The sequence below is a fragment of the Mytilus californianus genome, unplaced genomic scaffold (genome assembly GCF_021869535.1).
Source record: "Mytilus californianus isolate M0D057914Y unplaced genomic scaffold, xbMytCali1.0.p SCAF_5, whole genome shotgun sequence".
Taxonomy (NCBI): domain Eukaryota; kingdom Metazoa; phylum Mollusca; class Bivalvia; order Mytilida; family Mytilidae; genus Mytilus; species Mytilus californianus.
In genome coordinates, this window is record NW_026262701.1 from 76403283 (window position 1) to 76691640 (window position 288358).

The window sequence follows — 288358 nt, forward strand, 5'->3', positions numbered from 1 at the left end:
TCATCATAAAAAATATCTGATGCCACAATGGAAAAGTGATTGTTGTTTGACATCAAAAGTTCAAGCAGGATAGATTCTTGGGTCAAGCGGGAATAGGGATAAGGTGTATTATTGTATGACGTATGCTGACGTAAATAGTTCAAGCGGGACAGATTTCCAAATACTGAAATAGCGATAAGGTGTATGAGACAGCTATCCACCAGAATTAAAATGACTTGGATAAAAGAAATTATAGGTCACTGTACAGCTTTCAAAACTGAGAAAACCAATGCCATATAGTCCACTTTGAAGCCTTGACAAACAAATGTTAAATTTTTCTTAAGACAATTGAAACAAAACAACTTACTAACTGCCTACATTAAATACACATTATGAAAAAGAAATTTGACAGACTTAAACCAACAACAACTATTGCAATAAGCATGACTCAATACCTTGTTTGCGAGGCACACAAACAAGTTACAATAACACTAATATAAGCACCAATATAAGCACCATGTGAATATGGAGATTTTTTTTTCTAGTAAAATCAGTGTATGTATGTATTTGCAAAACAGTAAATTAAATTTCCCTTAACCACCGTGTATCATCTGTACAGCGGATATAGGTACTAACCAAGCAGGCGTGATCGATTTTGACCTCACACAGTAACGAAAATCTTTGTTTTGTTCACATAATATCAATGTGTACCTCAATCTAAACATAGTTGTTGTTTTAAGAAATGATTTGGTCGTAGGTTGATGATTAGAGATGTCTCGTTATTTTCCCAAAACAAGAACGATTACTAAAAACATGTGCAAATACTTTGTCAAAGAAGTTGGCACTAGTCTCATCCGATATAATTCTATATTCATTGCAACTCTTTTTCTGATAGAAGGCCACTGTGCGTGTGTAATAAGTATAGTTGTATCAATAATTGGCATTGAAATCTTTCATGCATATGTTTTTTTCGATATTTTATTCCGAAAGAAAGCGTTGTGTACGGTGTTTAGCTGACCACATAAATCCTTCTGTACGGTGCATAGTTAAGTTGCTGTACACCGTACACAAAAACAAAATTTTCATACTCTTATTACCCAAAAAGTTTCAAGGAATGAGTAATCACAGGTAGGTTTATGATTGGTAACTATTACTTTTGCCATGTATTAGCTTTCTTTCAGGTAAAACATGTAAATGTCTCGACAATTGTGTCGAAACTGAAAGTTGGTGTTGACATTCACAACTATTTGCGCATTTACAAGTTAATTGTTCTTATTAGAATATAAAAATTGTCTTATAAATAGGAAAAAATCGATGCGAAAATTATTTTGGAGCAGGAATTTCAGATGTTGAGAAATGTACACTGAATGTTGATAAAACAAAGATTTTTGCAATCGTGTCAGTTCAAAATCGTTCATGCCGCTTGGTTAGTACCTATATCCGCTGTACGATGATACACGGTGTTAACAGCTTAATGAACATTACAAAGACTATGTAAGACTTCAGTTCAAGCAAGATAATATAAACTGTTGCTTAAAATTATATTTATTGCTTCATACACACAATGTACATACAATGTATCTTTTATTTTTTAACAGGAGCTAAAAGAAAAGCCACAAAAAACAAGTTCAATATGCAGGTTTACAATTTGGAAGTGTCGCAGGTTCTTTGGAATGTCTACAACCTTTCAGGAGAATTTTGTTTTGAAGTAAGATTTTCATACAGAATTACTGTTATTCCATATTAAATTCAAATATTTAGCATAAACAATGCATTACATTCAAGATTAAGGGCATACAATACAGAAAAGATATCTGGATATTTGAATAAATTTTTTTTTTTGTGACAAAATAGAAACAAGTTGTTTATTTAAATCAATCTTTTAGTCCAACAGTGTGCTTTCATAAACAACATATTTGCTTTCCTTTGAAGTATTTCAAATACATACATGTATAAACAACTCATTTAATGACATCTGTGTGTTTCTCGGTAGTTAAGCTATATTATTATCATCATTGCGAAAACAATGCGTAACACTTCGATAAGTTATTATGTGCCTATAGTATACTTCTAGGACTGTATCATATACCCTTAGATAAATGAAAAGTTATAAACTATGTCACTCTACAGAGTTTAACACTTAAAAAGGACAATAAGATGTTTAATGACATTATGTAGCAGGGCTTTTAAAGGCCCCTACATGATACAATGCATTTAATGAAAACTAAAAAACAACAGCCTGATTTATACAAAACAATAAAAGAAAAAAAAAAATGATAGACAACAATCAACGAGTATAATGAAATAAGACTCTTGACTGCACAAAAATCTAGTCTAAAGTTATTTATGTGTTTTTTTTTAATAACTAAATGAAGTTCAGCGTGGCATATTGCTCTCTCTTAACACGGTCAGCCATTTATCGTCCCCTTCAGACGGACTATCATCGTTATTTGTTTCAAAAGTTTAAAGGGGAGGGGATGTATATCCTTCAGGCAACGTGAATCGTTCTATAATAAAGGAATGTGCAAGAAGTTTATATAAGAATGTAAGATTAATTTTTTTTCAGAAGCATGGCACAGCAAGGAAAAGATATAAGACACTACAAGACATTCCAAGTGATTTTGAATAAGACAACTGATTGACTTTTTCAATGTATTCTTAAATAAATCAAATAGTTGATGTAAAATGGTGTTTTGTTCTCATCTCTTCAGCCAATTATCAATGATTATTGACTTAAGATGTAACCCTATTAGAAGTGTAGCGTTTTAGTTTAGAAAGAGAAGTTGTATTGAAAAATCTGAATTTGGGACACAAGCTTTAGTCAATGTAACTTGAACTTAAAAATGTGTATAGTGTTTGCATAATGTCCAATGGCATATATGTCATGCATGTTCAGGTTGACATATGCATGATGTGTGTAAGATAGGTAATAAAAGTTGAGAGTGAAAAACTAAACATTATACCATTGTGGTTGTAATGTGGGCTTTCTTGCACTGTCTGTCGTCAGTTCACCTATATTTGTCGGATTTTGTCCAACAAATATTTTCATCACTGTTATTCCCAAAACTGCTGATAAAGATGAGTTCATATTTAATGAGGTGCTTGATAGTGATGAACTGTGATGTGTGAACAATTTTTTTATCTGGCACCTGTTTCCTGTTTGCTTATACATTGTATTTCAAAATGTTGAATGTTCTCAAATTTTTCATTACTTTAATTAGTAATGCTGATGAACAGAATGACTTCATATTTGGTAAGTGGCTTGACCATGATGAGTTGTGTCTGCCATTTTGGATGTGTCAAAATTTGTAGATACTTCTTGTTTTTAGAGACTTTGAATTGTGAATTTCATATGCTTAGCAAAACAACTGATTTATTCTTGTTTGTATATAGAATTAATCACTGTGTATAAATTAATTTAACTAATGATTTGTTATTTAAAAAAGCAGGAAACTCAATCAAAAGTACAGAAATTTTTATATTGATATGATCTTAATATCAACCAAAAACATCTTCTTAAAACATTTTGAAAACATTTTTTAGGCACAGTCTCACTTGCAAGAAAACATCCAAAAAACATTTTTATAACATTATTTGATGTTCATGATGTTTTTCAAACGTTCAGAAAATATTTCTAGAAAATGTTTTTTAAAAGATTATCAAAATGTTTTATACGCCATTGTTTTTCACATTATCATGATATTTCTTTACAACATTTTAATTATATTATGCAAATATTTTAGAAAATATTTTAGAAAACGTTTTAGCGATATATATTCTACCATACATTTAATGTTTTTCTCACGTTTTTTTGTGATATTTTCATGACATTAGACACAACATTTTAAAAACGTTTTAAAGATGTTTTTGTGTTTGCTGGGTAGTGGTTAGGAAATCTGGATCAAAACGGGGTAATCTTTACTTGTTAAAAACATTTTATACTATTTTGAATAATAATTGCTTGCCTACTGGATATTAATACAATAGCAAATCACAAGGATTATGGAAGCTGTGAAACACCATTTTACAATAAAACTGAGCTTTTTGATACAGAGAAACAAAGAGAAAAATCAAATAAATTATGCAACAAAAAGTGTTATCAAATCAAAACAAGTGTTGCTAGAATAATAATATATGCACATAAAGCATAATTTATGTAATATTTGTCGCTGGATATAAGACATACATCAGTATCATCATCATCATAAGTATTAAAGCTTGAGGCTAAGTCTTTGTCGTATGTGTTATAGCTTGAGGCTTCTTCGTCGTAAGTATTATAGCTTGAGGCTAAATTCTTATCTGATATTTTAGCCAATTTATGGCGAAAACTTAATTTACGCATGCATCTCTTTGCTACATAGGTTTTGTAAATGTCCAAGTAAAGGCCAATAGAGATCATAGAAGTATGTTTATCAAATGATCATGTCTACTCATAATTAAAACAGTAAGCAAGGGATTGACTCATCCGACTTAAACAAAGCACAAACACAGCAATTACTAGTATATCCAAATAAACTCCATGTGCCAATCTTAGATTATTCACAGCTTCTGAACACTATCTTGAAAACAACAACAACTAATAATCCAGTCTAGAATATTAATCAATTATTTCGTACTGTTACACCACTGTCCCAGGTAAGTGGGCCCGCTAACATGTTTAACGGTCTTTAACCCCGCCACATTATGAATGGATGTGCCTGTCCCAAGTCAGGAGCCTGTAATTCAGTGGTTATCGTGCTGTTGCTGTGCTTTCGTTCATTTTTTTGTACATTAATTAGGCCGTTATATTTATCGTTTTAGTTGTTTTACATTTGTCATTATGTGGCCTCTTAGAGCTGACTATTCGGTAAGGGCTTTGCTCATTGTTGAAGGCCGTACGGTGGCCTATAGTTGTTAATTTCTGTAGTTTGGTCTCTTGTGAAGAGTTGTCTCATTGCAATTCATACTACATCTTCTTTTTTGTACATATCACAAATTAAGTATATAAAATACATAAACAGTCTAGAAAAGCAAGACCTTTTGTCATGTCAAAAGCACAGATTGTCTGTAGGACCATTAGTGTTCATAACTGCATAGCAGATTATATTTAGTTTCTATAAAATGTAATAAAAATTTATCGGCAAAAGATCCATGCTGATTTGTTAGTGGAATTATATATAACTAAATAAATAAATATTTATATAAAAAGAAACATCAGAAACAAGATTATTTGTCCATTAGATTGCACGCCAGTATCACAAGTGAACTCTAAATCCAGGAAAAAATGCAATTCAGTATGTGGTCTTAAACGTTTAAATCTCATGCGGTCAAATGTTAAAACATTGTTGTTTTTAAAACGTATTTATCAAAGTCAAACGACAATCATTATTTTTTTTTGTGCTATACAATTTGTGGTTAAGGCCGGATCCAAGGTATTTGAAAGAAACCGTAGTTCCCGATAATTGAATTCATACTGCCGAGCGTAGCGATGCAAAAAAAAAATGGACGGTTTTATACTAAAAATTTGTGTAGATAACGTGGAAAACGTGAGGTTTTCAAAAATATTTAGCGATCGAAAAGGGGGGGGGGGGGGGGGTAACCCCCTCTACCCCTGTATCCCCGAATGCATGTTTAGGTATACATGGACAAAAACCTCGTCCCATGCATTATTATAGTTAAAGACGAAAAAGTACTATTTGATAAATGTATAAATGATATGAATTTCTGCCCACGTCAAATTATCTTGAATTAAATTATACAAAAATAATTTAAAAAAAAAGTTAGTCGCGTACACCTTTTTCATTCGGGTGTGTTGGAATCTACTTTAAAACGTTAAGACTTATATATATATATATATATATATATATATATATATATATGTATAAAGATAACCTTCTCGCTTCGGATTTCATAATTTCAATATTTTCATGCTAAATTTTTACTTCGTAGTTTTTAAAATTCATATTTTGAGAAGAACTGAAATATGGGTCAAGTGAAAAGACAAGGAATGATGGGTGCATTTGATTACAAGTTGCTAGCTTACTTATTCCATTAAAATATTTGTGTCAATAAAATCATTCAAAATTTAATAACAAAATATTTAAAGATTAAAAAAACTTAGTTGGGGTTGATTTTTTCATTAAGTCTATATCAGCAAAAAATGCCTGTTCAAAGAGCAAACAAATGCATGCAGTGTATACTCCCCACCGTCATGCTTCAATGCAATAGGACGAAATACGTTGAGTTAGGTCGGTTATGTCGAGTAAAGTCATTTTATTGGAAATCTCTAATGAGTTGTATTGTATCTTTATGTTTTTTACATTTATTATGACTACGTTTGGATAATACCGTTAAGTCCATCATTCCTAACGATTTATGACCGCTAGTTAACTTAAAGGAATGCAAGCAATGGCTCCGATTCCTGTTGCGGCAGTGCTGAGTGCACTGGTTGTACAAATAACGTTTAGAACAGAACAGGTAATAGACTGGTAAATACCAGGGGATACATTTGGGAAGAAACTGTAGATGGTGGGTTGTTGTGATCCATTGACATAGCTACCACTAATGATATCACTATTGACGAGAATGCTGTTGATGCTGATGATGTTGACAATGCTCTCACACTCTGTGTAACCATTTGTAGCTCGATTGTGTGTGTAAATTTTTCTTTCGAAGCCTAGCACTGTATTGATGCTATTGTCAACATTAAAATCGACCTGATAGTTTTTAGCTAAAGTAAGTGTTGCCCTAAGTGTACTTTTATTAGCATTGATGTGGATTTTGGTAAGGTGTTTGTTGAGTTGTAGATTTCTTTGTAACACGTTGTTGATGTTTTCAATAGAGTAAGAGCCAGTATTCAGTGCAATGGTAACCCAGATGGCACCATTATCATTAGAATAACGAAAGATATTGTTCTCTGCATGAATATTTGGGAAAGAGTAGTAAGTCTCTAGGTTGACAAGAGCCATTTCATTACACTTTCCATTTTTTAAGTGAATGGGTGGATTGAACCGGGTATCGATTTTGTTGTTATTATCAGACACAATGAAAGAAAACCCATGCTTAGGTGCTGTATTGTCGACAATGTGTTGTAACAAGTGATTATCCATTATTTATGTTTTTTAACACGCAGCGTTCATCTTTTGTCCATCAGATTCAAACTGTCGAATTCGATCAGAGAGTACCAATGCAAAAGCTTCAGTGTTTGCTTGAACATTACGCAGGAATTCTGCTCGGATTTGAATATCAACCACAGACTCTTTTAGTTTTTCAGATTGATGACTTTCATCAATGACGAATAATGGGTAAAGGTCTGTAAAGTCGGAAGGGTTAATGTTACTATTGCTAAGGAGATGATCCATACTAAAAAAAACTTTGTTCGAAAGTCAGCAGCTTCTTTGTAGACTCTAGATACTTTGCATTGTTTGAAATAGGCGTTGAAGTCTACGGCTAGATAACGTTGCGCATTTAAGGTGACATAGATGTTTCTTAAAAAACAGTGATCAAATATGGATGCGTTATGTTCTTGATCGTTATCTTTATCGCTTTGAAAGGCTACGATGATGTATCTTGGTTTTTCACGGCCGGTTTTGGCAGAAAGTCGCCAAGTGAATTCTCTACTTTGTGGAACGGATATGGAATCACATGGTCTCATACGGAAACCACAGTTGAGTTTGCTTTTACTTTGAATTGTTTTGTACAGTGCAATTTTGTTTTCATCGGAAGGAATGACATGAGGAACGAACCAGGATAGTTTACTTACCTCAATTTTTGCTAGATATGTTCCTCCTGCTCTAAACACTGCATTTGCATCAGAATCTCGTACTAGTGTGAGTTCATGTTTAAACCCAAAGATGATTTTGGTATAGTCTACTGCAAAACCAAAGATATGTTTTAAAGGTATAGTAAATGAGAATGTTCCTTTGATGTCAGGTTTAGTAATAATGTAATCACGTCTAGCTATGAAACCAGTATTATCAGCTTCGGCATCCGTTGTTGAATCTTTAAACCACAATTGGTTTAGACCTTGTGATTTACTAAAATCATCGGGATACGTCAACAACCCTAACATGGTAGTCGCTATACCTGGATCATTAAGGTATTCAATCTGTTGACCGGACAGTTTATATCCAATGCTTTAATATCATTGTTAACAAGGGACACTAAATCTGCATCAGCATATGCTGTGTTGTCATTCTTTGAAAGTCGTCCTTCCACTAAAAGATAACTCTCAGCCGGATGGACAAACAGATCCTGAGTTTCAATGTTGATTCTTATTTCAGCACCGGAATTTTTCAAGGATGCTCCAGTTTGGGGTTCGTATTCATGGACTTGATATTCCTGAATACTTTCATCAAAAGACAAAGGTTCTGTAATACTAAGTATATTCTTCATTTATTTATAGCGATTGAAGTCGTGAATGGTTTCAATACCACTACCTGAGATGATATTGTTCAACGTTTTGCTTTTAGAGGATGAAATGATGTTGTTTAAACGGTCTTGCTGATGAGGAGTCTTTGTTTTGGGTTTTTTACTTACTTTATTAATCACATGATCCACAGCTTTGGTAGCTCATTTTTCAACACCTTTAAGAGCTGCATTGGTGGCAGCAGTCATGGCTTTACTCCCCAATGTCTTTGCGGTAGAAGTGTTAAACATGCTAAATTTGCAATTGTGTCAAACAGACCTCGACCACCAACCACATATTTACGTGTGTATCCTTTCTTAATGGTTAATATTTATTTATAGAAGGTTACGATGAGCTTGCTTGTTATCTTTGCTGTTGATGAAGCCACCCTTTTTTATGGCATCGAGGATGGCTACAATTACGTTACGTACACCACTGTTCCCAGCTTGATAGGAAGCAGCACATAAATTCAATCGATCGAGGAGTTGATTACAGTTTGAGGGTAGAAATACGGTTTGCAATCCATTGCAATACTTTTCTAGCTTGTAAATGCGTGAGACAATATTTTTCCATTTATTCCTTTATTCGATTTAGGAGTTTTGGAAAGGGTTGAGTTATCTCTATACATGGCATGATTACTTTTTAAAATTTCAGCATAGTCATTCAAATCATCAGGCTCATAATTAAGTGGTTCTTTCATGACCATACGTTCCCATAAACCAGGAGTTCCTTTATACCTTACTCCATTCACAAAGAAATCATCTTCATTGATTATGACCTGTGAATTTCCAATGAAGAATTGTTTGTCTTTAGAACGCAATCCAAAGATGTGGTCAGCATCCTTTGTAGTCATAATGTGTAAATAATGTTCTGCTTAAGGACCAATGTTAATGATGTTGGTAGGTGGTTCAATAGTTAGTGGATCTACAACTTCAGGAGGTGGTAATGGATTTACAACCTAAGGAGGCAATGCAGGTAGGATCGCTGGGAGATCTTCAATCGTTTTAGTGATTTTAGAAGCCGTTTTCTCTTGTGCGTCTACGACGGGTTTAAAAAACTTGTTAAGATCACGACTCAATCCTTGTTTATCCAGTCGTTGTTGTAAGTTGCTAGCTTGAATGTTATGTTTTACATCGTGCAACTCCTTAGCAAGAGCTTCACGTTGTTTAGGATCGTTAATGCTAATAAACGTCATTTATTTAGAGCGTTGAACGTTGAACGTTGTTGAGCGTTGAACGTTGTTTAGCGTTGAGATTGAACGTTGTTTAGCGTTTAGCGTTGAAAGTTGTTTAGCGTTGAACGTTGTTTAGTGTTGAGCATTGAGCGTTGAACGCTGTTGGAGTGTTGGAGCGTTGAGTTGATGGAAATAACAAGAAGTCATTTACCAGATCCAATTTTTAGGTCTAGGATCCATGTCATCAAAGCAAACGTCTTTGTTTGGATAACAATCATTTACACACTGCTTAACACTGCATTTTGGTTGCTGAGGCTTTGCGGACACACCCTTACGTTTCATATGTCTGAGGCATAGGTCTTGGTTCGGTTGACACGGATGAGTGCATTGATGTCCTATGTTCGTCATTGAAGTACATTGTGGTTGTTGAGGTGGATGGTTTGACTTGTGGAAGGTTTTACCTAAATTCCAACACTCAAAGTCATCACCATTACTAAATCGATTGTAGTTGTGTTCAACACCACATGTTAAACATTGTTTTATCCTGTCGTCAAACGGTACAAAGTTATGATCACACACATCATCATTGTTACTACTACTACAACTACTACTACTACTACTACTACTACTACTACTAAACAGTTCAACGTAAGTTTTCAAATCTTCAGGTATATTATCCATTCTTTATTATTAAGGGACATAGAAGTCTTTTTATTTAAAACTGTATTTCCCATTTTTCTTAGGGCTAGTCAGATTGATGGTCACAAATCCGTAAGGCTCTTTCCAACACTGATTGCAAAATGTTTTAAATTCCTCAAAGGTGAGGTCTAAGCAATGATCACGATGAATGTGTTCAAGATTTTTAGGGTCTTGTGAAAATAAGCAGATGAAGTCACTATTTTCACGAATCGTTTGACGTGGAAGTTTAAAATAATTTTGACAGATAGAAACAATCCACGATATTATGTCGACCTCGAACGTGGTTATCTTCACACTTGTTTTGTTTACTTAACATTAAATCATAAAACACCATTAAGTTTTTACGATTTGAATCCAGTTAACGAGGGTCTGGTACATCGTCTCCTTGCTCATAAAAGAAGGCCTCGATACCACTAGGATGTTGAGGTGAGGGTAAGTCTTTTACAACATCGATTAAAGAGTGAGGACATTTTCTTTTTACGGATAACAGAGATCGTTTGTCTTCTTTTGTGTATCCCTTTTCCAATGCGTGTTACAACAGTTGATAGATGGATTGATGAAGTGATTTTCCAAACACATGTAAGCAATCGTAATCTAACCAGTCCTCTTTAAGGAGAAAGTTGTTTAGTAATGTCGTTTTACCACAGTCTGACTTACCAATAATCAGTCCTCGAATTGAACGCTGTGGAAGAAGGAAGTGATTCTTTCTTTTCACAGTTGTTTCATTGTATGAGATATCTTCAACATCCATTTATTTAAATAAATGACACTCTATTGTTTGAAATGTAAAAGGACTACAGAAACGAAAGGTCTTTTCGAAAAGATGACTAGCAACGGACGACGACGAAAAGGTGAAAAAAGGTACGAAAGATACCAAAGGGACAGTCAAACTCATAGATCGAAAACAAACTGACAACGCCATGGCCAAAAATAAAAAGACAAATAGACAAATAATAGTACAGATGACACAACATAGAAAACTAAAGACTAAGCAACACAAACCCCACCAAAAACTGGGGGTGATCTCATGTGCTCCGGAAGGGTAAGCAGATCCTGCTCCACATGTGGCACCTGTCGTGTTGCTTATGTTATTACAAATCCGGTATTTGGTTTAATTCGATAGGTGGAATCTGTGCCGTGTGTGGATCAAAGAAATCCCAGTTTGTAAGGTCTACCGGTAAAGGTTTTATGAACAAACTCATTAACCATCTACTAGTAGAAATGCATCTTCCGGGACACCAGTTTACTTGATCTGGAACAAAGTTACATAAACGACTCAATGCAGATAAAACACCTAAATCTTGGTCTAAACCTATCAATCAATTTGATGAAGCTGCCTTTCGTCATGACTTCTGTTATGATCGACATAGAGATACACCAACACGTAATTATGTGTGTGATAAAAATATGCTCTTACAATTAGACTCCATTAACAATCCAACCATGAGAGAGAAAATAGATCGTGGTATTATTAAACCTCTCATCGGTACTAATAGACGATTTTGTATGGGACATAAAAAAAAGTTCTAGGGACAGATCAATTAGCAGAGGAATTACATAAATCCGTTTGACGCCAATTTAAGAAAAGACGTGTGATCGCTGGAGGTGTAGATGATATTTGGACTGCCGATCTCGTTGATATCAGTTCATTTTCTCGCGATAACAAAGGATTTAAATTCATTCTAAGTATCATTGATGTGTTTTCAAAATAAGAATGGCTCATACCTCTCAAAAACAAGACAGGGTTGACGGTCAAAGATGCCTTCCAAGCGGTCTTCACATCATCATCACGACTTCCTCAAAAGTTATGGACAGATAAAGGTATTGAATTTTACAACAAAGAGGTGAAGGAGTTACTTCGGAAGCACGACATTAAACTGTACTGTACCGAGAATGAAGAAAAGTCGAGTGTCGTTGAACGTTGGAACCGTACTATAAAAAAGAAAAATGTTTAAATACTTTTCGGTTAATTCTACACGCACTTACATCGATGTGTTGAATGATCTTGTGCATCAATACAAAACGTCTAAACATAGATCTATTAAAATGATTCCTATCGCTTCAAGTAAAAAAGAACACGAAACCAAAGTGTACTGGAACTTGTATGGTAACCTTCTTCCATTTTAACAGGCTAAATTTAAAGTAGGGGATACCGTTCGAATCACTAAAAAGAAAGGTGTGTTTGAAAAGGGATACACCCCTAGGTGGACTGAAGAAGTCTTTACGGTGTCCCACGTGTTAAACACTCAACCTCAAACGTATCGTATCAAGGATTTTAATGACGAGGAAGTAGAAGGTTCCTTCTACGAGCCTGAACTTCAAAAGACGGATCAAGATTTATACCGCATCGAAAAGGTTTGGCGAAAACGAACCGAGGGTGGTGTGATATATATTAATATTATTAACTGTTTTACTGTTGACAAAATCCTCTGACACACCTAAAATGACTTCTTTTGCACTGAAAGGCAGGAGAATGCCATAATTTTTAATCCAATCTATAACGGATAGCCAGAAGTTTTGTGTTACATTACATTCCCAAAAAATATGAAAAATATTTTCTTTAATTTCTGAAAAAAATGTACATAGTTCAGTTCTTTTAATTTACATTTCAATAAAAATGAATTACATGGTAGAATCCTATGAACAATCATAAATTGAAAGTTTTGTAAAAAAGAATATCTGGTTATAATTAAGGGCATGGAATAAATAGCATTCCAATCTTCAATCTGCATATTTAAATATATTTCCCATTTATTACGGGAAGTTAAAGATACTACTGTATTATCCTCCAAAAATAATTTATAGAAAAATTTACAACATTTTGGTTCCTTTTTAACTTTATTTATTAACTTATTTTCAATAATATCCAGTTTTGAACTACCTTCTATTATACTTTTCCATCTATTTGGAATCGCACTTAAAATACCATAAAACTCTACAGAATTAGTATTGATATCATACTTTTTTTTCAATTCATCATATGAGAATAATGTATTATTATCTGACATCAGATCATTAATAAAGAATATAAAATTTTCAATATAATGGAACCTCAAAATCATCTTGCCATCCATTTTGATGTTTGGGTTCAGCCATATGGACTGGACCAGAATTTCAGTATTGTTTTCAGCTTTTATTTTATTTTTTAACTTGGAAAAATTTACCAGGATATCATGCTTAAAGGGATTGACTTTTTCAGCTAAATAAAGCAATCCCTCTTGACTTAAGTGTAAAATTTTGTCCCCCCCCCCCCCCCCCCCCCCCCCCCCAATTTTTGTATGTAACTAAGTAGCAAGACTTTCCAAAGAGAGTAATTTTGGGGGTCTAATAATTTATACAGCCAAGACATTTTTACACTATAGCAAAAATATTAGGCATCTTAAGACCACTATCACAGTGTTCGTACATTATCACTGCCCTTTTCACTTTATCAGGTTTTCCTTTCCATAAAAAATTGAAAAATATATTCTAAATCTCCTTCAAAACCCCTTCTGGGGGATTAGGAAGGACAGTCATAACTTGAACCAAAACGGGAAGTGCTAAAGTTTTAATAACTACAACCCTTCCAATATATGTTAGTTCTCTATAAGCCCAAGTATTGAGCAATGACTTGATACTGATTATCTTGGCTGTAAATTTACATAAAGTCTTATCCACTTTGGCAAGCTCAAACCATATACCTAATAGTTTAAACCTACCAGAATGGTTCCAAACAAGATTTTTTTCTGGCAAAAGTTTTTCCATACTACCCTTATTTGAACCAAAACATACGGCTTCGGTTTTGTCAATGTTACACCTAAGTCCAGCACATTCTGAAAATTTATCAAACAAATATAAACACTGATTTAGGGACTTTTGGTCACCATCCAGGACTACGGATGCGTATTTGACTCAACAAAAATTCAGAGTCATTAATTGTTACACCAGCAACATCAGGGTCATTTTTAATAGCTGCACTTAGTAATTCAAGCACTAAAATAAATAAATAAGGAGACAGAGAATCCCCTTGACGGACCCCCCTTTTCAATGAAAAAAATTCTGAAATATAACCGTTATTTAACACTGCACTAGAGGCATCACAGTAGCATGCCTTAATCCAACTTATAAATGTATGGTCAAAGCCATAAAACTGCAAAGCCTCTAATATAAAAGACCACTCGACTGTGTCAAAAGCTTTTTCAAAATCGACTAAAAGTAAAAGTCGTCTTCTTCCATCTTTTCCATCAGATCATAAATAAATCTTGTACATTCGCCTATATACCTTACTTTAAGAAAACCTTTTTGTGTTTGACTTATTATGTTTACCAAGACCTTTTTAAATCTATTTGCTAGACTTGCTGTAGCTATCTTATAGTCTACACACAGTAGTGTGATAGGTCGCCAGTTCTTTAGATACAATTTTGACTTACCCTCCTTTGGTATACAGGTAATGAGTTCCTGTCTTTGAGTGATAGAGAACTTTCCATATTCTAAAGCCTCATTTATACATCTAACCAGTGGTATTTTAATATCATTCCAAAAAAATTAATAAAACTCAACAGTGAATCCATTTATACCAGGTGATTTAGAGTCCTTCATATGTTTAAGGGAAGACAGACATTCCTGCACTGATAAAGGTCCCTCACAGGAATCCACCTCTTCTTCATTGGGTTTTGTAATAAAAGGATTGTCATGCTGAAAAAATGTGTTCATGTGAGTTTCAAGTAACAATGGGTTAGAACTAGTATACAAGTTTTTTATGAAATTGTTTTTGTTCATTTCTAATAATACATTGATCTGTTATCTCAGATTCGTCCTCCAGAATAAGTTTGGGAATATTTTTTTTCTGTGTAATGTTTTTTTTCCAAATTACAAAAATAGTTACTTCCCTTTTCCCCCTCTACTTGCCATCTTGCCTTTGCTCTTGTAATTATCCCTTTGACATTTTTTCCCTTATTATTTTTAATTCTAGTTCCAACCCTTCCCTTTCTTGGTGTACCGATGGCAAGTTATTCTCTATGAGTTTTTTATCTAATAATAATATCTTATATAATAATTTTTTTTCTTTTTTATTTTGTTCCTTCTTCTGAAATGACGAAAATGAGATTGCAGATCCGCGAACTTTCATCTTAATCATATCCCATAAAAGCTGATAGCTTATATTAAACTGTTTATCCTCTGTCTCAATATCCATAGATGGATCAGACTCATATTCCTCGATGACAGTTTTGATGTCCCCTTTAACTTTTTCAATAAATTCAGTTTCCCTCAAAAGACTGTTATTAAATTTCCATGTACCCCTCCCTCTAATCTGGCTTGAAAATTTTAAATTAATAAGTACCGGAGAATGATCCGATCTATAACTAATCCCTATATCTGATGAAATTACAAATGCTTCTATATCAGAGGTAATCATGAAGTAGTCCAAACGACTTTGTTTACGATTTGGACCCCGCCGAGAGTACCTCTTTTCAAAAGGGTGTTGCAGGTGCCATATATCTAATAAATCAAAGTCATGCATTACCTCATGTATCTTGGCTTTTGACTGGGGGTTATTTTCATTTCTATAATGTAAAGAGAGTGCCACGTTCTTTGCACGTTAAGAACCCTTGCAACAACTCTTTGAGGGGTCCGTAGGTGGCCTGTTGCAAGGCTAAATTTCTGTCCCTATCCAATATACCCTCATTTCCCGTGGCTGCCTAATTTCTCCGACCTCAATCCCAGACGCCTCTATTACAGAACCTACCTATTGTATTTGTTGTTAATTTGTTCTCGTCCTGAATATGCATGAAATATTTGCCACTGGACGTTAAGCAACCAACAGACAATCAATTAATCATTTCTATAATATAATGTGTCAATCTCATAATCTTGAACAACATTCCAATCTCCGACCACTATAATTGACGAATTGCCATAGTGGAGTATTTTGTTTTTTATGTTCTCAAAAAAGACTGGTTCATCATTATTCGGTTCATATATTGCTGCCAAAGTTATACGGTAGTCCTGAATGGTGATATCTAATATAATAAAATTACCAGACAAATCTATAGTTTCCCCATGGATTTTAAATACAAAAGTATTTTTGAAAAGAATAACTATCCCTCTACTTTTACTAGAATAAGAACTAAATTTCCCCACATATCCCCATTCATGCAGCCATTGTTTTTCTTTTTCAGATGTGCTATGGGTGTCTACTAATATAATTATATCATATGAGTCCTTATATTTTGTAAATATATCTATTCTTTGAACTGTTTCTGATAAACCCCTGCAGTTTACACTACCAATAGTTATAGTCGACATAATATAATCAAGTGGTTAAACAAGAATAGCTTAAATAATAATAAATATAAATATCTATAAGCCCAATATATCCAAGCAGTATTAACAAAACATACACATGTGCATCTATCATGTCTATAGTTAAATGTGTTTTCACAATGTTTCAATTTTTTACTTAGAGTTACCCCCAACCCCCAAAAAACGTTTGTCGAGAGAATCATAGTATAAATAAAATGAGCAAATAATTTTTGTGCTTAAGTAAAACTAAAAGATATATCAAAAAAGTTCTGTGAAACTTCATTAGATCAACAAAACAGCATATTTACCAACACACATACAATTGTAAACAAAACACATACAAATATACACATACACATGCACCCCTACATCCTGATACAAGACCAATCATCTATATATACAAATGAATCAATATTGCTGAGCCCAACTTGGCTGTACATGCACATCTCTCACTTCAGTGTTATTTATCCAGAATTAAACTACATGTATCACTTAAATATTGTCTGATAGAATTTATTGACAAGGGTTTCATTTTATATGTGTTTGTTTATTAATCTCACGAATATGTGCATGGATTACTCTGAAGTATGTACCAGGGCAAATTTATAGTTAATAATGTCTTCGAAATACATTTTTAGCGGTGCATTATTATCGTATAGAACAAATAAGATTTGTACTTCTGTTTCCAAGAGGAGACGGTGTTCGTTGTATGTTTACTTATCCGTGTAGTGTCAAGGAAGCTTGTAAATCGAAGAAGATCAGATTGAAACCCGATTACTTCTGACCAATATTATTTAAAAGTGTGTATCTCAAATGTATTGTTTTTGTTAAATTCTCTACCAGAAGTTTTGAAACGGATAGAAATATTAAAGACCAATACGGAAATAGACCTTAAATTCCGGAAAAAAATAAATTAGGTACGCCACTCCCAGATAATACAGGCTACAATACAAGGATTCATACTTTTAGCTTTGGTGTTGAACAACACAAAAAAAGAACGAAATTTCTACAAGAACAACAACAAAGAATAAACGACAATAAACAACTTTGAATAAATGTACAACAAATGTTAAAACCGGTCATTTTACGATTTATTCTTATGAGTTGAGTTTCTGCCTAATGTTGTCATAAATGTCAAAACGATGACGTTCCCCCTTGCTGTCAGTGCCATATATTAGTCCGTTGAAATACCACGCACTGGTGACATCCTCGTGCAGGTATAACCTATTTATCAGCCCTTTGTTCAATTTTGTGACATCGTCAGAGATACGAACTTCTAACTTCTCATTAATAAGTTTTCTATTTCGCTATATAGAGATTTTTGATTCCATGCTCATAAATTTCACAAGAATTGGTCTAGGTTTGCCGTGTTTTCCTGGTATTCTGTGTGCGCTATAATCTCTGATGGATCAATTTTTACATCCAGTTTACTAATCTCATAAAAAAAGCTTTGAGGCAATCTTTCCCCCTTTTTTTTCTGGAAAGTCAAATATTTTAATATTTTTTTTCCTTGAGTATTGTTCATTCCAGTTCGACAATTGCATTGCTTCGGTTGCACGTCTACCCGTATTTACAATCTCTTCTTTCAAAAGCCTGTGTTCTTTGTGAAGGTTTGCGTTTTTTTTCTAAGATATTCGCATTGTCAAATTCTACACTGTTTATTCTTTTACTTAGCCTAGATACCTCTGACTTTAAGTGCTGTTCTACTTTCTCTTTATTAGTTTAAATTTCAACCATCCTTTCTTTTTTAAGTTCTTTTTTCATCTCTTTTTTCCATTTGGGCAAGTAAGCTTGTAACTGTTTCAGTGAAAATCATTTTAACATCTTCTTTTTTCAATATGTTTTTCATTGAATTTCTTATCTCATTTAATTCGGTTTCGATGCATAGACCATGGTCGCCATCGCTAGATAGACATGTATGCGGGCGTTTTGCAGATTTGGGTTTTGCAAGTGTTGAGTCACTAAATACAGAGTCATCATTTTCCTGTGTAGCAGAGAGTTTGCCAACATTAGCTGTCGATACAAAGCTCGTAATTTGCTGTTAACTTTTCTCTTTAACCACGTTTCACAGATCGAAGGTATATCCTTAAATCGTTTATATCTTTCTTATTTTCCTCTCCCATCGCTAATGAACGTTCTACCAATGCATCGATTTTTAACATGGTACTACTTTGCATGAGTAACGACGTTTTGTTGATGTATCGATTTTTTGTTGAAGAATAGTTTCAAACTCTTTTACCTTCCCTCAAATTCTTGTTGAAGTCTAGTTTCAAACGTATTCATTTTCTTCTTAAGTTTTTTAATGGTTGCATCATATTCTTTTTCCATTTGTTTGATATCCTTTTTTATTTGCTCACACTCGGATTGTAATGCTTTGGTTTTACTCATACCATCTTTCACCTGCTGCATAACCCAATGTTTCGTTGCAGCATCCGTACCGTGACTCGGAGATTTTAAGTTAGTAATACGATTGTCGTTCTTATTTAGATCTTCGAGAAAACTATTCCTATTGATGTCTTCATGGTCATACGTTCCAAATTTATCTGTCATTTATTTTTAGCACCAATGAAAACACAACGTCATTGAAAGATTGACCTTCCGACAAACATTTTAAAACATACAAATAAAAGTGTCCACACACCACTGTTCCTCTTATCTGTTGTTCATCGGTGTTGTAGTCGATCTAAGGTTTTAGTAATTTACTATTTCATTGGGGGGTTGAAGTCCGTAAGAGTCGAAATACCCTTTGCTAGTAGTCGTCTTAAACCAACACGTCCAATGGGTTCCAGGACCCCTTAAGGTATCATGGTTTAAAATACCACACTCTTTTCTGTATGGTTGGGAAGGTAGGGTATCCCGCATGAATATACCTCTAAAATGAGGTATCTCTAGAATCTTGACCGCTTTCTCCAACTCTCCGTTGGATAGGGGCTTGTCGGGAAGTAGAATGACAGACAAAAACCACGATGGGCAGAGTGGATGAATTGATACAATTTGTAAAGAAAACCACCGGGTTAACCATTGATCAGACGACCAGACGAGGCTTCAATATGGTGTTTGGGAATCCCACATATGACCTTAATGAAAATGGGACTATTGAATTAAATGGTATGTATGCATTTCTACTGACAAGTTCAGAAATGTTTTGTCAAGGAAATAATACTACTACTACTATTTCTCGTGTCACCTGTAAACATGCATTTTCGATGAGACTTGCAATTTTTTAAGTGGCTTCCAGGTAAAAAAATATAGATTTGGTTTGTTGTTTCATGGATAGTTTAGAACATATGATTTTATTGAACTAAATATCATATTTGATATTAAGCATGAATTCACACATTAAACAATGATATAATATTCGCTGGTTTTTGTAACAGTCTGTGATAATTAAATGTCTTTAACGCAAAGCTATCATTTTCCAGTTATGTGCAGGTATACATGAATATTATATTTTATGTGTTCTCTGAAATTACTTTTTTTTAGTCCCCTACCGACGAAGTCGAAGGGGACTTTAGGTTTGCACTCTGTCCGTCTGTCTGTCCGTCCGTCCGTCTGTCCATCCGTCAGTCCGGCAAATCAGTTTTCCAGACTTTTTTTCTTCATGCTTGAAGATATTGATTTGATATTTGGTGTATTGTTTCATCATGACAAATTACAGGTCAAGTTAGATTTTCACGATTTTAGCTTTTCTCCTTGTTCAGTTACATTTGTAAATCCCTTTCCCTAGATTTAATTTTTTGATGAAATACTTTTTAATTACTAGATTTCTGTTAAAAAGGAATTAACTCATTTTTTAACTTTCCTTAAAATTAAATTTTTGATGAAATACTTATTAACTACTAGATTTCTCTTCAAAGGGAAATAACTCATTTTTTTTAAAGATTTATAAAAGACATTGTATTAAGATAAATGACATTTTGGATTTTTTTCCTTTTCTTCAGTAAATTGTTTGAAGAATTAAGTGGTAGGTTTTTTCCATTACAATGAATTTTTAACCAATAGGGGACTATATATTGCCAAGCAATACTCACAGAATGCTTGTTCTTCTTCAGAATATGCTGGACTTGTGAGAATGGGAATGGGAAAATAGAGCGACAAAATGTATCAACCTGTGAAGACTGGAACTGTACAACTTTAATTATAACCAAACTGATAATTATATTGTCTTAAAATCTTTAAGGAATTTCTCCTTATGTAACTTGATATAAATAAAAGATATCTATGTCTAATATACGTCTTAGTTACATTAATATATAGATGGTATGATTGCTAATGAGACATTTCTTCACAAGAGACCAAATGACTTAGAAGTTCACAACCGTATAGGTCACTTTTCCGCCTTCAGCAATGAGCAAAATCCATATCGCATTGGTCATGAAAAGTGTTGATATCGTCGTTGTATATACTTGAAATTGCTTTTGTATTTCATTGCCTATTTAAACGAACGCAAAAATTTACGGCCGTATAATAGTATGACGATATCAATGTCGTTGTCGTCGTCTCCGAAGACATTTGGTTTCCAGACAATAACTTGAGTATAAGTGTATGAATCTCGTTTTACCATTTTTTTTTATCCCCCGCGCAACGCATTGCACGTGCAGTTCTTGCCAGATTTTTATGAAACTTATATCATAGGTTTATATCAGCTATGTCTTGGACGAGTTTGAAAGTCAGTGCCAATAAATTATTTTTAAAAGAGTTATGCCCCTTGGAAACATTAATTATATGGAAAATTGCATTGTTAGCGCTCTCATATGTACAATTCTTGCCAGATTTTATGAAACTTATATCACAGGTTTATACTGGCAATGTCTTAGACGAGTTCGAAAATCAGTGCCGATCAATTATTTTTAAAAAAAATAATACGCAAATACTGATCGACTATACAGACAGAATTCGAATTGCGTTATACAAGGAGTTACTTATACAGATTCTCATCAAACTATTTTCAACAAATTTTGCGGTGTCTCCTGCGGACAACTAGGCCCGGAGACAAGTCGGGCCGAGTCAAATCAGACCGACTTATAAGTCAACTCGGACTGTCTTTGAAGACTACTCCGTTCTAGAGTTAAGCCCTTTACAAATGGAAAATTTGCTGAATTTTTTCGTTTCCGTTCTTTAACTTACGTTTGCTTCAACCAAATGATATGAAACTTATACACAATGCTTATTACCACAAAATACAGGTAAAGTTGGAATTTTGGTAGTGTCACTTTAACCGTTCTAGAGTTATGCCTGTTTACAAATGGAAAAATGCTGATTTTTTCGTTTCCGTTCTCTTACTTAAGTTAAGCTCAACCAAATGTAATGAAACTTATACACAATGCTTATTACCACAAAAATACAGACCAAGTTTGAATTTTGGTGGTGTCACTTTAACCGTTATAGAGTTATGCCTGTTTAGAAATATAATAATTGCTGAGTTTTCTATCCCTAACTTTAGTTTGCCTCAACCAAAGTTATGAAACTTATACACTATGCTTATTACCAATAAATACAGGTCAAGTTTGAATTTTGGTGGTGTCACTTTAACCGTTTAAGAGTTAATTTATGCCTGTTTACAAATGGAAAAAATGCTGAATTGTTCGTTTCCGTTCTCTTACTTAAGTTAGCCTCAACCAAATGTTATGAAACTTATACACAATGCTTTTTACCACAAAATACAGACCAAGTTTGAATTTTGGCGGTGTCACTTTTACTGTTCTAGAGTTATGCCCCTTTACAAATAGAAACATTGCTGAATTTTTCGTTTCCGTTCTCTAACTTAAGTTTGCCTCACCAAATGTTATGAAACTTATACACAATACTTATTACCAAAAAACTCAGATCATGTACAAATTTGGGTAGCGTCACTTTTACCGCTCTTCAGTTATGTCCCTTAATTACTTTAAATGATATGCAAGCAGAGTCATCATCTGTGTCCCTTGGACACATTCCTTATTTGTTTTTTTTATGCCCCCGCCGTTACGGAGGGGGCATTAAGTGTTACCCTTGTCCTTCTGTACGTCCGTAAGTCCGTCCGTACGTCCCAAACTTGGTTTCCGTCCTCTAACTTAAGTTTGCCCCAACCAAATGTTATGAAACTTATACACAATGCTTATTACCACACATCACAGATCAAGTACGAAGTTTGGTGGCATCACTTTTACTGTTCTAGAGTTATGCCCCTTTACAAATGGAAAAAATGCTGAATTTTTCGTTTCCGTTCTCTTATTTCAGTTTGCCTCAAACAAATGTTATGAAACGTATGTGCAATGCTTATTACCACAAAACACAGATAAAGTTTGAATTTTGGAGGCGTCACTTTTACTGTTCTAGAGTTATGCTCCTTTACAAATGGAAAAAATGCAGAATTTATCATTTTTATTCTCTAACTTAAGTTTGCCTCAACCAAATGTTATAAAATTTATACGCAATGCTTATTACCACAAAACTCAGATCAAGTACAAATTTGGGTAGTGTCACTGTTACCGTTATAACGTTGTCCCTTTATAACGTTGTATGCAAGCGGGGGCATCATCTGTGTCCCATGGACACATTCCCCGTTTATTTGTGTAATGCGAATTTTTACTTATCTTTATCAATTTATTATAAAGCATGATTTAAGCAAAAAAAAAAGTTGAATCTTTATTCATTATTTTAAAGTCAACTCGGACCGTCAATAATGCCAACTCCAACAAAGTATAAACATAGAGTTTGTGCTATTAATATGATAACATGCTATATTTTTAAAGTATCCTTTAATTTCTACTTCATTATGGTGATTGTATATTTTGAATAAAATCTACATTAATTCATTAAACAAACTTAATAGATTCGTTAATTATATTCGTCATTTCGTAATAATAATTTGATAAAATCAACAATCAATAATGTAAATTTAATTATTCTAAAAAGAATCTAACAAAACATTTTTATTTCGTAAACGCTCTAATGTTATACTTATAGTCTTAGTCAGCATTATAGATAGTCCGAGCTGACTTTATATACGGTTCGAGTTGACTTATTGACGATCCGAGTTGACTTATAGACTATCCGAGTTGACTTTATATACGGTCCGAGATGACTTATTGGCGGTTCGAGTTGACATTTTGACGATACGAGTTGACTTTATATATATTCCGAGTTGACTTATTGACGGTTCGAGTTATCTTCATTGACGGCCCGAGTTGTCTCCGGGCCGACTCCTCGTCTCGCACCCGGTCAAAATGTCAAATGTGGAAAAATATTCAACTAGTGACCGAACAACAACTTAATTCACGAATGCGCGTGGAGCATGAGTTAATCATCATTGTTGTTCGGTCATGAGTTTACTTTATTTGAATAGTAAAAAGAAGGTAAATTAATAGACAAAAACAAAACCGGGGACTAGAATAGCACAAAACGACAAATGGACACACAAACGCCGAAATATAAAAACAAATAAAATACCCTCCGAACCCGTAAAAAGAAAAAAATGTGGGAGGAACGAAGATAAGAACTCAGCAGTTGCAATACGCACTTGTAACAACTTCAAATATCCCGCATGGTAAAAATAATTGGAATCTAAACGGACAACCAAAAATATTATCGAGAACGGAGTTGATCTTTTGGATAAAATTACCCTTAAAAATTTTGGTAGCGTCACTTTTACCGATTTTGATTTATGTCCCTTTATGTCCCTTTATAACGTTATATGCAAGCGGGGGCATCATCTGTGTCACAGGGACACACTACCAATTTATGTTTGCCTAGACAGTAGCTTCAAGTTAAGACTTGACTTCAAATATCACTTTGTTTTAGATGTATAATCAGTGACTAAACAGCAATAACTTTTGTTGAATCATTTTTCTGTCAGAGCTCTTGCACTGTGCTTGAACGGCTGTGGATAACTTTAGCATGATGTCCGTAACTTTAGCATGATGTCCGTAACTTTCAAAGAATTGATATTCGTGGATGTAATGATTACAAGAAATGATAAATAACAAAATACCGAACTCTGAGGAAAATTCAAAACAGAAAGTCCTTTATCAAATGGAAAGCCAAAAAGTTCAAATTAACACACCAAACGAATGATAACAACTGTCATATTCCTGACTTGGTACAGGCATTTTCTTACTCTAAAATTGCTGCCTGTCTATGTTTTAGATTTTTTCGAATGTATTAATAGAAATAAAGTAAATTTCTGGTATGATATGATTCGTTTGTGAATATCATGCTTTTTGGTATTATACCCAGCTAACAAAGTCGACTCTTTTTTCAGATTACATGTATTAATATTCTCCCTGCCATTATACGTCTACTGACAAAAATGCCATACTCTATCATTCAATCAATCAACACAATAGGTTTTTTTCAAAATTTAGTATAAGGAAACAAGTTTTGGACGAAAAATCAGGACATGCAGCTTACAAATCTCATCACTTCCCACTACAGATATCACAAATAACAGATCAAATTACTAAAGGCTTTAAACCAAACATAAATAGTGAAAATATGAAAATCACCTTTTAGAGAACAAGTTCAGTTGTCAATCCTGACCCAAAATACATAGATTAATCTGTCCAGATCCCTGAAGAAGATATTTATGCTTTGATACCCGATGTAATTGAATCCCTGAGGTCAATGAGTCGTCTGGAAGATTTTAAATCTACATTAATTGCAATAGTAAATGGACACCTGTTCAACAATATAGCCTTCCATTTACTCTTAGATGTTGGCAATTTTTTTTTTCACAGAACACTATACATAACACTAGATATAGTGAAGAGACCATACTTTTCTGGCTAACAATTCAAAAATTATTTAAAGGAAAGGGTATAAACTTTTTCCGCGGATACAAAGGCCAAGGACTCAGCAGTGAACAATCCATAAAGCCAAAAGAATGCAAGATAAATTTCGTCGTACCGTCATATCCCGTGTTATGTAAGCACTCTGCGAAGTACACTTTGGACGCTGCTAAACCAGGTTTATTGGATTTATCTTTAAAAATCGTATCAGAAAATTTAAAAGGGAAAGATGTAAAGCTATCAATAGATGGCAAAAATCTAGCAAGTGGCTTTGGTAAGCTCGGTGATGAGGATCTCGGTGGGCACGAAACTGCACCAACATTACAAGAACGTCAGATTCGCCTAGATGAAGAACGCAGGGGATTTGAAACAAAGAAGGAAATTGTTAAGAAAGCTACTTCCGACGGTAAAAATACAATCCACGACTTCGATGCAGTAGATAAAAGTACTATAAAGAACGCTTTTTTAGTGTCGATAACTTATTTGAGTAGAAGGGTGAAAGAACTACGAGAACTTGTAGTTAAACGAAAGCTAATGGTTCTTAACTTAATGAAGCAGGTTAGTGGTGACTGGAAGACAAGTAAGGTGGCACCAGCAATTAGTTTTTCTCAGACCAAAATTATACAGTCACAGGCAGCAATTGTAGAGTTATTGGACTGTATAGATAAAATTGGTTTCACTGTCGCTTGTTTGAACGGAACGGAAAAGAACTATGTACTTGGAAACAAAACAATTATTCACCTGGATCAGCAATCTAATTATACATGCTTAAGAAATCTTACTGATGTATCACTGGAATAGAATGAACACGATGCAACGATAACGAAACAAAGGAGCGATGAATGGTTTAGATTAAGGGAAAAGAGTCGTCTGACAGGAAGTACGCTTTATAAAGGTCTAGGATTAGGAAAACTTAAAGACCAACAAACACATTATGATAAAGTTTACCGAGGGAAAGAACAAGAAATATCAAAGGATTTACGAGATTTGTTTGACTATGGTACATAACAAGAAATAAACGCACTTGGAACCCTTTAGGGTAGAATAATGCCAGTTTATTGTCCAAATCTAACATATAAAGAAGACGGATGCGAAGTTATAAATTTGAACGATTCATATGCTGTTATAAGTGGAGACGGAAGTGGTATTGATCGGAACCATTCCAATAAGGTTGCGTTTGAATTTAAATGTCCAAAACCTGGTAAACAACGAATAACAGACGTACACTACGCCTTACCAAAGTACTATAGCGCTCAGGTGCTGAGTCAGATGTTTTCCAAAAAGTCCAATTCATTTACGTACATAAGCGTTAGCCCAGATAGTACTGTATTTATAGAAGGAAAGATGGATTTTGACCTTTGGGGGAACTTGTGGAAGATGGCCGAGGAAATATACACAAAAGACGCAAAGAGGCCAACAAAACGTCATGAAAAAAGATCAGAAACGCTTCAAAAGGTAACGATTTTGTAAACTCTTGTCATTTTGTAGCCGACTTTCCCTCTCTCAGAAGTTTACCGTGCAATTGTCTACCAGCATCTTCGAAGACAGATGTTTTTAAATCTCACATAAGTAAAGAATCTAACAGGGATATTTCTAAGCTCCCACTTCAAGAGATGTCAATTATTCTTAAAAAAAAGTTGCAGCGTATTAGATCAAGCTTACAATATTCTATTCCAGCTAAAGAAGTTTTATTGACCGTTCTTTCAGATCTGGAGAGAAACGCAACTATTGACAATACTTTTGCACATGCCTTACCGATACAGTATGGGTTAAGTGGTTTCAGCCTGACAATGCTATCAGTTCGCAACATTTTAAAAGATGCTGTTTCTGCTTGCACAGAAAAGAATTGTATGTTAAGGCCATTGCTTTTGACGGACAATTTTTGGAAATATCTGTCGAGGATGACAAAGGAATACCCCTTACTGTATTGAGATTCATGAAGAAATTTTGGGAAAAGGTTCAACACATTTACAAAGTTGAGAAGGTGTCCCATTTGATTGGATTAAACAACTTAAATTCCATACAAGGTCATCAAGATTTGATTGAGAATTTCGATATTCAAGGTAATAGCATTGGTCTGAAATTACATCATAAGGTAGTGGCCTCTGGTATCAACATTAGCAAAGCCCTGGACAGGAAGACTAGTAAAAACGAGCGTACACAAGAAGATAAGGAATTAGAATCTACAATTGACAATGAAATGTATCTTTTGCAGTATCTTCCTACAGAGATCGTCACTGAAATGGACGAAGATGCAATTCATATGTTACGAGAAGCCGGTAAAGCAATGACTGGAAATACCCAATTAAGGTGTAATACCACCAAATCATAGTACGTCACATCCGGTTGCATACGAAAATAGGTCGAAAAAAAATATTCCCTTAAATTTGACAGTTGTAGGTAATTGATCCTACATTTCATTGCAGTAAATCATTTCTGGGTCATAAACATATATCTTGGGTATTTCAAAGCACCATTATTTTTTTATTTGGGGTTTCTATAGAATATTTTGGAAACTTGAGGTTACATGGTTACTAAAGCTTGTATACAGGTTAAAAAAGGGGGAAAATTTGATTGGTTAACTTCCAGTGATGGTTATTTTCGTATATGCAATGAAATGTTATGTGAAATTTTTTCTATAGTACTGGACAGGATAAAACTTTACTCATGCCAAGTATTTCTTTATTTAAAACAAAGATAAATTCTGCACAATTTTTTGAAAAGTGCAAATTTAACAAAGACTAATAGGGGAAAATCAATGGTGGTATTACACCTAATATGGGAAGCTGTACATGCACATTTGACCTTGTGAGTACTCTCATGTGTTAAAATTTCTTGCTATTTAAGTGAAATATTACAAATAATGAAATATTCTGAGTGGATTGAATCTCCAAAACACATTTTATGAGAAAATTTCCTTGAAATAGGACTTTACCATGAATATTAGTTGACAGAACAAGCCATACTTAGAGCTTTGGGGAGCTTTTTCTACTTATTTCTTATATTCTGCTATACTAGAAAATTTTTCCTAAGAAATACTTTAATAAATATATAGTTTTAAGTAAATGAAATTATTTTTAAAGCAGTAACAACAAATTATTCACCAAAAGAGAAGCTTTTTATGTCCCTCTCTGGAACGCGGCGTAAATTTAAGTTTTACGTAAGGACTTATCGAATCCTCCTTGGAGACAATAAACTTTTATACGGATAGTTCATTCAGATTGAATACTTCAATTAATCATTTATTATAACATTTCTATCATAAATGAGTGAAAGTTACCCTAAAATTTTTATTTATTGGCCTAAAAAGTTGAAATTTTGAGGAAATGAAAGGTATAAATGGACCAAAAGAGACCTTATAAGGAAGATAAAGAGGTCCATTAGTAGTATTTATCATCCTAAAGTCATCTTTTGTATCATATTCAACTGTTTGTAGGCAGATGAGATAAATATTTGATCATTTATTGGTCCACACTATATTCTATCATGATGCGGCTTGGTTTGGATTTTTCGAAGAAATTTTGCTCGAATCGCTGTAGATGTCATCTTACATTATACTAGATTTTTCTCAAACTATTGAACTGATTATGACAAAACTTGACAGGAATGCTTGAAATAACCAGTATTATAAAGGAAAAAAGTCACATTCAGTTTATTTAACAAAAAAGTCTTCTTTAGGTGTAATACCACCAAATCACAGTACGTCATATTCGGTTGCATACGAAAATAGGTCGAAAAAAAATATTCCCTTGAATTTGACAGTTGTAGGTAATTGATCCTACATTTCATTGCAGTAAATCATTTCTGGGTCATAAACATATATCTTGGGTATTTCAAAGCACCATTATTTTTTTATTTGGGGTTTCTATAGAATATTTTGGAAACTTGAGGTTACATGGTTACTAAAGCTTGTATACAGGTTAAAAAAGGGGGAAAATTTGATTGGTTAACTTCCAGTGATGGTTATTTTCTTATATGCAATGAAATGTTATGTGAAACTTTTTCTATAGTACTGGACAGGATAAAACTTTACTCATGCCAAGTATTTCTTTATTTAAAACAAAGATAAATTCTGCACAATTTTTTGAAAAGTGCAAATTTAACAAAGACTAATAGGGGAAAATAAATGGTGGTATTACACCTTAAAGGACCCAGTAACTGATGTTCAAGATTTTAAGCCTCAACAAATAGACTTCGAAGCCGCTCTTATCGCTTTAATTGATCAAAAAATCCTGAAACAGATTCTACATGGGAATCATGCAGTTTAGACAATTTTAAGGACAGTTTTGCAACTGCTATCAAAATAAATCAGACTTTTAAAGTTGAAGAGTTGAAAGTTATTTTTAAGTCTAACCTGTTCACCAAAAACCTACAATGATATGTTGAAAGCAAAACTTGTGAATCTAGTATCCAGTATTTATGTTGACGAATCAACGATCGCAATTGGTGGAAATAAACCAAAATCTTTAAAGAATATAGTCTCGGTTCATATCAGAAAATGGCCTATCGATGCAATCAATGTTGCATTCGCACAATCAACGTTTGATGACGCTTTCAGTGAATGGGATTCGAGTAACCCTTTTCAAGGAATTTGGACAATAAAAACGGAATCTGGAAAAATGTACAAAATACAGCAATGGTATGCACAACCATCAATGATAAATGACCGATATATTCAACCATCCTCATCACTTGTTTGTCAATAATCGGGCAAGATGTTGTTCTAAGGGTTTGACTGATATGGCTATACAACCAGAGGCCTGGTGGAAAGTTGCCCAAAATGAAAAAGATAATAAAACAGGATTGTCATGGGAAATTACTAAGGAACTACGTGATCGACAAAGAAACTCATTTGCTCAAACAACATTCAGTGAAAGCGTTCAACGAGAAATGGAAATTAATGGGGATTTTGAAGCAGCAAGGTGGTGCAAATTATTAAGACATTGGTATCATGCAATTGACAACGCCTCAGTTTCTTTGGATACTAGGATTGAATGGTTACTTGACATGAGACAGTACCTGTTGCATAATCTTAAAGTTGGACACTTCCCTCCACCCGGCTCATATAATGCTAGCTTACCGATTGCGCAATTTGAAGGTATTCTTTCCAATATAGACCGCCGTTTACAGCTATTCAGCATGACAAAGAATGGAACATATAATCAGAGATCAATATTAAGCTTGGATTCAGAAACTTTCTTTTCAGCTTTTCAGGTTAGTTATTTCCAATCACAATTCAAAATATATCGTGTTATGACATATTTCACAATTCAAAAAATATTTTTCCAAAGTCTTCAAGCATCACTCAAGCATATTCGAGAATTAATATCTTACCAGTAATACTTGACGCAAACATATGAACCTTAAACGATAAAGATAAATGCCTAAGGAGTATTCAAAAATGCGGAAAATGTGCATAGAACAGACAATTCAAGGAACATAAACAAACAAAAACAAACATATCTGGAAACAGTGAAAACTAAACATACTAGTTTACTAAACCCCTAACGGGAAGGATTGTGCCTGATATTCATATGATGAAGACATAATCTTTCAATCAGTTTAATTGAAGTCTGGAGCTGGCATGTCAGTTAACTGCTAGTAGTCTGTTGTTATTTATGTATTATTGTCATTTTGTTTATTTTCTTTGGTTACATCTTCTGACATCAGACTCGGACTTCTCTTGAACTTAATTTTAATGTGCGTATTGTTATGCGTTTACTTTTCTACATTGGCTAGAGGTATAGGGGGAGGGTTGAGATCTCATAAACATGTTTAACCCCGCCGCATTTTTGCGCCTGTCCCAAGTCAGGAGCCTCTAGCCTTTGTTAGTCTTGTATTATTTTTAATTTTAGTTTCTTGTGTACAATTTGGAGTTTAGTATGGCGTTCATTATCACTGAACTAGTATATATATTTGTTTAGGGGCCAGCTGAAGGACGCCTCCGGGTGCGGGAATTTCTCGCTGCATTGAAGACCTGTTGGTGGCCTTCTGCTGTTGTCTGTTCTGTGGTCGGGTTGTTGTCTCTTTGACACATTCCCCATTTCCATTCTCAATTTTAGTATCTATCAAAACCAGGAAAGAAATCAGGCGCTGTAGAAGAGTGTGCAGTTCCTGTCTTCGTCCGTCAGCCATCTTGTTTTCAATAAACTCAAACGCTCTTAGTTTCAAAATTATAAAGATAAATTTGAAAGTAATTCGGATACATATAACATTATTTAACATAAAAAAACTACAAGTTATCAAAAGTTATCAACTGCAAAAATGTTTTCATGCTTTTTTCATAGGACTATGACCCGAAAGGAACCAGAGTTCTAAGGCCAGAGGACATTCCTACAGCTTTGAGATCTGCAGTGTGCTTGTTTAGACAAAGGCTCGATGCTAATAGGTAAGAAGAATTCCCTTACATGAATTAAAATATATATACAATAATGTTCATTTTATTATATTGCTGGACGAACAAATTGGTATGACCTATTGTTATTTCTTAGCGCCCGTCTTTCCGTAGACTCTTCCTCTCAAACCACTAAGTCAATTAGTTACTTTATTGACTCTATTTGGGTGTTATGCTTACTATGGTTTTAGTAATGGTTCTGTTGGTAACGGTATTTTAGATTTGTTTATTTTGTTTATTATAAAAATTTTGACAAAATACATAGAAAGTAATCATCAAAAATGTATTTCGAAAATAAAAACGCAATGGTACTAAATAATTTGCATATTTATTTCAGAAAATTTGTCATGAAAACATCACGAAAGGTTCGTGTATTGCTTGAGTTATATTAGAACAGACAATTTTTAAGATCAATCTGAATCACAGGTTGAAACAAACTGTATAGAATTAAGCTAAGTGTACCACCTAAGTATAGTCAGTTTGGCAAAAATGGTAAGTTTTTCGACAATCAACTAAGAATTCTTCTCAACCGGTCCTTCATGTCTTTTTCCAGTTGTGAATTGCCGCAACTTATTAAGACGATGAACAACAACAAAAGTATTTTAATTTGTGTCCGAGTCATTTCAGTGGTATCTTTCTTAACCATAATTAACATTAATATCTAACTTGCATTGAGGTGATAAATTCTCTGTTTAAAGATCTCACTGCAATTTATTAGGTGAAGAACAGCAACAAAAGAACTGGGTTTTCTTCTGCAACTTTGTTACATACATGTTTCGATTTTGTTTTAGGGTCATGTTCTCAGGTCCTTTCTTACATATTATCTGAAACTTTAAAGGATATGATATATATTCAAATTTCACTTTATTTTGTATACTTTTATATAGATCTGATATATATTCATATTTGAATTTAATTTGTATACTTTTATATAGGTCTGATATATATTCACATTTAATTTTCATTTGTATACTTTTATATAGGTCTCATCCTTTTGATATGCCAACCCGTAAAACAAAAACACCAAAAAGAAAGAGTGTAACCATCTCTTCATTCGGAGAACCAAACATAGGAGATACGGACTAATGGACAACGAAATTGACCTTTTATTCGAATAAATAAAATTCAGATTTCTGGTTTTGTTAGATAGTTTTATTGTATTCATTACATTACTGATGTTTTGTTTTCATGTGTCTATTAAAATTTGCTCTATATTTAAAAGACAAAGTGCATAACTCACACACTATCCTCTTGCCACTGTGCACGACATCAATATGTCTCCTCACGGACTCTTGATAAGCAAATGTTTGACTGCATTTGTCACACGAAAAAACATTCTCACGATGCTGTTCAGTGATATGGTTATCCAAGTTCTTTTTGTGGACATATTCTTTTTTAGAATCTTTGCATTTAAACTGTTTTTCCTGAAATAATAATAGTAAAAAAATTTAATTGCCGTGTGAAGTATTCTCTAAAAGATGTTGTTCCATATGATTTAGTTTTAGTCAAGAGAATGGCTTCAAGATACCCGGTCGAATCAATACAAGTCAATGTTTTATTTTTATAATTGTAAGAGTTAAAAAGTAGACTAAGTGTTTGCTTTGTATTGGGGTGTTGCTCAATGTTGAACACCACCTGCCGCCTCCTGGATGATTCCGTTTTTTACAACGTGTTCTTTTTTTTATTGGGATTTTGTGTCATTGATGAACATCCTTTTTTCAAAGGTAATAAATAGTACATAATATATAAACCTGGCAATGTTGCAGGATGTGTGACTTAAATAATGTTTTGGACATAAAGCCTTGATTACACTGCCCACATGTATAACGTTGTTGTCCATGCTCCCTCTGTTTGTGCTCCCTGAGCCCAGGTATTGATCTAAAAGTTTTACCACAATCATCACATACTGAAAGATTAAAATAAAATATGATTATTACATTCGAAAAAAAGACGTACAATAAAAAATGCAAAATAAAGTTTTTTTCTAGTTAGTAGATTGTTTTTTTCCTTTACACATAATAATGCATACAATGACAGTAGGAGTGATCTATTTCATAGAACTTCCAGATTTGTTCATAAAAACACAAAGTCATTTATGTGAAAATACTCCTTTATGGTTCGGACAAAACACACACAGGCCGGTGACACTTTTGTTTATTCCTTCACGGTCAAAAAATGAATATACATGTAGAAAGTGTTCTTAGTTGTCTAATTCAGCCATTTCAACATTAGCCTCATTTTGAAAACTGACATTAAAATTTTTAAGGCTAGCCTACATTTTTATTATTTGAACTGAACAAAATATATACCTTTTAAATTTTGGATAACTTTCCCTTCGTGGTTAGGTGTGCTGTTTTCAGTTGGTGAAAAAAACCAGGACTGAACCATCTAAGGCTGAAATATCATTCCCTGAAACATAATCAATAATCAAATGTTCACAGATTTATGTTTTTTTTTAAATCATTACAAAATTAGCAAAAGTTATAAAGTGTTCCATATGTACATGTTGTCTTATTTCATTTCATGAAAAAGTTGATAATATGTAAATAAGGTCTTTACTCATTCCATTTGTATATTGATATATAACAATTATAATATAATCATAAAACAAAAAATATAATAATTTTTATATTAATAAAACGTTCAGATGAAGTTTTTAAAACTATCAGAATTTCGTTATTTTGCTATCTGAAAAGATAAACCATTGGGCGTGTTCCAACAAAATTGACCAAACATCTGTAAGTTTAAATGAATAAGTCCAAAAACATTGGTTCTTTAAAAAGTCTAACATAAATTCCAAGTACAGACAGTGGCAGAGACAGAAGAGGAGTCCATGGTGTTGCCCCTTTTTTTGTGTGGCAATTTATAGTTAATATACAAGTGACACTGATCAAAAAGGAGTTGGACCGTTTCATTACATTAGAACTCCACTCTTTAGGAACTAATACGCAGAATTGTAATAAGTATTAAGTTTCTTTGTCTATTGGGCCAAAATTTCATTTTTAGCCTTTTTCATTAAGATTTATACAGTAACTGCATATAATTTTTTGTACGCAAATTTACTGTTCAAGCGGCTATTAATAAAATTGTGATTTTGTCATTACAAATTTCAAACACACAAACAGAAATGTTGGCCTGTTGTAAACAAAGCACAATTCTGCACTTTTGAAAAATTACAATGGAATCTCCTATGCGGCCACTTAGTGAAATTGGAAAGTTTAATAACAAGAAACAAACAATAAACTTGTATACATACATTTGTACTAGTTATACTATTTAGTGAAACATCCTTTAAAATTTACACGTTTTAAATTACAGTAAACGTTATCCTTTTTTATTCAGAACATATTTAAACATAAGTTTCAGAAGTCATCTGATAACAAAGGGTTAAATAACGAATTTTGCAATTAGATTATTTTTGTATTGATAAAATAATTTTTTTCAATTATTTCTTTTCCTTTTCACTGTACATATTAACTAAGAATCTCTAAGAATAAACATTTATATATAATAATAGATCATATAAATACTCCCCCCCCCCCTTTCGCAATTTGTTTTTATACCTCAGGAGACATACTGAGAATAAAACAAAATATAGGTGAAAAATCAATAAACTAATTTCGAGTTACGTCCTTCACCGGAAAAGTTCGTCAATTAAGTGCGCCTTTATGGCGTCATTTACTAGATAGATAGGATCGCATATATATTTTGCACTATTTAAGTTCGTCAAACGTCTTCTTGATCGTCATTATGCTGAATAAACTAGAAATAATGTTTGTTCCTTGGGTTCTTAATCACAAATCCCTAATAACAGCAGTGTTGATTATCAAGTATAAAAATTTAATTTGTTCACTAAAACCAAGTTTTTGACGGAACTGCAACGAACTCGAAAGTAATCTATTAATTTTAGTTAGAAATCTAAGAGGAATGCCTTTTATCGTTTCCATAAAACCAGAAAGATTTGTGGGTAGTTTCTATAAAACTGAATATTGGACTGTTTATCGGTGTACTGTAGAGAATACTCATATCTCAACTTATCTAACATCTAAATGTTAAAAAGGAGTTTGGTATGATAAATGTACTTACCACTACAATGGTATCAGTAGAATCTACTGCTGATTCTTCAGTCGGTCCTTCTAATACCTGCGTCTCACGATCCATTGGCGGAAGATGAAAATCGGGAATAATTTTAAAAAAAAATAACGGTAAATCCTTGACACTCTGGTCTGTTTTTTTCATAGCTAAGTTCTTTTTTCTCTTGGTTAGTTTGAAGCATATCGTAGTTATATAAATCTAGGTAATAATTAAGGTGTTTGAAAGTGTTTATTATCCTTAAATTATTGAAATTGTCAATCTACAATTTTGAAAAAAAAAAAGTTACCAACATCCGAAAATAAAGTTACGGACAGTCTGATTAGTTTTGACTAATAAGTTACGGACATCTTATGCATTTTTAAAAGTTGGCCTTGTGCTAAAGTGAATTCAAATTTAACAAATGTATGATGATGGTAAGTGATTTCTGTATTCAATAATCCTATCAATATTTACATTGAGCATGAAAAACGTAGCAAAAAGTAGATTTTGTATCAATTATATATCAACTGGTTGAGAGTCCGCCATCTTGGGCTGTGGGTAACTTAAGTTACCCACAGCCGTTTAAGCACGTCTTGGGATTAAATTTATGTCTTGGATTGCTAAGGTGTGATATTGAAAAAGCCATATGATGTTCTTTATATGTGGCTATTCATAATACCTTACATTACCATTTACATCCTCTTTGAATTTAAATGAAAATTTCTCTGATAATATCATTTTCTGGGAGAAATATGATTTAAAAAAGATTAGGAAAGGAAGAAAATCCTTATTTTTAAAAAGGGACATGGGATTAGGATGTTAATGAAATATCAGATAATTTCTGTTACCTGATGGAAAACAAAGAAAACACATTTAGCATATAGCAAATAGAGTGACCTCTATAGGTTTAGATATGGATAGAAATTACAGAATATAGAAACTATTTACCACTGGACGTTAAGCAACCAACAATCAGAATATAGAACTTGTTAATCATGTAAAGAAAAATGAATTAGAACACCAACAAATCTTTCTTGACACATCTTTCTTTGAATATTTTTATATAACACTAATTTCAGCAGAATTTTTTTTTTTTTTTAAAGGAACAAACAATTTGAAAAAAGCATGACTGTTTTCACTTATTTTTGCAGGTACATTTATTCCATAAGAACATCAATGGTAGTTCTATAGACAGCTCTTACATCAACAGGATACCAGTACAGGCATTTCAACATGGATCTGAAGCTATCAGTTATACACTTGTTTTCTTTGATGGTAATAATTAGTTGGTCAGGAATTTTATCACAAAAATGTAAGTGAGACAAACTTTCTGTGAATGTTTTATGTTTTAGTTTTTTTTTAGGTGAGATCTATATCCAATTTTCATGCAAACAGACAAACGTAAAAAAAAATATGATTGGTTTTGTGTCAAATTATAATTTGTATTGTAACATATGACTATCTTGGTTCTAAATTTAGATTTTGTGTTGCATTTAAATGATATCGTTTCCAGGTGTTTCATTATATGAATGTTCGGATTGGGTTATTATTTTTATTTAATTTTAGTATTACAGAAATATCGGAGAAAAATCAGACATCAGTTTTTAATAACTGAACAAACATACTAAATGATTTACAGAAATCTATATACTTTGTTATATTGCAAGGGATGAGGCTCCTAGGGGTTAACTTTTCGACAGAATATGTTTCTGTTTGTAGTATTTAAGTTCTTTTAAATTAAGTATGGCCCCTCTTTGTAGCCTACTGTTGTTTGTTTACTACTTATGTAAACTATGCAAGTTATCATGGATCAAGTACAAGTGTTAATGTTGTAAAAATATCTATCATCTTAAAAACAAGAAACTCAGCATCTGTTCTGAGGTAACTCTAAGGTAGATACTAATATATGAGAGGATGGATAAGGGGGCAATAGGAATTTTATTTAGTTTTCCTATTGGTGTATATAAAGATTGTACATAGTTATGATAGTAATCATATACTTTGGGATTTTTGTCGGGATGACTTTTAGAAAATATTATTAAAAAATTATAAGAACAATCAAAGCTATGTCATGACCAATTTTGAGGACAACATTGTGCGACAAAAAACACAAGAAACTATTGTGTAAGAAAAGTTTTATAGGAATAAGGAAATAAGTACTTTTTCAGAAAAAAATCTTATAGGGGAAAAACAAATGATGTATTCTATAAACTCTACTATTTATACTTTAGAGTCAGACAAACAGGTCATGCATGCACTTTCTATTTCTGTGGGTCAAGATATGCTTTAAATGTAAGTTAGAATGACTAAGAATGAGAAATTCTATATGCATATTAATTTGGAGTTAAAATTAGGTGTCAAGCTAATTGGTCACTTAAACGTATTTCCATGAAAATTGATATGATCCTACATTTTTTAGCATAAGAAAAATAAAACTTCATTGTTCATATGTCAATCAGAAATAAAGTTAGGAAAAAGTATAACATAATTCCTGTCTTATCCAAAACATAGCCTAGCTGACAAGATTTAGATAGTCTATACACATTTTAAGTAGGTTTTCAGACAGAAATCTGTTTTTAGTGGTTGAAATGATCCCTGAATGTTTCGAAAAAAAAAAAAACCACACTTTGTTGTTTCCATGCAATTATGACTTGAGAACTCTTCAACCAATGCTTTCAAATGTTTTAAATATGTTTTTCCTTATGATAAAATAAGGGTCAAGTACTATATTGACAATTTATGCTTTTATTTATATATATTATATTCTTGATTGATAGTGAAATGGCACTTTTCCGAATGTGAACTACCGAATTATACTCATTACCGGGTCTGTATTAACATGAGGAACACAACGGTTGCCACATGTGGAGTAGGATCTGCTCACCCTTCCGGAGCACATGAAATCACCACTAGATTTTGGTGGGTTTCCTGTTGCTCAGTCTTTAGTTTTCTATGTTGTGTTTTGTGTACTGTTGTTTGTCTGTTGATATTTTTCTTTTTTAACCATGGCGTTGTCAGTTTATATTCGACTTATGCGGTTGAATGCCCCTCTGGTATCACTCGCCTCTCTGTTATTTCCTTTTGATGCAATAACGTCTAAACCATCTAACCAATGATTTTTAAATTCAATTAGGTGTTTTTCATTTCAAAATAGAGATAAAGATGGATACTGATGATTTTCACTTTTGCCAATCTGAGGTAATGGTCCTAGATTGATTGGAAAATAACATTTGTATGTCCATTTTATGCGAAAACTTGAGAATGCTTGATCCAGTGCTTTTCAAATCTTATATGGTGTTTCTCATGACAAAATGAGGTGGCAGTTACAAAATGAATGTAAGAATAACCGGGTTTTCTGTTTAAACAGCCTATAATGTTGATGAGACCTGATTTATAAACTTATGTGTTAAGTTTGAAAAATACTTCAATGACTTTAGTTCCTTTCAGTTTAATTTGATAATAGCTCAGAGAAAATAGACATTTTAACTTCAAAAGTGGTTTTCCTTTGTTTTTCGTTATTGTATTTCCTGACCATTAATATGTTTTACCCTTTGGGAATCCTCTTTTATTAGTTATAAAAGCACTGAAAGTTTTTTGATGAAGTGTCATACAATTTACATGTATGTAGATCTGTTGCTAGACTCTGTTGACTAAAAATAAATGATATATTCTAGATACAATCAGTCTGAACAAAAATGTGTGAAGATTCTTTTTTCTATTAGAATGTCCATCATCCCACAATTCAAGAGCTAAATTGATGTACACATCCCACAATTCAAGAGCTAAATTGATGTACACTATAAAAAAATTAACAAATTTCTGATGTAATTACCTAAAATAATGAGGATATGAAGAACCAAACATGTCAAGTAAAAAAGTAAACACTTGATTTTATATAGCCTTGAATGGTTGTCTCTAGCCAATCTAGAATAAACAAACACACAGCAATACGCACAGTTTAAAAGAAGTCCGAGTCCGATGTCAGGAAAGGTTACAGAAGTAAAAAGCAAAATGACAATGATACATAAATTAACAAAGGACTACTAGCAGTTACTGACATACCAACTCCACACCTCAATTAAACCTATTGAAAAATTATGTCTTCATCATAAGAAAATCATGCACAATCCCTCCCGTTAGCCGTTTAGTATCATACCATCATAAAATATATGAGAAGAACATAACCTGTATCATGCCAACAGCTGGTTTTAGAATAAATGTGTTTATTTCCGATGCAAAGACCCTATGAGTGAATCAATATCAATCTAAAAAAAAAAAAAAAAAATGCCATCTTTAATGATCTGACAACAGTATCGTAACTATATCCCTTCTGAATAAGTCTGTTTAAAGTTTGACTAGCTTTTGAGGTGAAATACGATAGTTATGTGCTTTGTATAGAGTATTATGGAGTATAGATAGTTTGACTGAAAGGGTCTGATAAATTTGTTCTTTGTGTAGTCCTCATTTTTGGTATACATGCATATTTTTAAATGCCAACAGTAACAACTTGTAAGCTTTAAATATGTTTTAATGAATTTATTGCAATCGTTCATCATCAATTTCTTCGTCTGTTGAAACCTTTTAGATTTTCCTCAACACCGTGTTGTTTTTACAAAGGGAAGTAACACCACAACTAACAGTGTATTGAAATAAACCACGCCTACTAACCCCATATGAAATATACACGGTCTGGACGAGGTTGCTTTTTACCAATCATAATCCTTTAAATAAAGTATTATTTATCCAAATATTCACCCTCATTTGGATGCAAATTGAATTTCCATGGAAACCAAATTGATGACATTTCATTTTCTAAATCGAGAACAATCGAGAACAATATTATAATTAAACTATATAATACCTGTTATTAAATACTTTAAGCAGTTTGATGTAGGGTGATACTGATCTGTGAAATGACAACTGTTTTCTGCAGTTTTAAGTAGACTATATATCTATGTTTTATAAAATTGGTTAATAACAAAATTGATTTATAAAAGCCTGTTTTCAAAAGATAAGTCAAAATTTACAGTATATATTGGAAAACTTAGGTTGGAAACTGCACGTTAGAGAACACTATACAATTTATATTTGCAATCTTTATTTTTTAAGATTTGTTTGTTTTAACTTAGGTATTGTGATTAAAGGGTAAACACACCTTTTGAACTACAACATGCATAGTGTACCAATTTGAATTGATTGTGTGCTTTTGTATAAATTGTCATAGAAAAAAATATTTTTTTATAAACATTTACAGATGAAAAGCGTGAACAAGAAAATAATTGTATGATCTGTGTGCAGCAGATTTTATGTAGGCTGTTATATGTCTATTTGTTATAGCTTTTACTGTTTTCATTTGATATTTTGATCTTCTTTTTTGAGAAAAATGAACACAGGACTGATGGAAATAGGTATTCGAACAACATTTGTTGTAACTTGTGTAAAATGTCTCAAAAGAAAGATTTCATTTTGTCAATTGATCATTAAAATCAAACTTTAACAATATTTACATCTAGAAGCTTTTGATAAACAGAAGGCAAGCTTGGTACACAATTATCCTTGTCATTTCTACACATGTGGATCGATGTTTGCCTTTCCTACACAAGGGGGTGTTTGTCATTTCTACACATAGGGATGTTTGCAATTTCTACACATAGGGATGTGTGCCGTTTCTACATATTGGGATGTTTGCCATCTCTACATATTTGGATGTTTTCCATTTCTTCACATTGGGATGTTAAATTGCCATTTCTACATATGGGAAACGCCTCGGTGGTCTCATGGTAGCGTTTTTTGCTTCGAGTGCAGGAGGTCGTCAGTTCGAAACCCGATCGGGTCAAAGCAAAGACTTTAATATTAGTATTTGCTGCTTCTCCGCTAAGCACGCGTCATAAAGAAGTAAGAGTAAAGACTGGTCGGATCAGAGTCCAGATAATGGGGCCAGGTAACGTGACATGTCTTCCTGCGGACTGTTACTTTGTGAACTAGAACGTTAATAACCCGGCTCAGCGTGTCGGTCTAGTAAAAAGCAGAATTAATTTTCATATTGTATTAACATGTTCTCGTCCTGAATACGCATATTAATTTGTCGCTTGGGTAACCTCCATCATCACCATCATCATCACCATCTACACATGGGAATGTTTGCCATTTATGCACATGGACAAGGGGCAATGTAGGCTAATAATGTTCAGGGTAAGGGACAATGTAGGCATATAGATGTTCAGGGCAATGTAGGCTAATAATGTTAAGGGCAAGGAACAATGTAGACATATAGATGTTCAGGGCAATATAAGCTTATAATGTTCAGGGCAAGGGACAATGTAGGCTAATAATGTTCAGGGCAAGGGTAATGTAGGCATAAATATGTTCAGGGCAAGGGGCAATGTAAGCATATAGATGTTCAGGGCAAGGGGCAATGTAGGCATATAGATGTTCAGGGCAAGGGGCAATGTAGGAATATAGATGTTCAGGGCAAGGGAAAATGTAGGCATATAGATGTTCAGGGCAATGGACAATGTATACATATAGATGTCCAGGGCAAGGGGCAATGAAGCATATAGATGTTCAGGGCAGGGGAGATGTAGGTATTTATATGTCCAAGGCAAGGGGCAATATAGATTAATAATGTTCAGGGCAAGAGGCAATGTATGCATATAGATATTCAGAGCAAGGGGATTGTAGGCATATAGATGTTCAGGGCAAGGGGCAATGTAGGCAAACATTGTTTAGGGCATGGGGCAATGTAGGCATATAGATGTTCAGGGCAAGGGACAACGTAGGCATATATATGTTCAGGGCAAGGAGCAATGTTTGCATATAGATGTTCAGGGCAAGGGGAGATGTAGGCTTATAGATGTTAAGGGCAAGGGGCAATATAGGCTAATAATGTTTAGGACAAAAGGCAATATAGGCATATAGATGTTCAGGGCAAAGGGCAATGTAGGTTAATAATGTTCAGGCGAGGAGAGATGTAGGCATATAGATAATCAGGGTAAAGGGCAATGAAGGCATATAGATGCTTTTCAGCATGTAATATTTTGTTACAAATCCAGAAATGCTATATCTTTTAGGCATTATTTTTATTCAAGCTAAATGTTGATTATTTAGAGATCTATAAGAAATGTTTTGTAAGATATTATAATGTATAATATATAGTGCTTGTTAAGGTAATAAGTAAACATCCACATAACTGAGTGCAGTACACTAGAAGTTTTGTGGATAAGTATAAATAAATATATGTACTTTGGTTCTCAGTGGAAAGCACTAGAGATAAGATTATTTATTTACTATTGTCCTACTGTATCTCATTTTTAAATAAACACTGTTTAATATTGTTGCCTATGTACTTGATATTTGTTTGTAAACTACAAAATCTGAACAGTACTTTTTATAAGTGCCAGTTTTTGCATCATATTGAAGCTATTATAAAAAAATGTGTTCCTTAATTGTAAGATTTTTTAGATTTTTCTCAGTGCCCCCTGCACCACAAGAGGTTGTTGTTAGTAGAAGCAGTTGGAAGACCATCCGGATCGCATGGAATGAACCAACATCCCTGTTTCTGGCTATCGGATCTTTTACAGCCCGTTTGACGTAGAAAATTTGGACAGCTGGCAGTCTATTGACATTAGTCCTTACAGAGTTGCAGAAATTACAGGATTGGAAAAACTGACATATGGCATCAGAGTGGCAGCAAAATCATTAGATGGAAGGTTTGGGAATGCTTCTGCTGCTGTTGTGGCAATTGTACCTACATGTAAGTTAAAAAGTGGTTGTACTTGCAAAATAAAAAAAAAAAAGAGATGAGTTTTAGCTGAAAGTTGACATTTAAATTATCTCAATAAAAGCAATACAAAATGTTTGATGCAACTTGTGGTTTAGATGGCACAGTAGATGGCACAGCTGAAAGTAGTGGACAAGATTTTAGTCCGTTTTAAAATTGAAAAAAATAAGTCCTATTGTGCATTTTTTCTTTTGATTATCTGAATTCAGTCGAATGGGGTCGGGTATTCTACCAAGAAAAAAACTTCTGACACATAAGAACTCACATTTTCAACCGGATTTTCGAAATTGGTTATTGAATTTGGGATATATGGCGGGCGGTCGGGCGGCTGCCAACCAGTATCCGTTTATAAACATGAAAACGCTTTGACTAAATCTTTTCAAGTTTAGATATGTTGTGTTCTGGTATTTCTTTTATCTTTTTTTCCTTTTTATGTTTTTACTCTTTGCTTTTCCCCATTAAAACAGAAATGTTTAAACAAGGGAAGAATTGATAATACAGAATAATACAGATTATTTAATTGATTTATGCGGAATATCGTTGTTAGAAGTAATCGAAATTTCTGATTAAACAATTTCAAGGTAAAACATATACTCTTTGAATTAAGAAAAAAAAGATGAAATTTTAAATGCCGCCTTATCCTTTAAAATAATTACATGTTTTATAAGATGAACGTATTTAGATGTTTATACAATCTATAATAGCTTACAATACCACTCTGACATATAACTTTAAACATAATCGATACATAAACCTTAAATGGAAACAATAAAGAACCAACACGTGCTCAGAACAGAACAGAGGAACACAAAACATTTGAAAAAACAACAGTAAACAATCAACACTTGCTCAGACCAAAACAGAACAAGAAAAAACGGCAAACAAAAACAATTGTTCAGACCACAACATAACAATAAAACATTAAACAAACAACGCATGCTAAAAAAAAACCAATAAAAAACATTTAAAACATCAGTAAACAGACAACACTTTGTTTAAACCAGAAAAAAACCTAATAAAAACAAATACAGACAAAATGGTAATCATACATTACTTTACTCAAAATAGAACGACACTTGCTCACTACGAAACAAAACAGTTAACACTCAGGACTTGGCCAGACCAACAAGAATAGTAAAAAAAACGCCAAAGAACAGTAAACAAATAACAGTCGATTTTTAAATATTATGCTGTATGATCTATATATCTGGTGTCAATTTTTCACAACCTGTAATTTTCATTTTTTTTTTTAGAAAAAAAGTTTATTACAACTACATTTTGACAACATAAAAGAACATCTTATGTAAATACCCCATAAGAAACAAAAACAACGGTACACACAAAAACAACACATGCTCAGACTAAAACATATTAAAAAAAAAAAAAAAGGCAAAAAGTAATCAAACTATACTTTCATATACAACAGTCAACATGAAGTGTACACCTTTCATTGAACACAAATAGATACTCAAACAGCACTTGCCCAGATCATTGGTACACACATTACATACAACATGTAGTGTCAACCTTTCATAGAACACAATACATACTCAAACAGCACTTGCTCAGATCCTTGGTAAACAAATAGTATACAACGTGTAGTGTCAACCTTTAGTAGAACATCATAGATACGCAAACAGCACTTGCTCAGATCATTGGTACACAAACAATATATTACATATACTATCAGCCTTTCATAGAACACAACAGATACACAAACAGCACTTGCTTAGATCATTGGTACACAAACAACATATACAATATAGTGTTAACCTTTCATAGAACACAATAGATACATAAACAGCACTCACTCAGATCATTGGTACACACATAACATACAATGTGCAATGTCAACCTTTCATAAAACACAACAGATGCTCAAGCAGCACTTGCTCAATTCATTGGTAAACAAATAATATACAACGTGTAGTGTCAACCTTTCATATAACACAATAGATAGACAAACAGCACTTGCCAAGATCATTGATACACACATTACATACAACATGTAGTGTCCACCTTTCATAGAACACAATAGATACTTAAACAGCACTTGCTCAGATTCTTGGTACACAAATAATATACAACGTGTAGTGTCAACCTTTAGTAGAACATAATAGATACGCAAACAGCACTTGCTCAGATCATTGGTACACAAACAATGTATTACATATACTGTCAGCCTTTCATAGAACACAACAGATACACAATCAGCACTTGCTCAGATCATTGGTACACAAACAACATATACAATTTAGTGTCAACCTTTCATATAACACAACAGATACATAAACAGCACTCACTCAGATCATTAGTACACAGATAACATACAATGTGCAATGTCAATCTTTCATAGAACACAACAGATGCTCAAGCAGCACTTGCTCAATTCATTGGTAAACAAATAACATACAACATGTAGTGTCAATCTTTCGTAGAACACAATAGATACACAAACAGCACTTGTTCAGATTATCGGCACACAAATAATATAGAACCTGTAGTGTCAACCTTTCATAGAACACAATAGATACTCAAACAGCACTTGTTCAGATCATCGGCTCACAAAAAATATACAACCTGTAGTGTCAACCTTCATAGAACACAATAGAAACACAAACAGCACTTGCCAAGATCATTAGTCCACAAATAATATACAAAGTGTAGTTTCAACCTTTCGTAGAACACAATAGATACACAAACAGCACTTGATCAGATCATTGGTACACACACACTATAAAACGTGTAGTGTCAACCTTTTATAAAACACAAAAGATACACAAACAGCACTTGCTCAGATCATTAGTACACAAATAATATACAACGTGTAGTGTCAACCTTTCATTTAACATAATAGATACATAAACAGCACTTGCCAAGATCATTGGTACACACATTACATACAACATGTAGTGTCAACCTTTCATAGAACACAATAGATACTCAAACAGCACTTGCTCGGATCCTTGGTACACAAATAGTTTACAACGTGTAGTGTCAACCTTTAGTAGAACATAATAGATACGCAAACAGCACTTGCTCAGATCATTGGTACACAAACAATATATTACATATACTGTCAGCCTTTCATAGAACACAACAGATACACAATCAGCACTTGCTCAGATCATGGGTACACAAACAACATATACAATATAGTGTCAACCTTTCATATAACACAATAGATGCATAAACAGCACTCACTCAGATCATTGGTACACAGATAACATACAATGTGCAATGTCAACCTTTCATAGAACACAACAGATGCTCAAGCAGCACTTGCTCAATTTATTGATAAACAAATAACATACAACATGTAGTGTAAATCTTTTGTAGAACACAATAGATACACAAATAGCACTTGTTCAGATCATCGGCACACAAATAATATACAACATTTAGTGTCAATCTTTAATAGAACACAATAGATACTCAAACAGCACTTGTTCAGATCATCGGCACACAAATAATATACAACCTGTAGTGTCAACCTTTCATAGAACACAATAGATACTCAAACAGCACTTGTTCAGATCATCGACACATAAATAATATACAACCTGTAGTGTCAACCTTCATAGAACATAATAGATACATAAACAGCACTTGCCAAGATCATTAGTACACAAATAACATACAAAGTGTAGTTTCAACCTTTCGTAGAACACACTAGATACACAAACAGCACTTGCTCAGATCATTGGTACACACACACTATAAAACGTGTAGTGTCAACCTTTTATAGAACATAAAAGATACACAAACAGCACTTGCTCAGATCATTTTTACACAAATAATATACAACGTGCAGTGTCAGCCTTTCATATAACACAATAGATACTCAAACATCACTTTGTCAACCTTTCATTCCATATTAATCAAATTACAAAGGTTATCTTAACAAAATCTTTATACAAAGCCCTAATTTGTTTTCACTTCCTCAGGGTGGTACCAAACACCTTGATTGGAATTAATTTGGCTCGTTTAAGGATCATAAAATTTTTACAAAATATTAAATTTGACCCTTTGACACATTTTTCTTTAAAAACACAAACCAAGTATTTGAATTTTTTTATGAAATGTACACAAAAAAGAATATATACAAATATATTTGATGTGATAATAATTTTATTCTTCAGATTCATCACCAAGTTGGAAACCCAAATCCAGACCAGCATAGCGTGATTCCATTGTAACCAAGAATGAAGGAAACGACGTTAAATTAACTTGTGGTGTGAATGGCAACCCTAAACCATCCATTATATGGTATAGAGATGGAAGAATGTTTGATGATAAGAAAAGATCAAAGGTACTATTTAGATAAAAACAAATTCAGATGAAACATTTATAATTGCATATTGTTATTCTAAACTGTTTCCCAAAATTGATCGCTTTGAAGATCATACAAAACATTTCATTAAAATCAAATATGTCAATAAAGGTTTTGATTTTGTAAATATTGCCGGTATTTTTAAAGATCATTCTGTTAAAGAACAAATTCCTGGCTATTTTGATAATACTGACCTCCCTCTTATTTGTTATGTTTACAAAAAATTTACCCGAAACTATGTGTTTAATTATAGCAAAGTGTGTAAAGATGTTAATATCAGTGACAATACACATACGTCATGAAATTGCAGTAATTCCGAATACGTTTATTGCCAAACTTCCCATGTTATAACAGGAGACCTTAAGATCGTTCATGACCGAGAGTTGAAATTATTCCTCAGTAAAGGACCTAAATATCATCCCCCGTCAATTATTTATTGGAATGAGTGTCGTAACATCATCCACAACTTACTCCATACTTACTGCTCGAAATGGATAAAACGAGAAAAAGCTGACAAAAAATCCTTAGATTCTTTGTTTAACTCAGTAATGAATATAGTTGATATTCGTATAAAACATTTTAAAGAACATTTTACTTCTAACAAAAACCATAATCGCCCTATTTCTCGTATCAAACATAAGCTAAAAGAACTCGCCAAGGAATTTGTTTTTGTCCCGGCTGATAAGGCTGCTATTAATATCATTATTGTTTGATGTAAATTTTACATTGAGGTTCTGCAAAAGAAACTCACGAATTTACCAACGTTCCAACTGACTCCATTTTCGGAAAATAACATCTGTAACAAAAATAAACTTTTAGCTACTTCTTTACAAGTAGAACCGAATACAATGAAAGTTCAAACTATGTAATGGCTTCCGAAGCTGCACAAAACACCTCATAAATATAGATTTATTTCGTCTTCAAGTCATTTTTCTACTACTAAACTGTCTATTCTACTTACTAGTACACTTGGTACAATCAAAAACATGGTAATACATTGTACGAATAAGGCATTTGAAAATAGTGGAATTAATTACTTTTATATTGTCAAAAAATCGTTGGAAGTACTTGATAAATTGCATGCTTATATTGGTGATTTCGAATCTGTTCAAAGTTTTGATTTTTCTACCCTATATACCACTTTGCCTCATAATCTTATTAAGAAAAAATTCACACACCTATCAATTAAATGGGCATTTAAAAAGTCAGAATGCGAAAATATATATTCAAACTCTTTTATGTTATTTTTAAGTAACAACAAACAAAATAACTATGTCATTTGGACCTGCTTTGATACGATAACTGCCCTTGAGTTTTTACAAGATAACATTTTTGTTCGCTATGGAGATTCCGTATATCGTCAAGTGATCGGAATTCCAATGGGGACTAACTGTGCGCCACTTATTGCAGACCTGTTTCTTTATTGTTATGAGTAACAATTTATGATTAAAATCAGCAAAGACCCATTGAAACAACATTTGATACAAAATTTTAATAACACTTTTAGATATTTGGATGATATATTGGCTCTCAATAATGACGACTTCAGTATGTACACTAAATAGATGTATCCTGCTGAACTGACTTTAAATAAAGCTAATACTGACAATGAACACTGTCCTTTCCTGTATCTTGATATCTATATCTTTAACGGGAAGCTTAATACCAAAATTTGTGATAAAAGAGATGATATTTCATTTCCTATTGGCAATTATCCATGTTTAGATGGTGACGATCCCTTGTCACCATCTTTTGGTGTTTATATACATGTATCTCAACTTGTTCGATTCGATCATGTATGTAACAACGTATTTGATTTTTACGCAAGAAATATCTGTATTACTGAAAAATTATTACACAAGGGTTTTCGTTATCACAAACTAGTCAAAACGTTTACTAAATTTTATCATCGGTACAAGGACAGCATTCGTAAACATAAATAAACATCCAGACATCTTATACGTTCAGGTATTTCACATCCAATCTTTAATACAAAGCACAAAAATGTCGGCATTCACATCAAAAGCTAACCAAACCTTTCAACAGACTTATTCAGAAGGGATATAGTTACGATACTGTTTCAGGTCATTAAGGATTGCATGTTTTGGTATAACTATTGATTCACTCATAGGGTCTTTGCATCGGAAGTAAACACATTTATTCTAAAACCAGTTGTTGGTATGATACGGGTTATTTTCTTCTCATAAATTTTAGGAAAGTATGATACTAAACGGCTAACGGGAGGGATTGTGCTTGATTTTGATGAAGACAAAACCTTTCATTCAGTTTATTTGATTCCTGAAGCTGGCATGTTAGTAACTGCTACATGTAGTAGTCCTTTGTTTATTTATGTATCATTTTTATTTTGCTTAGTTTAAATAATTTCTGTTGTTATCTATTCTGAAATCGAACTCGGACTTCTTTTAAAAGTGAGTTTTACTGTACGCATTGCTGTGTGTTTTTTTTTATTCTACATTGGCTAGAGGTATAGGAGGAGGGTTGAGATCTCACAAAACATGTTTAACCCCGCTGCATTTTTGCGCCTGTCTCAAGTCAGAAGCCTCTGGCCATTGTTTATATTGTTTGTTTTTTTAATTTAAGTTCATTTATATGGTTTTGAGTTTAGTGTGACGTCCATTTTCACTGAACTAGTACACATTTAGGTTTAGGAGCCAGCTGAAGCCCGCCTACGGGTGCGGGATTTTCTCGCCGTGTTGAAGACCAATTGGTGTTCTTCGGCTGTTTTCTGCTTTGGTCGGTTTGTTGTCTCTTTGACAAATTCCCCATTTCCAATTTCAATTTTACAAATTTGTAGTTCAAGTCAAGACATTGGTAGTGTGTTATGTATTGTAATTATCATGTTTATTCATCTTGGCCTAATTTGTGTTGTGTGGCCTTATAAGATGGTTATTTAAGTGGGTTATAGTTGTTAAGAAAATAATGTTACAATTGTGCAGTTTATAAATCATTGAAACAATCATAGATACTGATGGAATGATTAGAACTTTCTATTTGACTTACATGATAATTCCGGAATGATCATAATCTACGACGCGTAATTTAAACTTCTACAATATTCTAGGAGTTTCCCTTCTACAGTGTTCTAGAAGTTTCTGTGACAACTATATATTCAGACACCGAAATTAGATCGACAGACATTAGTAATATACTTGTATTCTCAGAAGATCTCTGGAGTTGTTAGATTGACACTCTTATTTACGCACAACATCATACTAGATTGTGAACTTAGAGGACATATACATTTCATAGGATTCCGTACAGTTATAAAGAGAAAAATTCCGGATAAAGAAAAGACAAAGGATCAGACATATATATCTGAACTGTTAAGTTAACATTTCTATTTGTATAATATTTCTTGTAAAATAGTATAATAAATCCTGTTCAATTTATTATTAATTTTTGTCGTTTGTTGGCTACAACTTAAAGGTGATTTCTGACCGTAACAAGTGTGCTCATCTAAAACCAAATCGAAAAAAAGCATGCAAAACAGCAGAAAATGAATGATTAATCTTCAAAATATCTTCTGACCAACCCCCTAATCTTCAGTTGAAATTACAACTTTGAATGTGTTTTGGGATGGGTTTAATGTTTTACATAAATGTACCTTTTGGCTTGGTTTTGTGTCTATGCAAAATGGTTGGTTGAGATTTTGTTTCACTGTTCAACTTTTTGGGAACTTATAGTCAGGTGATAGATGAAACCTGGCAACAAAAATTGCAAAAACAAATTTTTTAAATTCTGAAATTGAATAATTAGGAAAAAATTTCTAGAACACTTTCATTTTCAGATCTCACCTTGTGAATAATTTAAGAAAAAAGTTTATAATTGGATTATGGTTAAAGTCTCTAAAAAATTGAAAGTATTTACATAAATTATATACTCACACTAACGCAGCATTTAACATCTAATTATAATATTTTGGAATTAAAAGTACAGAAGTTGTAGGTGTATTGATATGGCTTTAGTATGAAATCGTGTTTTTGGTGTGATACTCTACTGTTCGGAGAGAACTGGTATCATGAACTGTCAAGAATAATTCATTTAATAAGTGTAATCATATGAGGCTGTATCAACAGATTATGTTACACAAATGTACATCTATATAAAAGTTTTTGATATATAAACTTGATTCAACATATACATACATGTACATAATATAATTAAGGTAGGGGAACAAACCCCAAAAGGTACCTAGTGCTTAAAATAGATAAAAAAAAAGACTAAACATGGATACTAAAAAAGTGCTATATGACAGTTGTTTAGTCAACATATTATGACTTGTTTTCCATTCGTTAGATGTGTTTAAGCTTTTGATTTTGCCATTTTATAAAGGACTTTTCGTATTGAATATCCCTTGGAGTTCGGTATTTTTGCTATTTTACATTTTAGTCAACTCTGTATATCAATGTAATAGAAAGACCACCCTTTATAAAAAATTCAAATGCTAAAGATCTCTTTCTTTTTATCCCCCCCCCCCCCCCCCCCCCCCCGCAGTAAAAAAGAAAAGAAAGGAAAGAACCTGCCTTAGTGCTCAACTTTGTTACCTAACTACCTGTAGTTAATATTTATTGGAAATAAGAAATAATACATTGTGGTATAGCAAGAATACACTCATATGTCAACATTCATGTTGCCAAGAATGTATTGTAAATATTAGAGAAATTCTATTTAAACATATCGTAAAGGTTTTTGTCTTCGCCTGCGTCGAGAGTTATAAGATAGACACATGAATTACAATCTGGAAGTGGTGATACTTTAAACTGCTTGTATAAAGCTTTAAATTTCAGAAGGTGGAGGACCTGTATGCTTAATATCTTGCATGTAGGTGCCTGATATTACAAAATTTTAGTCTGTTATAAGTGTTTTGTGATTGACCTCGTTTCCATGGTTCGGCGTCTGTTTGAAAAATACTTATACATTTTTGTTTGTCATGTGAAATACTCACTTTCAATGACTAATTAGATAAACTATATTTAGATTCTTGCAAGGTTCACATTACATGGGTCAGTGATCAAGGTTAAATTTTCATGATCAAGTCCGATCTTCGATACTATAAATAATAGTTCAACTAAATTTGGTCTATAGAATATTTGTATAGTGTACATGTCCGACAGGCAGGTTCCGTCTGATTTTGACCTAATTTTCTTGGTTCATTGGTCAATATTTAGTTTTGGTGGTTTTGGTCTCTTTCGGATACTATAAAAAATATGTCAGCTGTATTTGGTATATAATATGGTATGATGACTGTCTGGGAGGTTTCATCTGACCCTGACTTTTTTCATGGTTTAGTGGACAACGATGTTACGTTTATGTGATACCTGTAGTAAACCCTTCATATAACAGACTCCAACATGATTTCAATCACAACATGTAAAGCAAGTGAGACATTTCACCACATGAACACTTGTTAATGAGAGGTATTTCCCACCTGACTTTACTCATGCACTGTGTAAAGATTTTTAATCAAATTTGAATTTCAGTAGATTGATTGATTGATCGATTGATTGTTGCCTGCATAACACCAATTGGATAAAATATACAGATTGTTGTCTTTGTACAACTAAATGCTAGAATGATCTTACCTTTATTATTTTGCAACTTGTGTGTCCAGATATAGTATTTTTATTCCTCTGATCCAAAGGAAGGGTATACTATTTCACCTAGGTTTTAGTTGTTCTTCTATTCATATGTCTGTCTCATTGAATTAAGTGCGTCCTTCAAGATAAATGTGTGTTTCATTGGATATTTTGTACATAATATCATTACCCAACAGGATCTATGTACATGACATCCACAATGGTGTAAAATGTTTTTTGTAGTATTATGAGTTTCTTGACAGTATATATTTCTTTCCTGTAGACAAAGATGCGCAGGTACTCACTGATAATGAGAGATGCCAAGGTTGATGATGAGGAAGATTACCAATGTTTAGTGAAAAATGAATATGGCAGTCTAAATTTTGCATTCTATGTAACAGTCGCAAGTAAGTTCTTGCACAGTAAATGGTTCTATGTTCGCCATCAACTGTGATTTAGTTAATCAAATATTTACCAACCATCTTTTCATTCTGTTAAAAATAATTTATTAAATGTAGTCACATACTAACTATTGTAATGTACTATCACACTTGAATCTAAATTGTCCCCAAGGGCTAGAAGTCAAGGGTCATTGGTTCAAACTAGTCTTTCATTAATTAGCATTTGCAGTTCAAATGCTATTAATGCATACGATATGTGTTTGTAAGAGAGACTGACATGGAGTCAGAAAGTGTTTAGTTTATTTATGACATAGATAGTGCCGAATGACATACATTAAAATGGCAAAAATGTACTCATACTTAAGTATTTAGACCCTCAGATACATATATAATAATGAAATTTTTGTTTTTGGTATACTGACTTTATCAGCAAGAATATCAAGCGAGCCCTCTAGGGCGAGCTGATAAAGTCAGTATATATAAAAAAAATGACATTATTCTTTTTATCGGTAGTTTATATTAACAATTTGTGTTTTGTTGTTCACAATATTAAATGAAATTAAATAGTTAGGAAAACTATTTTTATGTCTACAAAACATTGTGAAGTTATTTGGTTGTATGAATGAAGTCGCGTGCATTTCATTGATCAATTGACACGAATGGACAATAGTGCGTGACATTTCTGCATTTATATGTGACGCATACAATTTTTTTTAGTTTAATTTTAGTATTTAATGGATTTTTTTTTATATTTTATACCATATTCTAGTTTCCTACAAATATTTACACTTGTGAAACATTTGCTGAAAATTATTTAATTTCCTTTGTTTTTTACTACATTCAATTTGTTTAATATTTATTATTAATCAAATATAAAATTAAAGCAATGCCCTATACTTGTTTCATTCATTCTATTTTTCTGACGCAGTCAGTATAATTTCGGTTTATGACACGTTTAAAAAGGACGCTTCACTATGGTAAAAGCATGCATGATGTCGCAAATCTTTAATCTGTTGTGATGAAATAACGGAATTGAACAGATGCCAAAAAAAAAAGAAAAGAAAGATATATGCTACAATAAAAGGAGAACGTTACTGACATAAAATCAAACTTAAAAATGAAATTATCCAGAAAAAGGAATTCAGGTCATTTCTATATTAGAGCTGCCAGGAGAAAAAAAAGGCCAAACTATTTAGAGATACAGAGGGAATTAAAATATAAATGCACAGATATTAAAATAATCTAATTGTACAACAATTAAAGTTGCTGATGTTAAATTAATGCTGATGGTAATATTAGGATTTATTGAAGAGAATGTGTATATCTGAATTCTTTTTAATAGAAAACACAAATTAAATATTTTACTTTCAAACTACAAAAATGAGAAAAATCTACTTTGTGTAAAACACCATATTGTCATTGTATACAATTATAATTCTAGAAATCCCCCATAAGAATCCTCTAGACTGACCGACTGATCATTTTGTGTACACATGCATATCTTTTTTTTGTGAAAATGTTAAAAACAAGATATAATGTTTTATGTACTAAACAAATGAAATCCATATTGAAAAAAAATTTAATGCAATGTGAAATTCTTAGTTGGTGTTTATTCATGTGAGCGGAGTTTTGACCATATTAGTGGTAAATGGCCTACAGCAAGGTCAATAATGATATAACTTCTCCCGCCAGATCTGAGTTTTGATGCATAGGGTGTGCATTTTCTTTATATATTTAGAATTGCTGAAATGGAATGTTTTCTTACTGGACAAATCCTAAATGATTTATGATTAAAGGCTAATCCTGAAGTATCCCCATGGTACATGTGTGAATTATATTGAAATGAATGAGGTTCAATTAGGAAAATCCTTATTTATTCAATTGTGACACATAAATTTTTGTCATGAAAAAGTAGTTTTTAAATGTAATTAACTCCTAGACGGGTGCCTCTATATGCCTGATTTTAGCACAGGTTGCTCCTTGACATGTTATCTTTATAACCGTGTTTCAGATTTCTAAAAACATCAATAGAACAAATTTTTATATCCAATTAAGTTAAGTGATTTCTTATGAAATTGAGATTGAAAACTTCATTAAACTTCATTTTGGTTTAAAGCAACTATATGAACAGGATTTATTTGTTTTTACACAGTTTGGTTTAGAAGAAAAACCGACATGGTTATAAAATGCAAATAATTACCCCATTACTAACACAATTCTATATTAATATTCTTGTAATGGACAGAAAATACATCAATTAACACCATTACAAACTTAATCCCAATTTTATATTGTATTTTTAGAAATTTACTTATGACGTCACTTTTTGTAGCGTTGATATATTCGTGTGACACACAGTTCATTATTCGTTTGTGCTGTTTTTGTGTTCTGTCGTAAATTAATTTTATGTGGTCGTTGTTATTCTGTGGTTTACATGTTGAAATGAACTATTATATTATTTATTTTATATATTTCACTGTCCGGAATGTTCTTGTTTTTATTTGTACTGTATTCCTGTCACGTAATGTTGTCATTTTAGCGATATTTTTAACATTGCCATATAAGCCGGAGGTTTGGCTAGCTATAACACCAGGTTCAACCCTCCATTTTTCTTAAAATGTCCTGTACCAAGTCAGGAATATGGCAGTTGTTATCACATAGTCCGTTTATATGTATGTTGGCGTTTGCTTTTGTAGCAGTTCATTGTTTCTGTTGTTCCGTTTTGTTTCCTCTTATAGTGGAAGTGTTTCCCTCAGTTTTGGTTTGTGACTCGGATTTGTTTTCGTCAAATCGATTTATGACTATTCAACAGCGGCATACTACTATTGCCTTTATCATGTTTATTTACGGGAGAATGTAATACAATATGAAAAACCTGAGACACAGTTTTGGAGGTCAAACTGTGTTGCACAAAAATCTATCAAAAACTTAGGGATGCGATCAATAAAAAAGAAGCTAATTTCATTATAGTATGGACATCATAATATGACCACTAATTACACAATAATCAATTATGTAACAATGATGTAATAATGAAATTATTACTTTTTGAAAGATTTATCTTTCTTCTCTATTTCGGTTCCTCTTTTTTTAAATTTAAGAACTGGATAAATAAAATTACACTAGTTTAAAGTTGTCTGATCGGGGTTGAACAAAATCTTTGTATTGTGCTACCTTAAGAAGAGATTGATTTGATAAATAAAATGTGCATCAGTAAATAATTGATGTTTGTGTTTATTGATATTATATTCTAATTTTTCGGAAAAGATTCATTAACAGGAATGCATACATATGTTGATTATTACATTTCAATTCTTTTTTATGCTCCCGCCGTCGCGGAGGTGGGGCATTAAGTTTTACCCCTGTCCGTCTGTATGTCCGTCTGTACGTCTGTACGTTCCGAAATTGGTTTCCGTTCTCTCACTTTAGTTTGCCTCAACCAAATGTTATGAAACTTATACAATGCTTATTACCACAAAACAAAGACCAAGTTTGAATTTAGGGGGCGTCAACTTTACCTTTCTAGATTTATGCCCCTTAACAAATGGAAATAATGCTTAATTGTTCATTTCCGTTCTCTAACTTAAGTTTGCCTCAACCATATGTTATGAATCTTATACACAATGCTTATTACCACAATACACAAATAAAGCTTTAATTTTGTTGGCGCCAAATTTACTGTTTTAGAGTTATGCCCCTTACAATTGGAAAAAGTGTTGAATTTTCCGTTTCCGTTTTCTTACGTAAGTTTGCCTCAACCAAATGTTATGAAACGTATACATAATGCTTATTACCACAATACACAGATCAAGTGCGAATTTTGGTAGCGTCACTTTTACCGTTCTTGAGTTATGTACCTTTGTAACGTTATATGCAAGTGGGGTCATCATATGTGTCCCATGGGCATAATCCCTATTCTTTTTTCATTATAGTTTAACCTTTAATGCAATGAATCCGGAGTCAAAACACTTGAGGTGGGTAGCTTGACATCCGAATTCAACAATTAAACATGATATTTGAGCCTATATTAATATATGTGATGACGCAAATGCGTATTCTTATCTAAAGTATCAGCATGATCAGTGTGGTATGCTTTCTGTTTACTATTTTTTGCGCAAAAAAAATACGTGCATGCATAAATATTAATTTCACTCGCGAATGTGAATATTCGCTTTTTTTCTGAATCTAAATTCAGGACCCGGCAGTTTGAGCTTGACATGTGACTTTCAAGCATGATCATCATTACTTAAGGTATTCTGGCCTTTAGCTGTTTCTCTTTTCTTTTTTCTTTTTTTTTTGAGTATCTGTCCTATCACAAACTTTGACATTTTTCGAAATGCTAAGGATTTCCTTCTTCAGGAATAGATTACCTTAGATGTGTTCGGCAAAACATTTGTTATGAAATTTTGGGTCCTCAATTCCTTTCAACTTCGTAGTTTATTTGGTCTTTTTAACTTTTTTTATTCTAGCGTTACTGATGAGTCTCTTGTAGACTGAACTTGCGTCTGGCGTACAACATTTTAATCCTGGTATCTTTTTATATCTTCATATCTTTTCATATAAATCGGTTCTTTTGAGAGTATGTTCATAAATTCATAAAACTTCTGAAAATAAGATATTCTTCAAAACCCAGTTTTCCTGTAGAATATTTGGATTGATTTAAGTAACTTCGGGAAATCCTTAAAATTCGAGATGTTTTATGAGACCAGTTTATACATGTTATAAGAGGTCCCAATGAAGCTTGTGTGTTACTCTTTGCAAACTTCCTATTAGTTGCATGCCACAGGGTTTCACTTTACATGGACATTGTACTTTAAATTTCTCTATACAACATCAACCATTGAGTACAGACAGCTTCAATAACGAGTATACTAATAATTGAAGACATCGAGGAAACAAAATATAAAGATATGATAGATAAAATAAATGCATCCAGATTATAAGGCAAACCGAGTGCTTAAATTTATATTGCGATTGGTTTGTGCAATTTGCAATGGGATTATAAAAAAATGATGTACACTCCCAAGTAATAAATAAAATAGTCAAGCCTTGAAATGTAAATTCAAATAGTAGCTGTATATATATATATTATACACTTTTATATTAACTATCCAACATTGCTTTCGATTGACTCGTGCAAGAATCTACACACAATTACATTTTTCAATAAAGGTGTTTTAAAATCATCATTATCTTATTTTACTCATTGCTGTGTTCTGTGTTGTCTATCGTTAACAGTTGTTTAAAAAAAATATCATGTCTAGACCCCCCCCCCCCCCAAAAAAAAAAAAAAAAAAAAAAACAACAACAACAACAACAACAAAAACAACAACAACAAAAACAAAACAAAAATAAACAAAAAACAAACAAACTAAAAACAAAACAAATAACAACAAGACAAACAAGTAAAGTTAAAGGTATAAATCTAATAAAAGATCTGCAATAATTTAATTCATTATGTTATATAAAAGGATTCCATCAACACCTGTCTTTACCAGAATCCGAAAATTTTAATGCATTAAGTGCTACTGCCATTGGTCCTAGCTTAATCCAAAACTGTTATGAAAAAAATAGTTTAACAAGTGATAAGTGCTTCTTTGGCCACCTATTTAATTGTATTGGCTAAAATCATTTACGGTAGAACAATTGTTTCTATTTTAAGAGCTGACATGGCCTTTAGAAGTAGAAGAGCCTCAAAATCAGACTGTAAATGAAGGTGATGATGCTATATTTACTTGCCGACCTTTGAATGATCCTGAGGTCACAATTAAATGGGTGAAAGGAATCAAACAGGTTTACATAGAGGTATTTTTAAAACATCAAATGTAAGTTATCTTACAATATTACAGTTGCAGTTTTAATTATACTGAATAAGGTAACATACATGGGTCTGTTGTTCAATTTTTCGTTAGACTAAGTACTAACGATTCGATAAAAGTTCTTAATAATTTTTTTAAAATTATGGTGTTGTCCAACTTGTCGTTACTACGAACGAGTCGTTAAAATCTTAATCATATGATTAAGATATCAAAAAATGGCTGTCATTGCAATGTTTCATCTGGTTAGAGTTTGAAGAGAACAGCATTATCGAAGTTTTAATCCATTAAATAAACAATTCAGTGATTAGCAACTACGACAAAGGTACATGTTTTATAGGGAAACCGTTGAATTTCTTGCAATGAGTTGAAAGGCGATTTTAAGAGAAGTAGCAGTAAAAAGACAGCCTTGGTAGTTGAACAGCAAGTTATGATTGTCCTTCGTTTTTATAGCAGTGGAAGTCAGATGCAAGTAGTCGGAGATACTATGGGTTTTGATAAATCAACTGTGTCAAGCTACGCCTTGGTAGCTAGGAAAGAACAATACATCAATGTGTCAAAGAGACAACAACCCGGCCAAAGAGCAGAACACAGCCGAATGCCATCAATGGGCCTTCAACACAGCAAGAAAATCCCACACTCGGGTGTACACCCTCCGGTATTTTACAATTGATGAAAACAATTTTGTATCTTTATTTCTACTAGTCCCACCAATAATATAGCGTATTTCTAGTTGTTTGAGATCCAATCATGATTACTTAGAATTGACGACAGAATAAAAAAAAAGTAATATAGAAGTTTTGAAATAAAAATTACTTCTAAAATTACTACATGGCTTTAGAGAGAAAGACCTTCACCACAACAGAAATAAATAACTTGTAAGCATAGTACCCCATAAAATACCATACAGTTGTTTTTTTAACCAACATATTGTGTATTTTTTTTAGAAAATCTTCGCCTTTAACCATGTATATAGGAATAAAAAAAACAATAAGATGATATGAGTGCCAATGAGACAACTCTCCATCCAAGTCACAATGTGTGTAAAAAGAAAACATTCATAGGTCAAAGCACGGCCTTCAACACGGAGTCTTGGCTCTCACCGAACAGGTATGTATGTTTATAGGATTAATAACGAATGTTAATGCAAAAATGGCCTGAGTCTGCACATGATGCCCATGTTTTTAGAACGTCAGCTATTGGAAGGTATCTTGAAGATAAGAATCAGGGCATTGAACAATGATAATTGTTGGGTGATAGTGGATATCCATGTAGATTCTTCCTGATTACCGATACATGCAACCAGCAAACATAATACAGGAACGCTTTAACAGAAGTCATTGCTCTACCAGATCTACAGTAGAGAGAGTATTTGGAATTCGGAAGAAAAGTTTCCATGAGTTAGGGTCAGAGGTAATTTATTTTTTTACTTCTTCAATGGCGTTGGTAATTTGTTCACATATCAATAATAAAGGTGAATGCCCCAAAATTGCCACAGTAATTTGAAAATTTAATGGAACACCTTCTTTGCTTCCACAAGCAAACGTTAGTGTAAGTAATCTTTTTCCTCTATTATGCCGGTCTAAATCGAATTGCAGACTGTCCTCATGTGATTAGCTTAACAACAAGTTGAAAAACTCCAAATTTTTTTACGACCGCAAAAAAAATTTGGGGTCGTATATTGCTATCATGTCGTCGTCGTCGTCGTCGTCGTCGTCGTCCAGAGACATTTGGTTTCCGGACAATAACTTAAGTTTAAGAGTATGGATCTCCTTGAAATTTAAACAAAAGGTTCAATACCTCGAAAGGAAGGTTGGGATTGTTTTTGGAATAATGGTCCCAACCATTTAGGAATTAGGGGCCAAAAAGGAGCCCAAACAAGCATTTTTCTAGTTTCAGGACAATTTGATTGCTCTGAAATTGTACCACAAGGTTCAAAACTACAAGTAAAAGGTTTGGATGCAATATTTTTCCTCAAGATCAAAGAAATCAAATTCATTATTTCAAATATTTTTTTCGGGGGTCAATTTTTTTCCTTAAGAAGAATTTGGTGTCACAATTTATTTTGTCAATTCTTTGTATATAGTCTGAAAACAGATTTACTAAGTATTGCGCAATAGCACAGTGTATTGCACAAAAGCAAGAAATATTCAATTGAATATAAATTCAAATCATATAACCAATTTCAAGTTCTTTGACTTCATTTATTCTGTGTCAGAAACCTATAATGTGTCAAATATTTAATTACAATCCAAATTAAGACCTATATATCAAGCCTGAATATTGTGTCCATTTTTGCCCCAACTGTTCATGGTTGAACCTCTGCGGTCGTATCCAGCTGCGCTCGGCGAAGCAGTTTATTATTTTTACGGGGATATATAAACTTGATTTAAAGTTTATTGAAATTATGAATGTGGGCACATGAAGAGTATTATTGCAAATAGTTTATAAGCTTTTGTACACTGGCAATTGTTCGGGTCCAAAATAAAAATGCAACAAATAAATGTTTGGGCAATAACTTGGTATATTGCTAGAATTTACATCACATTGTCGTAATGAAGAAATGTTTAAGATTGTATAGGATGCTTGAAAGGAACAATAAGCTGCCATTTTATATTTCTTTTTATTCAATTGTTATAATTATTCTGTAGAGTTTAAAACTTATCTTTTGAAATATTTGCGTCTATTACAGTTAAGAATTAAACCAGAAAAGGCCTGCAGATCATCACTGCAAGTGCAGTATTGCATATAACATTGCAATTCTTTGACTTGAGCCAAATGTAGACGGTGAACAGGAGGAATATATCCAACCTGTAATACCTTCTTATGTTGGAAGATAAGATGCACAAGGGATCAGAGATCATCTTGCAATAAATTTCTTCTCCTAAATTATGTGTTTTTAGTACTCATCCTTAAATTGTTTTGGACGTCTTTACACTAAATCCGTTGTATGTGAAATGGTTGATACTTTAGTCTGGGAGAACATGATTATTCAAAAGATGTAACTAGCACTCATTAACTGCGAATACTCACTCTTATTTCGGTGATTTGTGTCTTTTTGTAATGTTTGTTTTTTTTGTGCATAGTAGCAATCTTCTGAGGTAAGCCCACTGAAGTGATTTTTACAGTTTGTTTTAATGTTGTGCTAAAACACCACTGTCCCAATTTAGGTGGAGGGTTGATCGCTTACAAGCATCTAAACCCCAACACATTCTCTACTTGCTTGTCCCACATCAGGAGCCTGTAATTTAATGGTTGTCGTCAGTTCATGTCTGTCACTTATAGGTTTTTCATAAATTGTTTTTTTATAGGTTACGCCTTTAGTTTTTTAAGTTGAATTGTTTCACATTTATCAGGGCCGGGCCTTAAAGAGCCGACTATACGGTATGTATTTTTCTCATTGTTGGAGCTGTCTGTAGTCATATCTATGACTGTCCCATATTGTGATGTTACTGGTCTTGGTGAAGGAACCCTTCCAGCTTTTGTTGACTCCCTTCTTTGTTCTTTGTAAGCCTTTTTGCCTTCGAAACTGTATTTCTCCACTTATCTTTTATCTCGATCATTCGCAGTTATGTATAAGCTATGCCCAGGGAGTTTATTTTCATAGTGATGTCTTCCCAAACCTTTTTTTGTGTGTAACCTCGTTACTAGGTTTTTGTCTTACTATATGCAATACTTCCCAACTTCTTCTTTGATTATATTTTCCTTAGCAATTGAATATTTGGTTTTGCGCAATCTGGGGAGATTTGCTGGCCAAGGATTAAGGTTGCTTTCGTCAGCCATAATTATTTTCGCAGAACAAGAAGTTATAGAGGCCCTGATTTACACTGCATTGTGGGAAGCACTTGCTATTTACCCAAAATTGCTAATTACCCAAAATTAATCATATTGATTAAAAATTATTACAGAGATTAACAAATACAACGATTTGAAGTAAGTTGAACAACAAAATTAAATCATTGTATTTACTAATCATGCGATTAACTTTTAATAACTCGTTAAAATTAATCATATGATTAGTTTAACGACATCTTGAACAACAGACCCCCGATTTACTAAATATTAGTCAATTTCTGCCACAAATATGAGATATTGATAAACTAATTACATAATTTCTTACTGATTGTTGTGTATCATATGTATAAGTCATATTATTTTTTTTGGGGTTCAAATAGACCAATTATTTTTTGTTAAAAAATCACAAATTGTCTGTGGTTTATTTTCACAAAAGTTCAATTGATTAATTTAGGAAAGGAGCTATAAAATGTATCAGCTGAATACTAGAATATGTTACCAAATAAATATACTTGTGGTTTCATATGAAAAAGTTGAAAATTAAACTGATTCCTTCAAATTCAGATTTTAGAAAATAAGGAGATGTTAGTTCTACGCAGTGTAACCATGAAAGATGCTGGACATTATGTTTGTTTTGTTGGTAAATATTTTGGTTTGAAACAAGTGGATGTATGGTTGAAAGTCATGCCAACACCTACACCGACTACCACTACAACAAATCCTAGAAAAGAAGAAGATATAAGTATGTGTTTGAATAAAAAGAAATGTGTACCGGTAAATGTCAGCGGCAATAAGTGAAATTAGGCATTAAGCTTTAATCCAAGGCAATACTATATCGCCTAGGCAGTAATTATATTGCCTAAATGATGTTAGGTAGTATTCGTAAATCCTAGGATTTAGGCTGAAATCCTGTAAAATGTGCCCAGACATTAATCTGAATACCTAAAATGTAACTGAGAGTAAATAAAAAGACATTTATTCAAAGTTAAAATACATTTGAAACATAATAATATGATAAGAACTGAAGTTTAAAATTACCTGAAATAAAGTCACTAGATGTGGCCATTTTAGTTTCAACTCGGATATAAGCAAATATATAAATTCTCGACCATTATCGCTATGCAGGTAATGGGGCAGACCAAAAACTGTGAAAAAATATAATTAATCAAGTCACTTCTGAAGCACATTTTGACGTGAGAGCTCTGATGTTACACACTTTTGTTCTAAAGCTTGGTGATTTTATAGAAATTCATAGTTTCTATCTGGGTTTGATTGGAAATTCATTAAATCAACATGTTCTCTACTGTTTAACTCTTTGTATAAAATGGGTTTCAATACTAATACCTTCCCTAAATTTTTCTTCATATTACAATTTTCATGAGGTGAAAGAAATAGGAATCACGAGAAATATTTGCATAGCCATGGAATCCCGATAAATCGTTGCATATGCATTATTAAGTTGATTAGATCATACGGTTTCTTTGCCATGATCTATGCATGTACCTTTCCAACGTAACATACATTTCGTTTATAAAACTTTTTTTTTTTGAATTTTCCTCATCATTCTCCTTTACTTTACTTTAACCTTTCAGACCCTCCAATGCTAATAATGATTTACCTTTTCAAATTAAAGTAGTCTAAAAAGTTCTATCTTTGCCAGAAGATTATTGTTCTATCATGGGTACATGCTACTTGTTTTAACTGATTCAAATTTAGACCGCAAATATTCAAGAAATTTATTAAATGCTCACAATAGAGATAATAAAGTGAAAAAGACCAGATTTCCTGGAGTCATTTAACAAAATGTTTAACAGTAATGTGAAATGGAAAGATGATGTAGGTAAATATTTATATCTACATTTGTCTACTTTTGACCAGAACAAAACCAGCTCGACCAGTAAAGTGCGAATTATCTTTGAATCAATTGCATATGAAATCATCAATCCCCCTCTTTTCATTAGATACAATGCAATCATTTGTTTGAAACATATCAATATTTGTACTACTACAAAAAATACAAGTTTATTTTGTTATGAATATGAAAAAATAATACAATTTGAAGATCTATTAGATTAATGTATATAAATATTTTCATGTTGCAATGTTTTTCGTCTTTTCGTCTTATTTCTTTGTTTGCGATGAAATTGTCAGTTTGTTTTTGACTAATTTGTTATCTACGCCTCCTTTTTATATGCATGAATAATGATTTTTTTTTAAATAAGTCAACTATATTTGAAGCATAGAATGGATGTAAGGTGTACATGTCTGTCTGGCAGGGTTCATTTGAACTTGACCTCATTTTCCTTGTTCTTTGCTCATATAAAGTTTGTATGGTTTGGTCTGTTTCTTGTTAACTATAACCAATAGGTCAACTATATTTGGTGTATGGAATGAATTGAAGGTGTACATGTATTTCTGGGCTTGGTTTATTTGACCTTAACCTAATTTCCTTTGATAATGTTAAGTTTATGTGATATTTGTAGTAAAACTTTATTTTTAGGAATATCAGCATAAAATAAATGGTCAGTAAAGCAGGCGAGACATTCCAGCGTGTGCACTCTTGTACTTCTCTCTTGCAATTTCCAAAGCTAGTGATGAGGTATTTAAAATATCAGATTACAATGTAATGTATTAAAAGTCTTGCTAAGGAATGTATTAATATAACTACCTTTAGGCAATATACAATTAAACAATGAATTACTGTCTTATGTGTCAGGGAATGACACAAGCTTTAGAAAACTAGCAATTTTCTTTTGATGACACTTTGAAAAACTTTAAATATCTGCTTTGGATTACTTGGTATTACTTAAAATTACTAAAAATAATTACAACGAATTACTGGCAATTACTTGAATTATTGTTATATAAAAATATCTAAAAGCAATCATTTGTCATTTTAATATAATGTTTATATTGTAAATTGGGTCTAACTAAGTTTTATAGCTATTGAATGACCATCTAATGTACCAAATTATTTAATAAATCCAGGTTTAAATAGGTAGTATTTGGTTGGAGACTTATATAAAATTTCATCCAATCAAAATTTAGCTCTTATTTACATTTGGTCAGCCATTTAAAATAAAAGAAACATGTCACGAACTCATGGTTGATTTTCAAGATTAAAAGTTTTATTATCCTCAGACACATCAGTGTTCAAGAGGTCAATATACATGCATACATAAATAAAGTAAATATCCATACAGTAATTATAATACAACTATGATAAACATGTATGTACGACAACAGGAGCTAACACACATTTAACAATCACGTGATTCTCGTGGCACTTTCATGTGTATACAACATAGTCAGTTTAAAGTATATATCTCTATCATTTGGATTTAATACAATGTCATGAATATGTGAGTTTTTACATAGGTATTAATAATTGAATAATTATAAATATTTGATAATGTTTTTTATAAATCTGCAAATATTACGATATAACTTTACATTGCAATTTGACAGCATTCCAATCATCTTATTCTCTGATGGATTTGTATTGTAATAAGGTGGAATAAATTTTTTGCGCAGATCCACGATTTGTGGATATGTACAAGTAAACATATAATGATATTCGTTACCAATATTAAAATTACATAAATGACATATTCTATTTTGTTTAGGGATCTTTGTCCATCTTCCTGTCTCTATGGTAAATTTTAGATTTGAGCATCTTAATTCACACATATATAATCTATCAGATACAGCCCTTCTAAGTAATTTAAATTCATGTTTAAAAAGTCCATAAAATTCCCCCCTTGATGAGCTATTTATTTGCGAAAACCAGTTTTGAATAAATTGATCAGTCAAATTCTGTTTTAGAATTAGATAACTTGAGAATAATGTTATCCATATGCATTTGATCATTTCATATAAAACTAAGCCCTGTTTCATCACAAAAAGATTTAACATAAGCAATCCATTTAAATTGTCCTTTTTTACTCTCGTGAAGTTTAAACATAAGTCTATACAAAATACTAGATATTTTTTTACTACTGGATAAAAGGTTGTTCCAAAATAAAGCCATTCTCAATTTAATGACAACTTCCATTGGAGAACGTCCAAGTTCTCCATATATCATATAGCTAGGAGTATTGTTTCTTAAATTGAGCATTCTCTTACAAAATTGCAAGTGTATTTTTTCTATACCCTGTTTATTTTCAAATCCCCATACTTCACTTGAGTAGACAAGAATTAGAGTAATAAGAGAATCAAACAATTTTAATTGCAAATCTAATGGAATTGACAGATTTCTTATTTTCTGCAATAAGGCATACAAAGCTTTATTTGTCTGATCCAATAATTTCTTTTTAGCAGTACAAAAACTAACATTCTAATTGAACATAACACTAAGATATGAATATGAATCTTGTACATCAATATTTTCACTATAAATGTTAAATACAATTTTTGGTTTAAATTTTCTCTTACTAAATATTACAATTTTTGTCTTTTTTGTATTAATACGAAGTTTCCATAAATTACAATATTGCCCAAACGTTACCAAGGCCTGTTGAAGACTTTCTTCTGTTTTAGACAGTAGTATAGTATCGTCTGCATACAAGATGATTAGGAGTTTAAGCAAACAAGACAATTCTTCTTCACATTTTGCAGCCATAGACCTTTTGTAGACAATCGACATTGTTGTCTAACAAGAAACTTTCAAGGTCATTTAAAAATAAAAAGAAGAGGAAAGGAGACAAATTCTCTCTCTGTTTTACTCCTACATCACAACTGAAAAACGCTGAAACTTCGTCTCCTTTCCTTACACATGTTTTAATATTTTGATACATATTATATATAACTTTAAAAATTTTACCCTGAATATTTGATTTCTGCAATTTTTGCCACAGTCCCATTCGCCAGACTGTATCAAACGCACTTTTAAAATCTACAAACGAACAAAACAGTTTTTCCAGCAGAAAAACATAATGATATAAGGGCATGTAAAATGAATATATTGTCTACAGTTGAGAAGCCTTTTCTAAACCCTGCTTGGGCCTCAGAAATTAATTCAATTTCCTCTGATAATGTGTTTAATCTACAATTTAATACGGCAGTAAATGTTTTACTAAGACAGGAGTTAAGAGGTATACCCCTGTATGCACTAGGATCTAATTTAGATCCTTTGTTTTTGAAAATAGGAATCATAATTCCCATACCCCAGCTCTCAGGTACAAGACCTGTGTCCAAAATGATATTGAATAGCACAATTTATATAGGCATCATATCATCTAATGTATTTCAATATATTCATTTAGTATACCATCTTGTCCGGCAGATTTGCCATTTTTTAACTTCTTTACAGCATTTTTTATTTCAGTTATAGGATCATTCAATAATTCATTTAATTCTGATGATATATCAATAAGGTTTACATCTATATCATTACTACATTCATCCATATCATTCATATTCAAGTCCTTAAAATAATTGTACAAAAATTCCATAGATATAATGTTAGATCATCTTTACTCTTTTTATTAAAGTTATTCAAGATTTTCCAGAATTCCTTGCCATTTGTTTGTGACGTTTTTCTAATCTGGTTTTCAAGATTAAGTTGATAATCATTATAAGCTTTATTTGTTATCTGCTTATATTGTTTGCTGAAGTCAAGTAATTTTTTATGATTTGTTTCATTTTTGTGTAAACTGTATTGTTTTCTTGCTTTGTGAATTTTTTTTCTAGCATCGTAACACTTTTTAGTGTACCATGGTTTCTGGTTAGTTCTTTGTGTTGTAGTGCGAGGATTTTTAACAAATGTTTCGTTCGCAGATGATACGAGTATTTCGCCAATGTTGTCAACAGCATTGTCAATTTCGTGTTGAGTACAATGATCACTCGAGTGTAAAATGTGAAGGTCGTTTAGTATTGCCGATAACTGTTCTTTTTTATTATGAACTGTATTGACAAACTGGTTTCGTTTGTTATCATGCCACCTTGTTTTTGGTGTTTGGTCTGACGTAACAGAATTGTTTTCATGTGACGTACTTTGTGACTTTAATGTAATGTGTATTGCGCTGTGCGCATCAGATAACAGTGGATAAAACTGTTGTATTTCAAATTCTTTGACTAGTGTAAAAAGCTTTGACGATAACAGTAAATAATCTACTACACTTGTATTTTTACAAGTAGTTTTACCATCACCTTTACCTACACCAATACGGGAATTAGCAATATACATATTCAATTTTTTACAGCAATTAAGCAATTTATACCCATAAGTATTAGGTTGACAACTACACTGTGTCACTCTTTGTAATGGAATAGTATAAGACTTAAGATTTTCATAATCTAACATATATGAAATAATTTCGTTGTCAGTGTCTAAGTGAAACAGATCTAATAGAGTTTCATCAGCTAATACAAAATCATTCAAAATACCTGTCTTTGCATTGAAATCGCCAATAAGAGCAGTATGTGCATCTGATACTTTCTTAAGAGCCATCAATTCATTCTCGATTTCATCAAAAGCTTCTAAATTTGAATATTTCGAACCTTCAGGTGGTATATAAATACAGCCTACAATTACATCGTTTTGCAAACCTAAAATGCTTTTTGCTACTTTTATCCATTGTACAAATTGACTTTCACTCGATATAAATGTTAAACGTGTTTCTAAGCTTTTCTTGTAAATAACTGCTATACCACCTGATTTTTTACACATTTTTTTTCAATTTTTTGTTTCATATGTATAACCTTTTGGAACATCTAAGACATCTAGATTATCCAGTTTGCTTTCTACAAATATTGAAATATCATAGTTTAGTATATTATCTGTAAATTCTTTAAATTTCAACTTAGATTTTACTCCACAGAAAAATATATTAAGATCATTATTCACACATTTATTGTTGTTATGAGTATCTTTGTTCTCAGTGTCACTTCTCTGTCCTCTTGTACATCTGTCTTATTCACCATTACCATGATCCATTGCTACAGGAGGTGGAGGATGTTGACTAGTTGTCATAGGAAAGAAACGTTTCAACGTTCAAATTTAGCCACTATGCCTCTTGGACTCTTGTCCTTTTTTGGTTGAAGTCTATGAACAACATGAAAGTTTATTTCCTCCTCTATTTGAATTTCACTCTTAATAAAATCTTTCAGAATTGCTTCAGTGTCATCTTCTGGATTGTAATCATCTGGGACACCTTTTAATATCAAGTTTTCCCTCATTGATCTTGATTGTTGCTCTATTACTTTCTCTTTTAATTGTCTGTTTTCTTCAAATAGAATGTAATTTTGTTCATCCATGTCCTGTACTCTGTTTGACATTTCACTTAGCCCTTGATCAATGTTAATGATATTGTTAGTATGTGTCTTTATCTGTTCTTTCATGTTAGAAACTTCACAGTCTATTTTCTTGCAGTGTGTTTCCATAGAGACAACCCTTTTTAATATGTCTTCTAGCATATCTAATTTTTTCAGTCTTTCTGTCACTTCACTCATTAATTTATTTAAATCTGGATTTGTGTATTGGTATGGTGATGGTATTAATAGTGGCATGGTGGACATCATAGCAGGTAATTGTTGATGATTGCTCTGCATCATATTAGCTGGTGTAGTAAGGGGGGGGGGGGGTGGGGGGTGGTGGTTTAAAAGGTGTAAACGGATAGCCTGGATAAGTCCCATACAATGTTTGGTGGGCAGCAGAAAAAAACATTACTGGTTAAAGGTGACTGGTTCGTTTCCTGGTTAGTTTGTGGTGTTTGATGTATGGATCAAGCTGGGCTTTGTTCTTTTTTCTTTGAGTTCTGTAGGTTTGAGTTTTTTTAGTTTTTTTTTGTCAACCATCTTTTTCTTTTTGTTTGAAAATGGCGACCCTGTTTGTTTTCGTTTTCGTTTATTCCTTTTTTTTCTTACTACTTGCCATTAATAAGTATTGTTTTTGTTGATGAATTGATTTCAAATAACATCTGGGATCATACTATACTTGTTTGCTGTGACATCTTTCAGTTAATCCAAAAAAACACAAACATTTCTACACTGGTAAAATGTTTTGACTAGCTCCTGACGCCATTTTTTTACCGAGTACTATATACTGATGAGTATTCATGTTTCTGGCTACTGTTAGTGTACTATTTTCAATTAATGAAAATGTAGCACCAAATAGTCGCTAGGGAGGTAGCCCATGTTAACATTAAATTAATGCATAGAGAATATAAATGGATTAGAATAAAGGACAAAATATATGATAATTCTTTGAAAGGTAGGTTTATCTTTTTTATTGTATGCATTTATAACAAAACAGTGTAGACTTTATATAACGATCAATAAAATTGAGAATGGAAGCGGTGAATGTGTCAAAGAAACTACAACCCGACAATAGGGCAGAAAACAGCCCAACGCCACGTACCAATGGGTCTTCAACACAGCGAGAAAATCCCGCACCCGGAGGCGGGCTTCAGCATATCTTTATAGACCATTGAAAGTATAATACCGTCTTATTGCATCATCATTTGGAACTAAATACTTTTTTTAGTTGATAAACACTTGTACCGATCAACATGACAAGGTAAGTGCTCCAAAAATTACTCCACTTCACTTGGGTACCTATCTTGTAATATAACCGGCTATAATTTATCAATACTTAAATCATTACTTGTTAAAATCTAAATAAATTAACATTTAAACATTACTTGTATTTACTATCAATAACAGGATTTCTTAGATTTCTTAGAGACATTACTTGAAATTACTCGAAACATTACTCAGAATTACTAGAAACATTACTTGGAGTTACCAAACACTTTACTTAGAATCAACAAAAACTTTACTTGAAATTACTAAAATTATTACTTGAAATTACTAAAATTATTACTTGAAATTACTAAAATTATTACTTAGAATTACTAAAAATATTACTTAGAATTTATCTAAATATTTCTTAGAATTACTAAACATAACTTGGAATAAGTAAAAACATAACTGGAATTACTAAAAATATTTCTAAGAAATTACTTAAAACATTAGTTGGAATACATGTAGCTTATATTGATTACTTAAACTACTAAGATTGATTACTTAGATTTGTATGTATGACTAAGTAAAGAAATATTAGTATTAACTAGTCATTTCTAAGAATAACTACCCATGATCAATCCTTTCAACAAATTCAATTACGTAATTTCAGTTATTTAATTACTAGTTTTATGTAATTCAAAGTAACTTATTTTTTAGGGTGTAGTACAACTTCTTGTTTGGTACAACAAAAAGACTTGAAAGATACTGTTACCAACATTGTTAAACAATTATTATCAACTTTCAAAAAGAATTTGTCAGAAAAGGTTGAAGCAAAAGTAAGGGAGACAACTGGAAAGTTAAAAGATCAGGTGGATTCTCTGATGATAGACAATGAAAACCTAAGAGAACATATGAAGGCAAAAGACAAAACAATTAAGACTTTGGGGGAACAAGTAAGTGATAACAACAACAGAGCTATTGAAGCTATAAAACTAGGAAATTATAATTAACAGTATAGTATAAAGCGTAATATCAGAATACTGAATTACCCGTAAAGCCCTAATGAAGTATTGAGAGATGAGTTTGTGAATATGGCAAAAAAAAGAGTTAAAGGTAGATATAAAACCTGATGATGTACAGGAAATACACAGAATTCCAGGGAAAGAGGGACACACAAAACCTGTCATTGTTAAAGTGCGCAATACTGACCTGAAGATCAAAATTATGAGACAAAGAGGAGGACTAGAAAATGACATCAGGTTCTATGATGATATCACACAGCGTAATCTAGAACTTATGGCAAGATTAAAAAATAGTGAAAAATTTGAAAATGTCTGGTTTTTTAATTGTAATGTCTATGCCGAGCAACAGAATGGAAGTACAATTATATTTGACTTGTTTGACGATATTAAACAAAAGCTAAAAAACAAAAACAAAATAGGTCATTAGACATTCATTTCTTGATTGATCTAATAGTCTAATGTTTCATGACCGTGAAAAAATATGATAAAACCAAGCTGGGCTGTGCATGATTATTAATGATTTGCCGGTATATGTATATTTTTGGTTTGTTTGTAGCTTAATTTTTTTAGTTTTTTGTGTGTTTTTATTTACTTATTTACTATACTATTGTTTCTGTGAGACCCTTCTTACTTCACAGATAATTGTTATATTTATTAAAGGGAGATGATAGCTTAAAATATTTCACAAATCACAGGGAGAAATAAAAATCTTTTGTAGACAAAATATAACAAATAAAATGGCATTTTTTTAACTTGGAACTCGCTACTATATCAGCAAGTGACAGGGTCAGTGTTAAGTAATAGGGATTTTCCATTAAAAGTAAAGATAAAGTTGTATCACCAATGGATATCATGCAAGATATCCTCGCTTTAAGCGCATTTTGTGCAAGTCATGCTTGGGCTACATAATGCCATCAAAGATTCTGCTTAGTGACTGCAATTTTTTTTTAAACATGCTTGCGTTGCTTAAAATCTGCTAATTCTGCTCTTGATTCGTCATTTGTAACGTTAATTCCATGGTTGTGGAGTCAATCCTTACACCTAAAAATAGTAACTTCTGACCTTGGACCAACTTATTGCAAAGACTTTATTGCGTTCACAAACGAACAAAAAATCATCTAAATAAGCTATAACGGAAACAACATGCGGCAAAAGACTATGGACAACACCAGGTGCTTATTTTGAGCCAAAGGGTAAATTTTTATCAATAACGGTATGTGTTTGACCGTTAGGGAACGTTCACTGTAAACCTTTTACCTGATGACTACTGCAGCTGATGCAAACAGACCTACGTAGATTTCAAATCGACTTTAAACATAAAACAATTTTTCTGCATTATCAATAGATAGAATATTTTTTTCTATATCCCTTGCCAAATTATTAACAAGTGACCCAAGGAGTTTGCTACCGTCATGAATTATCCATACACCTCCATCAGGTTGTGGAATGACAATTAAATATCTTATAATTTTGGGTGTAGTTTCAGTAAACTCATAATTCCTATTTTCAGTTTTAGTTGCAATCTGTTAATGAATTTTTTCATATAAGGGACTTGTAGTATATGCTGAAGGGAGATTTTTTGCTATATCGTTCAGAGAAGCCAAATCATTTTGAACAATGTAAAAGCTATTTTAATACCATGTAAACGAAATTTTTTATCAAAATCATTTTTTAGTTCTTATTGCCAAACATTATATACTAGGTCACGCACATGCTTTACCTTTATACCCGTTTGTTTTTTATGGGCAAAGCCTTTGTGTTGAACTCCACTGCCCTGGATGGAACTAATATGAACAAAGCAACAGCTTTATAATGTACAACCTTTCATGCTATTAAACTTTCTGCAAATTTCAATACCCTCTAAAGAGTGAGAGGTACAAAAATGTATACTTTAAATCATCCTGCTATTAAGTTGAAAACTTAGATGGACCAGATGCTTGAGGCTTTGTGTACATGGCTTTTGTCCGAAGGTACACCGACTGCAAATGAGGTCTGTCAGTGCCCCACCTAAAATTGTGTTGCTTTTGGAGTCCACAGTATTTTCTATAAAAAAACAGCACTGACACAAATTCACAAGAGGACACCAAGTGGAAAAATCGCATAGTATACAATAAATAATCGAGCGTCTGTGTCAGTTCACCTGTGCTTAGCAATTTGTACATGATGAACACATTTGCACCTGACCACTGAGACTATCTATCTATCTATCTATCTATCTATTTATCTATCTATCTATCTATCTATCTATCTATCTATCTATCTATCTATCTATCTATCTATCTATCTATCTATCTATCTATCTATCTATCTATCAATACTTAGGACTAGGGGAAACAACTCTTTTTATGATTTCCTAGTATATTTAAATGTAGTCGTCATATACCATTCTACTTTTAAATGAGAATTCCGCTTTTTTACATTAAAAACTACCACTAATGCAATGACATAAAGAAACAAAATTATAAAAACCTCAATTTAATTTTCGTTGTAGTATATGTTGCTACATACATATTGTTCCTTTCTTCAAGATCCTTCAAGACGCGGAAAAAATTGCGAAAAGCAGTTTACGATCGTTTGAAATTTCAAATTATAACGATTTACAAATAAAATAAAATTGGCGTTTAACAATCGTACCTGTATTTCAAATGGAGAGAGTCCAGTGTTCAATAGTTCACACTATTATAAGAAGTTACTATATCACTACAAAAGTATTGAAAAGCTTTCATGGATTTTGCCAAAAAAACAAATACTAGTACATGTAGACGGTAAATGTCTTTCACAAGCATTTCTCTATCATATAAAGACGGTACAACAGGATCTGCTTATCCGTCCGAAACACCCGAGATCTCCGCAAGTTTATGGTGGGGTTAGTTTTCTATGTTGTGTTTTGTGTACTCTTATGAGTCACTTTGAATTTTTCTTTTTTTACCATGGCGTTGTCGATATAAAAATAAGGAGATGTGGTATGATTGACAATGTAACAACTATCCATCAAAGTTCAAAAGAAGTGGATGTAAGCAATTATAGGCTATCATAAGGCCTTCAACAATGAGAAAAACCCATACTGTAAAGTGGGCTAAAGAAGGCCCCGACATGAAAATATGACACAATTCAATAGAAAAAACTAACGGCCTAATTTACAACAAACAGTTTACGAAAAACAAATATGACAAACATAAACCAACGACAACCACTGAGCTACAGGCTCCTGACTTGGGACAGGAACATAAAGAATGAGACGGGGTTTGACATGTTTGTAAGCGCTTCACCATCACCCTAACCTGAGACAGTGATGTAAGAGTATAACATAAGAACAAACTATAAAAAATAAGTTGAAAATGGCTTAACTCATCAGATGGATAAATTAGTAATACATCTTACAAACACACGAAGTAGCCGTGGCTGGGTACTTGTACACCCCCAAAAACATAAAGACAATAAGTGCAGATCTGAGAGTATTCATATTTACTGACAGCTAGTTCAAAGCTAATAATGAACAACTAATGAAAAATCATGTATCTAAGACTAAAATATCGATCAGTACACATCCAACCTGCAATGGATTTAGTTTAAAAACTTCATTTACAGTCAGAGAAAAACATGACCTTGTGCAATGCCAAACTATAAGTATCGACAGATTGTAGTACCGTGAAGGTGCATATGTGTACTATTTAGTATGGTTTTAATATATTGATTTCAAAATCAATATTAACACCAATAAAAACAATATTCAAAGATTTAATTACAGTGTTTAATAGGTAACCTTTTACAATAAATTTATTTAAAGGATGGATAAGTTTTCCCGGATCGTATCTAAAGGAGTAGGCCCGGTAAGACCCCTTTTTGGCCCCAAAATATAGCGTTTAATTTACAAAGTTGTACAATTGTAAAATATTACTTATTTATTTGAAAGTAGAATACTTTTGTTACATAAATATAGGCTGTTTTTGATAATACAATGGCCATACATCAGGTACTAGCATCATTATTCCATGCAAACATACTGGTATCTTCACAATCTAAACATTTGTGTTAATTTTAAGACTGTTTTTGTCTAAAACGAATGTGGCCGCACTTGTGTTCAGTCTTAATATGTAGATATATGTTGTGAACAATGATAATACACAACATATATGAATGTTGAGGGTAAACACGAATGAGGCCACTTCTATTTTAAACAAAAACCGTCTTAAAAGTGCGGTTAAATGGCATATTCGGTTAACACATCACCGTGGAGTAGGTCCGGTAAGGGCCGATTTTGGCCTCAAATTTCAGGTTCATCTTATGAAAGATTTTGGACACTTTTTAGACACTTAAGTGTCTACTTCAGTCGATTCAATTAGTTTATGTGAAAGATTTGAACTGATTTATTCATTAAAGACGCTCAAATTCAAGCTTAAATATGAAAAATCTATCAAATATGCCATAATATGTCACTTTTCAGATGGTTTTTGTCAAAAATGAAATGGCCGCATCCGTGTTCACTCTCAACCTTTATATATGTTATCTATTATCATCAAATACAACTTACATTTAAATATTAAGAATAAACACGAATGCGGCCACTTCCATTTTAGACGGAACCCGTCTAAAATTTAACTCAAATGCTAAAATTGTGAAGAGTTCAGTGATTTAGCATGACTTAATGATGCTAGTACCCGATATATGTGTATTGTATTGTCAAAAACAGCCCTTAAAGAAGTTGTTTTGAAGTCCCAAACCTCTGATCTTACTTATGTGTTAGAATTTGGTATGTGCGCAAAAAACAACAGTTTTGTACGATTTCCCCATTGGCCCAATTCAGCGCAGTCCTCAAAATGCGACAAGTATTCCTCCCAACAATCCTTCCCAGAGAAGGGTTCAGGTTTAAGTGTTACCTGTAATAGGCCAATTGGTTGCATGTAAGGATTACCCCTATCATTCCTATCGTCAAAATCATGTCTCTGATATTCATCCCGTCCTTTAGGTCTCTGAGCTACTTCATCACCATGACCTTGTAAAATAGATCCCCTATCAGAGTCGTCATTGTCATCAGTAGGTGTTTGATCCCCTTGTCCTACGTCATCAAAATCCCTTTCCCTACGGACATTTATTTCAGGGTCTGGGAAGTTCCTACCAGCATCAGCCATATTCTAAATAAAGGGTTTAGAATTTTAGCATCCCACTTCTGACACCAAATTGTAAGCCACCTGAGAGCATCCTGTCCTATACTCGGTAGTTTACTTTATTAACACTTAAATACAGTATATGACTTTGGAGCACCTCTACATTCGTATTAAACCTCCTTAGTTACCTTGTCAGATATGGTCCTCGGAATGATTAATATGTATGTATTGAGCGATCCCTTGTATTCGAGGGTTACTGAGTTACTTTTGTCACTAACGGCTTTCCATAGTTTTTTATGTTTGAACGAGCGTCCTCCATCATCTTTTGTTTTCATCAGTGTAAATGCATGTACTTTTTGAATGTATCCAAGTTTGATAAAATAAAGTATTCTTTTCAATGCTAACAGTTTTGTTTGCTGAACTGTTAAAATTATATAACATTATAACATCGTAGATAAATATACAATAGCGTTCAAGTGTACTGAATAATACATCCTAAAATACATATTTGTGGTTTCCGACGTGGTGGGAGAAAGCTTACTGTACAAAAATACGGCTAATAAAACTTCATTATGTTATCCTAATTTTCACCTAAAGCTTATTACTGCTTTATTAACAATCAATTGGAAATTTATTAGTTCTAGATTTGAACTTGCCGCCAGCAGAACTTTGGGCTATCTGCCATTGCTGAGTGCTCGCGCGTTTATATACAAAATTTTAAGTGTCACGTGACATACTGATCCAATGGTTATTTGTCCTTTCCGGGTAGCCGGAACTATACAAATTTCAGATAAAGAAAAATATAGTATACATATCATCTTGAGTTGTCCGATGATTGTCCTTATACATAAAATATTAAAACAAAGCTATAGCATCTAAAATATCGATAAAGAAGCTTGAAATAGACAATCGGACACCACTGCGCGCGCATTGATTTAGCAGACGATCTGCGTTAGTACATAATAAGTTATATGACGTAACATAGTTCAACATATCAATCAAAAATAATTCCATTACATTTGTGTCTTGCAGGGTATACTTATAAAATATTTTATCTGTGGTATTAAAATACAATTAAAGGTCAATTGACCAGGGTACGAATTGGTATTTAAAGATATAAAAACATATGTTTCGGTCCCCGCAAAATGGCAGACGACACAGTCTCCGTCCATAAACAATTGCAGTTGAAGTATTTCCCTATGTATACCAGGCATATCAGACGTATATGAATATTTGGTTGGCAGAAATGATCCTTAATACGGAAATTACATGATATATAGCATGAAGAAGGTAACCCACGAGTAATTACATACATTCCCTACCGTAACACTTGTACACAAAAAAATGTAAACAATGATAAACTCATTTCAAATTCCAGAGCTTTCACATAAAATCAGTTGCTTAACTGGATATACATCACCCTAGTTCCAATATATGTACACACCTAACTTGTAAAACTATGTTTTGGCTAATGAAATGCCTCCCCTGTAATTTATTGGCAAAAAGTGAAACTTTGGCCTGTGAAATCCATAAGAAATAGTAAATTAATGCCAAGTTACTATGCGTAAGACCACAACTGTTAAGTTTAAAAGATAATATTTCTGTTTCTGAATTTATAATTTCATAAGAAGTATTTCCAATGCCTTACAATACTAAGAAAATTTGGTATAATTTTCTATGAAACAATTTTCCATAAGAGACTAAATGATGGAGACGTATAATTACAGCATTATCTCAAAAGCTTACTTATAAAGAATGAGTCCACCATATAACAATTCAACAAGTATAACCAGTTGTGAACTGATACGGAAGAGCGGAACAAAATTCGAACTTGATTTAAAGCCTTACTGATTTGAAATACAAATGTGAATATACAACAGTTCGTTTTTTTCAATTATTGCTTGCAAGAAATAAACAATATAGAACAATACGAAAACAGTACCCTCCCAAACAAAAGCAAAACGAAAAAATTCGACAAAGATACAGGGAAAGTTTAAATAATAATTGATTTGAAGAAAATTACCTACATTTCTTTATTACATGTTCTTTTTGACAAGATTTTTAGGATAAAGTGTAACATCTTCTAACAAAACTCAATTTTAAAACCCAAATATCAGTAAAACATATATTATTTGGATACAAAATATCAAATCAAGGATTTTATGGTTTTAACTTTTTTTGACAGTTTTAGGTTTTCGCATTTACAAGTCATGATCAAATTGAGAATATGTTTCAGAGAAAACATGACATGCTTAGATGTTTTTATATTGTTTATAAAGGAATTGTTAGGGGTTATGAACAACAGCAAAATGATTTCTGAAAATGTGATTGTCATAAATTTAAAGAAATTGATAGAATATGTAATGTTGTTGAAATATATTCTGGGTAGGTCCCTTGTAACTCAGAAGTATTTGACATGACTACTCCACTGGCACTTGGACATTGTAACAGGCAAGAATAATACATATATTTTGTTGTTAAATAAAGCTAATTATTTATACTTGCTAAACTTAACTGCTTCAAATGGAAAACTTTTTTTTTTACATATTTAGTAAAAATGCAGACCATACCTAACAACACTGAGCCAACCGCTGTGATTACAACACGAAGAGGAAATCTTCAATCTCAACAAATAGTCCATGTGAATACATTAAATAATTTGGGTATTCTACAGATTGTGCTCGGCGGAATATTAGTATTCCTCAGTCTAGTTGATTTATTAGGAATGGCTTTTACGTTCATACATCTCTTACCAACATTAATATGCTCTGGATGGGTAAATATGTTTTATTATGTTAGAGAATTGAAAACATTTATGACTGCATTAGATTCTTTTGAATATTATTTAAGTACAAATTATATCTTTACGACTGTAATCATGATCAAATTATGATCTCACCTGACCCAATGTGCAAGTAAGCTTTTCTCATCATTTGGCATCCGTCGTCCGTCGGCCGTCGTTTGTCGACCGTCGTCGTCCGTTAAATTTTACAAAAATCTATTATTCTTGAATATTATTATAGATAGAAATAAACTGTAAACAACAATAATGTTCAGCAAAGTAGGATCTACTAATAAGTCAACATGAAAAAAATTGTCATTTGACTCTTGAGAGTTATTGCCCTTTAGAGCCAATTGTTCGTAAGTTTTGTAATCTTTTACAAAATCTTCTCCACTCAATGTACTGGGCCAAATAGAACTTGGCTTATTTTTCAATGAGGTATCTTGATTGAAAAATGTATCCGACGACCCTGTCATCCAATCAAAATGAATGCCATGGCTAAAAATAGTCTTAAGGAACATCGTTAAAAAAAACCAATTTAAAATGGTCACAACTAACAATGATAAGGGGTCTTCAGTAACTATTGTAAAACTACAATGGGATAACCTGCTTTTAATTTATCAATCAATATTAGAATATCTAATACAATGTACTATTATATATGATTTTAACCTTATTTAAATGATCTCGAACACAACAGTAGATACAGTAGATACAGGTGAGCAACACAGGCTCTTGGGAGCCTCTAGTTTAAAAGCTTGGCACCCTTTTTATTGATGCTATTAAGGGTAAATTACAAATCAGCTTTCATCACTTCTGGATTTACTATGTTTGCCATCGAACACATTAGGGTTTCGAAATGCGCATTTGGTTTACTAACCCTTATTCAATAAAATTTGATTTACTTTTTCTGCAACTGCGCCAGTGTCTCTGGTGGTGGAAGTCTTCATTTGTTGAGTTTATCTCCCCCCCCCCCCCCCCCCCCCCCTTGGAGCAAATGTGTTTCTACTTGTTTGGTGTCTTTTGGGAAATTCTGGTGCAAAAAAAGTAAAAAAAAGGTTAATTTTAGGATAAATATTATCCCGATCTATACATGTTTTTCGTTTTGAACTGTTTTAGAGCACTTTTGTCTTTGTAGATGATTGTTCTTTTTCCAATGACCAACTTTTTCTTTTCAATTTAAGTTTCTTTTCTGCAAAGTGACAAACAAATTCCAATGTTTACTTTTACTTCTATGCTATTGATAGGGGGTGCTAGCTAATTCAAATTTTGCAGATATCAACAATAGTGCATAGGTTTTTATGTGGTATAAGTTGAATACTTGTGACATATAAAAAAGCAGATACATGTACTAGTTTACATTGCTTTTTGCCCCATAATTATTCGATGATACTTGATCACCTGGTCAGGAATGTTGTCTCCGTCTGCTCTTGTCTAAGGTGATGAAGGTGCTTCCTGAAGAGAACCAAGTCGTATGTCTATTCTAAAAAGACTATAAATTTTATTAAACGTTTTTACATTGCGTTTTACCTGGTAATATGGGAATAATAATCATTTATAAATAAATAGAAAAATAAGAGTGAAACTCCTTTGTATTTTTTAATAAATCTGAATACTTCAGAACGAAGCTCACAAAAAAAAATGAATCACTAGCACACTTTCTCTTGCAAACGTTAGAACATTTACATTTACGCTATCGGTTAAAGTGTTGCTGTAAATCAATTCTACAGGACACCAATATTGATGTTAGAAAAAGAAACACTACACTTCCCTTAAATCTTATCAAACCAAAGTGTTTTAGTTTAACTATTTTCTGGAACTCATAAAAGCCTCCTTTTATAAAGAAAAAGGTTGATGAACGTTTTAACAATAACATCTATCGCCTGGTTACAGGCATTTTTATGAACACCAATTGAAGACTTGTCCCTGTATTGTTCTTAATCACAGTTAGTGGCGAAACTAAGTAAAAGACTAGTTTAAATTTATTTGATTGTTTAATTCAAAAACAATTTCCGTATTAATGTTTTTAATCTAAATAATCACGAATTTTTGCAATATACTGACATTAAGTATTCAAAGAAACTTACTTGAAATAAATCAAATAGCAATTATGGTCTTTTCCTAGTTAAAGAAATTAAAGCTTTACACGGTAAGCTCTTCACAAAAACTTTCGATTTTATGTTCCCTATTGTTATTTTCTTTATTTGAACGATGATGATCGCTCTGCTTAATCTTACAGTGGTTGTATATCATAATTTGTTCGCTATGCCCGTGTTTGTAGCGCAGTTTTAGATTTGAATGAATATTACCTATGAACTTCTGGTAGATATTCAATCAAGGTTTTTTTGTAGCAATGAATTACTAAAAACCTTCCCTAAATTCTTTCTTTTAAAGAGGTCACCTATCTTACGCCGTCGGAGGTCATCTATTTTCGAACAAAATTGTCATTTCCACTACATGTAGGTGCTATTTGCTTTGATCAAGCTTTCAGGAAGTGCAATTACTCTCAGATCTGTTTTTTTTTTATGTCAAGGACGGACGGAATAGGCTGCATATATATTTAACGTTGTAAACGCCAATAATTATATAGAAACAAAAGCTTACCTATAAATAAAAAAGTGCCAACCAATTGACAATACAATTTTTTTTTTAAATGTATCTTCGTTGTGACATCACACTGTACTGATATTCAAAATAAGAATAAGAATCAATATTGTTCGTACATACACATAGTATGTGCCTCATGTTCAGTTTGAATTGGATTTGCATATTTGTTTCAGGCAAGAGAAAACAATTATCAAAAAGGTCCTATACAAATGCTCCACAAGGGTATTTTCAGCAATTATTTTTTTTCGCGAGTTTCCTAGTGTATATATATGTAAAAATTCGGTCTTCTGTCGTATATTTTCAAATAAAATGCAAATATTAAAAATAATAGGAATATTTACACCCCCTCCCCCAATTTACAAGGAAGAGAAAAACGATACATAAATAAAAAAGGAAACGTTGGTATACCTGCAGTAAATAAATCAAAAGAACCGACTTTAATCTCATTACCAAGGACATGCCGCTGTTACTAAATTCAAAAGCAGTGAATGGTTAATATATTTTATTTGAGATTATTACACAATACAACATGCATGACATGTATGCACATAATCAAACATTTGTTTATAAAAATTATAGTTTGTCATGACTGGATGCTTACCAATCTGCATGTCAGAGAAAACGGAATCAAGCTTGAAATGTAGGGTAAATATAATCTTTAGTTTGCTCTTGTTGAAAATAGAAATCAACGTATCTGCTATCGGTATCTCCAAACTACGAAAAAATGTGATGACACTCCACGGAAAATTAAAAACGGAAAGTGCATTATCAAATGGCAAAATCAAAAGCTCAAACACATCAAACGAATGGAAAACAACTGTCATATTCCTGACTTGGTAAAGTCATTTCCTTATTAGAATCTATGTAAATTTCTCAAATCAAATTTTTCTCAGTACAAAGTTACATTTCTCACTATTAAGTTGGACATATGAAATGTTAAGTTAGTGCTAAGATACATTATATTTGAACTGAATTCGTTGACTTGGGAATGAAAAACTTTAATTTAAAAGTAAAAGCAATGCAACTTGGGATTGAGAAATGACTGATAACAGTTAATTTGGAACTGAGTATTGAGAACTTGGATGTTCGAACTGGCTAATTGAATGTAAGAAAAGTAAAATTAAGACAACAAAATGTTGGATAAGTGTCAATGAGGCAACAACTTAACAATGCAAACACATTAAAAACATTTTACAAAAAAGGACTGGTGTTAAAATATTAAATTTAATTCGCCTCCGAGAAAAGACAAGTGAACGATATTTTAACAGATACTTATGAAATAGTTTCTTCCTATACAAAACTCTTCAATGGACATCGAGTACAGTTTGATTATTTGAAAGATTTTGTGGTATGCATGAGTTTGGAGCCTTTATGAATATTCATGACATTATCCTTCAACATTAAGATAATTGATTGTAGACAGAAAAAAAGAGGATGTCCACCTGAACATTTTCGAATAGCGATGCTTCTCTTTGTGTAGTGAGGGAAATGCCGATGCTTCTTGCTCATTATAATCCTTAACCTTTTAATAAATATTCATTTGCTGAAAGAGAAAAACATGTATACGAAAAAAACAAAATAAAAAGAAACAATAAAACACAATAAATAAAGTTTCCATCAGAATCATTTCGAAAATTTACAGTACACAAACCATTCACAGAAAATGTTATAATGGCCGGTATCTGCACGCATCCCATTAAGACTAAATTAATAAGAGATATTCATTTCTTAAAGGACGATTATTTCTTAGTTCAGAAATCCGCTTTTATGGTGTGTAGTGTTTTTGTAGCAGTTATTTTTGCCCCAAAAATGTTTATGTTATCAATTCTTTCATGAAATTTTGTAAGTAGCAATAATGTTTAGTCGAAGTCGTGATCAAACATACATTAACAAGAACTGTTTCTCAAACATTTTTATAAATACAAACAATTCCGACGTTTGCTGGACAATACTATGGTTAATTGATCCAGTTGAATGTCCCCTGCTAAACGTAGATTAACTGTATGCATCACTCTTAGATTGCAAAAATTAATTACACATTCGGTCGAGTTCTTTGCTTAAATCTGTTGAGAAAGATTTGCAATAAATGTATAAGACTGATTATTTTATCACAAGAGATATTTGGTTTATTTAAATATTTAGACTGTTTAAACAATACCTTACATTTTTGTAACATTAAAAATTTGGTTTATGTTCTGAAAAATTGTTTAACTTTACAATATAATGGGATAACTCCTATAGATAATCGTTTTTCATAAGGGGGTATTAATGAAATTTTAATTTTTTACTTCAAGCAAGAAAAAATGTCGGTGACACCATTATTTCTGATAAAAGCATATGATGAAATCTATATTCTCATATTTTATTTCAGAATTACATCTGATAGATTTTTTTTCTATTCACAAAGAAATGTATTTTCATGAATAATTTATGCAAAAATGGGTAATTTGTAAATACTTTTATCTTGAAAATGAGCACGGTGACCATACTTTTTATTATTATTTAAAAAAAAACATGAAAAAACCTATATTTTGGCAAGTCTAAGAAAATTCTATCTGAGGATATATAAAGTGATGATCCACCTGGAAAGAAAATGTTAAACGGACAGATATATATAATAATAATGGCAATAAATAAATGAACATGGCACTTTAAGTTTGTAAAACAGGCAATCACAATTAACTAAAACCAAATGTCTGTCGCATTGTTTGACAAAAAAACTTACTGTTTAACGTTGGTAATTTTCAAGTTAAACAGTTGTTTTGTCGACTTATCTATAATACTAAAAAAAACGAATGGCGTAAAAAAAGACGAATCAAAGATTTCAACTCTATATATTATAGGTGTAATACCACCAAATCATAGTACTTCACATCCGGTTGCATACGAAAATAGATCGAACAAAATATTCCCTTGAATTTGACAGTTGTAGGTAGTTAATCCTACATTTCATTGCAGTGAAACATTTCTGGGTCATAAACATATATCTTGAGTATTTCAAAGCACCGTTGATTTTTTATCTGGGGTTTCTTTATAATATTTTGGAAACTTGAGGTTACATGGCTACTAAAGCTTGTAGACAGGTTAAAAAGATGTGAAGATTTGATTGGTTAACTTCCAGTAATGGTAATTTTCTTATATGCAATGAAATGTTATGTGAAATTTTTCTATATTATTGGACAGGATAAAACTTTATTTGAAACAAAGATAAATTCTGCACAATTTTTTGAAAAGTGCAAATTCAATGGTGGTAATACACTTATATTATATTATATTATATTATATTATATTATATTATATTATATTATATTATATTATATTATTATATTATATTATATTATATTATATTATATTATATTATTATATTATATTATATTATATTATATTATATTATATTATATTATATCTAAGACAATAGGGTAATTGAAAATTACACTATTTCCGGCCCTATTGTTTTCCGCATAATTAATATAACCAATAGTTAATTAGTTCTTGGTCGACGGATTCGAAAAAAAATATTTGAAAAGGAGAGAAGACTGTGTACCTTATAATCAGCAAGAAAATTTACCAAAAATTTAAGCTAAAAAATAAAGCGTAGATACTTCAATTCTGTCACAGAGAAAGTGAGATAACCCATATAGTTTATTTATTTAAATAAAAGAATGTTAATGAAATTTTCATATTTTTACTTAAGGCAGAAAAACAATTTCTGTGATAACATTATTTAGTTTTAGTTTCTTTAAGTATATTATCAAACATATCTTCTAATACTTTATTTTCAAAATTACAACTTCTATATTTCTTTTAGTCACAAAGAAGAGTGTTTTATGAATAATCTATGCAAAATTGAAGAATGTGAATGACTTTTGTCTTTAAAATTAGCACGATGACCCATTCCTTTGAACCTATTTTTGAACAAAGCATATAAATTCATATATTTTTTTAAATATCTCAAAACAAAAACAAAAAAAACAAAAAAATGGAAAATACATGCTTTTGTAGAAAGTGTAAACAGCAATTTACAAAAGAACCTTTAATTAGTTCTACTGTAGAGACTCTAAGGGTCCCTCAAACTATGCTATGTTCCGCAAATTTGTTCAGTTAGGTGGGAATCCAAGTTTATAAAAGACTCTTTTTTACTCAGATAGTAGGTTTGAAGTCTATCCTGTGACCATCAAAGCTGGTTTCGGGATTATTTTTTTTCTAGTCATAATTCTTTTAAAAAAGGTACTCTCAAACGATATTATTCCTTACTGTATCTTAATTCATTAATTTCCTGTTAATTTTAGGAACTTGAAAATTGTTGATTAGAAAGCAATTTGCTTTTCTTATAGGTAAAATAATGTTTAATTGCCTTTATTTATAGAACATCCTTACAATACAATAGCTAACATACCCAAGTGCTTGTATCAATTTGGAGTAAAGGCAAGAATATGAATATTAAAAAATAAGTTTTATACCAAACAACACTTTTTATTCTGAATTATGTTAACTTTGAACATACAATAAAGAAACGTTTATGTTGCACTTTGTAAATACAGTGGTTTCTCAAACCATGCCTTTTTTTGGGGAGATATTTAATATTCATAGGAATGTTAATTTGTTAACGTACTGGTTCCCATTGATGATCTCTGTGTTTCATCTCATAGAGACATCACTTGGGAATGTAACCAGTATAGAAAAACATGGTAGCGGATAAATTTTAATTCTTAGGAGGTCCAAAAATGAAGGTAAGGGTAGTGTAGAATTTTAGTACAAGTTTAAACTCTTAGAAGTTCAGGGCATATAAATGTTGAAAATATGCCGCACAGCCCTATATTTTGACCTTTGAATAAAATAGTAGTGCATATAAACTTTCCGTTCTGGGATATTATTTTTCACGAAACTTCATAGTAAAAGTGTCACAGTTTTAGCCGCAAAGGGAGTTCCTATGGGAAATTGCATTGAATGTATTTACAGAGTTGCAACCCATATAGGGTTAAAAAATAGAACATACAGAACTTCACAAAATCTGGTTTATCTCAGAGATTTTAAAGAATTTAACTCAAATATGAAGTTTTATAAATATTTCATGAAGATTGAGAAAACCCTGGGCCTTAACTATGATGACTCAGCATAAATTCACAGTTTACAGTATGCATGGTTTACTTAAAGCCCTGAATTCAAAATAAATTCATAATATATGCCTATTTGTAATTTAAATTGTTTAGAAGTGCTTATATTTACTCTTCGCAGTAATTGCAACTCATTGATCCTTCCTAAATATTTCTGGTGGGGTGTTTTTGTCCTGTCGATAACCCAAAAGTAAGCCGTAACGCCTAAATGTGCTTTTTTGTGACTGCGGCATAAAAAAGTACAAGCTAGAATTACAAAAAGACCTCAGTAAAACTTACAAAAGTGTGTTCTATCCTAAATATGTAGTAAATATTCCACATTGCTAGAAACAGGGGAAACAAATTAGAAAATGTGAGGCCCCAGGGGCAAAAAACAGAGAAAAATGCCTACCCCTGAGTCATAAAACAGATAATTTAACTTGTAAATGCTATGATTTTTTTTTATTTTAAAGGTCTTTTATAAAGTAAACAATAACTGTGCTAGGAAGTTATGCAAAAATCAGATGTAAGCAGTCATTTCAATCAAACTTTTAGTGAATTTATGCACCAGACTGATATCTTCATAAATACAACTTTTGCAAATATGGCTTTGTTTAAACACTTCTAGGACATATATTAACTAACTAATGTTAGATAAATGGTTAGGGATGATACTGTTGTGACAAGAATTCTAAACTGACCATTTGAGGCAGAAATTGTGAACTTTCATTGACAAATAGGCATACAGTAAGATGTGGACTGGAGACACAGGCAGGATTGGATACTTTGTATAATCTTGAATGTTGGAATGCTTAACTACTAAACAATACATTTATAGTATTCTAAAATGCTTTCAATTTGTTATCAGAATAGTTTCAAACAGGTTTTAGGCAGTTCATGTCAGAAAACATGCACATATGGTAAGCTGGCAATAATTAGAGTCTTGTCTTCAAAATCTTTAAAAAATTGAAACAGGGGTAGGGGTATAAAATGTACTGTAAAAGGAGACTTAGAGTATATGCAGTGATTTCATTAAGGCTATAATTCTGATAAATAAGAATTGTTGTGAGAAAAAGTGTTTTTAGAGAGTTTTCTATTTGAATAAATGTTTGTATAGGTTGCACTTTGTAAATACAGCAGTTTCTCAAACCACGCCTCATTTGGGGAGATATTTAATATTCATAGGTATGTTAATTTGTTAACGTACTGGTTCCCATTAATGATCTCTGTGTTTCATCTCACAGAGACATCACTTGGAAATGTAACCAGTATAGAAAAACATGGTAGCGGCTAAATTTTAATTCTTAGGAGGTCCAAAAATGGAGGTAAGGATAGTATAGAATTTTAGTATAAGTTTAAACTCTTAGAAGTTCAGGGCATATAAATGTTGAAAATATGCCGCACAGCCCTATATTTTGACCTTTGAATAAAATAGTAGTGCATATAAACTTTCCGTTCTGGGATATTATATTTCACGAAACTTCATAGTAAAAGTGTCACATTTTTAGCTGCAAAGGGAGTTCCTATGGGAAATTGCATTGAATATATTTACAGAATTGCAACCTATAAATATGTCTTTTTTTTTAATTTTTAATTTTTCTGTTTCATCAGTTTCTGCAAAGAATAAAACACATCGCACAGGAAAGAAGAAAATGTTTCGCTATCGCCAGATTATCTTAAATCATAAATGCTTTCCACTTCCGACTTTTCAACATTATTATCACATATTTGTTACTTGAAGATAGGGTTTTTCATTCTGTACTTAACGCTGAGAACACAATTACAAATCCATACTCGCCTTCCACAGGTTTAAAGACTCATGAACAATACTTGAGACTTACTCGAATATAAATGCACTCTGCAAATGAACACAGTGAAATAAAAGTGAAAGGTGTAAGAAATTAACTGACCTTTCTGACTGAAGGTAGTGTCCTATATATAATTGTTAGAGGTAAAAAAAGATTTTGTTGATTGGCGGAGAACACTAAATGTGATTACGTGAAATATTCAGGAACTGATTGGCAGTTATAAAATGCGATGTAGAAAGAACAAACAAAGATAATTAAAAGCAAACAATAATGAAAATACGGTTATTGTTTTGTTTTCTTTTCAAATTTCTTAGGCCAAGTATGTGATGAATATATCACTTTATGGCACTTTCCATATCGGCCCTTTCGACCAATGTAGGGACCATGGGATTAAGCCTTCGGTCCAATCTAGAGTCTCGGGCTGATACTATTGCCTAAATACAAAATGCTATGTAATAATCTATAATGAGTTGGATATCAATTTATGATTTAGTGAACTAAACAAGTAACCCTCTTCACAGATTAAGAATAATATAGCATTGTACCAATTATTAAATATGTTTGTTTTCCACACACACGTCAACATATATATTTCAGCAGTACAATTATAATTCGAAAGGGTGGTTCATTTTATCCTTTGCCATAACCGCATTGTCTGTAGCTGCCATAATAGTTGCAGTCGTTTCAGCTTCCTACTGTTGCTGTTGTTGGGGGACACAAAGTCAGCAGGTAGGTTTTATCTATTTGGTCAAAATGTTTCTGCAGTGTATTGTTCAGAGGAAAATGTATATATTGCTTAAATTATATTACAAGATGCTAAGCTATAGAAAATTGATTGACAAAACAAAATATAAAAACTCAAATGAGAAAATAAGCAGATGACGTATCACGAATATTAAAATAAGACAACTATTGAAATAAAAGCTTTGATTTATTTAAAAGTTATAAGTTGTGAAAATCTAAACAATGGCGTCTCATTATATGATTTTCATCAAGAGTAAAGACGCATTGCGTTAGTTTAAGGTATAATATGAAAATATCAAATCTTAAAATAAATTAAAAAAAATAATAATACAAGTGATTATTGGTTTAATTCAAAACACCAAGTAGCTACTACTGTATGTGTTTACATATCATATAAAATTAAGAAGATGTAATATGATTGCCAGTGAGAGTTCCCTCCACAAGAAACCAAAATGACACAGAAATTAACAATTATAGGTCACCGTACGGCCTTCAAAAAAAAAGTCCATAACATATAGTGAGCTATAAAAGGCCCCGAAATGAAAAATATAAAACAAGAAAACAAGAAAACTAACGGTAAACCTTGTACCAAATAATAAACGAAAACAAATATGTTTCACAGCAACAAATGACAACCACTGAATTACAGGGTCCTGACTTTGGACAGGAACATACATAATGTGGCGGGATTTGACATAGTTTGTTTTTGCCAATTCAATCCTTCTTCTTAACCTGGAACAGTGGTTAAACAGTACAACATAAGAACAAACTATAAAAATCAGTTGCAAAAGGCTTAGCTCATCAGATGGATACAAATAGAATAACAAATCAAGCGAAAACACAGAGTGGATGTGGACGGGTACTTATACAGATAGGTGCGGTCCTAACCTGTACAAAAGTTAACTTTGAGCAGACTTGTTGACTGCTTTTCAAGTTAACTTGGGAAATTTTAAGCGGACAAGCAAGTTAAATTTGTCGTTGGTAGACCAGACCTACGGTCTGCTTTTTAGGACTGCTGCAGACCTATTGACAGGTCTGCTCTAGACCAGACCTCTGGACAAGTCTGCTTTTGACCAGTCCTGAGGACAGGTCTGCCCCAGACCAGACCTGTGGACAGGTCTGCTCCAGACCAGACCTGTGGACAGATCTGCTCCTGACCAGACCTGTGGACAAGTCTGCTATTGACCAGACCTGGGAACAGGTCTGCTTATGACAGATTACCGTGTTTATGACTTTTGATATCAGACCTGAGCTTTTAATATGTAAACAATAGTTGCATCGTTCTTTTTTCCCCGTATAGCAAATTTCTTTACTCGTTAGACTCTATCGATATTATACACATTAAAAAAAAATTTGTTTTTCATTTCATGTATTCTTATATACATCAAACAATGGCTATAAAATTACACACTTGTGATCACATACAGCTATCATTAAAGAAAGGAAAGTTTTTATTTAATCAGAAGGCGGATAGAAAGGTTATCCAACGCATCGGAACAATATTTTTATGTCATGGGATATCAACATCATTGTCGACGTTGCTTCGTTCCCCATTTTTTAAAAGTCTCTTCCTAAATTAAACTTTATGCATTACATGGATATTTCATCGTAATTCACCTTGTTTGCATTGAATTTACGATTCTGTTTTCGACAAAATATTCTAACGAAAATTGTACAGTGTCCGGCTACATAAGGTGTTGAATAATTATGAACAATCTCGACAATTTCGTCAGATTTGTCCTTACGGATTAAAAATGATGATATGGGACTTCCAAAACAATATACTCGTTGTGCACATGAATGAAATAGTTGCCACTTGAGGTTTAGCTACAAACAAAATCAATCAACCGACATAATGTACCAATAGTATACTACTCCAAGAAGAGAACTTCATATACTTTTTATTATAAAGTAAAAATGAAATCAGACATGTCAGTGTTGGATGATGCAGTCAAATAGTTTTGTTATACACACCATCCTGAACTACTAACTTTAGTGATGGTCTAATATTATTAATACAGAGATGAAATGCTGACAATCTAAATTGATGCGGAAAAGATATTGCATCCATTGTTTTCCAATATTGCTGTCATTTGTATTATAATACAATACATCCTGACATAAACAAAACTTCTGATTAAATATAATGCAGCCATATAGATTTACATACTTAAGTGCAAATATGGTCAGTTTTAGTTGATACGGTCATAACATTTTGCTATACCAGTCAGCCTGAGGTATCAAAAGTACTGAAATTTTGTTACATATCAATATATTGAGCAACAGGAGGACATGCTGGCACTCTAAATTTATGCGGACAAAATTTTGTATTCATTAAGTTCCAATATTACTGTCATTTGTATTATACATTAAATCCTGACATAAAAATATTACTGAATTATTATGCGGCCATAATGATTTACATAATAAAGTGCAAATATGGTCAGTTTTGGTTGATGCGGTCTAATAATTTTGCTATACAAGTCAGCCTGGGGTATCAAAACTACTGAAATTTAGTTACGTATCAACATATCATGTATATTGAACAAAAGGAGGACATGCTGGCACTCTAAATTTATGCGGACAAAATTTTGTAGTTGTTTTGTTCCAATATTTCTGTCATTTGTATTATACATTAAATCCTGACATAGAAATAGTTGCTGATTTACTATGTGGCTATATAGATTTACAAAATAAAGTGCAAATATGGTCAGTTTTGGTTGATACTGTCAAATAATTTTGTTTTATGAGTCAGCCTGGGGTATCAAAACTACTGAAATTTTGTTACTATCAATATATTGAACAAAAGGAGGACATGCTGGCACTCTTAATTTATGCGGACAAAAAATTGTAGTTGTGTTTTAATATTGCTGTCATTTGTATTATACATTAAATCCTGACATAAAAATAGTTGCTGATTTACTATGCAGCTATATAGATTTACAAAATAAAGTGCAAATATGGTCAGTTTTGGTTGATACAGTCAAATAATTTTGTTACAGGAGTCAGCCTGGGGTATCAAAACTACTGAAATTTTGTTACGTATCAATATATTGAACAAAAGAAGGACATGCTGGCACTCTAAATTTATGCGGACAAAAATTTGTAGTTGTTGTGTTCCAATATCAGTCAGGGGCGTTACTTAAACAAGTAACTTTTTTTAGTTACTTATATAGGTAATTTTTGTTTTTAAAAAATATAAAATTACTCAATAGAGTTATTTTAAATTTCAATAGAAGCATGGACTAAATGTATTTTTCATGAATTTTTACATCATTTTATATCATAAAATTAAGAATTTATTAGATTTGAGAGGAGTCTAGACATAAAGGGTTACTTTAAAAATAATGACAAAAATGTTACTTGAATAAGTAATTTTATACATCTTTGAAAGAATTAGTAATAACAATTATTTAAGGAACATATGTAATTGTTTTGGGTTACAAATTATAAATAACTTCAAGTCTTAATTAATTTACAAGTTTCTATCTATTTATATCTGTCTACCTTCAAGATTTTCAAGGAAAACGATATTTATATAGTCCCAAGAGACCAATCTTTGACCCGGAAGCGTCGATATGAAAGATAAGTGCGTCAGAAAGGCAATTAGTGTTTCAGAAGGATTAGATTTTATATTTCATGGGAAAAATAACCAGATGACTGTAAAAAAATTTTAAAACTAGTAAAATCTGTATAATTGGACACCTATAAAAATAATATTTAGAAAAGTTACTTATATAAGTAATTTTTAAAATAGCCTCGTTTTCAACATTACTTGTATAGGTAATTTTAATAGTTACTTGTTTAAGTAATGCCTCTGACTGAATATTGCTGTCATTTGTATTATACATTAAATCCTGACATAAAATAGTTGCTGATTTACTATGTGGCTATATAGATTTACAAATAAAGTGCAAATATGGTCAGTTTTGGTTGATACGGTCAAATAATTTTGTTTTAGGAGTCAGCCTGGGGTATCAAAACTACTGAAATTTTGTTACTATCAATATATTGAACAAAAGGAGGACATGCTGGCACTCTAAATTAATGCGGACAAAAATTTGTAGTTATTGTGTTCCAATATTGCTGTCATTTGTATTATACATTAAATCCTGACATAAAAATAGATGCTGATTTACTATGCAGCTATATAGATTTACAAAATAAAGTGCAAATATGGTCAGTTTTGGATAATGCGGTCAAATAATTTTGCTATACAAGTCAGCCTGAGGTATCAAAATTACTGAAATTTAGTTACGTATCAACATATCATGTATATTGAACAAAAGGAGGACATGCTGGCACTCTAAATTTATGCGGACAAAATTTTGTAGTTGTTGTGTTCCAATATTTCTGTCATTTGTATTATACATTAAATCCTGACATAGAAATAGTTGCTGATTTACTATGTGGCTATATAGATTTACAAAATAAAGTGCAAATATGGTCAGTTTTGGTTGATACTGTCAAATAATTTTGTTTTAGGAGTCAGCCTGGGGTATCAAAACTACTGAAATTTTGTTACTATCAATATATTGAACAAAAGGAGGACATGCTGGCACTCTAAATTTATGCGGACAAAAATTTGTAGTTGTGTTTTAATATTGCTGTCATTTGTATTATACATTAAATCCTGACATAAAAATAGTTGCTGATTTACTATGCAGCTATATAGATTTACAAAATAAAGTGCAAATATGGTCAGTTTTGGTTGATACAGTCAAATAATTTTGTTACAGGAGTCAGCCTGGGGTATCAAAACTACTGAAATTTTGTTACGTATCAATATATTGAACAAAAGAAGGACATGCTGGCACTCTAAATTTATGCGGACAAAAATTTGTAGTTGTTGTGTTTCAATATTGCTGTCATTTGTATTATACATTAAATCCTGACATAAAATAGTTGCTGATTTACTATGTGGCTATATAGATTTACAAATAAAGTGCAAATATGGTCAGTTTTGGTTGATACGGTCAAATAATTTTGTTTTAGGAGTCAGCCTGGGGTATCAAAACTACTGAAATTTTGTTACTATCAATATATTGAACAAAAGGAGGACATGCTGGCACTCTAAATTAATGCGGACAAAAAGTTGTAGTTGTTGTGTTCCAATATTGCTGTCATTTGTATTATACATTAAATCCTGACATAAAAATAGATGCTGATTTACTATGCAGCTATATAGATTTACAAAATAAAGTGCAAATATGGTCAGTTTTGGATAATGCGGTCAAATAATTTTGCTATACAAGTCAGCCTGAGGTATCAAAATTACTGAAATTAAGTTATGTATCAATATATCATGTATATTGAACAAAAGGAGGACATGTTGGCACTCTAAATTTATGCGGACAAAATTTTGTAGTTGTTGTGTTCCAATATTGCTGTCATTTGTATTGTACATTAAATCCTGACATAAAAATAGTTGCTGATTTACTATGTGGCTATATAGATTTACAAAATAAAGTGCAAATATGGTCAGTTTTGGTTGATACGGTCAAATAATTTTGTTATAGGAGTCAGCCTGGGGTATCAAAACTACTAAAAATTTTGTTACGTATCAATATATTGAACAAAAGGAGGACATGCTGGCACTCTAAATTTATGCAAACAAAAATTTGTTGTTGTTGTGTTCCAATATTGCTGTCATTTGTATTATACATTAAATCCTGACATAAAATAGTTGCTGATTTACTATGTGGCTATATAGATTTACAAATAAAGTGCAAATATGGTCAGTTTTGGTTGATACGGTCAAATAATTTTGTTTTAGGAGTCAGCCTGGGGTATCAAAACTACTGAAATTTTGTTACTATCAATATATTGAACAAAAGGAGGACATGCTGGCACTCTAAATTAATGCGGACAAAAATTTGTAGTTGTTGTGTTCCAATATTGCTGTCATTTGTATTATACATTAAATCCTGACATAAAAATAGATGCTGATTTACTATGCAGCTATATAGATTTACAAAATAAAGTACAAATATGGTCAGTTTTGGATAATGCGGTCAAATAATTTTGCTATACAAGTCAGCCTGAGGTATCAAAATTACTGAAATTAAGTTATGTATCTATATATCATGTATATTGAACAAAAGGAGGACATGTTGGCACTCTAAATTTATGCGGACAAAATTTTGTAGTTGTTGTGTTCCAATATTGCTGTCATTTGTATTGTACATTAAATCCTGACATACAAATAGTTGCTGATTTACTATGCGGCTATATAGATTTACAAAATAAAGTGCAAATATGGTCAGTTTTGGTTGATACGGTCAAATAATTTTGTTAGAGGAGTCAGCCTGGGGTATCAAAACTACTGAAATTTTGTTTACGTATTAATATATTGAACAAAAGGAGGACATGCTGGCACTCTAAATTTATGCGGATAAAAATTTGTAGTTGTTGTGTTCCAGTATTGCTGTCATTTGTATTATACATAAAATCCTGACATAAAAATAGTTGCTGATTTACTATGCGGCTATATAGATTTACAAAATAAAGTGCAAATATGGTCAGTTTTGGTTGTTACGGTCAATTAATTTGGTAAAGGAGTCAGCCTGAGGTATCAAAACTACTGAAGTTTTGTTGCGAGACAATATTTTGATTAAAAAGAGGACATGCTGGCAATCTAGATTGATACGGACAAAATTTTGTGTTCACATTATGTTCCAATATTGCTGTCATTTGTATTATACAATACATCCTGACATAAAATATTAGTGATTTATTATGCGGCTATATAGATTTACATGAAAAAGTGCAAACTTGGTAAGTTTTGGTTGATACGGTCAAATAATTTTGCTATACGAGTCAGCTTGGGGTATCAAAAATACTGAAATTTTGTTACGTATCAATATATTGAACAAAAGGAGGACATGCTGGCACTCTTAATTTATGCGGGTAAAAAGTAGTGATTGTGTTCCAATATTGCTGTCATTTGTATTATATATTCTATCCCGACATAAAAATATTTCTGATTTACTTTACGGCTATATAAATTCACATTATAAAGTGCAAATATGGTTAATACGATTTAAAGAATTTGATATGTATTGGAATATATATTCAGCTCGTTAGCATTGTAACCATTATCGTTTTTTTAATATATAGAAAGGCAGATCACGGATATATTTGTATATAAACAAGCAAAGCTTTATGCGTACTTTATTTACAAATAGATCACTTCAACACGGAGGTACATGTATTTAATCATGTTTATATCACGGAAGTATTAAATTGACTTTATTTTTTTATGTTTATACCAAGGAACAAAGACATTAAAAGATATTAAAAAAAATCGATGTAGAGCGGTCCTGGTTACAAGTTAACTAAGTGTTGAGCAGACCAGGCCAAAAGTTAACTTGAGATCAGGTCTGGTTCGATCTGACAACTCCGATCGAACCAGACCTGATCTCAAGTTCGATCGGAGTTGTCAGAATCAAAGTTAACTTGTGTTAACTTATGACAGAACTTGTTTCGAAGTTAACTTTTATCAATAGAGGGCCTGTTTCCTAGTTAACTTTTTCGGCAGACATAAAAACAGTCCTAGGACCAAGTCCGCTTTTCAAGTTAACTAGATTGTGGTCCTAGGACTGGTCTGAACAGTCCTAAATCCTGTCACAGGTTAACTTTGACCAGTCCAAATGACTGGTTATCAAGTTAACTTGCTGTACAGGTTAGGACTGCACCCATCTGTACATCCACACATCAGAATGTTATTTATATACAGATCTTAGAGTTCTTGCAGTAACTTACAGCTCGTTCAAAGTTAATAACATCCAACGAGAAAAAGCATGCATCTTAGTCATTACAGGTAGCTATATAGGATTTACGATATTGACATGTATTGTAAAACAACTTGCCCATTACAATTTGCATGCTACCGAACTTGTTAATGTCTGTCGTTTATACATACATACATAGAATGACACTATCTTCATTTATTTTCAACAGACGGTTGTTGGTATGAGCCCACCACAGCCTTGCACAAGTTTAATTGCAACAGGAAATCAAATTCAGGCAACAAATATGTTGTCATTGATAAATACGACCGGAAAAACAGTACCACATTCTGGAACTCAACATTACAACTTTGTTGATGGCACTGATTGGTTATCAACAGAATCCAAACGTTTCCAACTCTTATCCACCAATATATATAAACGCCTAATAATGTAGATTTCAAACGCTAATCAGTATATTTTAAACATGTTAAATAGTTGGTATCTTTGATAGATTGAAGCAATGTATCGCTAGACAAATTAGCTTCAACAGACGCTTGCAGAAATCCAGGTGAAAGTGGATTGGATTTAGTTTTTGTACAGCTTATCGTACATTTCAAGCTATAAAGGGCCCCAAAAATAACTAGTGTAAAACCATTCTAACGGGAAAAACAACGGTCTAATCTATATAAAAAATGAGAAACGAGAAACACTTATGAACCACATCAACAAACGACAACTAATGAACATCAGATTCCTATCTTAAGACAGGTGCAAACAAATGCAGCGGGTTTAAACGTTTAAATATGTATAAAACGTCACCCTTATCCAAAACAATAGTTTAACATTACAACATAGAAAGACACACTATAAAATATCTATTGAAATAGCTTAACTCAATCAAAAGTCATATTAACACAAGTGAACCTACACTGAACGAATGAATTTGATCTATGACACAATTTAAATTCAAAAAGAATAAAATAAGGGGTGAATAAATAAAGGCCACAGTAGTATACCGCTGTGAGATGTTAAATAATTTCAGAAAGTCAACTACAACTTTGAACAAACAACATTGCCGCCCAAAAAAAATTATATTTACAGAACATCCTGTCTTGTAGACGTGTCTTATAATTTGAGCGTTTCTTCCTCTGCTATGAAACGACCTTCGATTATTTAGTTTGGTTTTAATTTGGTTTCTGTTTCGCCAACATAAATACTTGTTTCTGTACATGATGATTAAATATATTGTATATATGTTAAGGTAAGGGATGTACGGAATCATCTTTCTTTAAATGATTAGTTGTAACTTGAATGTGAGATGGCAGTTTTCTAACGTGTGGTATAAAGTTGTAATTTACGAATTTTTTTGGAAGGGAACCATTGGATATACCATAGGTCTTGCGGGAATCCCCTTCTTTATGGGGTTTTGAAAAGATGAACTATCGTTTATCTGTGCACGTTTCATCTAGGGGTAGGTAATAGGACGCATCCTTATCAGTTTGTTTATTTCTTTTCCTCTCTGAGAGGATATCATGATTTTATTTTGGCTGATCTCTTTTGTTTGATCACATTTTTGTTTGAGCAACACGATGGGTGCCACATGTGGAGGAGGATCTGCTTATCCTTTCGGAGCACCTGTGATCACCCCCAGTTTTTGATTGGGTTCGTCTTGATAAGTCTTTATTTTTTCTATCTCGTCTTTTGTGTACTATTGTTTGTCTGTTTTTCTTTTTCTTTTTTAGCCATGGCGTTGTCAGTTTATTTTCGATTTATGAGTTTGAATGTCTTTCTGGTATCTTTCGCCCCTCTTTTAAATGTTTATGAAGATTAGTATAAGAAAGCTGACGATTCTCTCCATCGGTGTAGTCAGTCTTTTAAAAACATTTAAAAATGTAAGATGCATAAAGCCATGTATACGATTACATCAAAAAGTTATCTAGTTCTGTGGTAGAAAAATACGAACTTTAAAAAAACAAGATTAGGTAAGCAGTTAACTTATAATTGTGCCTATATCACTGATAATGCATGTCAACACAGAAGTGCTGACTACCGGGTAATTGATTACATAGAAGAGGAACCACAACCACCATTGGCACCGACTACAGAGAGGTATTTTTTCTCTTTGAAACAACAGATGGAACTACTTGTATATTGGTTACTTTATATAGATATTGTGTCATCTTAAGTACACGTTGTGTTATTGCGTAATCTTCTATCGTATGATGTCACTCTACTATATTTCTAAAACTCATTGAATTTACCGAAAAGACTACTAGTATTACGATAAGATTATTATTTGATGCATGTAGCAATAGGGTTTTTACAAATGACGTTATTTTTCAAGGTTTATTTAATTCTCCATTTCATTTCAGAAGTATTGGACATGTTTATAATTTATTGATGAAGTATAATCCTTTTAATTGTCTTCTTTCATAAAACATTCTTCAAAGCTTTAAATGAAACCCTACGATTGTCTTTCCAGTTTTATTTGTTTTTTATCAGAAACTCTTGACAATTGATAATGATAAGAAAACCCTTATTCATAAGCTTTAATTGCAACTATTCGATACCGCTGTGGTCGACTTTATGCATCGTTTAGACGTAATCATAAGAATCGAGCTTAATAGTTTATCGGTGAACAAGTCATAATGTGATGTCCTTTCGATATAGTTTCTATTTTCTCAGTCCATATACAGTGACCACTAACCTGTCAAAGCTCAAAGTATATACTATATACTATTAAAATATTTGTTTGTTTTTATAGTGATTAGGATTATAACACAATGTTAATTGCTGTATCATTGTTCCCAAATTGTTGTCAATATATTAGAATTTAGGTTAACTGTCATAAAAGTGAGAGATTTAGCTAGCTTTAAAACCAGGTTTAATCTACCATTTTCTATATAAGAAAATGCCTGTACCAAGTCAGGAATATGACAGTTGTTATCCATTCGTTTGATGTGTTTGAACTTTTGATTTTGCCATTTGATTAGTGACTTTCCGTTTTGAGTTTTCCCCAGAGTTCGGTATTTTTTCCTTATTAACAAGGTTTTATTTTAATTGATATTTGTAGTTTGTCAAAGCATTCAATTTGTTTATTGATTCTATAAAGATTTGAAGGAGACGGCAATACAAATGCTTCATTACGAATGGTATGAAACTTTTCATCATATGTATATGTATATAGATGTCGATTGTAGATGACTGTTTCACATACTGCTTCAAAATTAAATGCATACTCATGACGAGAATAGTGTAATGCGATATGGAGTTTAATCCTGCTTTATACTAGACAGATGCTCTTAATCTTAATTTAAACGTGCCTGTTTACAAGGTAATAGTCAAAATAGATCCTAAAATGAAAAACAGGCTATAGAACGGGAAAGATACTACAAAAGGAAAGAATGTCAGTAAAGTCAACCCTAGATCCGGCCCCTCCCCCCATGAATCTCAAAAGGATTTGTTGAATACATTGCTCAGTATTATACAGTTCTCTTAAAATAATTTCATTGAAATAACCAATTAAGTGTAAATTTTAAAGCAGTTGCAATCATAAAAACTTTCATCATTTAGGTGTAATACCAACAAAACATATAGGTCACAACCGGTTGCATACGAAAAAGGGTAAAACACAATATTTCCTTTAATTTGACAGTTGTAGGAAATTAGTCCTACATTTCATTGCAGTAAATAAAGGCAACAATAGTATACCGCTGTTCGAAAGTCATAAATCGATTGAGAAAAAACAAATCTGGGTTACAAACTAAAACCGAGGGAAACACATCAACTATAAGAGGAAAACAACGAAACAACAATAACACTGAAGTTCAACAAATAACAAACCACAATGCAACACACACAGAAACGAACTATAAGATAACAACTGCCATTTTCCTGACTTGGTACAGGACATTTTCAGAAAATTTTTTTAGGTTAAACCTGGTTTTGTGGCTAGCCAAACCTGGCACTTTTATGGCAATGTTAAATGTAACACTAAAATAACAAAATTACATGACAGGAATACAGTACAAATAAGTGCAAGAACATTCAAGACAGAGAAGTACACAAATAAAAAATACAATAGTACATTTCCACATGCTAACCATAGAATAGAAACGAACACGTAAAACAAACTAGGACAGCAGACAAAAACAGCACAACAGAACCACGAACTGTCTGTCACACGACTGGATCAACGCCAAAAAAGATACGCCACCGGTAAATTTCAAACAATTTGATATAATTAGAGATTAGGTTTGTAATTATGTTATTTGATGTATTGTTTAACAATTACAAGAATATTAATAAAGAATTGTGTTAGTAATTAAATAATTAATTATCTTTACTTAAACATACGAATAGAAAATTAAGTAAAATAAAATTACAACTACAAACGATAAGACATTTAACAATATCCGATCAGAATTACAAATACAATATCATAACTAAATACATGAATGTTAGATAAACAAATACCGTGACACGTCTTATAGCAATGCGAATCAACACTCAGCAAAACAGTCATATTCGGTAATAGGTCATTTCAGAGTCATAAGCATATATCTTGGGTGATTCATCTTTCTTTTTTATTTGGTGCGTCTATAAAATATTTGGGAAACTTGAGGTTACATGGTTATTAAAGCTTGTACATGTTGTACTAATGAGAAAAAGGGTGAACATTTGACTGGTTAACTTCCAGAGATGGTTTTTATTCTATATACAATTAAATGTTATGTGTAATTTTGTCTGTAGTATCGAACAGGATAAAACTTAACGCATGCCAAATATTTCTGTATTTAAAACAAAGATAAATCCTGCACAAGGTTTTGAAAAGTGCAAATTTAACTAACACTAATTGAAAAACAATGGTGGTATTACACCTTTAGGTTAAGGAATCATACACATAATAAATGGATTAAATACAAATTAACAGAATAATTTAAATATGATACAATTATGTGTACAAGATTTAAAATTACTTGATTGATTGTTTTTTCGAACGTCGAGTGGTAAAAAGTTCAGGACAAATTGACGGACTTGCTTTTCAAAGTGGATAAACCGGGATTAAGTGTTATCAATCCAATCTGTGAATGCAAATAACTGTTCGATGGATATAGAGAGGTAATAGTTTTGCAATAAACAAGCCATCTGTGAAAAAACACAAAACGTTGCAAGAAATATATAACCTGCAGAGAAGTGACACTTTCCATAACAAAAATATTTGATACATGTATAACATTCACATTTCGAACAAAAGTGACTGCGTGTGCTTTTTTATCCCCCTCTCAGCCACAGCTATGTAGTAACCTCTATTTAGCATGGGGTCTATTGCTGAATAGGTGCTGTGCAGATGATCACATGCAATATCCTAGGAGACCTTGTATTTTGATTTTGCTAGCACTGATCATACAATCTTCGTTTTACTTGGCCTAAGTTCTGTTTTGTTAAACAAAAAGTGAAAAAAACAAAAATGCAGAACTCCGAGGAAAATTCAAAACGGAAAGTCTGTAAACATATGGCAAAATTAAAAGCTCAACACCAAACGAATGGATAACAACTGCCATATTACTGACTTGGTACAGGGAACTTTCATCTACAAGATATGGATGTCTTTAATTTAGAAAATAATTTTTAGTTTCGTTTATCAAATGATTGGAAAACCTTGTAGCACAGAAAATTTGGTTAACAAGTGTATTTTCCGATGAAAGGATATCAAAGACTTTTTTAAGATGGAAATAAGCTGCAAATACCTTTTTATTTTGTTGTTTATAAATAATGATTAACTACTGGTTTTAGTGTAAATACAATGTATATGATCAGCAGTGCGACTATTTTCTTTAAAACCAATCTGATTTTTGTTGATTTAGTTTTTACTTTATATGAAATTCATTATTCTGTTATAGATAACTTAATAAACAGCCTGTCAATATTGGAACTGATAGTTATGCCCCTCTACTTTCCAGGGTAAAATGTGGTCCCCTTTTTATTGAGAAGAACTAGAAAACTTTCACTCCAGGTCTTTGAAAAGTTTCCAATAGTTTAAATCAAATTTAATAGTTTATGAGGTGGTTTGATTAATACTGGTACAACTTTTTTCAAAACTTCATTTGATTCATATCAGCAGATTACCTATTACCATTACAAAGCAATTTGATAGCTTTAACTATTTCATCTGCATTTAACTCTGTATTTAGTTCATCTGATTTAACGTTTGATTCAAATTAGCTTTCAGTGAATCAAATTTTAGAACTACATTGATTTGGTAATCATTATACTCATGATCAGATTCTATAAATTTTATAAAATTTAATAAAAAACATTTCGGGAAATAATATCAGCATATTTAAATTTTCCTTCGGACTGCATACTAAGTTTGTTCAAAGTCTTCCAGAAAACGTTGGGTTTTTTTCACATATGTTACTGAGTTCAGAGCATATTTTTTTTATGTTTTTTTTTCATATTTACAAAGTCGTCCTAAATTTTGACCGAATGAAATAAAACATTTTGTTGTACTCTGCATTTTCAGGAAATTCATTTACGATTTTTTCATTACTTTTTTACTTTTCACTAAAGTACGAAGTTCTTTATACGATTCTGAGTACCAAGGTTTTTTTTACACTTTTAACTAATTTAGCTGACTTTTGAGCATTTCCATAGAGAATTGAGTAAAAGTTTCTACAGCGATGTCAACATCTTTAAAATCTTTTTTAAATATTCTTCAATTTTATTTATCTGACGTGTTGTGCTATTACTGTGTTGAATGAAGATGTCAATTGCCTTTTGCGACCAAATAAATATGTTAGGGAGGGGATCCACTTGCTATTGGGTAATAATACTTGTTAAAAATAGTTAATAAAGTACAACTGATCATACAATGATTTGACAGTAAAATAAAAACGCATGTACATCAAATAGTCCTTTTTGACTATTGAGTGCAACAAATATAGGAGAGGTTAGACATAGCTTAATTACTACTTTAAAGGTCATTAGTATTAATACAACTTAAAATAATAATGAGATATATCCATACGTGTTTTTTTTTATTTGTAAAAGTGACAGTGAACATTCAAATGAAATGCAGTTCAACAGATTTAACAGTAAGAATTCTCTTGGCTTTGTACTTCCAAAACATCATTCTATTTATTGATATAATCATGATAATCAGTAACATGTAAAAATAATCATACTAGTTCTGTAGCACTTGACCCTAAAATACTGCATACTTCTTAATGCATGATGAAATGAGAGTGGAAAACCCGAATCAAAAGTGATAATAGACGGACGTTTAGATTTGAAATTTTTTTGATGATTATGGAATTTGAACAAACGGAGGGAAATGTGGGTAGTTTTTATACTGGTAAATCGAGATTCAGAGACGAACAAGGTAGGAACTACTACCTAGATATATATCATTATATATGAACAAAAATATACATTATTCATAATTAAAGGATATTGCAAATGTACAAACTGTTCTAATATTCAATGTAAATTCTTGAATGTTCATTTGAACTATTTTTTATTAAAACAAAAAGGAGTTCTACCAAAACAAAATGCCGACTCATTGAACAAATAATATATAATCGTAGGAGAAAGGATGAAGATGTAATTTCTATACCACTTGTTTAAGTGCAATAGAATAATTTATATACCTATATGGAGTTATTGTCTTTCAAAACCATAGGTCATTCTTTTTCAGAATCAACCCGGACGATACCATGTTTCAATGAAATATGCTCCAAGGCATAAAATAATGACGTATCTGAGGTCATTATTTTCCTGTATAAAAATGCAATCTATAATTTACCTCAAAATCATATTCGTCTGATAGTTTTTTTGTTGCCGATTTGGGAATTTATTTTTTAAAGTTCAATCAATGATAGGTGTAAAAAAATCATCATTGCCCACATTTTAATTTTAGAAACATATAACGTGAAGTTTTGTTAATTTATCGCTACAATACAGAAACATTATCATATATGTGAGATGAATTGTAGTGTAGACTTCCATGAAATAAAGCCAGATTTAACATATTCGTGTGTAAGATTTTGAAATTCTTATTGAGGAACACTGAATAGGTTGATTGATTGCTGGTTGCTTAACGTCCAGTGGCAAATATTTCATGCATTTTCAGTGAACTTATACATCTTCGGATTTCAAATGTTTAGCTTTGAGCGTTCCTGATGAAGGTAAATCCAGAAAAGCGCTTCGGACGCAAGAAATTATTAAACGTGTTGTTTTTCAATTTTCAGGACGATACACACTGAATAGGAAATCATACTGTGACCTGCATGTATTTATATTCGTCTTCATGTCAGTTCTTAACTTTTTTAAATTTATGTATACCTTTTACTCTATCTAATGATCAACTAATAAAAGAATAATATTCACGAAACTCACAAAAGGGGCGGATGGGGAGGGTATATAGTTATATACTGATTATCTGTTAAAAAATGTATTGCTATTCAAAAGACAATCTTTCTGAATATTACATTCGATTCATATAAAATTGTTGAAAAAAATAACCACTTTTCCGCGGTAGAAATGTCATTAGAAATGGAAAAATAAACATAGCCCCCCCCCCCCCCCTTTTCCATAAACTAAGTTGGTAGGATAAATTACTTACAACGTGTCTTGTATTTGTCATACACCGTTTTCGAATGGTAACCATTCATTTGTGTCCTTCTTCATGCAGTTACAGTAATATTTTTATTATGTATGGATAATAATTTCAAAGGTTTATATCTAGATTAATTAGTGAGTTTTATTTCACATTCTAAATTAGCCGTAGGGCGTATTTAAAGCTGAACGCATTAGAAAGGAATATCCCACTTGAGTGTGGTCGGTAAAATAGGATGCTAAATTTTGCAAATCTTTATAAAAAATAATATTTTGTTGACGGTATATAAGTCAGATAATGCATATTTTAAGGTTTTTCTTGTCGTAGAACACACCTCGGGGTGTCAGGATTGCACAAAGAAAGACCTCCCTACGGTCGGTCTTTCATTTGACCAATCCTGACACCCCTCGGTGTGTTCTACGACAAGAAAAACCTTAAAATATGCATTATCTATAACTTATATTCATTATACATTTTTTTTAATCATGTGAACACAGTGAAGTACTTGCTACTGGTCAAATTTGCTGTCCCAAATAATTAGAATTTATTTGAAAGTAAGGAATATATGTACAAAGCTCTAATTCCTAGCCCGATATTTGAGAAAATGTAGAAAGCGATTACAAGCACATTGTACATGTATACTCAATAAACATACATAAATATCTTTATTTCAGTCAAATATATTACCTTTGTTGGACAATCAAAATGAAACTTACACTGGCAGTCATTGTTGTGTTGATTGGAATGCTTTTGGCTGATGATTTAGTACCAAACCTCATAGTGCAGTCAGTAAAGGTAGGCAAATAACTGTCTTTGTTAATGAGTATTCTCAAAGTTATTTTGCTCATTGTGTTGTTTTGATGTATATAAATAAACTCATCATAGATAACAGGATTGAAATTTTGTATTTGCGCCAATATAAATGATAGTATTCTTTTTAAACGTATAGGATACTGGTTATAGTTCCTTTAGACGTATTTGAGAAAAATATCTTACATTTTTTACGCAGATTTTGAAGACAGTAGATTTACGGAAATGCAACATAAACCTCATAAGAAAAATAATACGCACAAGATCATGATCGTGTAAATATTCAAATGCTCTTTATTTTGATGGGTTGCATTTTAAAAACCGGTTATCAATTCCAACTACGTTTGTGATTCCATGAGGGTATATGTTGCAGTTCAAATGCTGTAATTTGATTTCCTTTCTTTCTAAAATTTATTTGATTATATATTTTGTTTTGCAAATGTGTTCTGCGACGCCTTGCCTATTATTTATGCATTTGTTCTCTTTTGGTGTTTAAAAAGCTTTCTTAAGCTTCTAATATGATAGGAACTTTCTCATCTGAGAACCTAATTCCTTTTTTATTGTAGAGATATAAACACGGTTTATTTCTTATAATCTATACAAATATAAACGATAGGCAAAAGATACCAAAGGGACATTCAAGCTCGTAAGTAGAAAATAAACTGACAACACCATTGCTAAATAAGAAAAAGACAAAAAGACAAACAATAGTACACAAAACACAACATAGAAACCTAAAGATTTAGCAACTTGAACCCCACCAAAAACATGGGGTGATCTCAGATGTCCCAGAGGGATAAAACACATATAATAATCTATTATAGATGATGCATCAGAATCGCAGTAAAAGGTCTATAAAACCAAGCATGGAGGATTCGGTGAAGAGGGCATTTAGCATGACAGACAAAAACCACGATGGGCATATAACAGTGGATGAATTGATACAATTTGTAAAGAAAACCACCGGGTTTACCATTGATCAGACGATACAATTTGTAAAGGAAACAACCGGGTTAACCAGACGAGGCTTCAATATGGTGTTTGGAAATCCCACATATGACCTCAACGAAAAAAATGGGACTATTGAATTAAATGGTATGTATGCATTTCTACTGATATGTTTTGTCCAGGGAATAATACTTCTACTACTATTACCGACTGTTGACTCCGACTCTGACAGCAAAAATTACAAGGGTCATCTCAAAAGTTAATTTTGCGGCGTACTTGGTTCATAAGGAGTATATACACAGAGCATTATATCGCTCCACCAAGAATAAGAATCAAAATTTGAATCCAGAGTTTCGAAACAGCACATTTTAATCAGATATGTCGTCAAGCTCATACACATGATTATGAAACCAGATACGTTAATTTGAATGATCTATAATGCCTTGGCAGTCAGCAGGGTTTAAGAACATCCGTTGTTCGACCTGTTAGTCAAATGCGTTTTGTTAAAATAGACTTTTTCACTTTTTTGGTCTTTTGGAAATTGTTGTTTGTGCTGTATTTAGACCCTCTACCAAGAAATTTGTTTTACATGCACACGTATAAAATTGCGGTTTTTATCCAACGCAATCATAGGTTTGAACGTTGTTTTCAATTTAGACATTGATATATTTTTCGTTTGCTCTTGTATTATATTTTCCTTCGGGTTTATGTGATCCGTTCATCCTATTTCGACTCTTTAAAATTCAAGAGTCTTTCCTAAATTGAGGTAAATTATATGGCCTTCCAAATATCGTTTCGATCTCTAACATCACTGAACAGACATAAATTGTCGAAATCCGGATATGGTGTACAAATGTTTGCACCTCATTTTTGTGGTATACCATCTTTTCCACAGGTTTATCGTTTTCTGTTTGGTATCAAATTAATATTAAGATCAATTTTGTTAGATCTGGTGATCAATTTATTTGGCAATCGCCATTGGCAGTCCGCAGGGTTTAAGAACATCCGTTGTTCGACCTGTTAGTGAAATGCGTTTTGCTAAAATAGACTTTTTCACTTTTTTGGTCTTTTGGAAATTGTTGTTTGTGCTGTATATAGACCCCTCTACCAAGAAATTTGTTTTACATGCACACGTATACAATTGCGGTTTTTATCCAACGCAATCATAGGTTTGAACGTTGTTTTCAATTTAGACATTGATATATATATATATATATATATATATATATACATATGTAAATAAACATATCCAGTTTTCTAATATAAAATATTCCTGTTTAAAGATACGATAACAAATGGATCATCAAGGTTAGGGAGTAATCTTTATTTTAGAAAAGGGGATGGGAAGGAGGGTTGGTTGTAAGAAGAAAAAAATGAAAAATGCAATAAAAAGTCAGTACCAATATTTCAACGACGTAACAAACCATGGACCAGTTCAAGTAACTAAAGAAAGAAATGCAGAAAATAAAAGTATGACAAAAGTTTTCTTTTTAGCAGTCCCCCCCCCCCCCCCCCCCAAAAAAAAAAAGAAGATAAATAAATGAACAACTAAAAGGTAGCTCTAAAAGGTAACAAGTGATGTGGTAGAACCGGGAACATTCATTTGTATATAACTTGAAAATATATGCCAACAAATTAAAAACTGGAGCGGCCATTCTGAAAAAGGAAAATGGCAACCCAAGACATTTCTGCCATATTAGTTTCGAGTCAAGAGATGCTGATTTGATTAAGCGGAACCCAGAGGGACTGAGTTTTCTGGAAAATTGTATTAAAATAACGAAAATTGTGTGCAAAATTATGATCGTGCACCCCTTTTTTAAGAGACAAAAATGTAACGGGCCCCCGTTTCTGGAAATAATGAATCCGCCACTCGTCAAAACAAAGACTTAAACATTGATATTTACTGCTTCTCTCCTAAGCACGAAGAATGGTCGACCCTGAGTCAGAATTACGTGTTGGGGTTGGTTGACATATTTTACTGCGGACAGTTACCTTTTGAAATGCAACTTTACAAATTGGTGTGTCGCTCTTGTACAATGCAAGGTCAAACATTCATATCTGGTTATGTTCCTTTTCCTGAATTTAGCTTGCCGCTTTTAGTTACACATCCAACCATCAATTCGTCAATCCTACAATCATTTTTGGACGAGATGAGGGACGCTCAAAGGCTGCGATGGCAATTTTGAAATTTGAAAAGAGTTATCGGACATAATTCCTGCATCTAAAGAGCTTTCGTTTATACCAATTTTCGTAAAATACTTTTTATTTCAGTTTGAAAAGTAACAGACAAAACTACGGATACCAAGTGATCAGAACAATATCACGCAAAACTCAAAGATATAGGGTATAAGATTTGTGAAACTGTATATAATAACTAAAAAAATATAGGAAATAAATTTATCCAAAATCGGCATCCCGTAATTACGCCATTTACGAGACAGGAAATCAACAGAAATCTGGATCACTAGAAACAAAAGAGTCGAAAATTATGAATTATAATTGCAGAATATAGAAATTCCTATTCTTGTGAACATGCCATGGGTGACCTGAAATTATAAAGTGATGGGTACTTTGTAGAGGCACCCCAAGACAAAAACTGAGACAAATTGTGGAGAATTGTGCCGGATTTGTAAACAGAAAACAAACCTTTTTTTTTTTAAATAAATCGTTGTGTAAAATCTTGTTTAACTATTATTAGCAAATTTTACCCAAAAGGCTAATTACTTAGTACTTTTTTTCTATTTTGAAAAGACCCCCTTCAATTTACCTATCAGAGTCGGTGTCAACATTCGGTACTACTACTACTATACGTGTAGATAAATAATTACTTTCGACAAACAACAAACGAGAGTCGAGAGACGATAAACATTTTAAAGGGGTCGTCTCAAAAGACGTATTGATTTTTTCTATCGTTGACATAATGCATTATGTAAACTCAAATGATGCACGATAAAGGAAATATATTATTATTTTCAGTCAATTAAGTTGTGCCCCCTTTCTACCAAACCAGCGCAAATTTTGACAAATTGATTTATTTTCCAGCGCAGTACTTTATAATATTCAAGTTTGTGAATAGCATGTTCGACAATAACTTGTCATTATTGGATAACGGTTTTTATCCGCTAATTTAAACAAGATTCTCTACGAAATTAAGTTGAAGTCCGTGTCTTATTTCTGGCATCGAGTTGAATTGTTGTACATCATTTTGGTGGCCAAGGAAACCGCTGCGTAAAAGTCGTATGTGGTTTTGGCTGTTAATCAAAACCTGGGTCTGAATACAGTACATATGTCTATATACGGAATAAAACTTATCCTGTTGCTCACTTTGTGGGCGATTAATTGCATGATATGTACGGTCTACAGCTGGCACTACGTTTGGCAGTCCTGGCCATCAGCCTTGCAAGGACAACCACTCGTTATGCGAAGGCTTATCCAATTGAGAAAATATCTCCCACAACAACGAAACTATACCATCAATTGTATGTGACATAATGAATGAAGAAACATCAAACAACGAAGAAAATGAAATCGAATAACACGAATACAATTATGTTCTTAGCCACAAGATTACAATCAAAAGGCGATTTCTGGGGGACCAGTTGCATATGACCGCATAAGCCAGCAAGTGTCAAAATTTTTTAAGGCTTTTGGTATTGACTCAGAATCTGATTCTAATTAAAATAAACATATTAATATCCTAGTATATGACAAATTTATTTTTGTTAATATATTGCTATGCCAATTAATATCCTAGTATATGACAAATTTATTTTTGTTAATATATTGCTATGCCATAAAAAACTATAAATTTAATATAGACTTTGTAATTCGTGACACTTAGTTTGATTCCGTTTCTCTGAACTTCAAAAACATTATCGTCGGGTGTGGTAGTATTAGCGGATATAGGGGTGTGTTCCGGGAGTTGGAATCCCCTTTGTCTTCCAATTTTGTTTTATTTTTCATTATGTGATCGTATCATGGTGTTCCGGGTGTTGAAACACCCTCCCCCTCCTTTTCAAATTGGATTGATCCACGCCTATGTAGCAGTGTAACAACGTTATTATTATAAGGAGTAAATCAATAATCAATTATACTCTTTTGAGATGGTCCCTAATTAAAATGTCTCAACTATAGACTCTCGACTCTCAATTGTCACCAATAGTTATTTATCTAACATGTCTAATACTACTACTATTACTACTACTACTACTACTGCTTCTCATGTCACTAGTAAACATGAATTTTCGATGAGACTTACAATTTATTTTCTTAGTGGCTTCCAGGAGAAACAATATAGATTTGGTTTGTTGTTTCATGGATGGTTTAGAACATATTAATGTATTGAACTAAATAGCATATTTGATATTACGCATGAGTTCACATATTGAACAATGGTATATTGTTTGCTGTTTTTGTAACAGTCTGTGATAATCAAATATCTTAAACGAAAAGCTATCATTTTCAGTTATGTGCAGGTATACATGACTATTATATGTTATGTGTTCTATAAATTACTTTTTTTTCTTCAGAATATGCTGGACTTATGAGAAAGGGAAGGCGAATGGGAAAATAGAACCACACAATGTATCAACCTGTGAAGACTGGAACTGTACAACTTCAATCAAAACCAAACTGATAATTATATTGTCTTAAAATCTTTAAGGAATTTCTCCTTATGTAACTTGATATAAATAAAAGATATCTTTGTCTAATATACGTCTTAGATACATTAATATATAAACGGTATGATTGCTTTAGAGACATTTCTTCCAGCTATATATTGCTTTAAATTTATATTTCATTGCATTTTTATACGACCGCAAAAAATGTACGGCCGTCGTCCGAAAACATTTGCTTTCCGGACAAAAACTTGAGAATAAGTGTATGAATCTCTTTTTAGTCCCCTACCGACAAAGTTGAAAGAGACTTTAGGTCCGTCTGTCTGTCTGTCTGTCTGTCTATCCGACAATCCGGCAAATCAGTTGTCCACACTTTTTTCTTCGTGCTTGAAGATAATGATTTGATATTTGGTATATAATTTTATCATGACAAGTCGCAGATCAAGTTCAAATTTTGTTCCGGTCTGATGTTTTTGTCCAGAGTTATGGTCCTTGGACTTAAGAATTTACTCAAAATTAACCCTAGGGGACTATGCATTGCCATGCAATACTCTCAGAATGCTTATTACCATTTTTTTTCCACCGTGCAACGAATTGCGGGGGAACAGAAAACCGGGCGTCCGTCCGCTGTTACATGTACAGTTTTTGAGAGATTTTTATGAAACTTATATCGTAGGTTTATATCAGCAACGCCTTGGACGAGTTTGAAAAACATTGCCGATCGATTATTTTTAAGAGTTATGCCCTTTGAAACTTTGATTATATAGAAAATTGCAACGTTAGCGATCTCATATGTACACTTTTTGTCAGATTTTATGAAACCTCTATCATAAGTTTATATCAGCAATATCTTCGAAAATCAGTGCCGATCAATTATTATTATTTTTAAAAGAACAATGCGCAAATACAGATCACTATACAGACTTTTAATTACGTATATATATATATGCAGAATTCGATTACGCTATACAAAGAGTTCTTTTTACAGATTCTCATCAAACTATTATCAACAAATTAGGCGAGGTCACCCCAGAAGAATGCAGGATAACTCGGCCGAACAACACATAAATTCACGACTGTGCGTAGCACATGGGCCACTTATCAATGTTGTTCGGGTACGAGTTAATTTTATTTGAATAGTAAAAAGAAGGTTAACCAATAGACAAAAACAAAACCGGGGATTAGAACAGCACAGAATGACAATGAACACACAAACACCGAAATATAAAAACAAATAAAATACCCAGACCCGTAAAACGAAAGGCCGAATGGGATAAAGATAAGGACTCAGTAATTGCAATAAGCAAGTGTAACAACTCCAATTTACTTAGTCTAGCCAAATATTCCGCATGAGATAAATAATAGGAATCTTATCGGACAACCAAAATATTATCGAGATCGAAGTTGATCTTTTGGAGAAAATTTACCCATACGCTTATGACAGATGCATAATTAGAATAATTAGTTGTCGGAATAATGGGATGTCGGAATAATGGGCTGTCACAATAATAGAATAACGGAGTAATGAGCAGTTGGAAAAATGGGATATCGGAATAATGGTTGTGAGACTAGCGGGATGCCACTGTTTTATGCCCCCGACGTAGCAAGGGGGCATTACGTTTTACCTTGTCCGTCTGTACAACCTTATTACCGTCCGTACATTGTACGTCCCGAAATTGGTTTCAGTTCTTTAACTTTAATTTGCCTCAACCAAATATTATGAAATTTATACACAATCCATATTACCACAAAACTAGGATAAAATTTGAATTTCAATGGTGTACTTTCTACCGTTTTAAAGTTATGATCCTTTACAAATGAAGAAAATGCTGATTTTGTTGTTTCCATAATGTGACTTAAGTTTTGCGTCCACCAAATGTTATGAAACTTATACACAATGCTTATAACCATAAAACTCAGATCTAATACGAATTTGGGTAGCGTCACTTTTACCGATCTTGGGTATTACTTTTTTTTTTGTTAGACTCCCATTATAGAAAAGTATTTTTTTTAGTAATTGAAATATCAGATAATTTCAGTTACCTGAAAGAAAACAAAGAAGACACATTTAGCAGAAAGGAAATTGAGTGATCTGTATAGGTTTAAATAAGGCTAGAAATTATAGAATATCGAAAATATTTGCCAATGGACGTTAAGCAATCAACAATCAGAATAATAAAACTTCTTAATGATATAAAGAAAAAAGAATTAAGAACCCCAAACAATCTTTCTTGACATATCTTTCTTAGAATATTTTTATATAGCACTAATTTCAGCAGAACAAATGTCTTCAGAAGGAACAAACACTTTGTAAATGGCGCGTTTTCACTACAAATATTTTGCAGGTACATTTTATTCCATATGAATGGCAGTTCTATAGACTTCATAAATAACTTCAAGGACAACTTTAGCCGCTTCAGCATTCAGCATGCATTGTTAACAACTTGATGAAATTAAAAATATTTTGCTTCTGATGCTTCAAATTAGTCGGTCCATGATGTTGCTTTTCAGAAACTAATAGAAAGTCTACATGATGATCTGTTTGCGAAAGAAAGAAAAACCAATTTTCATTGTCGTATAGTTTGCCGGTTACATTTCTTTACAGACGATTTCATGTTGCGAAAAAAATGTGAAAAGCTGTTTACGATCGTTCGAAATTTCAAATTATTTCTATCAATGTATTCCAACCTCTCTGATAAATATTTTGCCTGGTTAATAGTAGATGACAATTATTTTCATATGGGCAATGATTACAATGCACTCTCATGTGATACTAAACCGAAATGTATACACAAGCTGAGTGTGTGATATCCCTTTATCAAAAAACAATACACCCCTGATCAGATAGATGGTATTGGTATTGTCCAAAGTCTTTATGTAAAAAGGTACAACAGTTATTGAGATTTGGCCAAAGACGGCTTTAAAACTATAATTTAAAAAATATGTGGTATTATTGCCAATAAGACAAATCTCTACAAGAGACCAAAAATTACACATACATTTACAACTATAGGTCACCGTACGGCCTTCAATAATAAGCAAAGCCCTTACCGCATAGTCACCAATAAAAGGTCACGAATTGACAAATGTAAAACAATTCAAACGAGAAAGACAACGGCCTAATTAATGTACAAAATAATAAATGAACAACAGAGATTGTAAGTTTTGAGTACCTGAAAATAAACATGGGTTGATAAGATTTGTAGATAACTATGCATTGTCGCACTGCAATGATTTTGATTTGCAAGAAAATGACGAAATATTTCTAGCGGGATCTTTTCAAAATCTATAGACTGTGAAGCAATTTTGTGCAGGTTCTGTTAGTGACTAAAGAGGCAGATATAAGAATTATTCTGCGCCTCTGTTTGCCAATGAACAGATATTGAAAAGTTATTCCAGGGGTTGCATCATATTAAAATCAAGACCGTTATGTTTTATTTCTAATAAGGTGTTTTCCTCAGATGTCAAACATGATGAATTGTGATTTCAGACTGGAGGCGTTTCTTCAACCAAAGCCACAAGACAGTTTTTACCTATTCATGACATAATGCAACTTTTTTTAAAAGTTATTGGACCCCTCATTTCTGGCACACCAACAGCAGCTCACGCTCTTACAGGATGCGACACGTCTTCTCTAATCGAAATTGGCAAAAGAAGACAATTACAAGGGGTCGGAAAAAAACTTGCATGTATCAAAATTTGTCAATCTAGCTGGTTCTTATATTGACACATCTGTTGCAGTGAAAATCAAAATGACCCCAGAAGCAATGGTCAATCAGTACATGGTGATCTGAATAAACTCATGAGTATTGTCGGCGCCATACAATGACATCCACTTTTTTTTTCTAGTATTGCGTTACCGTTTCAAATTGATGTGCATACGTTTCAAATTGATGTGCATATTGATGTCTAGTGTTAGTGTATTATAATTATACCTAGACAGCTTCTTTTGAAGTGTAATATCTCTGTGAATCGTGTTTGGTTGTAGTTCACATATATATCGGGCTTTCAAGTCTGCTATATATTCCATTGGTTATAGATATAAGAAGATGTGGTAAGAGTGCCAATGAGACATCTCTTAATATAATCCAGGTCATAATTTGTAAAAGTTAACCATTATAGCCTTAGGTCAAAGTACGATCTTCAACACGGAGCCTAGGCTCACACCGAACAGTCAGTTATAAAGGGCCCCAAAAAATGACTAGTGTAAAACCATTCAAACGGAAAACCATTGCAACGGTCTAATCTATATAAAACACTAGAAACAAGAAACATTTATGAATCACATCAACAAACGACAACCATGTCTGTCGTTGTTTTATAAAAATGGGGGACACATTTTCTCAATGTGCTATTGCTCTAGTACTGATTTATTTAATAACATAAAAACAAACTTCATATACTATAGTGTCATGAACATGACGACTAATTTGTATAGTTCTAACATCCTTTTAAGTTTAAATAATCAGCCAAGAATTTCATCATTTTTTGTTCATTACATCATGGACCGAGTGTTAACTTTACAGTTCTTACATTTGTATTACTCCTCTGTTCTTTATGGCATTTAAACAAAACGTTCCCAAAAATATCTTTATATGTGGCCATATATTATTGCATAGCTAAATCTTAATTATGATTATTTTTTTTGTTGATAATTTCCGTAGATAAAGATTTTTTTTTTTCATGTTCTTTCATGTTGCCAGCGAGGGCATGTATCACTAATCGCTGGCAATCAGACATAAATATGACTAGCTGCATTCGTGGAGTATTCCTAGAGCATGCTTCCATAGAAAAAAAATTATAAGTTAACATGAGAAACTACCGAGAAATGGTCCAAAATGTCTAAAATTTGCGATTTTTTAAAATCCCCCCTTTTGACCTTTGACCGCAGTTTTCAAAAATCTGCACCACTTTGGCACTCTCCGACATGCCTTATTCAAAGGTATTGTATTTATCTACAAAATAAGACCAACATTAGCCGTGAGGTATTTCGGTCTATTAAATTTTCAAATTTACCTTGTTTGTCACCGTACTATAAACCAAATGTTATGAAACTGATACACAATGCTTATTACAACAAAATTCAGAGGAATAACGAATTTGGGTAGCGTTACTTTTACCGTTCCTGATTTGTGTGCCTTCATAAAGTTATATGTAAGCGGGGGCATCATTTATGTCCCATGGACATATTTTTATTTATTTTTACATGATAAGTTTGTAAACCTTCATGAATTGGTTTGAAACTTGGACAAAAGCTAATCTTCAAGACCAAGAAATAGCATCTAAAGAAAGATAGATAGACAAACAATTAATATTAAAGGTACAGAACAAATAAAAATCTTAAATGATTTAATTCAAAACGTTATGTAAAATGATCAATGGAGACTGTTTATTTCATATGAAGTTCCCAGTGTAAAGTAACACATGTTGAGCATTCAATAACATAGAAAAAAAATAATAATACAAAAATAAAAAATCGATACAAAATTGAAAACTACATGGTTCAAAAGTTTTGAATTCCTTTAACACCTGTCTTTACCAAAATCTGAAAACCTTAAGGCATTAATTAAGTGCTACTGCCATCTTAACATTAATATGGAAAAAACGTTCAACAGGTGACAAATGCTTCTTTAGCCACCTAACTAATTGTAGTGGCTTAAATCAGTTGCTGTATAACAATTGTTTGTTTGAATTTAAGAACTGATATGGCCTTTAGAAGTAGAAGAACCACACAACAAGACTGTAAATGAAGGTGATGATGCTATATTTACTTGCCGAGCTTTGAATGATCCTGAGGCCACAACTAAATGGGTAAAAAGGCATCAAACATATATTGGCAAAACATCAGATGTAAGTTATCTTACATTATTATACTTCACGTAAAAATGCAATATTTTGATTGGCTTATACGAGGGTGTTAACTTACTCTATTCTATGGTAAATACTCTATTATCCTTCACGGAGACGCTTGATCAAGTGTGCGCTTTATTAAATACGACTCTATCCTATTACAAATACTCTATTACCATTCACGGAGACGCTTGATCAAGTGTGCGCTTTATTAAATACGGATGGTTGTTATGTACAAGACGTCATAGTTAATTACTTTGAATTTGAAATTTAATCGACAGTAATAACAGAACGTTCAGTATAATAAATTAAATAACGCATAGCTGAGAGGGTGATAGAGCAGATTGTTACCCCTCGAAAAGACATTGTCAACCTTGGCTTCGCCTCAGTTGACAATGTTTTCTCTGGGTAACAATCTGCTCTATCACCCTCTCAGCTATGTGTTATTTATATAATATTACAGTTGCAGATTTAATTATACTGGCTAAAGGTAAAATACAGGTGAACTAAACTTAAGTCAATTTCTGTCACAAATGTGAGATACTGATAAAATAATTACATAATGTCTTATTGATTGTTGTGCATCATATGTAGATGTCATATTATTTTTTTGGGGGAAGTTGACCAATTAGTATCTGTTTAAAAGTCATAAATTGCCTGTGTCTAATTTTCAAAAACGTCCCATTGATTCATTTAAAAAGGAGCTTTAAAATGTATAAGCTGATTACTAGCATATATTACCAAATAAATATGCTTGTGGTCACATATGAAAAATTTGAAAATAAAACAGTTACCTTAAATTTCTTATTTTAGAAATTAAGGCGATGTTAGTTCTACGCAGTGTTGTCATAAAAGATGCTGGACGTTATAATTGTTTTATTGGTAATAATTTTGGTTTGAAACAAATGGATGTATGGATGTATGGTTGACAGTCATTCCTACAACTACTACCACTACTTCTACTACAACTACTCCAACAACAACTGCTACTACACTGACTACCACTACAACAACTCATACAAAAGAAGATATGAGTATTATATAAGTATATGTTTGAATAAATAGATATGTACTGGTATATGTTAAATCATAAGAAATAAGCTAACACTTAGGCAGTAATTATATTGCCTAAATGATGTTAGGTGATATTCTTAAATCCTAGGATTCAATCTGAAATCCTGAAAAATGTGTCCCGGCATTAATCTTCATGCCTAAAATGTAAAAACGAGAAAAAAAAGACGACATTTATTCAAAGTTGAAATACATTTGATACATTACAATATGAAAAGAACTGAAGTTTAAAATGTTAACTACCTGGGATAAAGTAACTAGTTCTGGCCACTTTAGTTATAACTCGGATATAAGAAAAGCTATAAATTCACAACCCTTGTCGCTATGCAGGTAACGGGGCACACCAAAAACTGTGAAAACATAGCACTAATCAAAAGTCACCTCTGAAGCACATTTTGACGTGAGAGCTCTAATGTTAAAAACTTTTGTTCTAAAGCTTTGTGATTTTATAGAAATTCATAGTTTCCATCTGGGTTTGATTAGAAATCCAGTTGAATAGATGCGTTCAACATAGTCACCAAATTTTTATTTATTTAAGGAGAGAACACCATCTTTATAGTGGAAAGTAAAGTTAAAGGATACTGCTCACTTCTTTTCTTTCTTTCTAAGAATTTCTTGTATGAAGTCAGCCTCATATGAAGAAAAGAACAAGTCGCCAAGAAGAGGGGCTAAAACTATGAGCAAAAGGTCAACTATATTTGTTGTATGGAATGGCTGTAAGGTGTATGTGTCTATCTGGCAGGGTTCATCTAAACTTGATATCATTTTCATGGTTCATTGATCAATGTTAAGTTTTCATGGTTTGGTCTATTTCTTGTGAAGACTATAAGCAATAGGTCAGCTATAATTGGTGTATGGAATAATTTAAAGGTGTACATGTATTTCTTGGCTTGGATTATGTGACCGTGACCTCATTTTCTTTGATAATGTTAAGTTTATGTGATATTTTTTGAAAAATTTTAATTTTTAGGAATAAAAGCATAAAATAAATGGTCATTAAAGCAGGCGAGACATCTTAGCGTGTGCACTCTTGTACTTCTTTCTGGCAATTTCCAAAGCTAGTGATGATTAATTTGAAATATTAGATTACAATGTAATATATTAAAAGTCTTGCTAATGAGTGTATTAAAATAAATACCTTTAGGCAATATACAATAAAACAATGATTTACTGTCTTATGTGTCAGGGAATGGCACAAACTTTAGAAAACGCACAATTTTCTTTGGATAATACTTTGAAAAACTTGAAACATTTGCTTTGTATTACTAAAATTACTAAAACTGATTACCATGAATTAGTGGCAATTACGTGAGTCATTGCTATATAAAATTATATGAAAGCCATCATTTGTCATTTTAATTTAATGTGTATATTGTTAATTGGGTCTAACTAAATTGTATAGCTATTGACAATCTAATGAACCAAATTATATTAATAAATCCAGTTTTAAATAGGTAGTATTTGGTTGGAGACTAATATAAAAATTTCATCCAATCAAAATTTAGCTCTCATTTGACTTTGGTCAGCTATTGTTTTAGAAAAAAAAAAGAAACATGCCAGGAACTCATGGTTGGTGGGTATTCATGTTTCTGGCTACTGTTAGCGTACTATTTTCAATAAATTAAAACGAAGCACCAAATAGTCGCTAGGGAGGTAGCCCATGTTAACATTAAATAAAAGCAAACGAGAATAGAAATGTATTAGAATTAAGAACAAAGTATATGATCATTCTTTGAAAGGTAGGTTTATCTTTTTTTATTGTATGAATTTATAACAAAACAGTGAAGCCTTTATATAACGATCAATAAAATTGAGAATGGAAGCGGTGAATGTGTCAAAGAAACTACAACCCGACCAAAGAGCAGGCTACAGCCCAAGGCCACCAATGGGTCTTCAACACAGCGGAAAAATCCCGCACCCGGAGGCGGGCTTCAGCATATCTTTATAGACCAATGAAAGTATAATACCTTCTTATTGCATCATCATTTGGAACTAAATACTATTTTCAGTTGATCAACACCTGTATTGATCAATATGAAAAGATAAGTGCTCCCAAAATTACCCCACTTCACTTGGGTACCTATCTTGTAATAGAACCGACGACTATAATTAATCAATACTTAAATCATTACTTGTTAAAATTGAAATAAATTAATATTTAAACATTACTTATTTTACTATCAATAACTGGTTTTTTTTAGATTTCTTAGAGACATTATTTGGAATTACTCGTTCTATGTAATTCAAAGTAACTTATTTTTTAGAGTGTAGTGCAACTTGTTGTTTGGTACAACAAAAAGACTTGAGAGATACTGTTACCAACATTGCTAAACAATTATTATCAACTTTTGAAAAGAATTTGTCAGAAAAAGTTGAGGCAAAAGTAAGGGAGACAACTTGAAAGTTAAAAGATCAGATGGATTCTCTGATGATAGACAACGAAAACCTGAGAGAACGTATGAAGGCAAAAGATAAAACAATTGAGAGTTTGGAGGAACAAGTAAGTGATACCAACAACAGAGCTATTGAAGCTATAAAACTAGGAAATTATAATGAACAGTATAGTAGAAAGCGTAATATCAGAATGCTAAATTACCCAGAAAGCCCTTATGAAGTATTGAGAGATGAGTTTGTTAACATGGTGAAAAAAGAGTTGAAGGTAGATATGAAACCTGATGATGTACAGGAAATACACAGAATTCCAGGGAAAGAGGGACACACAAAACCTGTCATTGTTAAAGTGCGCAATACTGACCAGAAAATTAAAATTATGAGACAAAGGTGAGGACTTAAAAATGACATCAGGTTCCATGATGATATCACACAGCGTAACCTAGAACTTATGTAAACTTATTATGTTATGGTGTTGTCTGCGTCTGACGACATTTTGATTCGCAGACAATAACTTGAGTATAGGTTCATGTATCTCTATGAAATTTAAGCACAAGGTTCTATACTACTACAGGTTGGGATTGTTTTTGGGTCTATTGACCTTGCGGTTTTGTAATTACGGGCCAAAAAAGTTTTACTGGTTCATGGAAAATAAATTGGTTCGCAGACAATAACTTAAGTGTAAGTAAATGAATGTGTAAGAAATTTTAGTACAAGGTTCCATTCCACAAAAGCAGGGTTTGGATTGATTTCGGGGGTTATTGTCTTAGCGGTTTTATAATTAGGGACCAGAAAGGGGCCAACACAATTATTTGTCTGGTTTTAAGACAATAACTTTAGTATAAGAGATATTTATTTAGTCAATATTTCAGCACAAGATTCCACACCACAATGGGAAGGTTGGGATTAATTTTGGGGTCATTGTCATAGCTGCTAAGGAATAAGGGTCCAAAAAGGGTCTAAAAAAATATTTTTTGTCAGGTTCACAGACAATAACTTGAGTTTAAGTGTATGAATCTCTATTAAATTTTAGCACAAGGTTCCATACCGCAATAGGAAGGTTTGGATTTATTTTTGGGGTCATTTTCGTAGCTGTTTAGGAATTAGGGGCCAACAAGGGGCCCAAAACAAGTATTTATCATGTTTCAGGACAATAATTGGTGTATAAGAGTAAAGATTTCTATGAGATTTTACCACAAGGTTCCATACTTCACACTCAAATTATAATAGCTCGGAACTTATTGTTATATTGCATATCTTTTAAGGAAAAGAGGTGAAAGATATCAAAGGGATATTCAAACTCATAAGTTAAAAACAAAGTGACAATACAATGACAAAAAAAAAACCCAAAAAACGACCAAATGTCTAACAACAGTTAACAAATATCAACATAGAAAATTGACGACTGAACAACACGAACGATACCAAAAACCTGGCATGGCTTGGTCTCAGGTACATTTTGTGTACTCCAAAACTGTAAGCAAATCTTGTTCCGCATAAGACAACCGTCGTGTTGCACTTGGACATATTCTATAGGTCTCATTAAGGGAATAGAAGTTGGGATTGTCGCTACGACAATTAAAACCAATTCATCGTCTTCTAAGAAATATTCACTACATCTCAATAATAACCTCTCAAAATACTTTACATTCAGGTTTAACTTCTAAATTACGTTACGTTATGTTTTATTATCAACAATAGTATAATAATTGATCGTATTGTTATTTTTTGTAAGAATAGAAATGATATCATTCTTCTCCTGTCTCGTGTATACTATAAAATATCGTAAATGTATATCATATACTGTTTCATCTCTCTCTATATATTCATTCTTTAGCATAATATGATCTTAAGATGCTCCTAAGACGATCGTCAGTACGACAAACATCAAAAAAGAGCTTTGCTTTACACACTTAGAGATGTGTCTGCAAAGTCCTAGGACTATCATAAATCACCTTGTAAGATGTATATTATGATAAGTATTCTATATAAGGATACTTTAATATTAATACGCTCCTTGATTTGTTTTGTGAATTAAAAAAAAAAATCAAGCAGATTTACTGATTATCTTCCATATGCTGATTTCTGTTCAGTTCATAGTAAATTGTATTTTTTATCCGATCGAATTAAAGGTTGACAAAATTGTCTAGAAGACCTGGGCCCTGGTTTTTCAAAGTATCCTAGGACTAAGACATGTCAAAAAATAGGCTAAGAACATATCTAAGTCCTAATTTGATTTATATTTTTGAAAGTGTCTTAAGGAAAGATAAAGCTTAAAATTAATTGTAAGTTAGAATATCAAAATACATGTCTGAAGATGGTCTTATCATGGTCAGAAAGAATTTTCTTTAACATTGTATCCATGAAATCTTTATTTGTCTATTTCAATCTTTTAATGCTTTAAATGTTTCATTCATTATATAATGTATCCGAGACATATCTAAAAAAACCGATTTCATTGAGCCGCAACTCCTTTGAAACCATACAAAGTCGGAAATATTTGTGATATAACGTATAAATGTAGTGTTTTGTACTTCCTAAATTTGTCTTTAAAACAATCTTATTTCCACAGAAAACGCTAATTTTTGAGAAAATATCCAAATTCGGAGACCGTTATCGATCCGTGTCTTATACGCCTTCGCGCATGCTCAGTCGACGTACTGCCCGCAAAATCCAAGTTAAAGTAAGAATAAAGGATAGAAAATAGGACAGTTAGGCCTATAAGGATCATGTATTGTATTGTTATTGCATTATTTTGCTTAATTAAACGACATCCACCCTTTTTACTCAGGTGCAGAAATGTCCAAAAACGTAATGGGCGTTGAACGTGTCGAAGTGATCTCTCCCTTTTTATGTTTAAACACAGGCACCCGACGTCCGGACCCCTCCTCCTTTTTTATGAGTAAACACAAGCACCTGACGTCCGGACCCCTCCCCTTTTTTATGTGTTAACACTTGCCCAATTGTACCGCGATCTCGCGGGCATCTTCTAGTATATACAATAAAAAGACTTTTAATGTTGTCTAACAATTTATTAAATATACTTTATTCGTTAAATGTATTCCAATGACATTGCTGTGTAATGCGTAAATGTCTTCCATGAATTCATCTAACGGTCAAGTTTAGTGTAGTATTGATCACGGAAAGAGCAAATTGAAGAATTAATTAGGCTGCATATAATAAACATGATATATACGCATTCAAATTTTCAAAATATCGAGAGCCGCGAAATCTTTTTAATACCAATCATAATAACTTACAACAAAAACCTAAACTATTGTAACACATTATATTAATTTGTATTACTAATATGCAACCATAGAAAAACACCCAAATTGATGGGGAATAACTTTTAAATAATATATAACCATAGTGTTACGTTCGTGTACATTTACACCAAACATTTGTCATTTTAAACTGAAAAATAGATTTTGCAAATTGCTCTGCAAATTTTTAAGTTAATTGGTTTGAAAAATGTAACAAAAATCTTTTGAAATCACTTTTGAAAAATCTTTTTTTTAATGAGATTTGAAATTTGTAATTTTCATGAGATTACATTTTTTGATTTCACGAGGATATTAAAAAAAAAAAAATTAGTTTGTGTTAAAAATGATTTAATTTATCAACAGTTTGAATAAATCAAAACATTTGTATTTGCTTGTTTTAGAAAAAAAAACATATTTCAATCTCATTCTAAAAATCAAATATTGAAATTGCTGACTTTAAGCATTTTTCAATTTGACTTTAAATAATGAAAAATGAAAAATGCTCCAAGATGGAGCATTTTTCATTTTGACATTATAAATTGGAAAATGAAAAATGCTCTAAGGTAGAGCATTTTTCATTTTACTTTGCAATATTAAAATTTGAAAAATGATCAAATCGGCATCATTTTTGTAATTCTTAATAAGTAGAACGAAATGCAATTTGTTTCAATAAAGATGTTTTAAATTTTCAAATTGTCGACACTATTTTTAAATGTTTTACTGTTTTTTTTTCCCCTTGTTTTAAGCAAAATATCTTGAAGAACTTGTTAATGATGTATACGTGTGCACTGTGTGTGGTATCAACTAATTCCGAACATTAGTAGTATACTGAAAAGTACGATAATGACCAAAAAGATGATATTTTTTATTAAGTAGTTTACCCGCAGAACACACGACTGTATACCTACATGTGTGTGGAACATGCCAAATATCCGTAACATGTAGTAACATAACAAATGGTAACACATGGTTTACACAATTTATTTTTATTTTTTTTGACTGACTCGTTGTCTTTTAGTGTGTGCTCCCCCTGAGTGCGGGAGGTTGTGGGTTTGAATCCGACGTGGTCAAACCAAATATTTGAAAATACATATTTGCTGCTTCTCCGCTAGGGACTGTGCATTTAGGAGTAAGAACAAAGACTAGTCGACGCGGAGACAGAATAATGTGTCGGCGTAGGCTGACATGTCTACCTATGGACTGTTTCCTTGTGAAAGAGCACAAAGTAGACACTAAGTAATAACAAAGTCTACATCTTATAATAATTGCTCATCTGTAGATTTAAACTAGCCATCGCGTAATATATACCATTGCATGCACATCAGAAATAGGACTATCACGCTTCGGCGCAGACCATCGCATTTCAGCATAACCAATCTGCTGAAGCCGAAGCGTGAAAGTCCTATTTCTGATGTGCATGCAATGGTATATATGACGCCATGGCTAGTTTAAATCTGCAGATGACCACATTAGGAATCAGGCCTGTGGTCATATGTTCTCGTCTTGAATATGCATTTAATTTGCCATTTGACCTTAAACGGCCATTCGTCATCATCACCATAATTTTTTGTTGATGTTTGATAGCAAAAGTCTTAACTATCATATAAACACGAACACGGCATCAGTGCTACTCCATTTAGTCATATTTCGCCTATTGTTGCACGTAAAAATATTTTCAGGAACATGAGCTCACTATTTCAACGCTCACATTCGAAACTGGTGACTATCGTGGAGACCATTTAAGAATGACAACGATACCTTTTGATGATCAAACTAGATGCATTTCTTAATTCTTTCAGTTTCTGACCTTTGGGAATTATGTTTCTTTAACATTTTGCCAGAAATACAATCACATTAATACTTCGGAAATACGCCCACGTGTCTTAACAAGATCAAGAACTGTTTTAGGTTTACGAGCCATGACATGCAAGGTCTATACTCGGGGGAGGGGGCACTTACTATATCATGTATGGTAGGGATTGCTAGGATAGGTAACTTTTTCAGCTTCCGGATATGGATTAGACTGAAAAGTGCATTTTGTGTTTGTTGAAGTGTGTGTGTTGGGGGAGAGGTGAAATTTAGTAGGCACTGTATTCCAATTTACGAATTCAAGCAAACCAAACAAAAAATCCGATAGACTTTGGATTTTTAATTTCGCAAAAAGTCAATAGATGTCCATGTACGTTGATCTTTTTTGTTAGGTTGCTGACCCTGATTATCTCCTTATGCATATCTTAAATATAAGTATACTACAAGGTTTGGTTCCTTCCTCCTCCCCTTATTAATACATCCCCTTTTCAATAGTTCCTTGATCCACTACTGATTAAGCTAAGAGAATAGACTTCTGTGACTTACTTTTTCCGTTTAGACAGTTCATCAAGACAAATAATACAATTAATATTATAAACATGGTATATATTACACGAGTTCAATATTAGAGGGATCATGTTATGAAATAGGCGAGGTCCGACTTGCTTTTATAAAATTAGATCTATTTAAAACTTATCAAAAAAGAACAAAAACGGTTTCCGCTGTGAAATTTTATTGAAAATACATGTATCAACCAACGCATACTGGATACACATCAAGGATCAAATCAGTATATAATTATATTCACTTAAACTTCTCCAGTCTCATATTGGGAAAGGGTAACTGTTTTATACAAAATCACGTCAGACCGACATTCGAACATTCAATGAACGCATTTAATTTATCTAGTCTTCAGACAGTGCAAAACACATTTCATTATTTTCTGATGTCCTATCCGACCCACTGTGCCCACATAACATAGCCTATTGTTTTAATCTTAAATACTAGTATGTTAACGTCTTAAATGTGGCTGAAATGTTTACCACTCGACTTGAGAAAGCAACTGATAGTACTGTAGTGTTGAGATTGCAATCTGTATGATTTATTCGCCAGCCATCAGATATTATGTCCACCAGAGTAAACAGTACATCAGTACTTTGATTGGTTTCCCTCTCATGCATTCACACCTTGTTATCAAATTCCTTATTTTGAGATGTTCTAAATAAGCTAAATTAATTTGAAAATAAGATGTCTCTGTGATTTCATCAGATCTTTTGTTTACTCTCAGATTGGTAAATTTACCGGCATGATATATTTAACCCCACCAGTTTGGGTTTTTTTTTTTGTGTCGTTTGGTTGCTTACGTATTTGTGTATACCTCACATTTCATTTAATTCATACATGCCATCACAAAATGACAAGTGTAGTTTCTGGTTTTGAACATGAAAAGTAAAAAGGTAATTAAAAGGAACATTCAGGTGCATTATAGTTTATCCGCCTTTCAAATATTTCCCCCACCTTGTGTATCAACTAAAACATTATTAATAGTTTTCATAATTTAATAAATATTCATTACCCAAGAACATGAAGAAAGTAACAAAAGAATATAAACTGCTGGTTCATAAGTATAGATTATCGGGTTGTCTACACATTGATATCGTAAAATATCAGTCGCGAGCCACAATGTGAACCTTTTTGGCGAGTGAGCGCAGCGAACCAGCTTAAAAGCTTTACATTGTGTCTAGCGACTGAAATTTTACGATATCTATACGAAGAAAACCCGATTATCTGTTTATGGTTCTATTTATGGTCTGTTCCCACTCCCTAAGACAGTTTTACGCTTGACGAAAGCAAGCTTGATAACGTCTCCTCACACATTGTGACGTCGCTGATAACTTCTCCTCAGACATTGTGACGTCGCTGATAATGCCTGCTCTCATCTCAAAGCAGTGATATGAAAATTATACGGAGCGACTGAGCAGGGTGATATAGGCGTATGGAAGGACGATAGATATCATAATTGTATGATAGTTTTTTTTTCTACGAAGTCGATATTAATATCGAATTTGTTACCTTTGACCATAATGTTGCAAAACTGATAACAGTGTGGTCGTTGTCGCTGATCTGTTCTCTGATTAGACGAAATATTTTTTTCGATGTACGATCTCACGGTTTGTTTAATATTGTGTTATGTATTGTTGGTGATAGTTTAAATATAGATATCTAAGATAAAAACTTTCAATTAATGTTTCTTGAGTAATACCTTTTTGCTTTAATAGAAAATACTTACTTGTGGAAAATTTCTAATCCAATACAAATTATACTAGAACACCTCTATCCATGCTTTATTTTTTGCTGGGTTTTAGAAAACGTATACATTGAAACCACTAAAAACGATATGTACGGAGCCCCTTAAGTGCCAAAGATGAAATTTTAATTAGTTGTATGCGCGACTTTAAATCTTGTGCGCACAACTTTAAATCTTGTGCGCACAACTTTAAATCTTGTGCGCACAACTTTTAATCTTGTGCACACAACTTTTAAACTTGTGCGCACAACTTTTTAAAACTTGTGCGCACAACTTTTTAGAAACTTGTTCGCACAACTTTAAATCTTGTGCGCACAACTTTTTTAAACTTGTTTGCACAACTTTAAATCTTGTGCGCACAACTTTTAATCTTATGCGCACAACTTTTAAACTTGTGCACACAACTTTTGTAATCTTGAACGTACGACATTTTAAACTGTCCACAGAACTGGAATAAATCATAAGGATATACATATACTGCATTTTCTGGCATTGAAGCTATTTCGAATATTTGAGGTGTTAGCCGAAGGACCATGTGTGCTATTGTCATCAATAAGCGCCAGTCGTCCGCCCGTCCACAATTCACATTTTCTCATCTGAAACCACTGGGCCAATTCGGACAAAACTTGGCAGGAATGATCCTTGGTAGGAGGGGATTCGTGGTTTTTTTTTCTCAAGTGGTGGTCAATAGGTCTATGGGGTCTAAGAACTTGAAGTTAACTTAAAGTTTTAATATAGGCTTCAAAGGAAGGGGAAAGCTTTAAGAACGTAAGAACCAGCAGTAGCAAGGCAGTCATATTGTCTGACTCATCAGAATGACATGATGTTTCAAGTTTATATAAATGAAAGTCTGGGGGTCCATAGTTTAACATTAGCTTTAATTTGAAAATTCTGTAAAAGTCTTGTTCTTATGAATCAACAGTAGCAATGCAGTCATATTTTGCATGAAACATCTAAAAGATATTAAAATATTCAACTTTGAACAATGAAAAATATTACACGAACCAGCAATGATGAGGCAGTCATGTTTTGCATGAAGCATGAATAGGACATACAGATTCAAATTTATATAAATCAATGCCCAGTGATCTGTGGGTATCAGCATTTATGAGGACAAAGCTTAGAGTAGTCATCAATACAAAAGCTTTAAAAATATTCTTTAGAACCAACAATGATAATGCAGTCATATCTTGAATGAAGCACAAGTAGGATATGAAGATCTGGGATGCAAGCAGTGGAAGTCCGAAGATTAAAATAAGCTCTAATTGGAAAAAAAGCTATTAAAATCCTCTCTAGAACCAGCAATGACATGGCAGTTATATTTTGCATTAAGCATCACAGTCAGTGCCATTTCTTTTACTTTTTCCTTTGATGTTGTAAAATATAGATTTATTGAAACTGATTTAATTAAAATATTTTATAATGATCAAAAGCATTCGAATTCGACCTGAATATTAGTGCCATCAATTACTTATCAATTATGGACGTTTGACGAGGTCAATTCGTTGTTATATGGACCTGTTGAAGCTATGTCGACAAAGAACGTAGTCCGAGGTTGATATTTTTGATTTAGCAGGTCCATATAACAACGTTTTGGTCGAGATAACAGTCTTTTATTTTTATATTACATGTTATATATGTAAGAATAAATAATAAACATAAGATGTGAGTGACGTTCTCTAACTGTCATATACGGGGTATTATATGAAGAAGGCCGGTAAGATAATATCATCGTCTATGATGCTGAAATACGAAATAAATATGAAAGTTTTGCGACTGGTAATAATTGTTATGTCGGCTAGATAAGTACTGAAATTCAGAGATCAATGCGTGCATTTATTTTTGCGATTCAAAATTTGCTTTTTATATTTTTATTGCGATTTCAGTAAATGTTAAATAAAATAGTTACTGATAAAATCGAAATACGAGTTTTTATTAATGCGACGAACATCCTGTTGAATAATTCGCATTAATTTCTAAATTTGCAGTACTTCATCAGTATTTGCGTCCTGAACTTCGGGCATTCATCGTTAATATTTGGTTTGCTTGTCCTTCGATACTGTCAATTGATGTTTAAGTACTTTTGGAGGAATTTAATACCAGTACATTCCGGTTATTTTCGACTGTTTCTATGTGTGTGTGTGTGGGAGGGTGTGTGTGTGTGTGTGTGTTGTTTTTACATGAAATTTAACCCTCGAACAAAACTATTTTCACTCTTCTACAAATAATTTGCGTCTGTCCCAAGTCATTTGTGGTCATTGACATGTGATTGTCTCTATATATATTGAAATTGCTCGACATATTTGAAGATAAAGAGTTGTGTCCACCAATCTATCCACTTGCTGGGAATATTTTAAGGCTCGTCATATGGTAATTGGTTTCCAACATTATTAGAGATCAAGTGTGAACTCTAGATGTCTACTTTCTTACGGGATGCATGTTGTCTCTTTGACATTACTACATACTCCTTCTTTTTCATTTTCATTTAAAGATAAAAATGAAGTAGACACAATTTCTTTACCTGTCGTCAAAACATTTCTGGAAAAAGTGATGAGCCAACTTTTGGACTGTCGACTAAAGGAGGTGTCGGAAAAGTAGACTGTCTGACAAATGGGGAAGTCGGACTTGTAGACTGTCGGAGTATAGCTTCGCACCCTTCTCAGCTCACAAAGCTAACCAGCACTTTATCAGGTGGCAGATAGGGGATGTCTTAAATAAGATTGACATGTACGTTCCACTAACTTCGAACCGATAAGTAAGTCTTAGAACCTGCTTTTAACAATGTTGACTACCGACCCTTTTTGGTGCCCCTATTTCCAGAATTGAAGGGAAAAAACAAATAGCAAACTCTGATCTGCATTTGGTCCTGGTAACCCTTTCCTAGGCATCAAGTAAATCAATCCACTGCAACTTCAAAGGATAAGGGGCATTACAGGGCCAGCATTTTACAAACACTTGAAGCTCATCTTACCAAGGTGCTATATATATATTGACAGGGCTTAAAAATCAATTATCATGAAAAGGACATATTTTTGTAGATGTCTTGAAGAATCATGACTATAACTGAACATTTAAATGGAGGAATCAGATTAAAAGTCAATTTTTGCCTGCTTTTACTTCATTGTTGGACATATTTTGATCCGGTAAACATCGAGGGCATAACAAATACAACTTAGGAATTCATAACTAACATGTTGAACGATTAAGCTGTTTTGTGCCTGTGCTTTATACCTTGATGGTATGTTTATATGTTCGGACTAAAACTGATCCTTATCGCACCTACTACTTTTCAAAGATGTAGATTTATTGAGTTTCTGTTTAGGGGGAAGGGGGTGCCAGTAATCACGTAATCACTCATTGTTGTGCTTTGGTAATCCCATAAAAATGAAATGTTATCTTCGGTTGTCATTAAACCATTTCCTTCAGTAATAAAATTACCTCACCAATGAGATAACGCAACCAACTAATCATTAAAAATAACACATTGTGATCAAATAATCAGCCTCAAAATGCCCTGGTAATCATGCAATCAAAAACCCTAACATAGTCCTGTATCGTTATAGATATACAGCAAAGAACTCCGTCTTGAACTTGCAATGCGGTGAGATTGTTGAAAGCATCACTGTGACTTTTAGAATAAGAACAGAAATAAAACTGCTGTTCCTTTGCTTTGGTCTTTGTCAAGTGTATGTAGAAATTTCGTGTCATGAATTTAAACACCATATTCGTTGTTTCTTATTACCCAAACAATTATTGTTAACAGACGAAAATGTAATGGTTCTACGTGTTTCTGGAACAAGATAACTAGGCTATGGATAAAAAGAGTCAAGTATGATCAACATAAATTCCAAAAAACTAAAAATACTTTTTGATATGCAATTGGATGGAGAGTTGTCTCATTGGCACTCATACCACATCTTCTTATATCTATAAACAATTATGTATCTATCAAAACTTCAATTTGGTATTTAAATGATGTCCATTACCCAAAATATCTTCGATAAGAAACTGTTAAGTTCTGTTCTAAATGAGGGATAATTTCCGTAACTCTTTGTTACTTCCAAAAGTCTCCCACATGACCCCAGACCATCTTGTGAAACAAATTGAATGGAAGTATCTGCCTGGTCTTTCAACATTAAGTCAGACGCTGTACAAAAGCATAAAACATTTATGGAAGTTATTTAATTTATTTTGAATATGATTATGTATGTAATGTACTCCAAAGTATTTTTAAGATGCATCATATACTGTGTATTCACATCGTAAACTTGTAAATTTTTACTATTTCGTATTCGCATAATAACAATTATAACAATGCCATAAGTGGCATGACATTCACTTATGTCTTGTAAAAATGTATGTATGCACTGTAGTTCGAATACTAAAAAGAGTGGCTATTTATTTTGTCGACCTCTGCAAAGTTTTCCAAAGCACATAACACAGCTTCATTCTCACATGACCGGTACTAAAAAGATATCCATAATATCCGGTTTTACCTAACCAAACATTGCTTCTTCAAATATAACTCAATCTGGTGCAATTGAATCATGAAAGATTTAAAGTTGTGTTCACAAGATTACAAATTGTGCGCACAAGTTTAAAAGTTGTGCGCACAAGATTAAAAAAAAGTTGTGCGCACAAGTTCAAAAAAGTTGTGCGCATAAGATTAAAAATTGTGCGCACAAGATTTAAAGTAGTGCGCACAAGTTTGAAAGTTGTGCGCACAATATTTAAAGTCACGCGCACAAATGATTTAAATTTCATCGTTGGCACTTAAGGGGCTCCGTAGATATGCACATGCTCCATAAAAATAAACAACTTTACCGGCGGAAAATCTCACATTACCATTGAAATTGTCATTATCACCATTGACATTGTCATATCACCATATTGACCAATGGGTTACTTTTATTTCAAACTTGCAGGTTTTCTGTTCACTGCAATCGCGATCGTCAATAATCTATGCACAGCATTGCAGTAAGTGCAGACAAATCTTGGTTTTAAATCAGGTTCAGAAAATCTACAATGAAAGCTTTTTCAGCTATAATGCTATAAAAATACCTGTCATAGACTCTTTTCAAGGGAAATTTCATTTTTCTACATAGATCATCCCCGTGACAATTTTTTGTGTTGTATGCAAGTGCAGTAAACATTAAACATACTTAATTATAAGAATCGATATATGCATATATATTGGTACAAAATATAAGAGTTGAATTGAAGAGTGTTCTAATATATAGCATATTTAAACTTGATAACCTGTTAATTTGTTATCGATAATCACTCTTTGGCGTCCGTCCGTTGTACACACAGGAAGGGTTTGTGTCTGTAATTGCTAAATGCAGCCTTGTATAGTTATCATTGACATTCTCCCATGTTCGTAATCCTTTTTTTTTTTTTGTTCAAGTTTATATTTATTCAATATATCAATATCACAGTCACAAGAAAATACTCCACAAATCGTTTTATCGGTATAGTATGGGGCAATTTTAAGAAGACGTTTGACGTATACTTAACGGCATTTAAATATGACCAGAAGGACCAAAGAAAAAAAAAACCAATTAAGTTTTAAAAATATGTTCCATCTGAAGGCGTCTGATATCGTTTTTTAAGATAAAACTTGTATAACTTAATCATGAAGAGTAAGTACGCTAAGAGAGAAAACTCGGGTATTTCATCCAATCTTATACGGTAATATTCTATACAAAGCACAAAAATTTCGGCATTTACCTCAAAAGCTAACCAAACATTTAAACAGACTTATTCAGATGGGATATAGTAACGATACTGTTGTCATGTCGTTAAAGATGGCATATCTTGGTATAAATATTTATTCACTCATAGGGTCTTTGCATGAGAAATAAACAAATTTATTCAGAATCTAAAACAAGTTGTTGGCATGAAACGGGTTATTTTCTTCTCATATATTTTATGATTATATGATACTAAATCTCTAACGGGAGAGATTGTGCTTGATTTTTATATGATGAAGACATTATCTTTCAATCAGATTAATTTAGGTCTGGAGCGGGCATGTCAGTAACTGCTAGTAGTTCGTTGTTAATTTATGTATCATGTCATTTTACTAAGTTTCTTTTGTAATCTATTCCAACATCGGACTCTGAGTTTTACTGTACGTGTTGGTGTGTGTCTTTGTATATTCTACATTGGTTAGAGGTATAGGGTGAGGGTTTAGATTTCACAAAACATATTTAACCCCTGTCCCAAGCCAGGAGCCTCTGTCCTTTGTTAGTCTTTTTTTTCAATTTTAATTCATTTATATTTTGGATTTAAGTGTGACGTCCATTTTCACTAAACAAGTACTCATTTTATGAAGGGGCCAGCTGAAGCCCGCGTCCGGGTGCTGAATTTTCTCGCTGTGTTGAAGACCCATTGGTGGCCTTGAGCTGTTTTCTGCTCTTTGATCGGGTTGTTGTCTCTTTTACACATTCCCCATTTCCATTCTCAATGTTATCATATATATATATATATATATATATATATGTTGTTTGTGCTGTATTTAGACCCCTCTAACAAGAAATTTGTTTTGCATGCACACGTATAAAAATTGCGGTTTTTATCCAACGCAATCATAGGTTTGAACGTTGTTTTCAATTTAGACTTGTTTATATTTTTTCGTTTGGGCTTGTATTATATTTGCCTTCGGGTTTATATGATCCGTTCATCCTATTTTGACTCCTCAAAACTCAAGAGTCTATCCTAAAATGAGGTAAATTGTATGGCTTTCCAAATACCGTTTCGATTCCTAACATCACTGAAGAGACATTATTTGTCGAAATCCGGATATGGTGTACAAAAACATTTGCACCTTTTGTTTGCGGTATATCATCTTTTCCGCAAGTTTAATGTTTTCTGTTTAGTATTAAATTTTTTAATAAGATCCATTTATTACATCGGTGATCCGTTTATTTGGCTATCGCCAATGGCAGTCAGCAGGGTTAAAGAACATGTGTTGTTCGACCTGTTAGTCAAATGCGTTTTGTTAAAATATACTTTTTCACTTTTTTGGTCTTTTGGAAAATGTTGTTTGTGCTGTATTTAGACCCCTCTAACAAGAAATTTGTTTTGCATGCACACGTATAAAAATTGCGGTTTTTATCCAACGCAATCATAGGTTTGAACGTTGTTTTCAATTTAGACTTGTTTATATTTTTTCGTTTGGGCTTGTATTATATTTGCCTTCGGGTTTATATGATCCGTTCATCCTATGTTGACTCCTCAAAATTCAAGAGTCTATCCTAAAATGAGGTAAATTGTATGGCTTTCCAAATACCGTTTCGATTCCTAACATCACTGAAGAGACATTATTTGTCGAAATCCGGATATGGTGTACAAAAACATTTGCACCTTTTGTTTGCGGTATATCATCTTTTCCGCAAGTTTATTGTGTTCTGTTTAGTATTAAATTTTTTAATAAGATCCATTTATTACATCGGTGATCCGTTTATTTGGCAATCGCCAATGGCAGTCAGCAGGGTTAAAGAACATGTGTTGTTCGACCTGTTAGTCAAATGCGTTTTGTTAAAATATACTTTTTCACTTTTTTGGTCTTTTGGAAAATGTTGTTTGTGCTGTATTTAGACCCCTCTAACAAGAAATTTGTTTTGCATGCACACGTATAAAAAACCGCAATTTTTATACGTGTGCATGCAAAACAAAATAGGATGAACGGATCATATAAACCCGAAGGCAAATATAATACAAGCCCAAACGAAAAAATAAAACAAGTCTAAATTGAAAACAACGTTCAAACCTATGATTGCGTTGGATAAAAACCGCAATTTTTATTCGTGTGCATGCAAAACAATTTTCTTGTTAAAGGGGTCTAAATACAGCACTAACAACATTTTCCAAAAGACCAAAAAAGTGAAAAAGTATATTTTAACAAAACGCATTTGACTAACAGGTCGAACAACAAATGTTCTGAAACCCTGCTGACTGCCATTGGCGATTGCCAAATAAACGGATCACCGATGTAATAAATGGATCTTAATTATAAATTTAATACTTAACAGAAAACAATAAACTTGCGGAAAAGATGGTATACCGGAAAGAAAAGGTGCAAAGGTTTTTGTACACCATATCCGGATTTTGACAATTAATGTCTCTTAAGTGATGTTAGGAATCGAAACGGTATTTGGAAAGCCATACAATTTACCTCAATTTAGGATAGACTCTTTAATTTTGAGGAGTCAAAATAGGATGAACGGATCATATAAACCCGAAGGCAAATATAATACAAGCCCAAACGAAAAATATAAACAAGTCTAAATTGAAAACAACGTTCAAACCTATGATTGCGTTGGATAAAAACCGCAATTTTTATACGTGTGCATGCAAAACAAATTTCTTGTTAAAGGTGTCTAAATACAGCACAAACAACATTTTCCAAAAGACCAAAAAAGTGAAAAAGTATATTTTAACAAAACGCATTTGACTAACAGGTCGAACAACAAATGTTCTTAAACCCTGCTGACTGCCATTGGCGATTGCCAAATAAACGGATCACATATGTAATAAATGGATCTTAATTATAAATTTAATACTTAACAGAAAACAATAAACTTGCGGAAAAGATGGTATACCGCAAACAAAAGGTGCAAAGGTTTTTGTACACCATATCCGGATTTTGACAATTAATGTCTCTTCAGTGATGTATATATACGGATATTTGGCATGTTCCACACACATGTAGGTATACAGTCATGTGTTCTGCGGGTAAACTACTTAATAAAAGTTCACATCTTTTTGGTCATTATCGTACTTTTCAGTAAACTACTAATGTTCGGAATTAGTTGATACCACACACAGTGCACACGTATACATCATAAACAAGTTCTTCAAGATATTTTGCTTAAAACAAGGAGAAAGAAAAAAAAAAGAAACAATGAAACATTTAAAGATAGTGTCGACAGTTTGAAAATTTCAAACACCTTTATTGAAATAAATTTCATTTCGTTCTACTTATTAAAAATTAAAAAAATGATGCTGATTGGATCATTTTTCAAATTTTAATATTGCAAAGTAAAATGAAAAATGCTCTACATTTGAACATTTTTAATTTTCCAATTTATAATGTCAAAATGAAAAATGCTCCATCCTAGAGCATTTTTCATTTTTCAATATTAAAAGTCAAACTGAAAAATGCTCCACGTTGGAGCGTTTTTCATTTTTCAATATTTAAAGTCAAATTGAAAAATGCTCCACGTAAGAGCATTTTTCATTTTTCAATATTTAAAGTCAAATTGAAAAATGGTCCACGTTAGAGCATTTTTCATTTTTCATTATTTAAAGTCAAAATGAAAAATGCTTAAGGTTAGCAATTTCAATATTTGCTTTTTAGAATGAGATTGAAATATGTTTTTTTTCTAAAACAAGCAAATGCAAATATTTTAATTTATTCAAACTGTTGATCATTTAAATCATTTTTAACACAAACTTATTATTATTTTTTTTATGTCCTCGTGAAATCAAAAAATGTAATCTCATGAAAATAACAAATTTCAAATCTCATTAAGAAAATGATTTTTCAAAGTGACTTCAAAAGATTTTTGTTACATTTTTAAAACCAACTAACTTTAAAATTTGTAGAGCAATTTGCAAAATCAATTTTTTTAGTTTAAAATGACAAGTGTTTGGCGTAAATATACACGGTCTGCGTTAGTGTTGAAATAAATCAGATAAATTGTTCAAATGTAGAAGAATAATTTGAAATAGAATTAAATGTAACCTAAGATTCAATTTGTCCTAAGACCATTATGATTTGAACTATCTTGAGACAGCTTTGATTGATATTCATAGACTTATCTTCGGGTAATCCTTTAATAGCCAAAATAAATGTCATAAGACATGTATAAAAGGTATATCTTAGTATACGTTCGAAATCAGATGTGACGTATACCCTGGTATACTGAATTTATTATCTTAGAATGTAATAAAGAGTGAATTTATTTGCTCTGTAATTAATTTCCGTTTAACTGTGTATATTCTTTTTTCTATATAACAATGCACATATAAACAAAAATGGTAAATGGTTGGCATGTATTTTAGCCTGGTGATGTATTATAAGTATGAGGTTTCATCGCTTACAAGATGTATTACATTTATTTCAGAAAATCAGTTTTATGGTGTGCAGTATACTTGGGGCAGCAGTTTGTTCTCCATTTATATCAAACACGTCGATTATCAAAGGAAAGTTTGTGAGTTATGACATTGTTGGTGGATGCATTTTTATATTATTTATAAAAATCTGTTTTCTTTTATAGGAACGGTAAATGAAACAATAACAACAATGCCAGCGTGATGACTTTAACGATTTACACACACTTCTTGTTAAAGTGGCATTTAGACGGTATATACGAAACAAATATGATTTTGTATGTTTAAACGATTATTAAAGACAAATATTGAAATACTTTTTCGCTATGAGAAATATAATTGTTTTAATTTTGTCAAAAATAAACTCAAAAACGTCAATGATGTATTATTGGATTGCAAGTCATCAATATTCTGATCAAACTTTTATACTTATCTAAGTTTTTTGCTTTCAGAATGCTTGACTTTTTTTTTATTTTAACTTAACTGTCTTCCATCTGAATTTGAAGCAAAAATTGCTTGACCTATCATAACATCTCAGTTTTCTCTGGGTTTGAACTGGAGTTCATGTGAACAAAAAAAACAAGAATGTGTCCATATTACACGGATGCCCCACTCGCATTTTCACTTTCCATGTTCATTTTGCCATTAAAATTAGAAAGATCATATCATAAGAAACATGTGTACTAAGTTTCAAGTTAATTGGACTTTAACTTCATCAAAAACTACCTTGACCAAAAACTTTAACAAAAAATTTAACCTGAAGTGGGACAGACGAACACACGAACGGACGGACAAACGAACGGACGCACATACCGAAAAACATAATGCCCCTAAGTGGACATAAAAAAGAAGTGGTAAGATTGCCAATGAGACAACTCTCTACCAGAGAACACATGGCGTATAAAGAAGCAATTAAAGGTCCCCGTGTTCCTTCACAAATGAACAAAACCCATACCATAAAGAAAGTTATAAAAGGTCAAATGACAAATATATATATATAACAATTCATACGGAAAAACAAACGACCAAGATTAATGGTAATAGAAGAAACGAAAAACAAATATGATATAAAGCAACAAACGACATGCACTGATTTTTTGTGGATTTTTTTTCTACCTTTGTTTGGTGTCATTGTCTGTTGTTGAAGACCAAAAGATAACCCCAATATGTCTTTTATCTGCTTTTTCATCCCACAGTTAAACAGAAGCATAAACATTGGATATAATGGACTTATCCCGTCCTACAAGATGAATCGTTTTTGTAGGAACGTCAGTTCTATTGTGCAGGATGTTTTAATACACTGCCACATTGTAGTGAAGCGTTGTTTAATTTGTTCTCGTTCTTAAGTACATGAAATATTCTTAGTCAAAGTTAAAAATAATACGATCAACTAATCAGTCCCTTGATTTTTTTTTTTTGCTTCAGCGAAGTATGCCCAAAATCTCTGGTTTCAATATTTCAATTTCCTTTGTATTCTTACCTGTATTTGATCCAAAGAATTTATCGGAAATAAATGAAGTAACTTGCACAATTCCGCATATCAAATTCCGATAAGTAAATGATGTTGGAACATTTCATTAATAGTTTTGAGAATATTAAGATGTACAAGAGTGTTTGGATGAAACAGATTGCTGTTTATCTGCGTCAATATGAAGTAAAGAACATATAGAAATAAGCCCACAAACTTTTTTTTTATAAATTCAGATAGGTGATGGTGGTGGCAAAATCAACAGAGAATACTTATATACAATATCAATTCTGATGGGCTTATTGTCTGTAGTTGTATAAGTAATCACTATAATTTCAGCATCCTACTGTTGTTGCTCACAATGGGACATATAAAATTAGCAGGTAAGTAAGTACATGTTATGGTCGCTGTTGTTGCCTTGAACATAACTTGATATATATTGACAACTGCTGCAAATGTACGAATGTAAAACTACATAATAATAGGCTATAATAAAATACGGTTTAACAAACAAAACAAACCAAAAGACTATGAAACAAATTATGATTGGTTCCGTAAAACATTCTGAAAGATAACGTCAGCCTTAATATTAAGATGGGATGAAACTTCCAAAGGGGTGGTAGCAGGTGCTTCGAAAGGGTAATAAGACCCTGGTCCACATGTGGCACCTGTAATGGTGCTTATGGAAGCACCATTATGTGATAAGTCTATTCGAGGAAAAGAGTACGAATAGAGGTGACGACAATTGGACATGTCCGTCGTCATCTGTGAAACAGATATTCCACATGTTCCATTACGGTCAATCAACTCATGATGGCGTATGTATATTTTTTTAAGTAATGATTCCAACTTTGCCACTTGGAGTTCTTGGTTAAACAGCTTCCTTGTAAGCAACAAACCTCTTTGAAGGAAATCATAATAAAAATGCAAGCTCTGGAACATCGTTTCAACAGAGAGATATGAACTCCATATGCAAGCGCTGCTGTTTTGTTGCTACATGGACACTGAAGTTCACAATTGGGATCCTGAAATTATCTCTTTTGTGGTTAAGTATTGTTTTTGACCGACTTCTACCGCGAACATTCTAAATTCTAATTACATGAGTATTGCATGTTAAAATTAAAAACAAAATCAATGTGAGTACCAATGAATACATTATTTAAAAATCGTTCTACAATGTCGAATTTGAAAACTTTCAAGAAATGCTAAAAATTAATTCAAATGACCAATAAGGTTCACATTGACGGTGTCAAAAGTTACAGGCTGTAATATTTTTTTTTATTTAGGGTAAATAATCCAAGACTTATGCATTTACTCTTTTACTAGGCATCCTAGGTATGTAACTTCTGGTTAACAAACATAACTCAAATCTGGATGATATCTATTTTCTGCTGTCTGGATATAACTTTGTAGTTTAAGAAATGTCCAGTTTGTCAAAAATATATACAGTACAAGGTTAAGTTATTCTCCAGACTGAAAGTAGTTTTGTAGGCTTTTTTTCTTTGTTGTTTGGTTATGATATTGTCTTTGACATAATATGGGTTAATTACTACACAATGTTTGACTCTCTTGTGTAGTTTTGTTTTAAATTTTGTATTTCTTAATTATTACTATTACTATTTTTTCTGAAAAAAAAACTCAGGAATGAAGTTTTTGAATAAGCAATTGCTACTCTAAAGCTTAAAAAACTAAATTATTTGTTAACAATTCACTCTGAAGTTTTCGAATTCAACCTAGTGGAAATAATACATATGTATGTATTAAGGCAACGGTAGAAGACAAATCAAGGTAACCCTTTGTACATAAATCCGGTCGTTAGTTTTCTCGTTTCAATTGTATTACATAATAACTTGATAAAGATTTATAGATAATTTTACATGTTTTATGTCTATTGTTATTGAAAACCAAAGTACTGATTTCGAAAAAGATAAACAAACACTGTATATTATCTTGAACTCGCCCACGATCCCGTTCAATTGATTTTGCGTTGAATTGATTTTGGATGGTGGAAAATATGTGTGTATCAAATCTCATAACAAATAGCTCTTGGACCTTTTTGACTCGTTACAACATAGCCAAAGGTATCATGCATAAACGAAAGTCATATCCCAAGTATATTACGTATCGACGGAAAAATTAAGAGTCCTGGTTTCCAGGCATGAACAAACTCCGAAGCAACATAGAGAAGAGTAGGCTAATCTATCTAATTTTAATGTTGTGTTTTTGTTGTGTCGTTGTTCTCCTCTTATATTTGATGCGTTTCCCTCAGTTTCAGTTTGTAACCCAGATTTGTTTTTATCTCTATCGATTTATGAGTTTCGAACAGCGGTATACTACTGTTGCCTTTATCTATAACCGACGATTTGACTTTTGAGTCATTATCCAAATTTGTAATCATATTTACTGTGTTAGGTCATTTTATTTTAATCTTTTTTATGTCCTTTCCCCCAATCATTTAATTTTATTTCACTTTCTAAATGTATAAATCCTGATATTTATAATATGCGAGCTGCTTGGACAACATCACAACGTTTTTCAACCTGCTTAATAAAATCATGCTGACGTTGATGTCCGTTACTTAACCAGGTGTAAATGGTACGAGGAATTCAGACAATTGGATTTTTAATGTTACAATTTATAGTAATTAGGTTGACATGAACAACCTTTAAATCTAAATCAACTATAAGAAATTTGCTGTTTTCCTATGAAATGATAAAGATTGAACCCGATTTATTGGGAGTAAGCACGTGTACTACAAGAGTTAAGGATTAATATAAACAACAATATTTTACGGATGTTCAAATCGGATAAATCAAGGTAACAAAGAGAAGTCTGAGGGAATCAGATGAACTCTAAAAAGAGCAAAACTTGGTGATTCGACAGGTTAAGGATCTCCTCTTATATATGCTTCTCCTGCCAAATCCACACTCAGTCAGTATGTCACAATTGAGAATACAAAAAAATGTAGAACATAATGAAGGTCAAATCAGTAATGCAACTGCTCCATTTTAACCAGCTTTCGTGCTTCGCAATTATAAAAATTAATGAAACAAGGTAACTATATGTCGATAAATAAATACAAAAAAGAAAAAAAGAAAAAAAGTTTCAATAGATAATAAATTTAACTGGTTTGCATATGATATATTATGTCTAAGTATAATATATTCGTCAATGAGTAATAAATTCAGTTAAAATATATTCATTTTAATACGGGATTGTAACAAACTTTAAAGTTTATTTTTTTAGGGTCATTCCGCTATAACGAAGTCTGTAGATCGCCACGGTTAGTGATATAAAAGACGTTATATTGTAAGTACACATTTCTGTTGAACACACTGAAATGAAAATAATATCAAAATATTTTCAAGCAATAAATTATTTAATAAGAAAAAAGAAACACTGTTTTATAGCGTTGAAATTCGTGTTAACCTTTTTATATAGGAGAGACTGGATGGGGTTTACATAATAGAGGATTATGGCCAAAAAATATAATGAGTAAAAAAAGGAAAAGAATAACGGGGTAAAAAGTAATAAGAAAATAACTGTGGAAAATGAAAGAATAAGGTATTATAATAATCATGATAATGTTACAGATATAAATGATTTACCGAACGAATGAATCGAATAGTATGGAACGTCACAGCTGTCTAATGTGGAACTCTGATATTACGTTATGTTGTTTTATTATTACTTGATGATATTTTGTCTTTACATAATATGGTTTTGACATTACGTTATGATGTTTTGTTATAACTCAATATGGAATAGTCATTACTTAATGATATTTCGATATTACACGATATGGTTTCGTATTGACTTGATACAGTTTTGTCATTACTTAATATGGTTTTATCATTACTCGATGTGGGTTCACCATTATTTAATGTGGTGGTGTCATTAGACAATGTGGTTTTAACATTACTTGATGTGAATGTGACTTAGCGTAATGTAGATGTTTCATTACATGATGTGGTTTTGTTTTTTCGTAATGATGATTTGCCAATTCTTTATATGGCTTTAACATTACGTAATGATGTTTCAAAATTTGACGATTTTACACTACATGATGTGTTTGTTTCAGTATTTGATGTGTTCCTGTCATTCTTTGATGTGGTTATCACATTACTTGATGAGGTAAAACCACGTGACCATTTCGGAAAAAAATAAGTTCTATTTTTAAACCGATTTCCATATGTCGTTTGTTTAATTTGCTTTAGATGAGTATAGCTATCCATTGAGTTAACGTTCAAATTAAAGTTCGAGTTGTTGTTCAGAGTTATTTGGTATGAAAAAGGGGAACGGCAGACAAAAATAAGAAAAAAATACTCAAAAATTAACAGTATTTCGGACATAAGGGGGATATCCCAAACCATTTGGTCCTGCCGTTATTTTTCCCTTAGTTCTCAAATGGAACCAATATCATAATAAATTTGTAAAAGATTCCACGGGACCCTGTGTCTCACCTGATATTGCTGCTGTCAGTGTAAAAGCGTAATGTTGACTGTACATTTATCGGTAAAAACAAAATTTAAAAAAAGATGTTTTTCTGTAGATTCTTTATCTTCATCTTGAAGAATAACTCCTATACAAGTTTTATAACAATTCATGGAGGTTTACAAATTTATCATGTCAAAACAGTTTAATTCGGTAATATTTAATGCAAAAAAAAAAAAACTATATAAAAATAAGAAAATGTGGTATGATTGCCAATGAGACAATTCTCAACCACATACCAAATGACGAAAAAGTTAACAACTATCTGTGACTGTATGGTCTTCAACAACGAGCAAAACCCATACAACATAGTAAGCTATAAAAGGTCCCGAAATGAAAAATGTGAAAACAATTCAAACGAGAAACTTAACGATCTAAATGATGAAGACACCGATACCACTACCGACGACGGAATATAGGTTTGTTGTGTCTCACTGCCGCTACATTAATGTCGCAGACTCGACACAAATCAAAAGACTTGTGCTTTATTGTCAACAAATGAGACATTTTAAATCAACTCACATTAAAGTTACAGGGAAATGGGGGGATCGATCTAGCGACAAAGCATCAATTCTATAAAATAAGAATTCTCTGATTTTTTTTAGCGTGTATGATCATTTGAACATATACGAATATCAATCGTTTATTTTTATAAAATGCATTCTCTGATACACCTCGCATTAATTGAAAAACAAACGTTTTGGAATATCTGTTTCACAGGTGACGACGGATATGTTCCAGTTATCGTAACCACAATCCCGTCATCTTTTCCTCGAATGTAAACTTCCAAATAAAACCAAATCACTGGGTTTGTACTTTAACGAATATCACGACGGGTGCCACACGTTGAGCAGAATCTGCTTACCCTTCCGGAGCACTTGAGATCACCCCGATGGATTTATGGTTTATTTTAAACAAATCTACGACTGCCATGAATTATTTCTTAAACAACATAACGTAATATCAGAGTTCCACATAAGAAAATCGTGGCGTTCCATAGAATAGTTATCATTAAATCTAATCATTAAATATATTTATAAGAATTTTACAGAATACACGTTATTTTTGAAGATATGGAACATGCCCTAAAAAGAAAAGTAAAGAAGAAGAACCCCATCCAGACCTTCATATATGACCCAAAAAAAAAATGAAGTGAAGAACTAGGAAGTGGAATTAAGATATAAAATAGAAACGTGGAATGTGTGGAAAGTAAATCAAAATGTCAAATGTCAAAGAGTGGCATATTCAATAATGCATGTTAACGATTTATACATAAAAATGATAACAGGAATAACCAAAAAATAATTGACATCATAAAACAAAACACCAACAAACAACACCCGTCTCCTCCAAAAATTTTTAATATACAATCAATGTCACAAAAACAAAACCCGTGGTATAGTCAAACATGTGGTGGGAAAAACATGTGTTTTTTTCTGTCTACACAAATATGCACCTAATATATAAGACTAAGAAAAGGTGATATTATTTTCTATGATAAAACATTCAACGAGAGACTAAATTACGAAGAAGTATTTCTATAAAAATCGTTATTGCAAAAAGCTTACTACCTTCTGAAGCACTTGAGATCACTAAAGTTTTTGGTGTGTTCGTTTTGCTTAGTCTTTGGTTTTCTATGTTTGGTTTTGTGTACTGTTGTTTGTGTGTTTGTCTTTTTTTTTTAGCAATAACGTTGTCAGTTTATTTTCGACTCTGGTATCTTTCGCCTTTCTTTCAATAAAGTCGAAATCCACCACTGTACAAGAAATCAACAAATAAAATGATCAATCCAACAACAATACAGGAACAGTTTAAATGATTATTGACACTAATTGTGTTTATAAACAAATGTCTCCAACTTTTGAATTAATTGGAATTTCCTGTTTAATTGTTTACTTATTCTTTATTGTCATTTGGATGTCAAATTCAAATATTGCTGAAATCAATTGTTGTAAATATAAAAATGATATATTTGTTTATATATTTAGTAAAAATGCAAACCACAACTAACAACACTGAGCCAACCGCTGTGATAATACAATCAACAGGAAACCCAGCACCTCAACAAATATTCCATCTGAAAACATTTAAGATATTGGGTGGTTTACAGATTGGAATAGGTGGTGTATTAGTAATACTTAGTTTAGTTGAATTGATTGGGATGTCTTACTTTATCGAAGTTACCTTACCATTATTTATATGTTGTGGATGGGTAAGTGTATCATAAATTGTTTTTAGAATAGAAATGTTCAGAACATTATTTACAGTGTAGTTTTCATTTAGATTTCCTTGGTATTTATATTTTAAGAAATGTGTACTTTATTGAGTGTATACTATATCACTGTTGGTATAGTGACCGCCGGAGATCGTGATTTTTTTCGAATGATTCGGTCCACTTTTTTCGAGTTTGGATAGATTTTTTCGAGTGATATACATATGATCAGATCGATTTACTGCTATGTCGCTAGTATAATTGTTTTATTCGTGACTGTTCATCTTATTCTGTATACTATACATGTTTTGAGCACAAACGTGTTTTTAGAGCAACAGTTATAGCGTCCAGGCCTTTCAACGAATGATCATTTTTGTTTAAAGTAAAATGTCAATAAGAAAGAAGACATTCTTCGGCTTAAAAACTAACCTTTTTTTTTTGTTTTGAGCTGTATATTAGCAAAGGACAAAATTATACATTCTTAATAAAGTCAAAAAGGATATTACTTTGTTTATCAAATTCAACCCTTTTCAATTAAATGATAATTTTCTGCTCTGAAAACATTTGACAATAACCTTACAGTACTACGAAATTTAAGAAATCACTGGGTCCTTCTTAAAATGGTCTTAAGAAAGGAGTATACAGGGACTCATAATCTTTTCAATTTCATTTCATGCTACCTTTGTTTTAACAGTCAATAATATTGTATGATTGATATATATAGTACAGTGACAAAAAACAAAGGAACAAGAAAACTAAGGAAAAGGACTAAAAAATCAGAAAAATTCAATATAACCCTAAATATTCTACTAAAAGAGGCACCCCCTCCCAAAAAAAAAAAAAAAAAAATAAAAAAAAAAATAAATTACAATACCATTTAAATTGAAAGAAATATCTAATAAAATCAAAATATTAAATAAATTTTATACTGTATGACAAAAAAATCCTAAAAATAGCCAAATCCATCAACTTTACCTAATGTAGTTGAAACATTAGTTTCTTTATAATTTTCAAATTCATAAACAAACAATTTCAAATAATTCATTATTGGTTGCTTAACGTCCAGCAGCAAATGTGTCATATATGTTCATGAAAACAACAAGTTAACAATAAACCCAATTCGTAAGTCCTATAACTTCCAAATAAAAATGAGAGTATATTGGATAAGGACATCGTTTCGCCTTGCAACAGGCTACATACGGACCATTCAAGGAGCTGTTGCAAGGGTTCTGAACGTTCAGTGAGTGTGGCACTCTCTCTCTACACGCCACATTCTGAACGGACATGGCTGCGTACTTGAACATCCCGCACAGTCATACGGACGTCCCACTTTGGCAGGGGTTTCACTGCTGGTCGGAAGAGGACATAAGTGACCATATTTCTATTCTCCAATCCCCTTGAAGTTAAACAATTTTAGAAAAGTTTGTTATAAAGTACTGATTACTGAGCTGATGATAAACTCGGGAACATATCCAATGTATTTAATAAACAACGAAATAGATCATGTAGATAATCTGTAAGCTTTAATACGATCATTTTGAAATAATAATATTAAAAATGAATAAATGTGTATATGATAAGCGTTCACCTCACAAATATACATTGTCAATTTTTATTCTTTTAATTTCTGGTGGAAATGAAGCTATGATGCAGCTTTATATCTGTGTATCAAGCATAGCATATTACGCCTGATAGGACTCGTCTTCACAGTAACAGCATTTGAAAATTGTTATTGATTGCCATTTCAAGAACGATAAAACATATTGCCATCAAGACAAATAGTAAATGAAACATTAAAAATATATTTTCTGTTAAAAAAACCCACATTTATCTGCTTTACTTACTATGTATACCTACGTCTCAATATAATATGTCTGAGCTTACACATGTTACATAACGATTTTGTACATCGCGAAATATTTACTGTAAGAAATTTATATTTGTACACTAACATGAAGAATATGTAATGCTAAAGAACAATCCACTTTTATGAAGGGGATGCGAAAGATACCAGATGGACATTCAAACTCATAAGTCGAAAATGAACTGACAACTCCATGGCTAAAGGAAAAAGATCAACATACAAACAATAGTACACAAAACACAACATAGAAAACTAAAGAATCAGCAACACATACCCAACTTAAACTAGGGATCATTTCAGGTGCCCCGGAAGGGTAAGCAGATCCTGCTCCACATGTGGCACCCTTCGTGTTGCTCATGTTAGTACAAACCCGGTAATAAGTCTAATTCGGTAGGTCAAATTCGTGAAAAGGGGACGGGGTTGTAGTTACGACATTTAGAACATATCTGCTATCATCGTGAAATGTACTTCTTAATGCAGCATTATCAAACTGTCCAAATGCATTGTTACGTGCTCTAAAATTTGAACCTTTTCATTACTTTTGAAACGTAGATGCTCTTTGTCTATTTACATGCTTCAATAAGCTTTGGATTTTCAAATATTTTGACCTCAAGCATCACTAAAGGGACAATTATTGTCAAAATGCGCAACAATGGTACCGTTAATGTTATTATGCACTGCCATACTGCATTTTAAACCATATGAATTTCGTTTTTTCACTCGAAATGTACTCTCCAAAATGTCATTTTCAATACAAAAACACGAATTTTGGTAAATTGTTGGGCAAATGTAACGTTTTTGAAACAAAATAATGTAGGGTCAATAATATCTTCTTATCAAATATTCTAATTTACCTTCTATGATCTTGTATATAAGGTTCTGGCATCTTTATTTTACGTCTTTAAAGAAAGGAAGTCTGTTTGTTTACATTTGTTATGCCATTTACTCGACAAAACGTGATCACACTAATACAAAACCGATAAAAATCACTCGAAAAACCACTATTACAGCCGGACACTATATTTACAGTGTATATATTAAATGTCCTCTCAAATACACAAACTTTTTTTATCCTTGTCAATTTAACTATTGTTGTTGTCTTTTTTTGTCTTTTGTTTTTTTTGTTTATTTGATTTTTTAATCCTTTGTGTTGTATGTCTACGATATATGTTTACACAGTTTTGTCTTCTGGATCCCAATTATACAAACATTGTCACATTAACTGATTGTTTCTGTTTTTGTTGCTTACCCAATTTTGTCAATTAACGGAACTATAAACAATTGTAATACACGTGGGAGACTTGGCTAGCTATACAACTAGGTTTTCCTTACAATTTTCTTTTGAAAATGTATGTACCTGATCAACAATATGACAGTTGTTTTCCATTCTTCCCGTTGGTTCGTGAATTCAAATGTTTGAGTTTATCAGTTTTTATGGATTTCCTCTTTTTAAATACCTTAAAGTTGTTGTTAATACTTTTTTATTGCTGCATTAGATTGTTTTTAATATTTTTGTAAGTACTTATTATATGTTTTCGATTATCATTATTATGTTATCTAATTCCTCAGCAAAATCTAATACAAAGACTTTTTAAAATCTTGGCACATTATTGGTGCTAGAAAGGTTAAATTTCTCTTCTCTTTTGATTTCATCCGAATATTCAATGTTTGCCTTCGGACACAATTGATGAGAAAAAGGGTTCTAAATGAGCATTTGGTGTATTAACTAGACGCTTTATTTAGGCATATATATATATATATATATATATATATATAAGTCTAGAGATTTGCACAACGATACTTAAAAAAGATGGTATTATACGAAGATGTTGTTATTAAATCGTGTTGACAAATATTTCGGCTTAACAAATAGCCTTCTTCAGTGTCAATTATTTTAACAATACTGATTGTATGTATAAAAATAGCTCAATAATACAGGTAAGTTTTGGTCGATTGATTTAATCCAAAATCCTGAACATCATAATATAAAACAAAACTCAATACTCAAATATACGTGACTGTGTATATTTACATCCCAAAATGAGTGAAAAATAAAACTTAGTATTTTTTATTGATGCCGTTTGGATGATGTACATTTAGTTCCTTTATCCAAAAGCTTTCCCGAACCTGTCGCTGGGCATCACTGAAGACGGCTATTTGTTAAGCCGAAATATTTGTCAACACGATTTAATAACAACATCTTCTTATAATACCATCTTATATAAGTATCGTTGTGCAAATCTCTAGACTTATATAATTTTTTCCTTATCTGCACAGTATCGTCTATTCTAGACGATCCGGTACATAGTAAATTTGCTGGTTGGTCCTTTTTATAGACTTATATATATATATATATATATATATATATATATATATATATATATATATAGGTGACGGCTCTATATGAAACAATATTCGAATAACAATGTAATGATTTGAGTTTTTCATTTTCAAATTATGAATTATGTTTTCTATACCAGAAACTTTTTGTTTTATTAATTATAGTTTGTCATGACTGGATGTCTACCAATGTGCATGTCAAAGAATACCCAGTCAAGCTTAAAATGCAAGGTAAAGATAACTGCATAAACTGATAAGAATCGTATGCAAAACATTTCCTGAACGTGTAAGCATTGCAGTTCCAGTCACTAGATATGAAGTGAAACAAATAAAGAATTTTGAAGAAGAAGAAAAAAAAAAAAAAAAACACACACATCTTAAACGTAGTTGTTGAAAATGGAATGAAACATATTTACAATCAGTATCTTCAAACTACAAAAAAAACAGGTAGTGACGTTCTGCTATTAAAATTTCTCAAACCAAACTTGCTATTTACCATTTACAAGTTGACAGTTCTCAGTTCTTCTCAGTTCAAAGTTACATTTCTCACTACCAAGCTGGAAATGAGAAAGGTCAAATTGGTACTAAGAATTGCATGTTGTTGTTCAGTGGTTGCCGTTTGTTGGTGTGGTTCATAAGTGTTTCTCGTTTCTCGTTTTTAATTTAGATTAGACCGGTCGTTTTCCTGTTCGAATTGTTTTAAATTAGTCATTTATTGGCCCTTTATATCTTGCTGTTCGGTGTGAGCAACTTTTAATACATTGTGACTTGGATGGAGATTTTTTTCATTGGCACTTATACCACATCTTCTTATTTATATTCAACTGAGAATCGTCGACTTGGAAGTGAGAAATTTCATGTTTAATAAAAGATGAAACTTGGAACTAAGAATTATCAAGTTAACAATAAGAAATGTTAAAATTAGAAATAAGAAATTTTGAAAATACAATGAGGTTAAAATTTTTTTTTTTAAATTATACAACTGCATTATACTCAAATACTAATGAACCAGTGATGTTTAGAGTGAAAATTTAGTCCAAAAGAAACATTAGAAAATCACTAATGAAACAGATTTTAATCAAAAAGAAAAACTACATATGAAGGATAGAAAATGTTGGATAAGTGTCATTGAGGCAGCAACTCAACAATAAAATTACCATAAATATCTTTTACAATTGAAAATAAGGGACAAGTGTTAAAATATCATTATATAAATCGCCTCCAAGACAACAAACGTTAACAGTATTTTAAATAGAGTCTCATAAAATGAATATAGTTTCCTTTAGTACCAAATTCTTCAACAAACATCAAGTAGAATTTGATTATTCAAAGGATTTTAAAGGTTGCATTGGACTGTAGCCTGATTTGAGTATTTGTGAGATTTTTATTCTACAGTAAGCAATGAGATTGTAGACAAACATAACTGAATGCCTACATGGACATCTCCGAATAGCGGAGGTTCTGTTTGTGTAGTAGATGAATATGGCGATGCTTCTCGCTTGTTTTAATCGTTGAATTTATAATTAAGTTATCTTTCTTTAAATGACAAAATATTGATACGAAATAAATAGCAAAGAAACAAACTAAAATTTTAAAGCATATAACCATCAGAATCATGACCAACGAAAAACGACTGTAAATCATCAATGATAATCCACTGTCCACAAAACGTAATACAGAAAATGAAATATTACCCTTCACGCATTCCATTAAAACTTGGGTAATAAATACAAAATAAATACTGTAAGTTCAGAAATTATTACTTACATTTATTATTGCAATTTTTGAAAACTGAACTAAAGTGCGAGATTAATATTTGCGATTTGAAGAAATGCTTCATACATATATATTAATCAGATATCAGAATGCGGTTCTTACTATTGCGATACTCACTCAGTCACATTTTTCGCATTAATAATAACCTCGCAACTATTTCTAAATTTACAGTAAATGATATTCATTTCTTGAAAGAGGATCATTTTGTACTTCAGAAAACCGGTTTTATGGTGTGTAGTGTTATTGGAGCAGTAGTTTTTGTCCCGATTATATTCATCTTATCATTATTTATAGGACTTTTTGTAAGTAGTAATATTATTTAATCGGATTCTCTTGATTAAATTGTCATTACTTAAAACTATATATCTGAAATCTTTTCATACATAAGAAAATCCTCAGCAGACGGTACATTCCAAACTAAGGTTATTTGAATGTGTATTAATTTAAGCAGATTAACTGTATACTGCCATTTTAGATTGTAAAGTAGCAGAACACAATCGGCCGTCTAGTTCTTTTAAGTGATTTATTGCTTTTTTAGACTGTTTTAACAAATACCAAATAATTGTTTTGTGTTCATTTTAATTTTTCAACCCATCCATATAGGGGAGATAACTTTCTTTAGTATTTTTTTTTATTCAGGATTGTTAATGAAATTTTCATATTTTACTTGTAGCAAGAAAACAAGTTCGGTGACACCATTATTTTTTTTTTTTTGTCCTTAAGCGTATTAAAAAAAACTATCTTCTCGTATTTCATTTCAAAATTCTATCTGATAGATGTTTTAATATTCAAAAAGAATTGATTTGCATGAAGAATCTATGCAAAATTGGGTATTTTTGCAAGGCTTTTAGCAAAATTTCTTGTTAAACGTTTTTCTTTATTTTATTTTTATCCCAATCGATATGTGACATTGCTGTATTTTCAGCTATCAAGTTGCTTTTAAGTCATAGCAGTAATAGTTGATGCAGATCTATCTGTTTTAAATTCCGATAGTGTGTCCCGCTAACAATTTAAAGGACCTGATAAAGACCTGATCGCATCGGACGCATGAGATTAATTACGCGTTGTTTTCATTTATTATGTGCAATACTTGTGACTTAATTAATCATAAGCATCTTTATTATTAGGGAAACTTCATGCATTATGACCTTGTCACTAGAAACAAACATATTTGATGATTTTACGGAGAGGACCACATTTGCTTACGGGAATACGGGAATTATTAAGGAATAAATGGGTCGTTATAAAATGCAATGTAACAAAGAAAAAACATAAGAACAAACGAAAACAAATTAAAAACAAAACTATGAAATAAAAGCAATTTTTATTCTTTTTCTTGTTCCAATTGCATAGGCTAAATATGTGATGAATAGATCATTACATGGCTACCTTATATACCCTCTTCAAAGATTTAAGGAAAAAAATAGCATTTTACCAAACCAACTCATACATTTCCTAATGCTTACTGCGTACAACATTATTTACACACTTTTTCAATATATATATATTTCAGCAGTACACTCATAATTTCGAAAACTGGTATATTTTATCATTTCCCATAACCGCATTGTCTGTAGCTGTAATAATAGTGGCAGTCATTTCAGCTTCCTACTGTTGCTGCTGTTCGCCTTTGGAACCACAAAGAGATCAGGTAGGGCCTATCTATGTAGTCAAATTGTTACAAGATTTCTAAAATTGTATTGTTTATATTTGCACAGAAAATATATGAAATGGTATATAATGTTTATATTAAATAACATGATGCATACGCTATGGGATAGAAAGGGGAAAAAAATTGATAACTTAAATAAGAAAAAAATCAGATCTGGTATCATTGCAATGAGACAACTGTCCAAATATAAGGTTTGATATATTCGAAAGTTTCAGGAATGTGAAAATCTAAATCATTACCTCTCACCATATGATCTTCACCAACATTAATGACCCATTGCGTAAGCTCAAGGTATTATTTGAAAATACCTGTTCAAAGAATATATGTAAAATTAAATAAAGAAAAAAAAATTATTATCAAAATTGAGAATGGAAATGGGGAATGTGTCAAAGAGACAACAACCCCACCAAAGAGCAGAAAACAGCAGAAGGCCACCAATGGGTCTTCAACACAGCGAGAAAATCCCGCACCCAGAGGCGGGCTCCAGCTGGCCCCTAAATAAATGTGTATTAGTTCAGTACTAGTTGTATACTATTGTTACCATTTAAAACGCCAAGTAGCTATACTTAGTGAGTAAACATATCATGCCAGGTAGGATTTTCAATGTTGCCCGAAATAGACGACGAAAGGTTATCTATTCTATTCCACTGATGTAAAATATCAAATAGTATCAGTTGAAGAGCAGAAATGTCTGTTTTTCAATAGGTAATTATCTACGTAGCCTATAACGACCTTCTTAACAAACTGAGAGCAAGAAGATGGAGTGATAATCTCTACACACACGGAACATATGATCAAGAGTCTCTAATACGACTAGATATAGTTGCACGTTATTACATGTCACATGTCTTTTAAATGCCATATCCCCTTTCATCACAAGGTTAACAGTTGAACGAGAAACGTTCAGATGGCCATTTTTCTAAACCTCGGTAACACTTTGGGTTTAAATCAAAGTTTGTACCAATAACTAAAATAATCGATGTTTTATACAACGATGCTACATACGATTTTGCATGATCTTACTGTATCATTAATATTTGTTATTATGGTCCAGTACAATTTGCAAGCTGCCTGAATTTGTAATTTCTCTATAGAACTTTTTCTTGTTAACATACATAAGCTCACAATATCTTTATCTTTTTAATAGATGGTTGTTGCTATGAACCCTTCACAGCCTTGGATGAATTTAAATGCACCTGGAAATCGAATGCAGGCAACAAATATGCTTCCATTGTTAGATATGACCGGAAAAACAGTACTGCATCCTAGAGATCAACAGTACAACTTTGTTGGCGGAACTGTTCAAGGTTGTGGGCATCCACAGAATCCAAACGTTTCCAACTCGTATCCACCAATATATATAAATGCCTAAGAATGTAACCTTAATACGCTTATCAGTATAATGAAAATAGTTATAGTTAATACATTCACGCATTTGCGCTAGACAAACTAGCTTCATCAAGCGAGTGCAGCCATCTAGGTGATAGTGGATGGTTATAAGAATTTTTTTCAGTTTATCGTTCATTTTGTTTAAATGGATATTTTTGCAGCTTATTGTTCATGTTGTTATTTCAATTGTATAAAGGTCAAAATGTATTCATTTTTGTTTATGATAAAAAAAGGTCTGTCTTGTCTTTTATTCAGTCCATTGATTTCAGGAGTACGTAGCTGGTGCACCCAACATCTCTCTCTCTCTCTCTCTCTCTCTCTCTCTCTCTCTCTCTCTCTCTCTCTCTCTCTCTCTCTCTCAAATCAAATTCTTGGTGTACTTGGATATGCTGAATCTAACCGTGTATTTATATTTTGGATATTGGATCATAATAGGTAAAAAACCAATTTCAAATGTTTCATTTCTTTGATCGCATTTTTTTTATGCCATATGCTGGGTCAAATATTTAATTGCAATCCAAATTCAGAGCTGTATCAAGCTTGAATGTAGTATCCATACTTGGTCGAACTGTTCAGGGTTAGACTTCTGCGGTTGTATCAGCTACGCCTGGCGCAGCGCGTTTCGGAGGACATAGAAACACTTGGCGTCCGTCCGTTCGGTCTTGTTAGATCTCTCACATGTACAATTCTTGCCTGATTTATATAAAACTTGAATCATAGGTTTATATCAGCAATGTCTTGGACAAGTTTGAAAATCTGTGCAGATAATTATTTTTTTAAAGAGTTATGCCCCTTAGAGACATTAATTATATGGAAAATTGCATCGTTAGCGCTTTCATTTGTACAACTCTTGCCGGATTTTTATGAAACTTTCATCAAAGGTTTCTATTAGCAATGTCTTGGACAAGCTTGAAAATCAATGCCGAATATTTATTTTTAAAAGAGTTATCCCTTTCGAAGCATTAAATATATGGAAATTTGCATTGCTAGCGCTCTCATGTGCACGATTCATTCCAGAATTTTATGAAACTTAAATCATAGAATTATATTAGCAATGTCTTTGACAAGTTCGAAATCAGTGACGTTCAATAATTTCTAAAAGAGTTGTACCCTTTGAAATATAAATTATACGAAAAATTGACTCATGAACTGCTCAGAGTCTGGAAAGACCATATTTTGTGCACATATATTACCTGACAAGACTCCACATAATCTCGACAGTACTTAACTGTACTTCACTGTTCTCGACTTTGTTCTCAACTTTACTTAGTAAGTCTGATTGAGCACTTAATAATTTTGGTATAGTCTGAATATGGTCCCGGTAAATGCTCGACCAGTCTCGACCAGTCCCTACTCAGTCTTGACTAATCTTGACCTGTTTTGACCAGTCTTGACCAGTCTTGACCTGTCTCGACCAGTCTCGACCGGTCTCGTCTCAGTCTTGACCAGTCTCGACCTTTCTCGACTCAGTCTTGACCTTTGAATTTAGTCTAGACAGCTGGTCTGAATTAGCCAACCTTACTCAATTATATATTGATCTTACAAAATCCAGGTTATTTGGTAGTTTGGTTCATTGGAGTCAAATTAAATGATTTAATTACTGTGGATTCATTTATTTTCGTGGGTACCAATTTTCGTGGATTGAGGAAAACTTGTATATTCATGGATATTTAATTTCGTGGTTTTGGCAAAGTCTGCATACATTCCTTATGAACATTTGTATTTCGTTGAACATTTAAAATCGTGGTTCCTCTGTACCCACGAAATCCACAAAAATTGGTATCCAACGAATATTAATGAATCCACAGTAATAGGTAAGAAAAAAGCTAGAATTTTCAGTTCTGATTACATTCAGATAGTCACCTATTTCTATAACTTTTTCAAATCAACTTGGATTTCATAATTTTTTAAAGCTATCTCACACAGTTGTGTACAGTTAAGTACTGTCGAGTTTATATCGAGTCTTGTCAAGTAAAATATGTGTTCGACCTTACCCCGAGGTGTCAAGATTTACCGATCAAACTATTATTAGTTCGATCGCTTTAACCTCAAACTCTCAATAATAAAAAAAAAATCATATGCAATAGTAAAATGCATCCAAAGCATGAATTCAGTATGTCCCCATACAGTATTTACGTAAAATTATATTTATTGTTTATGGCTGTTTTCTCATAATGACGTTCTACCGACTTAAGTCTGTAAATGTCATGGTGGATCACATATGTGCGACATGAAAAAATTGTACCCTTATCAAAATCTAGAGAGCCTTGATATATATTTAACTAACTGTTTCTAATCATAATAACTAACAAAAACAAAAATCAAATATTATATCCTATTTTATTCAATTGAGCAACCAAACACATTTATTAAAAACAAACCAAATTGATGGTTTATAACTTGCCGTTTTCATTCATTTCCTTTATTTTGTATTATAGTATTATCGTTTGAATCATTATATAGAGTATTATAAGTCTTAATATAATACCCATAGTGCTCCTATTAAAATAAATTAGATAAAGTGATTAAATGTAATATTCGCAAAAAATGAATTTAGATAGAAAGAACATATAACAATAGATTCAACATGCCCAAAGATCATCATGACTAGAACTATTTGAGGTTGCACGTCTGTACACATAGACAATGCAGTTTACCATAGGAACTTTTTTTACGACTAAAGCTGTGCACCTATTGCTATGAAGTATCGTAAAACAATGTTATCCTGGAATTGAAAGCTCATACGCACTATTATTTTTGTAAAAACTCAAAACATGAGATTATGCGGCATATTTTCAACATTTATATGACCGAAACTTCTAAGAGTTTAAACTTATAATTAATTCAGCACTACCCCTCCTTTTACTTTGGGTCTTCCTGATAATTCAATTTGAACGCTATGCAGCATTTTTTATACTGGTATAATTTCGCAGCTGTGTAATATTAATATTAACCATTGAGAAGATATCTGGGAACCAGTAGTTAAGGAAAACAAAATATCTATGCATTTATATATCTCCCAAAAAGATGACTGGTTTGTGAGTCAGCTGTTTTTACAAAATGCAACCGTAATTCAGCTTTAATGCACAGTCTTAGACGTATCCTATGATAATCCTTTACAAGTTATAAAATTTCTCGGTGGAAATGTCTTAGGATAGAGAGAAAGATATATCTGTGCATTTTCCAGTGATATTGTCAATTTCAATCTCAATTATATAGTTGTGTTGCACTCAAATTGGTAAGACGTTGATGTGTTATGGCACTGCTGTTACCACTGAATACGATCTATTTGCATATTTGTATTTTATAACAACAATTCTTATGAATGATAATTTAAAAGTTTTCTCAAAAAGATAGAATAAACAGCTAAAAGTCGCTATATTTTCTCCTGTTTATTATCAATACTGCTGCGGTTTCGAGAGATAGTTCAAGGTGTGTAAAACATTTGAATATCTCTCGAAATCAGTTCTAACTTTGTTTTGATTTTCACTAACTGTATACATTAAACAAAACATAAATCTCTGTCAAATTATAATGTTATACAATTGAAACGAGAAAACTAACGCCCTGCTTTATGTACAAAGAATTACCTTGGTTTGTCTTCTTCTTCAATTTATGATATTTGTACATCGATAAACTACTACTGCCTTAATTTACAGATATGAATTTTGCCACTAGCTTACATTAAACATTTCAGAGTGAAATATAAACATATAAATCTGCTTTTCTAAGCTGTAGAGTAGCAATTTCTTTAAAAAAAAACACTTAATATACTCTCAAGTTTTTGTGTCAGTAGCTAGAAAAATAATAATGATAATTATACCGGAATACAAAAATTAAAAACCAAACAACTGGAGAGTGTCATAGAAAATATTTGTATAAAATTTAGGTGTAAACATAGTTTTTAATAGCTGCATTTTTAAATTTGAATTTTTAAATAATATCTGAAAATAAAGAAAAAAGTTTCAAATACACTTACGTCCGATACGTTATTTATGTTAATCACGATTACACACATTTGCGCTGGAATTGTTCAAGCATGCGTTTCACAATTAACATTTTAATGAAATTATTGGAGTATAATACTCAAAATTAAAGTCAAGATTCACAAATATTTTTATTTTCAAAGAGTATGCTATCATCACATTGTCAACGTGGATCATCGATATTTGCAAAGAGGCTGCAATGTTTTGAAAAAGTAATGTGAAATATATCTTGGAAAAAAAAATATTTTGCGATGAAGTTAACGTTGTTTTCCTTTAATGTTAAGGTCAAATGTGAAAAAAAGTAATGTGACTCTTGCGATCGCAGGAATCAAATGTGAGACGAATCAAATATTTTAATGCAATTTTTATGTTACAATTGTTTTCATTGGCTAGAAGTTACCATCAAATCCACAGTTGACATGTCGTAACTAAGGAGGGACCCGCCATTTTGAATTGCTTGGATCAACACCAACCTCAAAATCGCCGTTTTGAAGTGATTTTATCCAATTTTGAATCGTAGAAGTAACTTAATAACCTTCAGTTTATACGTTTTCATTTGTATGACGTCATGTTTAGACATACGTCTTTGCGCCAAAATCATTCATGAAGTTTCGCAGAATTTTAATTTAATTCAAATTTATACATTTTTTCAAGCTCTAACGTATTATTTCTTTCTGTAATGCATTAGAATCGGAATAACAGTACTGTAGTTGAAGAGTTGCCACAGTCAATTTTAATTTGACGGTGGCAACTCTTCAACTACAGTACTGTTATTACTAAACTGCAGCCTCCGTGAAAATTAATGATCGTTGCCTTTGTATTCCAAAGATGATGATTTGTGGTCTGTTTTTTCAACTAGTAATATCTTCAGTTAATGCTAGATACACAACTGATTTGGAATCATTCTTTTATACGTCGTTTATTTGTTTGATTCATCTAATTATGGACCAATCAGTGGTGCATTTAGCAATTACAGAAGATGTTAACACAAACGATCATGTGAAATCCAAAGTCAATTCCATGGAGGTGGGGGCAATTAACACACACATTCACACCCTCACCAACAGCTTTGTTTCACTACTAGTAGTAAGATATACGATAAACAGCATACCAACAAATAGATGATCATCAACATCAATGCAAATAGAGTTAAATATAAAATTTACATAGTTCACACTGTATAACAAGCAATAAATGGTAAAACAAAGAAAAAAACAAACAAGTTACACTCAAAGAAAAACGGATAAAATAGGATTTTCGGAAAAATTAAACCGAATCCGTCTTTGACTTAGTTGTTTAAAATGGACCAAGGCGAAAATCTAGAATAGAAGGCAAAGAATGTGTCTGCTGAGTAGAATCACTTAGGTGCACCCCACTACTAAATCCACTCTTGTGCTCTAATTATAGATTAACCAATCAAAGATACTGTTTTGTTCATTTACATACATATTTTAACACCTAAATATATATCAAGAAAATAAATCTACAATCTTGCACTTTGAAAAAGATATATATTCTGTATTTACAATGACGGTTAACCAGTAAACATGTTTGGAAGATTGATGATTATTGATCGCTTAAGGTCCACGTAATAACACAGTAAGAACGTTTCCATTTTTGTATTTTTGGGGTTGCAAATTTTTGAATTTAGCAAGGATCTTACTTTTTGTGTGAACAGGGAAGCCTAATTTTTTTTTTGCCTTCGTATTTTCTTAGGAGTAACAATCTTTTATTTTAAGGGGTATTTTGTTTCTTCTGCCGAGCCTATATTTAGGAAAATTTGTAGAGTTATCTACTTCGTCCTGGTGTTATTATATGTTTACCTGATGTACGTACCGAAAATTCTTTATCGCCAAAAAAATATCAATTTTAAACACGTGTCGTTGCATGCAGTGTAATGGCTTTTTTAAATAGTAAAACACCAAGACAAAACGCCATCGAAGTTCCATGACGCTTCGATTAAGATTACATTAATATAAAGAATCCTTAAATCGAGTCTTGTGTATGATTCCTTAAGCATACGTGCCTTTCATCAAATTGTGATACAGCTCTATTTTGACGAAGGGTACGAACGAACGTAAAAAGAGCATGTATTACATTCTCACGATAACACTTAAAGTCTATGTATTATCCGATAAAACTGCATTCTCTTCCGAATCAAAGGTATCTTTAAAAATTAAGGCATTTCGCGAATAGAACGTCCATTTGATATGTGAAAATAAAGAAAAAGATTGTAAAATACACTTACGTTCAATACGTTGCTTATGTTAACCATGATCACAAACGGAAATTTTTCATGCATGTTTTTGTTAAATCTTTAAACCATTAAAATTTTAATGAACTTCTTGAAGTATGATACTCTTAATGTATCGACACAATTCTTTATTGTTTTTATATGTTAAAAACTATGCCATCATCAACGTAGATCAGCAAAATTTGCCAGACTTGGAGATGGAAAAAATAGATTTTGTTTGAAGTTCCTTCAATTAATTTAAAGATTAAATATCAATAAAAACGGGCGAACACATGAAATCCCGTGTCAATTGAATGGGAACATTAAAGTTGACTCAACACACATACACCCTCACTAATAGTTTTGATTTAGATACTAGTAGTTAGATATAGGATAAATGTAAACAAAACAACTGTCAACCAACAAATAGATGACCATCACCATCAATACAAATAGATTTTAATATGAACATTAGGATTCGACCATTTGATTTTCGGGGGGGGGGGGGGGGGGGGGGGGTATAAACATTATTGGCTCGAGTGCATGTACTCAACAGAAGACGACAAGCAGTATTACACTTAGGAGGAGGAAAATCTCTAAAAAAGTTTATAAACGAGACCCATAACATTTTTGGTGTCGCAAAATAAAATTAGAAAGTACTGTCTTTGGTTTATTTCTTTTTGGAGGAGGGGAAGCAGTATATTTGCCTTGGTATTTTCTTATGTTGAATAATGCAAAGATGTAGTTTTTTTTTAATATATTCCTTTCTTTCTTGGGGGAGGGGGATCGATCACAATCTTTTTTTAACGGTATTTTGTCTTTTTCAGCCAAATTTTGTTGAGTTATATCATTCCCCTGGTTGTATTATTATATTTTGCCTCGTATAGTCCCAAGAAAATTCAAGTTTAACCTGTGTCGTTGAATGCAGTGTAATGGTTATTGTGAGGCAAACATTGAGGCAAAACACCATCTGTCCAATGACAGCCTTGATTATGATTGTATAATTAGAATTGTCATATTTTGAAAAGAGTCAAAATAGAGGATTCCTCAAACTGGTTTTACAGATGATTCGTCAACCGTACTTATTTTTTGTCAAATTGTAAGAAAACTCTATTAGGCAGAAACATCAAAGTAACAAAAAACACCCTGGTAAAAACAGATAAACGCCAAAAGGATCAAAACTAGATGCGTCAACTGGGTAAGGGTCTCCTTCTTTATATGCATTCCCTGCCGTGCGACTCCACGCTAGTTCAGTATGTCATAATCGTGAATAGACATAATGAAGGTCAAATCATTAAAGCAACTGCTCCACAGTAACCAGCTTTCGTGCTTCGCTTAAAAAACTGTAATAAGATTAATATATACCAATAAATAAAAAAAAAGTTTCAACAGACTATAAATTTAACTAGTTTGCATATGATAAACTACCATTATTTACTGTGTCTCAGTATCACTGGGGTAAATGTGTTATCCGTAACTGCAGTGACGTATATCCAAAGATGGCGGACAATGTTTCTGGTCAATATTTCTTTCGTTTATTTTGTATTAAATGTGTATTATTTTACGGTATTATGTGTCTTTTTTTAAAGTATTACTAAATTTGAAACTTAAATACTAAGTGTTATTTTCATAATTCAACCGCTAAATGGAGAAAACAGCCGTCTAAAATATAGCGATGATATGGGTAACTGGAGTAAATAAATTGTCGATGATATACGTAACTGGAAATATTGATATCCGTAAGTGATTTTATTTCTAAACAATTGTCATTCATTTTTGAAACGAAGAAAACGTCTCCGGTTATCGAAATTGTAATAAATCGAAATCTAAGTTGTTCTTGGAAGTCTTTACAAAAATTATGTGAAAATATCAGCCCACCAATTCTGTATTTCTATATAGTCAGCAGCATGAATAGTGAGATAGAGGAAGGATCTTGGTTAGCTTATTTCAGATAAAATATGGGTGGCAATCAAGACATACATATCGCTTATAACAAAAAGAAAAAAGAAAATAACAAAAATAACAAGTATAATTGAAAACGGACAGTCCTTTAGCAAATTGCTAAATCTAAATCTCAAACACATCAAGCAGATCGATTACAACTGTATGACTTATGTAGAAAATGGTAGATTAAACCTGGTTTTATAGCTAGCTAAGCTTCCCAATTGTCGACAGTCGCATAGAATTCCATTATATTAACAACAAATTATGAGCAAAATAAACAGACATGATAGGTAAAAATGTCAAAAAGTGGGGTACAACAGTCAACATTGTTTTATAATCTTTGATTTAAAATTACTATAAAACAAAATTTAAAACTATTTCAACAAAGAAAAACAAAATGGCATATAGACACATTATAGATAAAGTTCATGAGCGAAAATTAAAGGCAAGAGTACAAATTGACCATAGCACGATAACACAATGGCGGTATGTATAAATACTGAGCCACGCCAAAAGTATATTACCAAAAATTAATTTAATAACATTGAGTAAAGCATGTGTAAAGGTTAACAATATACAAATAAAAATAAAAATAGCACTATAACACGCAATTAAGATGACAAACATCGTCAGTACCTAGAATCTAAATTTCAAGACCCCCAAGGGTGACTGGGGAATAGAAATATGGTCTCCATTGGTCTTCCTCCACTAAAACCCTAGCCAAAGTGGGGCGTCCGTTTGGCTGTGCGGGATTTATCAAGTACGCATCCAGGTGCGGTCAGAATGGAGACGTTAAATCCGGTGCTTCGTGTAGAGAGAGTGCCATGTTCTTTGCACGTTAAGAACCCTTGCAACAATTCTTTGAGGGGTCCATAGGTGGCCTGTGGCAAAACCAAATATCCGTCCCTATCCAATATACCATCATTTTCCCGTGGCAGTCCAAATTTCCCCGATCTTCATCCCTTGTCAATGAGACAACTCTCCAACAGAGACCAAATGACACAGATATTAACAATTATAGGTCACCGTACGGCCTTCAACAGTGAGCAAAGCCCATACCGCATAGCCCTGAAATGACAAATGTAACACAATTCAAACGAGAAAACTAACGGCCTAATGTGTGTACAAAATAATTAACGAAAAGCGAATATGTACCACAGCAACAAACGACAACCACTGAATTACAGGATCCTGACTTGGGACAGGCACATACAGAAATGTGGCGGGGTTAAACATCTTAGTGTGTTCCCAACCCTCCCCTAATCCTGGGAGAGTGTTTCAACAGAACAATATAAGAACTGTACAAAACAATAAACAAACAACGCATATGAGCAACAGCAACAAACAACAACCACTTAATTACAGCCTCCTGACTTGGGACAGGCACATATAGAATGTGGCGGGGTTAAACATGTTAGCGGTCGCCCAACCCTCCCCTAACCTGTGGTGTAATGGTACAACATAAGAACAGACTATAAAAATCAGTTGAAAAAGGCTTAACTCATCAGGTGGATACAAATAAAAATTAATCTAACAAAAACACAGAGTGGACGTGGGAGGGTACTTGTGCATCCCAACAACAAAAAGACACTAAGTACAGATCTGAGAGTACTTACAGCTAGTTCAAAACCAATAACAACTAATAAAAAAAATCATGCATTTAAGACTAAATCATCACACATCCAACATCAAATGGATTTAGTGTAAAGACGTCATAAACAGTAGTATTTTTCTAAAGTTGTGATTATAATATTGTGGACATACATTTTGTCCGTTTTCGATCATTTTTAATCTTTTTATGACAGTTTTGTTTCCAAAAAAAAGTTCGTCCGATCTATTAAATCGAGGATAATGAAGAAAGCAGAAACAACGAAACTCATCAGTTAAGGATATCTTTTTCTAAACGTTTATTACAGTAACTGATATCAGTCTATACAATTACCAATATCATTTTTTTGGACGGCTGATTTCTCCATTTAGCGGTTGAACTATGACAAAAAACCTTTGTATTTCAGTTTCAAACTTAGTAATACGTTAAAAAAGACAGGAAATACCGAAGAATAATACATAATTATAACAGAATTGACAAAAAAGAAATATTGACCAGAAACATCGTCCGCCATCTTTGGATATATGTAACTGCAGTTACTGATATCACATTAACCCCTGTGAGTATAATATATTTGTCAATGTGTAATAAATTCAAATTACATATATTTACTTTTTACTAAAGAATTGAAATAGTGCTTTAATGTTTATTTTTTTGGTTGTTATTCTGCTATAAAGGAGTCTGATAGCTGTAGATCATTACAGTAAGTGACATAGAAGACATCATACTGTAAGAACACATTTCTGTTCCATATACTGATATAAATTATTTTTTAATAGCCTATTTTGGAGAAAAAAGATAAAGTTTTCAAATCAGACGTTTTATTTCATTAACCCTTTCCCTTTCAGGCATTTTAGAGGTTTACTTATCGAAAAGACACTATCAAAGTTCAATTGAATACTGCATTTGCACCAATGGTCATGCACATGCCATTTTTGGGCTCATATGAAATATAATTGATCAAATATTTCAGAAAATTAAGTTTGATGATAATTGGTCACGTGGTATGTTTCCAAAAGTCACTTGACTTTTGGGGAAAATGTGGGAAAATACAAAATCCTTTGAGGAAAAGTCGTGTAGAGACATATTGTTGCGCTAATAGGGTAAGGTTTTGGTGGAAACACAATGCCCCAAGTCTGTTAAAGACAGACAAGTTGTCATATTGGCATAAAAAGAAGAAATACGTGCTATATGCCTTGAAATTTTGATGTCAGTTACATTCAAAATAACTGATTTCAAAAGCTTTTTTCGTCCAAATTCAAACCCCGACACTACTTGTTTTGTCGAAATCGTTTTAAGTAAAGCAGTAAACTAAATTTGGTTTTTACAAGAGACACAAAAATGTGTTACAGAAAAAAACTTGGTATGGCGAATACTAGACCGAGCCCAATGGAGGAAAGGGGAAGAAGAAAGAATGGGGGCAATTGGGCACACAAATACTTTTGAAAACAAACATAATCATTTCGTTGGTTTTCTTTTTGAAATTGAAAGTTTCAAGTTAAGTTACATTTAATATAGGAAATAATTTTTCCACCGCCGGCAGTGAGAATCGAACACGATCTTCCTGCTGTGGGTTAGTTCAGCATACCCTACATCACTGGCATCCTTAGAAATATATTGAAATTTTAGTACTAAAGTCTACTACGCTAGAAGATCCTCATCCAGCTTGTTTTCTTTTAGAAATTATGTGTAAAAAGGATATATTTTTGTTGCTAAATGCATGATTTTACACAAATGTAGGAGGAATCAAATACTTAGTCTGTCATTTGTCCAATGACAAATACATGTTCTTTCATCTAAACAAAAGTGTTTTCAACTTTATCATACCCAAGCACGTACGAAACCATGTTTTGTTACATCTATTTCAACTTTTCTAAAACATTTCAGGATATTTTAGTGGTTTTTGTCTCTTTTCCAATAAATTCTTTAAGAAATGACTATGATTTTTTAGCGCATTTCATGTTTGTAATTGCGCTGGTACACTAAAAATCCCATTTTTAACCAGTGTATAGGTTAGAACTATTATTTTAATATTATTCTTCAAAATCTCACTGCACAGTCATTAAAAAAAGTCATAATTCCCCCCAAAAAACAGTTTTCTATGCACGACCTGTGTGAAAATATTCTGTTAAAATTTGAAGAAAAAAAAATGTTTTTTACAGAAAAAATACATGTCAGTAAGAGGCAAATCGACTGTAAACAGATAATGATAGAAGTTTGGTGCATATTTAATCACATTGCTGGTATTCTGACGATCAATTTGAGCCTTTAACCACATCTGTACGTCAGCAAATGACGATAAAACAAGATTTAATGCCAAAAAAATGTCTTAAAATTTGCTTCACCGGTAAGCTGTACCGATGTGAAAGGGAAAGGGTTAAACAAGTCATTTTTCGAAGAGAAATGCGGAAATACATTTTACACACGGCTACGCCAGGTATAACTATTGTTTATCTTTACAACAAAACAACATTTTTCAGACTCATAATAATATTATAGTTAATTAATTCCAAACAAAAGTAGTCAGTAAATAAAGTCGAAATATGTCCGATCTGCCTATTTTTGGACATCAAAATCCATTACGATCGTTTTAAGGTCAATTTCTTCCAACTAACAAAATCATGTTAGGCACTATAACCCTACCAACTGATTTCAACAGCAGCATAGCAAATAAAAAAATGATTTCATTTTCTGTTTTGCATATATGAGTTAAATACCAAGGTCAAATATTGGTTAGGATGAGAGACGCAAATAATTCTACAGAGAGGAGCGAGGCGATACATAATGTCGTTTTTATGCCAAAAAAATCCTGACTTTACTTCCCCCTTTTTATGTTGTTTAAACCGTCTCAATATACTTCTTATTTTATTTTTTTTTATTTTATTACAAGTGATTATTGTTACAGCAAAACCAAGGAGGTTATGTTTTATATAATCCTCCTTGTTGAACTACCAAAGTTTAAAAGCATCTTATTGGTATTTGAGCTCTTTAAATTCGAAATTCCAGTTTAAATGAATAAAAGATGCGGATTGATTGCGAATAAGTCACCTTTACTCACGAATTGGAGCAGACAAAAACAATTTGACCTCAAGAAACGAAATAAGTTGTCACAACCGTCTCTGTTTGATTTAAATCGTTCATTCTCGTTCTTTCCGTTTTAGTGTTCTTCTCGTTTGAATTCCGTGTAAATGGGAACATTTAGCGTTCCAGTAGCTGTTTATTCATGATAAAATTTAATTTATATTGTGTGAAAAATCTTATTTTGTTGAAAAAAAAAATGTTTTTTTTTAATGTTGGCGCGATTATTTGTGGACATGATAATGTTGGGAGTTAATTGTGCTACTAAAAAAAAGCTACTCCTATAGAGTTCTGGAGAAGAACAACCGAAATCGACTCTCCATAAGTTTTACGGTCACCATCACGAATTTGTTAACTAATACGATGTATCGTTTGCTAAACTCACCAGCGACATGTTTTCACGGTCTTAGATCTCTGTATACTAGTATAGTCGTCTGATCTGTATGTTTACCGATTGTGTCTTTTTCCCGATTGTAACATGTTGCATATGTGTGAATTCATAACAGAAGATACTTCCATTGTCGACGCACTGGTTTCGTTCCTCAGTTTTTGTATTTTACTGATTTGTCTCTTCTTAATTCATTTATAAACCTTGAACGTAGGTATACTCTGTTGCCTTAGTTTACATCTGGTTTGGAACTTGTCATGTTTCGAGTATGAACTATAATGCAAAAATTGCAAAATAATGCACATACGAAATCGAGTAAAACAACACAGTGTTTGCTGTTATACAATCATAGAAGCAGCACATTACCGTAATGACTTAAACAAATTTTTCAGTAAGGAACAGGATTCGATTTTAAAAATATGTTATAAGACATAACAACTTATAAAATAAATATGATCTTGCCAAAAATACAAATACAGTATAAATGTATGTTAAATATTTTTCTGTATGTATTTACGTCAGCAAGAATGTTAATTTGCAGGCACCCTAAATCTTGGAGAGTTTAAAGTGCTAATGATATTTTCAAAATTAAGTTTGGAAATGAGTGAACACTACTACAGTTTTTCTAACAGAAAAAAAACTTAGGAATCAGGACAACGAATGATCCGTAAAAAGGCAAAATATGTTAACAGCTCTGTTCAAATAATTGTATTATAGAATAAGAAGTATACTTCAGTGCATGTTATGCGAGCTTGCATTGGTCTGTAGAGTAGATTGATTGAAAGTTCATAATTGAAGATATCATAGTTGCTAAGACGAAAAACTGCAAAATTAAACGTTGTTTAGGTCATTTTCTAGTATTGCCGGGGATCTTCATCTCATGTACAACAGCCTGTATTCTTTCCAGATAATAAATGGAAATAAAATGAGGACTTTATTAATCATGCTTATCAAAAGACTAGAATAAAATTGAGAATGGAAATGGTGAATGTGTCAAAGAGACAACAACCCGACCATAGAGCAGACAACAGCCGAAGGCCACCAATGGGTCTTCAATGCAGCGAGAATCTCCCGCACCCAGAGGCGTCCTTCAGCTGGCCCCTAAACAAATATGTATACTAGTTCAGTGATAATGGACGTCATACTAAACTCCAAATTATACACAAGAAACTAAAATTAAAAATGATACAAGACTAACAGAGGCCAGAGGCTCCTGACTTGGGACAGGCGTAAACATGCGGCGGGGTTAAACATGTTTTTTGAGATCTCAACCCTCCCCCTATACCTCTAGCCAATGTAGAAAAAACAAACGTACAACAGTACGCACAGTAAAAATCAGTTTGAGAGAAGTCTGAGTCCGATGTCAGAATAGGAAAAAAAAAATGACAATAATACATAAATAACAACAGACTACTAGCAGTTACTGACATGCCAGCTCCAGACCTCAATTAAACTGATTGAAAGATTATGTCTTCATCATATGAATATCAGGCACAATCCCTCCTGTTAGGGGTTTAGTATTATACCATCATAAAATATATGAGAAGAACATAACCCGTGTCATAGAAATATGTTTTAATTACGTTAGAAAGTAAATGTCAAGATGAACTCAAACAGTTTCATTTTAGGGAATGTAATTTACATTAAAACGGCATAAGGCATATAGGTCTACATATCAAGTATCGTTTAGTTGAAAGGCAAGACTCTGTGCTCAAAACTACGCACTAATTTGCAGTAATGTGACCTTTTTAATTGAGGGATCCCTGTTGTTAATGGTAAGGGTTCAGCTTACGTTGAAGGTTCCATGGGTTTATAAAAATACGTTTTAATGGACATTTACAAAACATCTTTGAATGAATTTCGGACGCTTGATGATATGTTTTGATTTTGTTTAGCAAATCTCATAACAAAGCACTCATGGCGCTATTAAGGTCTCCTTACACATGTTACAATTCATGAAAATGTCACCACTGGCAAAGCGATCCTAAGGACATTACATGTATGTATTAACAAGACCCCCAGCAGTTTTTTTCTGTAGAAAAGGCTCATTTGGAACCGATTATGTGACTTAATGTTTCGTACTTACCCAACTATTCACATATGTTTTGGTTTCATTTTTTGTCCTATCCTATACTGTATTCATATCATGTTAATTTCAAATCACCCAATTAATGTTCAAAATCATGATATTACAATTGTGCTGCTCCTCGTTCCAATCCACAACGCTATTCAGCATGCTTATAGAAACGTGCCAAGTTGATGCCTTAGATCAGTCAGGTATAGATGAGCACGGGGATTGTGACAATTTGTCCTTCGTGGAATTTAAACGTGGATATTCTTTATTCATTGGGTATTTCACCGTAGCTTGTATTAAATGTCGTCGTGTTATCTTCAAGTTCGTCTGGTGGCTTTTCAAATGCAATGCACCATTCTCGTGTTAAAACATAACAATCAAAAATCAAATTCTTCCTTATTCGCCTTATATGAATAAAGGCAACAGTAGTATACCGCTGTTCAATAATCATAATTCGATGAAGCAAAAACATATCCGATAACAAACTAAAACCGAGGGAAACACAATAACTATAAGAGGAAAACAACAGAACATCAGAAACACTGAACACTGAACTACAACAAAAGCAAATCATGCTTATCAAAAGACTAGAAATATGTTTTAATTACGTTAGAAAGTAAATGTCAAGATGAACTCAAACAGTTTCATTTTAGGGAATGTAATTTACACTAAAACGGCATAAGGCATATAGGTCCACATATCAAGTATCATTTAGTTGAAAGGCAAGACTTTGTGCTCAAAACTACGCACTAATTTGCAGTAATGTGACCTTTTTAATTGAGGGATCCCTGTTGTTAATGGTTAGGGTTCAGCTTACGTTGAAGGTTCCATGGGTTTTTTTGTGGATAAGACTTTGGTTTAAGGGTTATGAATAGTGTTAGGGTTAGGTGTATGTCTGTGCTATGTTAAGGGTTAGTTTCATAAAGCTTTATATTGACTGAAAAGGTAAATTGAGGACAAACTTAGATCGGTTCTTAAAACCTCACAAAATGATAAAAAAGACACCAAGTACCGATCTTAGATAAAACGAATGTTATTAAAGCTAGTCAACAGACAATTTTCAACTATAAATTGGTTGTGTTACCCTAGACAAATAAAGCAAGCAGTACACTTCCAATAAATTTAGTGAAAACTGTCATAAACAGTCTTGGAAAAACATGACTTTATGCACTGCCATAATATAAAATTCACCAAAGACCCCCATATATAAGTGTCGACAAGATCCATAACAGTACATGCCAATAACTTGATAGCGACCATTGAGTTAAATGTAATAGGATCAAAGTAAGTACTTATATCGATAATACTTGGTACGCTTCTTTTGATTTAAACGGTCGACTTTAGTTGAAGATTTTGTTAAAGATTATCTCTGAAATAATCAAAACGATTATTAACTAATGTTTTCGGAAGAGATATTCAAATATTTGTATTATATAATCTATAACTCTCTTCGAATCCACACCTATATATATATCAAACAGAAAGAAAAGAATATGTACAAAGGTAAGGACTTGACAGTTCTTTTCCAATTGTTCCATTGGTTTACATAATATAATATTAGATTTTGTCAGGTTTTATGGACTTCATCCTTTTTGATTTTACATTAGAGTTCGGCATTTTTGTTTATATGTTTTAATGGACATTCACAAAACATCTTTGAATGAATTTCGGACGCTTGATGATATGTTTTGATTTTGTTTAGCAAATCTCATAACAAAGCACTCATGGCGCTATTAAGGTCTCCTTACACATGTTACAATTCATGAAAATGTCACCACTGGCAAAGCGATCCTAAGGACATTACATGTATGTATTAACAAGAGCCCCATCAGTTTTTCTGTAGAAAAGGCTCATTTTGAACCGATTATGTGACTTAATGTTTCGTACTTACCCAACTATTCACATATGTTTTGGTTTCATTTTTTGTCCTATCCTATACCGTAATCATATCATGTTAATTTCAAATCACCCAATTAATGTTTAAAATCATGATATTACAATTGTGCTGCTCCTCGTTCCAATCCACAACGCTATTCAGCATGCTTATTGAAACGTGCCAAGTTGATGCCTTAGATCAGTCAGGTATAGATGAGCACGGGGATTGTGACAATTTGTCCTTCGTGGAATCTAAACGTGGATATTCTTTATTCATTGGGTATTTCACCGTAGCTTGTATTAAATGTCGTCGTGTTATCTTTAAATTTGTCTGGTGGCTTTTCAAATGCAATGCACCATTCTCGTGTTAAAACATAACAATCAAAAATCAAATTCTTCCTTATTCGCCTTATATGAATAAAGGCTACAGTAGTATACCGCTGTTCAATAATCATAATTCGATGAAGCAAAAACATATCCGATAACAAACTAAAACCGAGGGAAACACAATAACTATCAGAGGAAAACAACAGAACATCAGAAACACTGAACTACAACAAAAGCAAACGCCAACATATATAGAAACGGATTGTAGATCACAACTGTCATATTCCTGACATGGTACAGGATATTTTAAGAAAAAAAAGTGGGTTGAACCTGGTATTATGGCTAGCCGAACCTGCCGTTTATACTGCAGTGTTAAAAATACCGCTAAAATGACAACACTACGTGACAGAAATACAAACAATACATCAAATAAACTAGTAAAAGGTGATGTAAGATATCACTATTAATTGGATACAGATCGATTTATATCGAACATTTTCAATCTATCATTTTCATCAGCCTTTGCGGAAATAATCGAGGTTCTACGGAAGGCATCATGAACTGGTTGTCTCTCACTTTATATAGTTCGAATTGATGTGAAGATAAACAAAATTGTTAATCTAACATTTTGCAATTTCGTCAAGTGCGTTTTTTTGACAAAAATAAAGGATAAATCAATAATACAATAATTACTGTTTCACTTTTAATCAGCAATCATTGTTAAATCGAGTCTCACTTGAATAAATAAATGTGAAATACACAGGTAAAACTGCCCCAACTATTAACTAGGTCAATAAATAAAAAATAATATAATTAGACAATTAAGTTAACTGGTTTGTATATTATCAACAAACACACTATTTCATTTTACGATAGAAGATATTTGTCATTATGTTATAGATTAAGTATACTTAAAAATCAATAGTTTTGCCAGGAATTGTAACAGTGCTTTAATGTTTATGTTTGGGATCCGTTAGAAAGAAATATGTAGATAGTCACAGTTAGTGATATAGAAGATGTAATAGTTTAAGTACACAATCCATTTTTTTTCCACATATTGAAATAAAAGTAGTATCTACATGTTAGTGGAAATCCATAGTTTAGTAAGGAACAAACAAGAGATGCTGATTCCTATTAATATTTTAATGTTTTACAAAGAGAAAAAAAAAAAACACGCAGAACTAGGAAGTTGAATGAAACATAAAAATAGAAACGTAGAAAGTAAATCAAAATGTCAAATGTCAAATATTACCGTTTTCAACATTGCACTAATCTTTATATAGCGGAGAAATTGAAACATTTCTGTGCAAGAACCTCGATATTAACACATGAAAATATAATATGACAAAAAGATTAATAAATAATATTGAATAATACAACAGATATATCAATAAATCAACCGCGGCTCCGCAGAGAAATATTATTAATATATGTCAACCAAGACATACAAGACAAACACAGACATGGGGTACAAGCATAACATGTTATAGGCTAAAGTTATAAATGGGCACATACATTCCCCATTGCCATCAATACGTTCAAAAGTATAATATTGACGTATGAAACCACCGTTTTACAAATCAACAAATAGTGTCATTTGTAAAATGATATGGGGGAAGCAAAACAATTACATAAATTATGAAACAACGTTTGAATAATAGGATGTTTACTTAGACAGAAATTGATTCAGTTTAAGATTTATATCCGAACTTGATTAGTCTACCAACGATGCTGGTGGCATCTAAGTTCCGAGCCGGTCATCAGCTCAGTAACTAGCACTTCGGTACTGACATGATTTATAACAAATCTATCTAATGTTGTCCCTTATGAATTATAAATTATTCAGAAATAGAGGTTTCAACTCCACCGAGCAAAGTTTGGTTATCAGTTTAGGTCTATTTGGTCGTATAGCTCTTCAACTGTTTTGGTTCTTATACATCTTTGGCTTTCAAATATTCGGCTTTCAGGGTTCCTGATGAAGACAAATCCAGAAAAACGTTTCGCACGCATGTAATTTATAAAGTGTTATTTTAAATTTACAGCACTAGGTCGATACCGCTACTCATGGACTATGAGTCCCTATTGTGAAGGAAACGAAAGTTGTAAGTTGTATATTTGTATTACATTAGCAACATTATGGTACAGAGTAATAACAGCATACTTAAGTTCCTTAGCGATCCCTATCAACAGTGCCCTAGGATATCATCAGCTCAGTAGTCAATATGTTGGTACTGACATGATCATTACAAACCTTTTATAAATTGTCAGTTTCTAAATTTATAAACTGATAAGAAACTCAGGTTTCAACTCTACCAGGCAAAGTTGACCTAAGATGGATTGAGCTGTTATATTGAGGTCCTTTTGGTCAAATAAATCTTCAACGGTTTCGGTTTTAATACATCTTTGACTTTTTGGATTCCTGAATATAAGCGCTACAGATGCATTACATTTATAAAGTGTTGTTTCCATTTTTACCTTTAAATTATCATTTGTTTCCCCAATTATACATTCAACACATACGGTAAACAATCAGCCGACAGCAAAAAAACATAAAGAGCTAAAAAAAAAACAAACAAAAAAAACAATACAACAAACACCCATTGAGACACTGTGACAATAGTCTGACCATTGATCGTTTAAATGAGGATAATTACTGCAATTGTTTCAAACAAATGCACCAATCTTTAAATAGTTTGTACTTCCTTTGAATTATAACCAATTGATTGTCATTCCTTTGTTAATGTGATATCAATTTTGTATTTGGCTGGCCTTAACTATTTCTTGTAATTAAAACCAAAAGTTTTTTTATAGTAGAATGCAAACTACAACAAACAACGGTGAGTAAAGCGCTGTGATACTACAACCAACAAGAAATCTAGCACCTCAACTTATTCCATGTGAAGAGATTCAAAATATTTGGTGGTGTGCAGATTGGGCTCGGCGGAATATTAGTGATCTTGAGTTAATTTGAATTGATAAGAATTCCTTGATGGTCTATAACTTATCGATACTTATATGTTCTGGATGGGTAAGTCTGTTATATTTATTTCATCAGAAAAGTTTAGGAACATTTATTGCTGCCTGATATTACTTTTGATATTATTTTAAGTACAAATTGTATGTTTTCGATTATTATATAACGGTTATTTATTTGTTTTTATATTTCTGAAGCTGCCGCAGCAAAAATTAGAATTTCGGAAACATTATAAAAGTCTATCATCCTTTATCTGTGTTATTTAGGGTAACTTGCTCTTCAACTTTAAATATTTTCGGATCTTCTTTGTTTGCTTTCGGGCACGCCTGATGAGATACAAGTTTTCAAAATGTGCAGTTGGTGTATTTACCCTGGTGCGGTTATATATGATTTTATATTTCTACCACTTAATCGATCATCTGGAAAACCGCTATTCATTGCGTTTATTATCCTCTCGGAAGACGACGCTTGCCAAGCTATTAAGATAGCAAAGCTTATAAATTAAATGGAATTATTTTATCACTTATCAGTTTACCTGCTGAAAGTGAAGACATAATAATTTATACCCGTTTGTGTAAATCTACTTTTCATTTCTCTTTGAAACCCTGACAATATCAAACCCGGTTTGTAAAAAAAAAATGAACAACTCTCAAAATTTTGCTATAAAAAGTAAAATCATAAAAATACTGAACTCCGAGGAAAATTCAAAAAGGAAAGTCCCCAATCAAATGGCAAAATCAAAAGTTCAAACACGAATGGATAACATATAAGCGTCACTTGAAACTCGGAAACGTTAACATTACCAATGTTTGTAATGCTATTATGCAATTTTTATTTGACGTCAATATCAATGCAAGAAAAGGGAATTTTGTTATTAATTTGAATATAAGCAGATTTTGGGCAATTGGAAATGGGACAATTATCCACCAAAAACCAAAAAAGGAAAGTCCCCTATCAAATGGCAAAATCAAAAGTTCAAACACATCAAACGAATGGATAACATAAAAGCGTCACTTGAAACTCGGAAACGTTAACTTTACCAATGTTTGTAATGCTATTATGCAATTTTTAGTTGACGTCAATATCAATGCAAGAAAAAGGAATTTTGTTATTAATTTGAATATAAGCAGATGTGGTGCAATTGGAAATGGGACAATTATCCACCAAAAACCAAAATGACCTCAATGATTGCAACTATAGATCGCCGTTTCGCCTTCAACACTGAGCAAAATCAATTCCGTACAGCATGCTATGAAAGGTCACGGGCAAAATTTTAAACAATACAAACGAGGAAATCAACGGCCTGGTTTATATCCAAATCAATAACGTAATAAATTAAAAAACTCAGCTACAAACGACAATCATTTGCAAGAACGTTGATAACTTATAACATATCAATTATCCAAGACAAAATTTGTCTTTTTACATGTAGCAATAACACTTGACACAGACATCAGCAGCTAACTGTTATTTTACAGCCAATATATTTGTCTTATATCTTATAGTAACAGACGAACTGAATTAAGCAACGAAAACTTAACGTTGATCACTGAACCATGAAAATAGGTTACGGTTAGGGAACTCATGTCAAACAGACATTTTCAACTTACTATAGTTGTGTAGACAAAATATAATTGTTGAACATTTGCTAATAAAAGGTAATTGAAAAAAAAGACCATTGATGCTGCAATCTGCCCAGCCAGTCATCTAAAAGGGTTGCAGCGAGTTCGATTCTGAGATCGATAGAGAATCCCGCATTACATCAGGCATAACTATTCGAAACAAATATATCCAGGTTTACACTCGAGACCCAAGGATAATTGTAAATCAAAGACCAACTTACCTAAAGATACGGGTAAAAAATTTTCCATGTTCCGCCGATGATGGACAGATTAAGCGATGCTTAGAATTTCACGGATGTGAGGTTTTTAAAATGTATAGAGAACGGTTGCGGGTAGATGGCTTGTTATCATATTGCCAAACCGGTGACCGAATTGCAATGGTAGCTCCTCTTAGTAAAGCTTTACCAAGATCTATAATTATCAGTAAATACAAAGCAACAGTTATTTACCACGGACAAGAAAAACATAATTAAGCTGAAATCACATGCAACTACAAAAAGGTCATAAATTTTCACATTGTTCAAACGACTTGGTTTGTCTTCATTGTAACAAACGAGGACACAGACAAGCAGAGTGTGATTCTCACCTATGTAAAAGTGACGACACAGAAGACGATAATTCAGATGAGGATAAATCGGAAACAGAAGATCATGTGCAGATATTACAATCAATACTGCAACCAATCCCCAATGGTAGTAAACCAAGATCTCCTACTATTGCTCCACTTAATAAAGATCAAACTTCCACTTATACCAACACAAGTTACCAACACAACTGCAGACAAAGATGATACGTACAATCATAACCTAGTAATAGAAGCTATCGATATTAACACTTCAACCGATGGCTCACAGAAAAAAAAACCTGACTAAAAACCGAAAAAGGCACAAGAAGATATAAGCCAATATTTCCAAGGAACAAACCAAACTACAAGAAATAAACTGATAAGAGAAACGCAACAACCCCAACAGAAGAGTATCAAGAACGTACAGGTCATGCACAGAAGACAAGTAAAACAGAGGACCAGTACCATAAGTAAATCTATTACAGTGCAATTGTTTAATAGTTAATAATACAATGTTCAAAAATAAATGTATGTACATAGCATTTATTATATTTTTATTCTAATAATTAAAAAAAAAAACCAAAACATGAATGTGATGCAATGCCAGATTGCATATATTCAAAAGATAATGACTATTTAATGTCATACATATGTATGTTAGTAAAAAGATTTATGTTCCAAACAATCACCTGTTAGTATGGTACGCTATGAATAGAACATTAATTAGAATTTGAATGTACTTCATTCGGAAAAAACAACATCATTGATATTAAAATTGTAATAAAATTCAATACCCAACAATAACTTTTTCTTGTGAAAAGAATTCCAACAGTCACATATACCACGTTTATAATGATGAGTGGTAATATATTTCAAACTTCTTCGCAATGTATAGAAAGGGAAAACCCAATTCTATGTTTAGAACATGAAACACAATTTTTAGCCATCCGTGTTTTCTTAATATCCGTATGTAAATCCAATGATAATACTTTTCATTTCTGGTTAGTGCTTGGAATACAGTATATCACAAAGCCATCATTGAAATCGTTTTCTTTAAATAACATCTGGTGTTCGGACATACCACGTCAGTTTGCTAATCTAAATCTGGGTCATTGTCCGACGGATGTCAAGGCCAATTGCTGTCTGAAAATAGATAATGAAATAATATCAAACCAATGCAGTTTTCACATTAAACATGTTAAAATGATTACTTACAAAAATATGTTTATGTATTTGTTGATTGGTGATATAAATGTAAAAATATTGACAAAGTTATGTACAATGTGTATATTACTATTAATACAAACTGTCTGTGCATGTTGTAAACAAATGCTGTTTATATTATGTATGAGAAAACTTTACATTTTTAATTTGATATTAAAGCAAACAATGAGTGAAACAATACATAGATATTCATTAAATTGTCAAGGTCTTGGTTCAAAAGATAAAAGACAAAGGCTTAAAATGTGGATGAAGTATCAACATTGTAATATTTTTTAGTACAAGAAAGTCATTTCACTTCTAATTTAGAAAAAAAAATTGAAAAATGAATTCAAAGGTGATATATATCACAGTTATGGAAATTCACAATCAATAGGGGTTTCAATTTATATTAGTGATCACACTGATTATCAATTAATTGATAAATGTCAGGATGAGAAGGGGCGAATAATTTTTATCAATATAGAAATTTCAGAAAGCATATATACTTTAGTTAATATTTATGCACCAAATCTTCCCAAAAATAGAAATGTCTTTTTCAAAAAAGTAAATGATATGAAACAGAAATACAGTTAAGGAACAGTCATAGTTGGGGGAGATATGAATGATAAACTATCTAATATTGACAACAAAACAAACAGCACAAATAAACAGAACAAAAACAAAAACCATTCAACAGTTGAACAGGGTTAATCAAAACACATAAATTGATAGACATTTGGAGATATACACATAGTAGTAATATACAATTTACATGGAGAAGGAAAAATAAGATAAATGAAGCTTCACGCATAGATTACTTTCTTATTTGCTCAGAAATAAGGTCACATATATATTCAGCAGACATAAGACCTGCACGTATATCGCACACAGATCACCAAGCTATATCTCTAAAGGTAGAAGGGAGATCACAATCAAAAGGGAAAGGATATTTTAAAATTAATAACAGTATTTTGGATAATATAGAATATAAAAATATAATAAAAGGCCTTATTAAGCAATATAAAAATAAAACAAAACTTACTGATAACATAGGACATCAATGGGATCTGTATAAAATTGAAGTACGAGAACATACCGTTGCATACTGTAAAAGAAAGGCAAAACGAATTATTAGTGAAATACATGTATTGGAAAATAAGATTAACAAATTAAATGAAAGTATAAACACAAAATGTAAAGATGATGTTATTAAACATTTTCAAGAAGAATTAGTTTATAATGAATGTAAACTAAGAAAAGTTTATGACGTCAAAAGTAAAGGAGCTCAAATAAGGTCGAGGATAAAATGGGTAGAAGAAGAAAAGAAGAATACAAACTTTTTGGCGGGGGGGGGGGGGGGGGGGGGGGTAAGAAAAGCCAGACAAACTAGAAAGACTATAACCGCCCTAAAAGATAACAAAGGAATTGTTCTAACATTTTACAAATAGAAAAAGAATTCTATCAAAGTATTTACAATAGTCCAGATATGAAATCTATGGATAATTATACTAATGATAAAAATATTGATCATGAATTAAATGCACAAGAAAGTGAGATTATGGAAGGTACTTTAATCATTGGAGAATGAACAAATTCATTATTTAAGATGAAATTAAACAAATCCCCTGGAATTGATGGACTGAATGCTGAGTTCTATAGAACTATTTGGGAAGAATTAAAAGAATTTGCTGTATCTACATTGAATGATTCATATCAAAAAGGGGAGTTAACGAGTTCTCAAAAATTAGGAGTTATTTCTCTTATACATAAAAAGAATGATCCGCTTAATTCAGTTGGATGCTTCGTGTTAAGTTTAAATTAGCCCAGCTAAAATTTTATTAACCAAGCTATGATAATGGTATGTAATAACGTATACAAGGCATGCTACTGTTACTTAATTCTATAACAAGGCAAGATTATGTAATCTATAAAAAGCAGTGTATGCTTAATATGTTTCTTTTTTTTTTAATTGCGGTTTCACATACATATAATTGAACACGTTTCTAATTGAATTATAGTTTGTTATAAATGGATGCATACCAATGTGCATGACAAATAATACAGAATCAAGCTTAAAATGCCAGGTATATATAACTAGAATCTTACAAAAGAAAAACGTTTTCCTTAAACAACTTTCCCATCAGGTTTAATCAGCATTTTCAACCTGAGGAAATGGCTGTACCAAGTCAGGAATATAACAGTTTTCCATTCGTTTGATGTTTTTAAGCTTTGATTTTGATATTTGATAAGGTATTTTCCAATTTTAATTTTCCGTGGAGTTAGGTATTTTTGTTAATTCACCTTTTTCCATAGTACCTGTCAAAAAACAAAAAGAATAACAAATATTGAATTTGGAGAAAATGTCTTTAATGCACTTGATGAAAAGAAGACTGCAACATATCATCTATTAATATCTCCGAACAAAGAATGACCGGTAAGAACATTCTGTTGATATTTTCTTTCATTCCGAACTTGATATTTCTCATTTCCAAATTGACATTTCGCAGCTTACTGGAACTGTGAAGTATCAAATTAAAATCTGACAAATTTCGACGTGAAACTGAAAAGTGCTAAGTTGGAAGAGTATGCGAAATGCCACTTTTGGTTCTGAGAAAAGTCATGTTAGAACTGAAAATTGATTCTAAACACGGTTAAAAACATACTTTAGAAAACAAGAAAATATTGGATACATATCAATGAGACAGCAACCCAACAAAAGAATAATCCAAAATATTTTCTTCAAATAATAATATAGAAGAGTGTTAAAATATTGACATATAAATTGCCTCCGAGCAATTTATATGTCAATATTACACGTTAACAATGATTTATGACATGAAAGATTTTCTTTCAACACCAAATTCTCCAAAAGATATAAAGAACACTATGCTTAAATAAAAGAAACTTTAAGGCTTTCTATAAATATATATTTGTGATATTGTTACGCAACATAAAGTACAGTGTAGGTGGCGGGCAAAATGACTGTAAACAAAAATAACTGGTTATCCACATATACATGGTCGAATGGCGGTGTTTCTTAATGTGTAGTAGACAAATATGATGAATATACTCGTTCATTATAAGGACAGAATATGTATAGGAAAAATAATGACAAAAAGGCCATCAAAAACTATAAATCAGACAACTATCAGAATCATGGCAAAAATAAAAAACAAAAACAAAAACAAAACCTAGCACAATCATTTACGGTCCTCATAACATTGAAAAAAAAATAAAATATTGACCTACACGAATCCCATTAAAACAGGAATACAAATTACAGAAAAAAGATGTGGTTATTACTTTGGGAAAATTCTCTTCTGATTTATCATGAATTGGTGTCTCTCACTTTATGTTGTTCGAATTGATGTACAAAAGAAAACAAATTTGGACATCTCACACTTTGAAATTTCGTCGAGTTAATGCCTTTTACAAGAATAAAGGATAAATCAATAATACAACAATTACTGTTCCATTTTTAACCATTCATTGTTAAATCGCGTCTCACTTGAATAAATATAAATGAAATCCGCAGGTAAAACTGGCCTAATTATTTACTTTAAAGTTTGGTAAAAAAAACTATACATAGCCAATTACTTCTACTGGTTTGTATATTATCAACAAACACATTATTTAATTTACCAATATGAAATATTTTTCATAATGTTATAGATTCAGATTACTTAAAATCAATATTTTTACCAGGAATAGTAATAGTGCTTTATGTTTATGTTTTAGGATCATTTCGTTGGTAATAAAAATATAGATCGTCACGGTTAGTGATATAGAAGACAATACTGTAAGTACACATTTCTTTTTCAAATTCTGAAATAACAGTAGTATCTATATATAAGTGGACATCAATAGTTTAATAAGGACCAAACAAGAGATACTGTGTTATCTGATTGTTGATTCCTATTAATCTTTAATTTTTTTTACAAACAGAGAAAACGATGCAGAACTAGGAAGTTGAAAGAAATATGTAAATAGAAACGTAAAAAGTAAATCGAAATGTCAAATGTCAAAAAGTACCGTTTTCAGTTTTGCGCTTTAAGATGTTTTTAAATAGATGAGAAATCGATACATTATTGTGAAGAAAAAAACAACGATTTTGATACACGAAGACATAATAGGATAAAAGGAATAATAACCAAAGATTGAGTAGTACACCTGACATCAATTACAATCAACCTCACTAGTCAGAGATAAGATATGCATATTCAAGACAAACAAAAAAATGTGGTGGGTACAAGCATAACATTTTGTGGGGTTAAAGATTTACCTGGGCACAAACATTCTCTGTTTTCTGCTGTTTGGTCGGGTTTTTGTCTCTTTGACACATTCCCCTTTTCCATTCTCAATTTTATGCTTTACAAATTGAGACAATACGTTTAAAAGTATACTGTTGATAACCACCGTTTAAGAATCAATAAATAGTGTCAATTATAAAATGATATAGCGGAAGCATGAGATTTACAAACTGTTCTTTTAATTTAACAGCACTGGGTTGGTACCGCTGCTGGTGGACCTTCAGTCCCGGACTGAATCGTCAACTCCGTACTTAGCACGTTGGTACTGACATGATTCATAATAAACCCTATAATTGTCCATTTCTAAGTTTATAAATTATCAAGAAACACAATGTAGAATTGATAGACTTTTTATTATTTTAAGGTCCTAAATTTATAAGTCATCAAGAAACTAAAGCTTCAACTTTCTTAGGCAAAGTTGACCTTAGATTTGGATTTGGCTATTATTTTTTGGGTCCTATTAGGTCATACATCACCTAAACGGCATTGAGCGTTCCTGACGAAAAGCGGTTCAGATGCATGGAATTCATGAAGTGTTGATTTCATTTGTTCTAATAAATTAGCATTTTTTTCAATTATTCATGCACCAAACACAGTTAAACAATCAGCCGACGGGGAAAACATAAAGGGCTAAAAAATAATAACAACAATACAACAAACTTACTATGAGACACAATATTCTTATTATTAATCCTATAAATAAGAAATAATATCTGCAACTGTTTCAAACAAACGCATCCATCTTTCATTTAATGTATACCCTTTTTTGAATACATAGTTTTCTGATTGTCATTTTTCAGTAAATATAATATCAATTTTGTATATAGCTGGACTTAAATATTTCTATTAATTCAAACAAAAAGTAATTGTTTTTCTAGTAGAATGCAAAATACAAGAAACAACGAGGGGTCAACCGACGTTATAATACAACCAACTGGAAATCTAGCACCTCAACAAATATTTAATGTGAAGAGATTTAAAATATTGGGTGGTGTGCAGATTGGGCTAGGCGGAATATTAGTGATCATGAGTTTAGTTCAATTGATAATGAGTTTGAATTCCATCTTGATTGCCTATAACTTACCGATACTCATATGCTCTGGATGGGTAAGTCTCTGATATTTATTTTATCAGAAAATTTTAGTACCATTGATGGCAGCCTGATATTACTTTTGATATTGTTTTAAGTAAAAATTGTATGTTTTCAATTATAATATAAAGATTATATATATGTTTTTATTCCTGAAGCTGCTTCAGCAAAAGTTAAAATTTCGGAAACATTATAAATGTCTAGCATCCTTTATTTGTGTTATTAAGGGTAACTAGCTCTACACTTTTAAATATTTTCGGATCTCCTTTGTTTAACTTCGGGCAAACCTGATGAGAAATAATTTTTCAAAATGTGCATTTGGTGTATTTACCCTGGTGCATTAATATGCGATTTTATATTCCTACCACTTAATGGATCTGCTAAACAAAAAACGATTCGTTGCCTTTACTATCCTCTCGGAAGACGACGTATATTAATCTATTTAAGATAGCAAAGCTTATAAATTAAATTGAATTTGATCACTAATACCACTTATTATTTTATCTGCTGAAATTGAAGTTATGTCCGTTTGTGTAAATCAACTTTGCATTTCTCTTTGAAAACTTGACAATTTGAAACTCGGTTTATCAAAAAACTGAATAACTCTCAATTTTTTCTGTAAGCGTCACGTGCAACTAGGAAACGTTTAATTTTCCAATGTTGATAATGCTTTTATGCAATTTTTATTTGACGTCGACATCAATGAAAGAAAAAGGAATTTTGTTATTAATTTAGATATAAACAGATGTGGCGCAATTAGAAAATAGACAATTATCTACCAAAGATCAAAATGACCTCGATGATTACAATTTTAAATCGTCGTTTGGCCTTCAACACCAAGCAAACTCAATTCCGTACGGCATGCCAATATATTTGTCTTATATCTCATAGTAACTGACAAACTGAATAACACACAGAAACCTTAACGTTAATCACTGAATCATGAAAATGGCTAACGGTTAGGGGACTCATGTCAAACAGACATTTTCAACTTTCAATAGATGTGTAGACAAAATATAATTGTTAAATATTTGCTAAAGGTAGATGAAACAAAAAGAAGCACAACCAAGAAAACATGTTCTTGAATTTAGTAAATTTATGCAACTATATAGTTATTGCAAAACCTCAAAAAGAAGCGAGTTCTAGCACGTCGACAGATAGAGCATGTCCTAACCATTTAAATGAGGTCTATAGCAGAATAAAATACGAAAGACGGTAATATCATTCCATAAGATATCTACATACAAAATACAAAACAAAAAATGTTTGTTTCACAATCACCACTGCTGATTGATAAGCATGTCTCTGTCTCAGATATGGTGACACTCTTGAAGGAGCGACAACAACAAATTTGGGAACTCATTATGGTTATCAAAACAAATTATCGTGTTGAATTTTTGACTTTGAACATACAGAAATGCAAATTTGAAAAATTGAAAGTTTTATTGTTCCCTTATAATCACTAAAATGTTAAATGTCAAATTTGTAAAGAAAAAAGGCGAAATTTTTTAGGTGGAGGCAGCAAAAACCTTTCAAATAATTTCGTCTTGATGGGATAAAGATATTATGAAAATGACAACATTTGTTTTTTTGAGGAATGCGAAAAAGTGGTCGTTAAAACCACACTTAACAAAAACAGTTTGGTTTAATTCAGTTGGATGCTTCGTATTAAGTTTAAATTAGCCCAGCTAAAGTTTGATTAACCAAGTATTTGGTAATGATAAGATATGATAATGGTATAAAATAACGTATAAAAGGCATGTCGCTGTTACTGAATTCTATAATAAAACACGATTATGTCATCTTTTTGAAGCAGTACATGCTAAATATGTGCAATGTTTTGTTATTATGCAGTCACTAATACATATAATCGAACACATTTCTAATTTAATTATAGTTTGTAATGACTGGATGCCTACCACTGACCATGTCAAAGAATACAGAATCAAGCTTGAAATGCCAGGTATATATAACTGGAATCTTAAAAAGGAAAACATATTCACTAAACAACTTTGCTACCAGGTTTAATCCATCATTTTCTACATAAGGAAATGTCTGTACCAAGTCAAGAATATGACAGTTTTCCATTCATTGATGTGTTTGAGCTTTTTGATAACGGACTTTTCAATTTGAATTTTCCGTGGAATTCGGTATTTTTGTTATTTTACATTTTTCCATGGTACCTGTCACAAAAAATGAAGAAAAAAAATTGAATTTGGAGAAAATGTCTTTAATGCACTTGATGAAAAAAAAAAGAATGCAACATATCATCTATGAATATCTCCAAAAACCGAATGACCGGTAAAAAAATCTGTTGATATTGTAGTCTTTCCGAACTTGATATTTCTCATTTCTAAATTGACATTTCTCAGCTTACATTTGTAACAGAGAAATATCAAATTTTAACTGAGAAATGTCGACATGGAACAGTGGAGTGTCAAGTTGGAAGTGTATGCAAAATGTCAATTTGGTTCTGAGAAAAGTCATGTTAGAACTTAAAATTGTCAAGTTGAAAGTAAGAAATGTCAAAATCGAAATGAGAAATTAAAAACATGTTATATGTCCCTACTGGTTTTTCGTACAAAATTTTGGATTATCATGTATGTGCTTTTTTTCACGATTTTGCAATTACATTGTACTTTTGCAAATATTGATCATCAAATTTGTAGAGTGTAAATTTATTCAAAATGAAACATTAGAAAGAAAACACTAGTGAAACAGATTCTATACATAGTAAACAAACATACTTTAGAAAACAAGAACATGTTGGATACATATAAATGATACAGCAACCCAACAAAAGAAGTATCTAGAATATGTTCCTCAAATCAAAATAAAGGAAAAGTGTTAAAATATCGATATTTGAATTGCCTCCGAGACTACACATGTTAACAATAATTTATGATTTATGAGAGATTTTCCTTCAACACCAAAATCTCCAAAGGATATAAAGAACAATATGATTGAATTAAAGAAACTTGAAGACTTGGTATTAATATTTGTGACATTGTTACTCAACATAAAGCACGATGTAGGTAGCGGACAAATTGACTGTACACAAAAATAACTGGTTGTCCACATAGACATTCTCGAAAAACGAGTTGACAAATATGGTGAAGATACTCGCTCATTTTAAGGACAGAATATGTATAGGGAAAATAATGACAAAAAAAAAGGCATTCAAAAACATTAATTCAAAGAACCATCTGAATTATGGCAATAAAAGACACCAGCCAAGCAACGATCCTTTACGGTCGACATAACATAACAATTAAAATAAAATATTGACCTATATCAATCCCATTAAAACTTGAATACAAATAACAGAAGAAAAAAAAGAGGTTGTTATTACTTTGAGAAAATTCTCTTCTAATATATCAGTTCATATTCATATTGTTTCTTACTTTAGAAAATAGGTTTTATGGTGTGCAGTGTTATTGGGGCAGCGGTTTTTGTCCCGATTATGTTTAGTTTGACATTTGTTGTTGGAATATTTGTAAGTGATAATATTATTAATTCGAATTCATTATAATAGTTTCATAACTTAAAGCTGACTATTTAAACAAAACATACAAATTTCAATACACCACAAATAGAAGCGGGCGTTTGCAATACAGAACTATAGTCATTTAAGTCTGTATTACCTAAACATTTTCGAAAGAAATGTTCAATAGACAAATATAAAAAGTATTATGACATTAAATCAAAGAACACCATGATATTCGTTTTGTAGTACAGGCAACCATAATTAATAGAATAAATGACTATCGGTTTGTTTGACAGAAATACAGCTTCAATGTTAGTTATTTTTCAAGTTAAACTCATACTTTTTTAATTCGACTTTGATAATGACTGATAAAAAGCAGTACCCTACGTGTTCGTAGAAAGAGTTAACAGTTTATAACCAAAGCACTTTTACGTTAGTTTTGCAGTAGATATTGATATACTTTAACGCCTCCTAGAAACATGAAAATTTGAACTTTTAGTTGTCAATTCAAGTTTTGACGACAAGTATTGTCCAAGTCGAAAGTTTAAAATGACCGTGTTAGTATGTGTCTTTTCCTGGATGTCTAGATATGTATCTCGTCCGTTTCAATTTCTTTAAAAACATGAGAAAGAATGCAAGCTTCTAGTTTTATAGTCAACATTGTTTTCTATGATCATATATATTTATTTCAGCATTTATTTGACGAGTACCAAAACGACTGGTATATTTTATCCTATAGCATAGCCGCATTATCTGTTGCTGAAGCAATAGTTGCTGTCATTTCAGCTTCTTATTGTTGCTGCTGTTCGCCTTGGGAAACATCAAGTCAGCAGGTATCTATGTACAACAATGTAGTTATCATTTTATAAGATTACTTTATTGTATTGATTAAATCCATTCGGCAAATATATGGATAAACAGAAACTGTTAAATCACAAAAATACTGAACTCCGAGGAAAATCCAAAACGGAACGTCCCTACTCAAAAGGCAAAATAAAAACCACAAACACATCAAACGAATGGACAACTATTGTCATATTCCTGACTTGGTACAGGCATTTTCTTATATAGAAAACGGTGGATTGAACCTGGTTTTATAGCGCTAAACATCTCACTTGTACGACAGTCGCATCAAATTCCATTATATTGACAACGATGTGTGAACAAAATGTCACAAATAGGGGAACAACAACAACGCGAACCCCACCAAAAACTGGGATGATTTCAGGTGCTCCGGAATGATGCGCAGATTCTGTTCCACATGTGGCACCCGTCGTGTTGCTCATGTTATCACAAAGCCGGTAAATAGTCTAATTCGGTAGGTCACATTCGTGAAAAGGGAACGGGATTGTAGTTATCATCTGTATAACGGATATTCCTTAACGGTCAACCAACTTGTGAAGGCGTTCGTAAAATTTACGGAGTGATGATTTCAACTTCACCATTTGGAACTCTTGATTTCAAAATAAAAAGGTCACAATTAGGAAGCTGGAATCATCTTTTTTGTCGTAAAGTTTTGTTTTTTAACCGACCCTCACAGTCAATCTCTAGATATAAGTCCTAATCAAATGGCAAAATCAAAAGCGCAAACACATCAAACGAATGGATAACAACTGTCATATTCCTGACTTGTTACATGCACTTTCTTATGTAGAAAATGGTGGATTGCACCTGGTTTTATAGCGCTAAACCTCTCACTTGTATGACAGTCGCATCAAATTCTATTATATTGACAGCGATGCGTGAATAAAACTAACAGACATAATAGGTAAAAATTTAAAATAGGGGTACAGCAGTCAACACCGTGTCACAATCTTAATCACAACAAAAACGAACAAATATTTAACAAAGAAGTGCAAAAAGTATATTTTACGTTTAACAACCTCGTTCATTGCTTACTTATTTTTGTATTTTATTTATGTATGCCAAATCAACGAATAAAAGATTGAGGGATTTTAAGCTCTGGGATCGAATTGTAATTTTAACATTAACAATTGTATGATGTGTATGATTTTTGTATTGCTAATTCCATATACAAAATGAATAATTAATGGTCATGAGCGATATGAAATGAACAAAAAAAAAATGAAAAGTTTAGTTTAAGAATCATAGCGTTAGAAACCAAATGAGGCCCTCTTCCGGGTGTGGAATTTTTGCACTGCGTTAGAGACTCGTTGATAGCCTTTGGCTGTTTACTGCTCTTTGGTCGGGTTATTGTTGCATTGACATATTTCCCGTTTCCCTTCCCTATTGTATTAAGTATTATAAAAAAAAAACCGTCTCGTGTCAGTTACGTTAACCCAAAAGTACTTTTTCGTCTTTGTAACCATGTCGGCCTATAAATTGTATATAAATATTGTACCCCATTTCAGATAAAAAAAAATTAATGTGTTGTTTCTAACACAGCTATATTTTGAGGCATTTCGGTGAAATTTTTGCCGAACAAATTATTCATTCTATACATTATATATTGTGTACATTTTTCTTATTCCCCAATATGCTAGAAATCCGTTTACGCTGTAACTGTATCACTTTTATGGTTTAGGTTGTTTTTAACTATAGATATATTCAGATCTTTTTTAAAAAAAGATATCTGATTGCAATAATGTATGCATGACAAGCACATATATTGTAAAATAAATGCCTCCTAGGCACTGTGTGCTACCTACATGTATAATGTTTATCTAATAGAAATTTAGTTTGTATATACATGTACATTTTCTAACAGAGGTTTACAATAAACATCGTTTTAATTTTCAACAGATAGCTGTTTTTATGAGTCCCTCACCGGCTGGAATGAATTTTTATGGAAATCAAATTCAGGATACAAATATCCGGCCATGGATTGATACGACCGGAAAATACAGTACAGCATTCTAGAGCTCAACAGTACAACTTTGTTATACACATTATAAATGTTTCCTACACTTATCTACCACAATACAAGAAATGACATATATGAACTCAACTTCCCTCCCAATGTATTTGATGCACTTCTTTTTTTATATCTAGGCATATGAAATTTGATAACAAAATTGCATAAATTAACTTACATATCATCATCCAAGAAGCTAAATAAAAGTGCAATGAGAACCCTTCTGTTACACTTACGATTCCTAGTTTTGTATTTAAGAGGTTCGTGTTGCTCTTGCCTTAGTTGTAATTTTTGTTTTTTGCTAATCCTTCGTCATGAAAACATATTTCATTTTCATGACCGATGGTCTAGAAATTGTTGATGATTTAAGGTTCGAAAAAATTCAATTGTTAATGCGCTTTTGCGTGATGTCTAATCACTTGATATAACTTATTAGCTTATTTTATAGGAGTAATACGAGGGGGGTCAAATGTGGGTTGGGATCTACTTACCCTTCCGCAGCACCTTGGATCATCCCCAGATTTTTGCTTAGTCTTTAGTTACGTATACTATTTTATGTTTAGAGTACTGTTGTTTGTCTTTTGGTCATTTTCTTCTCTTTTTTTTTTGCCATGGCGTTGTCAATTTGTTTTCGACTTTGACTTTGAATTTCCCTTTGGTACCTTTCGCCCCTCTTGTAGAAGCTAGACCGTAAATCACGAAACAAGATGAATATTACCAAATCTAAGGGTTAAATTAGGTCATTCATCGTCATTTATTATGTAAAAACATGTTAGTAACATAATGTATTTTATTACATTTTTTTACTTGCTGTGAGATAAAGAAAAAAATGTGTTTGGAAGAAACGTTAACAAATTCTTATTGTAAACGTATGATGCTTCTGTAGTCGTCATTAGGCATCGTGTAAGCCTTATCATATGGATTGAGTATAATAGTTCATCAAATAATATCTTTCAACATCTGTCATGGAAAGGACTGGCAATGAAAATGCTATTCTTTTGATAAAATTACAGTTTCTTCGCATTTCATGGCATATTTTTATAACAAGCGCATCCTTTTCATATCCTTTCTTTTCCATGAAAACAAGTATCCCAGATACAGTGAGGCCCGTTTCATACTTGACTGGAAATCCGAGAGAGAGATCCTTAGTTTACGCAAAAGGCACTTTTTCAACCAAAATAGACTTTTATTTTCATTTGAACCTTGATGAAAATCGACTGGTCTACAATTTATAGTGAAAACGCTGAATACAGCTAAACTGATGAAATATTATACGGTCATAATATGTAGATTATTTACATTATATTATTTTATGTGTTTCACTAATAAGGTAACTTGAATTCTGTAAATAAATGTATTGTTTAATTGACAATGACTTTAAACACCATTTTGCGTACTCAGTCCCCTCTTTAATGCCAATTTCCTCCATCTCCGGTCAAAATACCAAGTATCACTTAATACTTGAAATTGAATAGAAATGTAGAATGTTTGAACCAGAATTATGTACTTATTCAATGGGTGACACTAGTGGAATATGATCTGTTTTGGAGCATCTGAGATCACCCTGTTGTTTGGTTAGTATTGTTGCTCAGTCTGTTGTTTTCTATGTAGTGTTTTGTAAATTGTTGTTTGTCTACTCGAATTTTTAGTACCTATAGACGTTGATTCTGGTAAACGGAAACATTATTCATTTGTTCGCTATTTCACCGTTATTTGTTTTGAATGCCTATCAATAAGCTGTTGTGTAATTTGCACGTTCGTATGGTGCATGTTTTAGTGCAAGACACCATGCTCTTCTAAAACCTTAAAAACCCATAAACAATACTATGCATGGGTGTCAAGGGAGCAATACAGATCTATTTGAAACTCTCTGTTATTCGCGTCTTCTGAGCATTAAATCAAATATGCTTGTACAGGTAGTTCCTCCAGCCTTTAGATGGACATTTGCCTTACCAGTATCAGAGTAAATAGTATTTATATTCTAGTAACTAGGCGAATATAAATATAGGGAATGTAACAACATCTCTAGCAATTAGCAATAACTATCTTGCATCTTACATTTTGAAGTTTCGTCAAAAGTAATATAACAAAAATAACGAATTCCATTATCAGATTGCAAAATCAAAAGCTCAAGCACATCATACGAATGGAAAACACTGTCATATTCCTGACTTGGTACAGGTATTTCCTTATGTAGAAAATGGTAGATTAAACCTGGTTTTAAGCTAAACCTCTCTCTGTTTTACAGTCGTATAAAATTCCATTATATATGATACTTTATTTCCTCCTATAGGAGATTGATACAAGACAATATGCATATATTATTTACAACTAAAATGACCATAGAACGATAACACAATGGCGGGATGTATACTACCAAAATTGGACTACAAAGTAAAGGTTAATAATATACAAAGACAAATGAAAGAACACTACGACACGTGATTAAAATGACAAACAACGTCAGGACCTAGAATCTATACTTCAACTTCATAAGTGTTTCTCGTTTCTCGTTTTTTATATAGATTAGACCGTTGGTTTTCCCGTTTGATTTTTGGGGCCCTTTAAAGCTTGCTGTTCGGTGTGCGCCAAGGCTTCGTGTTGAAGACCGTACTTTGACCTATAATTGTTTACTTTTATAAATTTTGACTTTGATGGAGAGTTGTCTCATTGGCACTCATACCACATCTTCTTATATCTATTCAAGAACATCATGTAATTTTTTATGTGAAATCGATACGGAATATTCATCGACAAGGTCTTGGTGTCTTTCGATGAACTTTTTTAGAAAAAGGACGAGGTGTTCTTTGACAAGTGAAAGTTTTCGACAAGAATGAAGAATTAATCAATAATACAACAATTGCTGTTCCATTTTTAACCAGCAAGTTTTGTTAAATCGCGTTTTACTTGAATAAATATAAGTGAAATACGCAGTTAAAAGTGCCCAATTATTTACTTTAAATTTCGGTCAATCAACAAAAAAGAACTATACATACACAATTATTCTAACTGGTTTATATATTATCAACGAACACATTTTTGATTTGCCAATATTAAATATTTTTCATTATGTTATAGATTCAGTATACATAAAAATCAATAGAGTTTTTCCAGGAATAGTAACAGTATGTTTAAGATCCTTTTAAAAGAAATATGTAGATCGTCACGAGTAGTGATATAGAAGATTAAATACAGTAAGTATTAAGAATACAGTAAGTATCAAGTGGGTTGATTTTAATTGATATTTTATAAATTTTCTTTCTATGTTGTGATGTTACACTATTGTTTCAGGTTGGGTGAAGGTTCGCGTCTATTAAAACGTTAAAAACTCGCTGCATTTGTTTGCACCTGTCCTAGTCAGGAACCTGATGTTCAGTGGTTGTCATTTGATGTGGTTAATAAGTGTTTCTCCTTTCTCGTTTTATATAGATTAGACCGTTGGTTTTCCTGTTTGAATGATTTTACACTAGTCATTTTGGGGCCTTTTATAGTTTACTGTTCGGTGTGAGCCAAAGCTCCGTGTTGAAGGCCGTACTTTGACCTATAATGGTTTACTTTTACAAAGTGTAACTTTGATGGAGAATTGTCTCATTGGCACTCATACCACATCTTTTTTTATATATAAACAAAGGCATAAATTACAGCATAAATTTTTATGGGGTTAAAGTTTTACAAGAGCAGAAACATACCCCTTGCCTATTTAGACAAAACGTTGAAAAGTATACTATAAACGTAATACCGCCACTGTTTTAGAAATCAACAAATAGTGCCATTTGTAAAATGATATGTGGTTAGCAAAACAAGTGCTGAAATTATGAAAAAATGTTTGTTTACAGGGATGTTCACAAAGACAGAAAAACATTTCGTTCCAGGAAAAAGATTTATATCCGAACTTGTATGCACAACAACTGCTGCTGGTGGAATATCAATCCCGAGCATGTCATCAGCTCAGTAGCCAGAACTTCAGTACATACACAATTTATGATTAATAATTCTAATATTGTCACTTATAAATTTATAATTATTAAGAAGTTTAGGGTTCAACTCCAACCAGCAAATTGGTTATCATTTTAGGTCTTTTAGAAAGTACTTGTATCTCATATATCCCAGCGAACTTGAAATTAAGGATACTACTGATACACTGCTTCATACCTTGATCTGTTCCTCTATATTGACACAGATGGACGACTTCACACTAAAATCTATAACAAACGGGATGCTTTCAACTTTCCAATTATCAATTTCCCATTTCTCAGCAGTAACATACCCTCTGCTCCGTCTTATGGTGTTTACATATCTCAATTGATACGTTATGCTCATGCATGTTCACACTATACTGACCTTATATACAGGAGTGTGCTCCTTACGCAGAAACTGCTCCAACAGTGTTATGAGGAGGAAAAGATTAAAAAAGACACTCTGCAAATTTTATAGACACCATCACGAATTAGTTGATCTATATGATGTGTCTGTGTTTAAACTAACTAATGACATTTTACCACGTTTTAGATTGTGGTTTAAATCTTCTGTTTGCTAAGTACCAAATGTGACCTATTCTCAAATATGACCGTTATACCGAGTGTGAATTTGCATTGCTATACGACGTGTCTCGGTATTTTGTACATCCAACATTCATGTTTTTAATTTTGATGTTTCTGTTATGGTATCGGTTGAATAATGAGTTATGTCTAATCGTTTGTTGTCCAAATAATTAAAAATTTGCCTTTCAATACCATAATTGTCATATTCCCGAATATGACTGTTATACCGAGTGTGAATTTAAAATGCTATACGACGTGTCTCGGTATTATTTACATCCAACATTCATGTATTTATTCTTGATGTTTCTGTTGGATAATCTGTTATGTCCTATCGTTTGTAGTCAAAATAATTATGAAATTGCCTTTCCATAACATCATTGTCATAAAATTGTTTGGACGAGTAATGGTAAATAATTGTATAAAGTTCGAGATTTCATGTTAGGTACGTAAGCGCGTCACTGTTTTTGATATCCTGTGGTGTTTGTCGTTGATGGAATATGTTCGTTGTTGTTCTGCGGTTTGCATGTTGTGTCGACTATTATATTATTTGTTTGTGTGTTCTCTGTGATGAATGTACTTGCGTGTGTTTGTGCTGTATTTCTTTCACGCAGTGTTGTCATTTTAGCGATGTAATTTTTTTTAACCTTGTCATAAAGCGGGAGGTTTGGCATGCTATTAAACCAAATTCAACCCACCATTTTTTTCTTAAAATGTCCTGTACCAAGTCAGGAATATGGCAGTTGTTATCAAATAGTTCGTTTCTATGTATGTCTATACCAAAATTCTACAATGAATTTGCTATAAAATTACGATGTCGATATATATTAAGCCAAGAAAAAACTGACCTTCATCCATTTCGTAACAATACAGGATATAAACCGGCTTCTACGTGCCATACGTTGGAGAATTATATCAATTTAACGCAGCTTGAATTGTCTTTTCTACTAATATAAAAAAATATAAAAAAAACAATCTTACTAAGGACGAAAGAATAGCAATACGCAATTTGAAAAAATGATAAAACAATAATAATAAAACAATAATAATAAAAAAGGCAGATAAAATTCAAATTGTGAAATTTTAGACAGGCTAGACTACATAGCAGAAGTCACAAGACAACTAAATACTCAACATTACTGCCAATTAGATTCATTTAACATAGTAGAATTAAAACCCAGTTCATTGAGTATGTTAAATCGTTATACGACCAAGGCATTATCGACAACATATCATTTAATTTTTTAACAAATGGTCAAATATTAAGAGATGCACGTATAGGGAGAATTTATATTCTTCCAAAAATTCACCGTCTTGAAACGGAGACGTTCAAACAAATACAACATGATGGATTAAATGAATTAAATGTAATACCACCTGACAGACTAATTATATCACAGTGTGGTTCCGTAACTGAACTTATCGATCATTATGTTGATTATTTTCTAATACCTATAGTTCAAAATCAATCTACATATATAAAGGATACTACATCTTTCATTAATATCATTGAGAAATTAAAACCTTAGGCAAATAGCATTTTGGTTTCGTATGATATAACACAGATGTTTACCAATCTTCCTGAAGCTGCTTTAATAAGTGCTGTTGAACGAGCCAATGATAATTTTGATAAACCAAACTTCAAAGTCAAGGCTCCGCCGGACAATGTATTAATTCATCTATTGAGACTCATTTTAGAAAACAATGTATTTGAATTTGATGGGAAAATATATAAACAAATAATAGCTACGGCAATTGGTGCAGTCCCTTCACCGGAAATCTGTGACATACTAATGTTCGAAATAATGAATCAAATAATTTCTGCATTTCAACATAAAGACAAAATATTCTATCATGGCAGATATAGGGACGATGGATTCATAAAATATGATGGAACATCAGATGAAATTACAGAATTTGTTCGTCGTGCAAATAATTATAACCCTTTATTAACGTTCACCTATGAAATCTCAAACGATAAAATGTTGTTCTTAGATGTTGATGTAATTAAAGGTCAAAGATTTACAACACATGGCATTCTTTACCTTGAAATACATTTTAAAGAAACAAATTCTTATCTGTATTTGCATAGAAATAGCTGTCACTCACAGTATGTATTCCGAGGATTTATCAAAGGTGAAGCAATACGGCAGATTAGAAACACAAGTGACCAGAACAAATTAATAATCAATCTAAGTAATTTCAAAGTGAAATTATTAGATAGGGGTTATGATAACGTCGAAATAGATGACAGTATTATTGATGCTTTATCAATTGACCGTACTGAATTATTACAACAAAATAAATCGAAAGAAACAGAAAATATTCCGTTAGTTTAATAACTAAATATAACCCATATATACGTAAAATAAAAAAAAAAAAAAAAAAAAAACGTATCATGAAACACCGGCATTAATTGCAGTTTGACAAAGATTGTGTACAAATATTCAATGTTGCACCAATAGTTGCGTATATAAAAGTGTAGGGAATATGCTTTGCAGATCAAAGTTAAAGACTTTGACATAAAATTGACAGTTGGACCCCTGATGATGGCAAACCTGTCACAATATCTAGATCTATTGACGAAGAATTAAAATATGAATATATCAATATATACATGAATAATTTTCATATTTGATTATATTAAAATTATGCATCTTAAGTTGACCATCCCAAGCTTTAACTGCCGAAACACCCAAGTAGAGTAGGGTTTAATCAGGCAATATGGGATGCGTGGTTCCATGAGTGTTTTATAATAACAAAGCGTTTCGAATACATGGAATTTATAAAGTGTTCTTTTAATTTAACGGCACATGGTCGATAGTGCTGCTGTTGAACTATCAGTTCCTAATTTGAAGAAACGAGAAATAATTGCGAATAGAATGACGTTCAACAGAAGTTCCATAACTATTCTATCAACGTCCGCACATCTTCACGTTAAAGTTAGTGTGTTTTTCAACATTTTCCGGGGCCGCAGAAAGGGGTTCAATATACTGAATTAACTGACTAAAAATTAAATATATCGTTAAATTAGTGTTTCTCGTATAAATAGATATAATTTAATTTTACTGCTCATTCACTCGAATATATTACCGAAATAATGTTCCTTTAACCACAGTCATAAACAATACGGATGATTGTCGCTAAATCTCATTTGACTGAATGGTGACGGATGTTATGCGCACGTTCTGGGGTTTTTTCTCCTTAGCATGAGATGAATTTCCCAAGGACTCGATTCGCCTGAATTTTTATTAGTCGTATTCTTCTTCTTTGTGGGAAATTAAAATGTTCATCATGAACGTAGTTCCTTCTTCGGCGGCTCTTGTGTCGGACTTGATTACAAATAACGTATTCTTAACTAGTCCAAAAATTATGACGTCTTGAAGCAAAAAAATAAAATAGCCTGTCAAGACGTCATAATTATCTGGACTTATTCTTGACTTAACTGCAGTTGGACTGTTACCTCGTATAGTCTTATCCTCAATCAAATATCAATAATAGTCATCTGCTATTAACAAATCACGAAAAAAACATCATGTCCTGAAAGTGGGTGCGCCAATCTCAATTCGCAAAGGTATGATAAGCTAGTTGCATCGGAAGTATGTACCCGTATTGGGGAAGTTTTTTTAGGAACAATCAACATTTTCAGTTTTATGCATCTTTTTTCATCCGTGCGTACAAATATTATTTTCCAAATGGCTAACTGACTCATTACCTCCTTCAAATCAAGAAATTGATACTACTACTGTTCATTCTAGTTTTAAATTCTAAATTTTAGTTGTTCTGCTAGACCCTCTTTAACAAAAGAGCGCTGAGCCCCTTCATCGAAAATTATGTTTGAGTCCATACTCAATTGAGCGTTCAAATGCGCCTTTGCTATCGTAGTTTTGTGAAGAACTGGTGAATATATAGTGGAGTGCATTGCTGATGCGATTTTAACTATACTTTGCTGGACTGATTAGGTGGGTTTGCCATCATTAGTAACATATTTCGAAGTACAAGTGCCCGAAAAACGAAGATTGATTCTTAATTAAATCTGCTATTCAGGGGCTGCAAAGACAATTAAAAGAAGCTTTTTTTTTGTTAAAGGAATTCCAGTCGGGCTTTTTGTCAATAATTTTCATACATGTATTTGTTGCATGTTACTTTCCGCCATACATATTATATGACTTCCGCTTGTGAAAGGCTACTAGCACTGTCGTTGTTATCTAGTGCGTTAGTTTTAGCAAGATATACCATGCTTTACAACGTTTTATCTGATTCTAGATTACACTTTTGTCCGGCTTCTAGTATACTTATCTCATTAAATAATCGTTGTCTGAGTTTTTAAGATACCACTTTTTCAAACTATGTTGTTTACGTGTAATATTTCCGTTAATTCAACTTTGACGTTTATGTCGTGTAACAGGTATAAGTAATGTACCATACGATTCCTGACTTGTCATAAAATCTGCAGCATGACTATATCGTATTGTTGGATGCTGGTAGAGCTAACAGAGTCTGCGTGTATGTGTGTGTGATCTTTTGATTTTGTCCGAACTGATGTAATAGATTTATAGCTTTAGTGTAATTCACATTTGTTAGTGCAAATCCCGAAACTGTTGTTAAAACCTCGTTTTGAAGAAGGGATTTCAAGTAGTTGAATTCCTGGGCGTCTGTTAATGAGATATTATTATGAATTGTTGTCTAATAAGATCCCAGAATGCCTGTCAATTGCAAATACTGCCGTAGAACTTTGAAAGTGCTTACGCGGGCAATTGGTGAACTTGAAAATTGCTGTTGGATATATGAGTGTGCATGAGTTGCGAATTGAACGATGCTGTTTTGGTTTCTATTAACATCGCAGCTCTAAGCTAAAGTGTCTAGTGTACTGTCTTTTATTTAGAGTGAATAGCAAGTACAAGCGGTTGTGTTTCTAGAAATTTACGCATCTTGCATATATTCGCCTCTAAAATGACAGCATTATCCTCTGAATAAAAAATCTCCGTTGTAAGTTCTTCTTCAGACAATTCACTAAACATCTGAGTGTCTAAATCCGACAAATATCTTTATGTTTCAAAGCATAAATCAAAAATGGTCGAAAGTTCATCTCTGACGAATTCTTCGTAAGATTTATCACCTTCAAATCTCTGCAAAAGTTTTTCGAGAGCGCTCTTGTGTCCGAAAGTGTTCCTTTCAATTTTGTAAACATTTTCCAGAAGTCACGGCACTATAGTATTGTGAAGATACCGAATTTGTAAGATGTATATTTGTATTACGTTAGCCACATTGAAGTACAGAGTAACAACTGCATAATAGATCTAGAATGACATTTCAGTTCCGTAACTGTCCCTATCAACGTCCGCACAACATTACGTTAAAGTTCGTGTGTTTCTTAACAGTCCAGAAGAGAATTTTCAGCACAGAAGTCAGAACTAGATACTGACATGATTCAGCACAAACCTGTAATACATTGTCCCGTTCTAAGTTTTTAAATTAATAATAAACTCAGGTTTCTATTCCACCAGGCAAAGTTAACAATAGAAGGATGGGACTATTATTTTAAGGTCCGTCTTATCATATAGCTTTTAAACTGTTTCGTAATGTACCATACGATTCCTGATTTGTCATAAAATCTGCAGCATGACTATATCGTATTGTTGGATGCTGGTAGAGATAACAGAGTCTGCGTGTATGTGTTTGTGATCTTTTGATTTTGTCTGAACTGATGTAATAGATCTATAGCAATAGTGTAATTCAAATTTGTTATTGCAAATCCCGAAACTGTTGTTAAAACCTCGTTTTGAAGAAGGGATTTCAAGTAGTTGAATTCCTGGGCGTCTGTTAATGAGATATTATTATGAATAGTTGTCTAATAAGATCCCAGAATGCTTGTCAATTGCAATACTGCCGTAGAACTTTGAAAATGCTAACGCGGGCAATTGGTGAAATTGATAATTGCTGTTGGAAATATGAGCGTACATGAGTTGCAAATTGAACGATGCTGTTTTGGTTTCTATTAACATCGCAGCTCTAAGCTAAAGGGTCTAGTGTACTGTCTTTTATTTAGAGTGAATAGCAAGTACATGCGGTTGTTTCTAGAAATTTACGCATCTTGCATATATTCGCCTCTAAAATGACAGCATTATCCTCTGAATAAAAAATCTCCGTTGTAAGTTCCTCTTCAGACAATTCACTAAACATCTGAGTGTCCAAATCCGACAAATATCTTTATGTTTCAAAACATAAATCAAAAATGGTCGAAAGTTCATCTCTGACGATTTCTTCGTAAGATTTATCACCTTCAAATCTCTGCAAAAGTTTTCGAGAGTGCTCCTGTGTCCGAAAGTGTTCCTTTCAATTTTGTAGACATTTTCTAGCAGTCACGGCACTTAAGTATTGTGAAGATACCGAAGTTGTAAGATGTATATTTATTTACGTTAGCCACATTGAAGTACAGAGTAACAACTGTATAATAGATCTAGAATGACATTACAGTTCCGTAACTATCCCTATCAACGTCCGCACAACATCACGTTAAAGTTCGTGTGTTTCTTAACAGTCCACAAGAGAATTTTCAGCACAGAAGTCAAAACTAGGCACTGGCATTATTCAGCACAAACCTGTAATACATTGTCCGTTTTTAAATTAATAATAAACTCAGGTTTCTATTCCACCAGGCAAAGTTGACAATAGATGGATGAGACTATTATTTTAAGATCCGTCTGGTCATATAGCTTTTAAACTGTTTCGATTCTTATACATGTTTGCTTTCCAAATATTCAGGTATGATAATTCATGATAAGGGTAAATCTGGAAAAGCGCTTCGGACGGGCATGAACTTGTTGAAGTGTTGTTTGCCTTTGCTACAGCCCTGGCTCGATACTGCAGTCCCTGAGGGTATACCAACTCCGCAGTAAGTACTGCGGTTCTTACATGATTCATGAGGAACCTTTCTCAAATTGTCCGTTTATAAATTTATAAATTATTAAGACTCTAAAGTTGCAACTCCTTCAGTCAAAGTTGTCCTGAGATGGATTTGACTGTTATATTGAGGTCCTTTTTTGTCAAATTGTTTTACAACTGTTTCGGTTTTCATACATCATTAGCTTTCAAATGTACGGCATTGAGAGTTCCTGAAGAAAAGCGCTACAGATGCATGACATTTTATAAAGTGATGATTTCATTTTGACTAATAAATTATCATTTTTGTTCAATTATTCATGCAACACATATATGTAAGCAATCTAAGTACGAAAAAAAATGCAAAATAAATAAAGATAACAACAACACAACAAACACACATTCAGACACTGTGGCAATAGTGTGACTATTGATCGTTTAAATGATAATACTAAATGCGACTAATTTGTACTTCCTTTTTTGTATACATAATTTTCTGATTGTCATTACTTGGTAAATATGATATCAATTTTATGAACAGGTGAACTTAAGGTTTTTTTAATTATATAAAAAGAAATGTTATTTTTGAATTTAGTAGAATGCAAACTACATCTCACAACAGTGAGCCAACTCCATCATTATATATCCAACAGGACATCTAGCGCGTCAACAAATATTTAATGTGAAGACATTTCAGATATTGGGTGGTGTGCAAATAGCGATCGGTGGAATATTAGTGATCTTGAGTGTAATTGAATTGATAGGATTTTATTCCTGGTTGGTGTTTTAATTATTAATATTAGTATGCTCTTTGTGGGTAAGTATATATACTTTACATTATATTTTGTTAAAGAATGGAAATTGTATGAACATGAATTGATGCATTATATTAAATTTGACATTGCTATAGGTACAGATTCTAAGTTAGACTATATTGATTATGTATTTTTTAATATCTTTGCTGCTTCTGAAAAGGTTAACTTTCTGAAATCCTGTAAAAGTTTTGCATCTTTTATTGGCGTAATTAAGTGTAAATTGCCCTTCAACTTTTATACTTTCGGATTTCCTATGGTTGGTGTCAGATTCACCCGATGAGAAATAAGTTTTCAAAATGCGCATTTGGTGCATTTACCCTAATACGGTATAATATGGTTTATATTTCCACCAATGGGTTGATGACTTTGCTGAACACTTCTGTAAACTGTGAGTATCCTCATCCCAGTGGCAAATGTCTTTATACATGCAGGATATTACCTGTTTAATGAGCCTGGAGAAATTAAGGCAAATAAATATAGTTTAATTCTAGTTAGATTAATATCATCCCGATATACAGGGGTTTCGTGGCGAGTCTTGCTGTTTTTTGTTTAGGTTTTAAAGTTGATTGTTCATTTTTCCAATTACCACCTTTGTTTTTAATTTAAGAATGCACCTGTAAAATATATAACCCGGTTTACATAAATAGTAAGAATTAATCGGACAATTTCTGTTGAAATGTCATCCATCCGAAACTCCGAAGAGTTAACATTACCGATGTTTGTAGTGCTATTTTACAATGTTTTGATGACGTCAAGCTTCAATGTCCATGTATGTAAAGGAAACGTTTTGATTTGTCGACTCTCTACGCTACACTTCCACAAAATCTTATCAAACACCTTTTTCCGATTTGATTGAATTGTGAATTAAAAAAAAAAACAAGTTTGCAAATTAACTTCTTGCAACTTTATAAACTTGTCGTATGTAATGAATGCTATAATTATGATAGATTTTCCTTCTAGAAGTGTGATGAGACGAATAAAGCTCTGCAACTTTATAAAGCTATCTTATGTCATGACTGAGATAATAATTTTGATGAGACGAATGAAGTTCTGCATCTTTATAAACTTGTCGTATGTAATGAATGCTATAATTATGATGGATTTTCCTACTGGAAGTATAATGAGACGAATGAAGTTTTAATTTGTTCTCCAGAACAACATTTATATGCGTTTCGGCAATAAAGTTTATCGACAGGTTGTCAGTATTGCTATGGGAACCCATTGTGCCCTTTCAATAGCAGATTTGTTCCCGTGTTGTAGAAAATCACAGTTATAGCCAACCTCTGTCTAATCCATTTAATTGATAAATTTAACAACACTTACCGTTATCTTTATATTATGTTAAAAAAAACAGAATTTTCTAAATATACTGCCGAAATTTGCTAATTCATTTAATCAATAAAATCAGCAGCAAATGTCCCTTTCTAAATTATGATATTTCAGTTTCAAAAAGGGACATTTTTTTCCTATGCAAATTTTTTATTTTTTGGAAGGTGATGTTTCTTTAGCCTCATGTTATAGCAATGGGATCTAAATGAACGTAATCTGTGTTTTACTGATAAATCATAAGTCAAGGATTTCGTTACTACAAATTACTTCAAACCTTTACAAACTTCTTTCAAAGTTTTGGTTTTATAAGTTTGGCTATACTTTTTATCGAGTCTGAAAAGTTAAATATATATATTCCGTAAAAACTTATTGGTGCTCTAAATAAACTGATTCTAAAGTTACCAATATAATACTGCAATGAGATCTTTGAAATATTTAAAATCGGTATAAATATTCATTTTGTTGTTAAAAAATCATATCACAATTAAATATTATGGTTAAAAAATCATAGCACAATTAAATATTATTGTTAAAAATCATAGCACAATTGAATATTATTGCTATGCAGCTATGAAAATTCATCTTTTTTTCATTTGGCACTGTACAAGTTAATGTTTATCTATGACTGTTTCTGACGTCATTTCGCTAAATATGTGTTCTAATTGATCTTTTAGTTTTAGACACATGTTTTTTATTAGTTTCGATTGGTTTTGAACTAGCTTTTAGAAGCTACAACTACTTTTCTTTTCTAGTAAAGCCCTTTTCACCTTTTTATAGTTCGTTGATATGCTGTGGTATTACACCACTATCCAAGATTAGAGAAGCGTTGGGCGTCCGCACACATGATTAACGCCAGAAAATTCTGTATGAGCCTGTAATTTGGTGGTTGTAATTCTTATTATATATCATTTTCGTTTTTTTTTTATTGTTTTGTACTTGTTTTGTTCTATCAGCAACCAAGACATCTGTTATTGTATATGAAACATTAGGCCACGAAACATTAAACATTAAAGATAGAACAACATGTACTCCTTCAAAACTGTTATTAAACTCATGGTATGTAATAACGCACAAAATACATGTCGCTGTGACTGAATTCTAGAACAAGATTATATCATCGATTTAAACCAGTGTACGTATGCCACATTTGTTCTCTTTCAGGTTATTTTGCGGTACCACATATAGCATTTTCTACCCCAGGAATAGATTACATAAGATAGGCAAATCCTTTTAGAAGTGTGGGTCCTCTATGCTCTTCAACTACGTACTTTATTTGGCCTTTTTAATTTATTTGATTTGAGCGTCACTGATGAAACTTTTGAATCCCAAAATTTATGATGAATTTATGTACATTTAATCAAAAACCTTTTTTGAAACAATTATAGTTTGTCATGACTGGATGCCTACCAATATGCATGTCAAAGAATACAGAATCAAGCTTTATATGCCAGGTATAGATCATTGAATGAATCTTAAAAAAAAGGAAAAAAAAACGTATGCCAAATCATCCTTAAACTGTTCACAAAGCAGTACTTTGCATTTTTAGGAAATGAACACATCTTAAATGTAATTGATGAAATAGACTACAACATATCTAATATCAGTTCATTCAAACTACGAAAGACATTTTGGGACCTTTTATAGCATACTATGCGATATTTGTTTATCTCATTGATGAAAGATATCAGATGAGCTTAATTCTAACTTCTAAATCATTTGGTCTCTGGTGGGGAGTTGTATCATTGGAAGTCATACGGTATCTGCTCATTTTGACATTCTGTTGGTACATGTGGTAGAATTTCTTGTTTCTTACTTGACTTTTTACTTTCAAAACTTGTCATTTCTATATTCAAAGTTACATGTCTCACTCCCAAATTGGGACTGAAAAATGTCTATTTGGTAAAATACATATATATTAACTTAAGTATAATTATGATAATAAATCACTAAATTAGTGCGGACCAGAATCTTTCATAAGCATTTGCTTTACTATTTTTGTTTGCAATATAGAATTCTTTAAACTGGTAATGTCTTTTTTCTGGAGTTTAGTCCTGTTACACTAAGAGCTATTTTTCTTAGCTTACATTGAAGATAAAGTGTTTAGCTATAATAATTAACAAACTTATAAACAAACTGGTATAGGTTTTGCTCATTGTTGAAGTCCGTACGTACGGTGACTTATAGTTGTTAATTTCTGTGTTTTTTTATTTCTTTGTTGTCTCATTGGCAAGCATACCACATCTTCTTATTTTTATATTTAAGTCAGAAATCCCAACAAAATCGTTTTCTAGCTGGTGCTTAATTTATCATCAAATAATTTGATTTTCTGGAAAAAATGACAATCAAATATTGTAGCTTCAGTTTTAGTTACTTTGATATTAAAAGAAAAAAGTACCCTATGAGCCCATGTGCTCATAGAAAGAACTAACAGCTTATAACCAAAGAAAATTTTCGTTACATATATTATATACTATGAGGCCCCTAAAACCATGCAATTTTTCACGCAAATTTGTACTCATAGTTGTCAATCCAAGTTTTGACGACACTTATTAATGCTCAAATCGAAAGTGTTAAGTAGTATGCGTCTTTTCTGGGATATCTAGACATGTATCTTTTCCGTTTCATTTTTTTAAACGAATGCAAGCTTCAGGGTTTAGAGTCAAAACGGTCTTGTTTGATCAAATATATTCCAGAATTTAGATTAGTATGGAAACGACTGGTATATTTTAAACTTTTCCATAACCGGATTATCCATTATTGAAGCAATAGTTGCAATCATTTTAGCTTCTTACTGTTGCTGCTGTTCGCCTTGGGAAACATCATGTCAGTAGGTATCTATGTAGTTATCATGTTACAAGATTACTTTATTGTATTGTTTAAATCCAATCGGCAAATATATAGATATGTATGATTTTATATTGCGAATTTCAAATACGAAATGCATATTAAGCAATTGTCAATAGCGATAGGAAGTGAAAAAAAAGAAAAGTTTAGCGTAAGAGACATAGCATTAGGTATCATATGAAAATTTCAATTTCGTGTAATTTTATTGAGATACATGTATTCCCTTTGACATAAAAATACAAGTCTGCAGATTCTTACACAGCTATATTTTGATACCTTTAGCTGATACTTTTCTGAACAAATTATTCAATTTGAACATCATATATTCTGTGCAACTTTCTCATTCCTAAATATGGTATAAACTAGTTAACAGTGTTACTGTATCAGTTTCATATATTCAATTCATTAACAAATTCAGATTTATTTAAAACAAATCGTATTGTAAAGTATGCATGACCAACACATGTATTGTAAGATTAATGGCTCATCAAAACTTGTTTGTACATTTACTTACATAAGTTTACAATAATCGTCATTTTAATTTTCAACAGATGGTTGTTTTATTAGTCTTTCTCAGAAGGGAATGAATTCAAATGCACATGGAAATCAAATTCAGGATACAAATATCCGGCCATGAATCAATACGACCGAAAAATCAATACTGCACGCTAGAGCTCTAAAGTACACTTTTATTGGCGATATTGACGGAGGAGTTTGTTATCTATAGAATCCAAATGTTGCCCACACTTATCCACCACAGTACATGAAATTGCATATTTGAACTCATCTTTTCTCCAAAGTATTTGATGCGTTTCTTTTATATCGACGAATTTACAAATTCATATGTTCCGAAAAAGTCCGGGAAAAACTACTTCCCTTTTACAAAAGTTCGGTAAAAAGTAACTTCCCCTGAATATTAACAGTAAACTTCCGGGCTCGTAAATGTGAAAGTAGTGAAAAAAGTCAAAATCTTTTTATTATATGCTTGAGATGGACTAAAAATGTTACGAACAATACCAATTTGATAAATAAAAACGACGTCTGCGATCGAACTGCGAGAAAGGCACGTTTTCCATAAAAATCGATAGGGAATCCAGGTAGGTCAATTTTATTATTTATTTATAGCACGCAAGATGGCGTCGAGTTAGTTGCCTTTTTATTTCTTAGTGTGAATAGTAAAATAGGGGTTGTCTCAGAGTTTGTAAAATCACTCGAGAAATGCGCAGTAGTGATCAAACACCCAAGCGCCTGTGGACCAAGTGGTCTAAGTAATCATTTACAGTAATCATAAGCTTGTCAACACTCAGGTTTTGAGTTCAAATGCTGCTCATGTGAAGCTGCGTTCGATTCTTACTGACGAAGGTCGAAAGGTCAAAGTTTGATTCATTTACCAAAATATAGATATATTATTTAAAAGGACTTAAGTTTAATATAAAAAAAAGGATATGTGGAATGGTTGCCAATGAGACAACTATCCTATAAAGTTCAAATGAAGTGGATGTAAGCAGTTATAATTTATAGTCAAGTCCAGAAACCGTTGACAACATTGATATTATTTATTTTCACTGGACGTTAAGCAGACGCTAATTAATTCGTGAATCAATCAGTTAACGCAAATCAAGACATTTTCAGAATTATTATCTTATATCGCGAGGTCTCAATTGTTTTCGTTTTTATTTCACTTTAGATTTCTTTCATGAAGTTTCTTTTAAAGATAGGTCTTGATTGAGCATTGTGACTGTCTTTATAGTTGTAATAGTTATGATCATAGACGTTTGTTGATAACAAAAATTGTAAGAAAAGTTCTTTTATTCAAACTGTAAGCGTTTGATGCTTCTGCAGTCGAAATAGGCATCGTGTAAGGCTTATCATAAGGAGTGAGTATGATAATTCATCGATGAAGATCTTTCAGCAACCGTCATGATAAAGAACAGTAATAACAGTGCTGTTCGTTTGATAAATTTGCCATTTCCTTGCATTTCATGAATTTTTGTTTATAACAGGCATATCCTACTTGTGTCCTTTCTTTTCTATGAAAACAAGTTAACCCAGATACAGTGAAGTCTGTTTCAATAATTTATAAAAACTGATAGGACGATCCTTAGTTTCCACAATAGGCACTTTTTTCTTTTCAACCAAAAGAGACTAATTTTGTTCTTTTGAAAAATGTTCAATATCGACTGTTAAAACGCTGAATACAGTTACATTAATTAACTATTATATGGTTATAATATGTAGATCTTTGTTGCTTGTTATGTATTATTTATAGTATAATATTATGTTGTTTTTATGTGTTGCACTTTGATAATGCATAATATAACTTGTTCTATATGCAATTAAATATATTGTTGATTTGTATATAACTGTTTACACCATTTTGTCTACCTAGTCCACTCTTTATTGCCAATTTCCTCCATCTTTGGTCAAAAAGTCAAGGGTCACGTGAAAATGAATAGAAAAGTAGAACGTCTGAACCAGAAGTATGTACTGATTTAATGGGAGCAACTAGTTGAACAGGATCTGTATGCTCTTCTGGAATACCTGAGATCAAATCTTTTGTTAGGTGGGTCTTTTCATTCAATCTATATTTTCTTTCTGTGTTGTGTTTTGCAGACTGTTGTCTACTTGAAGTTTCAATAGTACCTAATGACGTATATTCTGGTAGCACGTGTTGCACCAAGAAATTGACCCATGATTTAGGTTTCGATCATTATTGGTGTACCAGTGAATGTGGTACATCCAGTTCATAGCCGTCACTTCGTCACCGACGTAATTCAAATAAGAGTTTATTTTTTAGAAATTTGTATTTCTTTGGTCTTTAAAAATTCTGGCTCTGATGTTTCCGTCCTGGTTATGGACGCAGAAAATAAGGTATGTTCCAGTTTGTTTTTTTCTCGCCTGAAATTAATGTCGAAAATATAAAAGACATACGGATGCAAATCGCATGGTAGTCGTCTGGCGTAAATTATTTGGTGGCCAAGTGGTCTAAGTAATCATTTACAGTGATTATAAGCCTGTCAACACTGAGGTTTTGAGTTCAAATTCTGCTCATGTCAAGGTACTTTCGATTCTTAACTGACGAAGGTCGAAAGGTCAAAGGTCAGTGGTTCTCTTCGGACACTACTTTTCAATGAAAACTGGTCGTTTTGAAATAAAAAAAAGAGTTCTACAAGCGGCGTTAAATACCACCAATTAATAGATCAATTCATAGTCCAATGAATGCAAAGAAACTTCAGATTTTTTATCATGTGATAATTTACAGACGTACAAGAAGATTAGGAACATTTTGGGGATTTAGGAATTAAAGGACCATATTTTGACTTTAAAAGAGAGGCGAAAGATTCCAAACATTCAGATTCATAAGTCGAAAATAAACTGACAACGCCATGGTTAAAAAGAAAAAGTAAAGAAACAACAGTACACAAAACACAACATAGAAAAATTAAAGACTGAGAAACACGAACCCCATCAACAACTGGGGGTGATCTCATGTGTTCTCCGGAAGAGTAAGCACATTTTGCTCAACATGTGGCACCTGTCGTGTTGCTCATGTTAGTACATACCAGGTGATAAGTTTAATTCGGTAGGTCACATTCATGACAAAGGGGACGGGATTGTAGTTGGAACATATCCATCGTCATCTATGAAACAGATATTCCATAACGGTCAACCAACTCGGGATGGCGTGCGTAAAATTTACGAAAGGATAATTTTAACTTTACCACTTGGAACTCTTGGTTTATTAGCTTCTTTGTGAGCAGCCACCCTCTATCAAGGAAATCATGATAGGAAACACAAGCACTGGAATATCGTATCAACTTGGATATATATACTTTATATGCAGGCGCTGCTGGAATATTGCTACAAAGAAATGGAAAGTTCACAATTAGGAAGCTGAACTCATCTGTTTTGTCGTAAATTTTTTTTTAACCGACCCCTCTATCAATTTTTAGATGTAAGTAAAGATATGAGACAGACTTAACTGTATCTGTATCTCAAGTTCGATGGGATTGATGCATTCAACATATATAGTCACTAAATTTTGAATTAATTAGTGAGATAACACAATCTATATTATAGCGGAAAGTGAAGTTAAAATATGCTGCTAACTTTTTTATTTTTCTTCCTAAGAAGTTCCTGTATGAAGTCAGTCTCGAATGAATAAAGGAACAAGTCGGCAAGAAGAGGACCATAGTTGGTTCCCATGGGCATGCCGATTGTTGATTGAAAAATACCTTCTCGAAACGTAACAAATTAAATATATTGTCAATTAAGAAACCAAGTATCTTGATAATGTCAGTTTCAGAGAATTTTTTTATGTATCAGAGTAGCTTTTTACAAAGTACGATTCATCGCTCCCTAAGACAAGATACTTAAATCTACGTTGGTCATTCTTTTTTATGAAACAAAGCAGGACCAACTCTTTCAATGTTTTTAATTTGGAATGGGGAATACTTGTATAAAGTGTAGAAAAGTCAAATGTTTTAATACAATTGCAAGTTGAAAGAGTCTTAGATTGTATGTACTCTATTTGGAGTTTTTTATTATCCACATCTGATGCACGTCACTTCTAGAATTTCCCAATAATTTTGGAGCCCGGCTTTGATTGCTGATCAAATTTATATTTAATTCAATTTTTTCTTCATCTTTAGGAGGGAAGGCGCCGCGTGTGCCCAGTCTAAATTCAAATTTGTGTGATAATATCATTTTCTTAGTTACATGTTATTTGTATCGGAACCAAGGAATGATAGTTAATATTACATTTTTTTGTCTTGAAATCTTCAACGGAACTTAACCTCGTCTTTATGGTTCATTGATCTACATTTAATATTCGAAGTAAGGCCAGCTTTTCAAATTTGTTTTAATTATAAGTCAACTGTTTTGTTGTCAAGAATTATTGCAGGTATGAATAAAAGGTGATATCGCGTGAACGTCAAAAAGACAACAACTTCGCCTAAAAAAAACATGTCTTTAAAACGACTTTAAACACGCTGCGTTTTTTTTTTTGCACCTGTCCTAAGTCTGTTGTTCAGTGGTTGTCGTTTGTTGGTGTGGTTCATAGGTGTTTCTCGTTTCTCGTTTTTTATATAGATTAGAGCGTTGGTTTTCCTGTTTGCATTGTTTTACACTAGTTAATCTGGGGCCTTTTATAGCTTGCTGTTTGGTGTGAGCCAAGGCTCCGTGTTGAAGGCAGTACTTTGACCTATAATTGTTAACCTTTTACAATTGTGACTTGGAGGGAGAGTTAATTGTCTCATTGGCACTCATACCACATCTTCTTATTTATCTTTAGTTCGGTCCTTGTTAGAAAACGTTGTGAATGAATCTAAACTGAAATACTAGTAATAAAAAATAGGCCATATACTATTATATTTTCAGTTATTTACAAAAAAGTAAACTAACAACGACATCGCTAAAAACAGAAAAAGACAAACAGACAAACTACAGTACTCAAAACACAACACAAAAAAAAAACAACAACTGAGCAACACGAATCCCATAACAAACTGGGGTTAATCTCAGGTACTCCGGAAGGGTAAGCAAATCCTGCTCCACTTGTGACACCCGTCGTGTTGCTCAAGTTAGTACAAACCCCATGATAAGTCTTATTCGGTAGGTCACATTTGAGGAAAAGGGGACGCGATTGTATTTACGACACTTGGTACATATTCTTTGTCATCTGTGAAACGAATATTCAATAATATTATATACTTATATGGAGTTATTTTCATTCAGAACGATAGCTCATTCTTTTGAAGAATCAACCCGGACGATACCAAGTTTCAAAGAAATATGCTTCTAGGCATAGAATAATGACCTGTATCAGGTCATTATTATCCTGGTTAAAATGCAAATTATAATTTACTTAAACATTTAATTCGTTTATTAGTTATCGCGTATTGTAGCAATTTGAGGGTTTACTTTTTAATATTCCATCTTTGATAGGTTTAAGGCAGGCAGAAACAATCTTTCCTCCGTTTATTAGACTGAAATACCGAACATCATCATTGACGCTCATTTTAACTTTCGAAACTAATAACGTGAAGTTTTGTTTATTTATCGCTACAATAAAGGGACATTATGTGAGATGAATTTAATAATGCAAAACTTTTCACAACACTTTTAAAACAAGCCAGATATAACACATTCGTGTGTAGGATTTTGAAAATCTTACTGATTCACACTGTATTGGAAATCATACTTTGACTTACATGTATTGATATTCGTTTTTCGTGTTAAATGCACATGTATCACGACTTAGTGCTCTCTTCGTGCCAGTTCTTAATTTTTACCTCTTTATCTACCTTTAACTCTCTCAAATGTTCAAATGTTCAAATGACCAAATATTCATTTTTTATATAAAACAACAGCCACGTAATTTATAATGGGGGGAGGGGGGGGGGGTAGAAATTTTATCCAAATTCTCTATTGAAAAAAAATATTTTCATTCAAATGAAAAGTATTCTGAATAGTTCAATTCGCTAGAAATTATTGAAAAAATAATATACTTTTCCGCGATAAAAATGTCATGAAGACATAGAAAAAAAAACATAACACCCTCTTTCATCAACTAATTTGGTACAATAAATTACTTACAAATTTACTTGTATTTTTCATACACCGTTATCGGGCGGTTACTTACTTCATGTCGTGCAAATATATTTTTATTGAGCCTGGATAAAGATTTCTAAACTTTATATCTAGATTAATTAGTGAGTTTTATTTCACATTAAAAATAAGCCGTAGGGCATATTAAAACTTGAACGCATTAGAAAAGAAAATAACACTTTAGTGTGCTCGGAAAAAATAGGATGCAACTCCTACAAATCTTTGCAGATGGTAATATTTTTGACGGTATATAAGTCAGACAATGCATATTCTAAGGTTTTTCTTGTCGTATAACACACCTCGGAGTGTCAGGATTGGTCAAATGAAAGACCGACCGTACCAATTCTGACACCCCGAGGTGTGTTATACGACAAGAAAAACCTAAAAATATGCATTATCTATTACATCAACCACTTCGATATTCGACAATACACAACCACTGCCCGACCACTTAAGACAGACATGATAATATGACGGGATAAAGTATAATTTTTCTTTAAGCTCTCAAGCCCCTCTTAATACCAATTAGTAAGCTTACAAAAGATTGGTAAAACACATACAAAGCTAGTCTAAAGAATCAATTACACCTAGGGTATATAGATAACAAAACTACAAGTTAAAAACGAAACAAAAATAATAACACCACATCACTCTTAGTTACTGAAAAGAAGTTCAAAGCACATAAGCTACTGTATGAAACCATGTCATTCAACATTCTGATATAGATCATAAGTAATAGGTACATTGTATTTAGTGGTAGAATTCATGTAAGCTGTACATGTCCACCTGACTTTGACCCAATTTACACTCCACTGTTTCGTCAGATTATCGGTCATGATATATCATTGGTCAGTATTAATCATTGTATAGATTCACGGCATGGTGGACATATTCGTCTTACAGAACTTGTATGATTTTGACATTCTTTTCGTGAATCTTCGATCAGATTAAAGTGTGTGTGATACATGTAGTAGCAGAATTTTGACTTCAAAGACTTTAAATATAACATTAAATCATAATCAGTAAAGCAGACGTAAAAATTCCGCGTATTCACTGAAGTATGAAGTAAAATATTTCGGAATACGTGTTCTAGACTCCTGCCTGTCTGTTGCATTTTATTGTCATATCTCGCTAGATATCCCTTTGTCGTTGCCAAAAGCATACTTGCAAGAGGCAACATATAGATTTGATCTCATTGACTGTCCCATTAGTTTTTGGTTTCGAGAGACAATGGACATGAGAACGAACTTACTATACAGAACAGCATGTAATAGAGAGGAAAAAAAAAATATACGCATACACACTAAATAATAGATAATAGGGACATGTGTTTGAAACAGACAAACGACATTTAGTTGAGAGGAGCAAATTTAATGAACATTGGAACATACTGGCTGGAAAGAACGACAGTATTTCGAGATTTACATAGAACAAGATAGGTCACTGACTATACAAACAGCTTTCGACTGAGAGAAACACAGAACATGATATAACGTTTACATTCCAAACACAAGTGACTGCGCTTTCATTTCTCCCGCACAGCCATATGGAAACCTCTTCTTTAGTATAGAGTATGTAGCTGAATGGTTGTTTTTCCAGGTGATCATATCTATACTATTAAATGAGAAGACCTCATTTTGTGTGTCGATTCTCTTCCTTCCACATTAAATCAATCATCATGCTTTAATGTCCTTTAGGTACCATGCATAGTCGCATTTGTCATCCTCGCTTATTTATATTTCGTTTGGGGTTTTTTGGGAGAAAAACGAAAGTAAAGACGTCCGGATATTGTTTCCGTCCTCGGACTGACTTTTAAGTCATAGATAACACTTCCGTTTAGGACTTAAACTTACACATTAATAATAAATACCAAATACACTGTATTTATATAGTATATGGTATTATGTATGTTCATAGTGTACAGAAAAAAACCCTTATATATTTGAAATTAACAGAAAACAACAAACAAATAACGGACTTTGGAAAAAGGGGGAGGGCTAAAAAAATTGTACTGTCCCCAAGTACCTTTTACTTTTGATAACTCTCCTGAAATAATCCAGTCATAAAATCTTTTACAAAAATTCATCCTACAACAGTTTACATACCATCAACAACGCTCTAAATGCCCGCGATTTCGCGGGTGAGTTCTAGTTCACTATAAAAAAAGAAATTGTGATAATCTCTGCCCTTTATAAACCCTACACATATATATAAAGTGTAAGAGTATTGTAAAATGTAGTCTATTAACAAAATATTCAGATAAATAAAATGCAAAAAATGTATGCACAACAAGCACAGTTATCTATAATTGTAAAATAAATGGCTCATCCGGAAGCTGCGTGGATTTCGAATGTTTTTCTTCAGCAACGTCGTTTGTATGTACATTTACATACATAGGTTTACCATACTCCTCATTTAAATTTTCAACAGATGGTTGTTGTATGAGTCCTTCACAGTCTGAAATGAGTGAAAATGCATCAGGAAATCAAAAACAGTTAATGATGAATACGACTGGAATATAGTACTGCATCCTAGGGCTCAGCAGAACAACTTTGCTGACGGAACAGATACAGGAGTTGGTTATCCACAGCATCCGAACGTTTTCTACACTTAAACATAATTGTACAAGGAATGACATCTATGCATTTTACTTTTCTCCAACGTATTTGATGCGTTTCTTTCATATTGACCCATAGAATAAAACTCCATATCAAAACAAGATATATATTATTTGAAAGGAAATCCAGAAACCGTTGACCACCTTCAAATGTGTATGCGACATTGAGGCGTGAATAACATTTCGAATGATAATAGATATTTTAGATTTATATATCGAAAAAAGAAATATAGATGACAATACGGTATCGGTTTTGCTCATTGTATAAGGTCGTACATTGACCTATATTTAGTTTATTCCTCCTCATTTGGTCTTTGTTGGATTATTGTCGCATTGCCATTACGACTCATTAAACAAATAATATATGATCGTAAGAGAAAAGATGGACATGCAATTATTATAATAATACCATATATTTTAGTTCAATAAATAATTTAGATTCATTATACATTTTTTCAAATCATGTTAACACGGTGAAACACTTGCTACTGGGCGAATGTTACAAAATTTTAGAAATTATTTGAAATTAAGGAATATATCTCACCCATGCAAAGGTATGACCGATTTTCACAATTATTTTTGTCCATTTTGATTTATAAGCTCGTCATTTGTGTTCAATAAGCATGATAAGCTTGGAATTTTCAATTATTTTGGCCTCGATCATCACTGAAGAGACATTCATTGTTGCAAAAATGATATTCGAATATTATTCATGCAAAATATAACATTTTTGAAATTTTAAAACCATTAGTAAAAAACCTGAAGAAATAAAAAAAACTTGTATTTATTTTCTATTCTAAAGTTGTCCCGTAATAACCAACTAACTTTTTAACTCGCAGCAGCTTCTTAGTAGTAAAATAAATTGGTTCAATTTAAACAACATATGCTACATGACATTGCATACTTATTTAAAATCATGTTACCAGCATTATTTGAGAAAATGTAGAAAGCGATTACAAGCACATTGTACATGTTTACTCAATAAACATACATAAATATCTTTATTTCAGTCAAATATATTACCTTTGTTGGAAACGTCGTAAGCGACAATCAAAATGAAACTTACACTGGCAGTCTGTGTTGTGTTGATTGGAATGATTTTGGCTGATGATTTAGTACCAAACCTTATAGTGCAGTCAGTAGAGGTGGGCAAAAATCTGTCTTTGTTAATGAGTATTCTCAAAGTTAGATTGCTCTTTGTGTTATTATGATGTATATACAGAATATTATTCTTCTTAAAGGGATAGGATACTAGGTACATGTAATATTTCCGATTTAGACGTTTTTGAGAAAAATCTCTTACATTTTTTAACGCAGATTTTAAAGTCAGCAAATTTACGGAAATTTAACATAAACCTCATAAGAAAAATGATACCCACAAGATAATGATCGTGTAAATATTGAAATGTTTTTTTTTATTTTGATGGCTTGCATTTTAAAAACCGGATATCAATTTCAACTACGTTTTTCATTCCATGAGGATATATGTTGCAGTTCAAATGCTGGAATTTGATTTCTTTTCTTTCTAAAATGTAATTGATTATGTATTTTGTATTGCAAATGTGTTCTGCGGCGCCATACTTATGCGTTTGTTCTCTTTTGATGTTGAAAAAGCTTTCTTAATCTTCTAGTATGATAGGAACTTGCTCTCATACTTAAAGAAAATGTTGGACATATTTCAAATATAGTCCGATGAACCGAGAATCCAATGCCTTTTTTACTCTAGAAATATAAACACGGTTAATTTCTTATAATCTTATACAAATATAAACGAGAGGTGAAAGATACCAAAGGGATATTCAAGCTCGTAAGTAGAAAATAAACTGACAACACCATGGCTAAAAAAGAAAAGACCAATAGACAAACAATAGTACACAAAACACAACATCAAAAACTAAAGACTGAGCAACTTGAGCCCCACCAAAACTGGGGGTGATCTCAAATGTTCCAGAGGGGTAAATATACATATAATAATCTATTCTAGATGATGCATCAGAATCGCAGTAAAAGGTCTATAAAACCAAGCATGGAAGATTCGGTGAAGATGGCATTTAGCATGACAGACAAAAACCACGATGGGCATATAACAGTGGATGAATTGATACAATTTGTAAAGAAAACCACCGGGTTAACCATTGATCAGACGACCAGACGAGGCTTCAATATGGTGTTTGGGAATCCCACATATGACCTTAATGAAAATGGGACTATTGAATTAAATGGTATGTATGCATTTCTACTGACGAGTTCAGATATGTTTTGTCAAGGAAATAATACATCTACTACTATTACTGTACTGCTATAACTACTACTACTACTACTACTACTACTACTACTACTACTACTACTACTATTTCTCGTGTCACCAGTAAACATTCATTTTCGATGAAACTTGCAATTTTTCAAGTGGCTTCCAGGTAAAACAATATAGATTTGGTTTGTTGTTTCATGGATGGTTTAAAACATATGATTGTATTGAACTAAATATCATATTTGATATTACGCATGAAATCACACATTAAACAATGGAATGATATTTGCTGATTTTTGTAACAGTCTGTGATAATTAAATTTCTTTAACGCAAAGCTATCATTTTCCAGTTATGTGCAAGACTGGTATACATGAATATTATATTTTATGTGTTCTATGAAATTATTTTTTTTCTTCAGAATATGCTGGACTTATGAGAATGAGAATGAGAATGGGACAATAGAACGACAAAATGTATCAACCTGTGAAGACTGGAACTGTACCACTTTAATTATAACCAAACTGCTAATTCTATTGTCTTAAAATCTTTACGGAATTTCTCCTTATATAACTTGATATAAATAAAACATATATATGTCTAATATACGTCTTAGTTACATTAATATATAAATGGTGTGATTGCTAATGAGACATTTCTTCAAGAGACCAAATGACGTAGAAGTCTCACAACTATAAATTGCTTTAAATTTGTATTTCGTTGTCTTTTTATTCGCAAAAATGTACGGCCGTATAATAGTATATAGGTGATGTCAATGTCGTCGTCGTCGTCCTAAGACATTTGGTTTCCAGACAATAACTTGAGTGTGATATTCGTTATAAAGTTTGCACCATGACAAGTTAAAGATGAAGTTAACATTTTGTTCCAGTACAATGAATTTTTAACCGGTAGGGGACTATGCATTGCCATGCAATACTCTCAGAATGCTTGTTACCATTTTTTTGTCCCCCGCGCAACAAATTGCGTGGGAAAAGAAATACCGGGCGTCCGTCCGCTGTCACATGTACAGTTTTTGAGAGATTTTTATGAAACTTATATCATAGGTTTATATCAGCAACGTCTTGGACGAGTTTGAAAATCATTGCCGATCGATTATTTTTAAAAGAGTTACGTCCCTTGAAAACATTAATTATATGGAAAATTGCATCGTTAGCGATCTCATATGTACAATTCTTGTCAGATTTTATAAAACTTATATCATAAGATTACATTAGCAAAATCTTGGACGAGTTCGATCGAAAATCAGTGCCGATCAATTATTATTATTTTTAAAAGAACAATACACAAATACAGATCGGTTATACAGACGTTTAATTACGTACATATATGCAGAATTCGAATTACGTTATACAGGGAGTTATTTATACAGATTCTCATTAAACTATTTTCAACGAATTAGGCGGTGTCACCCTAGAAGAATTCAGGACAACTCGGCCTGGAGTCAAATTGGACAGACTTATAAGTCAACTCGGACTGTCTATGAAAACAACTCGAACCATCAATAAGTCAATTCAGACCACCTTTAAAGTCAACTAGGGCCTTCGATAATGAAAGCTCAGACAAAGTATTAAAAGAGGATCTGAGCTATATAAATTAAATGTTATAATTTACACGACAATATCATTTGCATGTTGCTGAATTTGCAAAACATAATAAACAAGAAAAATTTGTATAATGTGAATTCAAATTTTTTACTTATCTTTATCTATTTATTATAAAAATTAATTGAAAAAAAAAAAGAAAGAAAAAAAAAAGAAGCAATCTATTAGGTTGAATTTGTTTTACTCATTTGTTGAATCTTTATTCAATATTTTAAAGTCAACTCGGACCGTCAATAATGCCAACTCTAACAAAGTAAAAACATAGAGTTTATGGTATTCATATGATAACATGCTCTATTTTAAAAGTGTCCTTTAATTTCTACTTCATCATGGAGATTGTATATTTTGAATAATTCTTCATTAACTCATTAAACAAAACTTAACAAATTTGTAAATTATATTCGTTATTTCGTATTGATAATTAGTTTAAATCAACAAACGATAATGTAAATGTAATTATTCTAAAAAGAATCTACCAAAACATTACAAAAGTTATTTACTTATATATACAGCTTTCAAACAACAGAAATCTAGGGAGCGTCATTTAACGCCCGAGTTGTCTTTTTCGTCATTTATATACTCAAAATCGACGTTAACACTGTATTAGAGACTTCTCTTCAGTCACATTAAATAATTTATTTCCTAAAAACTCTAATTTTATACTTAGTTTTACTTACCATTATAGATGGTCTGAGTTGACTTATGGATGAACTGAGTTGACTTTATATACGGTCAGAGTTGAATTACTGTACTGTCCGAATTGAATTACTGTACTGTCCGAGTTGACTTATTGACCGTCCGAGTTGTCTTCATAGACGGTCCGAGTTGTCTCCTGGACGACTCGGCTCGCCCCGGTCAGAATATGATTTGCTTTATAAAATACATAATCTATTATTATGCCGAGGAGTACCGAATGTGTGGTTAATATGGAAAATTCGCTAAGGGGCAACTTTGAACCTCTGTAGTGGCCAGACGGGCCCGGATCCCAAAAAAATATTTAAGCAGGGAATAGCCTGGGTCAGTACCTTTGAAATGAGCTAGGTCCAGTTTGGAACTCTGCCGTAGGGATATGTCGAAGAGTACCGAATATTTAATCGGTATATGAAGTACGTTAAGGGGCAACTATGAACCTTTGTGGTGGCCATACGGGCCCAGATCCCGAAAAAATTGGCGAATAGCCTAGGTCAACACCTTTGAAATGAGCTAGCTCTAGATCTGGTTCGGAACTTTTCCGTAGGGAGTTGCCGAGGAGTATCGAAAGCATGTGTGGTTGTTATGAAAAGTACGTTAAGGGACAACTTTGAACCCCTGTGGTGGGAAGACTGGCCCGGATCCCAGAAACACTTTTAAGCAGGGAATAGCCTTGGTCAATACCTTTAAAATGAGCTTGGTCCGGTTCGGAATTTTGCCGTAGGGATATGCCGAAGAGTACCGAATATGTGGTCGGTATGTGAAATACATTAAGAGGCAACTTTGAACCTTTATGGTGGTCAGCCAAGCCTGGATTTGTGGTCTGGCCACTGCAAAGGTTCAAAGTTTACCCTTAACGTATTTCAAATACCGATTACACATTCGGTACTCCTCGGCAACTCCCTACGGCAAAGTTTCGAACCAGACCTAGCTCAATTCAAAGGTGTTGACCGAGGCTATTCGCCACTTAAATATTTTTCTGTCATCCTGGCCTGTCTGGCCACCACAGAGGTTCAAAGTTGCTCCTTAGCGTATTTTCCATATTAACCACACATTCGATACTTCCCGGCATATCCCTACGGCAAAGTTCCGAACCAAACCTAGCTCATTTCAAAGGTATTGACCTAGGCTATTCCCCACTTAAATATTTTTCTGGGATCCGGGCCCGGCTGGGCACCATATGGGTTCAAAGTTGTCCCTTAACGTACTTTTCATATTAACCACACATGCTTCCGGTACTCCTCGGCAACTCCGTACGGCAAAGTTCCGAACCAGACCTAGCTCATGTCAAAAGTGTTGACCGAGGAAATTCGCCCCTTAAATATTTTTTCTGGGATCCAGGCTTGTCTGGCCACCATAAAGGTTCATAGTTGACTCTTAACGTATTTCAAATAACGATTACACATTCGGTACTAGCTCATTTAAAGGTGTTGACCGCGGCTATTCGCCACATAAATATTCTTCTGGGATTCGGGCCCGTCTGGCCACCACAGATTTAGTTATATGTCAATTATCTGTATTGGCACATTTGACAAGGAATATTTCAGTTTTAAATCGATGAATTGATAATGTTGCATGCCGTACAAAATAGTCCACGTAGGATTTTTGTATAAATACTTGTTCACATTAAAAATGAAATACCCATTACATGCATATGACTTTTTTGTATATCGAAATGTTTTCATTTCGTATATACAGAAATAGATATAAAAAATGATTTCAACTAAATACTGGACATTTGAGGATGCCAAGTGTATGGAAAGCATGTATGTAATTTATCTATCGTGCATTGCATCTTTTTTATTCAGTCCAAATAGGTCTGAATTATATGTATAACACGATTCTTCACTACTTACTTAAATCTATTACTAAGTATTAACAATGTACACCTTACAATCATTCCATACACCAAATATAGTAGACCTATTGCATACAGTATAAGAAAAACAGACCAATTCATCCATTTAATTTGTTTCTGTACCTCCTTATTATAAGCAATCAGAAACGAGAAAAAGAACGAAAAAATAGGATTTTAAATTGTAAGTTGTACAATTTTTTATTAAACAAACACTGTCCTCCTTTAAAAAAGTGGCTGCTATTATTATTGGTATTAAAATCTGACTGAAATCATTTGAGAATCACTTCAAGCCGTGAAAGTGTCGAATTCCCTGACAAATCATCAAAATTGGTTGTTGGAAAATAGTGGCTGCTATCTTGATTGGCTGCTAAAAGTGGATGCCAGCTTGAGTCTGGTCTTCAAATATCATATTTTTTTTGTTGTCTAATCAGTGACTAGACAACTTACACTAACTTTTGTTAAATCATTTTTCTGACAGAGCTCTTGGGATTAAACACATGAAATAGGTGTCTTGGTTTGTTAAGGTGTGATGTTGAAAAATGCAAAGGATATTCTCTATATGCTGGCTATTTATAATGCCTAACATTTCTATTTACATCCTCTTTGGATTTAAATGAATGTTTCTCTTATAATATCACAATCTGGGAAAGATATGATTGAAGAAAAAATAGGAAAGCATGAAAATCCTTATTTTCAAAAAGGGACATGGAATTAGCGTGTTTATACATCACACTATTATTCGTTCAGCCTGGGTATCACTTTTTTTTGTAAGACCAGGTTTATAGAAGAGTAATTTTTATTAATTGAAATATCAGATCATTTCAGTTACCTGAAAAAAACAAAGAAGACACATTTAGCATATAGCATATCGAGTGATCTCTATAGGTTTAAATATGAATAGAAATTACAGAATATAGAAATACTTGTCACTAGACATTAAGCAACCAACAATCAGAATATAAAACTTGTTAATGATGTAAATGAATTAGAACCCAAAACATCTTTTTTGACATATCTTTCTTAGAACATTTTCTTATAGCACTTATTTCAGCAGAAACAAATATTTTCAGAAGGAACAAACAATTTGTAAGTAGCATGTTTTCACTTATTTTTGCAGGTACATTTATTCCATAAGAACATCAATGGTAGTTCTATAGACAGCTCTAACATCAACAGGATACCAGTACAGGCATTCCAACATGGATCTGAAGTTATCAGTTATATACTTGTTTTCTTTGTTGGTAATAATTAGTTGGACAGGAATTTTATCACAAAAACGTAAATGAGACAAACTTTTAGTGAATGTTTTATGTTTTATTTTTTATGAGGTGAGATCTATATTGAATTTTCACTCTAACAGACAAACGTAAAAAAATATGATTGGTTTTGTGCCAAAATATAATTTGTGTTGTAACATATATGACTAGCTTGGTTCTAAATTAAGATTTTTTTGAATTTAAAAGATATTATTTCCAGGTGTTTCATTATATAAATGGGTTATTATTTTTATTTCATTTTAGGTTTACAGAAATACTAGTAAAAATTCAGACATCAGTTTTTAATAACTGAACAAACAAGTTAAATGATTTACAGAAACTAATATACTTTGTTATGTATTATTATTATAAGGGATGAGGTTCCTAAGGGTTAACTTTTCAACAGAATCTGTTTCCGATCTGTTGTGTAGTATTTAAGCGCTTTAAATTCAAATTAAGTATGGACCACCTTTGTTAGCCAACTGTTGTCTGTTTACTACTTATGTAAATTATGACTGAGTTATGGATCAAGTGTGAAAGTTGTAGAAATCTCTATCATCCTAAAGACAAGAAACTCAGCATCTGTTCTGAATTAACGTAGATATTAGAGAGGGTTGATAAGGGGCAATAGGAATTTTATTTAGTTTTCCTATTGGTGTATATGTTGTGTACAAATTACAAAAAAATTGTACAAATTATAATTTGTATTTTGGCTTTGTACAAATTGTAATTTGTACAAAAAGTGCCTGTACAAATTACAAGTTTTACAACATTCGACTAAAATTCACTTGTAACTTGTACAATAATTTATAGTTTGATTTTGTTATAAAAAAGCATTTATACACAATTTATATTTTTATTCAATGCCAACATGATAAACCTTATTTACAAAATACGAAAATACCCAGATGGAGACAGGAAATGTAATTGATACATGCATGCCAGTTAATTCTGATAGTACACTAGAAATTGGCCTCAGTGAAAATTCTGATAGTATAATAGAAATTGGCCCCAGTGACAATTCTGGTTACACAGACGTTGAAACACCAATTATACGCGACAAGAAGCGTGCTCTGTCTGGCCAACAGATCCAAGCCGAATAGCTATCAATGGAAACGAAACGGACATTATCAGAACTTGCTGTGGGGGATAATGTCATTATACCAATTCCTCAGTATGATCGTGCCCCAACTGATCCTTGAAATATCTTATGTGTTATTACTGAATCTGGAGAATATGGGTACCGCAATGGAACAGTTGTAGGAATTTTAACATGATATTTGCTGAGAAATTAAATTGAAGCTGTTAAAGACACATCTTTAATCGCAGCAACGGTTTCTGAGCTTCAACTTTCGCTACATGAAGCATTAACAACCTTTCAAAAACAGGTGGTCAGGGTTTTCTTTCATGTTAACGCAAAGAGGGAGCAGCACTTCTGAATGTAAATGTAAAGAGCAAATGATGAAGTACAATTCCCGATGCGATAATTCACTCACATGCTTAAACAAATAAAACAGAACTATTTTTGTGTTTTGTAAATAAGGTTTATTATGTGGTAATTGAAAAAAAATTCCATAGAGTGTATCAATGTTATTTTTATAACAAAATCCATTCTGTAAATTATTGTACAAGTTATAAGTGCATTTTAGTCAAATTGTATACAAATTGTAATTTGTACAAGCACTTTTTGTACAAATTACAATTTGTACAAAATGATAACTTGTACACAACATATATAAAGAGTGTACTTAGTTATGATAGTTATCCAAAATTAAACTTTGTTTGATTTCAAGAAAAATTTAATGTATGGGGTTCCTTGAAAGGCTGAATCTAACCATGTATATAAAGATTTTGGATTTTGGGCTCCTTTATCAGATTGGTCTAAACTGGGGTCCGAAGGGTCCTATATTGAATTTTTGTTTGATTTCATCAACAATTAAATGCTTGGGGTTTTTTGATATGCTGATTCTAACTATGTCCTTATATTTTACATTTTGGACCATGATAGGTAATTGTTCAATTTCAAATTTTTCAGTTCTTTGACCACATTCATTTTGTGTCACAAACCTATGCCATGTCAAATATTCAATCACAAATTCAGAGCTGTTTCAAGATTAAATGTAGTGTCCATACTTAATCAACTGTTTAGGGCTCGACCTGTGCGGGAAATCCTATTTGCGATCACTTTGACAGCCTGTTGTTTTCTAAATACATGTATGTTCTTTGATAATCAATATTATTACTTTCGGCTAGAGGTAAATGAATTATTTTTGCGAAAAGCATTTTATTATCTGATAGTAAGTAACGCTGATGTTTATAGTATGTGTTTTTCTGTCGAAACACATATTTTTCCATGTGCAGTTGAAATTTGAATTTAAACTGAAAGATACTAAATGTACAGTATACAAACTATATTTATTAGTCAGTTTCAAGTTTATAGCCTAACATACATTCTGATTGTGAACATTATATAGAGAATAATACATGGCAAAATCCGTATCACATGCCGTATCATCCCGAGATACATGTACCAATATCAGCCCGAGGTCCTTTATATTTAAATAGGAGAGTATATAGGAACTGCTTACTGATCCAAAGCACCTGGGTTACCTTCAGATTTATTTTTGCCTTGTTCAAACAGCTTTATCTTATATAGAAACTGCTTAATTATTCATCCGAAGCACCTGGGTTAACTTACAATTTGCGCCCTGTAGTCCATAGAAATATTTTGTTTATTGTATTTTTATGTTGTTTATTTGTGTTTTGTTTTCATTGAGTTCTTTTTGTCCTACTTTAGTAATGTTGTACTATATAAAACACATTCTGAAAAAAACCTAATGATAAAAAAAAAAATAGTAACAATAAACCAACAATTTAATAAAAAGTATATATATATACTGTAATAAAGAAAAGACTACTTTGAGACTGGTGAGTAAAATGTACACTTTTGAAATATCAAAATTTAAAGTTTACCCTCTTGCTGCTCGTAATTTGTATGATTTCATTTCGTGTGCCAGAAAATATGAAAGCTCGACGTCTGTGACGTCACATGCCAAATAATGACGGCATTAAAAAAATACCGTGATGACCGTTCCATTTTGGACCCATTGAAGAAAAATATTTCTCTAATTTTTGCGCTATTTTCATATTTCCGAGTAGGGGTGTGATAAAGGGTAGGCATGCGATAAAGGGGTGTGATAAAGGGTAGACATGCGATAAAGGGGTGTGATAAAGGGTCTTCATCAAAGTTGAGCGATTCAGATTAAACAGCAGTCTATTTATCAAATATTCAAAACTACTATATTAGACAATATCAGCACTCTTTCAAACTACTATGCATCAACTCTGTACAGAAAAACAGAGCAGAGCAATGGACAATGTAGGCTAGTAATGTTAAAGGCAAGGGGCAATGTAGGCTAATAATGTAAAGGGCAAGGGGTAATATAGGCTAAAAATGTTCAAGGCGAGGGGCAATGTAGGTATACCTAACAACAAAATTATTTGTATTGACCTGTGTTTAAAGTAATTGCAAATGGCTGATATTTTTGTTCAAATATATTGTTTTTCTTAAATTGTTTAACATTTCACAGCGGTATAACATGTTACTTTAATTATTCTTCCCTTAGTTTATTTATTTTGTATTTGCATTGTATCATAGATAAAATTTATTTGTTAAGTGTATGTTCACTGGTGTTGATATGTCTTTTGATTGAGTTAAGTCATTTCTATTGATATTTTATAGTGTGTTTTTCTATGTTGTGATGTTACACTATTGTTTCAGATAAGGGTGAAGGTTTGGTACCATTAAAACGTTTAAACCTGCTGCAATTGTTTGCACCTGTCCTAAGTCAGGAATCTGATGTGCAGTAGTTGTCGTTTGTTGATGTGGTTCATAAGTGTTTCCCGTTTCTCGTTTTTTATATAGATTAGACCGTTGGTTTTCCCGTTTGAATGGTTTCACACTAGTAATTGTAGGGGTCCTTTATAGCTTGCTGTTCGGTGTGAGGCAAGGCTCCGTGTTGAAAACCGTACTTTGACCTGTAATGGTTTACTTTATAAATTTTGACTTGGATGGAGAGTTGTCTCATTGGCACTCATATCACATCTTCTTATATCTATATAGATGTTCAGGGCAAAGGCCAATGTAGACATACAGATGTTCAGGATAAGGGACAACGTAGACTAATAATGTTCAAGACAAGGGACAATGTAGGTATATAGTTGTTCAGGCCAATGTAGGCTAATAATGTTTAGGGCAAGGAACAGTGTAAGGTATTCTGGCCTCTATCTGTTTCTGTTTTCTTTTCATGTTTGAGTATCTGCCCTCTCATAAACTTTGACATTCTGTAAATGCTAAGGATTTTCTACTTTAGGAATATATCGCCTGAGAAGTATTCGGCAAAACCTTTGTTTAGAGATTTTGGGTCCTCAATATCTTTCAACTTCGTACTTTATTAGGCCTTTTAAACTTTTTTTATTCGATCGTTACTGATGAGACTTTTGTAGACTGAACTTGCGTCTGGAGTACAAAACTTTTATCCTGGTATCTTTTTCTTTGTACACATCTTTTTATATATTCTTTTGAAAGTATGTTCATATATTCATGAAACTTCTGAAATTACGATATTTTTCAAAACAAAGTTTGCCAGTTGAATATTTGGATTGATTTTAGTAACTACATAAAATCCATAAAATTTGAGATGTTTTAAGAGACAAAATAATTGTCACTTTATAAGAAATCACAAATGAAGCTGATGTGTTACTCTCTGCAACCTTCCTATAAGTTGCATGCCACAGGGTTTCACTTCACATGATAATTGGACTTTAAATTTCTCTATACAACATCAACCATTGAGTATAGACCACTTAAATAACGAGTATAAGAATAATTGAAGGTATCCAGCAAACAAAATATGAATACATGATAGATACAATAGATGCATCCAGATTATAAGGCAAACCGAGTGCTTAAATTTATATTGCAATTGGTTTGTACAACTTGCAATGGGATTATGAAAAAATGATGTACATTCCCAAGCAATGAATAAAATAGTCAAGCCTTTAAATGTAAATTCAAATAGTAGCTGTATATATACACTTTATTATTCATAACTATCCAACATTGCTTTTTATTGAATTGTGCAAGAATCTACACACAATTACATTTTTCAATACAGGTGTTTTAAAATCATTATTATCTTATTCTATTTATTGCTGTGTTCTGTGTTCTCTGTCGTTAACAGTTGTTCTTTAAACAAATGTACCATTTCTAGTCTAGACACCCCCCTAAAAAAAAACTACAACAAAAAACAACAAAAACAACAACAAAAACAACAAAAAGCAAAGCATACTTAAATCAAAACAAAAAACACCAAGACAAACGAGTGAAATAAAAGGTATAAAACTAATAAAAAAATCTGCAATAATTTAATTCAATTTGTGATATAAAATAATTAATTGAGACCATTTATTTCGTATGAAATTCCCAGTGTAAAGTAATACACGCTAAGCATTCAATAATAGAAAACAAATTAGCACAAAATAAAAGAAAACAAAAATCTAAAATTATACTGTTCAGAAATTTTGGATTCAATTCATACCTGGCTTTTCCAGAATCTGAAAACCGTTAAGCATTAAGTGCAACTACCATCTTCCTAGCTTAATCAAAAACTGTTATGAAAAACAAATAGTATAACAGGTGACAAGTGCTTCTTTAGCCACCTATTTAATTGAATTAGCCTAAATTATTAGCGGTAGAGCAATTGTTTCTATTTTAAGAACTGACTTGGCCTTTAGAAGTAGAAGAACCTCACAATCAGACTGTAAATGAAGATGATGATGCTTTATTTACTTGCCGATCTTTGAATGATCCTGAGGCCACAATTAACTGGTGAAAAGGAATTATATAGAGGTATTAGTATAAACATCAAATGTAAGTTATCTTACAATATTACAGTTGCAGTTTTAATTATACTTGCTAATGGTAACTTACAGGGGTCTGTTGTTCAACTTGTCAATAGTACTAACGAGTTGTTAAATATCCTAAAACTTTCAATTAAAAACAACCATGTGACAAGTGTGTTGTTCAACTTATCGTTAGTACGAACGAGTCGTTAAAATGCTTAAACTATCGTTAAAAGTAAACCATCTCCTTGAGGTGTATGCAATCTTAATAATATGATAAATCTTGCAAATCAGTTGAAAGGCGATTTGGAGACAAGTAGCAGTAAAAAGACAGCATTGACAGTTGAACAGCAAGTTATGATTGCCCTTCGTTTTTATGCAAGTGGAAGTCAGATGCAAGTAGTCGAAGACACTATGGTTTTTTGATAAATGAACTGTGCCAAGCATAGTAAGCGATGCTAGTGACGCCTACAGATAAACAGAATAATGTCAACATACATGCTTTTTATAACAAAGCTGGGTTTCCAAATACAATCGGCTGTATAGATCGGACACATGTTCATAATCAAGCGCCTACCGAAGAGGAACCTGCTTATGTAAACAGAAAAGGCTTCCACAGTATCAAAGTCCAGATTAATTGTGATCATCAAGGTACGTGTGTTTTTTACGTTCATATAACAGGACGATAGAAAATCTGGTTCCGTCAGCTATTTCTTTTTCTTTATTCCTTGCTCGACGAAGTACAGAGAATGAGTCATAAGAACGACAACCAAGTAGAAAGCAATTCCAAATCGTCACCACATTTCATTCTCCAACTCGCCTCTTTCTCAGTGTCTGTGTTACACCTAAGACATTCTGTTACCGAACGTGATGATAAAATCACTAGACTCATAATATTTATTTCACATGGTTTAATCAGAACATGTATAATTTCCGTTGAATGGTATTTACGTTTGTATAAACAGTTGATATTTTAAAAAAATGTCATAGTTTACCCTTCCTTTTTTCTTGTAAAGTCGCGATCTGTTGAAATTACAGAAATTAATGACCTTTTTTTTTACGAAGACCGCACAGTTTGAGAGAGGAAATTTCGAGTCCGAAATGGACAGTACCTTTAAAAATGTTTGGCTTTGGGCGTTCCTGATAAAGGTAAATCCAGAAAAGCGCTTCGGACGCATGAAATTAGTAAACGTGTTGTTTTCAATTTTTTACATCACTGGGTCGATACCTCTGCTGATGGACTATCAGTCCCTGAGGGAATCATCAGCTCAGTAGTCAGTACTTCGGTACTGACATGATTTATAACAAATCTTTCTAAAATTGTCCGTTTATAAATTTTGAAATTATAAAGAAACTAAGGTTTCAACTCCCTCAGGCAAAGTTGACCTTAAACGAATTTGGCTATTTGTTTTATGTATGTTTGTTATATAGCTCTTCAACTGTTTCGGTCCTTATACATCCCTCGGATTTCAAATGTTTGGCTTTGAGCGTTCCTCATGAAGGTAAATCCAGAAAAGCGCTTCGGACGCATGAAATTATTAAACGTATTGTTTTAATTTTTTTACATCACTGGGTCGATACCTCTGCTGGTGGACTATCAGTCACCGAGGGTATCATCAGCTCAGTAGTTAGTACTTCGGTACTGACATGATTTATAACAAATCTTTTTAAAAATTGTCCGTTTATAAATTTTGAAATTATAAAGAAACTAAGGTTTCAACTCCCTCAGGCAAAGTTGACCTCAAATGAATTTGGCTATTTGTTTCATATATTTTTGTCATATTCTGTAGCTCCTCAACTGTTTCGGTACTTATACATCCCTAGGATTTCAAATGTTTGGCTTTGAGCGTTCCTGGTGAAGGTAAATTCAGTAAAGCGCTTTGGACGCATGAAATTTTTAAACTGTTGTTTTCAATTTTTTAAGCTAAAATGAAAACATGTCCATATAAACAAACGAGCAAGTTTTCTGCAATGAAAACGACACTTGATAAATGAATGAAGGCACATGGTGAGTATTAATTCAAATAGTTTATAAGCTATTGTACACTGGCAATTGTTCGGGGTCCAAAATAAAAAGCAACAAATAAATGTTTGGGCTATAACTTGGAATATTGCTAGAATTTACATCACATTTTCCTAATAAAGAAATGTGCAAGATTGCATAGGATGTTTAAAAGGAACAATAAGCTGCCATTTTATGTTTTCTATTGTTTATTCTGTAGAGTTATTTTTTGAAATATTTGCGTCTTTTACAGTTCAGAATTAAACCAGGAAAGGCCTGCAGATCATCACTGCATGTGCAGTATTGCATACCATCGCAATTCTTTGACCTAAACCAGATGTAGACGGTGAACAGTAGGAAGATGTCCAACCTGTTATAACTCCTAATGTTGGAAGACAAGATGGACAAGGCAATGAATTTCTTCTCCTAAATTATGCGATTTAGTACTAATCCTTAAAGTGTTCTGAACGTCTTTTGCATATTACCCAAAAGTAAGCATATGATTAGAAATAAATACAGTGATTATCAAATACAATGATTAAACTAAGTTGAACAACAACATTTAATAATTGTATTTACTAATCATGCGATTAACTTGAATGACTCGTTAAGATTAATCATATGATTAGTTTAACGACATGTTGAACAACAGACCTTTGATGTACTAAATATAAGTCAATTTGTACAACAAATATGAGATATTGATGAAATAATTACATAATTTCTTAATGTTTGTTGTGCATCATATGTATATGTCATATTATTTTTTTTGGTTCAAATAAACCAATCATGTTTTTTGTTTAAAAATCACAAATTGTCTGTGACTTATTTTCACAAAAGTTCCATCGGTTCATTTAAAAAGGAGCTATAAAATGTATCAGTTATTTACTAGAATATGCTACCAAATAAATATACTTGTGGTTACTTTTAAAAAAATTGAAAATAAAACCGATACTTTCAACTTCAGATTTTAGAAAATAGGGAGATGTTAGTTCTCTGCAGTGTAACCATGAAAGATGCTGGACATTGTGTTTGTTTTGTTGGTAATTATTTTGGTTTGAAACAAGTGAATGCATGGTTGAAAGTCATGCCTACAACTACACTGACTACTACTACAACAACTCATAGAAAAGAAGAAGATAATATTATAAGTATGTGTTTGAATAAAAATAAAAAGTGTTCTGGTATATGTCAGCGGAAATAAGTGAAATTAGACATTAAGCTTTAATCAAAGGCAATAAGATAACGCCTGGGCAGTAATTATATTGCCTTAATGATGTAAGGTAATATTCTTTAATCCTGAAAGTCTGTCCAGGCATTTATCGTAATGCCAAAAATTAAATGCGAGTAAATAAAAAAAGACATCTATTCAAATTGAAAATCATTTGATACATAATAATATGATAAGAACGGAAGTTTAAAATGTCAACTTACTGAAATAAAGTCACTAGTTCTGGCCACTTAATTTTAACTCGGATATAAGCAAATATATAAATTCCAGACCATTATTGCTATGCAGGTTATGGGGCACACTAACAGCTGTGAAAACATGTATTTGATATATCTAATCAAATTAAAGTCACCTCTTAAGCACATTTTGACGTGAGAGCTCTAATGTTACACACTTTTTTTTCTAAAGCTTGGTAATCTTATAGAAATTCAAAGTTTCTATCTGGGTTTGATTGGAAATCCATTAAATCAACATGTTTTCTACTGTTTAACTCTTTGGATAAAATGGGTTTCAATGCTAATACCTTCCTTTCTTCATGTTACAATTTTCACAAAGTGAAAGAAATAGGAATCACGAGAAATATTTGCATAGCCATTGAACCACGGAAAATATTTACATTGTCATGGAATCACAATAAATCGTTTTATAGGCATTATTAAGTTGATTATATCATACGGTATCTTTGCCATGACCTGTGTTTGTACCTTTCCAAAGTAACCTACATTTCCTCTATAAAACATTTTCTAAAATTTCCCTCATCATTCTCCTTTACGTTACTTTTACCTTTCAGAACCTCCAATGCTAATAATGGTGTACCTTTTTATTAAAGTAGTCTATAATTGCTGTCTTTTCGTGGGATTCTAAAAGGTAAAAGTTCTATCTTTGCCAAAAGATGATTGTACTATCATGGGTATATGTTACTTGTTTTAACTGATTCAAATTCAGACCGCAGATATTCACGAAATTTATTAAATGCTAACAAGAGATTATAAAGCGAAAAAGACCAGATTGCCTGGTGTCATTTAACGAAATGTTTAAAAGTAATGTAAAATGGTAAGATGACGTAGGTAAAAATGTATATCTACATTTGTGTGAATTTGCCCTTAATTATTTGAAAATAGAATCATCGACCCCCTCTTTTTATTAGATACAACGCAAACACTTGTTTGAAACAGATCAATATTTGTAATACCACACAAAATACAAGTTTATTTTGTTATGAATATGAAAAACTAATACAATTTGAAGTTCTATGAGATGAATGTATATAAATGTTTTCTGTGTTGCAATGTTTTTGTCTTTTCGTCTTTTTGTCTTATTTCTTTGTTTGCGATGAAATTGTCAGTTTGTTTTTGACTTATTTGTTATCTACGCCTCTTTTTTATATGCATGAATAATGAACATGTGCATCTCAGGTGCTCTGGAATGGTAGGCAGATCCTGCTCCACATGTGGCAACCCTTTATAAAGGAAATCATGATCGGAAATACAATCCCTTGAATATTGTATCAATTTGGGTACATATATTCCGTATGCAGGCGCTGCTGGAATGTTGCTACAGTCCTTGGATGGTGTAAACTTCCCACTCACACCATACACCATTACACCATTCACCATACACCATTACACCATACACCTTGTGCCATTACACCATACACGTTACACCTTTGCACCATACACCTTACACATTACACCATACACCATTCCCCATTCTATCTACACGATCCGAAATCACCCATAATGCAATTAAATTTCAAAGAAAGCGTGCGACTACAAAATTATTTTTTTGATTTAAAAAACGAATTTTGATCACAATATTGTAAATTAATGTATAAAATTAAAATCTCCGTGGTCATGCCTATGATGGTTATATAAACAATACAGATTAAATATATATACATGTATTTGTAAATAAAAGTACGCATAAAACTTTGCTTGTAATGCAAATTTATCCGTGATCTGCCTATCTATAAATCAAAAACGATATTGGTTACAATGCTATTATTATCGGTTTTAACATGTAGCGTAAATCTTATAAACTTGGTTTTCAGATAAAATCGACAAACAATGCCAAAAATGAATACTTCTGGATGACTGGTACATGTACAACATGTACAACAAAATTATTTTAAGCATTAACCAAAACTGACCATGTTTGCACTTATAATTATAAAATTGTGAATGGAAATGGGGAGTGTGTCAATCTGTTAATTTATATAGGGTTAAAAAATTTGGAAATATTTTTGCACTCCTTTTATTAAAAATACTGTCTCGCAACAAAATTTCAGTAATTTTGATACCTCAGGCTGACTCATATAACAAAATTATTTTAACGCATCAACCAAAACTGACCATGAATCTATTTTCACTTTATTATATAGATCTATATAGCCGCATAGTAAATCAGCAATATTTTGATGTTAGGATGGATTGTATGATACAAATGACAGCAACATTGCAAAACAACATGTACAATGACAACAAAAATTTGTCCCCATCAATCTAGATTGCCAGCATGTCCTCTTTTTATTCAAAATATTGTCTCGCAACAAAATTTCAGTAGTTTTGATACCTCAGGTTGACTCGTATAACAAAATTATTTTAACGCATCAACAAAAACTGACCATATTTGCACTTTATTATGTATATCTATAAAGCCACATAGTAAATCTGCAATATCTTGATGTCAGGATGGATTGTATAACACAAATGACAGCAACAGTGCAATACAATGACAACAAAAATTTGTCCCCATCAATCTAGATAGCCAGCATGTCCTCTTTTATTCAAAATATTGTCTCGCAAGAAAATTTCATTAGTTTTGATACCTCATGCTGACTCGTGTAACAAAATTATTTTAAAGCATCAACCAAAACTGACCATATTTGCACTTTATTATGTAAATCTATATAGCCGCATAGTAAATCAGCAATATTTTGATGTCAGAATGGATTGTATAATACAAATGACAGCAACATTGCAACACAATGACAACAAAAAATATCCCCATCAATTTAGATTGCCAGCATGTCCTCTTTTTATTCAAAATATTGTCTCGCAACAAAATTTCAGTAATTTTGATACCTCAGGCTGACTAGTATAACAAAATTATTTAAACGCATCAACAAAAACTGACCATATTTGCACTTTATTATGTATATCTATATAGTCACATAGTAAATGAGCAATATTTTGATGTCAGGATGGATTGTATAATACAAATGACAGCAACATTGCAATACAATGACAACAAAAATTTGTTCCCATCAATATAGATAGCTAGCATATCCTCTTTTTATTCAAAATATTGTCTTGCATGAAAATTTTAGTAGTTTTGATACCTCAGGCTGACTTGTATAACAAAATTATTTTAAAGCATCAGCCAAAACTGACCATATTTGCACTTTATTATGTAATCTATATAGCTGCATAGTAAATCAGCAATATTTTGATGTCAGGATGGATTGTATAATACAAATGACAGCAACATTGCAATACAATGACAACAAAAATTTGTCCCCATCAATCTAGGAAGCCAGCATGTCCTCTTTTTATTCAAAATATTGTCTCGCAAGAGAATTTCAGTAGTTTTGATACCTCAGGTTGACTCGTATAACAAAATTATTTTAACGCATCAACAAAATCTGACCATATTTGCACTTTATTATGTATATCTATAAAGCCACATAGTAAATCTGCAATATCTTGATGTCAGGATGGATTGTATAACACAAATGACAGCAACAGTGCAATACAATGACAACAAAAATTTGTCCCCATCAATCTAGATAGCCAGCATGTCCTCTTTTATTCAAAATATTGTCTCGCATGAAAATTTAGTAGTTTTGATACCTCAGGCTGGCTTGTATAACAAAATTATTTTAAAGCATCAGCCAAAACTGACCATATTTGCACTTTATTATGTAAATCTATATAGCTGCATAGTAAATCAGCAATATTTTGATGTCAGGATGGATTGTATAATACAAATGACAGCAACATTGCAATACAATGACAACAAAAATTTGTCCCCATCAATCTAGATAGCCAGCATGTCCTCTTTTTATTCAAAATATTGTCTCGCAACAAAATTTCAGTAGTTTTGATACCTCAGGCTGACTCATATAACAAAATTATTTAAACGAATCAACCAAAACTGACCATATTTGCACTTTATTATGTATATCTATATAGCCACATAGTAAATCAGCAATATTTTGATGTCAGGATGGGTTGTATAATACAAATGACAGCAACATTGCAATACAATGACAACAAAAATTTGTCCCCATCAATCTAGATAGCCAGCATGTCCTCTTTTATTCAAAATATTGTCTCGCATGAAAATTTTAGTAGTTTTGATACCTCAGGCTGACTTGTATAACAAAATTATTTTAAAGCATCAGCCAAAACTGACCATATTTGCACTTTATTATGTCATGTATGTAAATCTATATAGCCGCATAGTAAATCAGCATATAGCCGCAAAGTAAATCAGCAATATTTTGATGTCAGGATGGATTGTATAATACAAATGACAGCAACATTGCAATACTATGACAACAAAAATTTATCCCCATCAATCTAGATAGCCAGCATGTCTTCTTTTTATTCAAAATATTGTCTCGCAAGAAAATTTTAGTAGTTTTGATACCTCAGGCTGACTTGTATAACAAAATTATTTAAACGAATCAACCAAAACTGACCATATTTGCATTTTATTATGTATATCTATATAGCCCCATAGTAAATCAGCAATATTTTGTTGTCAGAATAGATTGCATTATACAAATGACAGCAACATTGCAACACAATGACAACAAAAATTTGTCCCCATCAATCTAGATTTCCAGCATGTCCTCTTTTTATTCAAAATATTGTCTCGCAAGAAAATTTCAGTAGTTTTGATACCTCAGGCTGACTTGTATAACAAAATTATTTTAAAGCATCAACCAAAACTGACTATATTTGCACTTTTAATATTATGTATATCTATACATCCACATAGTAAATCAGCTATATTTTATTGTCAGAATGGATTGTATAATACAAATGACAGCAACATTGCAACACAATGACAACAAAAAATATCCCCATCAATTTAGATTGCCAGCATGTCCCCTTTTTATTCAAAATATTGTCTCGCAACAAAATTTCAGTAATGTTGATACCTAAGGCTGACTAGAATAACAAAATTATTTAAAAGCATCAACAAAAACTGACCATATTTGCACTTTATTATGTATATCTATATAGCCACATAGTAAATCAGCAATATTTTGATGTCAGGATGGGTTGTATAATACAAATGACAGCAACATTGCAATACAATGACAACAAAAATTTGTCCCCATCAATCTAAATAGCCAGCATGTCCTCTTTTTATTCAAAATATTGTCACGTAAGAAAATTTCAGTAGTTTTGATACCTCAGGCTGACTTGTATAACAAAATTATTTTAAAGCATCAACCAAAACTGACCATATTTGCACTTTTAATATTATGTATATCTATATAGCCACATTGTAAAGCAGCTATATTTTATTGTCAGAATGGATTGTATAATACAAATGACAGCAACATTGCAACACAATGACAACAAAAATTATCCCCATCAGTTTAGATTGCCAGCATGTCCTCTTTTTATTCAAAATATTGTCTCGCAACAAAATTTCAGTAATTTTGATACCTATGGCTGACTAGTATAACAAAATTATTTAAAATCAGCAATATTTTGATGTCAGGATGGATTGTATAATACAAATGACAGCAACATTGCAATACAATGACAACAACAATTTGTTCCCATCAATCTAGTTAGCCAGCATGTCCTCTTTTTATTCAAAATATTGTCTCGCAACAAAATTTCAGTAGTTTTGATACCTCAGGCTGACTCGTATAACAAAATTATTTAAAGGAATCAACTAAAACTGACCATATTTGCACTTTATTATGTAAATCTATATAGCCGCATAGAAAATCAACAATATTTTGATGTCAGAATGGATTGCATTATACAAATTAAATGACAGCAACATTGCAACACAATGACAACAAAAATTTGTCCCCATCAATCTATATGTAGATAGCCAGCATGTCCTCTTTTTATTCAAAATATTGTCTCGCATGAAAATTTTAGTAGTTTTGATACCTCAGGCTGACTTGTATAACAAAATTATTTTAAAGCATCAGCCAAAACTGACCATATTTGCACTTTATTATGTCATGTATGTAAATCTATATAGCCGCATAGTAAATCAGCATATAGCCGCAAAGTAAATCAGCAATATTTTGATGTCAGGATGGATTGTATAATACAAATGACAGCAACATTGCAATACAATGACAACAAAAATTTATCCCCTTCAATCTAGATAGCCAGCATGTCTTCTTTTTATTGAAAATATTGTCTCGCAAGAGAATTTCAGTAGTTTTGATACCTCAGGCTGACTTGTATAACAAAACTATTTTAAAGTATCAAACAAAACTGACCATATTTGCACTTTATTATGTAAATCTATATAGCCGCATAGTAAATCAGCATTATTTTGATGTCAGGATGGATTGTATAATACAAATGACAGCAACATTGCAATACAATGATTACAAAATATAAAACTGTCACTGAAGTCAGTATCAGTATCTGTATTTCCCACTTCCATGACTTCTGAATATGGATGGGTACATCACAGATTCCTTTTGGGCTATTGTGTGATGGGTTGGTCTGCGCATAAATTAGTCATGCTTGCTGAGGTGTGATGATTTAAACTCAGTAGTTCAGGATGGTTTGTATAATATAACTATTCCACCTCATCATCCAACACTGTGACTGACATGACAGATTTCATTTGTACTTTATAATGAAAAGTATGAGAAATCCTCTTCTAGGAAAAGTATACTGTATAGTCAGTCAAGGTCGTTAAAAACTTCCATTTGTTGAAGTATACTGTTAGTATATTATATCGGTTGGTTGATTTTGTTGGTGGCTAAATATCAAGTGGCAAATATTTCATTCCCGTTTACATAAGTATATTTTTTCGGACGTTCAAGATATCATTTATAATCCGTAAAGACAAATCTAACGAAATTGACGAGATTGTTCATAATTATACAACACCTTATGTGCAATAACATTGTACAATTTTCCTTTGAACATTTTTTGGAAAACAGAATCGTAAATCCAAGGAAAACATAGGTGAATGACGATAAGATATATATTTATAAAGAGACTGTCAAAAATGGGGAACGAAGCAACTTTAAAAATGATGTTGATAACCCGTGATATAAAAATACTGTTCCGATGCGTGGATAACCTTTCTATCCGCCTTCTAGTTTAAATAAAATCCTTTCTTTTATGATAACTGCATGTGATCATTGATAAGTGTGTAATTTTAAAGCCATTGTTTAATGTAAATAAGAATATGAAAAAAAAAAAAGATTTTTTAATATGTGTATAATATATATAACATAGAGTCTAACGAGTAAAGTAATTTGCTTTACTGGGAAAAAAGAACAATAGGATTATTATTATTGTTTATGTTTACAATCCGAAAAATTAAAATAAAATGAGCTTCGGTTTCAACCAATGAAATGTCGTACACCAATCATTCACACCATTCCCGATCGCACGTTACACAATCACACCATTCCTCATACACCATTACACCATTCCCCTTACACCATACACCATAGCACCATACACCTTCTACCATTGCACCATATGCCATACACCATTACACCATACACGTTATTTTGGGAAGTTTACACCATCCAAGGGCTGTACATAGGAATTAAAAGTTTACAATTGTGAAGCTAAAATCATCTCTTTTGTCGTAAAGTTTTGATTATAACTACCCTCATTATCAATTTCTAGATGTTAACCAGATATGAGAAAGACTTACCTGTATCTGTTGTAACATTTATCTCAAGTTTGATGGGATAGATGCGTTCGACATAGTATCCAAATGTTGAATTATTTAAGAAGAGAACATCATCTTTATAGCGGAAAGTAAAGTTAAAGGATACTGCTCACTTCTTTCCTTTCTTACTAAGAATTTCCTGTATGAAGTCAGTCTCATACAAAGAAAAGAACAAGTCGCCAAGAAGAAGGACTCAAACAATGAGCAAAGAGTCAACTGTATTTGTAGTATGGAATGATTCTAAGGTGTATATGTCTATCTGGCAGGGTTCATCTGACCTTGATCTCATTTTAATGGTTCATTTGTCAATGTTAAGTTTTTCTGGTTAAGTTTGTTTCTTAGATACTATATGCAATAAGTCAACTATATTTGAAATATAGAATAACTGTTAGGTGTACATGTCTGTCTGGCAGGTTTCATTTGACCTTGTCCTCATTTTCATTGTTCTTTGCTCATATAGAGTTTCCATGGTTTGGTGTGTTTCTTGTTATAAGCAATAGGTTAACTATAGTTGGCATTGGAATGATTTGAAGGTGTACAAGTATTTCTGGGCTTGGTTTATGTGACCTTGACCTCATTTTCTTTGATAATGTTAAATTTATGTGATGTTTGTAGTAAGACTTTATTTTTAGAAATATCAGCATTAAATAAATGTTAAGTAAAGCAGGCGAGACATTTCATCGTGTGCACCCTTGTACTTCTTACTAGCAATTTCCAAAGCTAGTGATAAGTAATTTAAAATATAAGATAACAATGCAATATATTAGAAGTCTTGCTAATGAATGAATTAAAATAAATACCTTTAGGCAATATACCATAAAAAAATGATTTAATGTCTTATGTGTCAGGGAATGTCACAAGCTTTAGAAAACGCACAATTTTCTTTGGATGATACTTTGAAAAACTTTGAATACTTGCTTTAGATTACTTGGTATTACTAAAAAAATACTTAAAATGATTATTATGAATAAGTGGCAATTACGTTAATTATTGTTATATAAAAATATCTAAAAGCCATCATTTGTCATTTAAATTCAATGTGTATATTGTAAATTTAGTCTAACTAAATTTTATAGCTATTGAAAATCTAATAAACTAAAATATATTAATAAATCCAGTTTTAAATAGTAGTAGGTAGTATTTGGTTGGAGATTAATATAAAATTTCATCAAATCAAAATTTAGCTCTCATTTGGTCAGCTATTTTGTTAGAAGAAAAACATGCCATGAACTCATTGTTGCTGGGTATTCATGTTTCTGGCTACTGTAAGCGTACTTTTTAAAATAAATTAAAATGAAGCACCAAAAAGTCGCTTGGGAGGTAGCCCATGTTAATATTAAATAAAAGCAAACGAGAATAGAAATGTATTATAAAACAGGACAAAGTATATGATCATTCTTTGAAAGGAAGGTTTATCTTTTGATTGTAAGTATTTATAACAAAACAGTTTGCCTTTATATAACGATCAATAAAATAAAGAATGGAAATGATGAATGTGTCAAAGAAACTACAACCCGACCAAAAAAGCAAAATACAGCCCAAGGCCACCAATGGGTCTTCAACACAGCGAGAAAATCCCGCAACCGGAGGCGGGCTTCAGCATATCTTTATAGACCAATGAAAGTATAATACCTTCTTATTGCATCATCATTTGGAACTTGATACTATTTTCAGTTGATCAACACCTTTATTGATCAAAATGAAAAGGTAAGTGCTCCAAAAATTACTCCACTTCACTTGTGTACTTAACTTGTAATATAACCGGCTATAATTTATCAATACTTAAATCATTACTTGTCACAATTTAAATTGATTAATATTTAAACATTACTTGAATTTATTATCAATAACAGGAGTTTTTAGATTTCTAAGAGACATCACTTGGAATTACTTGGAACATTACTCAGAATTACTAGAAACATTTCTTGGAGTTACTAAACACTTAACTTAGAATTAACAAAAACTTTACTGGAAATTACTAAAATTATTACTTAGAATTACTAAAATTATTACTAAAAATTACTAAAATTATTACTTAGAATTACTTAAAGTATTACTTAGAATTAATTGAAATATTTCTTAGAAATACTAAAACACTACTTTAGATAAGGAAAAACAGTACTTGGAATTACTAAAAATATTACTAAGATATAACTTAAAATATTACTTGGAATACATGTAGATTATATTGATTACTCAAATTACTTAGGTTGATTACTTACATTTTATATATGACTAAGAAACGAATTATTAGTATTAACTAGTTTTTCTTAAGAATTACTACCCATGATCAATCATTTCGACAAACTCAATTACTTTATTTCACTTATTTATTTACTTGTTTTATGTAATTTTCAAAATAACTTCTTTTTTAGAGTGTAGTGCAACTTGTTGTTTAGTACAACAAAAAGACTTGAAAGTTACTGTTATCAACATTTTTAAACAATTATTATCAACTTTCGAAAAGAATTTGTCAGAAAAAGTTGTAGCAAAAGTAAGGGAGACAACTGGAAAGTTAAAAGATCAGGTGGATTCTCTAATGACAGACAATGAAAACCAGAGAGAACGTATGAAGGCCAAAGATAAAACAACTGAGTGTTTGGAGGAACAAGTAAGTGATACCAACAACAGAGCTATTGAAGCTATAAAACTAGGAATTTATAATGAACAGTATAGTAGAAAGCGTAATATCAGAATGCTAAATTACCCAGAAAGCCCTAATGAAGTATTGAGAGATGAGTTTGAGAATATGGAGAAAAAAAGACTTGAAGGTAGATATAAAACCTGATGATGTACAGGAAATACACAGAATTCCAGGGAAAGAGGGACACACAAAACCTGTCATCGTTAAAGTGCGTAATACTGATTTGAAAATTAAAATTATGAAACAAAGGGGGGGACTAAAAAATGACATCAGATTCCATGATGATATCACACAGCGTAACCTAGAACTTATGGCAAAATTAAAAAAATATGAACAAATTTGAAATCATGCCTGGTTTTTTATTGATAATGTCTATGCCAAGCAACATAATGGAAGTGCAATTATATTTGACTTGTTTGACGATATTGAACAATAGCTGAAAAAAAAAAAATAGGTCGTAAAACATTCATTTCATGATTTATTTAATAGTCAAATGTTTCATCACTGTAAAAAAATATGATCAAAACATGCTGGGCTGTGCATGATTATTAATGTTTGCCGGTATATGTATAGTTTTGGTTTGTTTGTAGCTTAATTTGTTTTTTGTTTTTTGTTTTTCTGTTTTTTTAATTACTTATTTATTATACTAGTGTTTCTGTGAAACCCTTCTTACTTCACAGATAATTGTTATATTTCTTAAAAGGAGATTACTTAAAATATTTCACAAACCACATGGAGAAATAAAAATCTTTTGTAAACAAAATATAACAAATAAATAAACTCATTATAGATACCAGGATTGAAATTTTATATTTGCGCCAGACGCGCGTTTCGTCTACAAAAGACTCATCAGTGACGCTCAAATAAAAAAATGTTAAAAAAAAGGCCAAATAAAGTACGACGTTGAAGAGCATTGAGGACCAAAAATTCCTAAACGTTTTGTCAAATACAGCTAAGATAATCTTTTCCTGATAATTTTTATTTATGACCATATCAATGATAATTCATGTCAACACAGAAGTGCTGACTACTGGGCTGGTGATACCCTCGGGGAATAAAAACTCCACCAGCAGTGGCATCAACCTAGTGGTTGTAAATAAACTCATCATAGATACCAGGATTATTTTTTTTTATTTGCGCCAAACGCGCGTTTTGTCTACAAAAGACTCATCAGTGACGCTCGAATAAAAAAAAGTTAAAAGGCCAAATAAAGTACGGAGATGAAGAGCATTGAGGACCAAAAATTCCTAAAAGTTTTGTTTGTCAAATACAGCTAAGGTAATCTATTCCTGAGGTAGAAAAACCTTAGTATTTCAAAAATTCAAAGTTTTGTAAACAGTTAATTTTTAATTATGACCATATCAATGATAATTCATGTCAACACTGAAGTGCTGACTACTGGTCTGGTGATACCCTTGGGGAATAAAAACTCCACCAGCAGTGGCATCGACTCCAGTGGTTGTAAATAAACTCATCATAGATACCAGGATTAAATTTTTTATTTGCGCCAGACGCCTGTTTTGTCTACAAAAGACTCATCAGTGACGCTCGAATAAAAAATGTTAAAAAGGACAAATAAAGTACGAAGTTGAAGAGCATTCTTTTTACTAGTTTTGGATCTCTCTGTTATATCAGCAGATGACAGGGTCATTGTTTTAGGAATTTTCTATTGAAGGTGGAGAAAAAAGTTGTACCACCAATTGATATCATGCAAGATCTCATCGCTTTAGTATAGTTTGTGCCAGTCGTGCTTGAGCTACATAATGCCACAGCTTTATAATGTACAACCTTTCATACTATTAAACTTTCTCCAAATTACAATACCTTCTAAAGAGTGAGAGGTACACTTTAAATCATCCTGCTGTTAAGTTGCAAACTTAGATGGACCAGATGCTTAAGGTTTTGTGAACATGGCTTTTGTCCGACTGCATATGAGGTATGTCAGTGCCCCACCTAAAATTGTGTTGTTTCTGGAGTCTACAGTATTCTCTACAAAAAAAAACAGCACTGACACAAATTCACAAGATGCCACCAAGTGGAAAAATCGCATAGTTACGATAAATAATCGAGCGTCTGTGTCAGTTCACCTGTGCTTGGCAATTTGTACATGATGGACAAATGTGCCCTAGACCACTGACACAGAGACAGGGATTTAAGTTCTGGTCTTTAAGGTCCCGATTTGAAAACACCAATTTCTGTTACGGTCAGAAATCACCTTTTCATTGCAGCCAACAAAAGACAAAAATTAATAATTGATTTAACAAGATTTATTCAGTGTTATTAATATAATACAATTTTACAACAGTGTACAACAAATATTATTCAAATAGATTTTTTAAATATCAACTTAACTGTTAAAATATATGTCTGATCATTTGTCTTTTCGTTTTATCCAGAAATCTTCTCTTAACTATAATGGAATCATATTGAATATATATGTATATATATTAACACAACTACACAGTCATCAAATGATTCACATTGTATTATATATTTGAATTCAATTTGTTATTGATCTTTTGAACAATCTATACAGACAGAATCTACATGTAGCGCTAGACACTTACACAGATTTGAATACAATTTATACTTTTATAAATTAATTATTATTAATTACTGAGGATTAGAGGAAACAACTCTTTTGTATGATTTCTCAGTATATTTGAATGTAGACGTCACATACAAATGTAACATTCTACTTTTAAGTGAAAATTCCGCTTTTTTACATTAAACTCTACCACTAATGCAATGAAATAAAGACACATAAACTGTTTTTACAAACTATAATAGCCTCAGATTTCAGAAAGATTAATTTTATATTATTTTAGAACAAGGTTCCACACCACAAATCAAAGGTTGGGATTAATTTTGGGGTTATTGTTAAAGCTGTTTAAGAATTGGGGGCCAAAAAGGGCTTCACAAAAACAATTATGTGTTAAGTTCACAGACAATAACTTGAGTATAACTGTATAGATCACTATTAAATTTAAGTTAGCTTCCAAACCACAAAATGAAGGTTGGGATTTATTTTTGTGTTATTGTTGTTTAGTAATCAAGGGCTACAAAAGGGTAAAAACACAAGCATATGTCATGTTTCGAGACACTTATTTGTGTATTTTTTTACTGTGTGCTCGTTTCATAAAGTTGGTCCAAATTTGGGTCAATAACAAAGAGATATGTCTTTTGTGTTATTCAAAAGACAAACCACACTACAACTAACACAAGATAGAAAAATAAAAACGAAGGCAACATAAAAAGTAATTCTCAACCGAAGGAAGTAATGGAAAATGAAGACATAGTTTATTGCAAAACATAACATTTTTAACACATCATTTAGACTTATATTTACTATGACGTTATTTGTTTTGTTTGAGATAAATATTTCGAGATATTGAGACGGATGTCTTCAAGTGCAATTTAAAGATCGATTATATCTATTTCTATCTCTTAAATGTCGAATAGAAATAATTGTAACGTAAATAAAGAAACTCGTTTACTAATAGTTCCGTTAATGTCCTATTGTATGAGATTGCTTGAAATATATGACGCTTTGCAAAATTGAATTGCAGTGTTTATGTTTCTTCTTCGAAAGTTTTTTTTATATTAGAAATTAAATATAGATATTTACTTGCAGTTCATCTTCACTGGATCCCTGCCAATGTTTATTACAAACAAAGCAGATTCGAAATTTAGATGTAAGGTATGAGATATAAAATTAAAAAAAAAGGATAAAAACCATTTTGCATTATCTGTTTATATGATCATTAACAGTTTGTTGTAGTCGTAAAATTTAAGATAGAATCTTTAACATATACTTATATGCGCTCAAAACTATAATTCGGAACTTTGAGTAATACTGCATCCTTAAAAGAGATGAAAGATACCAAAGGGAAATACGAACTCATAAATCAAAAACAAAGTGACAATACATTGGCAAAAACACAAACAAACGACCAAATGGAAGGCAGCAGTTCACAAAAACGACAAAGAAAATGGACTAATGAACAACACAAACGATACGGAAAAAAAAGGGTTGGTCTCAGGTTATCCTAAAGGATAATCAGATTTTGCTCCACACAAGACACCCATCGTGTTGCTGTTGGAATTGCAAACCGTATGATACGTCTAATTCAGTACGTCTCATTAGAGGGACAGAGGCTGGGATAGTCGTTACGACAACATATTCATCGTGTTCTATGAAACATTTACTGCATCACAATAATAACCTCCAGTAGATACTCTAAATATTCAGTTTTAGATTCTAAATTAGTTCGTGCTATGTTTTATTATCAACACTAGTTTAATTATTTATCGTATTTTTTTTTTTGTAAGAAAGAAAAAATATCATTCTTCCCCTTATTCATGTAATTATACTATCAAATATCGTAAATTCATTTATTCATTCTTTAGCACAAAAGGCTCTTAAGAGCATACGATACAGTTTCGATCCCAAGATGATTTTCTTACGAAAAATGTGCATACAAGCTATTTTGTACCTCAGAAATTCAAATATGTAATAAAAAATACCTACATGTGCTACTTTAAGAGATAAAAGGGGTCGAAATTTTACTTAAAATTTTGGTTTTGTGGACATATCTATCCTTTGGATAGACACACCTAACTTTTTTATTTCAACAATTAAACACAACCGGATTTTTGAAGAAACATTATGAAAATCTTCTTTACATAAATATGCTCTACTTAAATATCAATTTTACTTACTAGTACACTTGGTTCAATCAAAAACCTGGTAATAATTTGTTCAAATAAGGCCTTTGAAAATAGTGTTATTAATTACTTTTGGAGTGTCAAAAATTCGTTGGAAATACTTAATAAATTGCATGCTTATGTTGGTGATTTCGAATCTGTTCAAAGTTTTGATTTTTCTACCCTATATACCACTTTGCCTCATAATCTTATTAAGAAAAAATTCACACACTTGATTAATTGGGCATTTAAAAAGTCGGAATGCGAATATATATTTTCAAACTCTTTTAAGTCATTTTTTAGTAACAACAAACAAAAGAACTATGTCAATTGGACCTGCTTTGATACTAAAACTGCCCTTGCATTTTTACAAGATAACATTTTTGTTCGCTATAAAGAGTCCGTATATCGTCAGGTTATCGGAATTCCCATGGGGACTAACTGTGCACCACTTATTGCGGACCTGTTTCTGTATTGTTATGAGTTACAATTTATGACAAAAATCAGCAAAGATCCATCGAAACAACACCTGAATCAAACATTTAATAACACTTTTAGATATTTAGATGATATGTTGGCTCTCAATAATGAAGACTTTTGTATGAACACTAAAGAGATGTATCCTGCCGAACTGACTTTAAATAAAGCTAATACTAACAATGAACACAGCCCTTTCCTGGATCTTGATATCTTTAACGGGAAGCTTAATACCAAAATTTATGATAAAAGAGATGATTTGTCATTTCCTATTGTTAATTATCCATTTTTAGATGGTGACGTTCCCTTGTCACCATCTTATGGTGTTTATATATCTCAACTTGTTCGATTCACTCGTGTATGTAACAACGTATTGGATTTCAACGAAAGAAATCTCTGTATTACTGAAAAATTATTAGACCAGGGTTTTCGATATCACAAACTAGTCAAACCATTTACTAAGTTTTATCATCAGTACAAGGACATCATTCGTAAATATAAATCAACATGCAGACATCTTATACGTTCAGGTATTTCACATCCAATATTTTATGGTAATATTCTTTACAAAGCACAAAATTATCGGTATTCACCTCAAAAGCTAACCAAATATTTAAATTGACTTATTAAGAAGGAATATAGTTACGATACTGTTGTCAGATCATTAAGGATTGCATATTTTGGTATTAATATTGATTCACTCATAGGATCTTTGCATCGGAAATAAACACATTTATTCTTAATCCAGTTGTTGGCATGATACGGGTTATGTTCTTCTTATATATTTTATGATGGTATGATACTAAACCCCTAACGGAAGGAATTGTACTTGATTTTCGTATGATGAAGACATAATCTTTCAATCAGTTCAATTGAGGTCTGGAGCTGGTATGTCAGTTACTGCTAGTAGTCCTTTGTTAATTTATGTACCATTGTCATTTTGCTTAGTTTCTTTTGTTGCCTATTCTGACATCGGACTCGGACTTCTTTTAAACTGAGTTTAACTGTGCGTATTGCTATGTGTTTCTTTGTTGTACTTTGGCTAGAGGTCTCACAAAACATGTTTAACCCCGCCGCATTTTAGCACCTCTTAAAAATTAGCGGACAAAAGAATAATCTTAAATAGAAGGAAAATATAACTAGGTTTAATCCACCATTTTCTACATAAGAAAATGCCTGTACCAAGTCAGGAATATGACAGTTGTTATCCATTCGTTTGATGTGTTTGATCTTTTGATTTTGTCATTTGATTAGGGACTTTCAGTTTTGAATTTTCCTTGGAGTTCAGTATTTTTGTGATTTAACTTTTTTATATGATTCAATTTGTCCTAAGACCATCATAATGTGAACTATCTTGAGACGCTTTGATTGCAGTCTTTGACGTATCCGTATGGCTATATATCTTAGGATACTTTCGAAATCAGGTGTAATGTATACCCTGGTCTACTGAAGCTATTACCTTGGATTGTAACAAAATGTGAATTTATTTAGTTTGCTTGTTGTTTAATTTCCTTTTAACCTTGTATTCTTTTTTTTATATATATATAACCATGCACGTATAAACAAAAGTTGCAAACGGTTGTCATAAATTTAAGTCTTGTGCTGTATAATGAGTAAGAGGTTTAATCGTTAACAACATGTTTTATATTGATTCCAGAAAATCAGTTTTATGGTGTGCAGTATACTAGGGGCAGCAGTTTTTTTCTCCATTTCTATTATCTATGTGGATTCCAAAATTGAGATTTGTGAGTTATAAAATTTTTGTTGATGCATCTTTATCATGTTTATAGTACATTATACAAATCTTTTTTCCGGGAAACGGTGTAGGAAACAATAACACCAATGCCAACGTGATAATTTCAATGATATAAAGACACTTCTTTTTGAAATGAGCACCTAGACGATCTAAATGAACCAATGTTTTTTTAAACGTTTATTCAAGACAAACATTAAAATTAGTTTTCTATATGAAATATAATATTGTTTTAAATTTTATAAGACCTAAAAAATTTATTTGCGTACGTATTATGTTATTGTGCTGTCTGCGTCTGCGTCGTAAGACTTTGGTTCGCTGACAATAACTTGTGTTTATATTCATAGATATCTATGAGAAGGATTATATGAAGTATTTTTGGGGGCTTTTCTCCTAGCGGTTTTGTAATTAGGTGCCATAAACGGTCAGTTTTATTGGTTACTTTAGTAGAAGTGCATGGATGTGTAAGAAATTTTAGAACAAAGTTCCACACCACAAATCAAAGGTTGGGATTAATTTTGGGGTTATTGTTAAAGCTGTTTAAGAATTGGGGGCCAAAAAGGGCTTCACAAAAACAATTACGTGTTAAGTTCACAGACAATAACTTGAGTATAAATGTATAGATCACCATTAAATTTAAGTTAGCTTCCAAACCACAAAATGAAGGTTGGGATTTATTTTTGTGTTATTGTTGTTTAGTAATCAAGGGCTACAAAAGGGTAAAAACACAAGCATATGTCATGTTTCGAGACACTTATTTGTGTTTTTTTTACTGTGTGCTCGTTTCATAAAGTTGGTCCAAATTTGGGTCAAAAAATTTAAATTTGTTTGATTTCTTCAAACATTAAATTGTTGGTGTTCTTTAATGTGTGTAATCTAACACGGTTTTTATTTTTTTTAATTTGTGGACTGTTTTTTAAACTGGACCCCATTAAGGTCCAAAGTAACCATTATAAATCAAAAGAATTATGTTATTTGACATGGTGAATCTAAACGTTTATCCATTATTTGAATATCGGAACATAATTGGTAAATGTCCAAATTTAAAATGATTTAAGAACTTATTCAACATTCATTCTGTGTAAGAAACTATGCTATCATTGCATAATTGCTCAGAATCTAAATTGAAAGATGTTATTGCACAGTTAACAGAAATTTTAAGTTGGGTCATAGTTGAAAATAGATATAACATCATATCTAATTTCAGAGAACTATTTTGAAGGTAACATCTCTGGTTCGTGAAAAATAAGTTTGATCATGGAAAATAAATTAGTCGAATAACAATATTTTTAGTATAAGTTGATTAACAGCAACTAGAAAAAGAAAAAAAAACTTAAATTCCCCTACCCGTCCTAAAGAGTGAGGTACTGGTCTGTTGTGGAAGACCAAAAGATAACCTCAATATATCTTTCATCTGCTTTTTCATCCCAAAGTTTAATAGGCTTTAAATTGAATATACTTGACTTATTTCTGTCTACAAGATGGTCCATTTTGAAGTACCGTCAGTTGCGCTGTGCGGGAAATTTGGATACGCTGCCATATATGAATGAAGTCTTGTTTAATTTGTTCTCGTCCTAAAGTTAATGTAATATTCTTAGTCTACGTTAAACATGTTAAACCTAAAACAAATAATTAATCAATCCTTTTTTGTTGTTTCAGCGAAGTATGCCCAAAACCTCTGGTTTCCATATTTCAATTTCTGTTGTATTCTTAATTGTATTTGACCCAAATAATTCATCGGAAATAAATGAAGTAATTTGCACAACTCCGAATATCATCTTTCGATAAACAGATGATGTTGAACATTTTATAAATAATTTTGAGAATATTTTCTTCTTTAGATATACATAAGTGTTAAAATGAATCAGATTGCTGTTTATCTGCGTCCACAAACTTATTTTGTATTAATTCAGATGTGTGATGTTGGCGGTTGTGGCTATATCAACACGGAATACTTTTATACAATATCAATTTTGATGGGCATATTATCCGTTGTTGTATTACTAATCACGATCATTTCAGCATCCTACTGTTGTTGTTCACCATGGGATATACAAGAAAATCAGGCAAGTACATGTTATGGCCGCTGTTGTTGCCTTAAGCGTTACTTGATATATATTGACAACCGCTGGGATTATAAGACCCTGGTTCATATGTAGCACCCGTTATGTTGCTTATATAATTTTCAACCATGTGTTAAAGTTACGAAAATTGAAGTATATTCGTCGTCATCTGTGAAACAGATATTCAACATGTTTCTTAAAGGTCAATAACACATAATGGCGTTCGATAAATATTTGAAGTTAAGAGTCCAACTTTGCCTCTTGTAACTCTTGTTTAACAGCTTTCATGTGAGCAACAACCTTCTTTCAATGAAATCATGATATCAAATGCAAGCTATGGAACATCGTGTCAACTGAGGTATAAAACTCCATATTATTGCTACATGGAAATGGATCACAATTGTATGGTGAAATGATCTCTTTTGTCGTTAAGTTTTGGCATCAACCGATTTTTAGATGTAAGTCAAGATATGAGAACCACTTAACTGTACCTGTGGTATCTTTTATTTAAACTTCAATTTAATATACGCGTTCAACTTGGTAACCAAACTTTGAATTATTTAGTGAAAAGAAACTATAGTAAGGCGTAGAGTTACAGGATAATAAATTATTCTTTCGAGTCGTCTTAAAAGCTTCAGTGTGAAGCCAGCTTCACGAAAATAAAGGAACAAGTCGGCCAGAAGAGGAGCATATTTGTTTTTTTATGAGACTGCTGATTGTTTATTGAAAAACGTGTTTTCCAAACGTAACAGATATGTTGTCAATTATGATACTGAAAATGTCAGTTTAAAATATTTTTGTTTGAATCAGAGTGTTTTTTGTTTAATAAATTAATTAAGATTTACCGCCTCCTAATAAAAGATAACCGTGTCTACATTGGCCATTCTTTGTAATGAAACAAAGCAAGGCATGTTCCATTCATTTGTGTTTTACTCTGGAATATGGAATATTTATTTACAGTAAAAAAAAGTTTACTGTTTTAATGTAATTGCAAGATAAAAGAGATTTGGAGTAAATGTATAGAAACCAATTTGATTGATAATAGGGTTAAGATGTTTTAATATATAATAAATAGGTTACATGGTATCCTGGGTAGACCAAGTACTTGGTGAGGACATTTCTGTCCAATTCTGTAAGTGAAAAAAATGGTTAATACGTTTTCAAGCTTGAACGCATTTCTTTGTTATTCTTAGGAAATCATAAAATCAAACTCTAACAATGATATAATTTTTCATTACAACTTCGAAATATACGGCATTTGCAGGTGCTACATAAAATGGAAAGTTCACACTTGGTTGAACACACCTCTTAAAGTTAAGTTCTTATCTTACAATCACTGTCAATTCAAACATGAAAATATGAAGCAGGTACGAATGTACTCTTAACCATTCACTATGCTTGATGCTTACATTTCTTAATTCGGTCAAAACCCATCCTAATGAAATATTAGTCTCAGGGCTTTCATACGTCCAGATGATTTGAACTCAATACTGATATGTTACATGGCAGACATTTTAATAGGTTCTCCCCTGTAAGTAATTAATTTCATAATTTTATTGAAAACAGATGTTCAAACGGATTAGACAAAACTGATATTAGAAAGAACGAAATATATGGCCGCCAAAGATTACTTTTCAATATTGGTCAGTTTTCAGTTTTCCATCTCAAACTATGCAGTCACACATTTCCAAACTTGAAAGTAATTACGATTCGTAAGACTTTTTGCAAAAATTTTTCATTTGTTAAATTTTCTGTTTATCGTTTCGCCTATGAAGCCAGAATTGATAGAATGGTCATTTACTCATATCTTTTTAACCCGGAAATTAAGAGCTTGGCATATTGTTAATATAGGTAAAGACTGTATATTGCCATCAATGATATCATTTGAATTTGAAATGTTGAATTTTTAATGTGATGCTACATTGCAGTCTCAGTGTCTAAATATTTTAAAGTGTTTTGTATTACAAAAATAAAATAAAGCAAAATCACACGGCTATCAATGTTAAGTCTGAATAGAGCTCATCTTTTAATTCAGATTGAAAAATATGATAGTCATTTTGATGATATTGTACTATGTTATCAATAGTAATGTTGGTTAATGTAATGAAATACCTTATGCGTTTTCTCTATACAAAGTAAACTACAAAATAATGTTCATTACCACGTGACCAAAATAAAATAACAATTCACCAGGCATTTACAACAAAGCTGTTGTCATGCAATTGATTATTTAAATTTGTTCGTACACACTTGTCAACTAGGTCCTTTGTAAGGTACTTAAATTAATGTTGTTGAGTTTTGCTGCGTCTTGTTTCATTCCAAAGCTAAGTTTAAATATTAGAGATAAGGGCAACAACTTTTACACACATATTGCTTATGCTTTCTTTAATTTCAGCAAACGGTTTCCTATGTGAATGAATCACAGCCTGAAAATACTTTAAATACATCAGATATTCATATTGCCGTAACAAACGAGCAATCAGTAACGACCACAGCCGGGGAAACAAATGATAAAACATTATTGTACCCTTAAAGTCAAGAGAAACAAGAAATAAGTGGAAATAATCATGAAGCTGAAATTCATCTAACACAAACTCTTTTAATATTGTTTCACCGCCGTACAACGCATATCATTGACATAATATACAACAGTATTCTCAGACAGTATGTGTTTTATTTAATCTCGTAGCATTACATTGAATATTAACAGTAACATGTACATACAAGAGAAAATCGGTGATTTCATTCCTAGAAACGTTATATCAGAGGAAAAGAGAAACAAGAAAGACTCTTTTATGACATTGTTTTTTTAAACAATTAACTGTACCCATTTGGTTACATGCGTTAAACATTTTTCTATACGAGAAAAATTTACCGTAATGAACTCTCGGTTTAGTATTTTGCGTATTGGCAGTAATCTTTATATGAAGCAAAGATTAAATAGGACCTCAAATACTCTACACGCATATTTTGGACCAATTTTCGGAAAACCTTATCAACTTGAACATATTGTGCAGTTGCTGCTTCTGCAAGAGTGTTGCTGCATAAAAAAAGAAAGAAAGCAAATACAAATAATTCGTAATCCCTTTTGTTTTGACCTCATAATTAATTTCTTGGCTCTAGCTGTAGCAGTGGTATCCTTAACTTCAATTTCAATAAGAAACTTATTTACGTTTCAATAAGTAGGCCATGTGGTACCGGTATGATTATGTTATAACAATTGTGATATTTTGCCAGCATTAAAAATAAAGAGACTGGTATGAATTCATTATACATCTTTATAAAATCAACTGTTTCTGTAGATTAATTGAATTCCACAAAGTTAAAATCTTAGTTGATGAGGAACAGCAATGTAATTCATATTTTTGTTTTAAATTAGAAAGTAGATGTATTATCAAAAATAAAGATATTCTATAGTTTAATAATCATGATGGTTATTTGCATATAAATATAATCAGACATATCATATGCAAGACGATACAATATTAAACATTGAAACCTGCATTATTCGTTCATATCGCAACCACTAGGTCGGTACTCTAACAGTCCGTGCACCGTCTGTCGACTTATTTGACATATCCACTATCCAGTACTTTGGTATGTAAATGAAATATGGTCTTTTTTTTTAATAATCATGAACACTCTAAAACAGGTTTCTACGATTTGGATTACACTCCTGGTTTGTATAATTATTTACAGTGGGTCAGGTAAATTAATTCTAAGAGACTATATTTTTTTCCATGTCATGTCCGCCATGTTTACCTTGTTGTATCAATACCAGTTGTGCATTCACAGCATTGGTCTTGATAGAACAACCTTGGCATAATGTTGCTAACTAACCAGAAAGTATAAAGATAACATTTCCTTTCTGTCACTGCAGCAAATTCTTCACGAATTGGTTGATCTATGAGATGGTCTGTTCCTTTATATACTAAATAACGACATGTCCCCCCATCTAAGATTGTGGTTTACCATCTTATTCTACGTCGTCTGGTTTCCTAAGTACCGAACGGGACCTATTCCTTAATATGACTGTTTTGTCAAGTGTAGTTATGATATCGTTTTTGTGAGTCTGGTTGGATATCGTGTTTTGTCGTATCGTTTGTGGTTTAACCTCTGCATTTTTGGTACATTTCGGTACGGTTCGTGTTACCTAGTCTTTAGTTGCGTTTTGTGTACTATTGTTTGTCTGTTTGTCTTTTTTTCTTTTTTAGCCACGGCGTTGTCAATTTATTTTCGAATTATGAGTTCGATTGTCCCTCTTGTATATTTCGTATTTGTCAGTAAACTCGAATTACTCGTTGTTCGTCAACGGTGTTTTTGTTTTATGGCGTTTGTTTTCAAGTGTGTTTACTGTTTGGTCTTACATGATCTTGCCTTATATTACAGTTATTTTACCATTGTGTTTTTATATGTATGAAAAAGTTAAGATAGTTAATCAGCTATTTCAGTTATATTATATTTTAGTTTAAAACAACTATATGTACAAGTGTTTTGTTCATGCACAGTGTGAATTTAAAAGAAAAACCAACATAGTAAGAAAATACAAATAATTATACCATTACAAATATAATTCCATTTTAATATTCTTGTCATGGTTATAAATAATACATTAAAGAGGGGCAAAAGATACCAGAGGGACATTCAATCTCATAGATCAAAAATAAAAAGACAACGACATGACTAAAAAAGAAAAAGACAAACAGACAAATAATAGTACACAAGACCCAACATAGAAAACTAAAAAACTAAGCAACACGAACCCCACCAAAAACTGGGATGATCTCAGGTGCTCCGAAAGGGTGAGCAGATACTGCTCCATATGTGGCACCCGTCGTGTTGCTCATTTTATTAAAATGAAACCATTACAAAATCTATCTCAATTTTAAATTCTTGTACGCGTCTAAAATAAAACAAATATATTAAATTTTTAGAAACTTACCTGTTATAATATAAACGTAACAAAAAGTACGTCACTGTTTTTGGCCTTGATACATTTGTGTGACGCACAATTTATAATTCGTTTGTGGTGTCCTGGTGTACTGTCGTAAATTCATTGGAAGTGTCCGTTGTTATTCTTTGGTTTACATGTTGTAATGTACTATTATGTCATTCATTTATATATTTCTTTGTACTTTAAGTGTTTGCGTTTATTTTTACTGTATTCCTATCACGTAATGGTGTTACTTTAGCGGTATATTTAATATAGCCATATCAGAGGGAGGTTTGGATAGCTATAAAACCAGGTTCAACCCAACCTTTTTTTTTTGTAAAAATGTCCTATACCAAGTCAGGAACAACGGTATACTAATGTTGTCTTTATTTAGTCGGTAAAAGATTGGATAAAAGTGCATTACATATCCTTAACTAAGAACACACAAAGTACAGCAGTTGGTATTTTTAATTTCAAACTAAGTTCAAAGGTTTGATATACAAGAGATCAATTACGACATACGCCAAAGCTTGAACATTTTGAAAAGTTGACGAGGATGAAATACAAGTCTATTTGTTACTCAAATTGATTCCATAGTTAAGTTTTGTGGTTTTGATTTTTCATATGAATAAATGTGAATAAATGACTTGACCAAAGTTACCTCTTGCATTATATTGATATTCTTAAATTATATGCATTTTTGAACTCATATGTAAAAAAGACTGCCCTGACATTGTAAACTAGAAGGAAATTATAACTGTTAATACTACATTTAATTATTAGCTTCGCACGGAGTTGATTTAAGGAGCACTTAAAATATTATCCAGTCCATAATGATGATTGTATGTTATTTTTCTGACGGTTTGTACTGTGTTGTTGTTTGATAGATGAGTTACACTTCAGAGTTCAAAGGGTCTATAACTAAGTCTTTACCGACATAAGATATGTCTACAGTAACTATTCAAATCTAACAGACAACCGAGTTTCGCTCACGAGTTCAATTAAGACTCTTCACAACGTCTGCAAACCGAGACTCAGATAACAACAAGAGTCTTACTGATTTTAAACGATCCGGGAGGGGGGGGGGGGGGGGGGGGGTTCAGATGCAGGTTTGTCAGTCGAAACATAGATAAATTATAACCATAAGCTCAAAATAAAAGTATGCATCATATCACGTCATTCAAAATGCGTCTGAAAGTACAGATGTCCAAAAAAAGGCTGGAATCTAATGCTATACTAGTGAAAGAAACCACGATAATGGGTTTATTGGAGAATCCTTTTAGCGACGATTGTGGTCAACATAAGGAATCTTGTTGATGGGATTTAGTTTCGTTATTTTTGTTTGTCTGGTTTGTCTCGGAGGCGACAACAGGCAGTTCTCCGTGATCCGTGGTTAATGTGACCAGTGGTATGGGTCATACATCAACAACTCTCCATGACAAGCACCTCAAAACATGCGTCAAGAGGTATGCAGGACTGTTGTAGTAGAAGGAAAAGAGTGTTTAGACTTCTCCTTTCAAAAAGACTACTTGTGCATTAGTGAATATGGTTAAATATGCTGAAAACTCTCATCGAACGTTCATATAAATAATGATATCCGAGTCAGTAAATGTGTACCTGCACTATTTAGTCATTCTTTCCACCCCAAACAAAAAAAATCAACTCCATTTAAAGAAACAGGTAGTTAACAAAGCATTGTGGTTGAATTTGAAATAATATTGGTCGTGAACAAATAGGATAATATAAACTTAGAGTAGTGCAAGTAAGAGTGACTATTTTGCTATAATTTAACCTATCGTTTTTGGATCAGTTAACCAAGCTAAGTAAATATTCATTAGGTACAAATGAATTCACTCTACAGAAACAAACTGATAAAACTTTGTCTGAAATTGCCCCAAGAAACGTGTTTAAATACTAGACTATTTTATACAATAGCACATATAGAAAAATTAGCTCAATAGATATAAGAAGATGTGGTATGAGTGCCAATGAGACAACTCTCCATCCAAGTCACAATTCATAAAAGTAAACCATTATAGGTCAAAGTAAGACTATTTGTTGTTCTTGCAATAACATGAATAAAAGATTATAAAATTAAATTATCAATATTCCAAAGGGAACTAAAACAATCAATGATTGTCCATGACTTGGTCTTAAATATATAAGGTTTTCATTGTTGACGAAAAGTGGTTAATCAATGCAAAACAATGCAAACATTAGTCTCTGAACTTTCGATATTGCAAGACGTCATGTAGCTACGTACTGGCTTGGCTAAAATGAATGAACGAAAAGAGAAAATGTTAGATAAATAGCATCAAAGTAGTAGAAGGGTGACTTGATTTTAGTGTGACAACAAGGGTCAAATAAAAAAATGCGACCGTATCGTAATAGCCGGTATCGAATCAGAACAAGTAATAAACATACAAATCTTTCTGCAAAAATCAATAGTATTCATGAATCTTTTGGGCAATATGGTTTCCAATAAAAGTGCAGTGATATTTCTGAATGTTGTCCCCGTTGGCTTTCAATGGTTTCAATCGTGTTAAATAATAAATTGATAGACATTTATGTTTATTTTACGATTAGAGTTATTGAATATCAAATCAACGGAAATCCGCACTTGCATTGATAGTAAACAGACAAAATACGATCTTTCGATAGATTTCGAAAGGTGGAAATATTGTTTTTTTGGAAATAATGTAACAGATATCATAACAAATAGCTCTTGGAAGCTTGGACTCGTAACAAAATAGTCAAAGGTATATAGGAATAAACAAAAATATTTACAAATGTCATCTTTTACGTAATAAGATATCACCGGATACATTAAGATTTATGCTTTTCTTGCATGGAGAAAATCCCAACACATTTGTGAAAGGAGGCTCATTTCTAACTGACGGTGTAACAAAATTGTTCGTCACGACCCAATTCTTTACATGTTGCCTGTGTCGGGTTTTTCATTTTGTTTTCGTTCTCATCCAGTATTCATATCAAGTTAGTGTTGTGCTGTTAGTGTGAAGTCTAGTTATTTAACCTGCTAATAGATATAAGTGTAACATCATTGATATCCCAAAACAAGCCAAGTGTAAATCGGTACGGGGAAGTCTGACAGTTTGATTGTGTAAATGTTAAAAAGGTCATTGCTTAAGCTCACTTCAGTAGAAATTTATATTTTAAGTCAGCTATTATGAAGTTTGCTGTTAATATCAAATGACAAGGATATAAATTGAAATGGGAGCAAAACTAAGTTTGTCGACAGCGGCAGTCACCCTTTCTATATATTCATCTCCAGTCATGCATATCCACACTTGGTCAACATGTCACAATTGGGAATAGGACACAGAGAAGGTTAAATCAATAAAGCAACTAGTCTACATTAACCAGCTTTCATACTTCACTTAAATAAACTTAAATAAGAGAAAATAAATATGCAGGTAAAACTGCAACAATAAGTTAACGTTTAAACGTAGTTAAAAAAATTGAGATAAAAAGAAAATCAATAGACAATAAATTTTAAAACATTCAATAGACAACAAATCTTATTGGTTTGCATTTGATAAGGTTACGTTATTTTCTTTGTCTTAATGTTATATTTGTCAATGTGTTATAAATTCAGGTCATATATATTCATGTTTATTGGGGAATTATAACACTGCTTTACTGTTTATATTTTTAGGTCATTCCGTTGATAACAACGTTTGTAGATCGTCACTGTTAGTGATATAAAATGCCTAATACTGTAAGTACACATTTCTGTCTTCCTTACTGAAATAAATGTATTATCTACATATTTGTGAGGAACCAATAATCTTATAAGGAAAAAGAGACACTGTTCTAAAGCATTGACAGTTCATGTTATCTTTTTATATATGAGAGTCTTGATGGGGTACGGTGTATGGAATAGATAATAATGGTCAAAATATTTAGCGCGTAGAAAAAAACTAGCAAAGAAAATAAAGATTAGAGAATAACGGGGTGAAAAAGTAGAAAGAATAACTGTGGGAAAAGAAAGAATAAGGTAATACTACGCTGATTAAAGAAATGAATGATGTACAGAATGGATGAATAAAGGCAACAGTAGTATACCGCTGAACCATATCATAACCGATAAATATAGTGAAAGTATGTGTATAAGAATATGACGGGAACGCGTTATTTTTTAAGGAAAGAGAACAATGCCATCCCCAAAATTAAAGAAATCAAGAAACTCCAACCAGACAATGATATATGATATATTAAAAAAACAATTGTTGTGAAGAGCTAGACAGTTGAATGCGCATATAAAATAGAAAAGTGGAAAGTTAATCAAATCTAATATCAAAGATGTGCATATTCAGTAATGTATTTTCAAGATGTAAACATAAACAGGATAGCAGGAATTTCCAAAAAATATCATAACATACAAACAACCAACAGCCAACATCCTTCTTTTCTGAAAAAGTAGTGTGTGCACAAACATTCACTTACAATGTATGTAAAAATAGTATAAGAAGATGTGGTACAATTTTCTATTTAACAACTTTCGATATGAGACGTAATGACATAGAAGCAAACCTATTCAAACCATTCTCGCCAAAGTGTACAATTACGAATAATAATCTGCGTATTGAAAATCAACAAAAAGACCCAGGTGCGAAATATAATTGTATGCAAGAAGTAAACAAATAAACAACTAAAAAAATTAACACTCCCCACCCCCCTCCCCGACAACAAAATGAAATGAAATAAAATCAATTAATCTCACAAAAGTACAATTTAAATGATTATTAACCCTGATTTTGTTTTAAAGAAATGCCTTCAACTAATAGATTATTTGAAACTTCTTGTTTGATAAGTTACCTTACAGTAAAAGCTGTAGCGGTAAGGTCATTGTTTACAACTATAGTGCAATAAATCTATATTCAAGTGTAAAAAAAAGTTACCTAGTCTTGATAGTCATTTCTAAGTTTAATGTGATTAAAATCTGAAAACACCTGACTAAGACATGTTGTCTAATAACTATAAATAGTAAAATGCTATTTTATTCATATATTTAGAAAAATGCAAACCACAACTAACAACACTGAGCAAACCGCTGTGAGTATGCAAACAAGAGGAAATCAAGGACCTGAACAAATATTTCGTGTGAAGACATTTAGAATATTGGGTGGTATACAGATTGGGCTCGGCGCAATATTAGTAATCCTGAGCCTAGTTGAATTGATAGGGAGGGTTTTCCATATCGTAGTAACCTTACCAATACTTATATGCTCTGGATGGGTAAGTATGTTATATTTTGTAAGAGAATGGACATGGTGAAAACAGTATAAATAGTATTGTTGTCACTTGTTTTTACCTTGAATTTATACTTCACTAAATGTGTGCTTTATAGAGAAAGTTTATGTATGCTATCAACTGTATGAACTACAATTTTTGTATTGTTGTCGTCTTTGTCAAATAAACTATCAACTACAACAACTTTTAAGATGGCATCTTTGTTTATATCTTTATACTTTTTGGTATGTTTGTCTGAATGGGTTGATCACCTAATTTTGTCAATATATCGGAATTTTGTACAACTGTCACACAAAGAGGAGGTTTTAATATATATACAACCAGGTTTAAACCACTTTTTTCTTCGAAAACAACTCTTTTCTAAATCAGAATTATGACATCTGTTTTCCATTCGTTCCGTTGATTGGTAAAGTCAAATTTTTGATTTTATCAAGTTTACTGAATCCCCCTTTGTGAATTTTCTCTTGAGTAAAATACGCATTTGGTGTATTTACCCGAATGCACTATAATTTGATTTGTATTCTACCATTGGTTCAATGATTCTGCTGGAAGACTGCAATTGTCTTTGTACTTGTATGATGATCCTGGAGAAAATCTGGCAAACACATGTTGAAAATCTTAAATTTCTGAATACATTCCCGATCTACAGGTGGTTCATGGATTGTTTTTCTTGTCCTTTTTTTTTTTTGCTTTTTCAGTTGTGTATCCGTTGTTCAATAACCTATTGAACATATTTCAAGTAAAAAAAAGTAGATGGACCATAAAGTTGTTGATGCTTCATGTTTAGTTCCAATTGGAATAATTGTTTCAGATGAGAAATTGCACTTCCAAAAAAGTCCTCAATAAAAACTTAGAATATGGTGATATATGGCAAACTTTCATACATATTTTTTTCTATGGAAAGCAGAAAAGAAAAGCAGACAAAAAGATAAACTATATATAGTCATAAAAAAATTAAACATAATACCTTTTCCTTTTCTGTTTGATATTTATAAATAAGATATTTTCAAAATGAATAAAAAAAAATATGTACATCCCTTTAAATGAAAAATGAAAACGACAAAATTTTAATAGGTTGGTATCCATACAATAGGTGAAACTCTAATTCAAACCGAATGCAGATATTTGTACGTGTATGACTTTTATCAATAGTAAAATGAGTGACTATAATTAGATCAAAAATCGACCCGAGTCCAGACCGGTTAAGAAATAAATCCGTTAGAACTGACTAAATAGTTTATACTAAATCCAAGGACGTGTCGATTCAAACGACAAGATTACTGATTTCAGAGTAATGATATTTGACTAACTATATTAAAACTATGGTATGCAATAACATACAAAATGACGTGTTGTTGTTACTGAATTATAGAACAAGATCACATCATCGTTCAAAAGCAGTGTATGATAAACATGTAATATTTGATTTATAACACGGTGACATATGTCATAATTGATGTTTTTTAAATTTACTAATTATTATAGTTTGTCATGACTGGATGCCTACCTCTGTGCATGTCAAAGAATACAGAATCGAGTTTTAAATGCAAGGTAAAGATAATTGGATGATGTTTATACGTAAGAAATTTATTTCATTAAAAAACTCCAAACAAGGCAGTCCCAGTCACAGAAAATGAAGCTAAAAACAGAATTTTGAATACATTACAAAATGTAAGTACAGTTTAATTAGCCAGAAGATTTTAAGGCTTGATTGAGATCGCATCCAGTTATGAATATTTGTCACATTTTCATGATGTACAGTGTACGGCGTGTAATCGTGATTGTAGAAAAAGATAAATGCGGTTATTCGTTTTGTGTATATGTTAATGCTTGTCGCACATTGTAATCGTTAATTGTATTTACAAAAAAGATATTTCTATGAAGGAGAACACATTTATTCGGAAAATAAACTAAAAAAAAACAATCAAATATTTTAATCGAATTACTATCAGAATCACGACCAACGGAAAACGACGAAAACCATTAAAACTGGAGTAAAAAATATAGAGTGAATACGTGTTTTTTTTTAATTCAGAAAATCGGTTTTATGGTGTGTAGTATAATTGGAGCAGCATTTTTTTCCCCGATTATATTTAGTTTCACACTTACTGCTGGAAGTGCTGTAAGTACATGTAGTAATTTTATCTATTCGAATTCTTTATTGCAGTTTCATTACTCAAAACAGTTTATCTAAAACTTTTTTTTCGAAAAACAAACAATTATTACCGGACTTCTGCTATACGAAACAATTGAAAATTGGATGTCTGAAATGTTAAGTAGACAAATACTTAAAAATTGTATGGTATAAAAAGATTGATATTGTAGTCTTGGATACATTAGATTCAATTGTTACTGGCTTTGACCTAGCAATGCTTAATGTCGATCTGATGCACCTTACCCTTTTAAACCACTGTCCCAACTTAGGAAAAGAGTTCGGCGCCACCAAACATATTTAACCCCGCAACTGTATGTGCCTGTACCAAGTGAGAAGCCTTTGATTAAGTGGTTGCCGTTTGTTGCTGTATATTATGTTTGTCTTTCGTTTTTTGTTTTGTACATACTAAGAAACCGGTGTTAATCTAAGTTTTGTTGGGACTTGTTATTGTCAAGATCGTAGATTTTACGGGTCTACTGTAGTCTCTTTTTTATTCTATGATTTTGTATCTAACCATGTAACTCGTCAGTTTCATTTTGTGAAATTAAATGAAAGCTTTTTACAAGGATTAGTATTTTACTATGCAAAATGGCTTGATTTATTTTTACACAAAACGATATTTGCATTATATTATTTATTTAGTTTGATAAACATAATTTGTTATGCGAATTTAAGTTATATATACTTGAAACTGGAACTCATAATTTACCCTTCTCGTTGCCAATAATTGTTAATACAGATCAATTTCTTTAAATTTCTAAAAGTACGTCTCAATCAACTCACAAGGACAAATCCTTTGATTTGCTTTCTGTTACGAGGAATTTTTGAAGATTTTATTGTTATATTAAACAGATTTAAAACTAGAAATAGAAACGTCTTCGTTCACTTAATAATTATCGAAGAAAAGTTAGATGGAGTATTGTCAATTGATCGTACGCAAATCTCAGATATAAGATCTGAATTCTGATAACATGTAACGCACATAAAAAGCAAACTAACAAAAATACTTAACTCCGAGAAATATTCAAAGCGGAAATTCCGTAATCAAATGGCAAACTCAAAAGTTCAAACACATCAAACGAATGGATAACAACTGTCATATTCCTGAATTGGTACAGGCATTTTATTATGTAGAAATTGGTGTATGAATCCCAGTTTTATAGCTATCCAAACCTCTCACTTGCATGAAAGTCGCATAAAATTCCGTTATATTGACAAGGATGTGGGAACAAAACAAACAACGAAATAGGTAACAATGTAAAAAATAGGGATACAGCAGTCAAAATTGTCACTATAAAAACAATCAATTATGTTACTAAGAAACACAAAAAAGCATGTAGACAAAGCACACTAGCAAAAATGAAAGACAAGAATACAAAAATTACCGTAGCACAATAAAACAATGACTGATGTATAAGTACAGAGCCACGTCATATGTTACAAAGAAACACAAAAAGGCAAATAGACAAGGCACATTAGTAAACATGAAAGACAAGAATACAAAAAAAAACCACAACACAATACAGTAACACAATGACGGGATGTAGAAGAGCAGAACATTAAAACGCATTTAAGTGTTGAGAAATCTATAAAAGCTAAAATCCATTTACAAGATCAGTTAAATCATCAAAACATAGTATTAATAATTTGCAGACATAAGAAATAAAATAATTAATGGTTTTTGCCCATTGTTGAAGGTCGTATGTAAACATGTTATTGAATAAATTAATATTTGTTTTGCAAGAGCATACAAGATATGCTTGGACAATACATGATATATACACAATTTGAGAAAAGAATGATATAAGAGAACATAACACTAATAATATAACTATCCAATAATATCCTCAGAGTTCGGTATTTTAGTTATTCAACTTTTAACTATTTTTATCAATGAAATAATGCTGAATTACATTCAAATTATTTAGCTAACAAATGAAGTGCTTGTTTCAACTTGGAGAACATGCAAGAATATTCCAATTTATACAACGAGATAAGTTGTGTAATACCAAACGACATATTTTGTTCTGCATCAGCTTCGAACATACAATGCTGAAACAAGAAAATATGGATGTCTGTTTTTTTGTTTTTTTTTTTGTTTTGTTTTTTGGTTGTTTGTCTGTTTATTTTAAGTCATTAACTAAATGAAAAATATCTCTCGAAGAAGTACGAGAACAAGGACTTATAATTGCCACATTATACATCTATCGTCAATTTTAAATGCTTTCGAATTCCGACTTTCATATTTGAAATTCGGATGTGTTGCAATTGTAGACAGATGTGCACATCAAAATTAAGTCAGATATTGATTTATGTTTTTAGTGCAATAAGTACGATTTAAGAAAATGTATCATTTTTACCGATATATAATATAAAAAAAGTGTTTAAGTTTATTACATTATACACACGTTTTTAATATATATTTCAGCAAACCCCTCAAGAGTATAGAACATGGCATATTTTAACATATTCCATAACCTCATTATCTGCTGCTGTAGCAATAGTTGCAGTTATATCAGCGTCCTATTGTTGTTGTTTTTCGCCTTGGGGATCAAAAAGTCAGCAGGTATCTAACTATGTAGTCAAACTTTAAGAATATATCTGTATTGTATTGTATTGTTTATATTTACGCGGCTAATATATGAAAATGTATATATGAAATAGGATGTGAAATTAAAAAAGGCGATCTAGCATCATGCTATGAGACAACTTTCCCCCTCTAGATGGAAGGATTTAAATATTCGAAAGTTTCTAGAACGTGAAATTCTATAGAATTGCATCTCATTATATGACCTTCACCAGAAGTAAAGACGCATGCATAGCTTAAGGTGTCATGACAAATTCATGTTAATATATGTAAAATGAAAAGGTTACAATTATTATTGATGGCTTTTAAACACCAAGTAGCAACTTCTACATGGGCATAAATATCTTGTTATGTAGGATTTACAATGTTGACCGATCTTGTAGAGAAAAGTTTATATAATTACTGAGAGATTTCTTGTTATATGCCAATAGTAGTGTATTTGCGGTAAATTCACATCATCATCATCATCATTATCATCATCATCAACATCATCATCATCATTACCAATTTTTACGTTATTACTGTGTCATCTTTTTTCAAAAGATAGACTCTTAAAGTATTGTATATTCTTAATTATTGCATGCTCATATTGATATTGTATTGTAATTTATTGTTATTCGAAGCGGACTTCATAAGTATGGTTTACTTGTGTCTTATCCATTTACTTGAGTAAATACAATATGTTTAAACAAAAATACTCTATTTCACTGACAAAAGTACAGAGAGTGTCTAGTTCGGAGCATAAATGTTTTTTTTTCAATAGGACATCTACCCTTTACAGACCTTTTGAACAAATTATTAACGTGCAGATGGAGTAATAATCTCCCAACACACGGATACTTTTAACTAACATCCCTTTTACGATCAGATATAGCTGCATGTTAATACACTCCACATATGATTTAATGCCGCCTCCCTTCAGCAAAACGTTTACAACCGAACGAGAAACGTTCAGATGGACATATTTCTGTACCTCGGTAACACACATATAATTATTTGAGTATAAATCAATGCTTGTACCGACAACTTCAATATTCTTTCTCGTATACAACTATGCTATACAGGATCGTTCATATCTTGGTGTATCAGCTTTTTTTTTTATGGGTTGCTTATACCCATATCTTTATTCAAGTTTACATAACAAGTAATTAATGCAGAAATATATGCACAACACGCACATGTATTGTAAAGCAAAAAGCTCATTGATAATGCGCTTGTCGTCGGATTTTTTAATGTATCTCTTTCACTTTATCTTTTTTACATTCAAAAGCTTACAAATTTTCATTTATGTTCAACAGTTTGTTGTTGTTATGAGCCCCTTACAGCTTGGGATGAATTTAAATACACCACGAAATCAAATTCAAACAACAAATATGCTGCCTGAGACCGGAAAAACAGTACTGCATCCTAAAGCTCACCAGTACAAATTTGTTGGCGGCACTGATCAAGGGCTTGGTTATCCACAGAATCCAGACATTTCAAACTCGTATTCACAAATACATATATAAATGCATAAGAACGTAGATTTAACACACAAGTAGTATTAAAATTGTTATGGTATCTGATTTATTCTCGCAAAATTTTGCTAGATAGTAAGGTCAAAGTTGATGATGACAAGACATGTTTGCACCTTATCGTATATTTCGTACAGGGAGATATTTCTGCAGCTTATTGTACATTTTGTTATAAATTGTATGAAGTTCAAGAACTATTCATTTGATTTATAATGAAACGGTATGTCATGTCTCTCATTCAGTACATGGATTTAAAGAGTGCGTAGCTGGTTCATCCAAAATATCTTTCTATCTCTCTCTGTTTTCTACCTTGTGTTTTCTATATATTGGTCAAGCCATTTTCTTTAAAATGTGATATTTTTTTAACAAATGTCCTGTTATTAAAAATGTCTCGTGATTGGGGATATTCTTCCTTTGATATAAAATGACCGGTAAATATTTAGTCTGGTGATAACTTTTGTGTTTGATTTGTCAACAATTTGCTGCTTGCAAGTTCAACAAGTAGGACATGAATACTTTTTTCTGTTTCATGATTAGATATGTTGTAAATATGTTGTATCCGTTTGTTAATGTACTGCATTTACAATTGCTTCTCCGCATTATTTGTTAAACTCGATTCTAGGATTCTCTTTTATTAATTTTAGACGAAACAAGTTTGTCTTTGAGATTTTCGGATAAGCCATTACAGCAGGTTATGGAAAATCCCCTTTGAAGAAAGGTGATTTTCAATGAGACGCCAGTGCTTGTGGATAGAGGCCCAAATATTTCTTCGATCGGAATAAACGGTGACAACAAGCGGAATTCTATTCGTGTGGATCGTCTTATCTTTCTATTCTATTAGGATCTTTCAATATTGTTCTTTAGTTTTACCGAAAACTTCTGTGATCATTTGGTTTTAATATCTTCTTGACTAAAGCTGTTTTCTGAGATTCCCCTCCTATAGTTGAGTTTTGATTTTGAGGAGAACATTCACTTTAGCAAGTCTAGTGGCTTAACTGTGAGGAATGCTACTGGAATAGTATTTAGAGTATAGCTTTTTGGAAAGAGAAACTGATGTTTGTCATTTTTCTTTTTTTTTTTTGAGATCATTTGTAATGACCCCTGTAATTACAGAGGTGGTAGTGTCGAAAAGCACAATTGTCTCTCTTGAAAATACAGATGCAAAGGACAAGGTTCACTTTAGGCCTAATATGGCCTGAAATTTCAATTTTATCGTAAAATTTCAAAATTTCAAAAAAAGTGTTGCTATATTGGTTCTTAAACATACCTTTTTTCAAAAACTTAATTCATTTTTAAAATAAATCTCTCAATAATAGTTCATTTTTGGCCTCAGAATCAGCACAAAATTGAGATATTGTCAAAATACGATGATTTGTGCATTTTTCGAATCTAAAAGCTTGAGGAATTCCTTGGCCGCAAATTAGGATCCAAAATGTGCTGTAATCAAAAGTTACCAATGATGAAATTGAATCCCTAGACACAAACACTTTCTGGATCGTGGGTGGCGGCCAATGTAAATTATGCAAAAAACTGTTAAGAATTATTGAAAATTTGACCAAAACTGACGTTGCAACACAAATAGTGCATACTTAAGGAGTCAATACTTCGACATTTTTATTATTATCTACCAAAATGAAGCTATTTTGTGTTAACAGTAATATTGCAAATATGTCTATGTGAAATTTGTAAATGTTTTGCCTGATTAAAAAAAACATCTAAAATTTAGGGCCAATTTTAGTGCTTCATGAATAGAATGATTGAACTTATGAAAATGATTTGAAGAAACCATGTAGACGGAGCCAAGACAGGTTTTGCATGGCAGACTCAAAAGCGTGTGTTGTGCGTGATACCTATAAATATGTGGACAAGAGAAAGTGACTATCACAGTCAATCTGTAAAAATTGTTGGTTTCTGTATACACGGATATCATTTTCGAACACTATTTTAATTTTCTCTTCTAGGCAGTCCATTGGTGGATGTTTGCCTTTACAATGTTTCGTAATTTTCAATCACGGTTGTTTCTTTCATTTTCGCATGAGAGTATAGATAACACATGTCCAGCGAAACGTGTAATTTGATGGTAGATTCAGGGAATCAATTTCTTTAAATAATCCGTTGTAACTTAAATGCGATATTGCAGTTATCTAATGTGTGGTATAAGTTGATAATCAACTAGTTGCTGAAATATTCTTGATAGGGTAACCATTGGTTTATGATATAAGATTTCGAGGAATCCCTTTTCGTAAAGTTTTGGAAGTCATTATTTTTCCTCTCTGAGATGATCTTACTTATTTTTTCCGATTTCTTTTGTTGGATCATGTGCTAATTGGTTACAAAAACTAGTGTAAGAAAGTTTTCCACTCCTTCGACAGATGACAGATGAAGTCTATAATATTCAAATATTTCAAAATACAGGCATAGAGTCTTGCACATGACTACATCAAAAATACTTTAATGATATTGATTAAAGGCGTTGGATGTTGTTGTTTTTCTTCGCAATAGTACCCTTTGTATTAAACATTGCTAAATACAACATTGCGCATAAAAAACAAGAAAAGAGAAAAAACTTAGTTGCATGAAAAAATAGTATGCATTAAGCAAGATAACTCCTTCTAATTCATAGGAAAATGTCCTCATTCCATCATATCAAAAATGGAGCTATCGGTTGTAAAGAAAATAAATTCTGTATTATGTACATTGTTATCATTCATATTAATACATGTATCTATAAAATATAAGCAAGAAACAAATATGCAGATTTTTTAATTAATGTACCAAACGAGGTCAATATTCTTAAATTAGTATTTCATGAATCGTTCAAGCAATCTTTAAAAACCTGTAATGCTCCTCTTTGTGAACAATAATTTACAATCATTTAAATTGGAACCCTTAACATTGCTTAAGGGATATTCTCCCGTTATAATGTACACGTTAATGTTATGGAGCATTCTACCATCGTATGCTTTCACTTTATTATATTTCAAAATTTTAGTGGATTTACTGAAAAGCCTATTACGATGAGAATATTATTTGATGCATATAGCATGTATAACTTTGGAGTATTTACAAATTAATTATTGCTCAAGGTTTATTTATTTGAACCTTTTGCGTCAGGCAAAGTGTTTGTTAAAATTTTCTCAATGCAGTCCATTTCTTTAACATGTCTTAGCTGATAATATCTTCCTTCAGAATGTCTTGATAAATCCCATTGACTGTTTCCGTTACATGTACCATTTGTATTTGTTTTGATCATAGACTATAATTCAAATTTTATTCAAAAGCGTTATTTGCAAATGTTCGATACTGCTGCATAATATCCTGCATTTGACTTAACATGCTTAAGGCATCTTTTAGATTTAAACATAAAAGAGGTGCGAAAGATACCAGAGGGACTGCAAACGCATAAATCGAAAATAAACTGACAACGCCATGTCGGTTAGAGTGTGCTTAATAGTTCATCGATGAAGATCCCACAGTAACTATCACAATAAAGACCAGTGATTAAATAATGCCCTCTGGATAACGTTTCTATATTCGCCCATTTAATGAGATTAATCGCATGTGCACCCATCTGAATCTATGACAAATCGTCCCACACCTAATCGCCCCACCTTTTCACCAACTCGCCCCACTTTTTAAAAAATCGCCCCACTTTTGTTTACCAACTCGCCCCACTCATGAAAAAAGGTAAAATCCCGTTGAATACAGGGCCGTAAATTAGAACCTGTTCGATAGGAGGCATTATAATAGGAGGGGATCTGGGGAGCCGCCAAAACCCCCCCAGAACTGAGCAGTTTTCATGCGTTATCCTACATTTTTGCCTTTCCACAAGATATTTTAACTAGGTTTCATAGAAATATTTGTAAACCTCAAAATTAAAAGTGCACTTTATACAAAACAGATAATTTTCATTATTGTTATCAAATTCACATTCCAATATTTGGTTTTGGTGAAAATATGAACATTGTAAGTTTATTATTATGATTTCTTGTAATTTTGTTCTTATTTGGGATAGCCAGTAGCTATTATGTTTAATGTTTGGATCTTTTGCATTTCCTCGTATCTCGAGAAAAGATATAGCTAGATATAGTGTTCTAGCTTAGGCATGAGCTTCCACAAGATAACTGTTTTCAGACTGAGGTTCTATGAACAACATTATTATCCAAATATTATAAGAACTGGGTAACGAATGCAACCATTCTATTTTCAAAATCTAGGAGAAGTATATACGCGATGAGGCGGTATTCCAAAATAAATTCTATGAAATTTTGAATGCATTTGGAAACATCTGAATATCTAATACGTAAAATATGTACAATTCATATGTTTAAAATATACATTCAATTAGAATTTATGTAAAGGAACTTTAATTTAATGTACATAAAAAGCATCGATAACATAAATTTTATTTAATTTCAATTTCTCGAAATAATGTCCACAAAATTTCTTTAATTCGGGTGAAATTAATTGTTGTCTCGTTATACTGAATGACAAATATCGTATATGTTTTTTCGTTGATCCCATTAAGGAATGACTGTAATTTTTTTTCTGTCTATGAAGAAATAACATCAGTATATTATAGCGGGTTATTTTCAAGCGTGCACCACATTTTTGATGTTATTTCGAATAGACAGAAAAAATATTACAGTCATTCATTATAATTTAATTCTAAATTCCATTTTAATCCGGAGTAAATAATGAAAAAATGTTGATGACGTCAAGGTCACGTGTCAAAATTATGTCTATGAGCTGATAGTCAAAACACTGTCAGCCAATCAGAAGACGCGTTACATCCAACATTAAAGTATTAAACTATAACTAAAGTTCTTATTAAAAATAAACTGAATATTGAGAATCTATAATATATAAATATTAGATATTCAGATACAGTTTAACGACTTTTAAATGCATACAAATTTTTAAAAATCCGAATATTCGTGACAATAATTTTAATTCTTTTCTTTTGGTTGAAATAAAGCAGAAAAAGGTTACCAATCCGTTAATTGCTATAAAAAGAAATTGTTGTTAAATTGGAATCCTTAAATTGTTGTGATAAAATATCTGATTATGAAACAATTAACAGGTTTCATCACAATTATTTTGCAAATAACTAAGCTTGCAAGAATAAAGCTATTCTCCAACAAAGACGTTAATTACATAATAATAAATAATGTATCTACAATTATATTTTTAGAAATGAAACATCATTTAACACAATCCTAATCATATATTAAGTTTTCAATTTTTCATGATTAGGATCACAAGTGATTTTTTTTAATTCTGTGTAGATAAGTTTTCATTTAAGTGTAGCAAGTTGGCAAAACTTTATTATATATATTCATCCGGATTTTACCCATTTTCATAAGTGGGGAGACTTGGCAGGTGTAAATTTAACGGGATTTAACCCTTTTTCATAAGTGGGGCGAGTTGGTTAACCAGTGTGGGGCGATTTGTTTTTAAGTGGGGCTAGTTGGTAAAAAAGAGTGAGGCGATTTTTTAAAAAGTGGGGCGAGTTGGTTAAAATGTGGGGCGATTTGGTGCGAGGCGATTTGCTAGTGGGGCGAGTTGTCTTGCTTCCCAACCATCTCATATTCTTCATTTTACATAAAAACAAGGTAATACAGTTACAGTAAGGACGGTTTCATACTTCTTTTGAAAATAACTGGAAGGAATATTCTTAGTTTCCGACAAAGGTTCTTAGTTTTTGGACCCATTTTTGTCTTTCGGATCATGTCTAATACCGACTGGTTTACATGTGCCATTGATGAAGAAATCGAGTTGAAAAGAGTAACATCAAATGGATAATATATGGCCTCAATTTGTAGATTACTTTTCGCTTATTACATTATATGTACAATTTGCATTATATGTTAGTTTAATGTTTTGAAAGATCGACTTCAACATCTCATTAAACAGAGCTTTTTCTATTAAGATGGGAATCATAGAAATTCTTGTTTTGGGTTATAATAATTCTTACGTTGTGAAGAACCACACTAAATCTATCAGAAAATACACTGATGATGATTTTATGAAAATCCTTAACTTTTTTTTTCTTTTTTTTTCTTTTTTAATTTTAAACATATTTTATTAAGTATCACCTGTTACATCAACCCTTAGTTACCCAGGGAAGCAACTAAGGGGTCCCGAATTTTTACAGTCTCATTTGGCGGGGGGGGAAACCAAATGAGGGGAAAAAAAACTCCCATTATAAATTATTAACATCTATCTTTATTATTATTATCTATCTATGTACAAATGTATATGTAATTATCATCTATATATATATTTATACATCACACCATATATAATCATTTGAATAAAAAGTAAAATCACAAAAATACTTAACTCCCAGGAAAATTCAAAACGGAAAGTCCCTAATCAAATGGCAAATGTGCATTGAATAAAGTATATATTCTGTATGTATATGTTTTTTTCACAATCGCTATCTGCATTCATTAAGTGGTTTCAATTTTATAGCACTTCACTCCGTTCTTTTGTTATGTTTATTTCTATTACATTCGATTTCCGGTCAAGTGATCTTTTGCCACGTGCTACTCGTTAAAAATTAATTGAAAGGAAATGTGTAATTCGTTCATAAAAAGTTGGATATATGATTTTGTTTGACAATATATTTGTTGAGTTTTGAGGATTGATATTTTAACATACAGTCGGTATTCTAATGTGTTCTTATTGTGCATCCCTACTGGCGAATTTGTTTAAGTACTCTTATGAACCATGATTCAATCAGAACCTTCTAAAAGACAAAAAGAAAATAGCGCTGGGCTAAATTCTTTTATTTTACTTTCAGATATATTGATGATGTCCTATCACTGAATAATCCATATTTCAGTCAGTACTTACATCTCATATGACAGTTGTGATCCGTTAGTTTGATGAGTTTGACCTTTTGATTTTACCATTTAATTAGGATCTTTTCGTTTTGAATTTTCTTCGTGGTTCGGTACTTTTGTTATTTTATTTATTCTCATATATCCCTGTGATTTGAAATAAAGGATACTACTGATACTAGAAAGACTGTTTCATACCTTGATCTTTCCCTTATATTGACACGGATGGACGACTTCACACTAAACTCTAGGACGAGCAAGATGAATTCAACTGCTCATTATCAATTTCCAATTTCTCAGTTAGCAGTAGCATACCTTCTACCGAATCGTTTGGTGTTTACATGTCTCGTTTTTCTCATAAATTGTACAAGCTAAACACATTTGTTAAATTCATTTCACATGTTCAAGTGGTCCCTTTTTATATGAACCCTACTTTTTTTCAAAAAGAATTTGGCAAATGGATTGAAAGCATGCAACGCAACTGTTAAGTAGCATTTTTGGTTTAAAAATCTAATCTTGAAGGAGGTAAATGCAAGCATGTATCATTTTAATATTCAAATTAACAGTTGTCATATTTTTACAGCAGTGTGTCGATAACTCTGGTGGTGAATTATCAGTCCCCGAGGGTATGATAAGCTCAGTAGTCTGAATTTCGATGCTGCCATGATTAAAAACAAAGGTTTCTAAAATTGTTCGTTTAAAATTTGGATATAAAATAGAAACTGAGGTTTTAACTCATTCAGACAAAGTTGACCTTTTTGGTAATATAGCCCAATTAACTTTTTCTGTTCTTTCCCATTAATGGATTTCAAATATTCGGCTTTGAGTGTTCCTAATAAAGTTACATGCAAAACCAGCATCGGACGTATGAAATTGATCACGTGTTGTTTTAATTGTTTTCACTAGAAAAAAAGCAGTATGGAAAACACTGGAAATGTGAATGAGAATAGCAATGAATATAATAAGATGTGGTATGATTGCCAACGAAACAACTATCAACCAAAGTTGACACTAATACTGAACATAATAAATAACAAATATTGTTTAATAAATGACTCCAACATGGTCAAATCTGATAGGGAGATTGGGTATTTGGTAGGCCGACTTGTTCTCAGACATCCCATTTAAACGGACATGTAACCTTTAAATTTGATTGTGGAGTGCCATCGCTTTCAGCATTGCTTAAAAGGTTACATTGTAGCCTATGGGGGTTATCATACTAGAACTCCTTACATATCTATGTTAAAATGAGCGTTAGGCATTGCGCGAACGAATTATTTCATAATAAGTACACGATATTACATCATTTTTGAATATTACTATCTACAAGATCTTAGTACCGTTGTGCGGTACGGGTTGCGATTGCTGCTCTTGATCATATACTTCAGCTTACCGCCATCTGAATTTTCGTCGTGTGTATCATCGCCTTCCCTTAGATGGGAAATCACACTCTGCCTGCTGGTTCCCTGTTTGTGACATTGACGACACACCTAATTGTTCGGACATTGTGCATTTGTATGACCATTATAAATTTATTGCAAGATACTTCATAATGTCCTATGATTATCTTGCCCTTGATGTATTACCATAGCTCTGCATTTACCTGTGGTTATTGTTCTATGTAATGGTATATTGAGTGGAGTTACCATTGCACTTCTGTCGCCAGTTGACAATGGGTTATCAATACATCTACTCTCAAGCGTTCTCTATACTTTCAAAATTAAATGTTTTACAATAACTTTGAGGTTATCTGGATATTCGTTAACTGTTATTCTTGGCTTTCGTGTATACACTTGGATGTTTTTGTTACGAATTTAAATGCCAAATGTGATCAGTGATACTCGATCTGTTTAATATTTTCTTCAATTGATTGTTGATGGTGGACAATATTTTTGACATTTTTGTAACAAATCTAATAACCAATAAGTCTTGAACGCGTGGGCTCGTAACAACATAGCCAAAGATATCATATTTGACATAAAAAAACAACTGTCATCTCCTTACTCAATAGGACATCTCTGGAAAAATTAAGAGTGTTGCGTTTCTTGCATGGACAAAATCGCCAGCACCACTTGTAAGCGACAATGTGACTAGCTTTTCCGTCAGAACCTAATTCTTGAACATAGTTGCTCTGTCGGTCAAAATTCTTTCCTTTTTGTGTCCATTCCCATCCCGTTTTTAAATCAAAATAATTTTAGCTCATATCTTTTAATGTGCATTATCTATGGCAAAGGCATAACGTAATTTATAAAGGCAACAGTAGTATACCGCTGTTCGAAGTTCATAAATCGATTGAGAGAAAAACAAATCCGGGTTACAAACTAAAACTGAGGGAAACACATCAAATAAAAGAGGAGAACTACGACACAACAGAAACACAACATTAAAATGTAACACACACAGAAACGAACTATAATATAACAATTGCCATTTTCCTGACTTGGTACAGGACATTTTAAGAAAAAAAATGGTGGGTTGAACCTGGTTTTGTGGCTAGCCTAACCTCCCGCTTTTATGGCAATGTTAAATATAACATTAAAATGACAACATTACATGACAGGACTACAATACAAATAAATGGGAGAACATATAGGACAGAGAAACATACGAATAATAGCTAACAAAAGGTACCAAGTTTAAAATTTAATACGCAAGACGCGCGTTTCGTCCACACAAGACTAACCAGTGACGCTCAGATAAAAAAAAGTACGAAAGCCAAAACAAGTACAAAGTTGAAGAGCATTGAGGACCAAAAGTTCCAAAAAGTGGTGCCAAATACGGCTAAGGTTATATGTCTGGGATAAGAAATTCCTTAGTATTTAGAATAATTCATACTTTTACAAAAGTAAATTTATAAAAATGACTATATAATAGATATACATGATAACACCGAAGTGGTGACTAACTACAGAATAAAAACGGATACATAAAACAACTTAAACCAGCAGTAAAAATTCACAGCCGAGTTAGCCAAAGAGATCAACGCTAAAAAAAGGTGACGTCACATTTGAATTTCTGAAATTTCCCCAAAATAGGAAAGAATTAGGATAGAATTCAACATTTGGTTCATAATACTAATATAACATTTATCAATACAATGTAGCAATGAAAAATTACAATACTATTAATATAAAATGTGGCAGTAATAAGATAATTAATAGTATTATCTAGCTATGACGGTGTTTCTTCTAAATCAAACTGTAAACCAAATATATCGTATGAATTTAGTTGACCCAAACTAAAATCTAATTAACGAACTGGGTGATTAATAATCTTTATCATAACACACGAATACAACAGACAAAAATAAGATTTACAACTACAAACGATAAGACATTTGACAAAATCCGATGAGAATAACAAATATAACATCAAAACTAAATACATGAATTTTGGATTTAACCTGTTAATATACAATCATGACGCCGTAGATGACTAAATTAGTCAGGTGTAAATGGTTACAGGAAATTCTGACAATTATATTTCAAGTCAACTACTAGGAAGTTTGCAGTTTTCTTACGTAGTGGTAAGAATAACACACAATTATTTTGCGCATGTTTTGCTAGAGTCAAGGATGAATACACACAAAATTACTTTATGGATGTTCAAATCTTATAACTAGAATAGACAGACAAGTCAAGGTAACAAAAGAAAACGAGGAAAATAGACGAAAGCCATACGGAGATAAACTAGGTGCTTCAACAGAGTTATGGTCTTCTTATATATATGCTTCTCCTGCCATGCAAATCCACACTCAGTCAGTACGTCACAATCGGGAATGAGGCAAACTGAAAGTCAAATCACTTATGTAACTGGTCCACATTGATCAGGTTTACGTGCTTCGCAATAATAAAAATTATTGAAATAAGGTATACATATGTCAATAAATATAAAAAAAAGTTTTATTAGACAATAAATTTATCTGGTTTGAACATGACAAACTAACATTGTTTACTTTGTTTCAATACTATATAATTGTCACTGTGTAATAAATTCAGTTTATATATCATCATTCATACCAAACAGGGTTATAATGCTTATATTTCAAGAGTCATTCTGCTATAAAGAAGTCTGTAGATCGTCACGATTAATGATATTGAAAACTTTATACTGTAAGTACACATTTTTTTCAACATATCTAAATAAAGTTAATATATAACTATTTGTAAGGAATCAATAAGACAAAAGAGACACTATTGTATGGCGATGACAATTCCTGTTATACTGTTTATATAGGAGAGTCTGAAAATGGTTTACAGAATAGAGAATATTTGCATAAATAAACATAATGAGTCGAGAGAAAAAACGGACTACAAAGTATAGAGAAGATAATAACGGGATAAATAAATATGAAGAGTAATTGTAGAAGGTGAAAGAATAGAAAATACAGTACAATATTGACTACAGATATGAAGGATTTGAAGAAGAATGAAATATTTACATGTACTATCGATAAATCTTATTTTTTTGAATATTTTACAGAATAAGCGTTATTTATGAAAAAAAATGTCCCCAAAATTAAAGAATTTAAAAATGAAGGACACTCATTCAGATCCTCATAGTTTACAAAAAGAATTGTAACGGAGAACTAGGAAATTGAATTAGAATTGAAAAACAGAAACTTAAAATGTCAAATGCTAAAGAGCGGCATATTCAGCAATGCCTTTTTCCCGATGTATACATGTACATGAAAATAATTGCAGGATTAACCAAAACATTGGACATCATATAATGCAACACCAACAACCAACATCCAACTCTTCCGAAAAATATAAATGAACAATCTAACCAGTGGTATTGTCAACAAATATAATGAGGTAAAACCTTTGTGTGTGCGCAAACATCCACCTATACAAGACTATGGAGGTGTGGTGTGATTTGCAAATGATACAATTTTCCACGATAGACTAAACTTCGAAGAAGTTCACTTGTATAAAGCAGTATAAAAAGTAGTATCGTAAATGCTTTCACTAATTGATGTTATTTTACTCGATGTTTTGAATGTTAATTGTTGCTGAATTTAATTGATTTAAGTTGGTACATAACACTACTAGGAGATAACTCTGTAAAAATCAGCTGCATGTTTTAATTGCGTTCGCTCTATTGTTTAGAAAATATTAAGCTTTTCAATAATCAAAATTAGTGTTTGTCAAACTGCTATATGTATCAATCCAAAGAAATTTTTCTGATAAAATGCGTGTTTTTTCGATTTTTTTTTTTCGATTTTTTTAAGTGTCAAAGTAAATATTTTATCCAAATTTTACGAAAATTAAACAATCCAAAATACTTTTAGTCAGGGTGTTTGGTACCACCTTATTAAATTGGAAATGCTTTTATATATATTTAGTAAAAATGCAAACCACTAATAACAACACTGAGCCAACTGCTGTCATAATACAACCAACAGATAATCTAGCACCTCAACAAATACCCCATGTGAAAAGTTTCCAGACATTGGGTATTCTGCAGATGGTGTTCGGCGGAATATCAGTAATCTTGAGTTCAATTGAACTAATAGGGATGGCTCACATTTTTGAAGCTACCTTATCACTATTTTTATGCTGTGGATGGGTAAGTGTGTTATGAATTGTTTGAGAATGAAACTTTTAAGAACATTATTTACAGTGTAGTTTTCATTTTGTTTTTCTTTGTATTTACATTTAACTAACACTGTACTTTATCGATAACGTGTATACTAAATTATGTTTGTCCTCTCACATACAAAACCTGTCTGTTGTCGTGTTGATCGAATTTATAACGACCAACTACAAAACGATTTGTTGGCGTCTTTATCAATTTAGCTATTATCTACAACATTTGTTTTGTTGGCTTCTTTGTTGAATTTATTTGTATTCTTTAAGTCCGTTGTATTGTATGTCTGTTACATATGTTTACATAATTCAGGATGCTGGATCCCCATAATTCAATTATTATGACATTGACTTATTGTGTCTGTTTAATTGCTCAGCACTTAATTTTATCAATATAAGGAACTATGATATTTTGTCATGCAAGTAGGAGGTTTAACTAGCTATACAACTAAGTTAAACCCACCACTATTTTCGGAAAATATCTATACATAGTCAAAAATATGACAGTTGATTTCCATTCGTTCCGTTGATTGGTGAAGCCTCGCGATTGATTTTTTTCATTTTTAATGGGTTTATCCCCTTTTAAATTTACCTTTGAGGATTTGTGAGAAAAAAATTCATTGCTGCTTTTAATTATTAGGTCTTTACACTTTTCTGTGGAAAGACCTTTAGATTTTGTTTTGATTATTTTTTTTTCTTCCGCCTAATTTTTTTTTTCTTGCGCAGTTTTTATTATTTTACAAGATGTCGCTTTGATATTTTGTATATGATATCGAACAGTTTATGCGCTTTTGAAACTGACCCTTTTCAACCAAACACTTTTTCTTGTTAGAGTTATTTTCCCAAACACTGCTTTTCTTGTGTCGAGTACCCTTTCCCAACCGTAAAAGATAATGACAAATTTATTTTACAAAATTGCTCGCTATATCTTCAAGATGTTGAGTTTGGTTTTCACCGAACCGTTCTGGAGACTCCATATGAGAGTTATTTCCCCTTATGCATTTGTTATAAGTGATAATTTTTAACTTGTAAACCATAAGTCATAGACCAGGGTCTTTTGATTTGAGGTCCGTGGTCCAAAAAAAGAAAATTAGGTCAAGGTAATAGGTCAAGGTCATATTCAAAATTTTGATTTTGGCTTATTCTCACTACTTTTCGTAAACCGTACAGGATGTTTACAACATATTCATATTGAATTATCATTTGCGACATGTCGTAACTCAAATATTTTGGTTGAAAGGGTGCGTAGACATTAAATGGAAGTTTTTGCCCCTCTTATATTTAGAATTATGCGTAAACTGATATAACTCATTAACTATACATATTAAAGACCTAGGGTCATTTGACTTGAGGTCCTTGGTATATGACCTTGAAATTGATGTCAAGGTCATAGGTTAATTTGACGTACTAGATTTTAACATTTGCTTTAAGTTCATATTTTTACATCATAAAGCCATAGGACTTTGTGCATTAGGTAACCAACCATATGACTTTGAAAAAGCAAACCGGAAGTGGCTATTTTTTGTACTTGTTACAAGAAGAAGTATATAGAACAATATATTTTTGATAGCAGTGTCAAATAAACGCTCAAATTATACCGGGAGTGACATTTTTCAGACCGGAAGTAACAAATTACCTCCCTTATGTCAAACAAAATTAAATAGAAACCATATATTTTTGGAATCAGCAAACATTAAGCTATCACTTGACACTAGAAATGACATTTCAAACCGAAGTTTAATATTTACATATCAAAAATAATCCTAAGCAGTGGAAAGACCTTCTTATGTTCTCTGAACAATTTGTTTTTAATATTGTTATAACTATTATTCTCGAAAATCATGAACCAAATTCTCGTGTACACTACTTCACTAAACTACATGTCCAATCGATCCCAAACTTTGCAGCTACCAGGGTTTACATGTATTCCGTCTAATTTTTACAACGTTGTGCAGCTACCTACCAGGAATTGTCGTAGGGAAAAGAAATTGCAATGCCGTAAAAATCGCTTGCTAGCTAGGTAAATATCAGTGAAATCCTACATTAAAATTTCTGCTCCGAAATTAAAATACAAATCTGTGTTATAAACTGCTGCTGAAAAATGTACATTGATTGAACATAATCGATAAACGTATTTTACAATTATTAATTAAATCCAGACATGCACTGCTCGTAAACTCCAATCAAAACATCAATTGCCTATAATGACAAAATAATTACTTTGTGTGTTATTCCGTCGATATACATGCTGTCTGTCCAACGTCTCGACCTAAAAAGAAATAAATATGCGTGTCGCTATTATAAACAAGCCTTGTGACGTCACAATCTGGGGCGAGAGACGCGCGCGGGACCTAAAATATAATAAAAACTTTCCGAATTAAATATACAAACTTAACCAACACAATAATGAGAACTTGGGTCCCTCCCTTCTTTTTATTTAGGGGGTAATATTATACCTGTTTCTTTCTATTACTTGTGGGTTTTTTTTTTCTTTTTTCTGTTTCCTTGTTATGTGAACAATTGACTGGTAGACGTTAAACATTCATTAAACAAATAAAAGAAAGAAAGAAAGAAAGAAAGAAAGAAAGAAAGAAAGAAAGAAAGAAAGAAAGAAAGAACGAAAGAGAGAAAGAAAGAAAGAAAGAAAAAGAAAGAAAGAAAGAAAGAAAGAAAAAAAGAAAGGAAGACACAGCCATCAATAATTTTTCAAAGGGGAAATACCGTTTACTTTTATATTTATTATTTTTTTCTTCTTCCGCCACATTTTTTCTTACGGTGTTTTCTGGTTTTGAAAGAAGTCGCAAAGATTTTTTCATATGATATCGAACAGTTATTGCGATTTTGAAACTGATCCTGTTTAACCGACCACTTTTTATTGTAAGAGTAATCTCCCCAAACACTGTTGTTCATGTGTGCGCATCTCCTTCGCAACCTTGAAAGATTACGACAAAACTATTTCACCTATTTCTTCGTTATATTCTAGGATCTTAAAAATAATTTTGACCGTAGCGGTCCGGAGTCTCCATATGAGAGTTATTTCCCTTTTGTATTTAAATTACAAAAAAAGTATAATATTTATGTAACTGGTAAACCATAAGTGATTGAGACCTAGGGTCCAAAATAAGGAAAATAAGGTCAAGGTCAAAGGTCAAGGTCATGTTCTAAATTTATATTTAGGCTTATTTTTACTTCTTTTCAGAAACCGTATAAAAGAGGGACGAAAGATACCAGAGGGACTGTCAAAATCATAGATCGAAAACAAAATGTCAACGCCATGGCCAAAAATAAAAAGACAAACAGACAAACAATAGTACAGATGACACAACATAGAAAACTAAAGACTAAGCAACACGAACCCCACCAAAAACTGGGGGTAATCTCAGGTGCTCCGGAAGGGTAATCAGATCCTGCTCCACATGTGGCACCCGTCGTGTTGCTTATGTTATTACAAATCCGGTAAATAGTCTAATTCGGTAGGTCACATTCGTGAAAAGGGAAGAGTATTGTAGTTACGACATAAGGAACATATCCGATATCATCTCTGAAACGGTTATTCCATAACGGTCAACCAACTCGTGATGGCGTCCGTAAAATTTACGAAGGGATGATTTCAACTTCACCATTTGGAACTCTTGGTTTAATAGCTTCCTTGTGAGCAGCAATCCTCTATCAAGGAAATCATGAAAGGAAATACAAACCCGGGAATATCGTATCAATTGGGAGATATATACTCCGTATGCAGGCGCATTGGAAGCTGAAATCATCTCTTTTGTCGTAAAGTTTTGTTTTCAACCGACCCTAATTGTCAATTGGACAGACTCGTTCAACATAGTCACCAAATTTTGTATTATTTAGTGAGAGAACATCATCTATATAGCGGAACGTAAAGTTAAAGGATATTGCTAGCTTCTTATCTTTCTTCCTAAGAAGTTCCTGTGTGAAGTC

At 32.2% G+C, this 288358-nt stretch overlaps 1 protein-coding gene and 7 long non-coding RNA genes across 9 annotated transcripts in view; 7 read left to right on the forward strand and 1 right to left on the reverse strand.

The window, feature by feature from the left end:
* Nucleotides 1–2665, forward strand: part of LOC127703069 (uncharacterized) — a 3506-nt gene extending 841 nt beyond the window's left edge. Inside the window, exons 2-3 of one of the 2 annotated variants that reach the window (XR_007982653.1) lie at nt 1578–1687; nt 2546–2665. This is a non-coding gene — a long non-coding RNA (uncharacterized LOC127703069). Of the gene's footprint in view, nt 1–658; nt 1688–2545 lie in introns of those variants that run through there. The other variant, XR_007982652.1, reaches the window with a different exon arrangement.
* A 16829-nt stretch (nt 2666–19494) lies between these two features.
* On the forward strand, nt 19495–20749 carry LOC127703068 (uncharacterized). Its single transcript, XR_007982651.1, has 2 exons — nt 19495–19628; nt 20573–20749. It is a non-coding gene; the product is annotated as an uncharacterized LOC127703068 (long non-coding RNA).
* A 12683-nt stretch (nt 20750–33432) lies between these two features.
* On the reverse strand, nt 33433–34119 carry LOC127703071 (uncharacterized). Its single transcript, XR_007982654.1, has 2 exons — nt 33992–34119; nt 33433–33588 (listed from the first exon to the last, which is right to left on the reverse strand). It is a non-coding gene; the product is annotated as an uncharacterized LOC127703071 (long non-coding RNA).
* Nucleotides 34120–36184: 2065 nt separating this feature from the next.
* LOC127702764 (fibroblast growth factor receptor-like) lies at nt 36185–66077 on the forward strand. Its single transcript, XM_052207068.1, is given in 7 exon segments — nt 36185–36190; nt 36908–37031; nt 47679–47848; nt 53750–53873; nt 59530–59692; nt 64027–64220; nt 65979–66077. Coding segments are annotated over 7 exon segments (795 nt in total). The 3' UTR covers nt 65993–66077.
* A 40080-nt stretch (nt 66078–106157) lies between these two features.
* Nucleotides 106158–221950, forward strand: LOC127703067 (uncharacterized). The gene is made up of 4 exons (XR_007982650.1): nt 106158–106222; nt 220149–220283; nt 221123–221360; nt 221809–221950. It is a non-coding gene; the product is annotated as an uncharacterized LOC127703067 (long non-coding RNA).
* LOC127703066 (uncharacterized) lies at nt 185301–194876 on the forward strand. Its single transcript, XR_007982649.1, has 7 exons — nt 185301–185347; nt 185481–185541; nt 186931–187159; nt 189040–189105; nt 190552–190638; nt 191322–191462; nt 193393–194876. It is a non-coding gene; the product is annotated as an uncharacterized LOC127703066 (long non-coding RNA).
* Nucleotides 221951–250144: 28194 nt separating the features above from the next.
* LOC127702221 (uncharacterized) lies at nt 250145–255508 on the forward strand. Its single transcript, XR_007982327.1, has 3 exons — nt 250145–250211; nt 253353–253440; nt 255362–255508. It is a non-coding gene; the product is annotated as an uncharacterized LOC127702221 (long non-coding RNA).
* A 9978-nt stretch (nt 255509–265486) lies between these two features.
* LOC127702649 (uncharacterized) lies at nt 265487–267834 on the forward strand. Its single transcript, XR_007982520.1, has 3 exons — nt 265487–265703; nt 267204–267269; nt 267754–267834. It is a non-coding gene; the product is annotated as an uncharacterized LOC127702649 (long non-coding RNA).
* Nucleotides 267835–288358: the final 20524 nt, after the last annotated feature.